Source organism: Schistocerca cancellata, chromosome 5 (genome assembly GCF_023864275.1).
Source record: "Schistocerca cancellata isolate TAMUIC-IGC-003103 chromosome 5, iqSchCanc2.1, whole genome shotgun sequence".
Taxonomy (NCBI): domain Eukaryota; kingdom Metazoa; phylum Arthropoda; class Insecta; order Orthoptera; family Acrididae; genus Schistocerca; species Schistocerca cancellata.
In genome coordinates this window covers 563,911,144-564,156,025 of record NC_064630.1, presented here as the reverse complement: position 1 = coordinate 564,156,025, position 244,882 = coordinate 563,911,144, and the positions used below count along the sequence as shown (strand labels likewise).

The 244,882-nt window shown below is 40.5% G+C and overlaps 2 protein-coding genes across 4 annotated transcripts; one reads left to right on the top strand and one right to left on the bottom strand.

Moving 5' to 3' along the window:
* Positions 1-27,243: 27,243 nt before the first annotated feature.
* On the bottom strand, positions 27,244-200,477 carry LOC126187851 (adhesion G protein-coupled receptor A3). 3 transcript variants are annotated; one of them, XM_049929165.1, is made up of 20 exons: positions 199,838-200,477; positions 185,841-185,912; positions 160,430-160,501; positions 137,396-137,467; positions 137,090-137,161; positions 136,441-136,654; positions 119,669-119,832; positions 115,907-116,043; positions 99,356-99,570; positions 91,629-91,784; positions 91,378-91,527; positions 90,888-91,031; positions 72,919-73,108; positions 62,000-62,240; positions 55,041-55,229; positions 47,632-47,736; positions 42,708-43,122; positions 40,253-40,720; positions 30,312-30,699; positions 27,244-28,907 (listed from the first exon to the last, which is right to left on the bottom strand). In XM_049929165.1, exons 1-20 carry the CDS (start codon positions 200,083-200,085, stop codon positions 28,186-28,188), a joined length of 4,434 nt encoding a protein of 1,477 aa, XP_049785122.1. In that variant the 5' UTR covers positions 200,086-200,477; the 3' UTR covers positions 27,244-28,185. The 3 variants fall into 3 exon arrangements, with proteins under 3 accessions (XP_049785122.1, XP_049785123.1, XP_049785124.1); XM_049929166.1 differs by lacking the exon at positions 137,396-137,467; XM_049929167.1 differs by lacking the exons at positions 137,396-137,467; positions 160,430-160,501; positions 185,841-185,912; positions 199,838-200,477 and adding an exon at positions 137,245-137,385 and having other exon boundaries at positions 27,245-28,907.
* Positions 200,478-200,700: 223 nt separating this feature from the next.
* On the top strand, positions 200,701-217,040 carry LOC126188150 (PRADC1-like protein). The gene is made up of 5 exons (XM_049929653.1): positions 200,701-201,113; positions 201,242-201,372; positions 208,937-209,052; positions 215,386-215,553; positions 216,776-217,040. The coding sequence occupies exons 1-5, from the start codon at positions 201,020-201,022 to the stop codon at positions 216,894-216,896; spliced, it is 630 nt and encodes a 209-aa protein (XP_049785610.1). The 5' UTR covers positions 200,701-201,019; the 3' UTR covers positions 216,897-217,040.
* Positions 217,041-244,882: the final 27,842 nt, after the last annotated feature.

The window sequence follows — 244,882 nt, the reverse complement described above, 5'->3', positions numbered from 1 at the left end:
AGCGTGCACAATGTCGGCACTAGTACAGTGTATATCCACCTTTCGCAGCAATGCAGGCTGCTATTCTCCCATGGAGACGATCGTAGAGATGCTGGATGCAGTCCTGTGGAACGGCTTGCCATGCCATTTCCACCTGGCGCCTCAGTTGGACCAGCTTTCGTGCTGGACGTGCAGACCGCGTGAGACGACGCTTCATCCAGTCCCAAACATGCTCAATGGGGGACAGATCCGGAGATCTTGCTGGCCAGGGTAGTTGACTTACACCTTGTAGAGCACGTTGGGTGGCATGGGATACATGCGGATGTGCATTGTCCTGTTGGAACAGCAAGTTCCCTTGCCGGTCTAGGAATGGTAGAACGATGGGTTCGATGACGGTTTGGATGTACCGTGCACTATTCAGTGTCCCCTGGACGATCACCAGTGGTGTACGGCCAGTGTAGGAGATCGCTCCCCACACCATGATGCCGGGTGTCGGCCCTGTGTGACTCGATCATATGCAGTCCTGATTGTGGCGCTCACCTGCACGGCGCCAAACACGCATACGACCATCATTGGCACCAAGGCAGAAGCGACTCTCATCGCTGAAGACGACACGTCTCCATTCGTCCCTCCATTCACGCCTGTCGCGACACCACTGGAGGCGGGCTGCACGATGTTGGGGCGTGAGCGGAAGACGGCCTAACGGTGTGCGGGACCGTAGCCCAGCTTCATGGAGACGGTTGCGAATGGTCCTCGCCGATACCCCAGGAGCAACAGTGTCCCTAATTTGCTGGGAAGTGGCGGTGCGGTCCCCTATGGCACTGCGTAGGATCCTACGGTCTTGGCGTGCATCTGTGCATCTCTGCGGTCCGGTCCCAGGTCGACGGGCACGTGCACCTTCCGCCGACCACTGGCGACAACATCGATGTACTGTGGAGACCTCACGCCCCACGTGTTGAGCAATTCGGCGGTACGTGCACCCGGCCTCCCGCATGCCCACTATACGCCCTCGCTCAAAGTCCGTCAACTGCACATACGGTTCACGTCCACGCTGTCGCGGCATGCTACCAGTGTTAAAGACTGCGATGGAGCTCTGTATGCCACGGCAAACTGGCTGACACTGACGGCGGCGGTGCACAAATGCTGCGCAGCTAGCGCCATTCGACGGCCAACACCGCGGTTCCTGGTGTGTCCACTGTGCCGTGCGTGTGATCATTGCTTGTACAGCCCTCTCGCAGTGTCCGGAGCAAGTATGGTGGGTGTGACACACCGGTGTCAATGTGTTCTTTTTTCCATTTCCAGGAGTGTATTCGATACCTCATCCAGAAACGCACCCTCTCGAAACCTGGACAGCAAGCTACAACGCGATGCAGAGCGCCTCTCTTGCAGAGTCTGCCACTTGCGTTTGCTAAACATCTCCGTAACACTATCACGCTTACTAAATAACCCTGTGACGTACGCGCCTCTCTTCTTTGGATCTTCTCTATCTCCTCTATCCACCCGACCTGGTATGGATCCCACAACGATGAGCAATACTCAAGTATAGGTCGAACAAGTGTTTTGTAAGCCACCTCCTTTGTGATGGACTACATTTTCTAATTACTCTCCCAGTGAATCTAAACCTGGCACCCACCTTACCAACAATTAGTTTTATATGATCATTCCACTTCAAATCGTTCCTTACGCATACTCCCAGATATTTTACAGAAGTAACTGCTACCAGTGTTTGTTCCGCTATCATATAATCATACAATACAGGATCCTTCTTTCTATGTATTCGCAATACATTACATTTGTCTATGTTAAGGGTCAGTTGCCACTCCCTGCACCAAGTGCCTATCCACTGCAGATCTTCCTGCATTTCGCTGCAATTTTCTAATGCTACAACTTCTCTGTATACTACAGCATCATCCGCGAAGAGCCGCATGGAACTTCCGACACTATCTTCTAGGTCACTTATATATATTGTGAAAAGCAACTCCCCTGTGACACACCAGAGGTTACTTTAACGTCTGTAGACGTCTCTCCATTGAGAACAACATGCTGTGTACTGTTTGCTAAAAATTCTTAAATCCAGCCACACAGCTGGTCTGATATTCTGTAAGCTCTTACTTCGTTTATCAGGCGACAGTGCGGAACTGTATTGAACGCCTTCTGGAAGTCAAGGAAAATGGCATCTACCTGGGAGCCTGTATCTAATATTTTTGGGTCTCATGAACAAATAAAGCGAGTTGGGTCTCACACCATCACTGTTTTCGGAATCCATGTTCATTCCTACAGAGTAGATTCTGGGTTTGCAGAAATGACATGATACGTGAGCAAAAAACATGTTCTAAAATTATACAACAGATAGATGTTAGAGATATAGGTCTACAGTTTTGCACATCTGCTCGACGACCCTTCTTGAAAACTGGGACTACCTGTGCTTTTTTCCCCAAGCCTCAATGTTAGGTCCACTACTATTTCTCATGTTTGTAAATGATCTACCATCTAATGTGCAACAAGAATAATTAGTTCTTTTTTCAGATGACACGAGTATTGTAATCACTCCCAGTACACATACAGAAGTGGAAGAAACGGTGAAAAAAGTTCTCAAAAGTATCATTGACTGGTTTTCTGTGAATGGTCTCACCCAGGATTTCACAAAGACCCATGGAGGTGGAAAGTGATGGAAAGCTTCTGGAAAGTTTCTGGATGTTCTGGTGTACAGAAAGGATGATGGGACACCGGGACACAGTGTTTATGGAAAGCCTACGCACACGGACCGTTACCTGCATGCTTCTAGCTGTCATCCATCGTTCCAGCGTACGAGGGTCCTACGGATGTTGGCGAGAAGAGCTTATGCCATTTCAGATGGAGAAAGCTTGACACAAGAATTGGACCATCTTAAGGTTGTGTTAAAGCAGAATGGCTATACAGATTCGTCATGCTTTTCAGTTTGGACCTTCGCCTGAACCACCAGAAGATACCGGCAAATCAGTGGCTTTTCTGCCTTTTGCTGGGAGTATTTCCTCGAAGATAGGAAGAATTCTGAAAAGATATCATATCAAAAGTATTTTTCATCCGCCAGCCAAGATTAGAGCCCTTCTTGGCTCTGTTAAGGATGACTTGGGTTTGAGGAAGCCCGGTGTGTACAAGATCCCTTGCCACTGTGGGAAGTCTTATATTGGTCAGGCAATCCGGACCATTCAGGACCAATGTGTTGAGCACCAGTGGCACACACGGTTGCTTCAACCTGAGAAATCTGCAGTGGCAGAGCACTGTCTCACCGAGGGACACAGAATGCTATATGACGAGACACAAATGGTTGCCCCTGCATCTTGTTATTGTGACTGTGTTTGAAAAGAATCCATAGAGATTCGTTTATCTTATAATCTTATTAATAGAGACAAGGGTTATCTTTTAAGTAAGACTTGGGCCCCGGTGTTATCCGACATTAAAAAACAATGGTCTGTGTTTCTATCGTCGGAATAAAAATTTTTTTTTTAATTTTTGATAGCGATATCTCGATTTCGCCTGTTTCCACCACTGGCGGCGCGGTATGTTTACTTGCACTAGAGGGCAGTTACGGCACCTTCTCGTGCACGCGTTGTGGGCCTTCTGTGGCCTATATAGGGGCCGCCGCTTGCGCTGGGAAGTCAGTTCCGGCGAGATCGTCCACCAGCACTCTCACTTGAAGATGGCGGCCAGTTGGACCGCGGAAATATTGTGTCATGAAGATGTTATGATCTGGCTGCACACCTGAGAATAATATTATCAATTATTACACCAGGAAAGCCTTTGTAGTCATGTAGACATCTATTTAAGTAGTTGGGCATTCTGACTGCTGCTTCACAGTATATTTATTCCCTCATGAAGTTTGTTGTAAATAATCCACTACAGTTCAGAAGGAACAATGAGGTACATAATTACAATACTAGAAGAAAAATGACATTTATTACTCAACATTAAGGTTGTCTTTAGCACAGAGAGGGGTGCACAATGCTGCAATAAAATTTTTTGACCACTTACCTAGTGATATAAAACGTCTCACAGACAGCAAGGTAAAATTTGAAAATAAATTGAAAAAGTTATTCCATAGAAGAATCCCTATGTTATTAATATTTAAAAGGTGGTGGGTAGGAATATCTTGTTTTCATTTCGAGGAATAATAATAGTAATAATAATAATATGGTGATGTTTAGAATACAAATAGATGTACAAATTAATTTGCAATATGAGTGTAAAATGACTCATTTCACATCATGACGATTTATCGTGAAAAATGAGCCATGGAACATAAAAGTAACTAACTTACTCTTACCTCACTCATACTGGAAATTCGCCCTTCTCTCCTGTTTTTTACTGACGCAAACTTGTCGGTCACCAGTTGATTAAAGTCTAGGATCTCCATCATGAGATCTCTTTCAATGAAAAGCATCGCCAACGCTGGCAATCTTTCGTGTGTCATACCCATTCCATGGTTGAAAATTACCTTTTCTGCTTCGGCCCACATCATGGAAATTTTGAGAATTAGCAGTGTAGACAGTTTAGTGAACGTCTTTCCTAGGTTGCTTGTTGTTATAAACTTCTATTGACTAACACCTACATCTACATATACATAGATACTTCGAAAGCCACCAAACGGTGCGTGACAGAGGATACTCTGTACTACTAATGTTCATTTCCTTTCCTGTTCCACACGCTAATAGGGCGAGGGAAAAATGACTGTCTATTTGCCTCTGTATGGGCCGTAATTTCTCGTCTCTTATCTTTGTGGTCCCTACGTGCAATGTCTGTTGGCGGTAGTTTCAAATGCTGGTTCTCTAAATTTTCTCAATAGCGTTTCTCGAAAAGAACGTCTTTTCCTCCAGGGATTCCCATTTGAGCTCCTGAACCATCTCTGTAACACTTACATGTTGTTCAAACCCACCAGTACCAAATATAGCAGCCTGTCTCTGAATTGCTTCAATGTCTTCCTTCAATCCTACTTGGTACAGATACCAAACACTCGAGTGGTAGTCAAGAATAGGTCGCACCAGCTTAGTATATGTGGTCTCTTCCCCAAAATTCTCCCAACAAATGGAAGTCGACCATTCGCTTTCCCTATCATAGTTCTCACACGCTCATATCATTTCATATTGCATTGCAACGTTATGCACAAATATTTAAACGACTTGACTGTGTTAAGTTAGACACTAGTAAAACTGTATCCGAACATTACTGGTTTGTTCTTCCTACTCATCTTTATTAACTTACATTTTCCACATTTAGAGCTAGCTGCCATTAATCAAACCAACTAGAAATTTTGTCTGTCATCTTGTATCTTCCTAGTCACTAAATTTCGACACATTACCATACACTACAGCGTCTTCAGCAAACAACCACAGATTGTTGCTCACCCTGCCTGCTAAATCATTTGTGTATATAGTCAACAAAAGCGGTCCAATCGTATTTCCCTGAGGCACTCCAGGTGACACCCCTGCCTGAATACTCGCCATCGAGGACAACATGCTGGCTGATATTAATTAAGAAGTTTTCAAGCCATTCACGTATCTGTGACCTTATTCCATACTCTTGTACCCTCATTAACAGCCTCCAGTGGGGCATCATGTCAAATGCTTTCCAGAAATCTAGAAATATGGAATCTGCCTGTTGCCCTTCATCCATAGTTTGCAGTATATCATGTGAGAAAAATATCAGCTGAGTTTTGCAAGAGTGATGCTTTCTAAAACCAAGCTGTTTCATGGACATAAGCTCCTCAGTCGCAAGAAACGTTAATGTATTCAAACTGAGAAAATGTTCAAGGTTTCTGAAGTCTATAATTTTGGGGGTCTGTTCTTTACCCATATTATCTACTGGAGTCACCTGACAATGATGTAAATTCTAGTGCTATGTGGATAGAAGATAATTCATGATGTCATTTAAGCTTATCCAAGAAAATACACAGTACGCATAAAATACTTTCTATTAGATATCATCAGCAAAGTTAGAAAAGCAGAAGGGAAACTTTTGTGGGAGAAACAATAATGAAGCTACAAGATGACCTCAGATATTATCTCACCACACACCTGCTTTTCCTCTTTTTTCCACTTAGTTGTGTCCAACTTCCTTTTCTTCATTGACCAATCCATAGATTCACTACCACAGGTGTTGTCAATATCTCCTCAGATCTTGATCATATTTAATGGCTTCATCAACAGAGCACACATTAGTGTCTCCATGTTGTAGATGACCAAAGAGAACTTAAACTAATGGCATAACTTTACAAAGTATTGCAAACAATAATTAAACCTACAACTGGAAAGAACTTTTTTATGACAAAGTGCCTGGCAAATAGTAGTTTCACTCATTATATAGTTATTTTTCATTACGTGATTCATACATTCAGTATTCTGATGTCTTTCTAGCAGTCATGAACTGTGTTTACAGATCAAGATGAAAATTCCACCTAATAGGACAAGATCGAGACACACACTTTCTCGCCACCTTATCAAGGATTGCATTCTGGTGGGGGCTATTTGAGAAGAATGCACATATTCCCTGTGAACTCGAAAAAAGTATTTTCACATTTCAGTTGATTGATGCCACCGTGCTCATTATAAGATTAGATTGATGGGCATAGCAATGAACATAATCTGCATCAGGACAGAATTTTTCCACAACAGCTTGTACTGGAACACATAAACCAACCATAATTAATTAAATTATAGTCTGTGAAATTAATTTTTGGGGGTCTTATTTACTTTTAGTTTATGGCTGAGTGCAAATAATCATAGATAAACTTTACAATGAGTAGCAAATACAATTTACAACAACTGTCAGTTTACTTCTAAGAGTCACTAAACGATGTTCCCTGTCTAAGTCAGCCCTGGACGATGATCTATAACCAAGTGGGTGACAGCTGCTCCTCTATCTTCGAAGTAGACTTCTGCCCGTTATCGTCCGGTCATTGGCGGGTTGTACTTGGCAGGCAATTGGCCGAGGTGAAGTCGATATCTTTATCCTCAGCGCCGCCTGTGACACTGGTGGAACTCGCTCAAGTAGCGAGTCTATATGGCACTGGAACCAGCTCACATCTTTGCGCCTGTGGGGCTTTTGTCCTGGTTACATCTTGTTTGGATGACACAACAATAAGACTAAAGTCGATTAGCAAAAATAAATATATCAGTTACCTATATTTTATAAGTTTCATTATTTATACCTTACTAATTATTTAATTAAAGCCACATACAAAAAGAGTATTTGAATGTTTATTTCACAACGGATGACACTGTTAAAACTATTATTCATTTAATTCATGTGACATTACCTGGTGTTGTCATTAATAAAATGAACAAAAATATGTTACTTGCTAATACTTTACACTGTATACAAACAAATAATCACTGTTAATGGAAAGGAAATGAACACAAAGTTTTTCTCATTCAAATTTTTAAAATTAATCCTAGAAATGAGTTCAAGTCTTCTCCGTGTTTTGTTGCTAGCTTCCACTCCTTTCACAATATTACTTTGGTTGACAATTACTTCATCAACTGAGGTGGAATAGACAAAATATGTTCCCTTGGGAGTGACCTTCTTCGTCAGAAAATTCAGTGATTTAATCTCCTGTCTTTGGAATTATTTTGGCAATGTAAGATTTATTTCAGTCTCCTTTTTTCTTTTTTAACATGACCAAAACCAAGTTGTCAACGTCATACATACTTTTGTTCTGTGGTTCTTGGTTTCCTTCCACATCACTGGAATCTCTACTTTTGCTTCCAGCATCTGTTGTTTCTGAAGACTCATGATCTTCACCAGGTTTCAGGCAGAGAAGACTATCAATTCTTCCATCTTCTCCTAAACTGAGACACCTTTTCCTGAAAAAACTTTTAACCTTTTTCCTCGTTTTTTGTTTCGCTTGTGGATGTGTTTTTTTGGGTAAGTATTCCTAAGCAGTAAGAGTCTGCAGAGCTGTCCTTTTCCTCAAAATCAGGAATTTTACTTAACATCTTGGCTGGACTGAAGGGAACTAAGCCTATCCACAAAATACAAACTTCATATCTTCTTGGGTTCTGGTACCAACTTCATCGAAGGCCGATTTCAGCATCTGAGGGAACTCAGTCTTTGGCAGTCTCCTTCTGTTCTTCATCTTGTAAGTGTTCAAAACTTACCGCCATGCATCCTCCAAAGGGCGAAATAATGCCACTTCAAGGAGTTAGCAAATGTGTGTTGTGTTTGGCAAAAGTGGCACAAAACTGTGTTGTTTTCTGCACAGGAATGGATTACCTCGGACACATTGCTTGATAAGTTATCTCCAATGATGATCTTATGTCCATCCTTTCTCTCCATCTTGTTGAACCAATCACTGAACATTATCATGTCGAACCAGCCACTTGAATTTCTACTAAATGCTGAACCTTGAATCCCTCCTTCACACCAACTAGAGTATAAGTGTTCAGCTTTATGAGCCATACAAGGAGTGAGAGGAGTTCCGTCAGTAGCTGCAGCCATCATTACACTCTTTCTAATTCTTGAGGTGTCTACGATCCTTTCCAGATGTTTTACACCATGTTTAACCAAGATTTTTGTGGACCCAGGATCACTAGAAAAGTTAGTTTTGTCAACATTTATTGCGTTTTCTGGGTGCACTCCGTCAATAGATTCTTGAAGGTTTTCAAAGTAATTTCTCGTTTCTTTTCTAGTGATAGCGCATCTTGATTACTTCGCATTCTCAAGCAATCTGACCGAAAGCTCCTTGTGATGTTAGAGGAAACTTTACATCCAATCCTTCCAGGTCTATTGTCTTTGAGACGCTTCTCGCGACTGCCTTCACGATTCAGATAGTTCTGAACAATATCCATAACCAGCAATGGCTACTGTGTAACAGCACAAGAGCAAGTGAACGCCCTAACTTTCGACACCTTGCGGATTTATTGCTTATTTTTCTTTGGGTACTGTTAAATGTAACATAGATGCTGCATTCTGAAACATACACCAGTTAAATCTACGACACTACTGCTCCTCTAGACTACGTGAAACTTTGTACCATGATCGTGAGCACACTTTCAGTTGTGCACGTTTTATGGAGCTTCTATGCATGCACATCTCGCGTGATGTAATTGCCTTAAGGGCCATATACGAGTACATACAGATATGATAAACAACATGCACGGTTCACAGGCCCTTTCCACTCATCTAGGTCATGTAAGTGCCACCAGGTACTAGCACAGTGCGGCAGACGTTTATCTCTACTCGCTCGGGATAAATCCTCGTACCGAGCGAGGTGGCGCAGTGGTTATCACACTGGACTCGCATTCGGGAGGACGACGGTTCAATCCCGCGTCCGGCCATCCTGATTTAGGTTTTCCGTGGTTTCCCTAAATCACTCCAGGCAAATGCCGGGATGGTTCCTTTCAAAGGGCACGGCCGACTTCCTTCCCCGCCCTTCCCTAATCCGATGAGACCGATGACCTCACTGTCTGGTCTCCTTCCCCGAAACAACCAACCAACCAAATCCTCGTAGATGATAGCACACTCCTCAGATATGCTAATCACTCACTAATATACCGTAATAAAATTAGATCGGTCGTCAGTAAATGTTGAAGTTGTACTGACATTAAACATATTTTGTGGGTTTCTGAATGAGTTATAGCATATCTAGTTATGAATTTTATTATACAGTAAACCTTTTGAGGTGCTGAGAATCGTTGTTGTTGTTGTTGTGGTCTTCAGTCCAGAGACTGGTTTGATGCAGCTCTCCATGCTACTCTATCCTGTGCAAGCTTCTTCATCTCCCAGTACCGACTGCAACCTACATCCTTTTGAATCTGTTTAGTGTATTCATCTTTTGGTCTCCCTCTACGATTTTTACCCTCCATCCAATACTAAATTGGTGATCCCTTCATGCCTCAGAACATGTCCTACCAACCGAGAATCGTATGGGTCTAAAACACATCACCATCGATTGTAAGACTGTAGTATTTATTCATGCTTCTGAAGTGTGTTGATCTTATTGTGAGTCAGATTTAGCTGTGCTGCAGGCCCACATTGTATATATGAAATTCCACGAAAAGCTATATCACTTGTTTCTGTGATATTCACTTAAATGAGGGATCGACAGCTGTGTACTTTAGGCCCTTATGGACCTCAGTGCCTCCTTGGAATTCTAGTCAAGTGACCATGTTGGTAGACATTACTACTTGAGTGTAACTGTTTCCACATATGGCACTTCATGTTTGGAGTCGGCTGATTACTGAGCGGAAATGTCTTTCGTGTGCAGTGTAAACATGAACTATGTTGAATCTAAAAGAAAAATAAAGCTGCAGGTTCGATTATTGGACAGCTTTTTTCTGTCATGAAGTTTCATATTAGAGCTAAATCGATTGCAGAGTCAAACTCTCATTCTGTGAACAGAAAAGTAGATTACCAGGAAAAGTTAGCTGGAAAGGAACTAGGGTCTCCAAGAGCAGATCCGTTGGTTATGAGAGTGACAAAATCGAATAAGCATGTCTTCAAGCGAACATTTAGTAAGGAAGTGTACAGTTAGCGCCAGTTGTTGTGTGGGAGAGCGTAAGAATAATTGATTTTCAGCCAGGAAGTAAATTCGTGAACTAGTACATCCGTTAGTTATTTTGTACATTTGTCCGAAGAAATGGAAAAGCACGAAAACTCCCACTTATACAAAAATGCGAAATGGAGAATTGCAAAAGCTTACGAATTATTTCGTTATTGCTCTAAACCATACTTAATTATGTACAATACAACAAAATTAAACAAAAAGAATTCTTTTTTGTCAGATAAGTTATGCATCTTATTATTATTATTATTACTGCTGTTGGGCTGTAGATGTATTAACTTGTTCATAAGCATAACTTTCATATACCAGATGTTATTAATTTCTCACTCTCAGATTTATCTGAATCTAAAAATTTGTGAACACACAGAATTTCTGTAACATCTCTAGCGTGTAGTGGAAATCTCAGTACTTCACTAAGCATGATACTTTCTACTAAATTCTTTTCGTCCTCGGCACTAAGTGCAGTTCGGCGGCCACAACTAAGAGGATGCCTGTTGTGGATTCTGTCATTCAGTATTGTGTATGGCACCACATATTCCACTGATGCTCGCCTAATACTCACTCTACCAGCTTGGACAGTCTTGAATGCCAGTAAGAGATACTTGGGAGAATAATTTCTTTTTCCCACTTATCCAGCTTTCTCCTTGTAAATTAGTATCCTTGTAAATTCGATCATGACGTCTAATTTACAAGGATACAGATTTTCTTATTCTAATAAATAACTACCTAAGAGCTATTATTTGAAGAACAACAAATTCAGGCTAGGATCGTAACACAATTTACTTACGTATTCATTCTTCTTTTGCGTCTTGACGAGAACACGACTCGCTGTGCTGTTGTTAGATTCCGTCTGATTGAAAAGAATTGAAAATCACACCTTTAATTCAGATGATCGTTAAGTATAAAATGCATTGTTGCAGCGGAATTTCTCCGTTCATAAAATTGTGTTTACTGTTTTAACTGAGAATCAGTGCTGCCGTCTACGAAAATACTAAAATTTATCAAAGATAATAAACTCAATATAGAGAAAAATCACAAGTGATCGATCTTAACGTCGAAGATCAACTTTACCCTCGACGAAATAAATCTCGGGTGAACAGCCTGGTGTGAGTGTGCATAGGACACAATATTTGGGCAATCGACCACGTTGCTGACGGCACTTTGGGGCACAGTGTGTATAAGAAGAAGACGCACACCGATTTGTACCTACATGCGGGGAGCTGCCACCACCCGGCACGAAAGAATGGCGTGCTCAAAACTCTTGTACACAGAGCTCACACCATCTCCGATAGGGACAGTCTCCAACAAGAACTGGGCCATCTGAAGACCGTGTTTCGGAGGCATGGTTACAAGGAAGGGCAAATTCGGAATGCTCTGCATCCCACACCTGCAACACCGGCGGAAACTGAGGATGAACCTCAGGAGGAGGCGACCTTGGTTATTATTCCGTTTTGCAGGGACTTATCCGAAAAAATTGGACTCATTTTACGCATTTTACGTAAACACCAAGTGAAAACCATCTTCCGTCCTCCAAGTAAAACCAAGAGCCTTCTTGGTATTGTCAAGGACAGCCTTGGTCTACGTAAATCAGGGGTTTATGAGATACCTTGCCAATGCGGTAGTGTATACATAGGGCAGACCATTCGTACCATTGAGGACCGATGCCGAGAACATCAACCGCACACTAGACATCAACAGCCCAGTAAGTCGGCAATCGCTGAGTATTGCCTGTTGGAACTCCATAGCATGGTTTATGACCAAACCAAAGTCCTGACACAGACTTCCAAATATTGGGACTGTGTCGTCAAAGAAGCCATAGAGATCAGAGTAAGGGAGCCACAACTAAATCGTGACAGCGGTTACATCCTTAGCAAGGCGTGGGAACCCACGATCACCCGGATTGAGAAGAAAAAGAATATTTCCCAGAGTATACCGACTTCGGGGGAGGAGGGAAGAATAACGACAGCGGTACCGGCAGATCCTTCTGAACGAGAGGACCTAGGACGCAGCGCCCAGACGGCGGGAGAACGGACGCTGTACCTGGACCGCGCGCGGGGCGCGGACCGCGCCGACTCATAGGAAGCGCCTGTGGAGGAGCGGGAAGGGGATTGTTCTATATATATACATGGCACCGGCCCACCGCCGGTCACTACATCAGCGCATCTGATGATGGAAACGTGGTCGATTGCCGAAATATTGTGTCCTATGCTCACTCAAACCAGGCTGTTCATCCGAGATTTATTTCGTCATAAAATACGCCTGGAGAAATTGAAGAATCACAACTTTACCCTCATTTACGGTAATAACATTTTGCACAATATTTAAAACTTCTAATAATCGTCCTAGTCCCTTTACAGTAAGCGTCTCCTCATTGGAAAGGTGATTAAGGTCTGTACCATGTAAATTATTTACGCTATTAATTGTCACTTGTCCTCAACAATCTGGACACTATGAGACAAGCTGGTTATTACTGTCCAGCCTCCAGAGTGTTTCATATATGGCAACACATAGAAAACTGGTAGAGAACCAAAAGCCTCAATTGCCTTGAAACACCACCAAATGTATGCCCAAGGTTTTTAGAACTAAAATATACATATGCATGATAAACATGAACTTTATGAATGCAGTAACACCAATAATCACATCATTTTCAAATGCCACAATTTTAGCTGAAAATCTAAGCTTTGTTTACGACTAAAAAAATGTAAAAATCGTTATGCTGAAAAGAGAATGTTCGCTCTGCATTTCTACCATCGCAACAAATTTGTGAAGGAATCAAAGGTATTATGATTACTATTGAAATATCAATACTGGTAATATTGTGGGTCATGTACCCTAGCAGCTGGGATAATGAATTAATGTTGCAGGAAGAGAGAAAGCTGGGAGATGTGCCCTCCGTGTCCTCCTAATGGGGCATTTGGAACTGTTTGTAGTCAGAGAGTTTGCGTCCTGACTGCAACACCCTGTGAAGTCACTGGTGAGCATGCTACCTGCTGCTACGAACAGGCCTTAATGTGTCCTTGCTTGAAGTACAATGGACCGTACTGTCCACCAGGGAGATGGCACAGGAGTGAAACCCCTTGAATTTGCTTCAAGCGTAGCATTGTGTTTGGTTCCATTACAAGGCATTACAACAATGAATGACCAAAGGTAGTTGATTGTAAAATATCTCACGCTATATACTGGCTTCTCTACACAAAAAATTATATTAAAAAAGGGCACACATGAAGTGTAAAATTATGGGGAGTTGTACAACACTACAACAACAGCATGCATTGCCACTGGTGGCAACATAATTTACTCATACACTTATTAAAACCACAATTTAAAGCCTTAACCTTCGCTGCAGAATTTATGATTGCTTACAGGTAGAACACAAGAAGAACTATTATTGGAAAGTAATATGTTCATTCTTAAAGGCCGGACCACACGCAGTGATCTATCTGCACAAATATCTGTGGATTGGACATCTGTGGAGACAGTGCATAGCATGTGTGCATGATCACTAACCTAGATGTTGGAGATTTGGCAAAACTGTTCAAATCCGTAGGTTCAAATCTGGCATGCGAAACATATTTGAGTCAGCTGTTCATCTAATTCTTCCTGTAATGCTGCCATATCCCTCCTAAATTGTTTACTTTCTTCCTAGGCTTGTTCCATGGCTTCTTCTTGGTCTACCTCCACTTGTTCTAGCATCTGCTTTACCCACAATGGAATGCACTCATGTTTCCAGAGTTAGAACTGCTCTGTGCTACTGACGATTCTGTTTCGCAAACCTTTCTAGTACTATGACAGTTAGACGGGAGGTCAGAAAACTTGAATTTCACGATCGAGCGGCTTCTCATAAGCCACACATCACGCCGGTAAACGTTAAACGACGCCTCGCTTGATGTAAGGATCGTAAACATTGAACGATTGAACTGTGGAAAAACTTTGTGTGGAGTGACGTATCGCGGTAGACAATGTGGCTATTCGATGGCATTGTGGGTATTGTTCCTGGGTTTCAGGCAATGCATCTGCTGCTGACATCTCTTCTAGAGAAGTTTCAGCATGAGATCCTCTAGGTCTACCGAATACCCTTGCCTAGTAATTTTCCTCGCCTTCTGAGGCTGTGATCGACTAGCCCTGTCCATGTACAAAGGAGTTAAAATTGAAAGCTACCCATAAAATTTAACAACAACAAAGCCTACACACAAGAAGATCGCAGTCATAATATAATATCTTTAATTAGATTATGGGTTTGATCACTCTGGATCATCTTCAGATGCAAGTAGTTGTGTCAGCAACCTGTCGTGTCCGCTCAGAACCACATATCAGAGTACAACACTAAACAGTTGCTGAATCTCTCAAAATGATTATGTCAACTGCAGTGAAGATTGCCGTCTGTTATGAAGACATGTATAGACAGCACACAAGCCTCAATAGCTAACATGTTATAGCTAACCCAAAGGGTGGAGGAGTGGCTACAATGTCAGGATGGCAGGCAGCGGAGGGTTGAGGCGGGGCAGCAGACTAGTGGAGGCCCAGGAAGATGCACCTGTAAAAATTAATATTTTATTTTCTACTTGTATGTCAGTGCTGCATCAGTGCAAGGAGATGACTACATCCCCACTCCACTGTAAGAGGGCCGGGTGGCCTGCGAGATGTCAGCTAGTGCCCAGCCAGCTGGCTGGCTGCAACATGCATGTGTGCAGCTTTGTCAATGCCTGTGCTCAGTGTTTGGAACGCAACCCCACCGTGTAAGTCATGTCATAAACACCAGGCATCTGCAGCACATGAAGACAGACAGGAATCTTGCTGCAGTAACCAACTCTGCGACAATTGTCTGTGTCTCAGGAGCCATTGGCAGGTAGCGCAGAAATAGTGGCAGGAGATGGCTGTTGTGTGGGGGGATGTGATCCACTGCCTCCTGGGCAGGAGTCCGTCTGTTGCCGGAGTGAGCTCGGAAGGCCCATTTTACTGTGGCACTAAGTCTGGAGGGCAGACTTAGCGCTGGAAGTCGGTACTGTAATGGAGACATGAACTCGTGACGGCTGGTGGTAGTTCCATGTCGTTTCCTACCATGTCTTGGTAGAACTGCTGGGCTGCAAATGAAACTGCTACAAAAATTACAGCTGTTTATACAAGATAGCAGTGTACCTGTTACCCCAATGTCACTTCTAATCACATTCTTGGCAACACCATTGAACTCCACTGATGGAGAAATCTTCTTTCCTGTGCTGTGCATTAACACTGCACTAGCATGTTTCACTAAGCAAGCCAGAAACAGCTCGGTTGCTACAATCGAAATACCGTGCACTAAACAAAATAGCAGTGGCGCTACAATAATAAATAATAGTTCAGGTATTTTTCCACAGTACCTATAGTGTGCATGAGTTATGCTCTCACTAAAGAGAGCTAACGGGGATTAGTGACAAGGGATTACAGTGGTCTATTTTTTGTATCACCATTGGCGACACCTTCCATATTTTGTCCTATCCTTGGTGATGGCTCTCAAGTTTCATCTCACCATTGGCGACGGCTACTATGATTTTAAGTATCACCCCATCATAAGTGTTGGCTTCCAATATAGTCCCAGTTCTCGTGACAGCTTCAACATTTTTCACACCATACCAACTGGTGACAGCTCTCATGTTTTTCTCCACCATCGAAGCCCATGTTTTGATCGACCCACTGTTGACAATGGCTTAAACGATTTGAAGTTGCATCTCACTATTGGTGATGGCTTCGTGGACTTCACAGTTTCGTTCATGTCTTGGGCATCTTAGTGACAAAGTTGTCCCCCCCCCCTCCCCACACACATACACACAACTAGGTGTGCTAATCTCCGGTTTTCTTTGCAGTATGTTCACAACTGACTTCGATGTGGCTCCCCAATTCTGTACCTCTTGCACCACTATCTCACTTGCAGGACATGCAGCAGACACAGTGTCGCAAAGAATAAGTATTGTGGTTGGAGATGACATCTGGTATTGCCATAGCTGTAAATGGACCCGACCACCTTCCCCAAAGTGCCTCCACCATCCATGGGCTGCTGATGGCTCTGCTGCAGCCTGACTCAGCACCAGCTAATACCTCTCCACTCCAGGCTTGGACCAGGGATTCAGCAGGCATGGACATTCCAGCAACACCCACCAGCTGGCTATCACCATCAATGCTGTGAGACAAAACATTCCTTGTAAACATTGTTGTGGAACTTCAGCAGTCAAACATTTTCCTTTCTTCATGGGCAATCTCCATGCCTATTGTTCCTGCTCTTTCTCATGCTCAACCACAGCAGTAATCACTACTGACATGCCAGGATTCCTTGCTTGTCCTCCCTTCTTGTCATATTCTCTATCCCAGGTGCTTTTAAACACCTTTGTGCCCTCCGGGTGCTCAAATGCCTGCATAATTCTCAAGTGCTCCTGTACTCACACACACCATCTGGGCACAACGATCCTCCTTTTCAAGTGCTCCTGCACCTACATACACCCTCAGGTCACAATATTCCTATTTCTCAAATGCTCCCACACTCATATACATACTTCAGATGTAACATTTCTACTTTTCAAGTGCTCTCGCACTCACATATGCCCTCTGGGCACAAAATTCCTATTTCTTAAGTGCTCCCGCACTTCTGTGTGTCCTCCAGCCACAACATTCTTACTGCGCCAGTGCTCTTGCTAATATCTGCCTTTTGGATGAAATGCTTTTACTGCATTCTTTCCAGTACACCCTCTACCATCTGGGCATTCTACGCATACTTCCCACATCCTCCCGCAGCACTATTAGCCCTCCAGGTGCAGTGTTTGTATTAATACTTTTGTTATCTTTGCAAATTTGCTCCAGATGTTTCCTCTGCGGCCGCCCCCAGCCGTTATGGATCCACCCGTACCATCCTCAGGATTGGTCCAGAAACCCACTCCATGGACAGAGTCACTGGACAACATCTGTTACACCCTTGGCTGTTTCATCTGGGCAGACATTGTGACAGATCCTTGCCCTCTGTCTCTCTATGGCACTGCCATCATTTTCAGGGAAAGGAAGGAGGTTGGGTCATTTCACTCCACCAAGAAGGCTTCATCATCTCTTCCATGCACCACACAGGGAGGAGGGGGAAGGGGGGGCATGGGTGCTGTGCCTGTAGTTACACACCTACAAGACAACAAACAATTGTGCACCCGTGTCCCGTGTTTGACCAAGTGTCAGGTGTCATCGTCCGCAGCCCGCTTACATGCTGGAAAGCCCATCACTGACCAGTGCTTGCCTTCTGTGTTAGTAAGTATCCTGGTGACCAAGTAAGCTGTTTTGTTGTCCACAGAATCTTTGGCAGCTGCCACAAGAGCACCATGCTTGCTGATAGCAGCACATGCACCCATTACTGCAGCGGTGCTCTCATGTGCACCGTTTCACCTTTGCGTATCGTGTCCACAAATAGGTCACACCGTATCTGTGTGCTGCGACCATATTTATTCCAGTGCACAACTATTGAATGGCAGTTCATATCAAGCTCTCTGCAGACAAGTTCTCTGAGCTTTATGCTGACCACTGTCATGGTCGATATATTAGAGCCTCTCCTGGGACCTCCAGGACTCTGCTCTCCACCACCAGGCACATTTTGGATCTTTGCCTCTGGCACTACATGGAGCTACCAGCCATCTTCATCCTGCTACTCTGAGACTTGGCTCTAGCGCAGCAGACCTCCAGGATTAGGGCATGTCATGCTGCTCTTGTAATCAGCGGCAATTAGTGCACTCTTTGAGACATAAATTGTGACTTAAGTAATTGTCATTCAGTCTTCCATAACTGATAGTCCACCAGACTTACCAGATCTCACCCACTTCAAGACAAAAACTTGATTGAGAACTATTTCTTGTGTTTGTGTAATTAAGCTCCAGACAAGGAGAAGAGGAGCTTCCATGTTTTCACCAATAAACTTGTTACTAACAGCCTACCTGGGCATCAGTTTCCCACATCGGGATTCAACGTTGTGCCATAACAATCACAGTTGAATATTTCACTTGGAATAAACATATCTTTGTAAGTACTGGTTTTGTGACCAGACTTTGGACAACCTCCTGGTTCCTACCCATCACCAAGCCCAGGGTGGAGTCCTGAATGCCACTGTGAGCTAAAGAAGAATCATTCTACCATCCACGATAGAGGTCATTCACCTCTAACCTCTACATTTGGCGATAGAAACACTGACATGTCAGAAGACTTGGCATCGGAAGTGCTGCAGCGTATTACATTAGGCAACAGGCGTGGTGGTATCTGCCGCCTCCACAGCTGCGTCGAGGACATTGTCTTCTGAATGAACACTGTTAGGCGAGTGGTTTTTTTTTTCTTTTTTTTTTTTTGCCCCCTGCAAGTATCATGGCAACTCAGCTGATTTTCTGTCAGATGTTTTCAAATGCAGGCTATGGCAAGTGAACTCAGATTGTGTTTCGAGGATGTGTAACAATGTAAGTTAGTTTGCACCTGGGTAAGACAGACAATTTAGCTGACTGTGAGCAGGGATTTGGCTTTTTGTTTGGAAGTATATAAAGTGTTAGGATGAGTAGCCACACAGGTGAGGAAGTTGAGTTGTGACAAGAAGCTTTATCATAGAGCTAGGTTTAATTGCCCTCCTCACCATCCTATTTTGTTCTCTTGTTGTTTGCTTTTTTGTGTATTGGGTAAAGGTTTCGCAATGTTGGAGTCAAAAACACAGGAGTTACCCTTGACGAAGCATTGCAAGTTTTAGCAGCTAAGTGCATATCATGCATAAGCAGTTGATAGCTGTGTGTGGGGACAAGGGTTCACCTGCTGCTGCAATGGGGTCAACTACCATTGACCCAGTTATTCCTGTTGACAGTTTTACAGAGAGGAGACCAGCTAGACATGCAGAGCAGACTGTTGAGCAATGGGTAAATTACTTCAGGCATAAGATGGATAAATTAAATAAGGATAATACAGGTCTGAAAGCAGATAGGCGAAAGAAGTTAATATTAGGAGTTCAACAGCTGCAAAAGGTAGCAAAGTTGCAGAAGTTAAGGAAACTAAAGTAGGATTAGAACCTCAAATATCTTGTGGGAATTGGGCAACGGCACAAAGTAGGGGACTGCCTATAGGGGCGATGTACAGCGGGGACTTCGTGTGCCCCAGGACCGCTACGGTAGCTGAGAAGGCCCTATGGGAACCCTGAAACGTGACGGCTAACGGGGCTCTGGTGAAGCTGCGATAGGCCTAGCAAGCCAGTAGTGGATAATTCAACTGCTTTTAAAAAGGGAACATGCCTCGGACCACGGAACGGATCTAAAGGAAACCGACCAAGCAATGGAAAAGGATTACGAGATGGTTTACGACTGGGCACCCTAAACGTAAGAACTCCAACTGGGAAGTTAGAAGAAATTGTAGAAATGATGGAAAGCAGGAAATTGGACATCTTGGGACTTGCTGAGACTAGGAGGAGAGGAGTTGGTGAAAAACCACTAAGTAAAGGATGTAAACTGTACTGGATAGGGAATGAGAGGGGAAGAAATGGAGTGGCAATAGTGGTTAGAGAGGGGCTGCAGGAGGAGGTGGAAGGTATCAATGATCGAATGATAAAAGCCAGAGTACGGGTGAAAGGAAAAAGCATTGAAATCATTCAAGCATATGCCCCACAGGTGGGGTGTACAAAAAAGGAGAAGGAGGAATTTGAAGATGACATGCAAAAGCAGTTAAATGGAGGAAATCAGATTATAATAGGGGACCTCAATGCACATGTTGGCACAGACAGGAAAGGATTCGAGGAGATAATGGGACCAGAGGGCTGGGGGAACCGAAATAGAGAAGGAAAATTGTTGCTGGAATTCTGCAAGAGGAATGGGCTGGTGATCGCAAATTCCTGGTACAAGAAGAGAAGTAGTCACAAAATAACTTTGTACAGTGGGGACTGGTCCCAAACTTCAGTAGTAGACTAGATACTAGTGGATAGGCAGATGATGAGCAGCCTCACAGATGTTAAGGTCATTCCATCTGAGGCCTTAGACAGTGACCATCGGCTGTTGGTAGCCACCCTGAGAGAGAAAAAAGATAGGAGGGCAACAGAAATACAGGAGGAAAGGTTGAAGACATGGAAGCTGAAAGAGGATGAACGGAGGACCCAGTACCAGACACTGATCAGGAAGAAGCTGCCAAAGGAAGATCAGAGAACAGTGGAAGAAGAATGGGGAGATTTTAAGAGGGCTCTAGTTGAGGCAGCTGAGAATGTGTGCTGAAGAACTAGCACAATGAGGAGAAGTAGGGAAACCCCATGGTGGAACAACATATGTAAAGAGGCAGTACTTCGAAAGAACAAAGCCTTCAGAGAATGGTTTCAGACCCGAACAGAGGAAGCTAGGGTAAAATATAAGGAAAGCAAGAAAGCGGCACAGACCATAGCAAGGGCGGAGAAGAAGAAGTGGTTGGAAAAATGGACAAGAATGTTAGAAGAGGACAGTGAAAGGAACAAAAAAGTACTTTACACCATGGTAAGAAATAAGAGGAACGACAGAAGCGAGTGCCTGAGGATCATGGATAATAATGGAAGAGTTGTGGAGGAAATGCATGAGCTCAAAAAGATTTGGAAGGAGTACTTTGAAGATCTGTTGAATGCCGCCAAGCGGGTAACTAACAGCGATGGAGAGCCTAAGGCAGCAGACGATTATAATAGTGGAGAAATTAATGATCCAACTTGGAATGAAGTGGAAGAAGCCATAAAGAGGATGAAAGGGAGCAAGGCACCAGGTTGGGACGAAGTAACAGTGGATATGATACGAGCAGCAGGAGAAGTAGGAACCCAGTGGCTATACAGAGTGCTGAGGGTGGTGTGGAAGGAGAACAGAATTCCTGAGGATTGGAAGAAAGGAATTATAGTCCCGATCTTCAAGAAAGGGGATAAAAGGAGATGTGAGAACTACAGAGGAATCACCCTGCTATGCCACTGTGGAAAAACCTATGAAAAGATCCTGGAGAAGAGAATAAGAAGCAGTATTGAAAGTAGACTGCAAGAGGAGCAGTACGGTTTCAGACTGGGAAGATCAACAACGGACCTCATATTTGCGGTAAGGCAACTGCAGGAGAGGCACTATGAGTACGGGAAGGACTTAATCATGGCCTTTTTGGATATTGAGAAGGCGTATGACAGTATCTGTAGGGACAAGCTCTGGGATGTGCTGAACGCAAAAGGGATAGATGAAGAGATAACACGAAAAGTCAGAAAAATGTATGAGGGAAGTGAGAGTTGTGTGAAAGTGGGGAGGGAACGTACTGCATGGTTCAAGCTGGAAAATGGGCTGCGACAGGGAAGTGCACTTTCGCCTTTATTGTTTATTATTGTTATGGATGAAATCCTACAGCAAGTATCAGATGCAATTGGAGATCATAAAATGAAAGCAGAGCTTTTTGCCAATGACCTGATGTTATGGGGAAATTGCGAGGAGGTGCAAGAGCAGTTAGATGCATGGGAGGCAACGGCAGCACAATATGGAATGCATTTCTCTGCAAAGAAAAGTGAAATAATTGTCACAACAAGGAAGAAGAAGAGGCCAAATGTGGATATAACTTGTGGAGGGGAAAAACTACAAATGGTAGAGAACTTCAAGTACCTGGGAAGCGTGACTGAAAGTAAGGGGGGAAACGCAATGGAAATAAATGAAAGGTGCAGAAAAGCAGGGCAGTTCTACAAATGCATTAGGGGGCTTATTTGGAGCAAGGAGGTGCCACAGAAATCCAAGGGAATTATATACCGAACCTACTTTGTCCCCATATTGGCATACGGAAGTGAGATATGGGTAATGCATGAAAGCGACAAAAGTAGAATACAGGCTAGTGAAATGAAGTTCCAGAGGAGCAGGTTGGGTGTAACAAGACGAGACATATTGCGAAATGTGTATGTGAGGGAAAGACTAAAGGAGGAACCAGTACAGGACAGGATAGAAAAATCAAGACTGCAGGGATATGGTCACATGAAGAGAATGGAGGAGGGAAGAATTCCAAAGAGGATGTTTGATCTGCAACTGGAGGGGAAGAGGCCCAGAGGAAGACCAAGGGATAGATGGGTGAAGGGAGTGAAGGAATGTGTGATGAGAAGAGGAGGGAACTGGACGAAGGTGGAAGAGGGGGAATGGTGGAAAGACAGAACACGATGGAGAGGCTTGTGTTCCCGACAGACCCAGCCAGTGGCTGGAAACTGTCCAAGATGATGATGATGAATATCTACCTCAACATATGTGATGGACGCTGTAAGCTGGCAGTGGTGCCAGGATGAGGTGTGGTCCTGGATGAGCATGTATGGAGAAGTGCATGTACCAATGATTTTTGTGTCCTGTAGGGTGTAGCTGCAGGTGGTAGTCACATTTACTTCTAAAGGACGCAGATTTGTTGCCACTGGTGATGATGGCACCACTTTGTGAGGATGCAGGAGTTAAGAGAAGAAAGGAGAAAAGTCCTTTAATACTAGTGATTGGGAGAAACCTTGAAGATAAGGAGATACATAAAATTGATGATATTTGCAATGTAACATTTACTAGGGGGTAAGGGACTGCATAATGCTAAAATTGACCTTCAGCAATGCACATTGGAACTTGAAAATATTGTTTCAGCTGAGAGGGAAGCTGTCGCCAATGAGGTACTGGTGCAAGGTTCATCTGTCTTGAAAGACAAACCAGTTAAACTGAGCACAAAGTAATTAATACTTGATTCCTGCGATGTGGTACAACAATACGCAAGGAAGCAGAACATTGTAGGAAGAATTCAACCTGTAAACAAAATTTAAGTAAGGGAAGTAACTGACCACTGTTAGTATCATACATGGGTTATGTGTCACTATAATTTAATGTTATATTTATCTTGCCGATAGATGTAACAAATTAGTGAGTTAGGAAACAAGAGGAAATGCCAACCATGAGAGATCAAGTGAGTATAACAATTTGCTTTTAAAGATGATCTGTTAAGGGAATTTTGTTTTTTTAATCTTTTTAGAGGGAAGAGTTCTGCAGTATTTCTTTTAGTCTTAAATAATGAAAAACTACACTAGTTACATAATTTTTCACACCTAGCACATGTTTTGAGGCTTTTTTCTTATTTTCAAGTGCATTTGTTTACATAAATAATTTTTGTCATGTTTGCACGTGTAGTTTTACGTCTCAAAAAGGAAACTGCAGGTTGGTGTACAGAAGAGATGTGAGGACCTATTTCAAATGTGTCTGCTGCTCAGAGCCTCCTGTGTGGTGAGTAGCAATTTATACAATTTCATTGTTATTCCATCTTGGATTTTCAATTATTTGAAACTTCCTTTTCAGACATGTAGAAATCTTTATTTTGAAAACTCTTAATAGTTTAGCAAAAGCACTCCAGGCCATTTTATTTTCACTCTTCTGTTTATTTATTTTGCTGACCATCCAGTTGCTGACTTCAGTTGCCCAATTACAAAAACTCATCAACTGGTTCTCTGACTTATTTTCAATTTGTGCTAATTTGCCTTTCATGTAATTAGTATACATTATTTTAGTGTTGTTACTGTTAATGCGACACAGTGTTCAGGGAAGAGCTGATCTGCAGGACCCCAGAGATAACAAATGTACCATTTTGTGATTTTTCAAAAAAAAAATGTCCACTGTGCTGTGCCCTATGGATACTTGTATGAAACACACACATGACAAAGCATTTCGTGGCACAAGAAACTGCATCTTGACATATAGTTTTAAATATTTTTATAAGTAGGATGGTGACATAATAATATAGACACTATGTAAATAATATTCTTGATTAACCATTAGCTTTAGTCACTTTCATCATCATCATATGATTTATATATTCTTATTTGTATATTCTTATCAATATAATCACTGATTGAAAGGAAAGTTCTTTGAACAGGAAGTAAGTTTCCAGTGCATTAAACATGATGTAACTTTCAGCTTGCCAATATTTAGTAAAAAATAGCAGCTGCGTATCAACAAATACAGACAGACATCATCTGTACACCATTTTGGTATCTGAACTGTCCTCCCTTAATTTGTCTGCCATACCCAATATCAGCTCACTTAACTGATGTCTGCAGTAATACAAACGTTTCAATGCTAGATGTGTCAATCCATCTTCAAAGGAATCAAAATGTTGAGCAGTGAAGTCTAAAGAGGAATATGACATCATCTAACAACTCAGACCATTTTACCATCGAAGACCCACAACGTTCAATGTGATAAAAACTTACCTTCTCACCACACAGTTGACATCAAGGAACTTTTTAAGCAATACTTATTTCATAATATGTCAACCAGATGATTGAAACTAGTTGTCAATAATGAATGTTATCTGTCTAGTAGCTTTTTGGCAGTACAGGATGTACCGTATTTACTCGAATCTAAGCCGCATTTTTTTTTCCGGTTTTTGTAATCCAAAAAACCGCCGGCGGCTTAGAATCGAGTGGAAAGCAAGCGGAAGTTCTGAAAAATGTTGATAGGTGCCGCCACAACTAACTTCTGCCGTCGAATATATGTAGGCATCCTTTGTAGGCACAAAGATAAATACTGGTGCCAAAACCTCTGCGTCAGTAAATAAAATTTAAAAAAAAAATTGGAAGACGAGCTTTTTTTCTCCGCCCGAGTTTCGACCACTGCTTTTTCATACATAATCCAACGAAGTAAATACAAATTCCGTATTGTTCATCTTCGAATTTCAATGTACTACGAAAATCCGACTGGTAATACTGGGATTTTTGTCAATATGGCCAACTCTACGTTCTGAATTTTTTCCTACCTGTGAGAAGAGATGGTTGCTAATAGGAACCTGATGAAATGTGAATCACGTGCAGTATTCTCATCACCATAAGAATAATACGAATATAAACATTTTGCCATGTATTCTTTCGTGTTTGCTTCTATCTCATTTATATCCTGTCTGCCAAATAAACTACGAAACTAGAGTGAGACAACAGCAAACGCGGAAGAATATACGTATCGTGTCATGTTTATATTCGTATTACTCTTATGCCTAATAGTGATACAGTCAGAAATGAAGCAGGGCAACTGACTAGATTTTTAAATCTAAGATGACTAATTTCTGTGCAGAATTTGATGTAATAAAGAAGCGGCCGCAAAGATTTTCAAACGGAGAAAAATTTTCGCCTAACTCTCGTTCAGAACATGTTCTATCATACGCAGTCTATTATTTGGTTCTTGTTGATCATTATCAAAGAAAGCAGCAGTCTAAGTAACAACAAATAGCAGTCTCTTGCCATTGTTTCGCTAATGAGACGATTCCTCTCCTTTTTAAATTGCAGGCGGCGGTAGCGTGCACAAAAGCAAGCCATGCCGCGAGCAGCGACAAGCCGTAAACACGCACTATCAGAATGCGACAAACGATGCATGACACAGTATAGTAATGCATTTTCAGCTTCGAGTGACTGACGTAAACACCTATAACATAGAAAACGGCACTTATCAGATCAAAGCAAAATAAGCAATCGATTCAAACCAGACGAAGCACGTGAAAAAGGAAGGGTATCCGTATAAATACGGACGGAGCGCCTGACGCATAGCAATGGCTACCTGGTAAAGCTTAACTGCTAAGCTTTCGACTCGAACCAAACTACTGTAGCTGTATCGTCATTCATTCGACCTAAATTGTCTCTCATATTACAATGGACCAACTTTGTTTTGATTTGGAGGTGCGGCCTAAAACTTTTCTCTCCCCTTGAATTTCGAGTCTCAAATTTCACGTGCGGCTTAGATTTGGGAATTTTTTTTCCTTTATTTCGAGTCTCATTTTTCAGGTGCGGCTTAGATTCGAGTGCGGCTTAGATTCGAGTAAATACGGTAATGCTTTTCGACCATTGGAAAAAATTTTCTATAAAATCAATAATTATTTCTTAGGTTTTTGAGGGCAATGCCTATACTAATTAGTTGGTAGTAAATAATTTTTTAGGCTCATAAGTAAATAATGCAAAAAGCTCAGTAACATGAAATGGCATTTGTCACTAATTTAACTGACCCACAAAAGTTATCCATCTACAACAGTTGAACCACCACACCAAAGACAACCACAGTGCACATAAGCACCAGAAAATTGAGTTAAAAGTGTTCCTTATGTCAAAGTTCTGTGATGTGTCATATCATAGGGTTTTGACAACTGCAAATGGCTAATGGCTTGGCGAATGTCTCCAGCCAAGGAACTTGATTCTTGAGAAATTTTTGGCACATTCAAGATGCCAAACTTCCTCCTCAATAGACAATATTGTCTACCGTACCTACCTCTGAACCATCACAATGTAGAAGAAACTGTTTTCATTATATGATTATTTAAATTGCAAGTGAGAAAAAAGCATGCTACAAAAAATCCTGAGAGTCAGTCATAATTATAAAATGTGAATAAAAATTCCAGGAGTTTTCCTGCATATTTCACATGATTTTCTTATAATATGTATTCTGAGATTTTAGGTTCATGTCTTGTCATGGTTTGTGTGACTGACAGTAGTATCTACACATAAAATAAACCTTTTATGCAGTGTCATGTTTTGTTAAGTACAGTAAGTAATATAGATGTTTGGCAATAGCCTTCAGAACAGCAATTAATTTTTGTTGCAAAAGTGTTCTAGTTCCTTCAGAAACCTCTTAAGAATGTATTGCTACCAGTAGCAAAATATTTGTAAGAGTTGATGAGTGACCAAGGAATCTCAGGAGCATAATGAAAATTAATGGGTTAGGATTTACACCATAAATCATCATTTCCACAAAATTAAAGACATTATGATAACATTTTATGCCACTCATCACAGCTGTTTATCAAAAAATCTCTCTGGCAAAGTAAAAAATTTTACATTACAAACTCATTTCTAATAACAGAATAAATTACAGTATTACACCATAAGTAATATTTTCAGTCAGCAATATTTTGTACATGATTGTGCATAACTTACTCTGTACAATTCAGTTCATACAATGTATTTCATATAAATGACAGCTTCATCATCTATCAAAATTATATAAACATCAGAACAACAAAGGCAAGACATGCCACACTTACTTCAATACAGAAAAAACTGATACACTCACACACACACTTGCAACAGTATCGATACTTGCAGGGCAGGTGACACACAGGCTCTGTATGAGCCTTCAGGTACGTATTTCATTGTGCTGAAATTTTATATGTAAAATGTTAAAAGACTGTTGACATGCTTTCTACATATGTGTGGGCATTTTTGTATGTTAAAAAAACGACACAAATAAATTGTAAATATTTTGTACTATTTCATTTAAATTTTGACTGCAGTTTCAATCTCTTGGCATAATTAATAGACGCACACTTTCATATCAGTGAATGAGTGACTGTCATCTCTATGAGCTAGGAACTAGCCACAAAGCTCTCTGGAACATTTGATAAACTGTGCATTTTTGTCAGATATTAAGAGCCATACTATATCATAAGCAGCTCAAGATTATATATGCATGATGGCACTATTTCTTTAAAATTATTTTAATTTGGAAAACAAATATTTGTCAGAAGACTTCTGTAACTTTGTAAATGACAGTGTGTGTTTACATGCAGGAAGTTTTGTTTGACTGTCTACTATTTTTATTTAAGGACACCTAATTTGCAATGTTTGCCCTACATACCAATGGTACACTAATGTGAAGATATTCAGTTAAGGCCGTCAAGGGTTTCTACAGGTGCTTTCATCCTTACACACTAGTCTCTTTTTTATTTACAAGTTGATCATCAAAATCTGTACTCTCATCACCATTACAACACAAAGTCTCCAGTCCAGCTGCTATTCCCGTTAAAGAGTCTCTGTCTCCATTTGTTACAATAGGTACACTGGCTAATGAATCTCTTACTGTACTGTCATCACTGAAATGCCTACAATGTTGTTCCTTCCCATGAGAAATATAACTGCTGGGCTCAAATTCAGTCTCAGTAGGAACAGAAACAGTCAAACGTAGGATGTCAGAGACAGATGCGGAAACAGACACTGAAACTGAATCCATACTGTCTGTGAGATGTGTGCTACTCTCGGGCACTGTTTCAGAGCCCAGCTCTGATTCTTCTTCCCTCCAACTTGAGCGTTCACCATCAGTCCTGCAATCATCAGTGTCAAATGCTGCACCAAGCGGTCCACTGCCAGTTCCACATATAAGCGATTCACCACCAGACACAGAAGCATTATCCTGAGTACTGCCTGGTGATTTACAATGTCTGTGCATATCATCATCTACTGATTCACTGAGATCAGCAGCTGAAGATGCTGTTGGCTCCTCCACTTCTGGCACTGGACAAATACCTGCTCGAGTTTGGGAGCAGGTAGCTTCACTTGGTCCAGCGTCATCAACTTGTCCTTGCATGGCTGCTTCTTCTGCACCTATCACTAGTCTCTCAAGTGGAGGTCCCAAGCGGTCACCCACACCTATGATAGAAAATGTGTAAGTTTCTTCTAACTTGGAAATTATTTATGCCTGTGACTTAGGGTGTAAATGGAATTTTTTCTTAATCTATTTGTTGTTATATTTTCTGTGTCAGTTTCTCTTGCAGTTGACAGAAGATGTGAAATAACTTATTAATGAACAACTTTAGTTCTTGTATAAACCAGTTTTTGGTCTTCTATTAATCAGTTTTTACTCCTACAACTGCTCTTCAGCATATATTATTTCTTAGTTATAAGCATACTTGTATTTCATGAAGCAGGTTCAAAATATCTCACTATCAAGTGAAACATGTCAACTGATTTACAAAAATAATACTTATTGACAATTTATAGGAGGGACTTGTGTTTAGGTCTACACTGATGTTAGCATAAGCACACTATTAATACAGTGAGAACAACATCATAATGTAGCACTGTCCAAGCAAATGGTGAGCTCTGCAACTTAAAAAGTTGATGGTTAGGACGGTAACAATAGAGCTACTGATAAGGTCTCCACCACTGAAGTAGCTATCCAACAGGAAATTCCTCACCCCCTCCCCCATCCATCATCCTTGAACAACCACTTCGTCCTTTCTTCCCCTGAAGAATGATGCTGTGTTTTTATGTGTTTTATTCACTATTTGAGTCATTGAGTCACTGACAGGCACAATGAAAGAGACTGAAAAAACAGGCTTCTGGGCGAAACAATTCTTCTGAAGTAGAAAACACACACACACACACACACGTTCGCACAGGTATAACTCACACAAACATAACCACCCTCATTAGATGCTATGTCTCAACAGTTGGGCCCCAGCGTGTGTAGAAAGTGGCCATGTGTATGGGGGCTGTGCTATTGTGAATGTATGTGTCTTACGTTGTATTCACTTTCTGTTTAATTTCAAAGAAAATACAAATTTTTCAGCTGACTACCTTCACATGATATCGCTGTTTTCCTTTAGATCTAAGGAATTATCTATGTATTACATTTTGTGAAAGTGTTGGAAACACCCTGGTATGATTACTTAAGATTTCAAGGAAGAATGTATCATGGGGCAGACATGAGTTTAGCAAGATGCTTGTGGTGAGCTCCAGCTGCCGTACTTTGAGAAAAACACATTTTCTTTGAACATTACATTACTTATGCCACAGCATTTTCTGCACTTTCATGGAATGAGATACATAGCTAATTTCTTAGATGTTTTGCTGCCATAACATGCCAGTGCACCTGTTGCCTCCCTTTTGCAGCTGTCAGCCACCATTCCCCATCCATCCCTCCTGCTCTCCACCTCCTCTCCTTCATCTTATTTATGTTGTTAATGATGATCCACTACTTCAACTATCCAGTGCGTTGTTGCCTTTACTCCTTAAATTATTAATATTAAAAGTAAAAAACAAAGAACTAACCATACTCATCACTGCTTGCACTAAGAGCACCATTGGTGGCTGTGGTACGTTGTCGTTTACAATGGGCAGTTGGCCATGAGTAGTCAATGCGTGGCAGACTGGCTGCAACATTGCTACTTGCATTCTCCATGTCAGATGATAGGAAAACAGCACTCTCAGCCCTTGTATCAGTATCACTGGCCACCCCGGCACCTGCAGACCTGCGGGCTGCCAATCCTGCAGCATGGCGACGCTGTTTCCGAAAAAACTTTCTCGCTACAGTGCTCTGACGTGGATTGTAGAACATCTCAGCATTTTCATTAATGCCACCTGGAGGATCACTTGCTGCTCCAGCTGCTATAACATATTGGGCAGGCTGCCTTGGCAATAAGACAACATTGACACTTGCCTGTAATTGAAATGAAAAAGATGCATTAAAAATAGAACAAAGATTTTTTCCCCTCAAAATAAAATGTGAAAGGAGAATGTAAGTTGTGAAAAGGCTTAACTGTTATTTGACAAGGAAGAACAGCACTTGTGATGATGAGTGACATGTTCACAATAGAGGTAACAGTGATCCATATAGTTGAAATTTTAGAATTTGTATCAGTCTATGATAACAAGTGTTTCATTGCTAGTTTTGATTAGTTTATTAACAGAGGCTGATTTGAAGGTGATCATTACTGACTGAAACTAGTGTGTGTGTGTGTGTGTGTGTGTGTGTGTGTGTGTGTGTGTGTGTAGATGATGTGACTTACCAAATGAAAGCGCTGGCATGTTGATAGAAACACAAACATACACACAAAATTCAAGCTTTCGCAACCAACGGTTGCTTCTTCAGGAAAGAGGGAAGGAGAGGGAAAGACGAAAGGATGTGGGTTTTAAGGGAGAGGGTAAGGAGTCATTCCAATCCCAGGAGTGGAAAGACTTTCCTTACGGAGGTGGGGGGGAAGGACAGGTATATATATATATATATATACACACACACACACACACACACACACACACACACACACACACACACATCCATCCGCACATACTCAGACACAAGCAGACATTTGTAAAGGTAAACTGCTTTTACAAATGTCTGCTTGTGTCTGTGTATGTGCTGACGGATATGTGTGTGTGTGCGAGTGTATACCTGTCCTTTTCCCCCCTAAGGTAAGTCTTTCCGCTCCCGGGATTGCAATGACTCCTTACCCTCTCCCTTAAAACCCATATCCTTTCGTCTTTCCCTCTCCTTCCCTCTTTCCTGAAGAAGCAACCGTTGGTTGCGAAAGCTTGAATTTTGTGTGTATGTTTGTGTGTCTATCAACATGCCAGCGCTTTCGTTTAGTAAGTCACATCATCTTTGTTTTTAGATATATTTTTCCCATGTGGAATTTTTCCCCATGTCTACTTGTGTCTGTTATGTGCTAGTATATACCTGCCCCTTTTTCCCCCCAAGGTAAGTCTTTCTGCTCCCGGGATTGGAATGACTCCTTACCCTCTCCCTTAAAACCCACATCCTTTCGTCTTTCCCTCTCCTTCCCTCTCTCCTGATGAAGCAACCGGGGGTTGCAAAAGCTTGAAATTTGTTTATGTGTTTGTGTTTGTTATTGTTTCTATCAACTTACCAACGCTTTCGTTTGGTAAGTTACAGAATCTTTGTTTATATATATCGAATAATGAGGATAATCAGCACGGGGCACTACATTCATAATGTGTGGATAAGTTGAGGATTTGGGTCTGACGGGAGGTGTGCTAGGATAGTCCGAGCAGTTGTGATGACCACTGTGTCCAAATGGCTTAACACTTGGACCATCTACTTAGGGAGCGGGAGACCTGGCTTTAAATACCAGTCCAGTACAAATTTTCAACTTTCCTCGTTGATTTAAATCAACGCCTGCTTGCAGCCAATGTCTGTAATTCCTTTGCGAACATAAAAAAAAAACCTTGCAATCAAAGATGACACAAATTCTACAATAGCAATAATTATTTTCAGACCTTGTAAAATTCTCTGATTGCTAGACTGAACAGCTACACTGAGTGCAAGCATGGCAGAAGGACACAGAATCCTTACTCACATTCAATAGTATTGTGACACTGCATGCAGCTTAAAGAAACATTTTATTTCTTTTGCTATTGACATATGATTTTACGGGGGCCTTCGTTATGAAAAATAATGAATTACACTATTAATGAAATTATTTGTCTCCGTCAGACTTCAGATTGAATATTGGACACAACACAAAAGTTAATACACGCAAGTTTATAAAATAAATTGATTTTTAAGAAACTAAAAATACAATTTTATACTTCAAGAGTCAAAAGGATACAATATGATTAGTCTTAAGAACAGTGAATATAAAAGTCGGAGCAACAACAGATCACTTGACACGTTGGTATTACATGTATGATGAGGCGACTGCTCTGACTTAAACAATGATCAATTTTCCTATGAGATTATTTCATAATCCAATAACAAACAATTTCAAACACACTGTACAGAAGTCAGTAACCATTCATAGGTTTCGTACTCCATGAAACCACTTTGTTAACTATATACTGTCTACACATGATAGAATGACAATAGCAATCCTGTTACATGCTTCTGGGTTTTGTAATGTAGTCATTAATTTTATTCAGACTGAGATTTTCACTCTGCAGTGTGGTGTGCACTCATATGAAACTTCTTCGCAGATTAAAATTGTGTGCCAGACTGAGACTCGAACTCGGGACCTTTGCCTTTCATGGGCAAGTGCTCTATCATCTGAGTTACCCAAGCACGACTCACGACCCACCCTCACAGCTTTACTTCCACCAAAACCTTGTGTCCTACCTTCCAAACTTCACAGAAGCTCTCCTGCTAAACTTGCAGAACAAGCACTCCTGGAAGTAGTTTCATGGGAAAGGTTCTGTGCAGTTTGGAAGGTAGGAGATGAGATACTGGCAGGACTAAAGCTGTGAGGGTGGGTTGTGAGTCGTGCTTTGGTAGCTCAGATTTAGAGCACTTGCCTGAGAAAGGCAAAGGTCCTGAGTTTGAATCTTGGTCTGACACACAATTTTATATGCCAAGAAGTTTCATTAATTTTATTGTTTTTCATTATCTTTAATACCTACTTTCTGTGTTATAAATCCTATTTATCATAGAAATTTGGAAGGATGACTTGAAGCATCAAACTTAAATAGACAAATTAATATGTTACATATGCATGAGATATTATTACCTGATAATGTTGTACATGGTATAATCAGATATTGGAGTAACAAAGAAAAAGGTTTGGCCTATGTTTTGATAGTAAGTATATTTAGTACGATAATACTGTATGTTTGGTAGCTGAAGAACAGCAACGTTGGATACTGGATGCATCGCTTACAAATTCTATACACTATGACCAATTTCATTGCTTTGTGCAGTGAGAAAACCACTTACAACATTGAAATCACTGTTAAATAAAGACAGGCCTTTCATGGTGATGGTGGTGACAATGAAGAAGAAGAAGAAGAAGAAGAAGGAAGAAGGAAGGAGGAAGAAAGAAAGATATGTATTTTATCTTGCATCTGTCACAAAAAACCTTCAATAACATTATTACAATACTACCTACACTATTTTTCTTTTGAAGAAGCCCTAGACCATAATGTTAAGAGTGACTGAACACTGGGTAATGAAATAATAAAAAAATGATTCAAATGGCTCTGAGCACTATGGGACTTAACAGCTATGGTCATCAGTCCCCTAGAACTTAGAACTACATAAACCTAACTAACCTAAGGACAGCACACAACACCCAGTCATCTGGAAATAATATTTGAGAGAGTAAATCTCAATGGTTGCAAGTATTCCTCTTCATAAGTTATTAGGAGAAAGGTCTCCGAAGTCACTAAAGGCTCAAATGTTAGGATTTGCTGATCCTATTCTTCTTTGGTCACATACAGAGTATCTGGTCAAATTGCCAGTACTGCTGTAATACCTGGTCAAGTACAAAAGTATATTAATTGCAGCCTCTCCTAATATTTATATTATGAATAACTGCAGTATGAAAGGAAGAATACTGTTGACGTTTATCAGTAGAAATAATTTTTTCAACATGGACATAGGCTTCTTCCCAAGATTTCCATGCTGATCTTCACTGAGCAATCTGGATCCAGTCCCCCCCCCCCCCCCCCCCCCCCCCCCCCCCCCCTGGATGTTGGCCGCATTTTGCTCGATGCCATCTCTTCATCTTGCCACAGGATGTCTGACACTTCTCTTTGACTCCCTGCAAAGCTACTGCATCATGAGTTTTTTTCCATTTGAAGTTGTTACTGGCCATGCATCTTGCCCAACACCATTTCAGTCTTGCTTCGTTTTCGAACCTGTCTCTCTGATTCACTCCAAGCACTGCTCTCTCTCTCTCTCTCTCTCTCTCTCTCTCTCTCTCTCTCTGTTGCTTTTTAACCAATGCAGACTCAATCTGTGCTGCTTGTGTGTCACTTGTTTCAAGCCCATGTGTCGTTACTAGCAGTGTCATAAACCTTCCTTTTTAAATTTATAGGGATAGTCAGTTTGCAGAGAATGTAACCAAGTCTTCCAAATGCCAATGAGATGAGGATAATTCACCAGGTGATCTCTGTTGCCAAGTTACCTTCTCCAAGTTGGATTTTATGAGCCAGATAAATGTATTCATTTACTACTTCCAGAGCATGTTTTTTGATAGAGACCATTGTACTGACAGGGCTCAAAGCAAAGATGGTCGAGAAGTTTACCACCTTTATGTTCTCATGATACACATGGAACACATCCTCCAGAACCAAGGTGAATAACTTATTTGTGAGGTTCTGTCTCCTTGACTGGCACCTCCTTTCACTGGAACCTTTTCAGTGATCTATTCTTCCATTATTTTCATGTAGAGAGGCATTCTTCTGAATGTAGCAGCTTATGTTGGTATATATGTAGCCAATGCAGGCTCTGTTCATCATTCATTTTGATCATGACGAATGGCTTCTAGTAGTCTATGAAGGCCACATGAAGTGGGATATTATGTTCCATAGATTTTTCTAACAGTTGTGTGCATATCGATTGAACATGATTAGTTGTAGTGTAACCTTTTCTGAATCCCACCTGTTTGACTGGCTGGCAAAAATCAACTTTCTGACTCATGCAGATTGTAATGATTTTCGTTAGCAGTGTGTAAAAGACAGACAAAAGAATAATACGTCTGCAATTCTCGATGTTTAGTGTTGTCACTTTTCTTATAGTGGAGAATGACTTCTTCATTTTTCCACGCCTCTAGAATCTTTCCGTCCATGGCACATTTATTTACCAGGATTTGGAGTGTTTTCTCAAGTGTCTCTCTTCCACTTTCAAGCATCTTCCTCATGATCTGATTTTCTCCTGGCACCTTACAATTCTTCTCAGAGCTGTTGCCATACAATTTTTGTCAATACATTCACGTTCTTCCAATCCCACGTTCACAACAGCTCTTTGTGATTAATCATCAACTTTGGCTTGAGTAGTAGGTGGTTCCCTCTCACGATCCAAGTGGGAGCAAGATCATCTCAGGGAGTGGTGAACCCTGCCCTATGTGAGCACTTTCTCCTTTTCACTTCCCTAACTTTGAGGGGGGGGGGGGGGGGGGACACATTCCCTAAAACCATTATCCATCCAAATATCTACTAATCCTTATACAACCCTTCATACCTTATCAATCCCTGCTGGACTAGCATGAGATATGGTCCAAACCTCCCCTAAATGAAAATGTCAGACTTTAAAACAAGCATACCCCAAGTAAGTAGAGGTGGAATCTTGTACTGAAATGTCAGTATGCCACAGGGATTATGGGAGGGAGAAGGGCAAAAAGTCAACTAATCAAATTAAACAACAAACTAAGCAAAAAGGCAACAGGAACAACTCAAACAAAACTTTCTATGCTGCTGCATATAATATTTGCACCATGACACTTAGAAGAGCATATCGTCCATTCAGCACACAAATTATAGAACATCAGATGAGACATATTTGGAATCAGCAAAACAGGCAAAACAACTACTATCGTCAAGTCCTGACATCTCCTATTTCAGAATAACTCCGACATAAATTTGTATATTGGATATAGCTTTGCTAATTCACAACGGGATGTAACACCTTCTCACCAAGACCATGCCCATTTTAAGCAGACTGAACTATGTGATCCATAAGTTGAATGCCAAGATTAGCGTCCAACTCATTTGTACCTATGCACCTAATTTCACCTCAACCTATGAAGAAATAGAATAGGTTATATGAAGATGTGACAACAGCAAATCAGACAACACATTTTCCTTAATATTTGGCAATTCGAATGTCAAGATAGGACTGAAGTCCCCAGAAGATCCTCCCTTAATTTGAAATTTTGGACTTGGAATCCAAAACCAGAGAGGAATAATGAAGACGAATTTTCTTACCAATGGATGTTTTTACTGCACGAGTACATTTTACAAGAAAAATCCGAAAAGGAAGTGGATTGGATAAGGTCTGTTGGTATGGGTAAGAATGAACTAGATTACATCCTCACATCAAACAAATTAAATGTACTCAGAAGTGTCAATAAAGATAGTGACCACAAACCAGTTAGAGCAAGGATGCAAATAAACACTCAACTTGCGAGAAAACATGTTACAAAAAGCAAGATCCGACTTACAATAAAGGAGCTGAAAGAGAAAAAAAGGCATTAAAACAATGCATAGACAAGAAATGACCAACAGAAAAGTTCAGAGAAATGGAACTGAATGAACTCTCAACAGAAATTAGCAACAGTATTCGTACAACAGTAAAGAAAGTCCACGCATCCCAAAAATGAAGAAATCCAAAATTCAGCATCATAATAGAACAGCTTATAAAATAAAGGAGAAACACTGATAAAGACTCATCGAAATACAGAGATCTCGAGAAAAACATAACAAAGGTTGTCAGAAGAAACTGCAGAACACAAAATGCACAGACTATCAAAAACAATGTGAACTTGAGGTCTTTTGTTTCAGTCAATCAAATGGTAAGCTTATTCAGAATAGCTGGGCAGGCATTGTTACTGGAAGAGACAAAATTATAAGAACTGTTGACGAGTTTTATCAGAAGCTCCACAATTAATCAGATAAGTCTACCTAAGGAGAAATAGATGAGCATCAAACTACTGGAACAAAACTCATTACAGTATTAAAATATTTCAAACATTTAATTTGCAGTTTGAACAAAAATATTTTAGAATGCAATTTTTTTCTAATAGGCAGCTAAATGAAGATGTGTTACACCACATGATCTGTCAATGCAGAATTTTTTTTTCCTTCTCCCCCCCCCCCCCCCACCCACCCACCCACCCACCCACCACCACCACCACCACCACCACCACCACCACCAAGGTTTGTTTGTGAAATTAGATAGCAGTCAGTAAAATTTTACATTAATGGCTTTCTTTTCCACATCTAACTGCATGTGAGCTTTGCTGATGTATGCATGGAAGATAAACTAAATGAATCAATACTTCTGGCTCACAAAATGTACATAAACAGAACATTCACAAGAGTATTATTTTCTGAAAGATAAAATAAAATAACATATGATGAACAACAACAACAACAACAACAACAACAACAACAACAACAAAGAATCTTCAGAGCTACTGGGAGAAATGATCCAGGATATTGTTTTAGACACAAAAATCACTAATTACATAATCGACTGTACAATATGTGACTTTTTCATGGATCTTTCTGAAAACAAATGTTTTAATCCATGTAATCTCAATACCGTATTTACTCGAAACTCAGCCGCACTTTTTTTCCGGTTTTTGTAATCCAAAAAACTGCCTGCGGCTTAGAATCGAGTGGAAAGTAAGCGGAAATTCTGAAAAATGTTGGTAGGTGCCGCCACAACTAACTTCAGCCATCAAATATATGTAGTGCTACACAGGCATTCTTTGCAGGCACAAAGATAATTACAGGCGCCACAACCTCTGCGTCAGTAAATAAAAAAAAAGAAGTGGAAGACGAGCTTTTTTTCCCCGCCGCGAGTTTCAACCACTGCATTTTCATACATTATCCAGCGAAGTAAATACAAATTCCATATTGTTCCTCTTCGAATGTAGCAGCATTTCAATGTACCATGAAAATCCGACTGGCAAGACTGTTTGGGATGTTCGTCAATATGGCCAACTCTACGTTCTGAATTTTTTGCTACCTGTAAGAAGAGATGGTTGCTAATAGTAACTTCTATGAATTGTGAATCACATGCAGTATTCTCTTCACCACAAGAATAATACGAATATAAACATTTTGCCATGTATTCTTTCGTGTTTGCTGCTATCTCATTTAAATCCTGTCAGCCTAATAAACTACGAAACTACTGGAGACAACAGCAAACGCGGAAGAATATACATATCATGTCATGTTTATATTCGTATTATTCTTATGGCTAACAGCGATACAGTCAGAAATGAAGCATGGCAATTGACTAGATTTTTAAATCTAAGATGACACTAATTCTGTGCAGAATGTAATGTACAAAAGAGGTGTCTGCAAAGATTTTCAAACGGAGAAAATTTTTAGCTAAACTCTCATTCAGAACACCTTCTATCATACGCAGTCTATTAATTGGTTCTTGTTGATCATTATCAAAGAAAACAGCAGTGTAAGTAACAACAAATAGTAGTCTTTCACCATTTCGCTAATGAGACAATTCCTCTCTTTTTTTTGTTGTAAGCGGCGGTACCGCGTACAAAAGCAAGCCATGCCGCGAGTGGCTACAGGTCGTAAACATGCATTATCACAAAGCGACAAACAATGCATGACACAGTACAATAATGCATTTTCAGCTTAGAGTGTTGTAAACACCTATAACAAAGAGAACGGCACTTATCAGATCAAAGAAAAATAAGCAATCGATTCAAACCAGACTAAGCATGTGAAAAAGGAAGGGTACCCGTATAAATATGGACGGAGCATCTGACGCATAACAATGGCTACCTGGTAAAGCTTAACTGCTAAGCTTACGACATTGCACCAAACTACTGTAGCTGTATAGTTATTCATTTGACCTAAATTGTGTCTCATATTACAATGGACCAACTTTATTTCGGTTTGTAGGTGCGGCCGAAAACTTTTCTCTCCCCTTGAATTTCGAGTTTCATTTTTCAGGTGTGGCTTAGATTTGAGTAAATACGGTAAACATGTCTTCTATGTCTATGGTTATCATGTTGGAAACTATTAGCATGACATTTTCATACTGTAGGGAAAAAAGTTTTTTTGCATCAGTGAAAGGAGTAATTGAGCCTCAATACTGAATATATAATGAATCTGGAAATTAAACTGAATTTCAGATAGTTGGATTTTATTTAAACAAACCAAAGTAATAGTCTTCTGAAATTTACTTTTATTACAAAAATCAGTAATAAATGATGTGGAAATATGTTTTATGGCAGTCAGATTTTTTACTTAATTTTACTCAATAATGGAAGTATTTATAGTGTTTCTGCATATTTCATCCTGTTACTCATGATGTGTTTATGATGCACACTATGTTTAGAAGGTCTATATGAAAAAGCTTGACAACCCATAAATACAATTTTTTAAACACTGTCATCTTGCTTTCAGCTGTCAGAATTTTGTTTTACAACTTCAATTTTGGTATTAAGACATTTTCAAGCATAAGACTTTGACATATCAGTTTGTTAACCTGTGTGTCAAACTCTTAATGCTGAAACAGCAATTGTAAAATAAAATTCTGGCAGCTGAAAGCAAGATGACATCATTTTAAAAAATATATAGGAGCTGTGGACCCATGTTACAAGAAAATAAATGACAACTTTTTAAAGTTAAAATTGATACAAAATGTATGCCAAAACTGATTAATTTTGCAGTATCTGTGAACATAAAATAAATGTAAGTCTGACGTAGTCCTTCAAACCAGCAGTTAATTTTTTTATATAAATATTCTTATATGAGAAGATATAATGTGCATCCATACTCACCAATCCTCGCTTGTTGTCTGTTCGAGCAAGAGTCTGTGCAGCAACACCATTGGCTTCTATTATTTTTGGAACTGGTGTGGCTGTTGCCACACTGGTGAGTGTTGCTTGCGGGACAGGCACTGGAGCAGTATCAGAAACTGAGCGGGTTCGACAACAGTGAGTGGAAGTATTTCTGCGCCCCACATCTGCCTGTCCCACAACTTCGCCATATCTGAGCTCAGCCCAGCACGTACGTACATCACGACGACCAACACAATAAAATGTGGCAACAAACAATCCAAGAGCAGCAGCTGAAAACCCAAACAGTGTGCCAAACAAGGCTTCTTGTCGCAGAAATCCAGGAATAGGGTGGACAGTTGCAGCAGCAGCAGATCCCCACGCAATTAAAAACAGTACAAGTGTCACTGCATGTGCACGCACTTGGGCTGCAGGAGGACGCTCACCATCTTCTGCCTCGCTTGTATCTTCCTGCAAGCAGAGTGACTATTATTATTTACTGTTTCTTACTTACAATGTCATATGAAATCAAACATAGACTGCTATAATTCTATTTGAAAAAGATGGTGGAATGGGGAATGAAAATTCAAGTACTCATAAATGTACATACTCATTTCTATGAGATATCAAACTTTCAAACATCAACATACAAATAAAAAGGCCAATAGCCATTAAACATTTCTGGTTTTTCATTTTTTATTCTACTTTTTATTTAGAGATAATAAATTGCTGAATTTCAAGATTGGAAGACAAGTTAGTGGACTAGGAAGAGAAGTTAAATAATGTCAAACGGGATACAGCAGCACTGTTAGATGAGCAAGGAAAATAAGGACCAAATAGAAATCGAACAGGACATATGTTTTAGACGTACTAGGTGCTAGTCACTTACGAGGGGTTCTCTCCACTGAATATTACCATTCTCGATGGTGTTACAAAAGTTGAAATAATTTTTAATGGTAAATGGAATAAAAGTGGCACTGAGATCAATTGCAATAAGATTATAATAACACATACTCCACACAATGATATGAATATAATGAATGTTAACAAAGAAGTCACAAACAGTTGATATGTCTTCTTACTTAGGGCAGTTGAAGGGAACAACTGGCTGCACAGCAAAAGAAATGCACAGAAGAACAGAAATGGTAAGGAGCTTTTTTTTAGGCAAATTAAATAGGGTATTAAAAACTAAGCTTCCTTTTTGCCTGAAAAGGAAAATTAACATCCAATGTGTATTACCATTTCTGATTCCTGGTACTGAAACATGGACCTTTAATGTGAAAAGCATTAAAAAACTGAAGACTCTTCATCAAGAAGTGAAGAGAGGTGTGCTGGGAACTGCTAGGAGAGACAGAAAAACATTTAAATTGTTCAGGAAACAACTAGAGTGGAAGAAATAATTTCAGGAATAAAAACAAAATAGAGATGGGCAGATCATCACGCAACCAGCTGAATAAAATAGCAGACAGACCAGAGACATTCTTTGCTGGGTTCCAAGTGATAAAGATAAGAATGAGACAACAATCTAATGACAGATGGCTATATGACAGAAAACTTACAAGGTAAAGCATGGATATGTATCGCTGAAGACTATTATGCAGGGAGAAGTCAAGAGAAAGCCTTTCTCCAGCAGTGGTCATCAAAAGCTGTGAAATTTCCATATACTTTGCGTATTGAATTCTTCAAATTGCATCATATGTTGAGAATGTAATTATATCCATTACTGAAAAATACGCCTTTCCTACAGGGCAGTTTGCATTCTTTTCCATTTTACTTGTCCTGTCGCAGGCAAAATTTATAGCTCGAATGGATAAAGTTGTGTGGGGATGAGACTGCAGAAATCTGAGTCTACATGTGGTGAATACATAGTCAGTATACACATTCTGGAGTTCTCCAGCTGGGTAACACAGGAATGTCCCTTAAGTTAACAGCATATGTCATAAAATCCTCATTTGGTATCTACACTGTGAGCCTAATGTTATACTTTCTCAGTTTCAAGCTTCACTGATTCTTCCTCCATACCTCTTCTACTATTCAAATGTAAGTTGTGTGTACATTTCTAGAATCAGTAATTTAAAATTTGATGATGTAACTGCACCCAACACACACACACACACACACACACACACACACACACACACACACACACACACAACTTGTACAGCTATACTGTGCTGGCTGAAAACCAGTGCTAAATAAATAAAGACTATGAGAGGAGAATGGAGAAGTGAAACCAGATGGAGATGAGAACATGCTCTTCAATACACACTTGGTTCTTATCATACACTTGAATTTGGAGACCGGTAACACAATATGTGTAAATGAGCAAGTTAACTATGTAGACATATAACAAAGACTTTGATATGCTCGTACAGAAATGCATTGACAAAATTATGATATTCAGATGACTGCTCCCACAATTCAAAATATGTGCTACATGGCAGCTTAAGTTGCTTACACTGTGATAACTGTCCCTGTCAGCAGCCGCTGGAGGTGGAGGTGTTAGTGTCTCTAAGTCAAGATTCTCAGTCGCTTGAGTGCCTTCACCAGGATCACTGTCTACTGTGCGAGCAGATGCTGCTCTTGCAGCCAAAGCCAACAAGACAGCCAGCAACAGAACCAAAGCACAGCATGGCACAGCTACTGCCCCTAGGGCTGGTCCACCTGAGAGGAAACAGCGACGCTGTCCAGCGTATTCTCGTAGATTTACGGCACCCGAAATGCCGCACACTATGAGTGCAACACCCCATCCGACCAAGTAAAGGCCCAGCAATGGCTCTGGCACTGGCCCCTCTGACGGCAATCCATCGTCGTCGGCTGCATTAACTGTGTCTGTTGTTTCTGGAGAGCGGGACAGACGCTTGTGGATGTGACTGAAAAATGTAAGTAACTGATGTATGTCTAATTTATGTACATTAACACAGTTAATAAAGAACATCTGTCATGTAATGACACACAAATAATGGCTGCATTTTTGTAGTGTACCATCCACTCACTAAGTCAATAATACCCACAGAATATTATCTACAACCCATATTTACACCTTTGGTTTCTTTTTGATGTTTCAACTGGACTAATATAATTTGATTATTTCCTGCTCAAATTGAGAGAATGTTTTAGGATGTGACTGTTTGTCTCATCTCATTTCCCTCTTCTTTTGAAGTAATAAACAACTTTAGAACAGTCACTGGCTCTTAAACTTCATGATTAGCATTTGTGAGAGGAGTATTGCCTGTCTTCTGGTTGGTCCCATTTTTTTGTCTTCTGGTTGGTCCTATTCTTTTTAACTGATAATTTCAATACAATCTAATATCGAGTTCACAATCACGTCATAAATTGTACAAGTACCATACTCCTGTTAATGTCCGATTCCGACTGGCATAGTATTTAATATTTTTCTTTTTTAAGGGCATTGTCTTTCTTTAATTTATTATCTGTTGAGTTTTTTAATTACTCAAACTTCTTTGGCTTTGTTGGTATATATTTAATTTAATTTATCTTCAATGCTATTTTACTTAATCATGCTTGTGTACTAATGACAACGTTGCCATGTGTCCCAACATGAACAATGCAATGTGATGTTAATTGTGCCTAGTTTAAAAGTCTCTTTCCGTCTGACATATGTACAATGGTTACACGTATTCTTCTAACAGTCACAGCCACTGTGCCCATCTGCATTAGATGTGATTTTATAATTAATTTTGCACTGACTTCTATTGCAGGTTGCAAAAGAAATTCTAATGGTATAGGGGCAGAACAGACAGGCAATTTTCCATGAATGGTTTCCATTGTGTGGAATACTTACATTTGAGTTACACTTTCTGTTTCTTTCTGATAAGTTTGATTTATTGGAGTGATTATCTACGAAATTACTCTAGTATCAATTTGTTAATGTTACAAACCAAATTCTGTTGCTAATTTTCATTTAAAAGTAGTTTCTATGCTCTGGTAATCATAGCCGTGAAAACTGTATGCTTGCTAACTAATGGATGGTATAAGCAGTTGTAGGTGGTAATGGTGGCAGTGATTTTCTCAGAAATGTGACAATAGATAAGAAGCTAGTCATCCTGATTACTTTCAGACCAACCCTTGTACAATATGGCCAAGATTTTCATTCCTCAGTAGCTCACAGCACTGCATTTAACATGTATAAAACTAGTCTACTAACCACTTCAGTATCATCTGATATACAACTAGCAGAGGAACCGATACACTTTTTAAAACTGAAGTGTGCATATCTAGTAAAAACGCTGATGTGATTACAGGCTTTCTTGGCATATTTTAGCTATGAAATCTTCTTAAGTTAGCAGCCGAGAGGTGTTGTAATCTTGTTGCAACGCTTCAATGGATTCTGTATCCATCATCTTCAGGCGAAGTGTCAGGATGCAGTCTGCCACATTCCTTTATATGAGGGTGGTTCGAAAAGTTCTCGGAATCACCATGAGAGGTCAGCACTAGTGCAACAAGTTGTTCACAAGATATTCATTGGACAGTTGCCTGTAAACATGTGCCACGTCAGTGCTCTTGGAAGAGAGCTGTGGCGGTGACGTGGCTCTGTTGTTGTTCCCACATAGTGATTTGTGAAGATGGAAAAACTCGAGATTCAAACAGTGATTAAGTACTTCGTAAAGAAAAGTATGAAAGCAAAGGACATTCATGCTGATTTCCATAATACACTGGAGGACTCTGCTCCTTCATATTCAACTGTTGCCAAGTGGACAAATGAATTTAAATTTGGTCAGGGGAGCTTAGATGATGAACCGCGCAGTGGTCGGCCAAGATGTGTCACTACTCCAGAAATCATTGCAAAATTGCACAAAATGGTCATGGAGGATTGCCGATTGAAAGTGTGTGAAATTGTTCATGCTTGCCAGATGTAATCTGAAAGGGTATATTGCATTTTAACTGAAGAATTAGAAATGAAAAAATTATCTGCAAGATGAGTGCCGCTACTCTTGATGCATGAGAATGGACATATCGGAATAAAGTTTGGCCCGTTTTAGGAGAGAAAAAACAAGATTTTTTGTGGCGGTTTGTGACCACAGATGAAACTTGGGTGCACTACTGTACCGCAGAGACAAAACAACAGTCAAAGTAGTGGAAACATGCTGATTCTTCACCACCAAAGAAAGCAAAGACAATTCCTTCAGCGGGAAAGGTCATGGCATCATTTTTTGGGATGCGAAAGGGATTCTGTTTCTTGATTATCTCCCCAGTGGGCAAACAATTACTGGAGAATATTGTGCTAACCTCCTGGACAAATAATTGGAAAAAAGGGGGGGCAGGTTTAGCAAGGAAGAAAGTCATCTTCCATCAATACAATGCACGCCCGCACACATGTGCCATCGCCACGGAAAAATTACACAAACTAAGTTATGAATTGTTGCCACACCCACATTATTCACCTGATATGGCCCCGTGAAATTTCCACCTCTCCCCAGAATTGAAAATTTTTCTTGGTGGATGAAGATTCACTTCAAACAAAGAACTGATAGCCAGAGTTGACAACTATTTTGCAGTCATGGAGCAAACTCGTTTCTGTGATGGGATCAAGGAACTGGAACCTGCTGGACCAAGTGCATTAATCTACAAGAAGACTACATTGAAAAATAAAAAAGTTTCAGTGATGTAAGTACTTTTTTTTTTCCTATTCCATTCCGAGAACTTTTCAAACCACCCTCGTAGCTCCTGGACCGCTGTCAGATTCTGTCCACCAGCCAATCATGCAGCAATGGAATTGCATGGTGTGTTTGGAGCCACTGGTGATGGGGGGCATACACACTGTGGCTCCAGTGCGGGCATTGAGTCCTGGTGTGCATTCATCAAAGCCCTGGCCACACACCCCTTCAGATCAGAGCACTCCTGCCGAATCTTCCTAATTGCAGGATTCCATGCTGAACTGAGAAGAGAACCACTGTCTCAGATAATTAATTTGTCTTGTAAATGAATGTCTACCACCTCCTTGATCATCAAATCCCAAAATCTGTTAGTGGTACATAACTGTTTCCTTAAATTCGAAGGTGTGTTCTTTGCTGATGCTGTGTTCTGTATGCACCATCAGTGAAAGACACATCATCTAATTTTTGGAAATGATGAAGTTATGTAATTATGACAGATTTTGGGATTTGGTGATCGAGGAGGCAGTAGAGATTTGTCTACACGAAAAATTAATTAATTCAGAGAGTGGTTATCATCTCAGTGCAGCATAGGATCCCACAGCTAGGAAAACTCAGCAGGAGCGCTCCATTGTGAAGGAGACTGTGACTGGGGCTGGAATAAATAGACATCGAGACTCGACGCCTGCACTGGAGCTGCAACATGTGTCCCATCCACCACCAGCAATGCTGAGTGCACCACATGATTCCACTGGTGTGTGATTGACCGGTAGGAGGAATCTGACAGCGGTCCAACGGCTATAAAGGAACACGCTAGACAGGATCTCGACACTATGCCCGAAGACGATGGATACGGAATGCATTGAAACGTTGTGACAGGATGATGACGCCACTCACTTGATAAAAGATTTCAAAGTAAAAATGCTGACACACCACTGCAATGTTTTAATTACTTTCCATGAACAATGTGCAAAAGGCACGGCCTGGAGAAGGAAACCGGATGAAACTGTATCACACAACATGCAGCAATTTCTGCAAAATCTTTTGCCGAACATGCTTCAACATCATTTTCAGTGTATCTCATGGTCTTACCTACTGTTATGACACACAGACATCATCGCCTCCCTCAGTTTGCTCTCTCCAACTCTATGCTCTAATTACAGTCTCTCTTTACCACTAATTTGCCAATCAGTTTATGTAGAAATTATTTTCTTGTATTACCAGTCAGACTTCTGTAATATCCCCATCACTCAAATTTATATTTGGTCTCACCACATTCAAACTGACACTGTAGATTTCTTTCTCAAAAATCATATCTAATAACACTGATGTGCAGGATTGCGTCATCTCTTTCTTTTTCATTTTCACTGCAACCTCTCTCTCTCCCAACACACACACACACACACACACACACACACACACACACACACACACACACACATTCTTCCTTCATTTGCTTTTATGAGGAGTCATATTTGCCCAAATGTATAACTATCATTTATATAAAATTTATTCAGCAACTTTTTAAATCATTGCTTCATTTATTAAATCTAAGATTTTCAAGTCTCTACATCAGTGTTCAAAAATATGCCTTCAACTGTTTCACTTAAGAACAGACATTCTGTGTATAAATACACATCAGCCGACAAAATTTAAAATTTTCTTTGTGTTCGAGTGACGTACATCAGCCTATTTCAACTACTAGCATAGCTGCTATTGAAACATTAGTCTACATAACAACACACTGGAGAAAGACTCGAAACTTACCTTATACTGACAGCCATCCACAGCAATGAGCACAGCGTAAGATAGTGTAGCAACAAGCCTACACTTTGACAGATTTTGATGTCTTCAGTTTGATAGATGCCTATGCTGTAGAGGAAAATAAATTTCATTTAATTCCATAGAATTCAACATTATAGTACTACAATATATTATATTTTTTAGCAACACAATGATAGAAAGTTTGTCCTGCAGAGTGGGATAGTATATACGAAACCAAAACCAAGTATCATTAACAAAAATGAGTGTAACAGCACAAATGAAGCTAGATGATACTTTTAAATAAAGAGTCTGGTCTTATCACTACACTAACAACAATAAGTCAAGAGATGTTAGATCCTTCACTGAATTTGAAAAGTATTTAAAAGAATACTCTATTATACGGTATATGCATAAACCCATGATATGAATTTTGTGATTTAGATTATATTTGGGATTGTCAGTGCTGTCATTATTAGTGCCACAAATTAATTTCCCCAACAAAAATTCTGGCAGGTTTCACAAGGCTCTCTTATCATTCACAGGCATTTAATAGAGGCTATTTACTGATTTGTGAAGTAACATTTCAGGATGAAAAGCAAATGTAAAATGGAAATCTTAATGCTAATAATCTGTATCTAGTATGTGAGGACATTCACCCCCCCCCTTTTCTTTTTGGAATGAAGCTTGCAGAAGGGGCTAAGATACTGATATGTCATCAGGGGCAGTGTGGTTGGGATCCACAAACAAAGATAAGTGAAGGTATAAGACTGACTTTGTTGAATGTTTTATTTTGGACTTTGTCTAATCATAAAAAGGAAACTATGAAAACTTTAGAAACTGTATTTGCATTAACAATGCACACACTCTATGTGATCAAAAGTATTTGGACACCTGGCACTTACAAGTTCGTGGCCACCTCTAACGGTAATGCTAGAATTCAGTATGCTGTTGGCCCACCCTTAGCCCTGATGACAGCTTCCACTCTCACAGGCATATGTTCAATCAATTGGTGGAAGGTTTCTTGGGGAATGGCAGCCCATTTTTGCTGCACTGAGAGGAGGTATCGATGTGGGGTGGTAAGGCCTAGCACGAAGTCGGTGTTCCAAAACATCCCAGAGGTGTTCTATAGGATTCAGGTCTGGACTCTGTGCAGGCCAGTCCGTTACAGAGATGATACTGTCGTGGAACCACTCCGCCACACGCCGTGCATTATGAACAGGTGCTCAATTGTGTTTAAAGATGTAATCGCCATCACCGAATTGCTCTTCAATGGTGGGAAGCAAGAAGGTGCTTAAAACATCAATGTAGGTCTGTGCTGCGATAGTGCCACGCATAACAACAAGGGGTGCAAGCCCCCTCCATGAAAAACATGACTACACCATAACACCACCTCCTCCGAATTTTACTGTTGGCACTACACACACTGGCAGATGATGTTCACTGGGCATCCACCATAACCACACCCTGCCATCGGATTGCCACATTGTGTACTGTGATTCGTCACTCCACACAAAGCTTTTCCAATGTTCAATCATCCAATGTTTAAGCTCCTTACACCAAGCAAAGTGTCATTTGGCATTTACCGGCGTGACATGTGGCTTATGCAATTTGGAATTCCTGTGTGATGGTCTGGATAGATGTCTGCCTATTACACATTACGACCTTCTTCAAATGTTGACGATCTCTGTCAATCAACAGACGAGGTCAGCCTGTACGCTTTTGTGCTGTACGTGTCCCTTCATGTTTCTACTTCACTATTACATAAGAAACAGTGGACCTAGGGATGTTTAGGAGTGTGGAAATCTCGTGTACAGACATATGACACAAGTGACACCCAATCATCTGACCAGGTTCGAAGTCCGTGAGTTCCACAGAGTGCCCCATTCTACTCTCTCATGATGTCTAATGACTACTGAGGTCGCTGATATGGAGTACCTGGGAGTAGGTGGCAGCACAATGCACCTAATATGAAAAACGTATGTTTTGGGGAATGTCTGGATACTCTTGATCACATAGAGTGAGTGAGTGAGAGGTTGTGTGTGTGTGTGTGTGTGTGTGTGTGTGTGTGTGTGTGTGTGGGCGCGCACACGAAATGTATAGAATTATGAAGTGGAATTGCTGGCCAGTACTCCCCTTTAGGAAGTGAAATATCAGTGCTGCAGGTAAACACATATAAAAATCCACAAGACTATCTCAGCTTTTGAAATTAATAGTACTTTCCTCAGGGAGGATAGGGGGATAGTTTGGGGAAAGATAAAAAGGTCGGACAGGTGGGGGATAGTTTGGGTAAAGATAAAAAGGTAGGATAGGTCACTTAGACCCCAGGCTGAGGAGGACTCACCTATTTGAGAATGAGAGGATACAAAGATGAAAGGGGTCTCAATATCAGAGAGAGTAGGAAGAGAAAGTGGTAAACACTGTGGCAGCTTCAATCCAAAGTGCTTGAAAATGGCCTATGGCTGAAACTGGCCAATTGCATGGATAATGAAAAGAATAGTGGTTACTTGGGCCAGATTTTCATTCTCAAAATATGCTGAGGCTGTGACTCCTCAAAAAAGTGAACCAGGAAAAAGTTCTTCAGTCCACAGATGATGACAACAAAGTGATAAGTAAAAATGGATAAAGAGAAAAAGAAATGAATAGTGCATTCAAGAACTACGCACTATTCACATTTCTTCCTCTTAATCTATTTTTACTTTTCATTCCATTATCATCTGTCAAAAGCTGTGCCAGTGCTTACCACTGTACACTAACCTCCCACTCTCTCTGAGCCCCTCCTTTACCTCTCTTTTCCTGTCCTTCTTGTCCTCAAAACAGGTTGGGGCCCTCTCATTCTTAGGTCTAGGTGACATGCCCTTCCTTCTTACCCTTCCCCAAACCATCCCACTCTCCTCTTCGCACAAGGAATTATTACTTCCAAAACCTAGGATAGCACCATGTATTTTTATATGTGCCTGTTGGCAGTACTGATATCTTGCTGCATGAAAGTAAGTAATAGCCAGCAAATCTGTCTTTAAAACTGCTAATTACTCTTTCAAATAACTAGCCCAAGACCTCAACATTTTGTCAGCATACTTTCTAATCTGCCAGTCTTCTATGTCTTATTCCATGCCCAATCCATTTTCTGCGTAGGTGGACCTCTGAGTATCTTTCAAGTTGGTGACATCAAGTCAGGCTGGTTTCATTACAGCTTCAAAAGCAGACAATGTGAGCAGGCAGGTTAGAATTTAATGTCCTGCTGATACCAATAGAGACTGAACACTAACTTTTATAGTAAACGAAATGGATGGAAAATGAATGTGAGGTCACTATATCTACATCTATACTCTGCAAACCACTGTGAGGTGCATGGCAGATGGTACGACCCACTGTAGCAGCTATTAGGGTTTCTTTCTGTTCCATTCACGTATAATACATGGGAAGAATGATTGTTTGAGTGCCTCCGTGTGTGCAGTAATTACTCTAACTTCATCCTCATGATCCCTATGTGAGTGATACATAGAAGATTCCTAGAATCATCGTTGAAAGCCTGTTCCTGAAACTTTGTTAATACACTTTTGCGGGATAGTTTATGTCTCTCCAAAAGTTTTCCAGTTCAGTTCCTTCAGCTGACTCATTGATATTATAGTCGTGGGACACTATGGTTTTTTTTTTTTTTTTTTTTTTTTTTTTTTTTTTTTTTTTTTTTTTTGTGAAGTGCACAATTTTGGGTTTCTGAACATTTATAAGATCCCAATCTTTGTACCACTTTGAAGTCTTATCAAGATCTGATTTAATATTTATGCAGCTTCCTTCAGATAGTACTTCATTATAGATAACTGCATCATCTGCAAAATATTGCCTGTTACCGGAAGAAAAGTGATTGATCTCACTGGAAATGTTTATGGAAACAACAGAAAAGTTAGACTCCAGCCCTTCCAAACTGAAGGTCTAATAGCTCAAAGATTGCAGCACCATGCTACTTAACAACTAAATTGTTTCATTTATAAGTGGTTTACCTTTTTATCCTGAGCTATGACCCCAGGGTCTTCATGGTAAACATGCCACTTACGATGCAAATGGCACTTGGCTACTATATTCCATTTAGAATGGTGGGAGTTATATAGTGTTTGGATACTGGTTGGAGGAACATCATAGTTAATGTGTCTTATTTTTAGCTCAAAAAGTTTTCAATGTTCATTCATTCAGCTTCTGACACAGTACTTCTACAACATGTGTACATTATCTTCCATCCTTTAGAGAAGTGAAACATTTGAAGCATTTTCAACACAGGGGTGAATCAAGGTAACCACTCACCTTACAGTGGTGCTGTTAAACAATAGAAAAACACGTAAGTAGGAACTGGAAGATGGTAGTTCAGTTCATGGACTTTCATTCTTTTTCAGAATACAAAGACACATACACAGTTACATTTTCTCATTGATGTGGACCAAAGTCTATTTGCAACTCAATGCCTCCACTACTTGAGGAGAATCTTCATTAATTCCACTGTTTGAACTCATTTTCAGTATCCATATTCCTTGGTTTTTACGTCAGCAATGCCAATACAATATTTTAAATGTGTTGTTTCAGTATGCTGCTACATTTTTTGCTACAAGACTTTCAATACACTGTTGTGCTACAGTATAATATGCCTTCTTTTCATGCACAAATACAAACAAGGCATTTAATTTCTCTCCCAGTTCTGCCACTTGACCACTCTAGGATTTAATGAACAGCTATTTTGTGCTTTCTTGAGTTTAATGCTCTTCACACAACACTGTTTAAATAGTAGTTCTCAGCATTTCTTCTGTAATTCTTTCTATTATGTTTACATACTAAGTTAGGGGAAAAAACAAATTCTGTAATTATTTGGTTTTCCTCTTCTTCTGTTTTAAAATACAAAGAAAATGAAACATTTAATCTAGTCTTTGTTCATTTTCCCTGGTGCTGTTTTTTGGCCCAACTGCTGAAATCCTTGTGCTCTGATTCCCTTACTGAATTAGCATACTGCAGAAAACAAAGAAATGGAGTAGGTGTTGCTAATTTTGCTAAGAACTATGTCAAGTATGAAGCAACTGATGTACATGATTTTTGTTTAGAGCAACATTTAAAAGCATGTGCCATTGAATTTTCTGTAAGTAATTCTATCCTCTTAATTGCAGCAATTAGGGAATCTTGACCTCTTATTGAAGCAACCCAACTTACTTTTCCTGCACATATTTAACTGCAGAAGAAATAGTGTAGTTCTTGGAGACTTCAGTATCAACTTCCTAACACAGAGTAGTGGGAAGAGACATCTGGAAATATTGATTTACACTTACAATTTTCCAACCAGAGTAACTTCAAATTGAAGCATGCTAATTGACAACATATTTATAGACCAAGGGGAATCATTATTAATAAAATATTAAATGGCCTTTCTGATCATGGTGGTCACAAAACTACAATTAATAATATGAACTTCTGGCAGAATAAAACCGAGCCCCAATGGAAGGTGTTCACACCCATAAATGATGAACTGATTTAGGCCTTTAAATCATGTCTCCAAAATGCAAATTACAGTCACATATACTCTGAAACAGAGGTCATTTCCAAACATAATCTGTTTTACAAAAGCAATTTTTGGAGTGACAAAGTAACTTTTAAGGCGAGTGTCATGGTGGACAGACCTGACTGTGTATACTGGGATTCTATGAATCTTCATGTGCCATTGGAGACAGAATTAAACTTCCTGGTGTGAGTGTTTGGGCAGGGATTTTCAGCAGTGGGTTCACTGGGCATTATCTTTTTTTAACATACTGGCAATTCTGTAAGTTACCACCCTTCACAGAAGTGTTGTTGCAACTGGAAAATTGTCCACCTCTTGAATATATGCAACTGGTTAAGAAAAAGTTGGATGGCAACAAGATGGAGCACACCCATATTATGGAGCTATTGTGAGAGACTTTTTAAATGAAAACTTTGATGAATGGATAGGCAGATCACGTACAACTGAATGGTCTCCACACTCTCCGTGTATCACACCCATGGATTTTTCAATTTGGGGTACACTAAAAAATGGGGTTTGTTCCACCAAGATTCATGATGATGATGAGTATTTGAAGGGACAAATCCAATCAGAATTTGAAAAACTGAAGTCTTGGAAGATCTGTGACAAAATTTGTAAATCAGTGTTTAAAAGATCCAGCGTTTGCTTAGAACAGCACGAAAACCACTCTGAGCATCTTTTGTAGGCTCACTGAACTCTACATGTATTTTTGTGTTGACAAACTTTTATTTTCATTTGCTTAATATTACTGCACAAAACGCCGTTTTTGACAACTGACTTATGGCTCATCCTGCACACAGTTTTTTGTTCTTTATTTCACCAGTATCATTTTATTTACAATCAACTGTTTTCAACGTCACATGATTCTGATGAGTAATTTTTTCTGTGGTAGAAATGAACAGCCTATCTGACTAGTCTCTTCCTGCCTTTGCTGAAGTTCGTCACACGCCACTTACTTCAAACTATGCTCTAAACATGCCAATGTTCAAATTATGAACTCGCACCACAACTGTCTTTTTCTCTTAAATGTAGCTGTGACACTTAGGTGTGAACTATGGTCAAGGCTCTTTTATTGGTGTTTTGATATGGCTTGATAATACCCTCACTCACATACACGATGCCAGGTTTAGTATTTTCACTGATTATTAAGACTACGTAATTTCTCATATCTTCTTTATTTGTATTCGGATGCAGTATGCAATACTTCTTTCAATGACTTGCTTATTCAATACAACTCTTGCCCGTAAGTGGCTTGTATATAATGGCATGTAAAACTTTTACATAGATGCTTTTGTGTAGCATTAGGGCTTTAAAATGTATGACAAGCATTACTTCTTGGATGTGCTATCAGACAATCATAGTTTAAGTTTCACCAACTAATTTTTGTGAAGAGGTCTGCTTTTTCTGACAAGTTAGGATAAATCTATTCACAGAGAATAGTTTGCTATCTTGATTACAGCTCTTCACACTCTTACCTCACTGCACACATATTTGCTGTTTATGCTAGCAGACAGTACATTCCATCTGGACATTCAATTAGCCTCCTGTATCTGACTGATTTACCATGGCAGATTGCATTGTTGTTTGGCAACAACATGAAATATGTACACTAATGTTATTTCTCTCTCAACTCGTGAGGAATTACATTCCCACTTTAAAATAATATACTTTACACTATGTCACACTTACCGACAATCTGCAGAATTATCTGATCATGGTGCGACAAACATTTACCAAGTACAGAGTATCACTTTTCAAGGTGTACTAGTTTAAATCGATGAGTTTTAATACAGTCTTATTAAGTGAAAGTATACAGAACAGCACTGAGAGAAAACATGAGTTTTTTTGATTATTCTAATGAAGGAGTAATTCAGATACGTACCTGAACAGAAAGCATAGAACAGCCATAGCTATCCATGTATTTACAAGGGAATGCTTGGATTTTTTTGACATCTGGATTGACTCATGGCAAACAATATAAGTCACAATTGTTGTCATTAAGCAGATTACATTCACAAAGCTTCCAAAATATATTGTGGGATGTGAATATCGAAATTTGGCTCCTGGAAGTCTGGAAGAAGAGAAAGTTATTACAAAAGTGTACTAAGATAATTCGACTTCGTCCTTATTTCACTTATACACAATCGACAGGAAAAACAATAACCTTTACACTTCCATACATGCAAGTATTTGTCCTTTAATCAGAAAGGAGTTAGCAGCAAGTTCTCCTATTCTCCTCAAAAGAAGATTTACATTATTTTAAAATAAAGCTTCCAGTTTTATTGTAGCATACAACTTCACAAAAAAGGCAGGAGACAAATGTACAGACTGAATGACTATGGTTCACTAAATTATCACTTAAGCATAATCCAGTAGAATAGATGAGGGCATGGATAAATTCTTAGCAACATCTATGAGTACCTGTGCACTACCATAATTATCTGTTCCTAAAATTAGCAGTGGCATGTTCAGTATATATGTGGAACAGCTTAAGTGATTTAGGTGATCCTTGAATTCATGTAAGTTTTAAACAGAGTGTATTCTACTAGACACTAATCAGCATGATCATTTGAAACCAGGGAGCATCTACTCTATACAAGCTTCAATACCATGAGAAGGAAAGTTGCTACTCACCATATAGCGGAGATGCTGAGTCACAGATAGGCACCTTTCACAATTAAAGCTTTCGGCCATTGGCCTTCGTCGACAATAGACACACATATGTGCACGAGCGCGAGCGCATGCACGTGTACGTACACACACACACACACACACACACACACACACACACACAAACGTAACTCACGAACATGCAACTCAGACCAATAAAGCAGTCTGGCAATACAAGTGAACCACATTGAGAGTTAATTGACAAACATTGTAAAAGTCTCAAGAAGATGAAGAGAACCCTTCAACATTAGACATAATAGCAACATTGTGAAAACAATAAATATATGCAATTTTTAATAATTATTTAATTTGTGTTATTGAACAACCAACCTATATTATAGATGCACATGTCAAGGCCCCATGTCACCTCACTGAATGTAGCAGGTTTGAATTTATGGAGGAAAGAACAAATATTCATCTAGATGAAATGGCATGTCCTGTGCAATTATTAAAGCTTTCTTAAAAACAATCTCAAGACCTATTATCTATCTGACTAATCGCAGCATCAGAGACAACATTTGTCCACATATTTTAAAGATGAGTGTTTTGAAACAAGTGCTTAAGAAGAGAAGCACACAAGATGTCTCTAACTACAGGCCAATATCATATATTCCCACCTTTAGTAACAATATTAGGAAAGGGATAGATGACTACTCACCTTAAAGATGACCCACTGAGTTGCAGACAAGTACAACAAAAAGACCATTATAAATTATAGCTTTTTGACAAAGCCTTCTTTAGCAAAGAAAATACACACACATTTGCACAAGGAAGCACACCTCATCCACACATGACCACTGCCACCCGCTGTTCCAAACTTAGGCAAGACATTCAAAAGTATTATCCTGTCCCAGCTTCAGGACTTCTTCACAAAATGCAAAACCAGTGTTTGAAAAGAAAAGTAAGGAAGGTGTCACCAACAATAGACTGATATAATTAATTGCCACGAGTATTGAGATAACCGAAAGTATTATCCAGTCCAAGTTTAGTGCAGTCTTCATGAAATAAAAACTGCTTAGAGATTCTCAGAATGGCTTTAGAAAAGAGCTAAGTAGCACAACTACAGCAATCACACAGTTCTTCCATGACTAGTATTGTCTGTTGGACCAGAGGATGCAGAGTGCAGGTACATTTTTAGGCCTTGCATAAGCTTTCAACTCAGTAAATCATATGAAACTTCTAAAAAAACTGTAGTAATGTTGTATCAAGGATCCATCCAAGCATCTTCTACCCATATATCTGTTGAATCATAAGTAATGCACTGAACTGACATATAAACTAGATGATAAGACTATAAACTTTCAATCCACCAATGATACTGTAATACAAGGTGTACCTTAGGGAACAATCCTTGGTCCCTTTCTCTCTCTCATATACATTAATGACATTGCACAACCCATGAACTACCATATAATAAGCTAAGCTGATGACACTTCAGTCTTCTTCTTTGGAAGAGAGTATAAGGAGCTAGATTCCTTCATTACTAGTGATGTAACAGAATTAACTAAATACATCTATGATCAGAACCTCAAGATGAATATCACCGAACCTCAATTACTGGTATTTAAAATACGCAGTTCTTACCACATCCAGGTAAATAACGAATCTAACTTCTCAGGGACACAACTGGCAATTGTAAATTACTGGGTGTGTACACCATTAAAAATCTGTGTTAATTTTCTATTTTGAAAAGTTAGTAGCGCCTTACATCTTCTTAGCCAATTCATAAAGATAGTTCCTAGCAAAACATTAAAAAAGTGTACTATGGAACGATTTATCCTTTTTTTTCTACGAGATCAAATTAAGTGGCTGTGCAGTTGAGGTTCACCTAAAAAATGTATTGCTGTTACAGAAAAGGGGTATAAGACTTATGCAAGCAATAGGCCTTACAGAATCACGAAGTGAAATGTTTGTACACCAAAAATACTTAACAATATATGTCTTTCCTTCTCCTTCCCTCTTTCCTGACGAGGCAACCGTTGGTTGCGAAAGGTAGAATTTTGTGTGTATGTTTGTGCTTGTTTGTGTGTCTATCGACCTGCCAGCGCTTTTGTTTGGTAAGTCTCATCATCTTTCTTTTTAAATATAACAATATATTATGTACACAAATTTAAATTACTTAAATTTTTATGGATCGACCAAATGACATTATCAAGTGGAATGATGTGCATAATCACAACACAGATTAAATATAAATACTTTAGGCAAAGACAAAAAATAAAAATAACAGATTGTAGCCTATACATCAATGATTCAATTTCATCTAACAAACTATCAAACTCTAAAGGGGAACTATTTTGGTGCAAAATCAGAATCTTTTCTGACAGAAAAATGTTCATATTCATTTAACAAATTTTAAGGCATGCTTGTGATATAACTTGTAGCATATCAGCTGCAAAGTAATAAATGTGTAAAATAGATATAAGATGCAACAATTGTTGTGTGTCACATATTGCGTAAGTGTATGGATCCATGCAAATAAAGATTTAAAAAATAACCTCTCATTGGTGCAGTGGATGACAGGAAACTGGCGTCTACCTTTTCAAACCAGAGAAAATGTATATCATGATGTCTGGATAAGGATTTGTAACGTGTTACACTTGACCGTGATCCAAGTCTATGATGAAAAACATGTTTAATGTAAAAAAATGAGCTTGTTATTTTGAATGTTGTTATTGTTGATAACCTTGTCTTTAATATTCATTCACAATGTGAGCATGCACTTTTGTACATTCATCAAGAAACTTCGTAAAACATTTATCGTTGTTTTTTATCATTATTATTATGTCACATTTGGTTTATAATAAAAAGCACTCTGTAATTTTCTGATAAATACCATGACAGACATCAGCGCTTACCATTTTAAAGAGTAAAATATGTAAAAGACTTTGACTTAAGAAAGTGTTGAACAATTTTTTATTTGTTTCATTGTATCTCACTTTTTGTTATGTAATGGGTATCATGTATAACATGGTGTGTATCTTAAAAAGACTTTTAATAATTTTGCTATGGTAGTTACAGGAGGCTTACTGCATCACTCCTCTTGTCAGCAAACATGTTTCAATTAACTAACTGCTGTTTTATACATTTCTTCATACCTATTGGTGCAGTAGGTGCCGTTTCTTCAGAAGATTCCTGATAATGAGATTTTCACTCTGCATCAGAGTGTTCGCTGATATGAAACTTCCTGCCAGATTAAAACTGTGTGCTGGACCGAGATTCAAACTCGGGACTTTTGCATTTTGTGGGCAAGTGCTCTACCATCTGAGCTACCCCAGCACGACTCACAGCTTCAGAATTTGAGTCTCGGTCTGGCACACAGTTTTAATATGCCAGGAAGTTTCAAGATTCCTGATATTTTTCGTATACTAGGGGGAACGCTATCATATTTCATTATTTTGCCAGGTGCATATTTTTCCAAAGCTGGCTCAATCATTCACTACTAATTGAGGCACAATTTCTCTGTCTGTTCCTTACTTAAATTACATGATTCTAAGTTCTATTCGAGTTCAGGAGAGTTCACCGGATCAAATACTTTCGATTTTGGTTTACCTGTAGCTACAGCAGAGAAATGGACATCAAGGAAAAAAACAGCAGTGGGAATAAAATGCATGTAATCCCTCAGGGAAACACTCAGCTCAAAATCAATATCAGTGAACACTAAAATAAGAATATATAACACAGTGATATGCCCAGCATCATGTATACTTCAGAAACCTTGAGCATGTCTAAATGAGAAAAGGACAAACTGTTAAAATTTTAAAGAACAGTAATGAGGAAGATATGGGAGGAAGAAGAACAAGGAAATCTATGTCCTGATGCAACCAACAACAAGCCTACAGAAGCTGGAAAGGAAAAGAATCCAGTGAGTGGGCCATGTAGCTCATATGCAAGAAGAAAGACAGGTGAAAATGACACCTGAGAGGAAAGCAGATGCTAGATGCCCCATAGGACAACCAATGTAGCTCGGACGACCTGGTGAAGGACTTGGCAGCCCTGTAGATTGATGACACCTGAAGGAGCCGAGCACAAAATAGAAAGGAATGGAGGCAGTTCTGAATATCCATATTGCTGATATACTCTGTCACCTTTTCAGAATCATGCATCAATATTGGCAATCTTCAAATATATGCTTCATGGCTTGCCTACAGGTCCATAATCACAATTGGAGAAGCTATTTTTCTCCTGTCTGTATAAAGACTCAGCACATGTGCCACATATTGTTCGTATTCAGTTTAGGGTAAACTAGGTTTTGCTGGGCTTGTTGAATCTGGGTGGTGAGGCAAGGCATGATATGAAAGGCCTGATTGGTCCACTCCTCTTTCCAGCAATCAACTAGGCTAAATCTGTTTCCATGCAAAATTGTTGCACTCTTAAAGGGTGGATGGTTAGAGCACACCCTGGGTCTCTTACTGTTGGGGCTATCTTGATGGATTTGTAAAAGAGAGTTGTTCTCAACCTTTCTGAGTCCTCTAATAAGTGATTTCTCTTGGTGCAGTTGGGGAGGAGTTATAAAGTTTAGTGGGGTAACCGAAAAGGATGCTGTTTCCTACATTATGCTTGTTACAAGGTGCACAGTTTGATTTAGTTAGATATCAATGAGACTAGTGCGAATATTGTTAAGCCAAACCTGTGCACAATACTCTGCTACCAGATAGACCAGACCTAAAGTGGGGCACCTGAAGATTCCCATCCAGTGCTGGCAAGTTGCTGCAAGATATAGTTCTAAGGTTGGCAGCTGTGTCTGACAAGTGATTCTTGACGCTCAGTGATCTAGTTGTGGTGACACTTGAGTATTATGGATGTCAACTGTAGGTCAGTAGTCTGTTCTCAAAGTAAATACTGAGTTCTTTGTTGACCCATTTGATGTTGAGGTTGAATGTAGAGATTTCTGTCTTCGTGGCAAGAGGTTGAAATCCCCAATAGCGAAAGTTATTCCCAGTAACTTTCAGATCCTTGATCAAGACATCCTCAGTGGCCTCTATATCATTACAGCTTGTTGCCCGGGCCAAAGTGTCAGAATATCCAAACTTCCACGAGTTGGTTTCGGGCGGTATCTGCTATACAACAGCTAACTAAAAGAGGAAACATAACAGATCCCTTTGGAAGGCCATTGTTCAGCTTAATTTCAGTACTCTATCCGTCACCCATGATCACCTGGCAACATCTATTAGAAAGCTTGGCATTGGCGACGATGATGGTAGTTTTGCAGGGCATCACTTTCATGAGTTTTAGTATCATGCCCCGGCTTCAAACTGTCATATGCTGCTATAATGATGACAAAGGCAGCTGAAGTTTTAAATCATTTTTGGTAGCTCACTTCTATGAACTTAGTTAATGAGAGAACTTGAGCCAAGCAGCTCTGATGATAGTGAAATCCTGCCAGTTCAATTAGGATATGTTGAAGAGTCTCAGGTTTGATCCTGTTATATAGTAATCCTTCCAAAAGTTCGTAAATCATGCTGAGCAGAACAATTGGTCTACAGTTTTGTGGGGATTTTTTTTCCCTGGTTTTAAGATGGAGGCCACCTTCGCTCTCTTCAGTTGATGGAAAACATTGTTGTCTGCAAGATATCGGTGAGACACCTGCCAAGTCACTTTCTTGTGTAATTACTGAAATATATGAGGAATTCAGTATGAATGCCACTGAAACCAGGAGCTTTTCCTAACTTCGTTTCCTGATGGGCTTGGCAGCCAGAGACAGTGGACATAAGTATGAGTAGTATCGGTGTGAGTGTGTGTGGGTGTTGTCTGTTTCAGAAGGACTTTTGACCAAAATATTACTTATTTAGCAGTCGTTTTGTCGTGCCTGACTGCAGCTCAATATGTCCACTAAATGGCAAGTAGCAGTCTAACCTTTTCATAATATTTTCATTATTCCATCCTTGATTTTCCATTGTTTGATGCAATCAATGTTAGTTTATTTGTGTATAGTTTTAAAGTCCTGGTTGGAATAAATAATTGAAGTATTAAAGGTAATCACTCACCACAGAGGTAAAGTATTGAGCAGTCAACAGGCACACAAATTAGACTGAAATTTTTACTGGTTTGGGAGAACCTCCAGACAAAGGTGCATGTAGTATCACACACACCATTTAGCATTGATTTCAATCTTGTTTATGTGCCGATTGAGCATTCAATGCCTTGAGAGTAACATACTTATGTTTGTACCTGTCCACGCTATCATATGCATTGTCAGTCTTCTGCAACAGTCCAAAGTACCCGAGACGATCACACTGGAAGACAAGGAGGCCGTGCAGAAGGTGTGATAGCTGGCAGCCTTTTGTAGACCAGCCACCAGCTCCTTCATTCATGTGAGGGTTCCACCATGCTGGCTTGGGAGAATCTCCAGTCAAGGGCGCACGTAGCATTACATAAACAGGTTCCGTTAAATTTGCCACCTCTATTCCCGCTGTGAGAATATAAAAATACATTTGATTAGAATAGCATTTAAAATTATCTATCTGGAGTCTATATTTGTCTACTGCACTTCTCAGCAATACATATTGTCCATCATCACATTTGTTATCCATCTGTGAAGTAGGATCACAAGAACATGAGAAAATATGATTCTGTCGTGGTTTTTATCTGGTTATTTGTGATTTCTATGATTTGATAACTGTTTGTACTTGCTTGATATTTGAACTAGCAGCTGTATTGATGCCCATGTGCATATTTACATTTGAGATTTCTGCCTGAAGATGAAACACTCAAAATTGCAACCATGCAACCACAAAAAACAAAATAATTTTGACAGCAGAAAGCATAAACAGCAACATTTAATAATTTATGTTACAATCTTAAGAACAAGGCTTCAATGGAAATAAGCTTTAGGTCGTGATACAATGAGACTGTTTTGTCAATAACAACATACCAGAAAATGTAAATGAACGTTAAGAGCCTAGTTAAAAATTGCTGCTTATGAACTGAACTTTGTGTATGTGTATGCAAAACTTAGTAAATAAACAATTTTAGATCATTTCAGAATTTCTCATAATCTCTACTACACAGAGTTAACTGCAAAGCAAGACTTTTATTTCATCGGCAATATTTAAAAATCTGGTTCCTTCTTTTTCTGGCATCACAATTAAAATATCTAAGTTTGATGTAATCTTTCTCTCTCTCTCTCTCTCTCTCTCTCTCACACACACACACACACACACACACACACACACACACACACACACACACAATGATTACAAACAATGGAGTGCAGCAACAGTAGAAATTCCTTCTATACTATCAGTGCTTTTTTTGTACTGGGTAGAAGAAATTTTCTTCAAGAGATCTGTCTGTCAATTATCATTAGTTGTCGAACACTAGTCAGCTGGACTCGGGAAGTTTCCTTGCTTCAGAGTCATGTCACAGAGTTACTGTTAAGTCCAACTTTTCTAGTGTGCCACATTGCAGTAGCTACATATAATTTCAACAGCCACTGCCTGGATTCTACAAGATTCCTTTTGTACTAGCAGCGTATGGGAAAATCCTGTGGGTAGAATTGGCTCTGTACTTAACAAACTTTATGGATTTCCCTTTTGTGCAAGCCCTCATTCTCAACAAATGAAATACATTGATCATCCAATGAGTAACTGAAAGGAAAGTAATATCACATGTTTCAAAGTGGCTTTTAATTGATTCAACTTTTTGGACTCTGAGGTAATTCACTTAAAATATCTCTGGTTCACATGAATCAGGTAGTTATAAAAGAAATGCATTATAATGGATGGAAAAGGGGATAGTTGCACATCAAAAGAAGCAGATAGGAATTTATGTTGATGTAAGTTACATAAAACCAACATAATATGTAACAGAAATGAAAGTACTAACAACCACCAATTACAGAAGGAATAAGGCAGAAGAAACCAAGACCCAAAATAGTAGTCGATAAAGGATTTGTCGAACTTCTGAAAACTTACACTTCTGCCTACTTACATTTGGATTGACTACCTTGAAGTGAGTTACATAGCAGATCTGTGAAAGATATGGCAATGGAACACTAATTCCTGCAGTCTCTTCATAACAAATCTCAACGAAACCATATCTCTAGTCAGTCTAAATTATGTTTATTTGAGAATATGTGTAGCAGTTGGAAATATTATATCTTGACATGGCTATCTGTACCCAATGGGTCTCATATTTTCATAATTTCCATTTACTAAATCCAGTTATCCACATCATATACATGTGATGTGTGCCCAAAGCTGTAAACATGTTTTTCAGATCATATCATATGTTGTGCAACCTCATTATTCAGGTGTTAATTCTCAATACGCTGACTATAGTGAAGTATTCAGATTTGCTGAAAACAAAGTTAATGTAAATAACTACAACTGTTGCTACAGCATGTAACAGTAAATTTCAACTCAGCTAGTCCATAGTTTTGAAAATATGTACATACACCATTAGAAAGAAACTCTACTGTAACACGTTTTAATTTTTCAGAAACTAATTAACTAAAAAGGTAATTGGTCCTGAAGTTGTGATATGCCTAAAATTGCTGTTGTTTTTTATGCCATTACACTTATTTAATCCCCAAGTTTGACACTATACTCTTGTTGCCCTAAATTTTCAGTACCAAATGACATCCTTAATTAATTAAGTAAGTCCCTAAATATGGCAATTGTACTCATAAATAGGCAATTCACAGTGTAGGTATACAAAATAGTTCTGTAATTTTTTTACTTGTTAATTAACCATTTACTATAGCTCATCCACTCTAGTAAATCTCAACCTAGAAATTTTATATACAAACATGTACTTTTTAGAATCCTACATCACCGTAATCCTCCCTTCCCAAAAACTTTCAGTCTGACACCAGCAACAAAATGAGTTACCTCAACGCATTGTGTCTGTGTCCAGAGAGCAAATGGGCAACACCTATGTGAAAGTTTACTAACATCTGCATCTAGAAGTCCACAATCATGTAGACAGGTTGCTGCCTAAAACGCACTCAGTTAAAATTGGTTGGTTGTTTTGGGGAAGGAGACCAGACAGCTTGGTCATCGGTCTCATCGGATTAGGGAAGGATGGGGAAGAAAGTCGGCCGTGCCCTTTGAAAGGAACCACCCGGGCATTTGCCTGGAGCGATTTAGGGAAATCACGGAAAACCTAAATCAGGATGGCCGGACGCAGGATTGAACCGTCGTCCTCCCGAATGCGAGTCCAGTGTCTAACCACTGCGCCACTCAGTTAAGAGTTTCTATGTGAATTAATGCTCATTCAGTCTGTATTATGCAATGAAATGTTTAGAAGTCCATCCAACATCACAATTGGAACAGTTAACATTGTCGCAGCATTTCTTCTGTTAATAACATGTATTAGCAGGGTGTATACGTGGACAAGGAAAAAAAATTCCCGGATTTCCTGGTTAAAAATACACTTTCTCCTGGGTGACAGTATATTTTCCCTTATCAATCCTTTCAATGGTTATGATTTTATACACGGGCGTACAATTTCCCGGCACTTTAGAAAACGAAACTCAGGGGAAAAAGACACGTTTTGGAAACATCTTTGATGTGCAGCCGCATGTATGCTACGTATTTCCTTATTACGAAAGTAGACACTGGAATTCCACCAAACACCGCATGTTACGTTCCAAATCATTGAAATCGAGATTTCGATACGCTTTTGTAGGCCGTTCGTAGCTCATGTCACGTGATCTCGCCAGCCGGTGACAGCGGATATTCAGAGCATAGGAGACGTGATGTAGTCAGCCAGCAGCAACATCACTGTTAAGTAGCACAAACATACAAACAGGGAAAGTTAATGCTTTAAATTAATATACATAGTGTTGCTGCAAGAAAAGCAAAGTTTTCACATATAATATTGTTCTCAAGCTGCAAGTGAAGCTATGCTTTCGCATATACTGTTGATATTTTTTGCGCGTGTTACACTTTAAGATATATCACACAAATGTGCTAGTAAAATTTTTAATAATGACATAAATGTCTGATCTTCAGGGTTCGAAATTCTTCTAAATGGCGCGTCATCAAAGAGTTGATTTTTAAATGAGAGTCAAATGCTATGTGATTTAATAAATTCATGGTAAATTCTTGCACATAGTTCAACATACGTAAAAGGATATTTACTTTGAAAGTAACGCTTTTCAAACCACTATTCGCAATATTTTCCCGCGACCTGTTAGAAATAGGTTCGTTTCAGCAGTTTCCAGAAAGCGCAGACAACAGGCGACACCGATCTTGGGTAGCTATCATGACGTAGGAAGCCCACATGTACGTACGTGTAAAACATTGAAAGATCATACATTATGTCATAAAAGAAACAAAACATCAGAGGATACTGCAAGAGCATCGGAATTTCGTGAACAATATTAAAATGTGCACATTTGAAGTGCATACTTAAAGTGCTCATTCGTATGTCCGGATTCCCAATGAAGTAGACCTCGACCTGATATTAAGCTTTTCAGTATGGTTTTCGGGATGTAAATTTTCTTGGAGCACTAGTACTGTATTATATCATGTTTGGTTCTTTATTTTGACATAATGCCATAGGTGCTAGAAAATGAAAACGTGCACTTGAAATGCAGCGAACAGTTGAAACTAGCCAGTACTGTGGAATTAAACATTTTGTTTCAAATACATTGACTGCCTCTGCGGAAAAGGTTAATAAAAGTCAAATTTCTTTAGCAAACAGACAAAAATAACTTCATTGTTCTGCAAGGCGATTAATGCTTGACTGTCAGAAAGGTGGAAATAAAATAAAATCTGAAACTAATGACATATTTTAGCCTTCTGTAATAATGTGAATGTGTTTTAATTCACTTGATAGCTCCCGGCCACAGATATCCGTTTTGTTTTCATTTGACGTGAGAGTAAACGAAGGTGAAACAGCAAAATCACTAAATGTAAACACGGGTATGTGGAGACTACCCACTATAACTCAGACTGCTCTGCGCATCAGCCCCGGATCTACATTTGCGAACAGAGTCAATACCAAAAATATCAAATTTTCAAAATATGTTCATCTTGTAGTGCACATCTTTCTGAAAAGTCTGAAACAAAAAACATATGTATTCAAGGAAATGTAAGACATATTATTTGGTCTTAAGTATGCCAAAGTGCAGTGCCACGCGTCTTCATAAAGCATTTTTCTACTGCACATCCAAACTATATTCAGGCGAGTGGAAATTGAAGTGTCCTGTGGTGCCTCTCTTGCTACCAGTCAGCCGATTTGACAGCCTGCCCCTCTTCAAAAAAATCTCGCAGTTAATAGCGGATGGGATTATTTGTAATTGAGAGAACAAGAACTCTTCAGAAAATCTGAACTCTTTATTGCCAATTAGTTAATAACTTGCTGTTTTGTGTGACATAAAATTAAATATAGGATATATAAAACCAATACTGACAAGAGATAAGCAAGAAATTACACATTTTTTCAAACCTTAGCTCCTAGCATTTTTTTCTCTCTAACCTTGCCACAGATTTACATGGCGTGCTTTCCTTTCTGTGAAAGAATCTATTACCTCATCAAAGTTCGTCAAACGTTTTGCTACATGAAAAATCGGAATGTCGTTATCTAGTACTGAAAATCTGTTAATACAAATAATACCCAAGACTGGTGTGGCTTCTCGATCGGATTACGTCTATTTTGTCACTGTCTGCTAGATAAAACAAAATAGGCCTTTCTAATATTGCAGCAATTTTGTAACACACACCAAATAAACTAGACTGTTTTGGCACAAATGGTCACTTTTATAACACGACAGAATATAATTCACGAAGTACCAATATCAAATGCCTATTAGGCCTGCTACAAGCAAAAAGCTTTATGTTAGGAAATGGTTTCAGCTTTCATTCATATGCACCAGCTTCTCAAGCATGAGATCGAAAAGCAGTATTACGAAATTTTTATATAAATTTGGAATCGTCTTATTCTCCCATTATTAGTGTGATGTCCTCGTTTCTTCTCCTTCCTCGTTCTAACAATCTTGTCATCACCAATTCTGTAGCTATTGCTGCCATTGTCAAAATTTGTTCGCCAATTAACTTCACTAACCCTCTCAGAATCACAGGTTTAGTTATCCCACGATTATTTTCCGGTTAGGCGTTATTACGTGTTCGAACAACAAGTGTTCCGCGTTACTTCCAGAATAGAACTTATGCGTCTGCTAGCCGGGGACTGTACATCCTTACTAGTGTAGCGAGCTGGTCAAAAATTTTCTGTCAAATTTTCATTTTCTTGGATACACCGAGAAGATAATACGTAATCTTTCTCACCTGTTATTCCTGTTAGTCATTTATTTCCATTCTGGTAGTCTGAATCTATGGATTTCGCTAGTAATTATAACAATGCTGAGCATTCGCACACCCAGTCAACCACATAATCAGACAGCGATTGGCATTCATCCGTTCAGCTTTACTCCCTCAGCTCGTATTGCCCCGCCCCCTTTTGTCTGCGGAAAGTTTATTTCTAGATGCGACGAGGATTCTCCTGTGAGAAACATCACATACACTATTCATGCATTCAAAAGTCAACTTCTGATTCATTCAGAAATCAACTTAAAATGTGTTCAAAAATGTTCAAAAACCAACTGGGAAGCGTTTTAAAATCATATGAATAATCGATAGATAAACATGCGATGGATGCTAGGTGCTTTGTGAAACAAGTTTTTTTTCCTCAAGTACATGAATTTGGCGCCCCCTTTTCACCGTAGCATCTAGCTGCTTGCTGCGACTGCTTGCACAACCACATTCCTGTAGCCAGAAGTTGGAGAATCTACAACTCAAATGCGACTCAACTGCGCATGTGCATTGAGCCCGCGCGTAACTGCTAAAACAAATCGAATGTAAACAGTTGTGACTTCATGCTCATCGGAGGCAATTTGTTGTTATGAAGCATTGCATAGTCTTCCTAAAGCCTTGCTGTTGGCAGATGCTTGCGTGAGCACTGTGTGTCGTTGTTGTTTACGGCACATTTCCTTTGCAATTTAAGTTAGTTTCGACTTTTTCTCTTGTTTATGTTTTATTATTGAAGTATTATTCTGCAGTAGCAAGATACAGTAATTCCCTTTGTTATAGTATCGGTTCTTACCAGACAAAATTACAAAAATTTAAATGAAAACTCAAACAATGAAAAATTCCCGGAATTCTAAAAATATCCCGGGTTTTTCCCGGATCTCCCTGTTGTCCCAGGTCATATACACCCTGATTAGTGATATATAATCCTTTCTTGCGTTAGGCCTAGCAAGCCAGTAGGAAAGTCTTCATATATTACTTTCAAAACACAGGCGAGCCTCGAAACGAACCACTCAGGATTTTACCCCACTGCTTCTTCAAGTACTGGTGCAAATGATGGGAGACCTGATGATATTCATCAGTACAAGAAGATGAAACCAACTGGACTAAAAAGTAACCTAAATATTGGCACCCTTAATATATTAACCCTCAATGGAAAAATGGAAGAAATGACAGATGTACTAACAGAGAGAAAGTTAGATATATTGGGATTAAGCGAAACAAAGTGGAAGGGAAAAGGTGAGAAGAATTTGAGAGGAGGAGGAAAACTGCACTGGAGTGGGAATAACAGGTCTGGAATAAATGGTGTGGCAGTGATGGCGAATAAGAATGTACAAAGTTGTACTGAAAATGTGAGATATATATCAGACAGGATCATAATCTTAAACCTGAGATTCCAAAAAGAAACACTAAACGTAATCCAGATTTATGCACCTCAAATGGGATGTAGCGAAGAAGAGAAGATGGACTTTGAAAATGTGTTAGAAAACCATGTAGAGAGTGCTAATATAGTAATGGGAGATTTTAATGCACAGGTAGGCTAGGACAGAAAGGGATTTGAGCAAGTATTGGGATGTTTTGGATATGGAGGCAGAAATGAAGAAGGGGAAAGACTCCTGGATTTGTGCCAGAGGAATGGAATGAAAATAACAAACAGCTGGTTTATGAAGAGAGAAAGTCATGTTATCACCAGATACAGTTGGGATGGAAGAACCAAGAGTGTAATTGATTATATTCTAGTAGATAGGGAATGGGGAGAGAAAGTAACAAATGTGAAGGTAATTCCAAGCGTGAGTGCAGATGGAGACCATAGATTACTGGTGGGACAATGGAAAATGAATCAGTGTGTGAAAAACAGAAAACAGAAGAAAGTGATGAGGATACGGGATTGGAAACTAAAGGAGAGTGAATGTGCTGAGAAGTACAGAGAATTAATCACACAAAAATTTCCAAAAGGAGTTTTCTGCGATGTAGAAAAAGAATGGAGTTTATTCAAAGACACTTCAGTTGAAGCAGCACAAAAAGTATGTGGCAGAACATCTGGAAAGGAAAAAATAAGACAGACAAGTTGGTGGGATGATACCACAATCCAAGCAGTTAGAAGAAAAAATGGAGCATGGAGAAAGTGGTGGAAAACTAAAAATGACAAAGACCATAAAACATATATAGAGGAAAAGAAGAAGTGCAAAGAAATAGTGGAAACAGCAAAGAAAAAGGCATGGGAAGAGTTTACAAAAAAACCTTTAAGAAGATGTGAAGAGCAATAAGAAAATGTTCTATAAAATGATGAAAAATAAAAGGAAGGCTTCTGAAGTACCAGTAAAGATGGAAACAGAGGATGGTACCATTATTGAATATCCAGGGAATATAAAAGATATCTGGAAAGAACATTTTAAGAAGCCGTTAAACGCTGAGGAGTAGGTACAAGAGGAAACAACAAATAATGGAGAAATTGAGAGAAGTTAGGAAGCAGAATTAGGACAAATTACACGGGAAGAAATGGAAAAAGCTGTGAAGAAGATGAATGGAGGGAAGCCCAAGGACCTGATGAAGTATCAGTGGACATGATAAGAGCAGCAGGTCCAGTGGGAATGCAGTGGCTGTATAGAGTACTATCAAGTGTGTGGAGAAATAGTACAATACCTGACGACTGGAGGAGACATTGTTCCCATCTTCAAGAAATGCAATAAAAGATTTTGTAAAAACTACAGAGGAATAACCCTTATGAGTCATACAGCCAAGATTTTTGAAAGAATTTTACTAAATCGAATAAGTGAAAAGATAGAAAAGGAGCTGAGTGAAGAACAGCATGGGTTTAGGAAAGGAAGAAGCAAGATCGACCTGATATTTTCTATCCGTCAACTGATGGAAAAAAAGTTGGGAGTATAACAAAACGGTGATAATGGTTTTTATAGACATAGAAAAAGCATATGACTCAGTTGACAGGGAAAGAATCTGGGAAGAAATGAAGAAGATAGATATAGAAGATGGATACATTAATGTTATAAAGACAATGTACAGAGGACACAATTGTAGAATTAGAACACCATTGGGGAACTCTGAATACTTCGAAATAAGACAAGGACTTAAGCAAGGAAGTATTCTATCTCCTGCACTTTTTAATGTTGTGATGGAGGGAATGAATAGGGCAGTTAAATACATAGTAAAAGAAAAAGACAAAAAGATGATTTTTGCAGATGGTATGGTAATATGGGGTGATAAAGAGGTAGATGTACTGTTACAGCTTCATGCGTGGAAGGAAATAATGAAAAGGTATGGATTAAAAATAAATAAAGATAAGAGTGAATTAATGGTATTTGGAAGAGAGAAAGGGATCAATGGAAATATTACCTTGAATGGAGAACCCCTCAAAGTGGTAGAAAGTTTCACTTATTTAGGGAGTGAAATATCTAGGGATGGAAGAATAACTAACGAAATTAATAGGAGGTTACAGAAGGGAGGCAATTTCTACCAAACAATAAAACACCTGATTTGGAATAATGAAGTTTCAGAAAAGAGCAAAACTCCTTATGTATAATAATTATTACATCCCTATTGACACCTACAGTGGAGAAACATGGACAATGACAGAAAGGGACTGGAGCAGACTGCAAGCAGGGGAAATGAAATTTCTCAGAGCAGTTAAGGGAAAAACAAGAATGGACAGAGTAAGGAATGTAGAGATTAGAAAGGACCTTAAACAAGAAAGTATGAGAGAAGAAATTGAAAGAAAGAGATTAAGATTTTGTAAAAGCTTTTACAAATGTCTGCTTGTGTCTGTGTATGTGCAGTTGGATACGGGTGTGTGTGCGAATGTATACCTGTCCTTTTTTCCCCCTATTCCGCTCCTGGGATTGGAATGACTCCTTACCCTCTCCCTTAAAACCCACATCCTTTCGTCTTTCCCTCTCCTTCACTCTTTCCTGATGAAGCAACCGTTGGTTGTGAAAGCTTGAAATTCTGTGTGTGTGTTTGTGTGTTTTTTTTTATTGTGCCTATCTACCAGCACTTTGCCGTTTGGTAAGTCATGGAATCTTTGTTTTTAATATAGATAGATAGATAGATAGATAGATAGATAGTGATATATCTGTGTGAACTTCTTTGGTTTTTGTGAGTGCAGATTGTGTCACACTAAATGTTTATGGTGAATTTAATAACGAAGTATGTTCAACTGAAAGTATCTCTGTAAACTTTGATTTATGAAAATAGAAGATTCATGATAAGTGTTGCCACTGAAAACTATCATCAATTGGGTGGTCTAGCCTGGTTCTGTAGATATATGAATAAAAGTATTAGTGAACTGGTCATTACCCAACAGGCCGATTTAAAGCCGATAAATGTGTGGCCCACTGTAACTAAGAAATAGTAATGCTGCGTTCATTATTTGTATAATATGGTACACTACCCAAAAAGTTTTCAGTTCTGAGTCAACAAACTTATGTGCTAACTAAAAGACCAAGAATATGCGGTTCAAACCAGGGTAGTATAGTTTCAAGGTCAGTTTTGATTTATAGCCTTTCCATACCTCCTTCATAATGTCTGTGGCACTTCACTGTATTTGGGTACGCTGTTATGTTCTGCTTTCAGGAACACCTGACCATTACAGCCATTCTATAGGATGCTAGGCCCATGTTGTAACTTAAATAGCTACAATATGAAAATGGCAATATAAGCTGAAGCTAATTGCTTGTACATGATACGACAAATTAGAGGTCATCTTACTAGAAGACTGTAAAACATTAATAATATGTCTAATGGCAAATATTGCATTGTTTCACATATTTATTTGTGTTACTGCTAATGGTGGTGTAACTGAATTAAGGACAAAAGAGTTACCTAATTTGGCACCAATGACACATGATGTAATATCTCTTTCTGGGCGAGACGAATTGAACGGTATGCTAGGGAAAAGCCAGTTATTTTCGAAGACGGACACAAGTAGCTGCCTGGATGATGTAACCGAGTGTCCTTGTTTTTCCAGCTGGTAAAAGAGTGTACTGGGAACCTGAACAGAAGCTTCGATCACCTGAAAATCATAAAGAAAAATGTAAATACGTTAATAAATTTTTTATTTATTTTATCCAAGGACACATTTTAGAAGCAACAAGCTAATATTTAACTCTTAAGTTGCAAACAAAGTATGTACCATAAATTAAGGAACACTAACAAACCTTGACTATGGCAGTATTTTGCTGTACACCGCAAATGGAGAAAGAAACAAACAAATGGTTAACAAGTTCTGCAGGTTTGGAACTCTGCTCTATTGAATATGTTATGGTATAAGGTATTTCTTGTAGGTCCTCCATTTTCATACTTCTTAAGCACTTACTTTTACATAAGTTTAGGGTAATATATATCTACGATGTCTAATCAGGCCTGCTTCACAATTATGTTATGCATAAAATATAATAATACTAGTTATTAAAATAAATGATAAATCTTACAATTAGACTTTGTATAACAATAACCATTGAAATCAGACAATGGAAAATCCAGGATGGAATCCAACAGTATTATGAGAAGCAAAGTTGCTACTCACCATAGAGCGCAGATGCTGAGACGCAGATAGGCACAACAAAAAGACTTTCACAATTAAAGCTTTCAGTCATTGACCTTTGTCAACAACACACACACACACACACACACACACACACACACACACACACACACACACACACACACACTTGTGCAAATGCAACTCACACACATAACTGCAGTTATGTAACTCAGCATCTCCGCTATATGGTGAGTAGCAATAACCACTGAAATATTAATAAAAGTATTGTGTTAATAATAATAATAATAATAATAATAATAATAATAATTATTATTATTATTATTATTATTAATTATTACACAGCAGCTCAATGTTAGTCCTCAAGTGCCCTGTACACAGTGGAAAATGTTTTACTTGACAAAAAATTAACGCACAAGACAGCTCAAAGTAACAAACTTCCTGCATCAAACCAACTGTATGCAGGCACTGTGGCTGCAATTGGCTAATTCGTGTACAGCTTTGTGATGTTGACTTGCCCATCATAAACTAATGAAATCTGCACCACGTACCCAGGATAACAGATATATGATTTGTGATTAGTTAGTGTAGAAGTAAATTTGCCACCTGATCTAGGCTTTTGTACCAAATACTCTTAACAGACGACATCCTCTTTTTTCTTTTTAAAAAAGAAGTGCTTCTGGTAAGAAAGATCTCTTGCTAGAACTACATAGCTTTTTATTTCCCACTTTGTGTAGTCAGGGTTACAAAGACATAGCAGAATGCCAGCATATTACAAGATTTGTAAGAGAAGAAAGAAACAAAACAATTCTCATAAACAACAGTACCCATTCACACACAGATTTTCAAATATTCCAATACTTGCAAAAACACAGTCTATCGAGGATCGAATAATTGTTAAGACCCTCAGATCTAAATCAGGCACGAGGTATCCAGCTAACAGCACAGTTCATCTTGAATTATTTATAGTAATTACATTTTTTAACTAATGCATACCTGTGCAGTGACGGTGGACCTGGAGGTTAGTTGACTGAAATACTGCTGAATTTTCACTGCCATTATTTGGCTGGCAAGGGGAGAAGAGGTGACGGTGTAACGTTCCCGATTACCAGTCTTTGCACCAGTGTCCTGGATTACATTCCAAACTTCTCTGCAGTGCTTCATGAAGTGAAGGTGTGTGACCTTGTTGATAGGGATCCATCCACTGGATGGGGATTGGCCCCCTTGGTGGTTTTCGAGAGGAACAGGCCATGTGCCAGCACTGGGTTTCAGTCTCTTCCTTCCCCTTATCCACAAGAACACAAACCCAACACTACACTGTACACACACTCATCAATCACCCACATGAAACAGATACACAATTGACACTTCATAATACGTTGATGGAAGCCAAAGGCAAACCACCTCTACCAGGACCTTGCCAAGTGTGACAATGCAGGATTCCTGCACCTGCTCCCTTGCGCTTATTTCAAAAATGGTTCAAATGGCTCTGAGCACTATGGGACTTAACATCTATGGTCATCAGTTCCCTAGAACTTAGAACTACTTAAACCTAACTAACCTAAGGACATCACACAACACCCAGTCATCACGAGGCAGAGAAAATCCCTGACCCCGGCTTATTTCCAGAGCATGGGGCCATCCTGGCTTGATATTAGTTATCTTGGCTTGAGTAAAACCATTCTTTTCCTCTTTGGAGTTCTGGTTTGTTTTCTTTCAAAATGGTACTTGATTTCAGTGTTTTTATTGACGAGCTGTGAGTCTTACTATTAACCTCATAACATGTAAACCATTGCCCATTTGCTTTAGATCTTTAATTCACAACAAAAACTATTAGTGCAATAGGTTACACTTTTAAAAAGAATATCATCAATAAATCAGTTACATGTGTTGTGGAAGAAACGAAATGTACATATATTCTCACAACTAAATTTTGTAATTTAGTATACAAATTAACCAACAAGCATCCAGAATACCTTACTGATTACTCCTTGCCTGGTTGATCTAAGGTCATCTCACTTTTTTCTGGCATTTCAGTGATGTATCTACATGGTATAGATGCATACACATTTGTTTATAAGCTTGGGGCCAACTGTGAATGTACAATTGCATAAAAATAAATCAAACTATTTTTCAGCAACTTGACTCAATGAAAACAGGTCAGTAGAGTTTCTTCAAGATACATTTTTTTGGTGTAAGAGGTCTTTCAGCAAATAACTGAATTTAATTTTAATTTTACAGATAATTCATCCTCATCCCCTTCAAAGAACTGCCACCTCTTGGCTCATACTTTTTCCCAGTGGTGTTTCTCTTTCATGGAGCAGTCCTGGATAGCTTCATTTGAGATGGCCTTTAAGGTCTGTGATGAATTTGCTTTAAATCCCTGCATATGATGAAAATGGCATCCTTTCAGCACTGACTTTAATTTTGTAAATAAGAGTAAATCATAAGAGCCAGTTAGGAGGCTGTGGTTCAACAGTCATCTGATTTTTGGCACAAAGCTGAATGTGTGGGTGGACTGTTAATAGTGCAAGAACCATGAGCTGATCTCTTTTTGCAAATTTTTTCATGCAACTGTTGCAAAATGCTTTGATGGTACACATGGCTTGCTGTGTCACCTTTTCTGAATGTGTGGATCATCAGTTGAAGTGGAAGACCTTCCAGGTTAAAGATCATCTTCAACTGGCTAACAGCTATTTTTCAAAACACAAAAACCATTTATAACATTATGTAAGACCCGGAGCATCATGTCCTTAAGCTTGTTTCAAAAGCTGAAACATTTCTGTAAAAGTTTTACACATTTCCACACAAAATTTTACATTGCATCATTGATCCGGAAAATCACATATTTTTGCCATTGGCACTTAAACAGAGTATTATATTCAAATAACAAATTCACAAAAACTAAATGAGATATCAACACTCCAAAAACATGTAGTAAGGAGATAATGTGCAAAGCAGAGCTGCCAACTGCAAACCACTAAATATCTCCATTGGTGCGTAATTAAAAATGTTCAGTTATTTTCTGAACTCACATTGTACTTGACTCTTTTGTGACTACTGTATTGCTGGACATTAACAGCAGTGCAACCAAAGAGAAAATCAATTGAGGATGCTACCACTCCATCAACATAATGACCTATATTTGCTGGCCAAGATATGTGTTACATTGCAGAAAAAAATGCGATCAGATGGTATCAGTTTAAAGGTATTCTAATTGGACTACACTTCATATGGGCTTTGGTTGTGGACACACTCCGAAATCTTATAGTGTCTGATGCTGATGACTGTTTGTCAAACCACAGGAGTTTCTTTCAGTGATTTTATTTCAGAGCATTCTTATTAATGGTTTGCACACTCAGCATTTGTATTACTATATTGGAGACAATATGTGTTCAATAAGTAACAAAATCTATCTCTAACAGAAACTTGAAACAAAGTGGTTTTCGTTCTATTATCACTTATGCCAGCCTATAAAAATTACATGGAACAAGTTGAAGACAGTGAATGAGCCACTACTGGCATTACACAGGAATAACAAAGTACAGTACCACAGGCCTCATAGTTAATCAGAAGTATGTGTCATCAAAAACTGAAAGAGTGGAGCTTTATGTATGTTACGAATTCATGGTCCACAAGTAAAATGAATCCTCTTCAGTTGTGAAAGAGTGCAATCATTTCATATACTTTCTTTGAGGAAAATTCTGGCATTCATCCACGGAACTGGGTTTCATACAGCTGTGTTAGCCGATTCTCAAATTTAATATATTTTGTCAAGGAAAAAAGAAGCACATAATTCTGAAAAGACTCATATAATGCAGATGTCCTGGCAGAACTTAACTAACTACATCTTCTTCATATAAACAAAAATATTTATGACAACATTAAACTATTTTTGACTCAACTGGGTAAAAAGAAACTCTCCATTGATTATTTGCAGCACTTTTAAGAAACATACATTGCCTGTCATCCTCTACAAACAACATAACTCTACAGAGGTTACACCTGGTCAGGTTCAACAGGTGTGTTGTGATTGGCTAACCTTACCTAGACCGTATGGATTGAGGTACATTGGCTCCAGACAGCGACGAAGTAGGTACTGATGATCAGTGTGTTTTGCCAATGGCATAGGTGGACAACGGCTTTACAGGTAGATGGTTTCAGGTTCGACAAGTAGAGACATCTACTAACCCAAAGATGTATTTCTGTAAGTGTTTATTAGCACAATCAGACACCATTAAAAGACTCTGGAGCCAACATGTTACTTCATCATACGTGTATAACATATCACAGATCTTGGGTGGAATGTAACAATATATCCCTCAACTCTTATAACCGCAGTGTGGTATCTGTATAAGTGATACATAGTCTTCTGCTCTCTGTATTTTGCCCCTGCTACCTTCAGAATTTAACTCAAAGTTTTCTGGAGGTATAAATAGTTCCCCAATCGGATCTCTTGGGGGGAATTGCATTAAATGCTGCTGAGAGGAGGAACATGAATCTTCAAAACAAAGTAAGGATTGGTACCCGGAACATACAGAGTTTACATCAAGCTGGGAAATTAGCTAACTTAATGCAGGAAATGGGAATATTGAAAATAGATATTCTAGGAATGGCAGAGACATGGTGACCAGATGCTGGAATGTGTGAGGTTCACGGAGGAACTATCTACTATTCAGGGAACCAAGACAACAGACACAGAAAAGGAGTGGGAATAATTGATTCAGAAGAAGTTTCAAAATTTGTAATAAATTTCTTCCCTTATTCAGACCGAATGGCTTTAATTAAACCTAATGTCATTCCAATTAATGTCAACATGATCTAAGTATATGCATCCACATCAGATTCAACTGAAGATGAAATAGAGGTATTCTACGAAGAGTTGAAACAACTTCTTAGGCTGGTAAAAGAACACGAGATAAACTTAATTATGGGTGATTTTAACTCTAAAATAGAAAAAGGAAGATTTGAAGAACTAGTCGCTCCATATGGACTAGGAATACGAAATGATCGAGTGAATGGCTTTGTCAATTTTGTCACGAGGAAAAGAAGGAAGATAACAAACACTTGGTCTGAGCTACCACCTAGATGCTTGTACACATGGAGAGCTCCAGCTGATCACCCTGACAATATAGTACAAAATCAAATAGATTACATTCTGATTAACATGCACTTTGGATCCTCAGTAATGAGGGCCTGCACCTATCTGGGAGCTGACATTCCCTCAGACTATGTCCTGCTAGTAGCAGAAATAAAAATTACAGATGTCAAAGAACATACACAACAGTGGAAAATAGAATACAATCACCTTAAAGATGAAGATATCAAGAACAGGGTAACCACAAAAATCAGGGAAACAATTACAGATACAGTCAAACCACAACTAGAAGAAGGGAGAGATATACACAACATATGGGAGGAATTGCAGAAAATTGTGACATATGTTGTGGAAAACGAAATAGGTTACAAACAGAAAACACGAGAGAAAGACTGGATGACAGACGAAATTTTGGAATTATTTAAAAAAAGAAGAAAATATAAAAATGAAAGAAATCAGGACAAATACAGGGACATGCAGGATGTCATAAGAAAGGAGATAAGATCAGCAAAAAATAACTGGCTGAAACAACAATGTAGAGTTGGAATGACTGCAACAAATACATAACGACTTTAGCTTACATATGAAGATAAAGGAAATGGTTGGTATATATTATAAGACAATTTTATCAAATATAGAAAATGACCAAGGAGAAATAGCAAAGGATGATCAGCAAAAGAAAACTATTTGGGAGGACTATATAAACAATCTTTTTGCAGATGAAAGACCTGAAATAGAAAATAAAAATGGTCCTGCCATCACAAAAGATGAAATCAGAAGAGTGACAGTAACGGATAAAGGTAGAAAAGCAGTTGGTCCAGATCAAATAACAGTTGAAATTCTGAAATTATTAGATGATCACGGATCCCAGTTCTCCAAAAAATATTTAATCACATTTATCATACAGGTAAATTTCCTGACAAATGGCTGACAACACACTTCATCCCTTTGCCCAAGAAGAACAATGCAAGAAAATGCAGAGGCTACAGACTAATTAGCCTGATACGCCATACCCTAAAGATATTTCTCAAGATCATTCAATATAGAACCACAGCCAAGTGTGAAAGGGATATGAGACATTCACAGTTTGGATTTGGATGGGGTCTAGGTATGAGGGAAGCACTGGTTGTGATTCAGGTATTTGTTCAAAAGTGCTAGATCAGACGAAGAATGTGCTTCATGGACTATGAAAAACCATTTGACAGAATGCAAGTCCAAAAGCTTGTACAAATTTTGAGAAGACTGGAGATGATGAAAAGATATTCTTTGTGTAGAAAATCTGTACTGGAATCAAACTGCTGTGGTCAGAACTGTTGGCCAATTGACAGAAGCACAAAAAATCTGTAGAGTTAGACAAGGCTGTGTACTCTCATCACCTTTACTCAGAACTTATATTCCAGGAGGCGCTTGGAGATTCTGAGATAGGTATGAAAGTAAATGGGGTATGGATTAACAACATAAGATACGCAGATGATACAGTCTTAATTGCAGATGACACAGTCTTAATTGCAGATAACATGAATGATCTGCAAGATCTTCTGACTACAGTGGGAGAACACAGCAGGAATATGAGTCTCAATATCAACATCAAAAACCAAATTTATGATAGTCGCTCGCAATACAGATGAGCATCAAAATGCAGAATTAATGCATATTAATCAACCCACAGACAGGGTGAATAGATTTAACTACTTGGGAACATGGTTGAGTGAAAATTGGTCATCGGACATGGAAATCAGATGCAGAATAGAGAAGGCCCGCAGTGCATTCATGAAATTTAACAAAGCGTTCACTAGCACTGACTTTGATCTTAACCTCAGAGTTAGATTTATGAAGAGCTGCGTGTGGTCAATGCATTTGTATGGTGTGGAAAGCTGGACATTGAAAGTGAACACTATGAACAAGTTGGAAGCATTTGAGATGTGGTTATATCAAAGAATACTTAAAATTCCATGGACAGCGAGGAAAACAAATGAAGAGATCTTGAGAATAGTAAAAAGTGACCGTGAACTGTTAACCACAATCAAACGTAAGAAAAAAGCTTACTTAGGCCATTTGATACAAAATTAACACTCCGATGCTGGCACTGGATCGCATAAATCCACTAGGTAGTGTTTCTGTGCCTACGTCTCAACACCTGCAGTGTTATTTACCCCCTCTCATCTATCCCCCTGACTTGGGTATTCACAACAGGCAATAGTGTATTTACTTCAGAAAGAGCAACACCTTAGCTACAGAGGATTGACGGATCGCACAGATACCATGCCAGCATCCCTGTAAGTATTCTTGATTCATTGAATTTTCCTCAATGTAATGTCTCTTTGTGTTTTACATTCAAGCATTCTGTATGTGAATGGAAATTATTATTGTGTACTTATACATTAGAAACTGGTACTGGATCTCTTTGATCCAGCGACGCCAGCATTTACGTTCTAGTCTTCCTGGTTCCTTTACAAAGGTCTCAACTACTCTTTTTATTTTTATTTTGTTTTGAAACTATAGAATGGAGCATTCTGTTCTTTGTCTGGACATGGGCTCAAATGAAATTCAGGATACACACAATACAGAAATTACATGTTTTCAAGAAATTTTGTTTGATGACTGCGATGACGAGGGGGAACATGCTGCACACAGGGCTCCTATTCTCGATCTGGGAGATAAAGAGATCGATACTGATGCCTCAGAAAGCACAGAAGAAAGAGACGACTCAGAGACTGAACAGAGTGACACAGACATAAGTTCAGGTGAGGACGATGGTGATGTGTATCGTTGTTACAGAAAGAGAGGAAAGAAAATAATCGACTCATTTGACTGGAAAAAGACACCATACACAAACTGCAAGAAAACCCAAAAGCACAACATTCTCTCTTCCTGGTGTCACTGGGAAAGCAAGCAATATTGAAGAAATTTCAAAAACATAGGAATGCTTATTTGACCAGGAAATGCTGGAAATGATTGTATAGTACACGAACCAATACAATGAAATTATTCGAAGCAAGTACCAGTGAGGACGATACGCTCACCTAATGGACATAGTCAAGATAAAAGCCTTCATTGGACTTCTATACATAGCTGGAATGCACAAGGCGGGAAGGAAAAGTCTTCAAGACTTGTGGAATTCCAAGGGGTTTGGAATCAAGATATTTTGGTTGACCATGAGTGAGTACAGGTTTTGTTTTCTGTTACAAACTCTGCGATTTGATGTTATACAATCACGTAGTGAACGCAGAGTAGCGGACTGCCTAACATCAATTCCAGATTTATTTCAAAAGTTCATGAAGAACTGCCAAGCTTGTTACGCTGTAGGCTAAAAGTCACCAGTGATGAGAAACTCGAGGCCTTCAGAGGACGTTGCTCTTTTATCCAATATATACCGCCAAAGCCAGCAAAATATAGAATAAAAATATTCGCTACAGTTGATTCCAAACTGTTTTATACCTGCAACATGGAGGTCTATGCTGGCAGACAGCCAGATGGGACATTTCAATTTAATAATAAAAGCAGTGACACGGTAGAACGTTTGGTGGCCCCTTTCACTAATTCAAGATGCAATGTCTGTGCTGTCAACTGGTTCAGCGATGTAAATCTGCTCCGTGATTTCTCAGAGAAGCACCGGCTGTCATACGTTGCAACACTGGGGGGAAAAAAAAGACAGATCTCAAAAGAAATTAAGGACCTGAAAACCAGGGCTACAAATTTTAGCACATTTACTTACAGAAAAGAAAGTACAATTTTCTTACGTCCCACAAATAACAAAAAAATGTTTCATTGATCTCAAGTATGCATTATGATACTGAAACTGACAAAAACAAAGGAGATAAAAGACAACCTATTATGATAACTTATTATAAGACACACAAAATTGGAGTTGATATGGTTGACAAATTGTACTCTGCCTACAACATTCAGAGGGGTGCACGACGATGGTCCACGGTCCACGGTCTTTCAATACTGAATGTTGCTGGTATAAATTCACAGATAATGTATATGGGAAATGGAAACAAAAGTTTCTGTTGACAACTGTTTCTTTGTCAGCTCGGATGGGAGCTCTTGCAAGATCACTGGGTAAAACGAAGCCTGCTTTCCAATCTACCTCGGACCCTTACTACACACATTATTGACATTCTGCTGCAAAATTGCTGACCTTTAGGTCTTGTTGGTGAGAGAGCCGACAGTGCTGACACCAATCAAGGAAGAAGGAAGTGCTGCAAACCCTGCCTCACAACTAGTACAAGATGACTGACGAAATACTCGTGTAAATTGTGCGGACAACATCTGTATCTTCAACACTATGATTTTGTTTGCCATGAAGGATGTGAATTGGTTGTTCCTCCAGAAGAAACATGAAAACGTCTCTTATTTGTTATATTTTTAGTTGTAAGTTATTTTTCTGAACTTTGTGTGTCGTACATACCATGTAAAGCATTTCCTGAACATTATATTTTTCCAAGCGTAGTTGCTTATTTCTGTGTTATATGTTCATGAAATAATTCTCTAATAAAATTATTGAAAATAAATATAGTACCTTACACGATCCTGGAGCTCATCCATACATGATATTTTTGAAGTACTGTTAATTTGAATGAATGGATACCACAGATCCGGTGCCAGCATCCATGTGAGTTTAGGGTCACCAGCATAGGAGTTTAAGGGTATCACCTTCTAAAACTGATAATCAAGGGGGAGATTGAAGGCAAAAGAGAATTGGGAGGAGAAAAATGTCATGGCTCTGCAACGTCAGACAGTGGACAAGAATAAGAAACGCCGGTGACTTGATCAGCGCTGGAAGAGATAGAGAAGACTGGGAAAATGTGATCGCAAACATCTATTAGAAAATATGCAGCAGCAGAAGAAGAAGATTTTGAGAATTTCAAAGAAGGTATTATGGTCAACATTGTCAAAAGCTTTCTCTAAGTCCACAAATGCTGAAAACATAGGTTTGCCTTTCCTTAACTTATGTTATCAGAGAAGTTGGGGGGTTAGTACTATGTTGTGTTCCTACATTTCTCTGAAATCCAAACTAATTTACCCTGAGGTCAGCTTCTACCAGTTTTTCCATTTGTCTGTAAAGAATATGTGTTAATATTTTTCAACCATGACTTATTAAACTGATAGTTCTGTAATACTCACAGCTGTCAGCACGCATTTTCTTTGAATTGGAATTATTACATACTTCTTTAAGTCTGAGGTTATTTCGCCTGTCTCATGCATTTTGCACACTAGATGGAAGAGTTTTATCGTGGTTGGCTCTCCCAAGGCTGTCAACACTTGTGATGAATGTGTTCTACTCCACAGGCTTAGGTCTTTCCATGCTCTACCAAATTCTTATCACAACACCATGGCTCCTGTCTCATCTTCATCTCTGTCCTCTTCCGCTTCTATAATATTGTGTTTGTCTCAAGTGTATAGACCCTTGTACATACTCCTTCTAACTTTTAGCTTCCCCTTCTTTGCTCAGTATGCTTTTCCATCTGAGCTTTTGATATTCATACACCTGCTTCTCTTTTCTCCAAAGGCCTCTTGAATTTTCCTGTATGCAATTTCTATCTTTCCCCTAGTGAAATATGCTTCTCAGTTCTTACATTTGTCCGCTAGGCATTCCTATCAATCTCATTTTTTAGTCTTTTGTGTTCCCTTTCACCTGCTTCATCCACTGCATTTTTATAAGTTCCTCTTTCGTCATTTAAATCCAATATCTATTGTGATATCCAAAGATTTCTACTGGGCCTTGTCTTTTTGCATATTTTATCATCTGCCACCTTCACGATTTCATCTCTCAATGCTACCTATTCATCATCTACTTTATTTCTTTTCCCCGTTCTAGTCACTCGTAACCTAATGCTCTCTTTTAAACTCTCAACAACTTCTGGTTCTTTCCACTTATCTAGGTCCCACCTCCTTATATACAGAAATATTTTGGCTACTTTGTTACACTGCAAATCCAATACAACAGAAGCTGACAAAATCTCACACTTGATGAAAGGAGCCACAAAAGACACGTAAAAAGTTCTTTTGGTAAAGAATTGTCACAACAATTGAGCAATTCATCAAGCAGTGCCAGCATATCAAGGAAACGAAACAGAATAGAATAGGACAAAAGAATGAACAAATGTGATTCCCATGACAGTTGTGGAAGACCACCACAATCTTGCCGCTCTAATACAACAGATAATAAGAAAATACATACAGCAGTTAATAGCAGCCAGAACTGTCAGACCAAGTAAGTAAGAGATAGTAGCCACAAATTTCGAACCCGTATGTCAGGAAGTAATAGAGAATGTTGAAGAAGAGGTGTATCAATCTTTAGTATTAACCTCTGCCACCAGTTGAACATGCCAAGAAGAATGCACTCAAATAACTGGGACTTAGGCCACAGCCATCACATGACAACTCAGCACCCTATCAATTCAGATGCAACCATCTCCTTCACAAAGCATAACACCCTGCAACAGAACAGACATTCGGAGAACAGAGTACAACGCACTGATAGGTTTCCACTGTGGATGCTCTGGACACATTGTACACTACTACAGAGAAAGAAGATGAGTGTTTGATAACTACTACAACACCATACATCAACCACCACAACAGTTCTATTCGTGCCCGTAAACTACAGGCTACTGCAATCGAGGTGACCATCTATGGAGGTGAGGCTACCATAGATGAAAATCCACCAAGGATGACAGTCATGAAGATGTCAGGAAATCTCTGATGCATCATTGATGGCCAACTTGTCTGGGCACTAGTCTACTCAAGGGCTTCCTTTTTTGTAATTGTCACCAGCTAAAGAAGAATTTGTTCCATGACACAAAAGCGATTATGCTGAAAGTCGCAAATGGGATACATGTACTGCTGACAGGAACATGTACTGCAAAAATAGTTATCAAAGATAGAACATAACCCTTCAAATTTGTTGTTTTAACAGAATGCAGACATAATCTTATTCTCAGACGGAAATTCTTGTAGGCATCAAAAGCAGTCATAGACTGTGGAAAATCATAGCTCCATATTGCTGAAGCTGATTTCAACAAGCACACATACCAAAAATTGCTCTGGGTGGTTGTATGCCATTGAAGATGTTGCTAATCTGCCATTACAACTAGGTGAGTTCCAGTCATAAATCTAGATATTCGAGTTGAACCGTTAGCTTTTGCCAGTTGCAAAACACTACTCAGTTTCACTTAAGAAATCTACACACTAGTGATGATTGTAGATCATGAGTATTGCAGCTGGTCAAGGAGAACTTTGGATCACTAACTGTCACAATCAATCACATCTCATCCCTAATGGTATGGACACAGTAACAGCCGAACCAGTCCAGTAAAAAGGCAACTTAATGCCCCTGACGGAAAACCATGCTCAACTACTACAACAGAAAATGACGGGAGGAAGTTACTGACAAACTCCCAATAGGATTTGGCCTGATCGAGGAACAATACTAGACAGTTAACACTAGACAGTTTTAGCTATTCACACCAATTTTTGGATGATTCAATCTGGAGAGGGGACAAGACACACCAAATGTCCCATGGTAAAACACCGTATCAACACTGGGGATCATCCACCAATTAGCCAGCAGTGATATAGACTGTCATCAGCTGAATGACAGAAAAACAGGAAGAAGTGGATAAGACGTTGAGAAATGTCATCACTGAATCTTCAGAGAGTTCTTGGTCTCCTCCCACAGTCCTTGTGTAGAAGAACAATGGCACATTGCGTTTTTGTGTCAATTACTGATAATGGGACAAAATCATGAAAAACACTGTCTACCCACAGCTGCACTACTGATGGCACCCTATTCTGCTTGAAACAAGCAAAGTACTTCCCTACTAAGGCCATGCTGACAGGCTACTGGCAAACTGAGGTCGATGAGGCCGACTGGGAAAAGACTGCCTTCATAGCTCTTGATGCGTCTACGGGGTTCAGAGCAATTTGGAATATGGATCACTCCAACCAACTTCAAACATACACTGGACTACCTGCTTCAATATCTTACATGGATGATGAATCTTTGCTACCTGAATGACACTGTCATTTTATGAACACATCTGATGAATACCTAAGCTGCCTGACAACTTTGTTTAAGTTTGCTCAGATTATAGTGCTCTGCCTGAATCTGAAGAAGTACCTTTTTGTCCCCCACAAAATAAAACTTTTGGGGCACCAAGTTAATGGTAATGGAGTCTGTCCAGATCCAGAAGAACAAGGAGCAGTCACAGATATTCTGATTTCTCATCATGTTCATATTGTGAGAGAATTTCTTGGAATGTACTCATAATAACGGCGATTCAGACCTTCCTGAATCACTTATACAGACCCATCCCTTGTACTAAGATAGGTCCCTTGCATGAACTACTGCAGGAAGACAGCAAATGTTCATGGAAAGGCGTGCAAGATGCAGTCTCAGCATCGTATGATAGGAATGCCGAGACACCCACTGATGCTAGGGGTTATGGGATAGGTGCAGCTCTGGTACAAAATCAGGAAAGTGCTGCAAATAACATAGTTTATGATTCCAGAATAGTCTAGAAGTATGAGATGGACTACTCTACAAATAAAAAAGAGTGCCTTGCAGCTGTTTGGACATAAATAAGTTTCAGCCATATTTATTTAGTGACTCATTTACTGGTGTGATAGACCACCTTCCTTTCCACTGGTCAACTAGCCTGAGGGATTCATTGGGTAGACTGGCAAGATGGACACTGAAGGCCCAGGAGTATGACACCACAATGGTATACAAGCATTGGTGCAAATTTAAGGAAGCAGACTGCCTTTCAAGGAATCCTTTGGTGGAACAAAGCAGCCTGAAGAAATCTCAGTCACTAAAAAACATTGCTGCTGAACAGAGGAAAAGAACCAGAATTGCTCAAAGCCATAGAAGCCTGAAGAGGAAGGAACCAACCAAAGGAGAATTTCAATTAATAAATGGAACAGTGTGTAAGAAGAACTATGGCCCAATGGGATGGAAATGGTTGCTCATCATTCCCGCGCATCTGCAACCACTTTTGCTGAAGTATTTCCATGAAGGTCCAACCTCTGGCCACATGGGATTTGTGAAGACTCTAGTTGCAGGTATCACTGGCCAGAGCTCTACTGGCCCATAAAGCAATATTTGAGCCACTATAGGGAATGACAGCAACGGAAACAAATGCCACAGTTAACTCCAGGACAGCAGCACCATTCCACCTAATTGAAACTGACCTCTTGGCTAGGTTCCTGAAGTTGATAAACACAAATTAATGGATAACAGTGTTACTATGTGAGCCACTGTAACGAATCCCAGAAACAGAAATGCACACTGCAGTTACCTCCAGAGCTTCTGGTACAATATTCTGCCTGCAGCAGCACCATTCCACCAAAGTGAAATTGACATCTTGGTTAGGTTCCCAAATCTGATAAACAAAAATCAATGGATAATAGTCTGCACTGACCTCCTAACCAACTAAGCTGTCACCAAAGTTGTTCTGACTGCCAATGTTCGATAAATTGCAAGGTTTCTTGTAGAAGACAAGATTTTGAAGCATGGAGTATCCCATGTGATGATTTTTAATCATTGAAAAGTTTTCCAGTTGAAACCAGTATCAGAAGTAATTTCACACTGTGATATCACCCACAGGATGATGACAACCTACCACACATAGACGAATGGCCTCACAGAATGCTTTAATAAAATGATGGCAAATAGAGAGACTGGGGTACAATACTGCCCATCATGACATTCGCCTACGGCACAGCAAAGCATGACACTACATGCTTTACACGGTTCTTTCAGCTCTATGGTTGTAATGTCAAATCAACAATGGATACTCTGTTCTCGTTTCAACCACACTATGTTACTCAGGATGACTATGTTCAACACATCATACCAGGATCGAGGAAGCAAGGCAGCTTGCTTGCATATAGATCCTGGCTGCCTAGAAGGACTGAGGGTGTGAGGTGTGTTTACTTGAGCATATGAATGGTGTGTGTTTCTCTGTTACCTTTTAGCTGATGACGGCTGTGGCCAAAACCTTTTAGTAAGGGTCTTTTCATTGTGTTTTGTGTAAGTCTCTTTTCATTGTGTCTGTCTCCCACGTAATGTGTCTTTTTTACGGGAAGTAGCAATCTATCTTTTCCTACACTATTGATATTCCTATGCAGAGTTTCCATTATTTGAAGTGTTGCACTTCTTCACTGGTGACCCTGCTTTCGGTTTTGACCTTGATTGTGGTTACAACATGATAATATCATTGCTTTAATTGACTTAGCATATAGCACCTCTTGATGGATCAGGCAATGAGGCCCTCACAGACTAATTTCTCCCTTATCAAGCTAGTAAGTCCACTTTGCCCTCCCCACATTGACGGTACACCGTTTGTTGTGATGCTGACCAGCTGTTTCCACTCCCTCCCAAAGAAATAAATTACCAGCTTCACAGCATCAAACAGGTCCTTGTCAGCAGTAGTGTCCTTAAGTGAAATTTAACTGAGAATCCTCTCCAGCTCAGCTCTTACTCTGTGCACAAAAATTGCCAACTGTGCTGTTTTTGGAAATTTGTGGTAAGGTCTTATGGGACCAAACTGCTAAGGTCATCGGTCCCTAAGCTTATGCACTACATCATCTAACTTAAACTAACTTACACTAAGGACAAAACACACACACCCATGCCCGAGGGAGGATTCGAATCTCCTATGGGTGGAGCCGTGCGGACTGTGACAAGATGCCTCAGACTGCGCGGCTACCCCGCATGTCAACCGTGCTGTCTCTCACATGTCAGTGGGATTGTCATGTGTGATGGAAAATGTTAAGAATTTGGATGCCCTTTAAGTCAACTGACACTGTACATCTGCGGCCATATCAGCAATACAGCATACCACTGTATAATTCTTCGCACTTCAAAATTTCTCCTGGACGAAAAACCTCTGCTGCATATACTATACATTCTGTAATGTATTCTCTATCCCAAACAGTCTTCCACTCTTTGCAATTCTGAAAGATATTCAGTGGCTCACTTGTAACAATGGCCTCTCAATGTCATCTTCCTCTTGCAGAAACAAACTTTACATTTTTAATCGCTTATACCTGCAAATTGTGCAAAAAGCAGTGATTATCTTCCATTTGTGTTGCTAGTTTTCTTCTGTTACTCCAATTATTTAGTTATGTATTTATAAATTTCTTTCTTAACACCTTCATAAAATGCAATTTATAAGATTTTGTCACTTCTTTACTTATCTTTAACTCTACATCTACATCTACATCTACCTCTACGTGATTACTCTGCTATTCACAATAAAGTGCCTGGCAGAGGGTTCAATGAACCAGTGTTTTCTCTAAGCGCTGCCTTCATTTCATCCACCATTCTCTCTCTTACATCACAAGACAAATGCAACATATTGTCTTTGTGGTTGGTGGTATAATAATGCTCCAACGTGCAATTCTTCCAGCTCATTATAGTGCAATAGCATATTAAGCACTTTGCACAGACTACAAAAAATATGAAAAGTAAAGAAATCCTATTCTCCATTGAATGATATAGTTTCTCTGGGTTTTATTTTTATGGAAAACTGCACAGATACCACAGTATTCCTGGTGCAGAATGTAAATCTAATTTAACACAACTGGTGTTGTTAGCTAACTACTTGGTGTGTGACAAGGTGACTGTCTTGATCTAGTGGCATCTAGCTGCAGGTTTCCTTTTCTTCTTTACCCTTCCGACACAACTGTCACTCACCCTTCTGCCCCACTTGCCAATGTGTTTGAAGTGTTAGACCAGAGAGTTTGCAGAGTGCTGTTTGGCCAGGTCTGATCTAGTCTTGTGTCATTAGATTTTCTCTAATGAGAAACTATGAAAAAGCAACATTATGCAATAGCCAATATTATCACAGATTCGGTGGATAAACATTACTGCTTATAAGTTAGCCAAGTTCTTTTTTTCTCCTGGGTAGGGCAAAAATAAAGCACAGGCATAAACTGTGTACATCAGTGAAGACCAATAGACTTGTAGAGGTCTGAAGTTGTGTCCATTTCAAACAATTACATCACATACAGGTAAAACATATATCGTACATACCTCACATAGTAGTCATCAATCAATTACTGTCCTTCAAAGCATTGGACTTTCTTTGCATTATCAGTGTCAACAACAACAAATTAGAATGTTAACACATTCAACAGATCACCCTAATAAGACATTATTTCCAGACATAAGCTTACCTTGGATTCCAAAAAGCTTGTGCTGTTGCTCGTTGAACAAATAAAAAGTCGATTAGGAACTTTTCCGCTGTGGTCGTACCAACGACAAGTCATACCAGGGAAATCTTCTTTCTTGAAAGGAAACTTTTCTACAGCAAGATTTGACTGCAATGTGAAACCAATGGTATTATCATTATCTTATGTTTTCCTGGAGACCCATATTTGCATCAGGTGTGTAATAACTACTGAAAATGCATTTCTTTTTTTTAAAAAGAAAAGAATGCCATAAAGTGGAAGACATATAAAACCTCCATCATTAATTTGATTTTTAATGTAATTCTCGCTTTGAAAGGAAGAAGTGTTTCAATTTCTTAAAAATTAGTCTATTTTCTCAAGTCTTGTGTAATGTGTAACAGTCCAAAATTAATTAGGATACTGACTGTATTCAGAAGTGCTCATATTCATTTTCCATTTACGGCTATAACAAATAATACTGAACATAAAGTCTTACCTTATGGGAAGGCATTGGAACTGATTCTGCTAGAACCTCTACTGCAGAAACCAAATTTGTGCATGTTCCATTTTCCACCTGAGCTGCTGCCATTAGTGGTTTTGGTAGGTTCATCAAGGAGCTCACTATATCAAGCAACACTGCTCCTAACTGAAAGACAAACACATACGGTAAGGCAAGTGAATGTGTGGTAAAAATATGAGCTAGAAAGACGAGGTTTTACAAAAAGATAAATTAAATATCTTACTTACTTCTTTCTCTTTCGGGACATAGCTAAGATAGTTGTTAATAGTTCTGGAAATGAAGACTATGTCCATTTTATCTTTCAGTTGTCTACCATCCCCTGTAAAATTTCGGAGTCTTCTTGCACTTTCCAGTATACCAGTTTTTGGAAGACTCAGATTTGCCTACAACACAAAAATAAAGTTTAATTGAATGTACCGTACCTTGAAAATCAGCATATATACAGGCACTACTACCTTTTCAAATAAAACAGTCACTGATTCTTAGATCATATTACAAATAAACCAGAACACCATTTCAGTGTGCCACTTAATGTCATCTTGAAGATCCTTCATTTCATTTCCTTGCTTTATTTCTTGCATTCTTCCACATCCTTACACCAATAGTAAAATTTATTTGCAATGTAACCATATGAAAATCAGAAAACTATGTAATAACTATTTATATGATTGTTCTCTATTACTGTTATCATGCTGAAATTCTAATTCTATCTACACGCTGAAACAAACTATTGATATGAATATAAGCATTATCTGGACATTAATTTTTCTGATTGTCTTTCTAAGGTCTATAACTTTTGAATTATCAAAATTGAAAATTTAGTCTCCATACATGAATCTGCTGTTAGTCAAGAAATTATGAACTGTTGTGAACTGTGAAAATGTTCATATTCAGTAATATAGTAATAGTGTTATATCGGTGTTTTTCTACTACATGAATTAATACAAATTTGAGGCACTGCTGGCATATATATTTATTTTTGGTTCACCACTGAAGAGTACTGCTGATTTGTGTTCTCTTTGTGGTGCATATAATGATCGATAAGTTTGGTGCTTTTTTAGGAAGATTAAGTGATCGCTGTACCTTAGGTTAATAGTTTTAAAGTAAACAAATTACAGTAGATCCAAGACATGGCAGAAAATGAGAAATTCCATCTAATAAATTATTTTCTTCACCACTTAAAAAATGTACACCAGTCATAAGGGAACTCTTTACAGACGTGGTAACATATACCACATCATTATGATCTCAGCACCAATCTACTCACTTCACAGGACAGCTGAACAGACTTACAATGGGTACACTGTAAACAGTTCATCTAAATTTCACACAGGCGCATAATGTGCAACAAATTAAAACAAATAAAAATCTGGTTATGACAGAGATGCACATTAATGGTAACATACTAAATGAAATCCACACACTTAATGAAATTCCTTTAGGTTTATGAGGATAACAAACTAAAATGTAGTCAACACAAAGAGCACTTTATGAACAGGGCGTTAGCTCATTTTGTGTACAAGGGATTATCTTCTTGGGTAATTCAGCTAAAGTAAACAAAGTACAAGGTGCGTTCCATACATAATGTGACCAAATTGATAAAAAATCACTTACTGAATATATTCATACAAATGATCAAAAATTTTCAAAATAGCACCCTCTTGCATCGATAAACTTCTGGAGGCGGTGTTTCCATGCCTGGAGGGCAACAAAAAAAAGTCAGCAGGAGCCAAGTCAGGACTGCAGGAAGGCTGGGGGACCAATGGGGTCTTGGTCCTGGCCATGAGGTCGTTGACAATAAAGGCGCTGTGACTCCGTGCATTGTCGTGGTGAACTTTCCATGTGTCCTTGATGTCGCTTTGGCAGCGCGAGACCCTCCTTTTCAGTCTTTTGAGCACTTCCGAGTAGAAAGCTGAGTTCACTGTAGTCCCGGTAGGTACGAATTCGTGGTGGACAATGCCTCTGACATCAAAGAAGACAATGAGCATGGTTTTGATCCTGGACTTGCTCATGCGTGCCTTCTTGGGACAGGGTGATGATGGGGTGTGCCACTCTGAACTCTGCCTTTTTGTCTCTGGGTCATACTCAAAAATCCACGACTCATCACCAGTGATAACTGAGTTTAAAAAATGAGGATCATTTTCACACATTTCCAACATTTCTCAGAACCGAAGAACTCTTATGTGCTTGTGTTCATTGGTCAACACTTTTGGGATGAGTTTGGCACACACCTTTCTCGTCTTCAAATCTTCGGTCAAAATGCAGAAAGCGGTTGTTTTTGACATGTTTAGAATTTGTGCTATCAATTGAAGGCTCAGCCGTCTGTCAGAGTTCAAACAATCACACATATATGTCACATTTTTATCGACTCGTGCAGTTGACGGCCGTCCACAGCGAGGTTTGTCGGTGATCTCCTCTCGGCCCTCCATGAACAACTTGTGCCATCAGAAAACTTGTGATTTGGGCAAGCAATCATTCCCAAAGGCTTGCTGAAGTAATGGAAACGTTTTGGTGGCAGACTTCCCAAGTTTAACGCAAAATCTGATAGCATACCACTGCTCTACAGAATGATCCATTGTGCCGTGTTACATAAACTCAAAACAGGGTTGACAGAAACGCTTGTCCTGACTCTCTGGCAGCTCGCAGCCGAATGAGACAAAGAGTGTTTTGAAGCTAACACCCCCCCCCCCCCTTTCACTTAGCACAGCCAGTTACAACATGCTGTGGTGTACCATTGCGTCAGAAAAAAATTGGTAGCATTACTTATGGAACGCACTCTGTATTTATTCGGCAAATGCAGGTGGTTACAATATTGTAAAGCTATGTTACTCAATATCTCTTCAATAATTTTGAACATTTTATGCCCACTTCCCAGTATATTCAGTTTGTGATGACATCATTAAAAATAGAACTTGAACTGTGATTTACACAGTTCCAAAAACCAGATTGAAAAGTAAGTTCCATACTTTCTTGTTCATCATGCACAGTGCAGTTTTGCATTTCACTACAAAGGTCTTCAAGAAGTTTCCAGCAACAAGATGTGAGAATCCCTAATAATTTACAAAAAGATTTCTGAAATTCAAGAACTGAAGTTCCCCATTAGGTACATCAGTAGCAACAATCCTCACTGTAATACCTCTCTTTCCAGCAGCAGCACACAGACAATTGTTCTATGATAAATACCAACATGGTCATATTGATTTCAGATGTCAATAGGGCATAAATGGTGTTATTTAATACAACAGAGGAAGCAACAGCTTTTTTACCAAATTGACTACTTTCCTATTAATTTTAACTTGATTAAGCATAAACTGTTCAGAGCGTTTATAACATAGTTAACTATTAATGCAGTTTCTAACAGATGTTTCACTTTGTAAACTTGAGCTCCAAGCTGTATCACAACTTTCAAGATTCTCTTTCATGACCTATGGAACACAATGACTGAATGAATTTCACCATGCTAATGTACTGTTATCACATATGATAATGTTTACAAAAACATCCACACAAGACACTAGAAGGAGGGAGAGTAATAAGCTGAGGATAAAATGTTAAGTGGTGCACTAACACTTACTCCATAAAAATAAAAATAATGTTATAGATGTCATGCTTGAAATAAAAAGGCCTCTGTATAATCAAACATGTTTGACAAAATTGCTCTTATTTAGCCACAGATTTGCCAAGCAAGCCCTTACATGTTCAAACTATGTTTTTGTAAGTTTTACCTCACTTTGAAGCAGACGCCATTCGCCTTTGTGTGTATTTTGAAAGTAGTGAGAATGGCAACAATAAATGCAGAAAAAGCAGTCCCAGCATTGACTTTGGCATTGTGTTTAAAGAAAAGGGAGAAAACACGACTCTGGTCCAGGGAATGACTTAAAATGAGAGATTTACGCATGAAAATATTCTAATTACTCTCAGAACCCAATGACTACATCAACTTGTTTCGAATGGACACTGGAACTTTTTAAAACTTACTAAGATCCTTCTAAAACAGCAAACTTGCCTGCCAAGTTCCATCTTATCTAGCCATGGATTTGTCAAACAAACCTGAACACATACTAAGAAAGCATGTCAATTTAACCACATTTTTTAAGCAGCCACTTTTCGTGTATGCTGTATTTTGACACTAGAGGAATTGGCTAAAAATGCGGATCAAACATTTTTAACATTGTCTCTGGTGCTGCGTTTAAGGAAGAAGAAAACAAGACACTGGCTAGGGAATGGTTTAAAATGAGAAACATACAACTAGAAACCTGTTAATGGAAATGTTTCACTCAGAACCTGATGATTACATCAACTTTCTGCAGACGGGCACTGAAATGTTTAATAACCTGTTTTACGTTACTTCACCCTAACATTGAAAAAGACAACACAAGTATGTGTAAATTTATGCTAAACTTGGTCCTCTAATGACAGGTCATTAAAATATCACAAGGTGGGAACGTATAGCCCACATCATCCGTGTAAGAACCAAAAGACTTTGATTTCTTTTATTTCATTTCACTCCACTTGTATGCCATACATACTGATTTTGTTCATAACCTCTTCATGTGTAATATATGACTGGGTAAAATGTGGTACCTCTACCATTTTGGTAATTGTCAGTGCTATTTTGTTTTTATATTTGATTGTAGTTTTTATGGTAGTGGACGGTCACAATACAGTGAGATAAATTGTAATAAAACAATTTTTCACTAAACAAATGCAGTGAAATATCGACACAAACAACGTCCGCCATCTTGTCAAACTTCCTGTCAATCAAAATTTCTCGCAAACATGTCAAATCCGATCTGTGCTTGACAAATGCATCAAACTGCACCACACACAGTCATTTGTTTGGCAAGCATAGTTAAGTGTGACAAAATGTGTGATTGTTTAATGGAGGCTCAACAGAATGAGATAGAAATCCAGCAGGGAGTTGAAGCAATTACTCCGAGAAAGAATGAGAAATGAAATGCATGGAAATATCTTCAGTGGTTTAAAAGAATCAAGGGAGGCATTAAAACTTGGATCATAAATAGTCTATAAACTGATTTTGTATATTATTTACAGTTTCCAGCAGTTTACTCATTTCTCCCTCTTTTGAAATCCTACAAATCTTTAGTGCACAGTTTCTCCATACGCAATAAACTAAACTGATTCACAGAAATGATAAACACAGGGAAAACAACATACAGTAAATATCTGCAATGGTTTTTGAAAGGTAGATACATGCTTCTTACAGAAATTTATAGCACCACAGATGCAAATGTATTTGCTAATCCATACATGTGTTAACTTTTTCATTAAATGCTTCATTTTTCAGGTGACAGTGGTACTTCATAAACTATTCATAGATGCTAGGTTGGGAATAGAAGGTTGGGAATTAAACACGATAATTTTTATTTACAATATAAATACTTTATGAGTAAAGAAGATCAGTTATTGAAAAGTAGAAGAAGAACAAAACTTGCTAGCTTTTGGAATGAATCCTTTCTTGAGCTAGAGTACAAATACATATACATATACAAAACACACACACACACACACACACACACACACACACACACACACCTTTAAAATGTTGGAACATGACCTGTGGGGAACATCCCTTATCAAGAGCACAAGTTTTTGTGCCAAGAATATGATGATTAAGATGAACATGAACCTTGGTCAGGGAGACCCGCAGTTTCAAAAACCAACAAAAATGTTGAAAGTGTGCATGCACCTTTGAAATCAGACTGAGGTTTAACAAAATGGATGATGGGTGACCTGTTCAATATTTTCACCGAATACCAAATTCTGACCTAAGTTTTGCATTAGCAAAAGGTTTGTGTCAAAACAGCGCCAAAAAATCTCAAAACTGAGCAGGAGGACAATCGATGAAACATGTGTACTGATCTTCTTGAGGGGATTGCCAGTCACCACAAATGGTTCATTTGTGTAATCACAGGTAATGATTCCTGGATTTTTTAGTATGATCCTGAGACAAAGTGGCAAAGTGATGAGTGGTAGAATGAGACACTCCTTGACCAAAAAAAGCTCGAATGAGCAAATCAAAGATCAAAACAGTGGTGATTTGCTTTTTTCACGGTAGGGGTATCACGCATAAAAAATTTGTTCCCCCATGACAAACTGTCTACCAAGTGTTTTACAAAGATGTCCTTGAAAGTCTCAAGAAAAGGGTGGACTGTGTGAGAGTGGACATCACAGACAAGTGGATGCTACATCATGACAATGCCCAATGCCACATGGCCACTTCTATCACTGAATTTTTTATCTCAAAAACCATTCCTGTTATTCCACAGCCCCCTATTCACCTGATCTGCTTCCTTGTAACTTTTCTTTTTCCACGTATTATAGGATGTCATCTGGAAAACATTCAAAAGAATGTGACCAGCACATGTTACTGGCCCTGCCAGCTGTTGAAGGGAACTACTTTGGAGAGGACAATATTGTTGTCTGAAATAAATACTTTTCTCACAGACCTCACTTGCAAGCACACACACATGAGCCTCTGCCCCTACATGGTGCCAGCTGGATGCACAGTGCTAGGATTACAATTTGGCACATGGGCTGGGGTGGGGTGGGGGTTGTACAGGGTGTGGTGGGTAGAGGGAGAGAGATGTGAAAGGTGGGAACAATGACTGGGGTTGGGTAACTAGCGGCTCGAAGGGAGGCAATTGGTTTCCTGGTTAGGAATGAGGGAGGGAGGGGTGGTAGATACGTGAGCTAGGCATGTGATGCACACCTATCAGAGCCAGTGGGAAGCAGTGCACTATGAAGGTGAAGTGTAAATATGAAATGGGAGGAGGTGGTAGGAGAATGGAAGAGAAAGTGTTGGGTGGAGGGTGTGGGGACATTGGGTTAATGGAGACTGAGGTCAGGAGCGTTACGGGAGTGATGTATTTGTTACAAAGATAACTTCCATCCGCATAGCTCAGAGAAGCTGGTGATGGAGGGAAGGATACAGACAGCCCAGGTTGTGAAGCAGCCATTGAAATCGAGCATCTTGTTCTCAGCTGCATGTTGTGCCACCGAGCAGTCAACTTTGTTCTTTGTAACAGTTTGGCGGTGGCCATTCATTCTGATGGACAACTGGTTGTCATACTGGCACAAAAAGCTGTGCAGTGATTGCAGTGGCTGCTTTCACATGTGGTCCTGCTTTTGATGAGGTTGGATAAGACTGTGGCAGGCGCAGGATAAGACATGCTAGGAAGTTGGACTGGACAGGTCTTGCAGTGGGGTCTTCCACAGGGATATGGGGCCTGTGGCAAGTAGTTGGGAGTGGGATTGGCATAGGATGGAGTAAGATGTTGTGCAGGTTGAGGGGTGTGGGGTGGGGTTAGTCTCTTGGGTAGGATGTCTATCATTTCAGGCATAAAAATAGGTAATCAAAGCCCTGGTGAAGGATACAGGTCAGCTGTTCCAGTACAGTGTGATTTGGGGGGGGGGGGGGGGCTCTACTTTGTGGCCAATTCTTTTGGGTAGTGGGAGGATTAGGGTTGTATGAGGATGTGGCAGGGGAAATCTGTTTGCAGACCAGATTTGGAGGGTCGTGCATGTCTGTGGAGGCCCTCATAAGACTTCTAGCATAATGGGCAAGGGGGTTCTCATCACTACTGATAAGCCATCCACGGATGGCCATATAGGGGCAAAAATGTTTGTGTGTGTGTGTGTGTGTGTGTGTGTGTGTGTTTATTTTCACTCTAGCTGGAGAAATGATTCATTCTGAAAACTAACAAGTTTTTATTTTTTGTGTGTGCCTGTCGATGAATCGGCACGTCTGCTTTCTTTGGTGAGTGGTCTCTTCAACACCTAAAGTGTTTACAATCTAACAGAACTTTCCTATTATAATTATATGTACAAGAAAGTCATTCAATAACTCTCTGCCAATATTAATTGTAATGTGATGGCAACATCATATATGTTATTGTAACGGATAAAACTATTTACTTCACGTGCAGCCTACCTTTGAAAATTGCTCAAGCACATTAGTGATGTGGCTAGTATATGGACAAGCAGACGTATCGAGGGCATCCCACTGCCCATCAATGGTGCAGTTGTGGTGTGCTTGCTGAGGTCCAGTTCCATGGCCCTTGATCTGCTCACCCTGACAGTCTACTACTACTGTATGACCCACAACAGTTTTGGGCCATATGTACACCCCTTTGTTGTTAGATGTTACTGAGAAAAGAGAAAACATAGTCCACTGACAGACATCAAAAGTAATTCAGAACTTAAACAAAATTTGTTATTCTTTAGCATAAGAATCACTGTGGTAAACATTTGTGACAAACTACAACACATATATGAACCAAGGCTTAAAATCAGATCCATGATCTGTGATGGCCATTACAGTCCATATTCCAACAATCTTATTTGTGACATGATTTTTTTCAGACAAGCGAGCCTCAATTTCACAACTGCTGGAATTTTGCAGTGGTTTAGGAAAGGTATGTCCACAATTTATATTCATTTCGATACTTATAATCTTCCAGCTCAATGGATCCAAGCTGTAAGAAACTAAACCAAATATGTGAATAAGAAAATTAAACACATTAATTTTACAAAATACTTATGGAATAGTTCATAACTTTTCACACAAAAGGTACGCTTGTAGCTAACTCTAAATCAATATGGAAAGAACTAGCAGCTCTAAATGAGATGGCAAAGTAAAAGAGCACAACCATACAAGAACAGAATTGTAATACTGCCAGACTACCTCCAAAAGGACTACATAATTGCTGCAGACTACAGCTGTAAAATGTAATGAAATCTACACTGGAGGCCACTGAGACTGAGTAAAGCTGTGGAAAGGATCAGTGTTCTGACAAGGTAATGGACTTGCTGAAAGGTCATATTTCTTAAAACACGAAGAAAAAAAAAAGACTGGTCTGAAACTCTGAGACAATTGAGCAAATAGTTTTTGTATGAACAGGATAGTTATAATTAAAATTTCAGTACATGAGAGAGTCTGCATGAAAAATGAGTGATTGCAGGGCAGTGAAACTTAGTGGAAACATTTGCAAGAATCCGTGAAAGAAAAATAGCAAACCATTGAAAGAAGCACATTTTAATTTTCATATTAGTGGATAACATTTGTTAATTGCGTAGCATGTTTATGCTCCAGTTATGAGTATTTCTCATTGTGATGTCCACCCACAGCCATGACAACCTAGAAGTGCACTAGAGATATCGTTCCACAATTGTTCGCAGCACTTTTTGAACAGTGGACCATGGAGTGATGAGCTGCTGTGACACAGCATATGCACTGCTTGAAGACTGTACGCTGCATCCAGCACTCTCAGCATGGCAACAGTAACTTCTTCAACAATTTTTGGTGTAATTGGCCGTCGGCCTCTCCCAGGAGCAGTTCTCAAACCACCAATTATTTCAAACTTCTGAATCACATTCTCCAACACCGATGTGGAAAAAGGACTTTTCTGTGTTCCTTTAATGTGTCGATAATACTAGCAAACAGCAGCAGCAGTGTTATTGTTGTTTTGATAAAACAGCTTTACACGCAAATCCTGCAGTGTATGGTCTGAACATCATTCCTATGAAATTGCATATGCACACAGTAAATAGTCTTCCATCTACAATGGCTCAAGTAATGAAAGTTTAATTATAACCCCCTTGTACGTCCTTTTGTCATTCTTCATAACAATATTTTTTTGAACTTTGAGAACAATACTTATTTCTACAATGACTGCATAATGTATCCAACTCTACTGCTAGTCATGATTTTAGTACTCTCACTGCTTATGAACTATTTGTTACCTGAAAGCTCATTACACTAGACAAGAACACAATGCATGTATGGTGCACGTCTGGCGGGTACAAGAGTCAAAATATGACTAAACATGAAAACTTAAAGAGCAGATGTTTTGTCTCTTCAAATTAATTGAGATAAAATTATTATGAAACAGTACTGCTTTGTAACTAGAGGTTTCTGACAATTTCACGGCAACTGTCTGCATTGAAACTGGCCCACTTCTGCAAATGATCAACCTATGAAACAAACACATCCACAAAACAATTGATCCTTTTATTTATTTATTTTTAATATATAGTCAATTTCAGTCCTCTTAAAGAGTAACTTTCTATTACATTCTACACTTCATACATTGGCATTTCTTTATTAATTGCTGTAAGCTGAATGATACAGTAGGGCATCACTTCTCACTTCAGGACATTTTTGTCATCTATGGCCCTTAGAAACCAAGTGTATCGCACAAATGAATTAAACTTTTTAGAAGCCAACATATTTTATTTTGATGGCGACTGTATGCGTGCATGGGGATGGAGGGCAGAGATACCAAGTAATATACTAGCATGGAGAAAAATATACACTAGAAAATGCTTCTATTATTGATAGTAGTACACATATGTGATAGCATCTAGCTTTTTTTCTACTTCTATCTAAACTAACTGGAAAAAGACATTCTCAATTCCCATTTCATAAACAGCTTTTCCTTTTTCTCACATAGTTATGTGGCTGTTATCCACCACTCTGCATATTTATTTGCAAGTGCATTCAAGATTTTATCCCTGCCTAGCAAGGTTTTGAACATTGATATTGCCAACATTTAGTTACCACTGAAGACACCTGCTAGTGTTGGGTAGGAGGGTTCGTGTGCTTCGAGGATGATGAGGGCTACGCTGGTGGTAGCACCAACTTGGACAGGCCTTGGCAGAGGAGCCAGGCAAAGAGTGATCCACTTCAGACGGCAAGGAGGGCTCAAAAGTTGTACGGAAGCCAAGCTTTCTGGGGGAGTAAACCCTAAAAATTTAAAGTTCTTCATCATGGGGCAGGAAGTGGGACCAATAAACCCACACTGGAATGAGTCGTATTACGCACCCACAACCAGAGCCTTCGATAATTGACATACACGATATGGCTTCAGCAAAGGAAAAGGGCAAAATATTTGGCAATAATAACCTGTAATGTACAAACAATGTTGAAAAAAAGAAAAAAAAACAAGGGGAAAAAAAGAAAATGCTGAACAGTTCATGAAATTTACATACATATTGTGACACTATAAGAAGTGTAGATATGTTCCAGTATTTTCTGTTGTATAGTGGAGTGAAAAGAAGAAAAGGTTAATCTGGAGTAGGATTTATAGCAACAAAAGGGGTTACGACAAGCCTTTTGGAATTTGAACTTAGACTTAGGACAAAAGGAAAATTCAGGAATATAATGAGAACACAGCATACGAACCAACACAGGAAGCATTGGAAGGAATAAAAGAATGGTTTTTTGAAGACGTTTAAAGTACATGTAGTGAAGTACGCAACTACAATCTACTGCTAGTTTGATGAGACTTTAAATGCAAAGGTTGGAGCTTTGCAATCTCAGTTTGCTCTTATTAATAATTTACCACACAAGAAAGAGTACCTGTTTTAGACATGGAATAATACATCTTAGAACATGGAGATTAAGTTGAGTAGTTAATCAAACAGACCATGTGTTATAAAAAGCATGATTTACCTTGTCAGCCGTAGATGTACGAGCTGCAGTGATTCAGAGCACTATGTGGTAAAAGTCATAGCAAGAGAAAAATTAGCTAAGTTAGCTGGAATATAGAAAACTGTAATGGAAAAAGCAAACTGGACTATAGAAAAACTGAATATACTGAAACTGTAAAGATGCACTAAACAAAAATTAAAGGTGTTCTGACAGCATGTGAGGAAACACGATCAAAAACAGAGATGAAAGGGGCCGTGAAACAGGCAGCAGAAGAAACAACTGGGACAAGAGGACAGGAAAGAAGTAAATGGTTTGGTGACAATGTAGACTACCAATGGAACATAAAAATGCAGGAAGACTGAGAATGCTACAGAAAGGACCAAGAAGAAATGTGAAGGTGTTAAGGAATTATGGCCTAATGCTCAAAGGAAACATAAGAAAAAGGAATGGCTGAAACAAAAACTTCAAGGCACAGAAGAACGAAAGGAACAGAATGAAACAAGAAAATGTTATCATGCAATAAGAAGGACAAAGAAATTTTTTCAACCAAAACCAAATGCACAAAAAAATAAAATAGCAAGATAATCACACATGAATAAAATATATTGTGAAAACGGGCAGAATATTTTGAAGATATGCTCGATACCATCTCAGACCAGATATCTATATAAACCGAAAAACCGCTGTGCACCTGGTGAAGATGGGATGGTGTCAGTAACATATGGGAAACTGAAAGTGAGACAGAGGATTGGAAAACTGGAATAATATGTCCTGTATATAAGAAAGGAAAAAAATTAGTGCATCAGAATTGTTGTTATTGTTGTTGTGGTCTTCAGTCCTGAGACTGGTTTGACGCAGCTCTCCATGCTACTCTATCCTGTGCAAGCTTCTTCATCTCCCAGTACTTATTGCAACCTACATCCTTCTGAATCTGCTTAATGTATTCATCTCTTGGTCTCCCTCTATGATTTTTACCCTCCACGCTGCCCTCCAATGCTAAATTTGTGATCCCTTGATGCCTCAGAACATGTCCTACCAACCGATCCCTTCTTGAATTATAGAGGCATAATTTCACTTAATACAACCTATAAGATATTTTCAGAGATACTGACTGAAAGGATAAAAAATGTGTGCTGAAAACATTGTCAAAGAATACTAGTCACATAAAGGTACTTTAGACCAGTTGTTTGTTATTAGACAAATAAAGGAAATATTTTATGAATATGACAGAGCTCCACTTCACATTTGTTGATTTTAAAAAAGCTTTTGATAGTGTCAACGGGTCAGAATTGCATAAAGCGTTGTAAGAATTGGACATCTGAGCGTTAACAATGATGGACACAGAGGCAAATGTAAACATGAATAACAAAATAACCAAGAGATTTAACTTTACAGGTAGATTGAAACAGAGTGATGGTTTCTTTTCCATCTTGTTTCACTTGGCACTGCACAGTCTGATACAAAAAGTAGACAAGAGAGGTATAATAATGATGAAATTCAGTCAGATATATGCATATGCACATGATATTGCAATTGTAGTAAGAGATGTAAACACCCTTAAACAAATGTACAAAATAATGGAAGCAGAAGGAGTAAAAACTGGACTTATTGTAAAGCAAGACACAATATGTGATAATCTCCAATTCTAAGGTTAGAAGGATGCCACAGAATCTGAAGACCTCAAATAAATGTTTTAAAGATGTCAGCTGCTTCCATTATCTACATGTCTTTTTGATCAGCGATAGTAATATGAAATCAGAGAAAGCATAAAAGAAGGAAATAGAGCATATTATGCAACCTTACAGGTATCTAAGAGTACTCTACAAGAATAACCAGGTTAGAGAGTTGTAAAAATAGCTGTCACAAATAGGTCAGAAATGTGGACAATGGCAGAAGAGGATATAAAAAACCTAAGGACACTTGGAAGAAAACTCCTGCAAAAAATTTACAGGCCTATGAGAGAGGCAGAGGTTTAGAGAGTAGCGGCAGAGGATTAGAGAGTAAGATACAATCACAAAATATAACAGGTTAATGTGAAAGACAGAAAAATTTACACTCCTGGAAATGGAAAAAAGAACACATTGACACCGGTGTGTCAGACCCACCATACTTGCTCCGGACACTGCGAGAGGGCTGTACAAGCAATGATCACACGCACGGCACAGCGGACACACCAGGAACCGCGGTGTTGGCCGTCGAATGGCGCTAGCTGCGCAGCATTTGTGCACCGCCGCCGTCAGTGTCAGCCAGTTTGCCGTGGCATACGGAGCTCCATCGCAGTCTTTAACACTGGTAGCATGCCGCGACAGCGTGGACGTGAACCGTATGTGCAGTTGACGGACTTTGAGCGAGGGCGTGTACTGGGCATGCGGGAGGCCGGGTGGACATACCGCCGAATTGCTCAACACGTGGGGCGTGAGGTCTCCACAGTACATCGATGTTGTCGCCAGTGGTCGGCGGAAGGTGCACGTGCCCGTCAACCTGGGACCGGACCGCAGCGACGCACGGATGCACGCCAAGACCGTAGGATCCTACGCAGTGCCGTAGGGGACCGCACCGCCACTTCCCAGCAAATTAGGGACACTGTTGCTCCTGGGGTATCGGCGAGGACCATTCGCAACCGTCTCCATGAAGCTGGGCTACGGTCCCGCACACCGTTAGGCCGTCTTCCGCTCACGCCCCAACATCGTGCAGCCCGCCTCCAGTGGTGTCGCGACAGGCGTGAATGGAGGGACGAATGGAGACGTGTCATCTTCAGCGATGAGAGTCGCTTCTGCCTTGGTGCCAACGATGGTCGTATGCGTGTTTGGCGCCGTGCAGGTGAGCGCCACAATCAGGACTGCATACGACCGAGGCACACAGGGCCAACACCCGGCATCATGGTGTGGGGAGCGATCTCCTACACTGGCCGTACACCACTGGTGATCGTCGAGGGGACACTGAATAGTGCATGGTACATCCAAACCGTCATCGAACCCATCGTTCTACCATTCCTAGACCGGCAAGGGAACTTGCTGTTCCAACAGGACAATGCACGTCCGCATGTATCCCGTGCCACCCAACGTGCTCTAGAAGGTGTAAGTCAACTACCCTGGCCAGCAAGATCTCCGGATCTGTCCCCCATTGAGCATGTTTGGGACTGGATGAAGCGTCGTCTCACGCGGTCTGCACGTCCAGCACGAACGCTGGTCCAACTGAGGCGCCAGGTGGAAATGGCATGGCAAGCCGTTCCACAGGACTACATCCAGCATCTCTACGATCGTCTCCATGGGAGAATAGCAGCCTGCATTGCTGCGAAAGGTGGATATACACTGTACTAGTGCCGACATTGTGCATGCTCTGTTGCCTGTGTCTATGTGCCTGTGGTTCTGTCAGTGTGATCATGTGATGTATCTGACCCCAGGAATGTGTCAATAAAGTTTCCCCTTCCTGGGACAATGAATTCACGGTGTTCTTATTTCAATTTCCAGGAGTGTATTTAATCTCAAAGAATACACAGGTTAGAACATATGGAGCGAATGGCGGATCACAGGATGCCCACACAAATAATGAAAGGCAGGTTGTATTCAACCAGAAGGAAAGGTCTACCAAAAATGTCATCAAGGGCTGTAGTGTGAAAGAAGATGCTGATGATTTAGGTTAACACATAATAGGCCAGTACTTTACAGCAGTCATTAAAGTCATTTTATCTGTGCCTGGCAGTGGCCATGCATCAGATTGATGCCTATGGCTGTTTCGTAAATCAATAAATCTAGGAAACCCCTTCCAACCATCCAAACTCTCTCTCTCAGTATTACTTATGTGAGCATTATCCCTCCAACACATTCTTCAGTTCTGTAATTCCCCCTGGCATCAATCTCCACAAGTACCTTCATCTACTACTGCCCCTTTTATCCATTCCTTCCTCTCACCCAGGATTTATTCCTCACCACTTCATAATGAGTTCCTCTGTACAATTTGATTCATTCGTATGCACTTTGCTCACCCTTACCCTCTATTCTATCTCGCATTCTCCCTCCCTCCACCATGAATTCCAGCCTCATATATCACCACATGCAAGAAACTACCCTACCTATACCAAGACAAGCTCTCTCCAGTGACATACTCTTATCCTTGTTTCTTTCTAAACATCATTCACCTAGTGCTTGTCCATCCCTTTCCTTTCTTTTCTTCTGCTTTTCGCTTTCCTTCCTTTCTTCCCTATGCTCCTTACTGATCCACCTGACACAAACCCTCACTCCAGTATGACCACAGCACTGGCACCTATACCAGTGTGTGTCTGCAGGCCCTGAAGACGAAAGAAATTTTGTACCAATCTACTTCTCAAGCTTCCACAGAACACTGTCTGGTTATCACTATGTATGTATTCCACTGTTTGTATTTCAATCAGCATTATACAATCTGCTTGTGAACAGCACTCATGATGGGGTAAGTGGCATTTCCCAAAAGAGCGCTACACCTGCTGTACACACATGCTAAGAAAAGTTTCTTGTCCGTCAGTAGTAGATTTACAAGGATTTTGTTTATGTGCATTTCTTGTGTTGTTATATTAGTTATCAACATCAGTTAATCCTATTTATATACTTAGTGATAGGGTTATGACCCACTAATATCATACCCTGAAATGAGATCCACTATGTCTGACATTTTGCCCATCCCACCTAGACTGACTTTTTAGCTACTTCCACTCCGCCCGCAAAAATCTCTGCAATATCTTGGTCAGACTCTATGCACCTTCTGCACCCATTTCCCTATCCTACAGCTCCTACTAGTGAGACTGTCCCCGCTGTAAGCCTTGCCCTATGCGCCCTCCAAACACCACCTATACCAGCCTCGAACTGGCAAAACATATACTTTCAGAGGGAGAGCCATCTGTGAAATGAAACATGTCGTGTACCAGCTGTTATGTAAACACTATTTGGCCTTCTACATTGGTATGACTACTGCCAAGTTATTAATTATGATGAATGGGCAAAGACAGAGGGTGTATACTGGCAACACACAATATCCTGTTGCCCCATGCTCACAATATCCAATTGTTCCATGCTTTACAACACGACAGTCATGACCTCAGTGCCTATTTCACCACACAGGCGATCTGGATTCTAACCCCTAAAACCAATTTCTCAGAGCTATGCCGGTGGGAACCAGCATTACAACATGCCCTTGGTTCTTACCACCCACCTGGTCTTAATTTACATTACTTTCTTCAGTCTTAACATTTCCTTACAGTAACTATTCATTTTTTCACACCCTTTAATTTTCCAATCTTTCATAAAATAACCTGTCTATTCTCTCCCCTCCCGTCCTCATGGGTCTACCACGTGTAACGCACTTAGGTTTTCACCACGTGTAACGCACTTAGGTTTTCACTCTTATTAACTCTTGCACAATGTTTTGTCAGCAGTTTTTGCCTTGATTATTAATCTATCTTCCACCTTTAAGTTTTCAAACTTGTCCAGTGCAGTCCCCAACAAACGGTCTTTCCAATCTCCTCTGACTCAGGTTCTGGGAGACTTTTGGGTAACTCTCCTCATTTCCTAAACATTGTCTCCTTCCCATTCACTCATTCTGCTGGAAGAAGGAGTTACTGGCTCCAAAAGCTTGCACATTTTCTTAAATTTTGTGTGTTTTCTCCTGCCACCATTTGGTGAGTGGATTTCTTATTTATACAATTTAGTGAGATACTTAAGTTATTTAGAAATGATGCATAGACATACTACATTGCAAGAAATTGCGCACAGTACAAACAGAAGGTATTTGTAGAGTAAAGACCATCTGTTAATCTAAAAGAAGAAGAGAAGGGATTATAGTGTCTGTACTTAACAGATGGCACAAATGGACTGTTAAATAATGTACTGAGCCCCAATCAGGGGGCTGGAATCCATACAAAAATTATCCTTGCCACAACAGTATGCATTGGAAACAAATGTCAAAATAAGCTATAAGGTTAACTGTAATCATCATGGAAGAATGCTAAGAATTTGTGCAGGCAATATGCCATTATAGATAGTTTCAACAAATCTGATCATTTGACAAATGATGGAGGAATTTTATAAGAATCAAGAAATAATTCCAACATTGAACAAATTACATGGTGAGTCAAAAGTCTGGATACACTCCTATAAAACTTCAACAGTGTGAGGAATCATAATGGCATCTGGCATGGGACGTCTGTAGATGGGCGCGCAACGTACAGGAGCGACAGTAAAGCTGGCGGCCATCTTGAAATCTGCCATCTTGCAGTTGGGTTGGGTTGGGTTGGGTTGGGTTGGGTTCGTTGATTTGGGGGAGAGAATCAAACAGTGAGGTCATTGGTTTTGGGTAGGAAGGGGGTCATGAAACATATCATTTTGAACTACCTCTTTCTCAGAAATACATGTGTGAAATCTGTCTTAACGTTATTTGTGTAGGAGTATGGCCTGTTAAAGTTTGAAATTACAAGGAGGTGATCAATTCTGTTAATTATTGCAAGTCATCCACAATGGCACTTAAACAGCAGAAACACATAGAAATTGTGCTGATAAGTGGCGGACGAAGTACCAGAGTTATTGCTCCTGACTTCAATGCCCAGCATCCTAAGAGAAATGGACATTTCATATATGACAGTATTCAAGTTATTGGATAACTTTTGTGCAATGGGTTCTTTGGTGGACAAGCCAAGCAATTGACATCCAAGAACAGCCACCGATGAGGAGACTGCAACAGCAATTGTAGCATCATCTATGAAAAGTCTACATCGCAGCAGATGGTGGTTATGAGCAATATCCAGTGTCAATCAGTGTTTAATCCTGCGTGTGTTGCACACACACAAATGGCACCCATACAATTACAGTTGCAACATAATATCTTGGAGGATGACCCTGATCAGTGGGTGCAATTTACAGAATGGGCTCTGGATCAGTGTAACAGGAATCCAAACTTCATACGGGAGGTGTTATTCTGTGACAAAGCTAATTTTTAAGTGCAAGTAAACAAACAGAATCATCATTACCGGTCAGATGCAAGCCCCTTGTGAATGGATCCCTGTAAGATGCCAGTTACGAAAAAGTGATGGTTTGGTGTGAGACTTGGGACAAAAGAATCGTCCAGTGGGTCCAGTGTTTATTGATGGAACCTTGAATGGGGAGAGGTATCTGCGATTATGTGCTTCCTGAGCTGTTGAATGTGCGGGGTGATTTACCAACCTTCTTCCAACAACACAGTGCACTTCTCCACAATTCTACTGATTTCAGACATTTTCTGGATAAACAGTTTGGAGGTCACTGGATAGGCAGGAGGGGTCCTATCAAACAGCCACCGTGGTTCCCTGATATTACATCTCTTGACTTTTATCTGTGGGGACATTTGAAACCATTTATGCTTAATGCCAACTCTGACAAGTGTCCTAAACTTTAACTCCTACACAAATAAAGATATCTTACAACAGATTTCACATGCGTATTCCTGAGAAAGAGGCAGTACAAAATGATGTGCACATGACAACATTCCCATTTTAAATACATAACCCAAATCCAAGATGGCGGATTTTTTTTAAGATGGCTGCTGCTGTCATCACAGCTCCTATATGTTGCCCGCCCCCTCACAGACACCTCATATGAAATGCCAATATGAGTCCTCACACCATTCAACTTTTATAGGGTTGTATCCAGGCTCTTGCCTCACCCTGTATTGTATTAAAGCTTTTCTGGCTAGGACTGTCATTAAGCAACTGAATAAAGTCATTATTGTTTTGCCTGGTATGTTTTGTCTCAATTTATTAAGCCATCAGCAGTGGCTGTATGTACTGATATTGTTCTACATGTGCTCTTGATGATGCAGTTGTTCTGCCTATAGCACTAAAAACAAGTTTCAGCACAGGACACAAACTGTACGCACACTCTTCCACCATGTCACTGATGCTGTGTGCAACATGACTGATGAGACCTGACATGTGACTTACAGTGAGATACAGGCATCTGTGAGCATATCAATGACTGCTGTATGTTTGACTTAATTTAGCTGAGAAAGATCTGTTCTTGGTCGAATTCATACACTCTGACCAAAGCTCCAAAACACAGTAGTGTCAATTGATGTGAGAAAATGCTAGAAAGTTTGACCCAGGAAATGCAAAATCTATATAAAACAACATAAAAGTAGAAGAAACTTGTAAATATTCATATAAGCTGAAAACTAAGTAGCTGTCAGCTGGTGATTAGTGTTGTACATGAAGCACTTCCAAGAAAATGATTGCTTGTTACTTTGGTTACAATGGACGTGTCATGTACATTGCTTTGGAAAATTAAAGAACAGCTAATGCTGAATGGTATATAACAGTTTGTTTGTTACAACTCATCAATGAAATCAGGAAAAGTAACAAAGAAGATGACTCAGTCTTCATCATGACAATATCAGGTGGCACATCAAATACAGACTACTTCGCAGAGAAAAAAATCTAATTATTGTCAAATTGAAAATATTCACCTGATTTATTCCATAATAAATAATTTTTGTTCCATTTTGTCAAACATAAAATTTGTGGACAGCAATTTTCATCACAATTTTATGAAGCACCAAAAGCAGACACGAAATTGTTTCCATCGTTGGTTTGGACACATGAAAATGTACATTAATTCCGAAGTCAAATATTTTAAGGAAGAATAAAATTATTTGTACAAAAAGATGTTCACTTTCCACTGTTGTTAAGTAAAAACTTAAAATGTTGCCCTCACAGCAAAGATGCAAATGAACAAGCAGTCATCAAGGCCCAGCAGAAATCATTAGATAAAGCACTAACATTAGATTTAATTAAGAAAAAGAGAAAATATAAAACTGCAGTGAATGACACATGCTAAAGTGATCACAGACATCTAAAAACAGGCTGACAGAAGTACAAAATGGGAATGCAGGAACAGCCAGAAGAAAAATGCAAACCTGTAGAAGCATACATCAATAAGGAAACGCTAAATGCCACTTTTTAGGAAAATTAAAGCTATCTTTGGAGAAAAGGGAAGTAACTGTATGCAAATCGATAGTTCAGAATGCACGCTGGTACTAAGCAAGGCACAAAAGCTTGAAACTGGAAGGAACATATAGAATGGTTAAATAAAGGAGCGACAGCTGAAGACAATATTATGTAAAGGAAAATGGATGTGGATGAAGTTGAGATGGGGGGCGGGAGGAGCAATACTGTGAGAAGAAATTCGCAGTGCACTGAAAGATCTAAGTTGAAACAAGACAACTGGAGTAGGTGACATTTCCTCAGAATTAACAAAGGTCCATGGGAGAATCAACCATGAAATTCCATTCGGTACACAGGATATATGACAGACGAAACACCTCAAGGACAATGCAATAATCCCAATACCAAAGAAAGCAGGTGCTGACAGGTGTGAGAATTACTGACTCATCAGTTTAATAAGTTATGGTTGCAAAATAATGACACCAATTATTTACAGAAGAATGGGAAAGCTGAAAGAAACTGATCTGAGGGTGGAACAAGAAGATTGAAGAAAAACAAAGGTATATTTTTGTACTGGTATGAACATAAGATAGTGGGGTGATGTGCAGTGGTAAGGAGCAATGTACCACATGACACTCAGCTAATTCCATCATTCTGCCACTTCCGTCTGTAGTGTGTGATGTAGAACTTTTAGCATTCAATTTCATGTTAGTTTAGGTATGTTGAGGATACTTAGAACTGTAATGTTCATTATGGGTGGTATAATGCATACATGACAAGTGTTAAGAGGAAACAGCAATGGATTTCCAAGCACACAAATGTTTGTAGGGAAAGTCAGAAGTAGAAACAGTGATCCAGAGTGACATTCACCCCTGTCATCGCTCCAATTACGAGAGCAGGCCACAGATGGAACATGCAGGTGTGGAACATGGACAGAGAGCCCTTCTTAGTTGCAGATCACTATAAAATTATTTGCAGAGCTGAACAATGCTTTTTTCTATGTTGACTGAAGAACAAACTTTGAAATTTGAAGTTATCAGGTATCACATACAGGGTGCAAAAGTTAATCTAACACTTATCCAGAAACCTGACAGAAAGAAGAAAGGAAAGTTTCTCAAAATTGCAAGTGAAATGATGTCAATAAACTGCTGCCACAATGTTTCTGTGCATCGTCTTCTGGCCACTTTCAGGCATATACTGGCAAAAGAGCACCGAAATGAGTCGTTTAAAGCCAAGCTGGTGCACAAGACATGTAACCAGTTGTCACTGTGCATGCGTTGCTACAGTGAATGCGCATGTCCTGCAAGTCTGTGTGCAACTGCGAGAGCCCTCTTTGGTGAAAGCTCACCTCATCGCTATAAAACTGATCATCTTTACATGACAAAATTGCAGAATGATGCCATTTATGCACAGCACGGAGTTTTATTTTTATAACAGGATTCCATGCATTATCTAACTCAACAGTCCTGATTGATAATGGCCTCAGACAGTGATATTTCCAATGATTCATTGATAACATAGTTCCAAAACTTTCACAAGAAAGGAATGATTTGAGGTTTGCTGTTGATGTTATGATTCTGACACAGACAGTGAAGTACTCGGGAGGTCAGCTGAATGTCAAGAATATTGTATTTGAAAGAGGTTATAAAGTGAACATCAACAAAAGTAAAACAAATGTTGTCAAATTAAGTCGTGATGTTGACAGAATAAGATTAGGGCAGTGGTTTTCAAATTTTTTGGGTCATGGCTCCCTTGACCTGAACATGAACACCGCAACTCCTTTCACACAAGACATCCAACTGGAAGTGTGAGGTAAATAAATAAAGCTTTAAAAACATTAACACCAGTAGTCATTCCTATATTAACTATTGACATTACACATTTCAACCAACCTTTAATGTTATTACATCTTTTTCTTGCAACAAAAACAATGGGAAGGATGAGCTTGCTGCTTTTTCATCAACATCATCAATTTTTCAAATGTTGCCACAAGATCGGAAACTGTGACTTGCATCTCCTTCTCTACATTAATTCACCATTTATATTTTGTGTTAATGACTGCCAATACTTGAAAACCTATCTCATAAACAGGATGTTGCAAAAGGTATTGAAATTCGTACATCCTTGTTACCTACTTGGGGCCACTCCTGCTTCATCAACCTCCAAAACTCAAGCAATGATGAGGAAATGAAGTTCGATTTCTATGTGTTGCCTGAAGAAATATCAGTAACTTGCTCTTGTCCTTCCACAGTAAGTATTGATAGAAGTTCTGTACTGAAAGAATCTTTGATCCACTGGTCCAGTTGTACTGATTACCGTCTGGAAAGTACTTCAGAAAGGCATCATGAGTTCAGTTAAATGACCGACAAACACATAACTTCAATTCTTCAATCAACTGTCTTCTAGAACAATATGAAGAGCAGGGAAAAACATGATGTACATCTTTATCATTCAACTTTTTCTTCCTCAATACTAGTCTGCCATATACCACACTGCCAAGGTAACAACACTTATTTGCTGGCCCACTACTAGTGCACAGGTTGTTCCTTTTCTCACAAAGCAAATAAACCACCGTGATGCTCCTACTGCAATGCTGTGATGCCTCTCTGAGTAGGGACACACTTTGACAACTCCTGGATTAGGAAATGGGCTACTAAAAGTGGTAGACAAGTTTTACTATTTGAGCAACAAAACTGTCAAAATAGAAGTACAGATAATGAAAATGCAGCTGGCAACTGCAAGAAAAGCTTTTACGTAAAAGAAAAAATTGTTAACAACAAATATAAAGTTATATATTAGAAAGTATTTCTTGAGAATATTTGTCTGGGGTAGCCTTATATGGATGTAAAATGCGAATGAAAAACAGAATAGACCAGAGGAAAATAGAAGCTTTTCATATGTCATGATACAAAAGAATGCTGAACATTAGATGGGTAAATAGGATAACTAATGGAAAGATACTGAACTGAATCAAGGAGAAAGGCAATTTATGGCACAATTTTACTAATATAAAGATCAGGTCGATAGACACTTTTTGAAGCATCAAGGAGTAGTTAATGTGGTAGAGGAAATTGTGAAAAGTAGACGGGGGAGCAAAAATTGTAGAGGAAGACAAGGCTTGATTGCAGTTAGCAAGTTCAAATGGATGCTGTAATTATGCAGATATGAAGAGACTTGCAAACGATAGACCAGTCTGGAAAGCTTCAATAAAACAGTCTACAGATCAAAGTCACTTGATTCAAATATTTCAGTTTTATATTTTTATAATAACACCTCATTTCACTGCTGTCACCACTTTTTCTCCACTTCCACTTACCGTAAGCTCTTTGTTGAAACGAAAGCCTTCCCTTTATCTTCCCCAACTCACATTCCTTTTGATAACTTCTTTCATTTGTACCATCCAATTATTCTACATTTTGTATCATTTTTTTAGTACATACATTTCAAAAATTTCCATAACACTGAGAGACAAAATTCTGGGAGCTTTCATTCAACGCCGGCCATAAAAGTAATGCACATGTGCTATAGACAATACATTTACAATTTCCCTTATCTCTAATGATATTACTGCTGATAATATGTTAAAAAGTCCACTCTCTTACTCCGATTTAGTAAACAACCTGTCAGATCTTTTCTTTTCAACTGAATATCCCATTAACTGCTCTCTATGTACCCCTGACGAGATAGGTACTGAATATCCCATTAACTGCCCTCTATGTACCCCTGACGAGATAGGTACAGGCTATATCACTATGACTTTATTGTTAATTTGATACAATACTTTGAAACTGATCGTTAGCTGCAAGCTGTGTCACTGTAGTTTTATTGTTGTTGATAAAAGGATGATATCCCGACAACATGTGTTTCTTTCTACCACACTCTGGCTACTCCATTCAACATTGTTTATTCAGAACTATTAATTAACAGATACATAAAAAAATTATACAATATACAGCTAAATAATACACTTCAGAATAAGTCTATCTACACTGAATACTTTCCAATTTCACTCAACTCATAAACATTCTGGCATTCAGGGTCACAATTATATATTTGGGATTGCTGTAAGGAATGACAGAGCATTAAAAACGACTGAAAAAGTAAAGTACCTGTCTGGGGGCAGTATTTAGTTTCTTTTGATATTACAATTAAAGTAATTGCTTGTGTCTGATTTCCTTGATCGGACACCAAAATGCAGTTCCATTGTCCACTATGTTCTTGAGACAGGTGCTGAATGTCAAGTGAGCTGAAAGAAAGGGAAAAATTTGAGCCACAATGTATTATAAAATTACAAACTAAGCATAAATCACAATGTAGTACTGTATTGGAGCTGACTACGTCACTTAAAAGAAGTCATAATGCCCGTGAAAAATGACTTTATTACTCAAATTGCTCACTTGATACATTTAAGTTTTTTTTTCCATCATCAGATAGCTAAAAAGTAAGATGAGAACAAATTTGTACATAGAACATGAAAAACTATAACAGGCATTAACAAAGTACAAAATCCAATAAATGAAGTGCACAAAGAGTCACACGATAAAAGCATTATTAGTTGTACACTATGTGATCAAAAGTATCCAGACACCCCCAAAAACATACGTTTTTCATATTAGGTGCATTGTGCTGCCATCTAAAGCCAGGTACTCCTTATCAGCGACCTCAGTAGTCATTAGATATCGTGAGGGAGCAGGATGGGGTGCTCTACGGAATTCACGGGTTTCGAACATGGTCTGGTGATTGGGTGTCACTTGTATAACACGTCTGTACGTGAGATTTCCACACTCCCAAACATCACTAGGTCCACTGTTTCCGATGTGATGGTGTAGTGGAAACGTGAAGGGACACATACAGCACAAAAGCGTACACGCCGACCTCATCTGTTGACTGACAGAGACTGCTGACAGTTGAAGAGGGTCCTAATATGTAATAGGCAGACATCTATCCAGACCATCACACAGGAATTCCAAAATGCATCAGGATCAACTGCAAGTACTACGACAGTTAGGCGTGAGGTGAGAAAACTTGGAGTTTATGGTCGAGTGGCTGCTCATAAGCCACACATCACGCCGGTAAATGCCAAACAACGCCTCCCTTGATACCATCAGGGGCATAAACATTGAAAGACTGAACAGTGGAAAAACATTCTGTGGAGTGACAAATCACAGTACACAATGTGGCGATCCTATGGCAGGGTGTGGGTCTGGCGAATGCCATCTGCCAGCGTATGTATTGCCAACAGTAAAATTCGGTGGCGGTGTTTTTATGGTGTGGTCGTGTTTTTCATAGAGGGGGCTTGCACCCCTTGTTGTTTTGCGTGGCACTATCACAGCACAGGCCTACATTGATGTTATAAGCACCTTCTTGCTTCCCACTGCTGAAGAGCGTTCGGGGATGGTAACTGCATCTTTCAACACGGCCTGTGGTGGAATGCTTACATGACAATAACGTCCCTGTAATGGACTGGCCTGCACAGAGCCCTGACCTGAATCCTAAAGAAAACCTTTGGGATGGTTGGAATGCCGACTTAGTGCCAGGCCTCACCAATTGACATTGATACCTCTCCTCAGTGCAGCACTCCGTGAAGAATGGGTTGCCATTCCCCAAGAAACCTTCCAGCACCTGATTGAATGTATGCCTGCGAGAGTGGAAGCTGTCATCAAGCCTAAGGGTGGGCCAACACCATACTGAATTCCAGCATTACTGATGGAGGGTGCCATGAACTTGTAAGTAATTTTCAGCCAGGTGTCTGGATACTTTTGATCACATAGTGTATATGTAACATAAGCTGACAGACTAGTAGCAATCATAGGAAGATGGAGGGGAAAGGAAGACTATGTTGCCTACCAGAGGGCAGGGATTACACGGTCGTGCCATGGGCGTAATGTCCGATGTTTCGTAAACAAAAATGTCAAACTAGTTTTACAAAAGTTAGAAACTGCATAGCAACAACAAGTACGAAATGTACAAAAATCAGCTGAAAATTTTTTGACTGATAAGGTATACATAACCACACATAAGAATCAGGGACAAATGCTAGGCATTTAGCGAGGATGCAGGCAGTGTACAAATATACACTATGCAACAAACAAGAGGCATCAATTATTAGAAAGATGACTGTGATTCATTACTAACTGACATCTATAATCATTACGAGGTAGCCAGTTCACAAATGTAGGCAAAGACAACTTTATATGCATACATGTGAAAATGTTACACGAACAGGTCACACATTTTTAGTAACAATGATTAAATTATGTTTAGGTGGTCAAAATGGCTGGTGTAGAATGACAAAGCGTAATCCACTGAAATGGACTAGTTTAATTAACCACAATGTAGGAAGATACATTGCTTCTTTTTTATATATTAAGTCTGCAGATAGGGACAATTAAAAGACACTTACATAAAGCTTTTGGCCACAGCCTTCATCAACAAAAGAGAAATACATGCCATTCATACATACATGCAAGCACACCTCACGCGTACGATTGCCAACTCTGGCAGCTTGGGCCAGAATGCAACTATCACGTGGAATGCAAGAAGCAATCTGGAGGACGGGGAAGCGGAAGGGTTACTACTGTAAGGGTGGGCAGAGAGGCAAATGCTGTCTGATGAAGTGTGCAGTGACTAGAATGCCAAGAGGTGCAGCACCATGAAATTGTGCAGCATGAAGATATGGAATAAAGGAGATAGGAGCAGGGAACGATGGAGAGGTATATTGGCAGAGGGCGACAAACAAAGAGGCTGGGAGACAAGAATGGGGAAGAGATGATAGGACAGAGGGGCTGGAAACTGCTGGATAGAGTGTGGGGACAGTATGTTACTATGGGCTGAGACCAGGATAATTGCGGGAGGGGAGAACATTTTATAAGGATAACTCCAATCTGAACAGTTCAGAAAAGCTGATTGTGGAGGGGAGGATCCAGATGAGCTAGGTAAAGAAGCAGCCATTGGAATAAAGCATTTTATGTTCAGCTGAATGTTGTGCCACAGAGTAGTCTACTGTGTTCTTGGTCACAGATTGGTGGTGGCCGTTCATTCTGGTGGACAGTTGGTAAGTAATTATATCAATATAAAAAGCTGTGCAATGATTGCAGCAGAGCTGGTAAATGACACGGCTGCTTTCACAGGGGGGCTTGATCCCTCATGTGGAAGGATAAACCTGTGTTAGGACTGGAATAGGAAGTGCTGAGCAGGATTTGGCAGGTCTTGCACACCATGGTCTTCCATGGGGATATGATCCCTGAGGCAAGGTGTTGGGATTGGGAATGGCATAGGGATGGACTAGGATATTGTGAAGGTTAGGTGGGCAATGGAACACCACTTTAGGAGGGGTGGGAAGGATCTCGGGCAGGATGTCCTCATTTCAGGGACATGACAGTTAATCAAAGCTCTGGCAAAAGATATGGTTCAGTTTTTCCAGTCCGGGCTGGTACTAGGTGACAAAGAGGGCACTCCTTTGTGGCTGGTTCCTGGAGGTGGTGGGAGGATTGGGAGTGTGAGGGGAAATGGCGCAGCAGATCTGTTTGCGAACTAGGTCTTGGGGATAATGCCTGTCTGTGAAGGCCTTGGAGAGATCCTTAGTATATTGAGCAAGGGAGTTTTTATCACTGCAGATATGCCATCCGCGGATGGCCAGGCTGTATGGGAGGGATTTTCTGGTGTGATACGGGTCACTATGCAACATTGCCTAGTGGATGGTAACCTTATTTGTATACATACAGTGCATTTTTTTCTTTTCTTTTTTTTCAGTTAATCCAACCATTTCTGAATCCAAACACACCAAGCCCCCAATTTGTTTGGAATACTGGGTTCTATTGTAAAGCACACATATGAGGAATAAAGGGCCCTAGACAGTATCAGTTACTTACCTTTCAACAAGACCCGAATCCTGCAACATGCTGCTTTCTATAAGAGAGTTTGTATTTGATGTAGTAGTACTTTCCTTGATCCAAGTAATAAAAGTGACACCTCTCTCTTGGGTGATGCTGGGAGCACGACATCGTAGTTGCAAGGAGTCTCCTTCAAATACAACCTGTAGGAGGTAACGCAGTCTTTGAAATTTTTTACACTATCAAACATAAGCAAATGTAATACATCGTGAATAAATAGGCAGAAAGACACATTACTGTATGATTAAACCATTGCAGAACTGTCACTGGAAGCAGTCACAACCATTAAATATCTGGGAGTGTGTGTAGGGGACAGTTTAAAATGGAACAACCGTATTAAAGTAATCGCAGGTAAGGCAGATGTCAGAATGAGATTCACTGGAAGGAATCTCAAGAAGTGTAGTTCAACTGATGAACAAGGTAGCTTACAAAACCCTTATTCGACCAATATTTGAATACTGCTCATCAGTCTTGGATCTGTACCAGATAGGTTTCGCAGAGGAAATAAAGAAGATCCAAAGAAGAGCAGTGTGTTTTAAAATTTTGGAATTTGATGTGATGCTCTATCCATTTAAAAAAAGGAATGTTATATAAGTTGGTTTTATAGCACAATGGTTAAGGTACGATCCTCCAATGCAAAAGGTTGTGGGTTTCTAATCTCATCGGGCACTTTGAAATTTTTTATTTTTTAATCTCTATCAAAATGACTTAGATAAATATTTTTATTCAATTATATCTAAAAACAAAGATGATGTGACATTCAATTATATCTAAAAACAAAGATGATGTGACTTACCGAACGAAAGCACTGGCATGTCAATAGACACACAAACAAACACAAACATACACACAAAATTCTAGCTTTCGCAACCAACGGTTGCTTTGTCAGGAAAGAGGGAAGGAGAGGGAAAGACGAAAGGATGTGGGTTTTAAGGGAGAGGGTAAGGAGTCATTCCAATCCCGGGAGCGGAAAGACTTACCTTAGGGGGGAAAAAGGGCGGGTATACACTCGCACACACACACACACACACACACACACACACACACACACACACACATATCCATCCACTTATATACAGACACAAGCAGACATATTCAAATTTTTAATTGGTTTAAATGTAATTTTTGTATTTGTATTCCTCTGTCACATCATTTTAATCACCACTTCAACTTTTTCACTTGTCCTCATTTCTTCTTCATATCATTCTCTTTCCACTTGGAATCTCTGTTCATGATTTTAATTCTTTTGATGCATTTACTTTGATTTAATTTATTCCATTATATCATCACATATTTTCATCCATGTTATTGCATTCATTATTTCGATTGCTCATTTTGCTTGAATTTTGTTTTACTTATGATCCTTTTTTTTATATAAATCTACATCTGTGCAATTATGTCAATAGTGTAATACAAATTTATATTTTACATATTTGTACGATGATTATCATCCAAAAAATTTACATTTTGCAATGAAACATACATTTTTGACACCACACCACAGACAATATAATTAATTTCATCTTTGGCAATATTATGAAAAGGATAGTTGCTACTCACCATATGGCGGAGATGCTGAGTCACAGACACGTAAAGAAACACACACACACACAAAACCAATGTCTCTGGCTGCCCAGGCCATTCTGACATTGGCAGCCAGAGACTGTGGTTGTGGTTGTGTGTGTGTGTGTGTGTGTGTGTGTGTGTGTGTGTGTGTGTGTTTGCATTTGTGTGTGCACTTGTGTGTGTGAATCTGTGTTTTGTCTAATTCTGTTGAAGGTCTGTTTGGTTAAAAGCTTTGACAAATTTTTTGTTGCACCTACCTGGACTCAGCATTTCCGCTACATGGTAAGGAGCTACTATCCTTTTCATAATGTTGTTCCACTGTTTAATTTCATCTTTTGTTTTTTAACTGATAGATCAGCATTTTCAGATATTTAAATATTATGGTAAATAAATAAAAATAATTAAATTAATATGCATAAAAAATCCTAAGCGCAAAACAGAATGATAGGAAGAAAAAAAATGAGAACAATTGAAAAAGTTAATGTAGTGATTAAAATGATGTGACAAAGAAATAGAAATAACAAAATTACATTTTAATCGATTAACTGAATAAAAATAATGATCAATGTCATTTTAACAAAGATCTAAAAATGAAAATTTTCAAAGCATCTAACGAGGTTCAAATCCACAACCTTTTGCATGTGAGGACTGTGTCTTAACCTTTACGCTACACAAACAATTTGTGTAATGTTCCTTTTTTAAAGATGTAGGGCATCACCTGAAATTCTGAAACTATTTTTTCATCGGTTACTTGCAAACGAGTAAACAGCTACAGGGTGTGATACCTGGGACCTTAATCTACCTAACTGTATAGATGGTTTCAAAAAATCAGTAGCACCTCTGGGGACCACCATGTGAGAAATAAATTACACACAACTCTTCTAAAACATTTTCATAAACGTAACTTAAAAGCTACAAGCAATACAAAAATAAATTTGCACTTCTAGCTTGAAATAGCAGTCAGCCTATCTGGGCTTAAAGTGGATGAAAAGCTAGTGGCAACTTGTACATCACACTTCATTGTATTACAGCTTGGATACTGACTGGTCTGTAGTGACTGTTTTTATTGTCTCATTTACTCTTTTAGAAAGAAATGAGGTAAAACATAAAAGTTTCTTGATTTATTTTTGTATGAACTGTAAGACCTAAAAAACTGACAGGAGGTAGAAAGAGTCAAATTAAGCCATCTTCAAGCTCTTGATGAACAATTCTGCCTGAGATTGATCTTTAACTATTTTCAATGGATCGATTAAAGGAAATTGTCTAAGTAATCTGAATATCTTTATGCTGGTATCTACTTTCTGAAAATTCACGAAGATTAGATTTAGAGTTATTTCGATCAGAGTGTTGTCTGAGAATACCTTTCATTTTTGGACAATTAGTCTTTACTAGAACAATAGTAAGCCAAACTTATTCAGTTTCAGAAAGGTCTGTGTAAGTAGTAAGGAAATGCTTTCTCAGTTATGAGGCTACAAAACTGACATTAATAACCAATGATTCACATACAACAAAAGCTACACATTTAAAGTCCAGGTAGTCCTCCATTGCACTCTAAAATGTGCATTCTTTATGCAAGTGTTCTCCTCACTGACAAATGGTACACCTTCTCACCTGCCATAATGTATGCATGCAGGTCAATTGGTAGTGATTTCCTAGTAGAGGTTCACAAGTCTGTGAACATGTGTGCAGACAATTTCCAAGCTGCAGTCAATTTATTTATTGCAGCTATGGTGATACAGGTGTCTAATCACAGAATGGTGACTTCCTTTCATCAGAAGATTTCTCTTAGGTTTCCAGGTTGAAGTTCCTAATTCACCTATTTTTCACAACGCCAAATGAATCACTTATCTGTGGTTATTCCAGGTACAGCTCAGAATGAAAACAAGATATATACAAAACAAATTTTTTGTAGTTGTTCAAGAAATAATATTCCATGGGATACCTTGAAAGACAGGTACTGAAGACAAATTTAAAATGTCTGATTACAAACTTCATTTACACTGAGAAAATGCGTACTACATGTACATTTGGGTTTTATTTTACCATACAGGCTTCTTAAACTTAGTCTAAAATCAATTTAATGTCACTATGCACAATACTGTGAGAAATTACTATTTTTTTGCACTGAAATTAGTAAAACTGAACTGAACACTTAATATTCAGTACTGATCTACAAAATGTGTGTGTACAAATATGGATCAGATAGAGAGGGAGAGGGGAGGGTTAGGGTGGGGTGGGGGGCAGTGGGAGAGGGAAAGGGAGGGGGGACAGAAGGGGAGGGGAGGGGGAGGAGGAAAGAGAGAGAGAGAGAGAGAGAGAGAGAGAGAGAGAGAGCATGCTGCATGACTGTGAGTGCAAGTATGTGTAACAAGCACATGAGAAATTATCTCCTAGCTGTCACTTCGGACTGCATCATCTGCACGGTAACTAAGTTTTTATATACAGTATGGCATAGCAAAAATGTAAAAAAAAAAAAAAAAAAAATGAAATAAACAGAAAAAAATCAAGGAAACTTAAAAAAGTTTAGTTGATGCTGAAACATGAATTCTACAATTTCATTAGGGATCACTTTTAAAAATTGCATCACCACCCTTTTCACCATACACATTTAGTACTTTAATTGTGAAGAATTTGCACAGCACAGCACAGCACAGCACAATCTATTCTTGGAGATGTTGGCAACTTACATGCAACCTGAGTCTTGAGCTAAGCAAGGTCTGATGGTTTAATCTGGTGTACAACACTCTTCAGATGTCCCCAATAAAAGCACTCACAGACTGAGATGTCTGGACATCAGAGCAGCTAAGCGATGTCAGCATTCCTTGAAATTATGTGATCCCCAGATATTTCACAACAACCAATGTGTGTGGTGACTCCAACTTGTTGGAACCAAGTGTGCTGAATGTCAAGATTCGGAAGAGAAGGGAGCTGTTAAAAATGCCTGTATCATATTGACATAATGCTGGGGTATCACTCTGACAGCGGAGCCTTCATCTTCAAAGAAGTAACAGCCTATCTCTCCACGATATGACACTGCATACCATGCAGAAACTTGTGCAGCTGACAATAGCGAAGCGTGACAGGATTTGTCTGAACCCAGTAATTCATGTTCTGTTTATTCATGTATCCACTTAGGTGAAAAATGGACTTCATCTGACATCCAGAAGTTTTCAATGAAGTTAGCATCTTCACTGATTCTAATTGATAGGTTTTCACAACACTGTATTTGCAACATGGAATCATTAAGTTTTAGTTCTTGAACAATATGAACCTCGTAAGGATGGAATTAAGGCTATGGAGTATTCTTCGCACGCCCCAGCGCACGAGCTCCAATGACTAGGCAATTTTTCGCTCAAAACAACCAGAAATCCTTACCACTGCAGCTTACACAGCATCAATGTTTTCTGGAATATATAAAATGATACACACATATACTAGGCTCTATTTTATTTTCAAAGCCAAATCAATATCTTCAAATTCATAAACTCATGTTTTGATTGTGTGTGAAGAAGGAACGTAATGGCAGTGCGGGATTCCGTAATGGTGCTGAAACACACTTTTGTGCAGCTGTCACACTGTCACCGTGCTGGTAATATGCACTAACAGTGAATGCATGCTCTGCACCACTCCTCCGCAACTATACGTCTGTTAGTACTTGACAATATGGTGTTTTTCCCCAATTATTTCACATCTGCAGGGCTGCTAACATCAACCAGACATTTGTCTGATATGTCTGCTTGTGTCTGAGTATGTGCGGATGGATATGTGTGTGTGTGCTTGTTGGTGGGTTTGATGTGGACGGACATGTGAAGCTGGCCATTGGACAGGTGGAGGTTAACGTCAAGGAAAGTGGCATGGGATTTAGAGTAGGACCAGGTGAATCTGATGGAACCAAAGGAGTTGAGGTTGGAGAGGAAATTCTGGAGTTCTTCTTCACTGTGAGTCCAGATCATGAAAATGTCATCAATAAATATGTACCAAACTTTGGGTTGGCAGGCCTGGGTAACCAAGAAGGCTTCCTCTAGGCGATGGCCAGTTTCACACGTCCGTCCACATCAAACCCACCAACAAGCAACAGTACCTCCATTATGACAGCTGCCACCCATTCCACATCAAACGGTCCCTTCCCTACAGCCTAGGTCTTCGTGGCAAACGAATCTACTCCAGTCCGGAATCCTTGAACCATTACACCAACAACCTGAAAACAGCTTTTGCATCCCGTAACTACCCTCCCGACCTGGTACAGAAGCAAATAACCAGAGCCACTTCCTCATCTCCTCAGACCCGGAACCTTCCACAGAAGAACCACAAAAGTGCCCCACTTGTGACAGGATACTTTCCGGGACTGGATCCGATTCTGAATGTGGCCCTCCAGCAGGGATACGACTTCCTCAAATCCTGCCCTGAAATGAGATCCATCCTTCATGAAATCCTCCCCACTCCACCAAGAGTGTCTTTCCGCCGTCCACCTAACCTTCGTAACCTCTTAGTTCATCCCTATGAAATCCCCAAACCACCTTCCCTACCCTCTGGCTCCTACCCCTGTAACCGCCCCCGGTGTAAAACCTGTCCCATGCACCCTCCCACCACCACCTACTCCAGTCCTGTAACCCGGAAGGTGTACACGATCAAAGGCAGAGCCACGTGTGAAAGCACCCACGTGATTTACCAACTGACCTGCCTACACTGTGAAGCGTTCTATGTGGGAATGACCAGCAACAAACTGTCCATTCGCATGAATGGACACAGGCAGACAGTGTTTGTTGGTAATGAGGATCACCCTGTGGCTAAACATGCCTTGGTGCAAGGCCAGCACATCTTGGCACAGTGTTACACCGTCCGGGTTATCTGGATACTTCCCACTAACACCAACCTGTCAGAACTCCGGAGATGGGAACTTGCCCTCCAGCATATCCTCTCTTCTCGCTTTCCGCCAGGCCTCAATCTCCGCTAATTTCTAATTTCAATTTGCCGCCGCTCATACCTCACCTGTCTTTCAACATCATCTTTGCCTCTGTACTTCCGCCCCGACTGACATCTCTGCCCAAACTCTTTGCCTTTACAAATGTCTGCTTGTGTCTGTGTATATGCGGATAGATATGTGTGTGTGTGCGAGTGTATATGTGTGTGTGTGCGAGTGTATACCTGTCCTTTTTTCCCCCTAAGGTAGTCTTTCCGCTCCCGGGATTGGAATGACTCCTTACCCTCTCCCTTAAAACCCATATCCTTTTGTCTTTCCCTCTCCTTCCCTCTTTCCTGACGAGGCAACCGTTGGTTGCGAAAGCTAGAATTTTGTGTGTGTGTGTGTGTGTGTGTGTGTGTGTGTGTGTGTGTGTGTGTGTGTGTGTGTGTATGTGTGTGTGTGTGTCTATATATATATATATATATATATTTATATATATATATATAACAGAAGGAAACATTCCACGAAGGAAAAATATACCTAAAAACAAAGATGACTGACTTACCAAATGAAAGTGCTGGCAGGTCGACAGACACACAAACTAACACAAACATACACACAAAATTCAAGCTTTCGCAACAAACTGTTGCCTCATCAGGAAAGAGGGAAGGAGAGGGAAAGACGAAAGGATGTGGGTTTTAAGGGAGAGGGTAAGGAGTCATTCCAGTCCCGGGAGCGGAAAGACTTACCTTAGGGGGGAAAAAAGGACGGGTATACACTCGCACACACACACATATCCATCCACACATATACAGACACAAGCAGACATATTTAAAGACAAAGAGTTTGGGCAGAGATGTCAGTCGAGGCAGAAGTGCAGAGGCAAAGATGTTGTTGAATGACAGGTGAGGTATGAGTGGCGGCAACTTGAACTTAGCGGAGATTGAGGCCTGGTGGATAATGGGAAGAGAGGATATATTGAAGAGCAAGTTCCCATCTCCGGAGTTCGGATAGGTTGGTGTTAGTAGGAAGTATCCAGATAACCCGGACGGTGTAACACTGCGCCAAGATGTGCTGGTCGTGCACCAAGGCATGTTTGGCCACAGGGTGATCCTCATTACCAACAAACACTGTCTGCCTGTGTCCATTCATGCGAATGGACAGTTTGTTGCTGGTCATTCCCACATAGAATGCATCACAGTGTAGGCAGGTCAGTTGGTAGATCACGTGGGTGCTTTCACACGTGGCTCTGCCTTTGATTGTGTACACCTTCCGGGTTACAGGACTGGAGTAGGTGGTGGTGGGAGGGTGCATGGGACAGGTTTTACACCGGGGGTGGTTACAAGGGTAGGAGCCAGAGGGTAGGGAAGGTGGTTTGGGGATTTCATAGGGATGAACTAAGAGGTTACGAAGGTTAGGTGGACGGCGGAAAGACACTCTTGGTGGAGTGGGGAGGATTTCATGAAGGATGGATCTCATTTCAGGGCAGGATTTGAGGAAGTCGTATCCCTGCTGGAGAGCCACATTCAGAATCTGATCCAGTCCCGGAAAGTATCCTGTCACAAGTGGGGCACTTTTGTGGTTCTTCTGTGGGAGGTTCTGGGTTTGAGAGGATGAGGAAGTGGCTCTGGTTATTTGCTTCTGTACCAGGTCGGGAGGGTAGTTGCGGGATGCGAAAGCTGTTGTCAGGTTGTTGGTGTAATGCTTCAGGGATTCCGGACTGGAGCAGATTCGTTTGCCACGAAGACCTAGGCTGTAGGGAAGGGACCGTTTGATGTGGAATGGGTGGCAGCTGTCGTAATGGAGGTACTGTTGCTTGTTGGTGGGTTTGATGTGGACGGACGTGTGAAGCTGGCCATTGGACAGGTGAAGGTCAACATCAAGGAAAGTGGCATGGGATTTGGAGTAGGACCAGGTGAATCTGATGGAACCAAAGGAGTTGAGGTCGGAGAGGAAATTCTGGAGTTCTTCTTCACTGTGAGTCCAGATCATGAAGATGTCATCAATAAATCTGTACCAAACTTTGGGTTGGCAGGCCTGGGTGACCAAGAAGGCTTCCTCTAAGCGACCCATGAATAGGTTGGCGTACGAGGGGGCCATCCTGGTACCCATGGCTGTTCCCTTTAATTGTTGGTATGTCTGGCCTTCGAAAGTGAAGAAGTTGTGGGTCAGGATGAAGCTGGCTAAGGTAATGAGGAAAGAGGTTTTAGGTAGGGTGGCAGGTGATCGGCGTGAAAGGAAGTGCTCCATCGCAGCGAGGCCCTGGACGTGCGGGATATTTGTGTATAAGGAAGTGGCATCAATGGTTACAAGGATGGTTTCTGGTGGTAACGGATTGGGTAAGGATTCCAGGCGTTCGAGAAAGTGGTTGGTGTCTTTGATGAAGGATGGGAGACTGCATGTAATGGGTTGAAGGTGTTGTGAGGTGGTGTGAGGGCAATGGATTGTTAAGTTTGGAACCTCACCCACCTAATCCTTCATCTACACATCAACTCAGCCAATGAACACACCCGTCAACTCCTATCCTTAATAAAAGTCCTCAATCTTTCCTCTCCCACATCCACACCGGCCATTCAGAGCATCCTCCTACAGGCCAACCGCCAATTAGAACAGCATGCCACCCTTCACCTCAAAAAACTATCCAATCTCCTGGTTTCCCACCTCCGGAAAGGCAACTCACTCACCCTTCACAACCTTTCCAGCAAACCTCAACCACCTCTCATTCCACACAAACCCAGTCTCTCCCATCTACTCAATCTCCCACTTCCAGCTCCACTCCCTCCAAAACCTCAAAATTCCGATCAACACAATCTGGCACCACAACACCCTAATTCAGTAGTTAACCTTTCCTCCAAACCTCTCTCCCAATCCGAAACCTCTGTCCTATCCAAAGGCCTCACCTTCAGCCCCACTCCCAGATTCAACCAAACAGCCCTCGTCAAAGATTTACTGTCCTACACTCGTACACTCTGCTGGAAGTATCACTTTGCCACGAAGAAAAATGATCCTAATCCTACCCCTAATGATCCAACTCCCCAAGACACTATCCAAATTGAACCCTGCCTGGAACAGTTCCGTCCTCCGTCACAGCGGGACCCACCTCCTCTTCCTCAAAATCACCCTCTCCAAACCTTCCAGGAATTTCTGACTTCCAGCCTTGCCTCTCAATCCTTCTTAAAAAACCTTAATCCTACTCCCAACATCACCACTGCTGAAGCCCAGGCTATCCGTGATCTGAAGGCTGACCGGTCCATCGTCATTCTTCCGGCGGACAAGGGTTCCACGACCGTGGTACTTGATCGTCGGGAGTATGTGGCTGAGGGACTGAGTCAGCTTTCAGACAACACCACATACAAAGTTTGCCAAGGTAATCCCATTCCTGATGTCCAGGCAGAGCTTCAAGGAATCCTCAGAACCTTAGGCCCCCTACAAAACCTTTCACCTGACTCCATCAACCTCCTGACCCCACCGACACCCCGCACCCCTACCTTCTTCCAAAAATCCACAAACCCAATCATCCCGGCCGCCCCATTGTAGCTGGTTATCAAGCCCCCACAGAACGTATCTCTGCCTACGTAGATCAACACCTTCAACCCATTACATGCAGTCTCCCATCCTTCATCAAAGACACCAACCACTTTCTCGAACGCCTGGAATCCTTACCCAATCCGTTACCACCAGAAACCATCCTTGTAACCATTGATGCCATTTCCTTATACACAAATATCCCGCACGTCCAGGGCCTCGCTGCGATGGAGCACTTCCTTTCACGCCGATCACCTGCCACCCTACCTAAAACCTCTTTCCTCATTACCTTAGCCAGCTTCATCCTGACCCACAACTTCTTCACTTTCGAAGGCCAGACATACCAACAATTAAAGGGAACAGCCATGGGTACCAGGATGGCCCCCTCGTACGCCAACCTATTCATGGGTCGCTTAGAGGAAGCCTTCTTGGTCACCCAGGCCTGCCAACCCAAAGTTTGGTACAGATTTATTGATGACATCTTCATGATCTGGACTCACAGTGAAGAAGAACTCCAGAATTTCCTCTCCGACCTCAACTCCTTTGGTTCCATCAGATTCACCTGGTCCTACTCCAAATCCCATGCCACTTTCCTTGATGTTGACCTTCACCTGTCCAATGGCCAGCTTCACACGTCCGTCCACATCAAACCCACCAACAAGCAACAGTACCTCCATTACGACAGCTGCCACCCATTCCACATCAAACGGTCCCTTCCCTACAGCCTAGGTCTTCGTGGCAAACGAATCTGCTCCAGTCCGGAATCCCTGAAGCATTACACCAACAACCTGAAAACAGCTTTCGCATCCCGCAACTACCCTCCCGACCTGGTACAGAAGCAAATAACCAGAGCCACTTCCTCATCCTCTCAAACCCAGAACCTCCCACAGAAGAACCACAAAAGTGCCCCACTTGTGACAGGATACTTTCCGGGACTGGATCAGATTCTGAATGTGGCTCTCCAGCAGGGATACGACTTCCTCAAATCCTGCCCTGAAATGAGATCCATCCTTCATGAAATCCTCCCCACTCCACCAAGAGTGTCTTTCCGCCGTCCACCTAACCTTCGTAACCTCTTAGTTCATCCCTATGAAATCCCCACACCACCTTCCCTACCCTCTGGCTCCTACCCTTGTAACCACCCCCGGTGTAAAACCTGTCCCATGCACCCTCCCACCACCACCTACTCCAGTCCTGTAACCCGGAAGGTGTACACAATCAAAGGCAGAGCCACGTGTGAAAGCACCCACGTGATCTACCAACTGACCTGCCTACACTGTGATGCATTCTATGTGGGAATGACCAGCAACAAACTGTCCATTCGCATGAATGGACACAGGCAGACAGTGTTTGTTGGTAATGAGGATCACCCTGTGGCCAAACACGCCTTGGTGCACGACCAGCACATCTTGGCGCAGTGTTACACCGTCCGGGTTATCTGGATACTTCCTACTAACACCAACCTATCCGAACTCCGGAGATGGGAACTTGCTCTTCAATATATCCTCTCTTCCCGTTATCCACCAGGCCTCAATCTCCGCTAAGTTCAAGTTGCCGCCACTCATACCTCACCTGTCATTCAACAACATCTTTGCCTCTGCACTTCTGCCTCGACTGACATCTCTGCCCAAACTCTTTGTCTTTAAATATGTCTGCTTGTGTCTGTATATGTGTGGATGGATATGTGTGTGTGTGCGAGTGTATACCCGTCCTTTTTTCCCCCTAAGGTAAGTCTTTCCGCTCCCGGGACTGGAATGACTCCTTACCCTCTCCCTTAAAACCCACATCCTTTCGTCTTTCCCTCTCCTTCCCTCTTTCCTGATGAGGCAACAGTTTGTTGCGAAAGCTTGAATTTTGTGTGTATGTTTGTGTTAGTTTGTGTGTCTGTCGACCTGCCAGCACATATATATATATATATGGTTATATATATATATATATATATGGTTATATATATATATATAATAGAAGGAAACATTCCACGAAGGAAAAATATACCTAAAAACAAAGATGATGTGCCTTACCAAATTAAAGTGCTGGCAGGTCGACAGACACACAAACGAACACAAACATACACACAAAATTCAAGCTTTCGCAACAAACTGTTGCCTCATCAGGAAAGAGGGAAGGAGTGGGAAAGACGAAAGGATGTTGGTTTTAAGGGAGAGGGTAAGGAGTCATTCCAGTCCCGGGAGCGGAAAGACTTACCTTAGGGGGAAAAAAGGACGGGTATACACTCACACACACACACATAACCATCCACACATATACAGACACAAGCAGACATATTTAAAGACCAATATGTCTGCTTGTGTCTGTATATGTGTGGATGGTTATGTGTGTGTGTGCGAGTGTATACCCGTCCTTTTTTCCCCCTAAGGTAAGTCTTTCCGCTCCTGGGACTGGAATGACTCCTTACCCTTTCCTTTAAAACCCACATCCTTTCGTCTTTCCCTCTCCTTCCCTCTTTCCTGATGAGGCAACAGTTTGTTGCGAAAGCTTGAATTTTGTGTGTATGTTTGTGTTCGTTTGTGCGTCTGTCGACCTGCCAGCACTTTCATTTGGTAAGTCACATCATCTTTGTTTTTAGGTGTGTGTGTGTGTGTGTGTGTGTGTGTGTATATATATATATATATATATATATATATATATATATATATATATATATATATATAAAATAGAGGGAAACATTCCACGTGGGAAAAATATAATTAAAAAGAAAGATGATGAGACTTACCAAACAAAAGCGCTGGCAGGTCGATAGACACACAAACAAACACAAACATACACACAAAAATCTAGCTTTCGCAACCAACGGTTGCCTCGTCAGGAAAGAGGGAAGGAGAAGGGAAGACAAAAGGATATGGGTTTTAAGGGAGAGGGTAAGGAGTCATTCCAATCCCGGGAGCGGAAAGACTTACCTTAGGGGGAAAAAAGGACAGGTATACACTCGCACACACACACATATCCATCCGCATATACACAGACACAAGCAGACATTTGTAAAGGCAAAGAGTTTGGGCAGAGTATATATATATATGAATAATCCACAAATATTTTTCCAAAATTTAAGGATGAAATACTGGGATGTATGGATTAATTGTAATACGGTTGGTACTATTCCACTTCTAACAATAGATCCTCCTGTAGTGTTGTTGCGGCCTCAGTCTGAGATGTGTCACTAACATATTAAAAGTGAAGTATAAACTGCATGTTAACTTGTTAATTACGGCCACAAGTTCTTGTTATCACTCATATACAGCTAAATAATAATAATAATAATAATAATAATAATAATAATAATAATAACCGTACAGTTAAAAGGAAGTCACGCTTGATCAAGGTCCGCGTCACTTTCCATTTTTTGACCAGACATAACGTCTGAGAAAAGAAAGAATAATAATAATAACTTAAAATTACTGAAGAAGAAGAATAGAACATAAACACTGCAGTGTAACGAAAGCACGATATGTGCGAAGGTTGTACTCACGAATAGTGAAAAAACCAAAGAAATAAACTAATCACCAGGTGTTTCATGGCCAAATAGCAAATCATCCAGACACTGAAAAATGGCTCTGAAATTATGCAGTTAAGAAGCAACAATATGGATGCACAGTGACTAGTGAAATGTGCCACCTTGAAGCACCGGCTTTAGCCAAAGCCTTTAGCCTCACTGGTTTCAAAACTAGCCAGGGCTGGCTATCAAGGTTTTTTCAGTCAAAACATATTAGGGTTAGAGAATATAATTACCATTGCTCACTGGTTTCATCGTGATTACGAGTTTGCACCACTACGTAATAAATTTGCGCCGCAAACATTCCTATATATTATTGCAAATTGGTAACACAGATCAAGCACAAGTCTATTTTGAGATGCCACTCGACAACACCATGAACAGAAAATGGGAATCCAGCGTCATGATATGAACAGGTAACAATGAGAAGCAAATTTGTACAGTGGTGGACAAAAATTAGCCCTTTTTATGGTAGTTTTATGAAAATATCACTAAAGGGCATATTGGTGAGAGTGAATCTGAAAGGATGGGTGACACATGCTTGGCTATGTTGCCCTGGTGCATTAATTTTTTTATTTTTTATTTTTACTTCTACAAATCACAAAGTGGTAACTTGCACCAATCATGGTACATCTTTGCTTCTTATTGCAGCTAGTTCTTATCATTAAACTGGATTCACCTTTCCAGTTCACGGTGTTGTCGAGCAGCATCTCAAAACAGCCTGCCAATTGATCCACCTTACCAATCTGCAATAATGTACAGGAATGTTCGCAGTGCAAATTATCATGTAGTGATGAATATTCACTACTTTATCCTTGCAACATGATGATCCTGGGCAGCTCCTGCAGACATGCAACTAAGGAAGTGTGAGACAAGTTACAAAACAGGAAAATTGGCTTGTTCATTATTCGTGGAGGCCTAACATCTATCCTGCAAACACTCTATCCTAGGCCACTCAAAGCTGCACTTAAACAGTACTAAACACAATGGATGGCTGATGAATACTGCAAGTTCATGTTGAGCGGAAAAATCAAGTGGCTGGATTTGTTACAGATCTGTGAGTGAAATGTTCGTGGGGCTCCATTCCACTACAACTGGTAGAAAAATCCTTTAAAGCTGTTCTATCACACATTCACTGGACAGAACCAAAGACGATGCTCTATGGGAATATGGCAAAGACAACAATGATTCTTCCACTAGTGGTGATGATGAAAGTGATAATGAATAGAATCATTATTTTAGAATCTTTTTTGTAAATAAAACACTAATTAAAGCCAATATTTCCTTTTTCTTCCCCCTAAAACTAGGGTACTTGGATTATTCAATGGTACTGATTATTCACGTATATATGGTATATTCATTCAGTTGCATTTAATAAAATGCAAATCTTCTTTTAACTTCACTATTTATTGATGTTCATTAATTTTAACCATAGAAAAGAAGTCAAATATACACTATTAGTAAATCGCTTTTCATGTGCACTGAAACAATTCCAAGCGTAATGCATCTTAATTATTTCTCACACAGAGCTATCCAAAGGGCCTATTACAGTAGGAAGACTTTTCATTTTTGTTTAGACGTTCTTTAGATACACTCATGTTCGGAAAAAAAACAGAAAACCTTGAACAACTAGAGACAGGATGTTCATACTCACTGGACACAGACATTAATATGTTCAGCAGAATGATTAGCATTTCAGTCACCTTGGTTCAGCACAAGTCCTGTTGCCTAGTAGGCACAGACTCCGCCATTGGCCCTGATAACTTGTTCCATGTGTGATGCCATCGATGTGAATAATGTGTGAACTGGAGTCCTGGGGAAAAGCCACCTATGCTGCATTCACATTGTTCTAAAGTTCATCTGTGGTGGTTGGCTTTGGATCATATTGCTGCACCCATTGTTTCACCATATCCCACACATTTTTGATTGGTGATAAGTCTGGTGGTCCAGGAAAAGGGCTGACACCCTGTGACATCAAGAAGACATGTATTCATGCAGAAACATGTGGTCGTGCATTGTCTTGCTGAAAAATAGCATCTGGGGTTGTGGTGCAGAAAGGGTATAGCTATAGGTCACAGGATGTCATTCACGTAGGTCACCCTGGTCACAGTGCCCTGGATACCAACTGTGATTTGTGGTTGTACCCAATAGCATCCCACACCATGAGGCCTTGAGCAGGTGCTGTATGTCTTGGGTGACTGCAGTCATTGTGATGCCACTCCCCGTCTGCAGCAAACCAAAGTGCGGCTATCATTTTCAAACAAACAGAACCCGGATTCATCCAAAAACACTATCTGGACACCATTCTTGCCACTGTCCCACGATGTTCCATACACCATTGCCATCTAGCATGTTTCCGCACATTCAGCAAAGGTAGGCAGAGAAGTAATGTGCACATAATCCATTCCACAATGAATGGTGACGGACTGTCACCCCTGACACTGTGCGATGTGTTTCACTGTTCCACTGTTGTGGCAGTGCTAAGGAGGACGCATATCTGTCCAGCAATGCCATTCAGATAAGGTGCCTGCTTTCTCCAGGGGTGAACAGGGTGGTGCAACCTGACCCATCTTGTCACATTCTATGGTCTTCTATGAACCATTCTGCATGCATTCATTGCACTGCCAAAACTCTTTGTCCCACATGAGCAGCAATTTCCCGGATGGATGCATCACATTCTTTCATGCAAATAATGCGTCCTCAGTCAAACTCACTGATTTGATGGTATGGTTCGCACAAATATCTGTGAGACATCCTGTACATCTGCTCCAGTCACACTGATCCATTACCTTCGGTTTATAAGGAAAATGACATCTTACCAGTAGGTGGTGTCACGCCACGAAATCAATGCTGACCTTGAACCCGTGGGCCGACATTGTTCATATGCTAATCATTTCTGCAGAACATACTAATGTACATGTCCTGTGAATATGAATGTCCTATCTTCAAGGTGTTCTATTTTTTTCTTAACATGAGTGTTTTTTGTGACCACTATTGTAAACACTAAAAAATAAGCCAACCATGCAACAACAACTTGTATCCAATTTTCAAGGTACAGTGTATATTCCAACATATATATTTCAGGAATACGTGAAATGACAGCTTGTTCACATTAATTTCTCTATGCAACTGCTGACAATACTTCATTGCAAGTAAAACATGTCAGAAATATGAGAGATAATGAAAATTTTGGTTTCTGTTAAAATTACACATAAATATCTTTTACACAAAGAATTTAAATATGACCTGATCATGAGAAGGTTGCAATTCAAGAAGATCCGATGACTGAACATCACAAGGAAAGTCTGTGTCTGGCTGAAGTTTCCGTAGTAGATGGCCTTTTAAAGATCCTGGCGAATCACATTTAGCCATTGGTGAAATCTTCACTGACATATTCTGAGGCCATGTCAAAATCCAGCTCATTTGGCAGTCACAGTGTAATGGATTATCCGAGATGTCCCTGAATCCAATGAAAAAAAATCATACTTTCCTCACATGTATTGAATTTTAACACTAACAACTCTCTTTTAAAATAAGTTCTGACAATAAATATGTACAACTATTTAAAATATATTTTGCAAGTAAATCAGTCAAATCTGTAGAATTTTTTTTTTGGTTTCTAGACTTCACGACAACTCTGAAATATCACTGTGTTCTGTACTATTCCTTACAGTGTATTTGAATAAATGAAGTTGTAATGAGCAAACACTAATTTCTGGGAAAAATTTGAAACTGCAAAATTCAAGTTACAATATTTGAGCCACACTAGTCTTAAATTTTATTAGCAGATAGGCATATAAACTGTTTGTTTACAACAGTCAAGTAAACATTAATAAACTAAAGAAAAAAAGAGCCTGAACCTGCCAAACACATACAAATGGACTTTTTTACTTACAACTGCTTTAAAGCAAATAAGTTATCAAATGTCCCTTCACGTATCCTCATTAAACGGTTCTGATTAAGTTTCCTGAAAAAGAAAGCATCAAGTTAAAGAAAGCAATGCATGATTCTCAAAAAGAATAAAACTTTACACTAGTAAATCAAACTTGCCTAACAACACATGCTGATGTTTTCCATTACTACTTCCTTTTCATGCACTTTCAAAAAAAATCAGTACAGCATGCAAATTTCATAAATCTTTAATGGATACAAAATCAGCCCACACCATTCAAACATACTTAAATTGTTCATATCCACTTACAACTTCTCTAAATTTTCAAGTCCATCAAAAACAGTGTAGTCAATTCTCCCTAGTCTGTTTGCAGACAAATCTCTGAAAAAGAGGAAAACATATTATGGAAAGATATCGAAGTAGTTTACACAAGGAAGCCAGTATTTCTACTTCCCCCAACCCACTTTTTCCAGTTTGCAGGCAGTGATTCACAGTTCTCTAATGACCCAATAATCTCTAAATTACCGACAAATACTATGTCAGTATTCTTCATTTATGATTAGTTTTGATATTAGATGATCATCAGATCAACACAGTATTATATAGTGAACAAGGGCAGTTCACTGACATCAGACATGCAAGCAAGACACTAGAGCCCACTGTATCAGCATCATGGCTACATAAATACTTGAGTTCACTAATATGACATACAAACAAGTCACATGGCTCGCTTGTAAGTCTGATCTCAACAAATGGCTTTCCATGCTGCACTTAAAATACTAACTAACCTGATGATGATCTATAATTGAAACTACTATCACATCTCATCTCAGCTTTCATTTCTGTTGTAAAATACTGGCATTCTGAGCTCAAAGATAATATGGTATATCGAACAGAATGAATTCCTCCATGTCATCTAGCTTTGATCCTAAAAACACTGATTTTATGAAACCCAACTTGCTCTTTTCTCACATGATATACTGAAAGCCATGGGTCATGGCAATTAGGTGGGTGCAATATTTCTTGACTTCCAAAAAGCATTAGATTCAGTACCTCACCAACAACAAAAGTACAATTAACTGGGATATCAAAGAAAATTTGTGAGTTGAGGATTTCTTGGTGGGGAGGATATAAACACACCAAAAAAAGTTTCGCATCACCTTGGTTATGAGAGTTCCGGAACCTGTACAGAAAATTGGAACAGAGATCAATATAAACATCATTTCCGCCCTTTTTATTGCACATGAAAACCACACATTAGATGTTGGACCACCAAACAGTGAGACCTTCAGAGGTTATGGTGCAGATTGCTGTACACACCAGTACTTCTATCATTCAGTAGCACGTCCTCTCGCACTGACGCATGCTTGTATTCATCATGGCATACCATCCACAAGTTCATCAAGGCACTGTTGGTCCAAATTGTCCCACGGTGATTTGGCGTAGAACCCTAAGAGTGGTTGGTGGGTCAAGTTGTTCATAAACAACCCTTTTCAGTCTATCCTAGGCATGTTCGATAGGGTTCATGCTATAAAACATGCTGGCCACTATAGTCAAGCGATGATGTTATCCTGAAGGAAGTCATTTGCAAGATGTGCACAATGGGGTCGCAAATTGTCATGCATGAAGACGAATGCCTCGCCAATATGCTGCTGATATGGTTGCACTATTGGTTGCATGGCATTCATGCATCGTACAGCCATTACGATGCCTTCCATGACCACCAGCGGTGTATGTCGGCCACACATAATGCCACCCCAAAACAGCAGGGAACCTCCACCTTGTAGCACTTGCTGGACAGTGTGTCTAAGCCGTTCAGTGTGACCGGGTTGCCTACAAACAAGTCTCCGATGATTGTCTAGCCAGACAAGGCATATGTGACACTCATCGATGAAGAGAACGTGATGCCAATCCTGAGCGGTCCATTCAGCATATGTTGTTGGGCCCATCTGTACTGCTTTGCATGGTGTCGTGGTTGCAAATATGGACCTCGTCATGGATGTCGGGAGTGAAGTTGCACATCATGCAGCCTATTGCACACAGTTTGAGTCGTAACATGACGTCCTGTGGCTGCACGAAAAGCATTATTCAACATGGTGGTGTTGCTGCCAGGGTTTCTCTGAGTCATAATCCGTAGGTAGCTGTCATCCACTGCAGTAGTAGCCCTTGGGTGGCCTGAGCGAGGCATGTCATCGACAGTTCTTGTCTCCTGTATATCCTCCACGTCCCAACAGCATTGCTTTGGTTCACTCCGAGACACCTAGACACTTACCTTGTTGAGTGCCCTTCCTGGCACAAAGTAACAATGTGGATGTGATAGAACCGTGATACTGACCTTCTAGGCATGGTTGAACTACAGACAACATGAGCCTTGTACCTCCTTTCTAGTGGAGTGACTAGAACTGATCAGCTGTCAGACCCCTTCCGTCTAAGAGGTACTGCTCATGCATGGTTGTTTACATCTTTGGGCAGGTTTAGTGACATCTCTGAACAGTCATAGGGACTGTGTCTGTGATACAATATCTACAGTCAACATCTGTTTTAAGGAATTCTGGGAACTGGGATGATGCAACACTTTTTTTTTAACGTGTGTAGTATGTTTTTTTGGATGGACAGTCTTCAGCAGAAGTACCTTCACAAGTGCCCCTAGGAAGTGTGTGGCGACCCTCGATTTGCATGTTGTATATTAATGACCTTCTGGGCAATATGAACATTAACGTGATACTTTTTGAAGGTGATGCAGTGATCTAAATCAAACGCTGTCCGAAGAATTCTACATCAATATGAAATCAGATCCTTACAACAATTCAAAGTGATGCAAAATCAAACAATGGAAACTCAATGTTGGAATATCAACAATATAAGAAAAATAGATAAACTGCTACTCCCATTAAAGTGACATGTTGAGTTGCAGACAAGTACAATGAAAAGACACTTAAACATTAGCTTTTGGGCAAAGCCTTATTCAGGGAAGGAAATACACACACATTCATGCACACAAGCAAGCACAACTTACACACATGATTGTCATCTCCAGCAGCTTGAACCAGAATGTAACAGCCATGTAGAATGGAAGTAGCAATCTGGAATGGGCAGAGAATGGATAGCAGCGTACGGGTGGGGTGAGAGAAGAGTGCTGTCTGACAGTGTGCAGGGACTAGATTGCCAACACGCACAGTGTCAGAAAGCTGTGGGGCAGGGAGAAGGGGAGGGGGGAGAGGGAAACAGGGAGTGAAAAAGGAGACGAGTGAGGAAGCACATGCAAGTGCACTGGTAGCAGCAAAAAAGGAGAGGAGCGAAGAAGGAAAAAGATGGGTGAGTGCGCTGGTAAAGGACAGCATGCAAAGAGGGTGAGTGGACGAGAATAATTAGGAGGTGATAAGACAGAAAGGTTGGAAGTTGTGGGTATACGAGGTTACCACAGGCTGAGAATGGGATAATTCAAGAACTGAGAATGTGTTGTGAGGCTGTTGAAGAAGGTACAAGCATATGGAATTGATTCAGAGATATGTGAGTGGCTTGTAGACTTCTTAAGTTATTGGTCCCAAATGTTGTCCTTGATGGCAAGTGTTCATCAGAGATGAGGGTATCGTCAGGGGTGCACCAGGGAAGTATGACAGGACCACTAATATTCTCTGTATACATAAATGACTTCGCAGACAGAGTAGGTAACAATCTATGGCTGTTTGCTGATGATGCTGAGGTGTACAGTAAGGTGTCGAAGTTGAGTGACTGTAGGAGGATACAAGGTGACTTAGACAAAATTTCTAGTTGGTGTGATGAATGGCAGCTATCTCTAAGTGTAGAGAAATGTATGTTAATGCAGATGAGTAGGAGAAACAAATTCAGTATGTTCAGATACCATATGAATAGCGTCTTGCTTGAAACCATCACATTGTTTAAATGCCTGCACATAACGTTGCACAGCGATATCAAATGGAACGAGCAAGTGAGGATCATGGTAGGAAAGGCAAATGGTCAACTTTGGTTCATTGGGGGAATTCTGGGAAAGTGTGGTTCATCTTTAAAGAAGACGGCATACAGGACGGTAGTGCAGCCTATTCTTGAGTACTGCCCAAGTGTTTGGGACCCGTACCAGGTTGGATTAAAGGAAGACATTGAAGCAATTCAGAGGCGAGCTGCTAGATTTGTTACTGGTAGCTTCGAACAACATCCAAGTGTTATGGAGATGCTTCGGGAACTCAAATGGGAATCTCTGGAAGAAAGACAACATTCTTTTCAAGGAACACTATTGAGAAAATTTGAAGAACCAGCATTTGAAGCTGACTGCAGAATGATTGTTGCCTCCACCATATACTGCATGTAAGGACAATGAAGATAAGATATGAGAAATTAGGGCTCATATGGAGGCATATAGACAGTCATTTTTCCCCTCATGCCATTTGCAAGTGGAACAGGAATGGAAATCACTAGTAGGGGTACGGCATACCCTCTGCCATGCACCGTTAGGTGGATTTTGGTGTATCAATGTAGATGTAGAAATCGTGCATGAGATCTGTCTGTGGACTAGGTCATCCCTGGGTGGTCAGGCTGCACGAAAGGGATGCTTTAGAGTGGAAGGGATGACAGCTGCCGAAATGCAGGTACGATTGGTGGTTAATGGGTTTAATGTGGACAGAAGTATAGATAGAGCCATCAGGCAGGAGCAGGTAAACATCCAGGAAGGTGGCACACTGGGTTTAGGAGGACCAGGTGAAGTAAATAGGAGAGAAGGTTGTTGGATGTGAGGTCCGCCAGTTATGCAAAACACCATTTTTTCTCAGTACCCAAACATGTTTCGGCACCACTGTGCCATCATCAGTGGGTTTTAATTTTTATTTATTTTGCAATGTGAACATATTTGTTAAATGATCATAAAATTATGTGCATCTTTAGTTCAAACAACAGATCGTTTCTTTTTGCAAATACCTCAACATTTGATGTGCATGTTCACATTGCAAAATAAATAAAAACGAAAACCCACTGATGATGGCAGTGGTGCTGAAACATGTTTGGGTGCTGAGAAAAAATGATGTTTTGCGTAACTGGCGGACCTCGCATCCAACTTAACTGCAAACACAGCCAATACAAGGAGCTGCAAATCAAAATGAGGAGAGAAGGTGTTGAGGTTGTGAAGGAATGAAGACAGGGTGTCTTTGCCCAAGTCCAGATCATTAAGATGTCACCAATGACGCTGAGCCACACTATGGGTTTGGCATTTTGTGAGGCTAGGGGGGATATAGCAGGGTATAGGAAGGAGCAGAGAAGAGCCCTGTCAGACAGAGCATGCAGGGTCTAGATTGCCAACTGGTACAGGATCAGAAGGCTGAAGGCTGTGAGGAAGGGAGGTGGGGAGAGGGGAGGGGACATGGGGAGCGAAAAAGGAGAGGAACGAGGATGGGGAAAGACGGGCAGGTGCATAAGTTGAGGGCGGCACATTGAGAGGATGAAAGGATGAGAATAGGGAGGAGGCGATAGGACATGGTGCAGGGTGTGAGGACAGTAGGTTACTGAAGGTTGAGGTCAGGATAATTTTGGGAGTGGAGAATCTGTTGTAAGGATAACTCCCATCTGCACAATTCAGGAGAGCTGGTGGTGGAGGAAAGGTCCAGATGGCTCAGGTAGCGAAGCAGCCACTGAAATCAAGTATGTTACACTGACCAGTCAGAACATTATACCACCGACCCACTATCGATATAAACATGCCCAGGCAATAGCAGCATCACCTGGTGAGGAATGACTGCTAGTCAGACACGTGTGGTGCATGTACTATCAGTGAGCATGCTGTTTGTGTGTAGAATGAGGAAGGTGTGCAACCTATCAGAGTTTGACTGAAGGCAGATTGTGATGGCCCAGAGGCTCGGCATGAGCATTTCAGAAACTGTACGACTTGTCAGGTGTTCGAGGAGTGCTATGGTGGGTGTTTCCAACACATGGCAAAACGAAGGTGAAACCATATCCAGATATCACGGGGTTTGGTGACTACCCTTCATTACGATGTCAGATGTTGTAGGCTGGGCACTGATTGATATATTAATTGAGAGAGGTTATGGGAACTTAACGATGAGGTTGTCAATCAGATGATTCCAAAGTTACCCATGAAAAAGAGAGGGTCAGCTAAACGTGGATGGATCCTGTCAGAGGAGTCACACTATAAAACGAGGAAGTTGAAACACACATAGCAGAAGGCATAAAAGGGTAGACCAAATCTCAAAACTGGAAACAATCACAGAAAGATTTGCCATAGATCTGCATATCCACAGCTGGAATCATTAAAGAGAATGGGGGTAAGTATCTGTTTCTCTAGCCAAACAGTGAGCCAGTTCATTCCCTGGGATACCCACATGACTTGGGACCCATAGAAAGACAACTGAGCACGCACCATGGCCAAGGGCAGAGAGAAGGTCATGGATAGCAAAGGCCAAAGGGTGACAAGACTAGCATTGGTTGATTGTCTGCAGGCTGTTCACTGAGTTGGTACATATTAAAACACTGTGGAGGGACGCCTGAGTAACAAAATGGAGGGCTCTGTTAATGACTAGCAGCGCACATGATCCCAGCAATAAATGGAGTTCTAAGCCAGTAGGAGACGTGAAAGCCTATCCCCCTTTATCTATTGTCTTAGAACCATCACATGGGGCGCATTCCAGTGGGTGGAGATCTCAACAGAGGGAAGTGAGATGCATTCCAACTGGCCATCCCGCCGCTGGGCCATAAACCTGACTACCATAATCTAGTCTGCACAAGACCACAGCATGGTAAAGATGAAGAAGAGTAGCACAGTCTGCACCCCAAGATGTGTGGGCCAGGAGGCTGAGAACAGTAAGTTTCCACACGCATGTAGTCTTCAGGTGGCGAATACAGGTCAGCCAAGATAGCTTTTTGTCAAAAATAAGGCCCAAGCCATGGGACTGTGCTACAACACTAGGAGCTGGTCACTTAAATAAAGTTCGGGATCAGGATGCACTGCGGGTCGATGACAAAAATGCATAACCTGCATTTTGGAGGGAGAAAACTGGAAACCACGGGAGAGAGCCAACGCAGAGGCCCGTTGGATGGCACCTTGGAGCCAGCACTCAGCAGATGCTACCGAGTGGGAGCTGCACCAGAAGCAAAGATCATCGACATACAATGCCAGGATAACCACCAAAAGCCCAGCAAAGGTTGCACGCCCTTTCATGGCTATGAGGAAGAGTGTGACACTTAACACAGAACCCAGTGGGACATTCCTGAATCCGAGAGGTGCTGAGTAAAGTGCGAACTTGAATCCCAAAGAGGCAGAGGGATTAATAACTCACAGATAAAAATTGAAAGAGGGCCGTGAAAGCCCCTGTCATGGAGGGTAACTAAAATGAGATGGTGCCAAGCTATGTCGTATGCCTTATGTAGATCAAAGAAGCCCACAAGGTGCCGGTGGTTAGTAAAAGCCTGTCAGATTGCAGTTTCCAACCTCAGTAAATGATCAGTTGTAGATGGTCCTTCCCTGAAGCCACATTGATATGAGGACAAAAGGGCCTGAGAATCGAGTACCCAACACAATCAGAAGCTAACCATCCTCTCAAGCAGTTTACGAAATACGTTCGCCAGACTAATCGGGTGGTAGCTGTAAAGAAATGTTAGGTTCTTCCTGTGCTTAAGGATGGGGACAACTGTACTGTCTCAACATTTTGAGGGGAAGGCACCTGTGAGCCAAATGGGATTGAAGACCCTGAGTAGACATTGCACCTGCATAATGTCCAAGTGTTGGATCATCTGGTTGTGGATGGAATCTGGGCCTGGGGCCATGTCAAATGGTTCAAATAGCTCTGAGCACTATGGGACTTAACTTCTGAGGTCATCAGTCCCTTAGAACTTAGAACTACTTAAACCTAACTAACCTAAGGACATCACACACATCCATGCCCGAGGCAGGATTCAAACCTGCAACCGTAGCAGTCGCTTGGTTCCAGACTGTAGCGCCTAGAATCGCCCGGCCATTGCGGCTGGCCAGGCCATATCAGGTAAAGGGGTAAGAGCCTCCATGAAGTCCCATTCAGTGAATTATTAATTATTGGGTTCAGCTTGGTGAGGGTCGAAACAGAGGCAGGTCTGTTCAATTCAGCGTTTCTATTACAGAAAGGTAGCAGGATAGGAAGAGGATGCCAATGCTTTCGCAAAATGTGTCACAAGATGTTCTGCAACGACCAATGGAGCAGAACATAGAGCACCTTGGAGGACAAGGCCCTGGACAGTTGACTGTCGCTTGTACCAAACCTGCGATAAAGAGGCGTGTGTCCCCAGGGAGGAAATACAGCACTCCCAGCATTCCTTTTTACTTTGTTTCATAAGGTAACAAGTCTTTGCATGGAGACGCTTAAAAGCAAGGAGGTTGGTCTGTGAAGGGTGTTGTTTAAACTGCTGCAGCGCCCATCGGCAGTCCCGGACAGCAACTGCCACGTCCTCGGTCCACCATGGCACTGGTCGACAACGAGGGAGGCCTGTGGATAGGGGGACAGCAGTGCCAGCAGCATGAAGAATAGTGGCAGAGATGCCCTGCATGACCTCATCAATGCAATTCGAGAGAGAGGTGTCAAAGTGCACAACAGACGCATATAAAGGCCAATTGGCCCTGCGGAATGCCCAACATGGGGGCCTGGTTCAAATGGCTCTGAGGTCATCAGTCCCCTAGAACTTAGAACAACTTAAACCTAACTAACCTAAGGACATCACACACATCCATGCCCGAGGCAGGATTCAAACCCGCAACCATAGTGGTCGCGCTGTTCCAGACTCTAATGCCTAGAACCACTTGGCCACTCCGGCCGGTGTGGGGGCAGGGGAATGACAGACCAGAAAGTGGTCACTGTCACAAAGATCATCATGGGCTGACCAACGTAGGGAAGCCACAAGAGCAGGGGAGGAGGTCGTGAGTGGCATTGAGAAGACACAAATCAAAGTCTGTAATAAGTTGGTCAATTACAAGAACCATACCTGTCGAAGTGGCACTCCCTCACAAGGGGTGGTGTGCACTGAAATCCCCATGCAGGAGATAAAGAGGCAGGAGTTGCTGTATTAAGGTGGACAATTCAACATAAGGAAGTGGCTCACCTGGAAGAAGGTACACATTGCAAACAGTGACTGCTGGAGTCTTTTGCACTCTAACTACTATTGCTTCCAGGTTGGTATGAATAGGGATCCAGTCACTAATGACATCAGTGTGAACCAAAATGCAGACCCCTCCAGACACTATCCTGGCACCAGCACGGTTCTGACAGAATTCCCAACAACCATGAAACATTGGAGAGTGCATTTCTTGAAGAGCTAGACAGAACACAGAACAGGAGAAAACAAGGCATTGTAGTAGGTGACAATAATACCTGTTGCAATTCCACTGGATTATCATGTGGTGAGGTGCAGGTTAGATGTAAAGAAGCCGAGAGGAGGTCATGCCACTCGGTCAATAATCATCACCGACAAGGATGGGGTGACATCCATAAAAACTGAGTCTGCTTTGGGATGAGGAGGAGGGGGCAAAGCCCCCTGGGAAGTCGGGGAAGCCTTGTCCTTTGACTTGTGCTGCTTCTTCTCTCTTGGAGGGAGGTGGAGGCGCTATCAGTAAGGGAATAGGTGGCAGTGATGTCGGGATCGGACAGAGAACGAGTGGCTTTGGGGCCCTTGGAGTGTGGGTCTTTCGTCTGATCTGACGTTGCAAGCCTCCTATTCTGAGAAGGAGCCAGAGAAGAGGATGTCTTCCTGGCCGAGGAGAAGGAGCAGTCCCTGGAGCGGAAGGGATGGGAGCCACCGAGGGTGAGGAAAGGGAAGGCGGACAGGATGGCTGGCAAAGGAGCAAGAGGAGTGGTCCCTGGAGAGGAAGGGATGGAGGCCACCGAGGATGAAGAAACAGAAGATGGGCATATAAATTGTATTCTGATTGTCCTGCTGGTGATCAAGATAAAAATTTGGCACCTCATATTGCCTGCATAACCTGTACAACAACCTTAATCAAGTGGTTCAAATGAAAACGCCGAGCCATGCCATTCACTGTTCCAATGGTGTGGTATATGAGCCTAAAGACCATTGTTCAGACTGTTACTTGTGTCTTACAAATATTTTGGGACATTCAAGCAAAACTAGGCATAAAATAAAGTGTCCAAATATATCTTCAGTGCATTTGTCTGTGCCCCAAGATGAGGGGTTGCCTGTTCTTGTCTGTAACTGGAAAGCCACAGAACCAGACACCATGTCAAGTGAATCAGAAAGTACTGAACATATAGAAGTGTACTGCCCTCAATATCATGACACTTCGCCTCAGCTCTTTAGCTCTTTAATCAAAAGGAATTGAACAATTTGGTTCGCGATCTAAAATTTTCGAAACAGCAAGCTGAACTCTTAGGGTCGAGACTACAACAACGGAACATTCTAGCTCCAGGAACAAAAATTTCCTGTTTCAGATCAAGAGGTGCTTCGATAGGCAGAATTCAATGTGTGTATGTAGAGATGTCAATGGTCTGATGATGAAGCTAGGTGTACAACATAATCCACAGGAGTGGCAACTATTTATTGACTCCAGTAAAACCAGCTTGAAAGCAGTGCTACTGTATAATGGCAATGCATTTCCAATGGTACTTTTGGCTTACGCAGTTGACATGAAAGACACTTACTGAAACCATGGCTTTGCTGCTAGAGGCAATCAAATATAGGGATCATGAATGGCAGCTCTGCTGTGATTTAAAAGTTGTTGCACTCCTTACAGATTTATATGCTGGATTCACGAAATACTGCTGCTTTTTGTGCTTTTGGGACAGCCGTTGACACCAAGAACCACTATACAGTCAAGGAATGGCCTATAAGGAAGTCATATATTCCTGGAAACGTAAATATGAACAATACCCCATTGGTTGAGCCCAATAAAATCATTTTGCCTCACCTTCACATCAAGTTGGGCCTTGTCAAGAACTTTGTAAAAGCTCTGGATTAAGAGGGTGAGGCCCTCAATCACTTAAAAGAAAAGTTTCCCAAACTAAGCGAGGCAAAGCTGAAAGAGGGCATATTTGCTGGATCACAAATAAGAAAATTGCTGAAAGATCCAACCTTTGATACCAAACTCACAGATATCCAATTAGCTGCTTGGTCTTCTTATAAAGCAATTGTGAAGGGCTTTTTGGATAGCAGAACAGACAAAAACTATGTCACCATTGTGAATGATGGGTTGGACAACTATAAGAATAAGGGGTGTAGAATGTCGCTTAAAATTCACTTTTTAATTTCTCGCCTTGATTTCTTCCCGGAAAATTTGGGAGCCATAAGCGATAAGTGTGGTGAATGCTTTCACCAAGACATTCTTATCATGGAACATCGTTACCAAGGCCATTGGAACCCTTCGATGATGGGTAACTATGGCTGGGGCTGGGGTCTTGTTAGAGAGAGTGATGAAATGGCAAACAAATGAAGAGCTCCGTTGTCACATTTTTCAGATACCAAAGACAATTAAAGGTGAAAACATCTTCTGAACTAATTAGGACCTTTCATTGGCATCATACCCATATATACACACAAAATAGTATTGATTTCACACATTCTGAATGTGTATTTTTGTTTGACTTAATTTCGTCAATTTTTGCTATTGCCATTTTTTATTCTGCTGTATATCTACAAAATGTGATGTCATAGAGGAAAAACTGATTTTACCAGTGTATTCAGCACCCCAAAATTAGGTAAATCCACTCATTTGCAAACCAGATGCAGAAAGAAGTTTAAATTTGTTAACTAGTGTTATTTAGCCCAAGTGACTAGTGAAGCAGTACTTCACAGAACAAGTAGCAATAAATGCACTCATCTCTGATAGAAATTGTAGTGTGTGTAACGAGAGTAGGATCTTGAGAAGAGGTTCTAACTGAATCTAGGGGAAACTATCTGACTTTATAATGTATACCAAGGGCTACTCGGTCAGACACATCACATATCAACATGTTTATGAGAAATGAATCTGTTTAAATTAAATTAATAACCTGCTACCTACCCCATGAACCATGGACCTTGCCGTTGGTGGGGAGGCTTGCGTGCCTCAGCGATACAGATGGCCGTACCGTAGGTGCAACTACAACGGAGGGGTATCTGTTGAGAAGCCAGACAAACGTGTGGTTCCTGAAGAGGGGCAGCAGCCTTTTCAGTAGTTCCAGGGGCAACAGTCTGGATGATTGACTGATCTGGCCTTGCAACACTAACCAAAACGGCCTTGCTGTGCTGGTACTGCGAACGGCTGAAAGCAAGGGGAAACTACAGCCGTAATTTTTCCTGAGGGCATGCAGCTTTACTGTATGGTTAAATGATGATGGCGTCCTCTTGGGTAAAATATTCTGGAGGTAAAATAGTCCCCCATTCGGATCTCCGGGCAGGGACTACTCAAGAGGACGTCGTTATCAGGAGAAAGAAAACTGGCGTTCTACGGATCAGAGCATGGAATGTTAGATCCCTTAATCGGGCAGGTAGGTTAGAAAATTTAAAAAGGGAAATGGATAGATTGAAGTTAGATATAGTGGGAATTAGTGAAGTTCGGTGGGAGGAGGAATAAGACTTTTGGTCAGGTGAATACTGGGTTATAAATACGAAATCAAATAGGGGTAATGCAGGAGTAGGTTTAATAATGAATAAAAAATAGGAGTGAGGGTAAGCTACTACCAACAGCATAGTGAACGCATTATTGTGGCCAAGATAGACATGAAGCCCATGCCTACTATAGTAGTACAAGTTTACATGCCAACTAGCTCTGCAGATGATGAAGAAATTGATGAAATGTATGATGAGATAAAAGAAATTATTCACGTAGTGAAGAGAGGCGAAAATTTAATAGTCATAGGTGACTGGAATTCGAGAGTAGGAAAAGGGAGAGAAGGAAACATAGTGGGTGAATATGAATTGGGGGAGAGAAATGAGAGGAAGCCGTCTGGTAGAATTTTGCACAGAGCATAACTTAATCATAGCTAACACTTGGTTCAAGAATCATAAAAAAAGGTTGTATACATGGAAGAATCCTGGAGATACTAGAAGGTATCCGATAGATTATATAATGGTAAGACAGAGATTTAGGAACCAGGTTTTAAATTGTAAGACATTTCCAGGGGCAGATGTGGACTCTGACCACAATCTATTGGTTATGAACTGTAGATTAAAACTGAAGAAACTGCAAAAAGGTGGGAATTTAAGGAGATGGGACCTGGATAAACTGACTAAACCAGAGGTTGTACCGAGCGAGGTGGCGCAGTGGTTAGCACACTGGACTCGCATTCGGGAGGACGACGGTTCAATCCCGTCTCCGGCCATCCCGATTTAGGTTTTCCGTGATTTCCCTAAATCGCTTCAGGCAAATGCCGGGATGGTTCCTTTGAAAGGGCACGGCCGATTTCCTTCCCCATCCTTCCCTTACCCAAGCTTGCGCTCCGTCTCTAATGACCTCGTTGTCGACGGGACGTTAAACACTAATCTCCTCCTCCTCCAGACGTTGTACAGAGTTTCAGGCAGAGCGTAAGGGAACAATTGACAAGAATGGGGAAAAGAAATACAGTCGAAGAAGAATGGGTAGCTCTGAGGGATGAAGTAGTGAAGGCAGCAGAGGATCAAGTAGGTAAAAAGACAAGGGCTAGTAGAAATCCTTGGGTAACAGAAGAAATATTGAATTTAACTGATGAAAGGAGAAAATATAAAAACACAGTAAATGAAGCAGGCAAAAGGGAATACAAACGTCTCAAAAATGAGATCGACAGGAAGTGCAAAATGGCTTAGCAGGGATGGCTAGAGGACAAATGTAAGGATGTAGAGGCTTATCTCACTAAGGGTAAGATAGATACTGCCTACAGGAAAATTAAAGAGACCTTTGGAGAAAAGAGAGCCACTTGTATGAATATCAAGAGCTCGGATGGAAACCCAGTTCTAAGCAAAGAAGGGAAAGCAGAAAGGTGGAAGGAGTATATAGAGGGTCTATACAAGGGCGATGTACTTGCTGACAATATTACGGAAATGAAAGAGGATGTACATGAAGATACGATACGATGGGGGATACGATACTGCGTGAAGAGTTTGGCAGAGCACTGAAAGACCTGAGTCAAAACAAGGCCCTGGGAGTAGACAACATTCCATTAGAACTACTAACGGCCTTGGGAGAGCCAGTCATGACAAAACTCTACCATCTGATGAGCAAGATGTATGAGACAGGCGAAATACCCTCAGACTTCAAGAAAAATATAGTAATTCCAATCCCAAAGAAAGCAGGTGTTGACAGATGTGAAAATTACCGAACTATCAGTTTAGCAAAATACTAACGCGAATTCTTTACAGACGAATGGAAAAACTGGTGGGTTCCGTAGAAATATTGGAACATGTGAAGCAATACTGACCCTACGACTTATCTTAGAAGCTAGATTAAGGAAAGGCAAACCTACGTTTCTAGCATTTGTAGACTTAGAGAAAGCTTTTGACAATGTTGATTGGAATACTCTCTTTCAAATTCTAAAGGTGGCAGGGGTAAAATACAGGGAGCGAAAGCCTATTTACAATTTGTTCAGAAACCAGATGGCAGTTATAAGAGGCGAGGGGTATGAAAGGGAAGCAGTGGTTGGGAAGGGAGTGAGACAGGGTTGTAGCCTCTCCCCAATGTTATTCAATCTGTATATTGAGCAAGCAGTAAAGGAAACAAAAGAAAAATTCGGCGTAAGTATTAAAGTCCATGGAGAAGAAATAAAAACGTTGAGGTTCGCGAATGACATTGTAATTTTGTCAGAGACAGCAAAGGACTTGGGAGAGCAGTTGAACGGAATGGACAGTGTCTTGAAAGGAGGATATAAGATGAACATCAACAAAAGCAAAATGAAGATCATGGAATGTAGTCGAATTAAGTCGGGTGATGCTGAGGGAATTAGATTAGGAAATGACACACTTAATGTAGTAAAGGAGTTTTGCTATTTGTGGAGCAAAATAACTGATGATGGTCGAAGTAGAGAGGATATAAAATGTAGACTGGCAATGGCAAGGAAAGAGTTTCTGAAGAAGAGAAATTTGTTAACATTGAGTATAAATTTAAGTGTGAGGAAGTCGTTTCTGAAAGTATTTATATGGAGTGTAGCCATGTATGGAAGTGAAACATGGATGATAAATAGTTTGGACAAGAAGAGAATAGAAGCTTTCGAAATGTGGTGCTACAGAAGAATGCTGAATATTAGATGGTTAGATCACATAACTAATGAGGAGGTATTGAATAGAATTGGGGAGAAGAGGAGTTTGTGGTACAACTTGACAAGAAGAAGGGACCGGTTGGTCGGACTTGTTCTGAGGCATCAATGGATCACAGATTTAGCATTGGAGGGCAGCGTGGAGGGTAAAAATCGTAGAGGAAGACCAAGAGATGAATACACTAAACAGATTCAGAAGGATGTAGGTTGCAGTAAGTACTGGGAGATGAAGAAGCTTGCACAGGATAGAGTAGCATGGAGAGCTGCATCAAACCAGTCTCAGGACCGAAGACAACAACAACAACAATAAACCGCTACTTCGGTGCATCATTCCTGCCAAAACCAACTCTTTGCCACTACTTGCCCACACCATTCTAACAAGGGAATCTCCCCATCGCACCCCCCTCAGATTTAGTTATAAGTTGGCACAGGGACAGGCCTTAAAAAAACTGAACACAGATCAATCGAGAAAACAGGAAGAAGTTGTGTGGAACTATGAAAAAAATAAGCAAAATATACAAACTGAGTAGTCCATGCGCAAGGTAAGTAACATCAAGGAAGTGTGAGCTTACGAGCGCCGTGGTCCCGTGGTTAGCGTGAGAAGCTGCGGAATGAGAGGTCCTTGGTCCAAGTCTTCTCTCGAGTGACAAGTTTCATTTTTTATTTTCAGACAATTATCAAAGTTCAGGCACTCACACATAATCAACTTCGCTCTCCAAAAGTCCAGGCCATGTTCAGATTTGCTTGGACATATGCAGGATTTGACGGTCTACACACAGAAACATTTGAAAATGAAAAAAACATATGTTTTGACAGAGCACAGGGAAAACTCTGTGACTGTGAAACTGTTGCATTCATTTGTTGCAGTTTATATGACAAACTCTTATGTTTTCATCACTTTTTTGGGAATGACTATCGCACTCACAAGAAAACCTAAATCGAGCAAGGTAGAAGAATCGTTTTACCCATTCGCCAAGTGTGCAAGTTAGGTGGGTCGACAACATATTCCTGTCATGTGACGCACATGCCGTCACCAGTGTCGTATAGAATACATCAGACACGTTTTCCTGTGAAGGAATCGGTTCCTATTGGAGAGGCACGTCCTTTCGTCTACTAATCGCACGGTTTTGCGGTGCGGTCGCAAAACACAGACACTAAACTTATTACAGTGAACAGAGACGTCAATGAATGAACAGACAGATCGTAACTTTGCGAAAATAAAGAAAGTAAAATTTTCGCTCGAGGGAAGACTCAAACCAAGGACCTCTCGTTCTGCAGCTGCTCACTCTAACCACGTGACCACGGCGATCCTCAGCTCAATTTGTCCTTGATGTTACCTATCTTGCGCATGGACTACTCAGTTTGTATATTTTGCTTATTTTTTCATAGTTCCACACAACTTCCTGTTTTCTCGATTGATCTGTGTTCAGTTTTTCAAGGCCTATCCACTGAGTCAATTTATAACTAAATCTGAGGGGGGTGCGGTGGGGAGGTTCCCTTGTAAGCAGCCAAGGAGTTTCTGCATCTCCACTATAAAGGTTGGTTAGAATAATTAAAACAACATCAAGATTCACACTGTCTTCAATGTTCATATTGCGCAGGCCTTGCCAACTCTGTATTGGTGAACTGGACCTGTGGCAGGATGCAACACAAGCACTGAAGAAAGGATGGTTTCAGAAAGCAGTGAAAATTTACCAGCATCTCAATAAGTGTTGCTGTTAATAGTAACTGCTGAACAGTAATAATAATATGCACTGCCACAGTATGTATTCATGAAAAATCATGTGTTACCAGCATCAACTGGTAATAGCTGCTACTTCCACACAATCTGGCTGGTATTCTTCATATTACAAGCACTAATACTTTAATAAATTTCTGCAGTGGAAGAAAACTGCTTGCGGCACCCTGCACATTGAAATAATCAATAAATAAGTAATTCAAAGGAAGTCCATAACTTTCCATGAAAAAATGTAAACTCCAGCAAAGAGTGACAACACTATGAAAAGGTTTAACTGATACTCATCACAGAGTGGCAGAAAGGCACATTGAAAAAAAGATGGTCAGATATTATTAATCACACTGAAAAAGGATTGTTAGTTATTATTAATATCTAGTAGCCTTTTTTTTCAATGTGGCTGTTTCCCACTCAATGATTCCTCCTTGTGGTGAGTAGCAACCTATCCTTTTTATATTACGGCAGGTTTTCGTGAAATATATTTTAAATTATGACTGTGTTCCTAACTAAAAACCGAAAGAACATGAAACAATGGTACAATTGGGATAAAATGTCGGTCAGTTTTACAATGCCAATAGTAAATTCAGAACCAAAAGTGAACAGTGTACAATCAAGAGAGAATAAATCCTTGTTCACAGAGCAGAATTACAACTGAAAACTCAATTTGTATGCACAAAATAAGCATCCAAATAATTTATTTTATTTATGTAACCTGATGTGATTAGGGCCATCAGATCCTCTCTTCCATCGGACCAGAGTTTCACACATACAGCAAATTTTTTACTTCCTAGTTACTTAAGAAATAACAATTTTAATATTATGAGCATAGTGTCTAAGAGACAATGTGAGTAAATACTACTGACTATGAACTAATGAAGTTAATTCTGGCAGTACTTCTACTACTGCTGCTGCCACTAATAATGATGATGATGATGATGATAGTGATAGATATAAAAAGAACGTATGGGTGTACAAAACCATATTTTTTCAAGAAACAATATTTTAAAAACAAAGTTTACAAAAGAATAAGTACAACAATTGGACAAAACTGTAACTATGACAAGACTTCCTGGAACTGCAATTCAAAGGGGTACATGTTAACAAAGCTGGAGGGAGTGGATCAACTGTTACCTATGTTCAATGTTTACAGAGAGCATCTGCAAGTATTATGCATTGTTAAGACAGGATATATTGAGCGATGTTAAGATGGGTTACATCGAGTAACATGCTGACTGAGTATCAATCAGCTGATAACACTCAGTCAATATTATCATCTGGTTCACAGAGCACAGGCCATCCTGTAATCTCATGGCGCAATATACGATAGTTGGTAAGGTAATTAATGCTTCATTCATCATTGGTAAACTCATACAGAAAACAGCTCTTCGTTCACCATTGTTTCATCCCCCACATCATTGTCCATAACCCCCAGCAAACCAGTTCAAATAAACTGTGTCCATACTGTGACACCAGGCACCAATGATGTCATTGCCCATCCCGATATCATGTTTTACAAGAAACACTTGGTTCTGCAGAGGATACCAGTGTCATTTGCTATGTACTAACAAGTTAAGGCTGAACTACAAAGGCATCACAGTTTATGTCACTTTGCCTGCATCTTCAAAATAATGGGCAGCACCATTGGCAGTCATTAAGCTGCAAATGAAGCAATTACATTATGTGGTGATTTCAAAATTATGGTAAATTCTTAGCCACATGTAGATCTTTATCTGATTCCTAGGTCAGAGGAATTCCTACCCAGTTGGCCGGGGCTCATTTGTTTTCAAAAATAGATCTGGCTGATGCCTGTTCGCAATTGCCTGTCATTGGGATACAAAACAGACGTTGAAACTTCCTGGCAGATTAAAACTGTGTGTCCAACCAAGACTCGAACTCGGGCACACAGTTTTAATCTGCCAGGAAGTTTCATATCAGCGCACACTCGGCTGCAGAGTGAAAATCTCATTCTGAAAACAGATGTTAGTCATTATTATGTCTTTTGGCATGTATAGTTGCAACACATTACTGTTTGGAATCATAAGCACTCCCACAATTTCTTAGAGGTATCTCAACAGTTAATTCAGGGTATCCCACAATGTATAATCTATTTGGATGATATAATTGCAACAGGGGCTATGAGTGACCAGCAGTTACAACTTTTCCAGGATTTATTTGAGCAGCTGCGAGACCATGGACTGCATTGCCATCCTGCCAGTTCTTTTTAAATGAGGGCTAAGTACCTCTGTCATACCTTAGCAAGAAGGGGCTAAGGGGCTTCACGTCATGGCCGTAGACAATCTTCGCATTTTGGGTAACGTGGAAGAGCTGCAGTTAATGCAGTTATTTGAAAATCAGGGAGGTGTGACGGTCAGTTATTTATGGTGTAAAGTAGTTTTACATTTTTCACCTCATCACATAAGCCACTGATATCACTCTTTGGTCCACATTCCAAGCTCCCAGACAGAATGGCACAGCAGCTGCAAAGACGCTCACATACTTTACTCAATCTGCTGCACCTGACCCAGAGGGCTCATGGTCCGTGTACCTGCACCTACTAAAGCACAGGCACTCCTGGTAATAGATTCCTCTTTTGAGCTGAAACCACAGTGGACCAAAGGCATCAACATCAGCAATATTGAGAAACAGATGTTCAAAGTCACAGTCAGCCATAAATAGATTGTTGTCCAGCACTAGTTGGCCGTAAATAGATTTTAGTTCAGCACTGAAACCAGCTTGGTCGTGGCAACCCTTCCTCCCCTGCAGCCATTTGGAGCAAGCGTAAGCAACCACAGCCATAACAAGTCTGCTCCCCTCAGCCTACCTTCTACCAACAGTATGATCTCTGCTCCCACCCCTGCTTACAACAACCTAGGTGGAAGGGGGATGACAACAAACCATTGCCACCTCCTAATCCAGTTCCGGTTCCTTCCACCATCACTTGCCAACCCTTTCTCCTACCCCCCCACCCATGTTCTTGAATAGAGCATAGTAGCAGAGACCAGTCTGCCGAGCAATGAGGTGTCCCTGGAGGTGGAGGCACTTCCAGTCCCCACATTCCCTCTGAAACACACCTGACACACATAGGCCCAAAAAGCACGTCAAGGGCATATGATTAGCAAGTGCATATTTCCTCAGTACATGTCCAAGAGCCAGCCAATATTGGTGTTGAGCTGTCGCAGGGACTTTTCGCAGGAATCCCAGCACCTCTTTTTTCCTTTCCCCAATAAATAAGGCAAAAGCCTGACCACTTATGGCCCTGCATGCTGATTAAGAGGAAGGGGTCTTGTATATGACAGTGTGTTTTTCCAAGCCACGGTATTGATATGGGGTATGAGATACTGCAACTGGCAAGATATATTGTTCCTGTTGGCTTCAAAGACAGCATGAGCTGAGAGTACAAATGATGTACTCTCTGGTGGATTTCTGTGCTTAAATACGTGCGTATGGTCACAGATTGGCACTTGCCTAGTATAACTTGAAGCCAACAGAACACGCCATTTAATATTTTATAGTTTTCTCTCTCTGGTATTAACTTTGGACTGATCTTGTATGCTTATGACGACTTTGTTGTGTTTCGGACTCTGTTTCTATCCAGCCTTTCACTGTGTGAACTTAGTCATTATTGACCACAAAAAACTGGCATTTGTTTCTCCAACCAACATGTCACTGTATGCTCAGTGATACTTAAGTTTTGCTACATAAACCAAGTACAACAATAAAAAGACTTCTCCTAGAAGATGGTTACGGGAAGGCAAATCTATGTTTATAGGACTTATAGACTTACAGAAAACTTTTGACAATGTTGACTGGAATACTCTCTATGAATTTCTGAAGGTAGCAGGGTAAAATACAGGGAGTGAAAGGCTATTTGCAACTTGTACATAAACCTGATGTCAATTACACAAGTCAGGGGACGTCAAACGGAAGCAGTGGTTGAGAAGGGAGTGAGACAGGGTTGTACTCTATAGCTGATGTTATTCAATCTGTGCATTGTGCAAGCAGTAAAGATAATCAAAGAAAAATTTGGAGTATGAGTTAAAGTTCAGGGAGAAGTAGTGAAAACAGTGAGGTTCGCTGCTGAAATTGTAATTCTGTCCGAGACAGCAAAGGACATGGAAGTGCAGCTGAACAGAATGGACAGTGTCTTGAAAGGATGATATAACATGAACACTGACAAAAGCAAAACAAGGATAATGGAATGTAGTCAAACTAAATCAGGTGATACTGAGGGAATTAGATTATCAAATGAGACACTAAAAGTAGTAGACGAGTTTTGCCATTTGGCAGCAAAATAACTGATGATTGCCAAAGTAGAAAGGACATAAAATGTAGACTACCAATGGCAAGAAAATTACTTCTGAAAAAAGAGATATTTGTTAACATTGATTATAGATTTATGTTTCAAGAAGTCTTTTCTGAGGGTGTTTGTCTAGAACATAGCCACATATGGAAGTGAAACATGGATGATAAACAGTTTAGACAAGGAGACAATAGAGGCTTTTGAAATGTGGTGCTACGTCAGAATGCTGAAGATTGGATGGGTATATCACGTAACTAATGAGGCAGTACCGAAAGGAATTGGAGAGACAAATAATTTGTGGCACAACTTGATTACAAGAAGGGATCAGTTGATGACACTTTCTGAGACATCAATTTCATATTGGAGATGGGTAAAACTTGTAGAGGGAGACCAAGAGATGAATACAGTTAGCAGATACATAATAATGTAGGTTGCAGTTGTTATTTGGAGATATAGAGGCTTGCAGGGGATAAAGTAGCTTGTAGAGCTGCACCAAACCAGTCTTTGGGCTGAAAACCACCACCACCACCAACAACAACAACAACAACAACAACAACAACAACAAAATGTTCCCAAAATTTCTCTGTAATTGTTTTCCTGCACCTCATATTAGGCTGCATTAATTAATTACTCTGATTTAACTAATTATTCTTGATTTCTCTGCAATAAATTGTTTAGTGTTTTTTGTTTATTTACAGGTACCAGAGTGTGGTGATCTGGTGGCACGATGTCACAGTTCCAGCAAAGGGTGAACATCAAATTCATTTGCAGATCAGGCAAATTTACCCTTACAAATAGTTTATGGGGAAGCTGCTTTGAAGAAAACAGCCGTTTATGGGAAGCTTTTAAGATTTTGGGATGGGCAGGAATCGCTGGAAGACGAGCATCAAATTGGATGACCATCAACCTCTAGAGGAAGAGATGGTCAAGCAAGTCAAACAGTTAATCAATCAGACTCACAAACGACTATCAATGAATTGGCACAAGAATTTTAGACTTGGATCCATTCATACACCCTGTCAGACAATTTGAAGATGAAACATGTCGGTGCAAAGTTTGTCCCACAGATGCTGACACCGCACCAAATGGAAACTCATTTGTTGACTGTGGCCAAGTTTTTTGATAAAAAGTGTAGAGGACCTGATGTTTCTTGAGACAATCATTACTGATTATGAGACCTGGGAATACATGTATGACCTGGAGCAAAACAGGCAGCATCAGAATGACACACAAAACCCTCTTATTGACCAGAGAAAGCATGTCCCATCAAATCCAAAACAAACGTGATACTTATTGCATTTTTCAACAATGAAGGTGTTGTGCACCATGAATTTGTACCAGCTGGACAAACTGTTAATGGCCCTTCCTATGTACAGGTTTTGAAATGACTGAGAGAGGCAATTTTAAGAAAACATCTCTCAAAATGGCAAGCCAGGTTGACACTGCATCATGACATTGTTCGCTGCCACGTATCACTTGTGGGGACATGGCTTACCAGAAATGAACATTCCACTCTTGTATTGGTCTCCCTACTTGCTGGATTTAGCACCGGCAGATTTCTGGCTCTTCTACAAGCTTAAAAAGGGCCTCAAAGGTAACCATTTTGCCTCCATAGAAGGCATCAAAACCAACGCAACAGCTGAAATTTGAAAGGACCTTTATCATTGTTTTGAGCAATAGCAGAAGCAGTGGAACGTGTGTGTGTGCACTGAAGGAGCCTATTTTGAAGGGTATTAAGTAAAAGTGTATCTATATTGTCATAATAAGTACTTATAACGAAATTCGGGGAACTATTTGACTACCCTTCATATAATAATAGAACAGGCATCAGTAATTAGTCTCTAGAAAGCAACATGACAGTAAATAAACACACAATCATAACATTTAAAAATGTAATAGTAGCTCAGAACACTTCCTGAAATACAGACAAAGAATAAAATAACTGAAATTGCCACTTAATTACAAATAAGACAGAAAACAAGTAACGAAAATGTTCATATTATCTTGCTGCTTTCCTTTGCTAGGAATAAACTGCCAAGATACTCAAGTAGAGCTACATATAAGCTGTGGCACTATCTTAATGCAATATAAAACTATTAAATACTTACAAACGTTTCAAGTTAGTTAAATTCATGAATGCTCCACTTTCCACTTTAAAAATGAAGTTGCGGCTCAGATCCCTGAAACAAAAACAATGCATTAAATATGTATAGCCTATTAAGAAAAAATAAATAAATCTTCTTCTGAAGAAATGCAGCCCTAAAAAAGATATATAAAAATTACAGTGCTGTGTAAAAATGTTAAACTAACTAAAAATGAATGGATTTTTTAATAAATGTTCTATAAAAGCACATTAGACTATCTACATTTATGGTCTCAAATACTAAATACGGTTATGTAAAGTCCTTGGTGGAATAAAAATCTTCTTTTTTGCTAAAAAATAGCAGAAGATCCACAGCAAAGGTGCAGGATTCTGGTGCTTGGAGTTCTTTCCTTGAGTATGAAACACAAAGGAGACAAATGTACATAAGTGAGCTCCTTTTTAACAACAGAAGTAAGAGAGAAAGCCTTCGGAGTTTCTGATCAGGAGTGAGAGGCTAAAAGAGTAGTGGCACAGATTTGCTACCTTTAAAAGCTAGAACAATGTATGGAATAGATGGAAGCCTACAAAACAGGAATGTGATACGGCGAAATGGGGTAAAAAATTTGAAACTGTAGTCTTCAAGGTGCCGACAGCGTGTTCATTCGTCCTTCCGAATTAATTAAATCTGTTCATTTATAAGAATGATGTACTAACAAACACAAAACTTTAAAAAGAGAGAGAGATAAGATTATCAAGAAACACTACAGTCCTCTGAACAAAAAGATGGAAAATAAATGTAACTAAAGTGTACAAACTATAATGTGTTCGTAGTTGCAACCATTTCAAAAAACATTACATTTCACTTCCTAAAAGTTTAAGGATGGAATCGGTGTCCTGATAGAATTTTAGAAGTGTTAAAGCCTAAAATACAGATCATGTTTACAGAAAGAAATTTGGAAAGTAGGAGAGACATAATGGCAAAAGTAAAGCTGTGAAGATGGATTGTGATTCACACCTTGATAGCTCAGTCAGTAAAAGTATTGCCTGCAAGAGGTCATGCTCAAGGCTCAAGTCTCAGACTGGCCAAGAAGTTTCAGAGAGCAAGTTGCCAAAGATGCCAGTAGATAGCTATTGGCTAACATATAAACCACGCCATCAAAATGTAGCTCATTGCTTAAATAGTGCCACAGGCATCACATAGGCCTACTTATAAGTTCTCTCAATGGAGGAGGAAACTGTGGATTAAAAAACCATATTCTATATGAAGTTCAAATTACCTCATTCCATATGAGTGAGTGGATGAAGGTATACTGTGTTTGAAAAGTTATTTCACCAGTTTAGATTTATTTTTTCCTTACTCCCGACCACTCCCTTCCCCATCTTTCCAAGACTACCCTTCTGAAAGATAATATTAATGAATGAAAGAAGAAGCACATTCAGTCATCAAACTTTCCTCATATGCCTAAGTAACTGTTGGATCAGTATATCTAATTGCTATAGATTTTAATGGGTTCCTGAACCCAATAAAAATGTTTTTAAAGGGAGGGAGGGGGGGGGAGATAGATAGATAGAGATGGAGATGGAGATGGAGATGGAGATGGAGAGAGAGAGAGAGAGAGAGAGAGAGAGAGAGAGGTGCTTTCTGACAAGCTCAAGCTTTATCAGATAGATTGAAACACCCAAAAAATGTCAGAGCACATGAGAAACTTCAGCGGGCAATCTCATTTCGTCAATGTAGAACTGAGAAAATATGATATGCATCAGCACATTTTAGTAATTGTGCTATTTAATTAACTACACAGACCACTAAGACTTAAACATGGGTTAGAAGGAGATACTAGGTTGTGAAACACTGCTTGAAACCAGCTTTATGAAACAAGTTTCATAAATGGCTCTTTACACAGTGACACAATGCTTGTCTGCATGAATTCGGTAAAAAAGATGTGTTATGAATAAGGAGAAAATATCAGTTTGGTTAATCAGTCACCTTCTTGAAAGAAACTGTTGTGGAGGGCTTCAGATACTGTATCAGCAACCTAAGAATGCTATCAAAACACTTCAAGGATCTTCATAACAGAGTTCACGATTCATAAAGGAAAGGAAAATGTGAACTATCATCATCAGAACTGAAATTGTACATTATGCTGAATTTTTTGGTGACTGAAGATTCTTATTTGTCTCTACAGCTTCTATATAATGTTCCAAGGCTCACAATTGCCAAATTTGTTCCAGATGTCTCTCATACCCAGACATCCAGACGTTAATTGTGCAAATGGAAACCCCAATCCGCGGTCATGTACATACCAGCTTTCACATGCTATCATGCTAAGAATGTGCTGTTAGCTTCTCACTTTTGGGAAAACTGCAAACAATAATGTCAAATGCTGTAGGTGCCAACATATTGACAGCAGAGGTGGTTTATAACAAGGGATTGACACGACACAGTACAGTGCATCAGTTACCAAGTCGGTGCTAAACAGCAGCAACCAGTGACTAACCATACCATCCAGAGCCACCAGCATGGTTTTGTATTTTTTTTTTCCTTTTTCTTTCACAAAGACACCTAGGGTCATACGCGCCCATGTCAGAATTGTGGAACATGAAGACAAAAAAGGAGTAAAATATGGCTACACATTAGGCCCAATCAACGGAAGGAAATGCAGCTAAAACTGTGGACTTGGAGAAAGGTCAATAAAACACTCCATAGAGACAACAGAGGCTCTGAACTAAAGATGTCCTTTGCCATATTACTATGATGAATAAAAAGTAAAACGCAGCTGACAGCCCAACATGTCGTTCACTAAAATGGCCAATAGCTTAGACATAAATGAGAATGTAAGTGGTTCAAAAATGGGCATTTCATCAGGAATTGGTGAATTGTCAATGGTTGAGGACAATGAGCACAAATTGGTGGGGGATCATCACCTAACAAATGGCGGTGGCTAAAAAGATAGTGTCCAATATGCAAACTAGCCAAAATGATCTCCTCACGGCAAGAGGGTCGAGAGGAGGTTGACCAATATGCTGGGAAAGGTTTGATTACCCAGAGCTTGTTTCCATGAAGGGAAGACCAGGGGTGACGCCAAAGTGACACCACTTGCTGACAGAGGGCAACACAGAGATCATCTGAGGGGATGGAAGAACTAGCGGGCCAAGGCTCAAAGACTGCAGCCTTGGCAGCAGAGTCAGCGGCCTCATTGCCCATCAGACCAGTGTGACCAGGGACCCACATAAACATCACAGTGGCTCCAGCAAGAATGAGCAAGTGAAAGCTTTCCTGGACCCATCTGTAGTATTGTCCTTGGGAAGCGATTGAAGTCCAAGGTGAACAAAGGCTGGCACACGAAACCAAGGTGGTTCACACACATTGGGAAAATGCCAGGTACTGTGAAGTTAAGCTATCGGAGCAACAGCCGAAAGTGAACTCCAGGAAGTAACAGAGAAGGGGGGTCCGCCCCATACGCTCAATCAAAGGAGTCACTGAAGAAGGAGGAATAAGATGGGTGGCCAGGCATGGCAGACAAATGGCATGCGTATCTGCTGCTGAGGAGAAAATCATGGCGATATGACAGCAGTAATTTGGCAGCTTCTGCATACAAACTCTCAACTAGGTTAGTGTAAAAGGCACCTGTGGTCAAACAGATGCCACAGTGGTGGTTATACTGAGGCGGCATACGATGGACGGACATGCAGATATATAAATGAAGTACCCAAAGTCTACTTTCGCACGGACAAGTGACTGGTACAAATGGAGGAGTGTGGTCCGATCCACTCCCCAGGAAGTACCGCTGACGACACATAGGACACTAAGGGATGGGGTACAGTGGGCGGCCAGGTGACACGTGGGAGGAACAAAGAAGTTTCCTATTGAGCATGAGCCTCAGGAATTTCATAGTTTCAATGAACGGTACAGCAATGGGCCCAATACGTAAAGATGGTGGAAGAAACCGATTTGCGCTGCCAGAAATTCATACAAACGATTTTGTCAGTGGAAAAGTGAAAAACAATGTCAATGCTCCACAAGTAAAGACAATCGAGACAATGCTGAAGATGCCGCTCAGTGAGAGAGGTCAGTGGAGAACTGCAATAGACGGCAAAATTGTCAACAAAAAGGGAGCTGAAGATGCCCGATGGGAGACAGGCCATAATAGGGTTAATGGTGATAGCAAAGAGGATGATGGTCAGGACGGAGCCCTGAGGCACACTTCTTTCATTGTTAAAAGTGTCTGGCAAGGCAGAACCCACAAGTACCTAGAAGACTTGGACTTTTAAAAATTCCTAAAGGAAACAGGACAAGTGACCTTGGAAGCCTCATGTATACAGAGTATGGAGGATACCAGTTCTCCAGCAGATGTTGTAGGCTTTCTCCAAATCAAAAAACACGGCCACAGTATGGTATTTCCACAGAAAACCATTCATGACATGTGTTGTTGAGGTGACAAGATGGTCAACTGCAGAAAGATGTGCTAAAAATCCACATGTGCAGTGGTTAGTAAATTGGAAGACTTGAGCCACAATACCAGCCAGGCATGAATCACACATTCCGTCACCTTACACACACAGCTGCTGAGAGAAATGGGACAGTAACTACAAGGAAGATGTTTGCTCTTACCGTTCTTAGGTATGGGTATGACAGTGGCTTCACGCCAGCATCTGGGAAACGTGCCCTCTGCCCAGATGTGATTGTACATATGAAGGAGAAAGTGGTTGTCTGCAAGAGAACGGTTCTGCAATATCTGAATGTGAACACTGTCTGGCCCTGGGGCAGAGGATTGGGATGAAGTGAGGGCATGATCTAGCTCCATCACAGTAAAGGCGACATTGTAGCACTAACGATTTTTAGAAGAGACGGGTAGCACCCGAGCCTCCTCCATTCATTTCCAATGGAGGGAGGCAGGGTGATAGAGCCACCAGCTTGGTGTGTGGTACAAAAGGCATCCCTCCTCACTGTACTCATGGGTCACAGAGATTAGCATGGGCCTAGGAAAAGCACCATTGGATGCTTGAAGTGTAATAAAAAGGGCAGCTACACTGATGAGTCATATATGTGTTGATATGCTGATGGCACTACTGTTCATATATGGGGTCTGATACATTAAGAAACACGTGATGTGAAGCATGTGTTTGCCAGTAGGGCACCATTCAGGCAGTTAATCGCTGTGTTCTCATACTGGTGATTTTTACACTGGATGAAATGAGGCTCTGACACACCTTCCATCATCACTCACTGGCGAACTTTATACGAACATACTATAATATTACGTGCATCTCCTTGTTCTCCTACAGCACTTAACATGTGGCCTGCATCACCACCAAACCACTTCTGAAATGTCCTGGAATGGACCATTTTACAGACATATAGAGTGCTGATCACATGGTTTTAGTCCCTTTGAGCACACCAAGGACATCATCGAATATGATATGCACACAGTGAACTCAGTTCTGATCAATCTAACCAAGCACAGTTAATGAAAGTCGTATATGAGAATAGCTCCCTAATACTCTCGGTGTCATGTGGAGACCAGGCTACAATGTGTAAACAGCAGCATCAATACAAAAGACAATTTGCTCCCTACTAGTTAGGGTATTATAATTCAGTTGCTCTTGAGTATATACTGACTAAGGCGTTGTTTGCAGACAGACACGATGTTGCAAAAATGAAGTTCCAAGTTCATGGTGCCCTCCATCGGTAATGCTGGAATTTAATATGGTGCTAGCCCACCCTTAGGCTTGATGACAGCTTCCACTCTCACAGGCATACGTTCGATCAGGTGCTGGAAGGTTTCTTGGTGAATGGCAGCCCTTTCTTCACGGAGTGCTACACTGAGGAGAGGTATTGATGTTGGTCGGTGAGGCTTAGTATGAAGTCAGTGTTCCAAAATATCCCAAAGCTCTTCTATAGGATTCAGGTCAGGAGTCTCTGCAGGCCAGTCGATTGCTGGGCTGTGTAACCACTCCACCACAGGCCATGCATTATGAACAGGTGCTCGATCATGTTCAAAGATGCAATCGCCATCCCTGAATTGCTCTTCAACAGTGGGAAGCAAGAAGGTGCTTAAAACATCAATGTAGACCTGTGCTGTGATAGTGCTATGCAAAACAACAAGGGGTGCAAGCCCCCTCCATGAAAAACATGACCACACCATAACACCACTGCCTCCGAATTTTACTCTTGGCACTACACATGCTGGCAGATGGTATTCACTGGGCATTCGCAATACCCACACCATGCCATCGGATCGCCACACTGTGCATCATGATTCGTAACTCCATGCAATGATTTTCCACTGTTCAATCATCCAATGTTTATGCTCCTTACACCAAGCAAGGTGTTGTCTGGCATTTACTGGCATGATGTGTGGCTAATGAGCAGCTGCTCAACCATGAATCGAAGTTTTCTCACCTCATGCCTAACTGTCATAGTGCTTGCAGTGGATCCTGATGCAGTTTGGAATTCCTGTGTGATGGTCTGGATAGATCTCTGCCTATTATGCATTACGGCCCTTTTCGACTGTCGGCGGTCTCTAGCAGTCAACAGACGAGGTCGGTCTGTACGCTTTTGTGCTGTATGTGTCCCTTCACATTTCCACTTCACTATCACATTGGAAACAATGGACCTAGGGATGTTTAGGAGTGTCAAAATCTCACGTACAGATGTATGACACAAGTGAACCCAATCACCTGACCACATTCAAAGTCCATGAGTTTCGTGGAGCACCCCATTCTGCATTCTGCTCTCTCACAATGTCTAATGACTACTGAGGTCGCTGATATGGAGTACCTGGCAGTAGCTGATAACACAAGGCACCTAATATGAAAAACATATGTTTTTGGGGATGTCCGGATACTTTTAATCACATCGTGTATGTGTGATTTTTCATTAGGTGGCATTTCAATAAACGCAACATGAAATGAGACACCCGTTTTTTTTTTTTTTTTTCACTGTCACTTTGAATAGGTATTTATAGGACATCACTGATGATAATCATTATAATTTGTGATATAAATATTGAAGGCTTGATGATGCCAGAGGTACTGACTAAAATACATTCTGCAAAGAATATTAAGATACCTAAGATTAATTAAAAACCTGTTCCACATTTGGAAAATGTTGTAAATCCTCTTAGGTGAATATGAAACAATCCTGAAGATACGAGGGCAGTTCAATAAGTAATGCAACACATTTTTTTTCTGAAACAGGTGTTGTTTTATTCAGCATTGAAATACACCAGTTTATTCCCCAATCTTTTAGCTACACAACACTATTTTTCAACGTAATTTCCATTCAATGCTACGGCCTTACGCCACCTTGAAATGAGGGCCTGTATGCCTGCACAGTACCATTCCACTGGTCGATGTCGGAGCCAACGTCGTACTGCATCAATAACTTCTTCATCATCCGCGTCGTACCTCCCACGGATTGCGTCCTTCATTGGGCCAAACATATGGAAATCCGACAGTGCGAGATCGGGGCTGTAGGGTGCATGAGGAAGAACAGTCCACTGAAGTTTTGTGAGCTCCTCTCGGGTGCGAAGACTTGTGTGAGGTCTTGCGTTGTCATGAAGAAGGAGAAGTTCGTTCAGATTTTTGTGAACAATTGTGACAGCACTACCAACAGAGATGTCAAGTTGAGCACTGAGTTGTTTGATGGTGATCCGTCGATCATCTCGAACGAGTGTGTTCGCACGCTCCGCCATTGCAGGAGTCACAGCTGTGCACGGCCGGCCCGCACGCGGGAGATCAGACAGTCTTGCTTGACCTTGCGGCGATGATGACACACGCTTTGCCCAACGACTCACCATGCTTTTGTCCACTGCCAGATCACCGTAGACATTCTGCAAGCGCCTATGAATATCTGAGATGCCCTGGTTTTCCGCCAAAAGAAACTCGATCACTGCCCGTTGTTTGCAACACACATCCGTTACAGACGCCATTTTAACAGCTCCGTACAGCGCTGCCACCTGTCGGAAGTCAACGAAACTATACGAGACGAAGCGGGAATGTTTGAAAATATTCCACAAGAAATTTCCGGTTTTTTCAACCAAAATTGGTCGAGAAAAAAAATGTGTTGCATTACTTATTGAACTGCCCTCGTACTATCAAATTGTTCAGCAACAATACAAGCACAACTACACAAATACAGAAGCTATTCAAGGCCAAAGATGTGGAGCTAATGACAGAAATGCAAAATTTAATATACACAAAGCAAAAATCTTTGCAGAAACTAATACGGTATGTACTGTACACCCTGCACTCTGATTCATGTCAATAGCTAATAAAGGCCTGATGTCATCTCAGTCAAATGGAACATTGAACATTGAATTATTCTACTTACCACAGTGACAAAAGCACTCGCACCTGCACCCTCTCTCTCTCTCTCTCTCTCTCTCTCTCTCTCTCTCTCTCTCTCCAGCTGTTTGCACCAACCCCCCTCCCCCCTTTAAGTTTAATATTTTTGAGATACTAGCACTTCTCTTTATATTTTTTTTTCATTCTTTGTAGTTAATTAGTTTGCTAGTGTAGAATCACACCATCCATAGTAACAAAATTGCATAGACTGACCTCTTGTCATAGCTGTCTACCTGCAGTCACCAGTTAGTATCCCATTGTTTGGATTAGTACATTCTTTTACGTTACTGCATAGTTACGTGTGGTGTGGGATGGATAAGGACTGTGCTGTGCTGTGCTGTGCAAATGCAAAGAGACTTTGCCACTATCTAGAAACTGTTACAAGCTGCATTACCAAGGATCAACAGGCTTTAGACTATTGGCATAGGTTCCAGCGACATTTGAATACCTTTGGCATAGGCTTGGCACCAATTCTGCCTCTGGATCCTATCACAAAGCCTGATGTGCCTCTGGACTCTCTCGTAAAGCCTATGTCACTGGCTATTCCATTGTGTTTCATTTGACATTTGAATAATGGGCAGGTGAGCAATGGACAGCTGTTGGTTGCAAATCTCCATGTTGACAGCTAATGTGGGTAATGGCTCCACAGCTGTCCCTTATACCTTAACTGTTGTGAGACAGTGCCAATTGCTGAGAGTGCATCTGAGCCAAGATGAGATGCCTCATTGTTTTAGGTGTCTTGGACTCATCTTCCTGCAAGTCTATGTAAGCAAAGAGGGTGGGTGTGCTTGTCACTGGGAGCTCCAATATTAAGCAGACAATGGAACCTCTCAAAAAATGTCTGGCAGGTTGTGAAGAATGGCCAGTGTGCACTGGGCATGTTTACCAGATGTTCTCATCTGATGTGTGAAGGAGGTTCTGTCAGTGAGTAATGCACGCACAGTGCAACTAGCTGCCAACTCTAGCCATGTTGGAACAATTGACACCTGTCATCTGTGATCAAAGGCAATTTTCAACTACTTTAGATGGCTGGCTGAACGACTGAAGGCACAGCTCTTGATTTGCACCTCTGTGTCCAGAATTGATTGCAGTCTACTGGTTTGTAGTGAAATGGAGGGGTTAAATCAGAGATTCACATAATTCTGAAAGAATCACCGATGTGGATTACTTGATCTCTGTAACTGGCTAGAGAACTGATACCCCCCCAATCTTGCACTAGGTCCAGCATGCACTGCATACAGTATGCAGCTACTTTGGTAACAGAGTATGTGTGACATGTACATGGGGTTTATTTAAGTTAAAGAAACTCCTGCATAGTTTCAATGATGAACTACACACCTTATTCAGAGAGGAATAGTATCAGTCACATGAAAAATGAGGGGGGGGGGGGGGGGGGGAGGGGGATATTTGTCCTTCCATGGTAGAATCAGAAAATGTTATACAACATTAGTCAACTGGAGTTTGGCTCCCAGATTTAATCTCACTTACATCAGTAATAACAACAATCTTGGACTAAAAACAGAAATCTCACTGAAACCAGTGAAACCAGAACTGACCTGCAGTAAAATCTGTGAGAACTAACACTTCACACTGAAAGCCAATTCAGTGAGCACACTCAAAATACACACAGAGCTGAAATTGCTGTCGAACATTCTACTTATACATAAATAGAATGTTGTAGAAAATTTCAATACTTCATCAATAAGTAATAAAAGCTTCACCTTTAACCCACAACCTAAGTTCAAACATGGTGGACTTGCAAAGGACATACTTTCCTTTACTCATTCTCAGTACTGGAAACATTTCTTCACCACACACCCCACTAACAACAGTCAACCGAAACCCTATATCGAATCTTGTTTAAAACAGTTCCAGCTTCCCTCCAACTTCGATCCTTCTCCCCTTCCACCCAATCAGCCCTTTGTAAGAATTCCTCACCTCTAACCTGGCCTCTCCTTTCCTAAATCCCTCCCTAGGCACCCAACAATGCTACTATGGAACACAATGCTATCCGTAACGTGAGAAACAATCCAGACGTCTCATCCTTCACATTGACAAAGGCTCCACCACCGTGGTCATGAATAGTAGTGACTATGTGGCTGCCAGCTTTCTGGCACCTGTCACCGTGATCCTATTCCAGAAATTCAACATGATCTCAAGCTGCTCATCAAGGCCCCTGGCCCATCCCAAAACCTGACACCTGAATCTATCTCTCTCTTCACATCAGTAACCCCCCCTCCCCATGCCTAGCTTTTTCCCACTTCACGAAATCCAACAACCCCAACCCAACAGGTATCTCCACTGGTTGTCCTACTGTGGTTGGTTACAGTGCTCACACATAATGAACATCTGTGGCCAAGACCTCCAAATTATTGTTCATAACCCCCCCCCCCCCCCCCCCCCACGCTACATCCAAGACACTGCTCACTCCTTCATCACTTTTCCACAGTTCCTGCCCTGCTACCACCAGACTCCTTGTTGGCTACTGTGGATGTGACGTCTTCGTACACCAACATATCTCATGTCCATGGCCTTGCAGCCCTGAAACACTACCTTTCTCAGCATCATCCTGATACCAAACTCATCACTTCTTTCTTAATCCTCCTGGCCACCACATTCTGACCTACAATTATTTCACTGTTGTAGGCCAAACCTATAAACAAATCCATGATAGTGCTATGGGTATTGACATGGCACCATCTTATGCCAACTGATTTATGGGTCATCTGAAGGAATCTTTCTGTCCATCAACACCTAAAATCCCTTGTTTGGTTCAGAATAACTGATGACATTTTCATGATCTGGACTCATGATGAGAACAATCTTTGCTCTTTCTTGCACAATTTCAACACCTAGTTCCAAACCCACTTCACTTGTTCTTTCTGAACATAAGAAACCATCTTCCTAGATGTCAAGCCCCACCTCTCAGATGGCTCCATAAATGCATCTGTTCACATCAAGTGCACTAACCACCAACAGTACCTCCACTCTGACAGCTGTCATCCATTCCCTGTCAAAAGGTATCTTCCATAAAGCCACACAACCCACGGATGTTGCATCTGCAGTGGAAAGCAGGAGTTGTCGAAATATACCAATTACATTACCAGAGCCTTTATTGGCAACAAGTGTCCTATCCAAATCATCCACGAACAGATCAAACATGCCATCTCCTCCTCTGACATCACTAAACCTGCTAACCAGCCACTGACCAGGACTCCTGTGATCATCCAGTATCACCCTGACCATGAAAAGCTCAACCACAAACTTCACTACTCTTTCATCTATCTTTGTCAAGTCCTGACATGAGGGATATCCTACCCACCCTCATCACCCACAGCAGTGGAAACATCCCCCAAGCTGTGGATAAGCCATGTCTCCGCATATCCTTTCTACCAGGAGTGCTAGTTATGCAAGGTCTGTAGGAGAGCTTCTGCAAGGCAGGAGATGAGGTACTGTTGGAATTAAAGCTGTGAGGACAGGGCGTGAGTCGTGCTTGGGTAGCTCAGATGGTACAGCACTAGACCGAGAAAAGCAAAGATCCCGAGTTCGAGTATCGGTCTGGCACACAGTTTTAATCTGACAGGAAGTTCCAAACCAACTGTCAGTTCACATGTACAATCACTGCCAACCTGTGGGCAACCACAAACTTGAACAACCAGTTGCTGAACATGCTGTGCACCACAACACATATGAGTAACAGCTGTTTCACTACACATGACAGTTGCATACTCCCTTCAAGCACAAGTTTCTCTGACCTACAAAGATGGGAATTCTCTCTCCAGGATATCCTGCGTTCTCACAGTGCTCCCCTGCTAATCTTTGTCCCAATGTCTCAAATTATATTTTCCTTTTTTCTTCTCTCTCTCTCTCTCTCTCTCTCTCTCTCTCTCTCTCTCTCTCTCTCTCTCTCTCTCTCTCCCCACACCACTCCTTCCCTGTCCAGATTGTATACTACCTTCTCCTAACACTCTTCACTACCAACCTCCTTCCCCCCACCTCGACTACCCTTGTGGGCACTTTCTTTTTCTTCCTCCCCCTCTTCCCTCCTCCCCCTTTCTGCCCACCTCCCCTCCCTGTTTACCTCTCTGTCTCCACATCCCTCTTTTGGCCCCATTCCTCCACTCTTCCCTCTCTTATATGATCTAGCCATTGACACTCCTTTCATGTTGTGCTATTGCTGAGTCATCTGTCTTTCCCACTTCTGCCATGCACTGAACCCATCAGCTAGGCAACTGCTCTCAATAATTAATAATCAATAATCAGTGTCACTGTGGATGTGGTAGTGTGTGTCTTGATGTCTGTGTGATTGTGTCTGTGAGTGTGTGTAAGTTTTACTAGAAGAAGAACCAGTGCCCAAAAGCTTGTGAACACTATCTTCTGTTACATGTGTTTATGCATCATACATCAGTCCCCTACCGGTGAGTGGTTACCTTTCCCTTTTTTACGTATTGTTCCATCCAAGAACTTTTGTTACTGTTATACAAATTAATCAGTAAGTCACTGAACCATCCAGAAATAATAAATCTTGAATGATAATATAATGGCAGGAAGTGAGAACCAAAATGGTGATCCACCCTTCACCAGAAGTGACTTTAACTGCTACACTGCAGCAAATTAAGCACAGCACGTGGCAATATAAACCCCAAGGATAGAGGAGTTCAATAATGTCTAGTAAGATTATTACAGATTCTGAAAATGAGACTGTCTAGGTGATGGCAGACCTCAAATGTTGACCCAACATAGTAATTAGATGCTTTTAAAGGCCATGTCTCATTCCTCAGGAGCTGTAATGAAAGAAAATGCAACAGAATACTTAATGAATAATAGGTGTAAATTTTATGATCATGTTGAGGATGTTAAGAGAGTTTGTAACTAACCAGTTACAGAACATGACAGTCACATGATTAAAACAGATACCAGGGTCAGGGACACATACTGGACTGTACTAATCATTTTTATGTAAATTACATTCACTGGTTAGTTTTGTATCATGTATGTATGGAGCAGAGTGGAGTGGAGTGGGAGAGGGGGGGGGGGTGTCATCAGTTTTCTGACTGGGTTCATATAACTCGCCGCTGTCTTCCTCTGTTGTGCCAATCTCTTCATCTCAGAACAGCAGCTGCACACAACATCTTTAATTTTTATTGGACCTATTTCAATGTATGTCTTCCCCTATAGTTTTTATCCTGTACAGCTCCCACTAATACACAGAAGTTACTCTCTGATGTCTTAACACATGTCCTGTCACCCTCTCCCTTCTTAATGTCAGTGTTCTCCATTTACTCCTTTCCTCACTGATTCTGCAGAGAACTTCCACACTTATTACCACTCGACATAATTTCCAATATCTTTCTACAGCACCCCATCTACTACACTTCAGTTCCATTCTTTTCTTTTTCCTACTGTCATGATAAATTCCATATGATACTGTACTCCAAACATACATTCTCAAAATTTCTTTCTCAAACTGAGGCCAATTTTCAATACTAGTCAACTTGTTTTGGCTGGGAATGCCCTGTCTGCCTGTACTAGTCCACTTTTTATGTCCTCCTCGCTTCATTCGTCATATGTCATTTTGTTTCGTTAGTTGGTTGGCTGATTGGATTAAAAGAGGGGGGAAGGGACCAAAATACAAGGTCATCAGTCCCTTGTTCCAAATAAAACAATGCCACGAATGTGAGAATAAAACAAATGAGACTGACAACACAAAACAGAATGAAAGGAAAAAATCACAAGAACGATGAAAGGCAACAAATGTGTAAATGGACAAAAGGGGGACAAGAAAATCACAGAAACACAAGAAAAGGGATGAAGAGAGTAAAACATCAAAGCAGATGACATCTACATCTACATGACTACTCTGCAATTCACATTTAAGTGCTTGGCAGAGGGTTCATCGAACCACAATCACACTATCTCTCTACCATTCCACTCCCAAACAGCGCGCGGGAAAAACGAACACCTAAACCTTTCTGTTCGAGCTCTGATTTCTCTTATTTTATTTTGATGATCATTCCTACCTATGTAGATTGGGCTCAACAAAATATTTTTGCATTCAGAAGAGAAAGTTGGTGACTGAAATTTCGTAAATAGATCTCGCCGCAACGAAAAACGTCTTTGCTTTAATGACTCCTATCCCAACTCGCGTATCATATCTGACACACTCTCTCCCCTATTACGTGATAATACAAAACAAGCTGCCCTTTTTTGCACCCTTTTGATGACCTCCGTCAATCCCACCTGGTAAGGATCCCACACCGCGCAGCAATATTCTAACAGAGGACGAACGAGTGTAGTGTAAGCTGTCTCTTTAGTGGACTTGTTGCATCTTCTAAGTGTCCTGCCCATGAAACGCAACCTTTGGCTCGCCTTCCCCACAATATTACCTATGTGGTCTTTCCAACTGAAGTTGTTCGTAATTTTAACACCCAGGTACTTAGTTGAATTGACAGCCTTGAGAATTGTACTATTTATCGAGTAATCAAATTCCAACGGATTTCTTTTGGAACTCATGTGGATCACCTAACACTTTTCGTTATTTAGCATCAACTGCCACCTGCCACACCATACAGCAATATTTTCTAAATCACTTTGCAACTGATACTGGTCTTCGGATGACCTTACTAGACGGTAAATTACAGCATCATCTGTGAACAACCTAAGAGAACTGCTCAGATTGTCACCCAGGTCATTTATATAGATCAGGAACAGCAGAGGTCCCGGGACGCTTCCCTGGGGAACACCTGATATCACTTCAGTTTTACTCGATGATTTGCCGTCTATTACTACGAACTGCGACCTTCCTGACAGGAAATCACGAATCCAGTCACACAACTGAGACGATACCCCATAGGCCCGCAGCTTGATTAGAAGTCGCTTGTGAGGAACGGTGTCAAAAGCTTTCCAGAAATCTAGAAATACGGAATCAACTTGAGATCCCCTGTCGATAGCAGCCATTACTTCATGTGAATAAAGAGCTAGCTGCGTTGCACAAGAACGATGTTTTCTGAAACCATGCTGATTACGTATCAATAGATCGTTCTCTTCAAGGTGATTCATAATGTTTGAATACGGTATATGCTCCAAAACCCTACTGCAAACCGACGTCAATGATATAGGTCTGTAGTTCGATGGATTACTCCTAATACCCTTCTTAAACACTGGTGCGACCTGCGCAATTTTCCAATCTGTAGGTACAGATCTATCGGTGAGCGAGCGGTTGTATATGATTGCTAAGTAGGGAGCTATTGTATCAGAAATCTGAAAGGAACCTAATCGGTATACAATCTGGACCTGAAGACTTGCCCGTATCAAGCGATTTGAGTTGTTTTGCAACCCCTAAGGTATCTACTTCTAAGAAACTCATGCTAGCAGCTGTTTGTGTTTCAAATTCTGGAATATTCCATTCGTCTTCCCTGGTGAAGGAATTTCGGAAAACTGCATTCAATAACTCCGCTTTAGTGGCACAGTCGTCGGTAACAGTACCATCGGCACTGCGCAGCGAAGGTATTGACTGCGTCTTGCTGCTTGTGTACTTTACATACGACCAGAATTTCTTCGGACTTTCTACCAAATTTCGAGACAGTGTTTCGTTGTGGAACCTATTAAAGGCATCTCGCATTGAGGTCCGAGCCAAATTTCGCGCGTCTGTAAATTTTAGCCAATCTTCGGGATTTCGCGTTCTTCTGAACTTCGCATGCTTTTTCCGTTGCCTCTGCAACAGCGTTCGGACCTGTTTTGTGTACCATGGGGGATTAGTTCCATCTCTTACCAATTTATGAGGTATGAATCTTTCAATTGCTGTTGCTACTATATCTTTGAATTTGAGCCACATCTCGTCTACATTTGCATAGTCAGTTCGGAAGGAATGGAGATTGTCTCTTAGGAAGGCTTCTCGTGACACTTTATCCGCTTTTTTAAATAAAATTATTTTGCGTTTGTTTCTGGTGGATTTGGACGAAACAGTATTGAGCCTAGCTACAACGACCTTGTGATCACTAATCCCTGTATCAGTCATGATGCTCTCTATCAGCTCTGGATTGTTTGTGGCTAAGAGGTCAAGTGTGTTTTCGCAACCATTTACAATTTGCGTGGGTTTGTGGACTAACTGCTCGAAATAATTTTCGGAGAAAGCATTTAGGACAATCTCGGAAGATGTTTTCTGCCTACCACCGGCTTTGAACAAGTATTTTTGCCAACATATCGAGGGAAGGTTGAAGTCCCCACCAACTATAACCGTATGAGTGGGGTATTTATTTGTTACGAGACTCAAATTTTCTCTGAACTGTTCAGCAACTATATCATCGGAGTCTGGGGGTCGGTAGAAGGAGCCAATTATTAACTTAGTTCGGCTGTTAAGCATAACCTCCACCCATACCAATTCGCACGGAGTATCTACTTCGACTTCACTACAAGATAAACCACTACTGACAGACACAAACAGTCCACCACCAATTCTGCCTAATCTATCTTTCCTGAACACCGTCTGAGACTTCGTAAAAATTTCTGCAGAACTCGTTTCAGGCTTTAGCCAGCTTTCTGTACCTATAACGATTTCAGCTTCTGTGCTTTCTATTAGCACCTGAAGCTCAGGGATTTTCCCAGCACAACTACAACAATTTACAACTACAATTCCGACTGTTCCTTGATCCAAGCACGTCCTGTATTTGCTATGCACCCTTTGAGATTGTAGCCCACCCCGTACTTTCCCGAGGCCTTCTAACCTAAAAAACCGCCCAGTCCACGCCACACAGCCTCCGCTACCCGTGTAGCCACCAGCTGAGTGTAGTGAACTCCTGACCTATTCAGCGGAACCCGAAACCCCACCACCCTATGGCGCAAGTCAAGGAATCTGCAGCCAACATGGTCGCAAAACCGTCTGAGCCTCTGATTCAGACCCTCCACCCGGCTCTGCACCAAAGGTCCGCAGTCGATTCTGTCAACGATGCTGCAGATGGTGAGCTCTGCCTTCATCTCGTAAGCAAGACCTGCAGCCTTCACCAAATCAGATAGCCGCTGGAATCCAGAGAGAATTTCCTCAGATCCAAAGCGACATACGTCATTAGTGCCGACATGTGCCACCACCTGCAGCTGGCTGCACCCTGTGCTCTTCACGGCATCCGGAAGGACCCTTTCCACATCAGGAATGACTCCACCCGGAATGCACACTGGATTTCTTCCCCTCCTTAGCCGCCATATCCCTAAGGGGCCCCATTACGCACCTAAAATTGGAGCTCCCAACTACCAATAAGCCCACCCTCTGTGATTACCCAGACCTTGAAGGCTGAGAATCATCCTCTGAAACAGGGCAGGCAGCTGCATCTGGCTCTGCCAGAGACAGTGCCTGAAACCTGTTTGTCAGACGCACCGAGGAGGCTTTCTGATCAGCCTCTGGGGACGTCTTTCGCTGCCTGCCATGCCTTGGAACGACCTCCCAATCAACCACAGGTGAGGGCTCAGCCCCACTGCGGGCAGCAACTGGGGCAACCACAGCGGCAGACCGATCTGGGGACAGACGGGACGAGGTTGACATCCCCGTGATACCCAAGTCCGGCTCCCCACAGTGGTGCCAATTGGCACCAGCCTCAAGCTGCGCAACCGAAGTCAGCGCCGCTTGCAGCTGTAAGCGAAGGGATGCCAACTCAGCCCTCATCCGAACACAGCAATCACAGTCCCTGTCCATTCTAATCGATGTTGAACAACAGTTACTGAAACACAAGTCCGTGCCTAGATAACGCAAGGGAAAAACGCAAAGAATGTATTAACTAACCTGTACAAATGCCTAACGACTGCGCAACAATCTGCCTGAATTTACGATTACAGCAACTAAAACTCGAAATTACACCTCCTATACGAAACTCTCACGCAATTTAAGTAAGAATCTACGAAGTAAACACTAAAGCGCGATGCTACAACTCTCAAATACTATAATACGCCCGAAATTTATGAATTAAACAATGCAAGTACCCAAAAACATGCAAAGAAATTAAGAATTAAACTATGTAACAAATAAGTAAGCTAGGGGTATACGACTTGCTGCTGCAGCTGCTTATCCAACGGCGGCAGGGAGCATACGATGGCTGTATGACCATGAGAATAAAAAGGAGATGCTAGCCACTCTGCAACACATTAAAACCTCCACCATAGAAGCACTACGGTGGAGGACACAGGGGAACAAAGGACATGAACTAAAACTTTGATCAAATGATAAAACCCACCCTCACGAATAAAACATAAAACTGAATTAGCCAATGAGGGGTTGTCAGATAAAATTAGTGGCAACGAGTCCGGTAACCCAAGATTCTGTCACTGGGCAGTCAAAGTGGGACAGTGCACCAGAAGATGGGCCACTGTCAGCCAGGCGCCGCACCAACACTGAGGCAGGTCTTCAGGGTGCAGGAGGTAACCGTGGGTTGCGCAAGCATGGCCAATGGGGAGCTGGCAGAGGACAACTGATTCCCTGCGAAAGGCCCATATGGAAGAATTCCACACATTTGTAGTCTCCTTAATGACACGCAGTTTGTTGTGCATACTGTTATGTCATTACATCTCCCAAAGCCAAAAAACCCTGCGGCATAAGTCAGAATGCAGGTCAGGTTCAGAGATGTCCATCTCCAGAAGCGGTTTCCGCGTAGCCTGTTTGGCCAGCCCGTCGGCAAATTCGTTGCCTGGGATTCTGATGTGACCTGGGGCCAGACAAACACCACTGAATGACTGGACCGTTCCAGGGCACAGATGGACTTCTGGATGGTCGCTACCAAAGGATGACACGGGTAGTACTGGTCGATAGCTTGTAGGCTGCTCAAGGAGTCAGTACACAGAACAAACAATTGCCCGGGACATGTACGGATATACTGAAGTGCATGACAGATGGCCACCAGCTCTGCAGTGAATACACTGCAGCCATCGGGCCAAGGAATGCTGTTAAAAATGGCCTCTGGGGACGTAGGCAAAGCCAACATGACCATCAGCCATCGAGCTATTGGTGTAAACTACTTCAGAGCCCCGGAACACGTCAAGAATCGAGAGGAAGTGATAGCGGAGAGTAGCAGGAGTAACTGAGTCCCTAGGGTCATGCAAAGGGTCCAGACGAATCTGTGGCTTATCTTTACACCATGGAGATGTATGCGGACGGACCTGGATGGGAGATGGTAAAGGGAAGGATTCCAGTTCAGACAGAAGGGATTGCACGTGAACCACAATCGTTAGCCCTGACCTTAGCCACCGATGCGGGAGATGAACTGCTATGGGTGGAAAAAGGAGACAGTAATTTGGATGCTCAGGAGAACTACAAATGTGTGCAAGCAGTTGTGCACGTCGGATCTGCAATGGAGTGACTCCAGCCTCCACCAGGGCACTGGTCACCGGACTCATTCTAAAAGCTCCCCTCACTAGGCGAATGCTGCAGTGGTGCACTGGGTCCAGTACACGCAATGCTGAGGGCACTGCCGAACCATAAACCAGACTCCCATAGTCAAGGCGGGATTGAACAAGGGCTTTGTAGAGCTCTCTAGATAATTTTTTAACTGGAATTGATCGTCTGATGATTTTACTAGACGGTAAATTACAGCGTCACCTGCAAACAGTCTAAGGGGGCTGCTCAGATTATCACCTAGATCATTTATGCTCAGATTATCACCTAGATCATTTAGGTAAATCAGGAATAGCACAGGGCCTATGACACTACCTTGCGGAATGCCAGATAACACTTCTGTTCTACTCAATGATTTACCGTCTATCACTACGAACTGTGACCTCTCTGAGAGGAAATCACGAATCCAGTCACATGACTAACATGATAATCCATATGCAGGCAATTTGATTAATAGTCGCTTGTGAGGAAAGGTATCAAAAGCCTTCTAGACATCTAGCAATATGGAATCGATCTGAGATCCTTTGTCGACAGCACTCATTACTTCATGGGAATAAAGAGCTAGCTGTGTTGCACAAGAACTATATTTTCTGAACCTGTGTTGGTTATGTATCAATAAGTCATTTTCTTCAAGATGATTCATAATGTTCGAGTACAGTATATGCTCCAAAATTCCACTGCAAATTGAGGTCAGTGATATGGGTCTGTAATTCAATGGGTTACTCCTGTTTCCTTTCATGAATATTGGCGTGACCTGTGCTACTTTCCAGTCTTTAGGAACAGACCTTTCGTCAAGGGAATGGTTGTATATGATTGCTAAGATTGTGTCTGCATGCTCTGAAAGGTACCTGATTGGTATACCATCTGGATCAGAAGACTTGCCTTTCTTAAGTGATTTGAGTTGTTTCGCAACACCTAAGATATCTACTTTTATGTCACTCGTACCAACAGCTGTTCTGGTTTCAAATCCTGGAATATTTACTTTGTCTTCTTTCATGAAAGAATTACGGAAAACTGTATTTAGTAACTCCGCTTTAGTGGCACCATCATCGATAACATTACCATCGCTATCACGCAGTGACGGTATTGACTGTTTTTTGCCACTGATTTACTTTACATACAACCAGAATCTCTTTGGGTTTTCTACCATATTTTGACACAATGTTTCACTGTGGAAGACACAACTTGGAAATTTTAATATACAAAAATTCTGATATTGGAGAAAGTCTTATCAAAGATTAAATCAACAATTCCGAAATTTGAAAAAGGAATCTACAACGATGGAAGACTGTGTGATCATGGATAGAGTAGAAATCTTTTTGAAGGACCATTCTCATAGGCGGCTTCACTTCGTTCACAGTAAATATCTCCAGGATGCACAGCACCTTCCTTGTATTGTCTGGCACTGAAGCTGGATGAGTACCTCCAAGGCACTTTTGCAGTTGATTTGATCTGTACAGGGAGACAAAGCAACAGTGGCCTTAGCCAGATATTGCCTGTGCTGAAACAGAGTTTATTGCACCATTCCTCTTCCTATCATTTGTGTAAAGCCAGCCAGTACCCTTAAATAGCAGTAGGCAGCTCTTTATTAGTTGTTTACTCGATACAATTTCTTTAGGAATGAAAGACCTGAAAATCTGGTGTCTTTTGGCCTTCACACTTCACACTGGATGATTAAATGTGGTGCAGTTTCACCCCACTTCTCGCATACTCTCTACTTAGGGGCTTCTTTCTCTATATCTATTGTGTGCAAGTGTTTCTAAAAGTTCATATGGCCTGTCATTAGTCCTCACACGAGTTTCATCTGACTCCTGTTCAAGCCTAGGACTGTAGAGCTCCTTTTAAAACATGACTTTAGCACTATTAGGTTACCACGTTTTTGTTTTCGGATTTTACAACAACATTATGTGTGCTGCTTATTGAGACAGTTGATCCAAAAAATGAAGTCATTTTTCCTGTCCCGACCAGCCTATCAGCTCGTTCATTACCACTAATTGCTGGGTGACCAAGGACCCACCGCAGGTTTAACCTGTTGCTTTCCCCTAGCTTCAGAAGGGTTCCATGGAATTCTGGAACGATCTCTGACCTCACTGAGCAAATATTTCTGCCTGGAATTCTGTAGCCACCTCCCTTTTAGAGATTGTTCTCTCTAGTCAAGGCTGTTCCCCCTTATACCCTGGGCCCAGCACCTTCATCTGTTTCCCATCTGTTAGTAAACCATACTAGGTCTCTTAAACAATATCGTGGTTCATTCTTCCACTACTCCCTAGTTCCATTATTACTTTGAAAGGTTTATTGAAGCAAATGGAAGTTATTGTATAATCAGCTGGCACTTCCCTGACCATTCCTATATCTACCATTAGTGTGAGTTTCCAGGACACTTTCGCTCTTACTAAATGAACTTGTGATGAAACACAGTGTCCTCTCTTTTGGATCTTCTCCACTCCCATCTACAACCCTACTTGGTAAGGATCCCAAATTGAGGACCATTACTCAAATATCAGGGTGGACGGATAAGGGTTTTGTAATATATGTCCTTCATGAGTGGACTATACTTCTTAAGGATTCACTGAATCTGTCTGGCACCTGTCTTAACTATATTTAGTTTTACATGCTCATTTCATATCAAATTCCTCCGTATACATACTCCCAGGTATTTAACGGACACGACTGCTTCCAGTCATTGTTCGGCAACTGTTTAATCAAACTTGTGTGCAATATTTTAGATTTGTCTAGGTTGAGGGTCAGCTGCCAATCCCTGTCCCAAATGTTGATGCCCTGTGGGTCTTTTAACATTTTGCTACAGTTTTCTAGTACTGTGAGCTCTCTATATCCAACAGCAGCATCCATGAACAGCCTTGTGGAGCTTCTGACTTTATCCACTAGGTCATTTATATATAGCGTAAACACTAATAGTCAAGTAACACTTCCTGGGGGCATGCCCAAAGACACTTTTATGTCTGACGATTTCTGTTCATTAAGAATGACACGTGGTGTTCTATTTGCAGTAAACAATTCAATCCAGTAACAAAGCTGGTCTGATAGTCCATATGCTAGTATTTATTTCATTATGTAACAGAGTGGAACTGTACCCAATGCGTCCAGGGAGTCAATAAACAAGGCGTCAACCTGAATGCTGGTACCTACTGCCTTATGGGTTTTAGGGACAAAGTCACACAATGGTTGGTTGTGGAATCCACGTTCATTCCTACAGTGGACATTTTTGGTCTGCAGAAAAGTCATAAAGGCCTACATCAAATAGGAAGTAACTTCGGTGAGGACTTGTTGAGGAATTTATATTAGAATAAAAACTTGGGCAAATTTTACTTATACAAGTAACTTGAGCAAATTGATTTCAGGAACTTGCTGCACGTACTTGTAGAAGTGTTTCCACAAGAGTCATGTGATAGGCAAGCAGAAGTTTACAGTATCATACTTCAAAATCAGAGCAGCTGACACTATTTTGCATTATTATTATTATCATCAAAGAAAAATCATGATGAAAAATGACAAGATCAAAAAAGAAATGTTTGGCTGAAGAAATGGCTACAAAGCCACATATGTTTAAGTTTTCAAGGTGCACTATATTAATATCTTTTCCGTAGTGCGTCCACAATTTGTGAATTTCTTCGCGTATTTTGGCACCTGTTGACTGAAAATCTGCTGCAATATTTTCTTACAAGTCCTGCTTTATAACCCTGTTCTTAAAATCCCCATGTTTTGTGTACCACAATGCAGGAACATTTCCACTTTCTGGAACTAACAATTTTGTTCTTTCATTGATCCACATGTATTTCTCACTTTTTGACACTGACATTTTTTTACTGGTCCTGAACGCAACAAACTTCTGCAAGTCTGAGAAACCCAGCAAGAAACAGTCCCTACTAAGTGACCTGCAGCAGTTTACTTGTTACTGGACACATTTCTTAATACACAAGCATAAAACATGTTCCAAAATTATACAAAACACTGACGTCAGCAATATAGGCATCAAGTTGTGTGTGTCTGTTCCATGGCTGTTCTATAAATTGAGAATGATGTGTGTTTTATTATTCCAGCAAACTGTCATACACTGCTGCTAGAAGAAGTGCAACTTCTTCAATATACTCTATTTGAATATTGAAGGATCCCACCACATTCAGCTGACTTTCCTCTGTTCAGTAATTTTAGTTGATTATCTATACCATGGTCACTTATATCGATACTTAACATTTCAGAGGTTATGGGATGATTGAAAGGAGGGATCACAGTACAATTTTCCTCTGCGAAACAATTTCAGAAAATGAACTTTTTGTACTACAGCCTTCTCTCAGGTACCCTCCACTATTGTTACTGAGTGCCTACATAGAGGCTTTGAACCATTTACTGACATAATGTCAGATCAAAACTTCTTATGATTCTCCTTCCAGTCAACAGACAGAATTATACTTAAAATTCATTGAGTTCTTCATGCATTCATTTTGGCCTCATTGAGTTTTGTGCACAAGGCTTAGCTATGTTTAAATCTGTGGTGAATTTCTCTTTTCTTTCAGAGTAGTCCACTAATGTGGCTAATGAACCATGATGGGTCTTGCTCCTCCCCCATAACTTTGCTTGGCACATACCAATTTTGTACAACTCTCTCTGAATTTGTTCATTTATACTTCAACATTTTAAATCTGAAAGAGCACTGCTGCTCAAGTAACCTGAAAATTGTTTCTTATCACACTTATTAAGCAGAAATATTTTCTTACCACCTTTCTTAACATTCTGTTGAGAACTGTAGTCAAAAACAGCCTGATCCTTAATACTTTGTTCGTTGTAAACTGAATTGTACTTGTAAACTTTGAACCTATTTATAAGCAGAAGATCTAAATTTGAACCTATTTATGAACAGAAGACATAATGAGCCACATCACTGACTAACTACTTAAGATAATTTTTGGCTAAGACATTCACAACAATAGCACATGAGACCCTGTTTATACCACGCATCCTAATCACATGACTCTCCAACTCTACAGCAGATAAGCTGAAATGTCCCTGTAATTCCTTACCAGGTAATTTATGTGCAACCGTCTCCAAGCTGTCCCTGAAATGTCCCACCATTGTGATTCCTAAAACAGGCGATCTATAAAAGCACCAAATTACCATGTTTGATCCTCCTTTAACACTTTATCTCCACCAAAATTATTTCATATTTGGAAGCTGTACTAATCTCACTAGATATTGCCATATTATTACGGCTATAAATACACTTATACAACTGGAGACCAGTCTATTTTTACAATGTGCATTCCAGTCAGAATTTAAAATTTCACTGCTATTAACTTCTGCTTTCACTTAGCTTCCTGTTCCTATAAATGTGCATGCCAAAGTACTCTGGTACCCTAGTAGCTGCTTCCTTGGTGCAGTGTAGGTCTGACTTATGACGGAGGGTAGGCATCCAGGGCTCCTACAATTCTGCATCCAATAATAGAAGTCAAAAAATCTGCATAAAAATTATCACAGAATCCTATGATTAACAATTTCTTGCTACACAAACAAACTGAGCTTCCAACTTCAACATACCTATTTGTAAGTAGTTATGTTCTGCCTATTGACATTAAAAGTAATTAATAAGACTATATTTTATGCTTTTTGGGTCACCTCAATGTAAATACAGTCTAACTGATAGAGCAAACCAAGTAATCCCTATTAGATTATAAGAAATTACAATAAATTTTATTTCACTTACAGTTTCTGCAAATTTTGAAGAGTTGAAAAAATTCCAGATGGTATTTCCGTTATATCATTTCCTGAGAGATTCCTGGAACATAGAGATTGGCAGCTAAGATCAACAAAAATTATTTTGTTCCTCACATAATTAAGATACTAATGATGTAAGCAGAAGTTGTTTTTTTTAAAAAAAATACATGTAGATACAAAGACTTTCATGCTATTAAATAATCCAACAGACAATGAAATGTAAAATAATTTTGTTGTATATTAGGGTCAATTCTTTGAAAGTAAACTTGCAAATAATGTCTGTTAACAGATAAGCATGAAATTTACACACACTGGATGAGAGAAAAGGTCTACCTGTAACGACAAGTATAAAAATAAATGTCTGATGAAAAGTAATCAATTCATCAACTCAACTTGTAACAAAATAAGTAGTCTACAGTTAGGTCCTAAATGCAGTTTCTTTTAATTTTGTGGTAAGTTTAGGCTTCGTATGTTATACTGCAAAACAGACAACACACTAGTCAACAGAGAATGATTATTAATTTTGTGACAATATTATTTTTTGAAGATGTCTGAGGAAAAAGAATTCATAATATTACTGCTTTACAAATGGTTCAAATGGCTCTGAGCACTATGGGACTTAACTTCTAAGGTCATCAGTCCCCTAGAACTTAGAACTACTTAAACCTAACTAATCTAAGGACATGACACACATCCATGCCCGAGACAAGATTCAAACCTGCGATCGTAGCGGTCGCGCGGTTCCAGACTGTAGCGCCTAGAACCGCTCGGCCACTCCGGCCAGCTATTACTGCTTTACATCTAGGTCACCTACAAAATACAGTACCAGTCACTGTTTGCCAGAACACCTGGTGTATGATAGGCGAACCAGAAATTTTAGTTCCAAACTTTTATCTCCACATGAGCTCTCTGAATTTAAAAATGAGCTACCATTTTATGAGTAATGCCCCTCTCGTAGATGCTCACACTGACTATTTATGAAACACCTCTGTAATGCTCTCATGCTGACCAAATAAAATAATTACAACCACAATCTGTTTTTGAATTTTTCAATTTTCCAAAACTTTCTACTGTAACAATGACTCCACATACAGGTCTACTCAGCAGTGGGTCACGAGAGTACCATTGTCTCTGCTTAGCAGCTACCTTCTCCATTACAGATTCGCATGACAGTGTGTTACGGCAGCCACAGCATATGCAATGGGGCTATGACAAGCACATATAATCAGAAAAACTATTGGACATCAGCATTTGATAAATCTAATTGCACTACAAGGGCTATCTGAAAAGTTCTCGGCCTCGCCCAGAGAACGCAGCACTACTCACGTGATTCGCCCCCCCCCCCTTATGTTGGTACACATGTTAGTACATGCCACATAAAATTGTAAGTCATTCCAGGCAGCAGATGACTGTAGACAGTTGCAGTGTGCTTAGTGTTGAAAATAGCAAAAATTGAGTACTGTGCAGTGATTAAATTCTTCGTAAAAGAAGGTTTAACACTGACCAAAATTCATTAGCAGCTTGTAAATGTGTGTGGCGGCTCTTCACCTTCAATTTCAACCATGAAGATGGCCAAGTTTAAATGTGGCCATGAAAGCATCCAAGATGACCCATGCGAAGGATGTCCAAAAAGTCAAGCACACCGGATATCACTGACAAACTAGGTGATATGAGTTTGCAAGATCTGCGTATATGGGTGTGTGAAGTTTCTAATGCTCTAGGGGTCTCAAAGAAATGTGTCGGTCACATATTGCAACAAGGACTTAACATGAGAAAACTCTGTGCAGGATGAGACCCCCATTTGTTCTCTGCAGATCACAAATGCATTCACATGAAACTTTCCAAAAAGTGCTTGGCAAGTTTTAAGAAAAACACAAGTAACTGTTCTCCACTTCTAATAAAACTGGACACAAGCATTCATGAAAACAGACCCTGCTTAAAGAAGAAAAAAATTGTCTTCAATCAGGACAATGCACCTGCCCACAATGGTGTCTTGGCCAAGGGGAAATTGAGGAATTTGCAGTATGAAGTGTTGGAACATACACCCTATTCCCCAGATTTGGCTCTCTCGGACTTCCATCTATTCTCAAAACTTAAGAAATTCCTCACTGATCACCACTGTTCATCCAATTAAGAAGCCATCACAGCTATAAATCGCTACTTTGCAGCACTTCTGGAGGAACACTACAGAGAGCTGATAATGGCTCTGGAACACTGCTGGATGAAATGCATTGATATTAGAGGAGATTATGTTCAAAATTAAAACTTCTTTGAAAGCATATATTGTCTGTTTCACTATCAGGCTGAAAACTTTTAAGATCATCTTTGTACTGCAGACAGGCAGTTTCCTGCAGTTTATAAATTCTTCAACCATCAAACAGATACTAATAAATTTTGGTGCTCTTTGAACTTCTATCATTTCTTATTCTCAAGCATACAAATCTGGCTAATTATATGTTATGGTCATCCAATACAACAGACCCAACATACAAGGGATATTTTATAAGTAAGGCACAAGTTGATATTACTGTGGACTGTTTGATGCAACAACAATGAAAATTACATCAGATGTAGTTGGAAACTTGAGGAAGACATACATGTTTTTGTTTTTTCACTGTGCCCTCTAACATAAAATTGGTGAGAGGTAGAAATGGAACCTGCACGGGTCTTGGGTACAATGATGTTGAAGACCACAGATGTCATACATCAAGATCAAAACTGTACATAGCAAAAACCCGACACAAATCCACAGTGCATTAAGTGAAGTTTGTCATGAATTTACAGTGGACCATAGTACAGTTTCAAGTTGGGTTAATGACTTGTGTGGTTGTTGTATGAGCATGGACGATAATCCAAGACCTGGAAGACTGAAAACATGAACAGATGAACAAAGTGTGAAACTTGTGGCAGATGCTGTTGAAGAAGATTGCAGTGTGACTTCTGAGGAACTCTCTGAAGCCACGAGAATTCTTCCAATGTCAGTATTCCATATTCTGATGCATGATTTGTGAAGAGAAAAATTTCTGCAAGATGAGTCCCAGACTGTTTGTCTGCTGAAGAGAAGAACAGAAACTCCTAGATATTGCAACCTAGCTCAAACAATGATTCGACCATGAAGGTAAAGGATTCTTGTGGCAAATTGTCACTATTGATGAAATGTGGGTGACAAACTTTGAATTGGAGTTGGAATCACAGTCCAATGAATGGAGAGCTTCAGATTCTCCATGTCCAAAAAAAATTTGACGTTCTCAATCAAATGAAGATTTTTGCTTATGATCACCAAGGAATCATCATGACAGATAGAGCCAATGTGGAACAAGTGTCACAGCAGTGTTTTATCGTAACTTGATGCAAAATTTGAGCAGAAAAATGCAAAAAACCTGACCTCAGTTGCTTGAGGCTGGACCACTCATTCTCCACAACAATACTCGCCCAAATATCAGCTATTTTGTAGCCCAAAAACTGCATGAATATGGATGGGAAGTGTTGCCCCATCCTCCCTACAGCCCAGACATTAGTCCACCAGAATCTGAACTGTTACCAAAGTTGAAAAAACCTATATCATGGATACTGTTATCTTTCTCTGGAAGAACTTTCTACCATCATTACCCAAGCCATTCGACAGATGAACAGAACTGGTGTTCTGGATGGTATAATAGTGCTTCCAAGGTGTTGGAGTCAGTCATAGAGAAGCAAGGGAGACTATACTGAAGGACTGTAGAGAGAGACTGGGGAAAAAGAATTTAAAAAAAGTGTAAGTAAAAAAAATTAGTGTTCATTATTTATGAGAGGTCCCTCAATATACAGGGAGTTTCAAAACTACATCAACAAACTTTGAGCGGACATAGAAGGTGTCTGAGGAACAAAATGAGGATAGGAACCCATGTCCAGAAACATCATCCAATGGTACTACACTACATCGAAGTTATAGATACTGGCGCATGCTGTTAGGCCTTCCTTTCAGCAGCAGGCATGTCTTTGTACACAAACAGACCACGGGCAGAATGTATCGCAATGTACCTGACAGCTGTCTGGACATTAGATGGTGCTGAATGCAGCCATGCCTGTCACACCATCCTTGTAGAGACCACTAACAGCTGTAGCAGGAGAGGGGAATGACAAATATATGCAGCAGAAACACAGTGCTCAGTCACAGTTAGTTGTGTCCTAGTGTGGCGCACCATGGAGATGTTCACATGGGCTGAGCAACAGGACATGCACTTCATGTATGTTGCAGCAAGAGGTAATGGGTATGCAGTCTTACATGTCCATGGGCAACAAAATCCCAATGGGCATCCATCAACATCTGGGTGAAACAGGTGGTTTCACAGAGCATCCACACAACAAACATTATGTTTGAAGCATATGCACACCACAATTCGTGGAGGATGACTAGAGAGGTTTGACACAGACCCATCCACAAGCATCTGCGCTGTGGCACATGGAATGACGAGCTCCCACTCAGTGGTTTGACAAGTGCAGTATGAGAAGGGAAGGCATTCATTCCATATTTAGAAGATAAAGGTGCTGTTGGTCAATGATTTTTCTCCATGTGTGGAGTTTGGGCAGTGGGCTCCGCAGTCACAAAAACTGACAACAGCCAGGAGAGCAGTGTGCTGACCACATGCCCCCCCCCCTCCCCCCCCCCTTATATCCGCATCCAGTGATGCCAATAGGCTGAGGATGACATGGCGATCGGTCACTACCACTTGGCCTACTGGGGCCTGTTTGGACAGAGTTAAGTTTGGTTTAGTTTATGTGTTATTTACAGATGAGATGTCCTTCACCCGTGAGGCATGTTTAACACCCACAATTGACAATGCCAGGTGGAGGCAAACGATAACAAACAAAGTCATCAGAAAAAAGTTCGCCATCAATGTATGGGCTGTCATGGTCCACAACTACCTGACTGACCCCTACAAACATCCCCCTCAACACACTGGCAACAGCTACACAACATACACTTGGGATGCGCTGCCAGAATTACTGGAGGTGGTGCCACTTGCAGTGCATCAAAGTATACGGCTCCAGCATGATGGGGCACCCACACACTTCAGCTGAGCTGCCAGAACATACGCAGATGTCAGGCCTGCAGCAATGCTGGAGGCAGGCATTTTGAGCACTTACTATAATTTTATTTAATTCAAAAATAAGTGGTGAAAGCACTTTGTGGCGAGTACCAGCGATCCGATAAACTTATTTAAGTGGAAAAAAAAAAAAAGTCTCAGGCAGTTTGTTTCACATGCTGTTTACTTCGTACAATGTATTTAATTTCCTGTACTAATGGAACAAATGGTGATGTATATACTTCGGACCCTGTTGTCTGATGGCTGCCACAGTGCCTACACATATGGTTCTTCTCCATTTCCTGGCATTCATGGTTACTGTCCTTTAAATTTAATAATGGCGCCAACATCTTGGGATATTTGTCGTTATTCATGTAATATGGACGATTATTGCACACTCCAGTGGAGTAGATCGCAATGACTGCTGTGTAGGCTGAGGTTCCCCCCGTAATTTTGATGTTGTTGTTCTATTTCTGTATACTACATCACAAAACACTGGAGATTTTTTATTTATTTATTTATTTATTGTTCTGTGGGACCAAATTAAGGAGAAGTCTCCATGGTCATGGAACGAGTCAATACATGAAATTATAACACGATATTAGAAACAGATAAAATGAAATATAAAAAAAAACATATTCAGGTGACAAGTCGTAAGTTTAAATGAAGACAATCAACAATGTAACTCTGGAATTTGCTTAATTTTTTAGCTCTTTCAGGAGCTCCTCGACAGAATAGACGGAGTGAGCCATGAGGAAACTCTTCAGTTTACACTTAAAAGAGTTTGAGCTACTGCTAAGATTTTTGAGTTCTTGTGGTAGCTTATTGAAAATGGATGCAGCAGAATACTGCACTCCTTTTTGCACAAGAGTCAAGGAAGTGCATTCTACATGCAGATTTGATTTCTGCCTAGTATTAACTGAGTGAAAGCTGCTAACTCTTGGGAATAGGCTAATATTGCTAACAACAAACGACATTAAAGAAAATGTATACTGTGAGGGCAATGTCAGAATTCCCAGATTTTTGAATAGGGGTCGACAAGAGGTTCTCGAACTTACACCACATATAGCTCGAACAGCCCGTTTTTTAGCCAAAAATACCCTTTTTGAATCAGAAGAATTACCCCAAAAAATAATACCATACAACATAAGCGTATGAAAATATGCGAAGTAGACTACTTTTCGTGTTGAAGTGTCACTTATTTCAGATACTGTTCTAATGGTAAATAAAGCAGCATTCAGCTTCTGAACAAGATCCTGGACATGGGCTTTCCACAACAGCTTACTATCTATCCGAACGCCTAGGAATTTGAACTGTTCCGTCTCGCTTATAATATGCCCATTCTGTATGATCAAAATATAGGTTCTTGTTGAATTGTGAGTTATAAACTGTGATTTAGCATCAAATTATTTTCCACAAGCCACGAACTTATTTCATGAACTACATTATTTGTTACTGTTTCAATATTACACACAAGATCCTTCACTATCAAGCTGGTGTCATCAGCAAACAGAAATATTTTTGAATCACCTGTAATACTAGAAGGCATATCATTTATATAAATAAGAAACAGCAGTGGCCCCAGCACTGACCCTTGGGGAACGCCCCACTTAACAGTGCCCCATTGGGACTGAACATCACTACCACTCTCAATATTGCGGAGAATTACCCTCTGCTTTCTGTTCTTAAAGTAAGAGGGGAACCAATTGTAAGCTACTCCCCTTACTCCATAATGGTCCAACTTCTGCAGTAATATTTTGTGGTCAACACAGTCAAAGGCCTTCGTTAAATCAAAGAAAACACCTAGCGTTTGCAACCTTTTATTTAATCCGTCCAAAACCTCACAGAGAAAAGAGAATATAGCATTTTCAGTTGTTAAACCATTTCTAAAACCAAACTGAACATTTGACAGCAAATTATGTGAATTTAAATGCTCCAGTAACCTTGTATATACAACCTTCTCGATAACTTTAGCAAACACCGATGGCATAGAAATAGGTCTAAAATTGTCAACACTATCAATGTCTCCCTTTTTATAAAGTGGCTTCACTACCGAGTACTTTAATCGGTCAGGAAACCTTCCACTCCTAAAGGAAAAGTTACAGATATGGCTGAGAACTGGGCTAACATACATAGAACAATACTTCAGTATTCTGCTGGATACCCCGTCATATCCATGAGAGTTCTTGGTCTTTAGTGATTTAATTATTAACTCAATCTCCCTCTTGTCGGTATCATGGAGGAGCATTTCAGGTAACAGCCTCGGAACACTTTTTTCTAAGAGCGCTATACGATTCCCTGTCGGGACTAGGTTTCTATTTAGTTCACCTGCTATATTCAGAAAGTGATTATTAAATCCTGTACATATATGTGACTTATCAGTAACACGGACATTCCCACTACGCACTGATTCTATATCCTCGACCTGTCTGTGCAGACCAGCAACTTCCTTTACAACTGACCATATGGTTTTAATTTTATCCTGAGACTTAGCTATTCTATCTGCATACCACATACTTTTTGCCTTCCTAATAACATTTTTAAGCACCTTACAATACTGTTTGTAATGGGCTGCTGCATTTAGATGTTGACTGTTTCTAACGTTTTGATATAATTGCCACTTTGTTCTACAAGATATTCCTATCCCTCTAGTCAGCCACCCAGGCTGCCTGTTTGTGCTAGTACCCTGTTTTAAACGTTCTAACGGAAAGCAACTTTCAAAGAGCATGAGAAAAGTCTTGAGAAAAGCATTATATTTATCGTCTACTGTATCAGCGCTATAAACATCTTGCCACTCTTGTTCCTTTATAAGGTTTACAAAGGTCTCTACAGCAACTGGATCAGCTTTCCTGAACAGCTGATGACTATATTTAACACGTGTTGCAGCATAAAAATCGTTTAAAATTAAAATTTGCACATCATTATCTGAAAGGCCATTCACCTTTTTGCTAACAGAATGCCCTTCTAGTAATGAGGAATGAACAAAAATGTTGTCTATGGTTGTTCTACTGTACCCTTGCACTCTCGTTGGAAAGAATACGGTTTGCATAAGATTATATGAATTAAAGAGGTCTACCAGCATCCTCTTCCTTGCACAATCACTTATACAATTAATATTGAAGTCACCATATATAACTAACTTTTTGTATTTCCTATAAAGTGAACCAAGAACCTCCTCTAGCTTTAGCAAAAATGTTGTGAAATCGGAGTCTGGGGATCTATAAATAACAACAGTTACAAGTTTAGCTCCGTTAAATTTAACCACACCTGCACAACATTCAAACACCTTTTTAGTGCAGAACTTTGAAACATCAATTGACTCAAATGCGATGCCGTTTTTCACATACATGGCTACTCCCCCACACCGCAAAGAGCTCCTCGAAAAGCAGCCAGCCAACCTGTATCCTGGTAAAGGAAGCCTCTGAATTATCTCCTTATTTAAGAAGTGTTCAGATACACCAATAATTTCAGAGTCAACATCAAGAAGCAGTTCACTAACTTTATCTCTAATACCTTGTATATTTTGTTGAAATATACTAATTCCCTCATTACTCGGATACCTAAGCTTTGTCAAAAGTGATTCCCTTGTTAGAGAGACTTCCCCTAAGAGGGAATACCTATCAGCTGACTTCAATCTAAAAAAGGTGCAGCTCTAACACCCACTACTGCAGGAATTTTCCCATGAGTGATCCCACCAACCCCACCTATGCTGTCACCTATAAGCTTTGCCAACCTCCCGTTCCCATACCTGTTGAGGTGCAGGCCGTATCTAGTGAAACCCATCCTGCTGATAGACTCCACCGACACCACTGAAATGTGACCCATGCTTTCTGTCATCAGCGCACCCCCAAGTCTCATGTTATTATGCCTGACGGCTGTATTAAGATGAGGCCGATCGTGACGCTGAAACAGTTCCACGAAATGCACATTCATGTTGCCAGTCTGAGTGGCTATCTTTTCCAGGTCACCATCTATGTTATACTCCCCATCCCTATCAATACTATTACCAGCCCCACCCACAATCACTACCTGATCCTCTTTAGTAAAATCCCTACATAACCCCCCTATGTTAACAGTCACCTGAGCCAACCCTGCATTAGGCTTCACAATGCTGGTGACCTGGTACTCACTCCCCAGCACTTCCTGCAACTGCTGGCCTACACCTCTGCCATGAGAACTACCTAACAGCAGAACCTTCTTCTTCCTCTTCGACTTTGCAACTGTTCTAGGCACAGTAACTACTGAGGTCTGCTGCATACTTCCTACATCTACAGCTACTAGAGATTCCTCTCCACTAGACTCTGACAGTTGGTCATATCTATTGTAAACACCAATAGTAAAACTATCTGAAAATCTTCTTCTCCTAGCAGATCTCTTGCCAACAGCCAGCTCCCATTCCCCAACCCCCTTCTCCCTCCTCATCCTATCTAGCTCCTCCTGTGCGTTTTTCAACTGCACCTGAAGGGCACAGATCTTACGCTCCTGCTCCTCTATCAATTTACTCTTGCTACATAACCTACAGTTCCAGGAGAGGATCTCACCAGAATGCCCACTGGCTTCCCCACTGCATTCCCCCCAGTGAAAATACTTCGAACAAGTCTCACACCGCAATCCACTACTCACGAACCTACGGCAAAGCCCACACTTCTCACTCATGGTAAAATTTTACTTTTTCTAAGTTCCGCTACTACAATAAGAAGATGTTAAAAACCTGACTACAATAATCACAAACTTACTCTACAAGGGAAGTAACTACTATTATTAACAGTATTAATAAACAACAAATGTTAATATAACAAAAGACTAATACAGAAAGAGAATCAAATGTCTAATGACACAGTAACGAAGCTGTAAACAGTTCCCAAAAGGTTCTTCTGAAATTATTTCACCAGAAAACGCCAAGAACACCGGTTGAAGACTACTAAAGTTCCTAAATAAACCACTATACACAAACAATTAATAAGTACTTAGCTTTTGATGCGCCGCTACAGCTGCAACTGGTCAGTGCGGAATGTAAACACAGGCAAGAGGTTAAGTTGCTCGATACGAAACACTCACAAATATCAGGTCACAACACAAGAAAGGCAGAGGTGAATGAAGAAACCACTAATACGTCACTTGTATAGTAAATATTATCACAAAAACCGTTAAAATATGTATCTGAAACCTAAAAATATATGAAAACTTAGAGAGCAATCTCACACGCAGTTACTTCTACACCACTCATATTGGCAGCTGTCCTTGATTCGAATTCTGGAATATTTACTTCTTCTTCTTTTGTGCAGTTTTCTGGGAGACAATACACCTCCAGCAAGCACAGAAATAGAGCATCATATTCATAGGAGGGAAGGCCTGTCTATGCAGTAGGAAGCCCCATCTGTTCCACTGATGATCATGGTAATCAGCTGTGATCACTGATTATAAAAAAGAAAACACATGTATTGACCAGCTGCGGTCTATTCACATAAAACATCACGTCTGCTGTCAGAGAGGAGGCCTTGCGGCAGCCACCAGTGCCTATAGCTTTGACACTCTGTAACGTCATTGGATGACACTTCTGGACACAGGTTCCTAAACTTATTTTGTTCCTCAAGAAACATTCTACATCCCCTCAAAGTTTGTTGGTGTAAAATATATTCTTTGTAGCAGCAACAAGACGCACAGCATCAACAGCAGAAAGAATACCAACAACAAACAACAGCAGCAAAAGGAACATACCTCATCAAAAAGTGGTGCAACACAAAGAAGTGGAAAGCTCTGACATATTTAGCAAGTCGTGGAACTTGTATCAGAAAGAAAGATTAGAGGCTATATGAGGGAGATTGTTTAGTGTAGTTGACAAAAATATTGTCTCTATTGAGATCAAAGTTGGTGTGACAGTGAAGTCATCTAGTCACGTATAAACAGGTGTAGGTGAAACTAAGTTAATTGTCGGATGTTTTTACCGGCCACCCGATTCCACTGTGACATTCTTGAGTCATTCAAAGAAAGTCTACAGTCAATAGCACAGAAATACCCAGATCATGCAATACTAGTTGTAGGTGACTTTAACTTGTCAAGTATAGGGAGGGATGTCTATGGATTCATTGGGGGAGGGGCGTACAGACAGACAGTCATGGGAAATACTTTTGAACACATTTTCTGAAAATTCTCTTGAGCAGCTAGCTCAGCAGCCCACACGTAATGGAAATATCTTACCCTTGTAGCTACAAATAGGCTGAACATTATTGACAAGGTCAGTATAGAAACAGGGATTAATGATCATGTCATTACAGCAAATACGATTATGAAAGATGATAAATCAAACAAGAAGGCTAGGAGTGTGTTTGGGCTTGACATTGCAGATATGCAGTTATTAACATCTCACTTAGGCAGTGAATCGGCATCACTTAGTTCCAATAACATGGATGCAGAGGAATTATGGGCAAAGTTTAAGCTAATTGTAAATCTTGGTCTGGAGAGTTACATGCCTAGTAAGTGAATAAAGTATGGAAAAGACCCACCATGGTTTAATAACTAAATTCGGCAGATGCTGAGGAAGCAGAAGCTGTTACACTCTAGGTTCCAAAGGGGACGTACAAATGACAACAAGCAAAGGTTAGTAGAGATTCAAGCATCTGTGAAAAGATCTATGCACGAAGCCTACAATAACTACCACTGTCATACATTTGTAAAAGATCTGGCAGACAACCTGGAAAAATTCTGGTCATACATAAAATCACCACGGGAGGGGGGCGGGGGCTTCCATTCACTCCCTTGTTGACCAGTCTGTTGTGGCAGTAGAAGATAGAAAAATGAAAGCCAAAGTTTTACATTTCACATTCAAGAAATCTTTCACACAAGAGAATGGTACAAAGATACTATCATTTGACCATCAGGCAGACTCCAATATGAACGACACAGAAATAAGTGTAGGCCTACCTTCTGTGGAGAAATAACTGAAAGATTTGAAATGAAATAAATCACCAGGCCCAGATGGAATCCCAGTTAGATTTTAAAAAGAGTGCCTTACGGCATTGGCCCCGTGGCTAGCTTGCATTTACTGTGAATACCTAACGCAGCACAGAGTCCCGAGCAAAAGGAAAAAAGTGCAGGTGAAAGATAAAAGAATTAATCTTCAAAATTACAGACCAATATCCCTAACCTCTGATTGCTGCTGAATCCTTGAACATAATAAATTTTCTTTACACTAAGAAGCTTATGTTCATGAATTAGCATGGTTTTAGAAAGCACTGCTCTTGCAAAACTCAGCTTGCAATTTTCTCATATGATATACTGAGATCTATGGATGAAGGGCAACAGGAAGTCCCATATTTCTAAATTTTTGGAAAGCATCTGACACGGTGCCCCATTGCAGGCTATTAATGAAGGTACGAGCATATGGAATAAGTTCACAGATATATGAGTGGCTCAAGAGCTTTTTAAATAACACAACCCAGTATGTTGTCATCAATGGCAAGTGTTCATCAGAGACAAGAATATCTTCAGGAGTGCAACAGTGTGATAGGATTGCTGTTGTCCTTTATATACTAAATGATTTGGTGGACAGGGTGGGCAGCAATCAGCTGTCATTTGTTGATGCCATAGTGTACGGTAAGGTGTGTAAATTGAGTGACTGTAGGAAGATACAAGGCGACTTAGACAAAATTTCCAGTTGGTGTGATGAATGGCAGCTAGCTCTAAATGTAGGGAAATGTAAGTCAATGCAAGTGGGGGGGGGGGGGGGACACCTGTAATGTTTGGATGTATATTACTACTGTCCTGCTTGACATAGTCAAGTCATTTAAATATCTGGGCGTATTGCTGCAAAGCGATATGAGGTGGAATGAACATGTGAAAATTGGTAGGGAAGGCAAATGGTCAACTTTGGTTTATTGTGAGAATTTTATAAAAGAGAGGTTCACTTGTAAAGGATACCGCAATTAGGACACTGTTGTGACCTATTCTTGAGTACCGCTTGAATGTTTGGGATCCGTACCAGGTCAGATTAAAGGAAGACATCAAAGCAATTCAGAGGTGGGCAGCTAGATCTGTTATTGGTAGGTTCGAACAACATTTAAGTGGTATGGAAATGCTTCAGGAACTCAAATGGGAATCCCTGGAGGGAAGGCCAAGTTCCTTTCGAGAAACACTATTGAGAAAATTTAGAGAACCGGCATCTGAAACTGACTGCCAAACAATTCTACTGCTGCCAACATGCACTGCGCTTAAGGACCACAAAGACAAGATACAAGAAATTAGGGCTCATACAGAGGTGTGTGTATATGTATATATATATAAAGGAAACCACTCAAAACAAGTTCTGTTATGCTCACATATCAAGAAACTTTAATTTAGTATATTGACAAGAGTGAATAGCAATGAACTTATCCTTTTATTATGCTGATTTGACAGTAGTTCACCCTCTGTTTGGGCATACATAGAAGCATTTACTCAAAATAAAAAATTACAAAGCTGTATCAACAAATAATTGCTAAGATACTATGGTAGAGTTTACTGATAGCTGACTCTTGCGCCAATATAAAAACAAGGTAAAGATTAAGCTAACTACATAACTACTATCAGCATCATTTCTTAACTATTTGTGTGTATAATGATAACCTGGGGAAAGACAAAACAATAGTGCTGTTATTGTGGTTTCACCTATCCCAATTTCAATAAGTAAGATAATGGTAGCCTAATTCATGAAACAGACACGAGTAAAAGCGGCCAGAATATCCATCAAGTACAGTTGACGTACTAGCGGACGAGAAAATGATGTAAGTCTAATGGAACAAAAATAACGCTTTCTTTGGATATCGCTGCTATTCTCGCAACTGAATACACAATAGTAACAACACAAATAGTGATGCACCATTTATGTAACTGGTATTGCAATCTTACTTGACATTAAATCATAGGAAACAAATGTTTTACTTACAGTTGAATGATTTTACTAAAGATGTTATCGAACCGAAGCTCTCCCAGGGAAGATATCCTTGTTTCACCGCCACATTTCAGCTTCAGGCCGTCTTCCGTCGTGAATGGAGGTACTTGCACATGGAGTTTCGAACATCGACATAATGTTCCACAAACTGATACGTTCTGGAAACAATTAAATTCTCTTGCTCCAATCAATAAAAGCAGCAAAAGCCACAAACAAAGCCTTTCCTCGATAACGAAAGTCATTTCGTCCTTTGTTTACAATTGACAACAACTTTGTTGATGTACTTTAGAAACGTGACTAACGATTCTTAACAATGAATTCATCATCGTATGGTAATGAGACTTCTTGTAAGAGTCACCGGGCTTGTAAATAATATTTTGTAGCCTGGAGAGTGACATTTTAGCATCTTTTGTAACGACTACATACCGTTCACATTTCAAAACAATGACAGTTCGGGTAACAAAAATTCTGGTTATGTGGGAGTATAATTTAAGTACCTCATCTTTATTGTTCGTTCATTCTGAGTTTGAGCCCATACTTCAAGTGCTTTCCACACTGTAAACATTTTCTCGACACTGCACTTACTTTTTCTCACAAACGCACTGTATGTCAGCAAAACAACTCATGTTGACAGCCGATATGTTACCTAAACTGAAAATATCAAAGATATAAGTATCACACAGCTTGGAACAAAGAGGTTATCTTCTAATTTGAAAGTTGCTTGTGTAGTATAAAGATACGACTTGAATTTTACTTCTCTACACTGAACGACATTCGCTGTGAAATTATTCAACGTCAAATTAATTCAAATTGATTTTTCAATAAGACAATGACCTTCGCAGTTCCTCTCAGTTTCGCAGGTGCGCTCAGTGTGCTATCTTCAGCAAAGAAATTGCGAGGTGAAAGCAATGTGAAGCTTTAAAAACATGAAATGGAAAAATATCAGGGGACATGTGATAAAATGAATTTTCTTTCTTGTCACACAATTTCATAAGTGTCAAGAATTCCACCCCAAAACGAATTTCACACGATTTTTCCTTGCCATTGGCATTATCGATGACGTGTATTTTAACTGTGAGAAAGGGCTAAGGTTAAGGGATGCGTGTCTTAACGCGTAATTAAGTTTGTCAGTGAGTATCATTTGCGGCAGATAAACAGTGAAATAGTGTACCGCGTATGATGCTCCGGAACATTATTTCACAGCATTCTGTGTTGTTTTTTGCGTTAACTGTGCTGTGGCCAGGATGTTTACCAAGTGTTGACTTCTTCGGTGAGCAACAAATTTGAATGTTTACGAATTGGGTTATTCAGACTGCAGTAGGAAATATTTAGTTGTGTTACACCATTATTTGCAAATAGGTGTTCTGGTTGTCTGATGGCATTGGAATTATTTTCCAGTTGAAAGTACGGGTCCTCTCCTCGAAAATCTCGATAATTTTGACTTTGACATTTTCTTTGAAGTTATTGAACCAGAGGAATTGGCTTATACATACAAAATACGTCCAGCGAAAGATTTTGGCATCCCACTGGTAAGCAGTAAATTTTGTCGCCGGCGTATAAGCCAAATATCTTCAGACAGAAGCAAAGTAGAATGAGAATGCACCTTTTCTTTCATGATTTCATTTTGCATATTTACATTTGGTTCCTTTCTGTTATATCTTAGGAAATGTTTTGATAACTTTCTCCAAGGAACACATCAAATATCGGATCATAATCTTTTTTTTATTAAAAAATTGTTATTGTCATTTAATCCATAACCTGCCCTAATCCTATTCGATTATTGACAATCGCGCACTGAAATTAGCATTTTATGTTTAAATTTAGTTGTATTAAATTTTTAAGTTCAAGTCATCAGAACAATCATCTTTAAATGTACCGTATAGAATCTCAACAGCCATTAACATGTGTTAAAACATAAATCATGTGAAACACATGCAGAAACTTACAGAATATCATCTGCCAGCTTGTTAAATTACAGTCAAATTCAAACAGTATAATTCTTTTTGGATATGAATTCAGTGAGTGCTGAAAGAACTTGCATGTAGTTCTCAATGACAAATGGCAATGTTTCTTGGGGACAGGGTGGCAGTGAACTCAACTGCCAAAAAATTGTTTCCCTCAGCTTCATAGTTGCTGTGAACATTTTCCTTATGTTTGTAAACATAACAATTAGAGTATTGTATAATGCCTATTTCTTCAGGAACATTGTGGAAACTCAGCTGCAGGCTTGGCACATATGTCTTTACCTTCATCACTTATGCTCAATTATTGTATTCAAGCCAAGAGTCATGATTTTGATACCATTTGAACTACACAAAGATCAGGTAGAATATTTTAACTGTAGGATAATGTACACAAGTGATTTATAGTACATGTTTAATGACTGTGAGCCATTTATTTTCTAATGATCAATCTTTTGAATACTTTTATCCCATAAATAAAATGTATGTCATTACACCTTTCAAATAGTAATTCATATTAGCAGTACACTTTGCTGCAGAGTGAAAATTTCATTGTGGAGACATCCCTCAGGCTGTGGCTACCTATGTCTCCACAATATCCTTTCTTCCAGGACTGCTGGTCTTGCTAGTTTTGTAGTAGAATTTCTGGGAAGTTTGGAAGGTAGGAGGTGATGTACTAGTGGAAGTAAATCTGTAAGGATGAGTCATGACTCTCACTGGGGTAACTCAGTTGGTAGAGTGCTTGCCTGTGAAAGGCAAAGATCCTGAGTTCAAGTCTCGGCCTGTCACACAGTTTTAATCTGCCAGGAAGTTTCGATACAAGTATGGCTTGAAAGAGGATGTGGGAAATAACTTTTTCTCCTGTGTTTTCAAAAGTGTTCCAAAAAGTTGTTGCTAAACAGGTTGGCGTACAAAATTTCATACAAAAGTTAAATGTAATTGCAAAAAGATCAGTGTGGTTCGCATAAAAACAAAACAACTATGTAAGTGGTTAATGGCTTTGTGGAAAACAATGGCTGCGCTTAAAAAAATTAAAAAAGCGGCAGGAGTTTTCTGTGGACTTATAAAAGGCGTTTGATGGTGTGAACCAGTCTCCACTAGACTGTAAACTAGAAACTATGGAAAGTATTTCAGAGCAGATCAGCTGATGTTTGTCAAACTGAAAGCAATGGATTGATGTAGTCTCAAATAATGGATATCATTTCTCACAAAAGTATTTCATCAGGTGCCCCACAAGGTTCAATTCTGGATCCAGTTGTTTTTCTCTTCTGTGTAAATAACTTGCTTGCAAATTCTCTTGCAACACTATTCATAGATGGTATCATGGTGTTGATCAAAGTAGAACATATGGAGCAATCACCACCAAACTTCATAAATACTTTAAATAATTTAGACATAGTTTCATTTAAATGACTTAGAATTAAACTCTGAAGAAATGCAAATTGTGCTGTTTAGGACTAAATAATCACAAACAAATAAGCTTCAAATTATTCATAAAATCAGGAGCTGCAGGAAACAGATCACAACAAATTCCTTGGATACGTCTGGATAAAAATCTCTCCTGAGGCACTTACAAACTATTTGCCAAATAAACTAAGTAGTTTAGTGTGTACAATCCCTGTGTTGTTTGTATTGAACAAACATGAGAACGAGAAAGATTGTGTACCACTTATGTTTTAAATCAGTTTTAAGATACAGATTTATTTTGGGGGAAAATGCAAGTAACATGTCAAAACTACTGATTATACAGAAAAAACAATTAGAAATATATGGGCTTTAAGATTTTCCAAGCGTAGAAAGATTTAGAATATTTCTCAGCTGTGTGGTATCATCCAGAAGGTGTGATATTTTGACAAGTCAACTTTTGGCATATTCAGTCTTCCCTGGTAACTGAAAGACTTCTGCTGGGTACTACTTTTATATCCGTCATACTGCCTGTGGGCTCTAGCTGGCTGCTGTGGGTGCAGACGTGCTGCAATGCTAGGGAAACACCGCCAAGACTCAATCTGCTGCCCCCATTTCCCGTACCGTTGGATGCAGGTCTCTGCTGGTTTGGCAACAGTACATCCTTGTCTTCTTCAGTTGCCTTGACAGGAGTTGATTTCCACAAAGAGTGCAACTGTGCTTTGACCATGCTCAAGGTTGGGACCCAGGCGATGTTTAATTGAAAACTGCTGTCTTTCTTTATAAGTTCCTCGTGCAGCCAGATCTCTGCAGCCTCTTTCAGAGTGCAGTCCAGATGGTGATAGACTGTTGCAACAACTTGGTGCTGTAGTAATCCTTCCCATGTCCCTGGGTGATGGAGTGCTCTGTTACAGCAGACTTTGTCAACTGTTTGTTGTCTGTGTCACTTTTATACTCTCTGGATCTCCCCTGTGATGTGGCCGAGCGGTTCTAGGCGCTTCAGTCTGGAACCCCGCGACCGCTACGGTTGCAGGTTCGAATCCTGCCTCGGGCATGGATGTGTGTGATGTCCTTAGGTTAGTTAGGTTTAAGTAGTTCTAAGTTCTAGGGGACTGATGACCTCAGAAGTTAAGTCCCATAGTGCTCAGAGCCATTTGAACCATTTGATCTCCCCTGTAATGTCCTGATAGTCTGGCCTACATACACTTTTATACAGTCAAGAAATGCAGTAGAATCCTGGTTTCTGGAGACTTAGGTAATCCTTTACTGATCCCAGGAAGGCTTGCATCTTGGATGCAGGGTGGAATGTGCACTTGACATTATGTTTTTGTAGTATTCTTCGGATTTTTGCTGATTTGTTCCTGACATACGGGATAATCACTATTGCAACAGGTTTCTCATCATCCACAGCAGTCTGTGGCCTTGGCTTCTTGGGTCTTAGGGCATCTTGTACCTGGAAGTTACACCATAAGCATAATGTCAAGTGTGTGTTCTGCTCACCAGCCAATACAAAAGCCTTGTTGGGATCAGTCAAGGATGACCTAGGACCCCGGAGACAGATACTACACCACATTTCTTAAAAATGCAGTAAATGAATGTAGGCCAGACTATCCAAATGGTACACGGGAGATGCACTGCTCATAAATGCCACCCAGACAGTTCACAAAGTCCACTGTGGCAGGGCACTGTATCTCCCAAGGACATGTGATGAATTACTATGGCAGCAAGTTGTTGCAACAGTCTTATCACCTTCTGGGACTGCATTGGTAAAAGAGTCTGCAGAGATTCAGCTACATGAAAAACTTATAAATAAAGACAACCATTTTCTAGGCAAGACAAGACATGTGTCGTAGCCTTAAACATGGTCAAGCACAGCAGGAGCCCACTTGGAAATCCACTCCTGTGATGGCAACTAAAGAATATGAGGATGAGGACATATTGTTGCCACGCCAACAGAAACCTGCATCTGATGGTGGTAGATTTAAAGGTGGCACCCAACAGAAATGAGTCAGCCATCAGGAACCTAGGAACCTCTAAAGATGACAAGATGTCAGCTTTTTGAAATATTGTGCCTTTGAATTTGGCTGACACAGCTCCCTCACCTCACTCCATTTTATTATTTTTGTACAACTGTTTTACCTATCTTCCTCTCCCCCCCCCCCTCCCCCCCCCTCTCTCTCTCTCTCTCATATTTGATGGTATGTAGTGTGTTTCCATAATTAAAAGAATTTCAGTAATCAAGTAATCATTATATAGATGAGGAGTGAAGTTGTTCGTAACTTATAATGCTGATATTTATATTAAGAATATGAATGGTGATTATTTTATGCAGACTGTCTTGTAAACAAATTACACACGTCCACTAACATTTTTAATGGTTTTCAGTAATTGTAGATGCGCTTTGCAACAGTATAAGGTCAGGGATTTTTTCCTTACCCCGTACATGTTCATTTCAGTCTCCAGACAGATTCCCTTGATGCTTCTTCTTGATACATCATTTCAGATGCAAATCTTCGTTCCATCTTGTGCTATTATTAATCTGAGGGGTCGACAGGAGCGTCTGATCCAACGCGTCGGCTTTGACCCGTGACGTATGGGTGTGGTGGTGTGTGACGTCATGACGGCACAGAGTTTGGTTTGTGCGTGTGACGTGTTTCTAGATGTCGTCGTGTTGTGGTTTGTTGTGCCCTCTGGTGGTATGTTCAGGGTTTTCGTTTGTGTGGTGTAATGGGCTCAGTTTGCTCTTGCTCATTATCCAGAATTGTTCTAGTGTCGGCTGTGTTTGTAGTGGAATTCCTCAGTGAGTTAATGATTTAGTGGTTTTGTGTGAAGGTTAATTTAGTGTTGTTCGCTGTACGTCATGTGGTAATTTTAGTAAAATTAATCGGTTGTTGTTTTTGTTCAGTAATGAATATGACAGATAAAATTAACTGTGCATGTCTGAGGGATATGATGGGGAACACTCCTTTGGAACTGATCAAGTTTTTGCATCTTTTCTGTTCAATTGCTGAGATTGTGAAATGCTCTATTTGTGGCGAAGAAATGAAGTTGGCTAAAGTTCCGGTGTATCGGACTAGGGACGGTTATATGTGGCGCTGTCGAAAGACGACATTTGGCGTTCCATACGGCGCAGTTCCTGGTTTGAGAAGTCTAGGTTGGGTATGCACGAGATTGTAATGGTGACTTATCATTTTTGTTATAGATCCCCACACAGTTTTTGCGCGCATGAGACTGGTGTGAGTGAGAGGAGTGTGCTTGATTGGTTTTCTTTTTGCCGTGAAGTGTGTTCTGAGTTCATTAAGTACAGGGATAAGCTGGGGGGGGGGGGGTGTTGTGGAGGTGGATGAGTCGCAGTTTGGGAAAAGGAAGTATGAGAGGGGTAAGTCTGTGGTCTGTGGTTGGTCTCTGGGTGTGGGGGGGGGGGGGCTGTTGTTCCGGGAGGTGGGTGTTCTGAAAGTGTTTTTAGGGTTGTGGGAGGGAGGTCTAAGGCAGAATCAGTGGGGTTAATTGAGGAGTACATAGAACCGGGGTCCACAGTAGTTTCAGATGCATTTTCTTCATATAGGGGGTTGGGTGAGAGGGGATTCCATCATTTAGTCCTTAATCATAGTTTAGAGTTCAAAAATTATGAGACGGGAGCTTGTACAAATACAATAGAGGGGACGTGGAGGGGCTGTTAAATCAGTTATTTTTGGGGGGGGGGGGGAAGAGGCGCCCTTCCACCCTTCATTTAGATGAGTACTGTTGGTGGACGAGTGTCCCTGAGGGCTATTGTGTTTTTCGGGTTTTTTTAAGGGCTGTTAGTAAAATGTATAGGCCGAAAGTGGTTGGTTAGGGTGGTTTGGGTTGGTGGGTGGGTGGCTGTGGCTCAGGGTGGGGTGGGCGGTTTCTTTCATGTTAGAGTGTTTGTGAGGAAGGGGGGAGGGAGTGTGTTGGTTTGTGTTTTAGTTGTGGAGGATCTATTTTGTTGAAGTTTTTGTTGAGTTTTAGTGTATGATTAAGATTTTTTTATGTTGCATTTGGTTTTTGTTTATGTTTTTTTTTTATTTTGGGGTGAGGGGGGGAGGTTGGGTTGGTTGGAGGAGGGGGGGTTGAGGTGTGGGTGGGTCGGGTCTTTCTTTTGGTTGAGTATTTTTTCGGTGGTTTGTGTGTGTGTGTGTGTGTGTGTGTGTGTGTGTGTGTGTGAGAGAGAGAGAGAGAGAGAGAGAGAGAGAGATAGAGAGAGAGAGAGAGAGAGAGAAAGATTGTGGTGGCCAACCTAGTTTGCAGCTCCGGAACTTTTTTGTGCTAAGTTTTTATTTTTTTGTTTTTAGTTTGTGTGTTGGGGTCAAGGGAAGTGTTTTATTGAAATGTGTGGCTGTGAATGTGGGTATTGGTATCGGGAGACGTATTTGAGCTACATAGGTCAAGGGAAGCGTTTGATCCTAATTTATGGGATCGGGAGCTGCTGTTGAGCTATATAGGTCGAGGGAAGTGTCCGGTTCCAGATGATATTGTGTTTAGTGGTATTTGGGGAGTTTTGTGATGTCATTTTTTGTCGTTTTGTGTGGTTTTGTATGGGGGTGCGTGTCTAAATTTGTTTATATTTAGTTTGTCCCCACCCAAAACCCCCCCATTTTCCGCGCTTGTCCCATTAGTGTCATTAGGCTTTTTGTGGAACGTGTGTGTGTGTTTTTCGATGTATTTTCATCTTCGTAATGTGTACATAACGACTTTATATGTGCCATATTGGAATTGTGGTGACATCGTGGGTCGAGCAGATGGGCGGGATCGGACGCTTCTGTATTTCCAATCTGAGAAGTGGAATTACCAGTGCAGTTTAAGAATGAGGTTTGGTACTCAACATTAAGTTTAACTGGCAATGTGATTTTATGTAGGTTCTGTAGTAATGCAAATGTGTTACAGTGGTCAGAGATGGTTTTACAATAAGCTTTGTGCTATGTATAAACTTTTCCTTTTACATTTATCCTTCAACATTTATTTGAATACCAATTAGGGCATTGTTACAAAAAACAGTCTGTGTCATTGTGGTTATATGTGAAAATTGAAAACACAATTGACTAGGCTTGTTTTAACAAATCCCTAAACTCTCATCTTTAAATTTGAAAATCTGTTTCTGAAATACTTGAAATTAATCATCTTTGAGGCAGACCAAATGTGGACTCTTCCACGGTTTGATTTGGTCACTTGTTTTGTGGCCGGCCGCTGTGGCCAAGCGGTTCGAGGTGTTTCAGTCTGGAACTGCACTGCTGCTTCGGTCGCAGGTTCAAATCCTGCCTCAGGCATGGATGTGTGTGATGTCCTTAGGTTAGTTAGGTTTAAGTAGTTCTAAGTCTAGAGGACTGATGCCCTCAGATGTTAAGACCCATAGTGCTTAGGGCCATTTTGAACTTGATTTGCACCTGGAACAATTGAGTAATGTCAGAAACTCTCAGCAAAAATCAAAATGTGTAGAGCATCTGTGCTGTGCCACTATGTAAACATTTTCCCCTCGACTCTGCATTATCTGTTCTTGACATTCCAGCAAGGTAGCTTGAACAATTGCTTGTTTTATGTTTATTTAGACGTTTTTTCTGGTCACTTAATGTTGTTAGTTTAATAATAGTTTATTGCTCATCACATTTCATATCCTTTTTGTTGCTGTCAACATATAGTAAATAGAGTTAACAGTTGTAGTGTATGCTCTTCATGTTGCCATCCCATCTGATTTATATGATTATTGTTTCAGAACCAATCCTTTGCTGGCCAGGGGGTGGACCTGGTTCTTGTTTATCCAGCTACTGGTTGCGGCTGGCCATCAAACGCTGAAGAAATAGAAGGAAATGTGGCTTTGGTGGAAAGAGGGTAGGAAATAAATAGTCAAATGATAATAGAATCTGCATTTTTATAAAATGATTGTGTTTATCCATATTAACAGATTAAAACTTCATCATAAATATATAGTGGTAGATTGTAATGAGTTTTGAAGCCACAGTACTATAAACTAACTAATTCTCCCTGTCCCTCCTGCCCTTAACTTTAGTATTCAGTTTTACGCTTTTTAAAAAGAATAGAAACTTTATTGGCTTTCAGTATACTTCACAGGGAATTGGCTTTGTAGTGCATCCAATACATTAAAAATGCAGGAATGATTGTTTTGCATAAATATGTATGTACAAAACAAGTAGATACATATGAAAGAATATGTACAATAGTGTCATACATAATTGTGCTTTATCTTAAGTATGCATGCACAAAACAATGCAAATAATCTATCTTTGCTGGTGCAGTACTGTCAAACACATACAGACATAGTACTAATGTAGTTATCATCAAAAACAATCAATTATTGACAAAATTATTTAATTGGATAGATAAAAAAGCTACTCACCAAGCAACGGCAGAACATATACACAAAAAACGTTTGTAATTGGGAAGCTTTTGGAGCCAATGGCTACTTCTTCAAGCAGAAGGGTTGAAAAGGAAGAAAGAGGGGTGAAGGAAAAGGACTGGAGAGATCTAGGAAAAGGGGTATATTTCGGTAAAGTCACCCAGAACTGCAGGTCAGGGGAGACTTCTTGTATGGAATGAGAAGGAAAGACTGATTGTAGGGGACTGCGTTGGACAAGATAAGAAAACCTGAGAGCTTAAAGGTGGAAGGCAGGATAATATGCAGACGTCATGCATGAATTAATAAGCTAAGTGTGTTGTGTAATGGGAGGGAGACAGTGAAAAATGGGCGGGAAAGACAATGAAAGATGTAGAAAACTAAACCGGAGTGAAGCAAAGAGTAGTTACAGTGAAGAAATGCTGAGGTGGAAGAAATTAACATAAAGGGAGATGGGTGCAGAAGGAGTGTAGGGTCTGACAAGAATATTGCGGAGACTGGGAGGGCAATGGAAAGCTATTCTAGGTGTGGTGAGAAAAATTTCAGACAGAATGGATCTCATTTCTGGGCATGATTTTAGGAAGTCATGGCCCTGTCGAATTAGTCGATTAACACATTCCAGACCAGGATGATACTGAGTCACCAATGGTGTGGTCCGGAGTGGTTTTTTGAAGGGATCAGCAGTACCAGGATTGGATGTGATGGTCCAGGAAATCTGCTTTTTAATTAGGCTGGTGGTGTAATTATGTGCAGTGAAGGCTGAGATAAGAATGGTGGTGTATTATTGTAAAGAGTCTGCATCCAAGCAAATATGTTTTCCTTGGATGCCAATGCTGTATGGGAGGGAATGTTTGACATGGAAAGGATGTCGACTGTCAAAATGTAAGTGCTGTTGGTAGGTGTAATGTGGACGGAAGTGTGTAGCTGGCCTTTGGTGAGGACGAGATCAACATCAAGGAAAGTGGCATGGGATTTGGAATAGGAGCATGTGGAAATTTAATTGGGAGAAGGTATTCAGAGATTCCAGGAATTTTAGCAGGTCAGCCTCACCATGGGTCCATATGGTAAAGATGTCATCAATGTACCTAAACCAAAGCAGAGGCTGAAGATTTTTCAGATCACAGGAAAGTGCCCTCCAAGTGACCCATGAAGAGGTTGGCATGGGAAGGAGCCATCCTGGTTCTCATGGCCATATCCATGATCTGTTTATATGTCTGCCCTTCAAAGGTAAAGTAGTTGTTGGTAAGTATAAAGTCGATTAAGGTGAGTAGGAATGATGTCAGGTTTGGAATCAGGTGGTTGCTGACTGAGGAAATGTTCAGCAGCAGACAGACCATGTATGTGGGGAATGTTGGTATAGATGGAGGGGGCACTAGTGGTGACAGTCAAAGTGTATGGAGGGTGTGGGACAGGCACAGATTTTAGATGATCTAGGATATGGTTGGTATCTTTGATGTAGGAGGGGAGTCTATGTACTATGGGTTGCAGGTGTTGATCAACTAAGGTAGATATACGTTTGGTGGGTGCTTTGAAGCCAACAACTATAGGATGGCCAGGGTGATAGGGTTTGTGGATCTTTGGAAGAAGGTAAAAGGTGGGGGTGCATGGTTTGAATGGGGTGAGAAGTTCTATGGATTGAAGTGTTAGTCTTTGTAAGTGGTGTGAGGTTTTAATGTCAAACATTCCCTCCCATACAGCCTTGGCATCAGAGGCAAACATATTTGTTCAGATGCAGACTCTTTACGGCAATACGCCACAATTCTCACCTCAACCTTCACTGCACGTAATCACCCCACAAGCAGATTTCCTGAGACATCACATCCAATCCTGGTATTTCTGATCCCTCCAAAAAACAGCTTTGGACCACACCATTGGTGATTCAGTATTATCCCGGTCTGGAATGTGTTAAGCAGCTAATTCGAAAGGGCCATGATTTCCTAAAATCAAGCCCTGAAGTGAGATCCATTCCATATGGAATTTTTCCCACCACATCTAGAATAGCTTTTTGTCGCCCTCCCAATCTCTGCAATATTTTTGTCAGACCCTACACTTCTTCTGCACCCATCTTCCAACCCTATGGCTCCTAACCCTGTGAGTCCCTGCTGCAAGACTTGCCCTATGCACCTTCCTACCACCACCTATAATATTCCTGTAACTGGCAAAACATATTTCTTCCATCTCAGCATGTCTTCACTGTCACTACTTTTTTCTTCACCCCATTTTAGTTTTCTATGTATTTCATTGTCTTTCCTATCAATTTTTCACTGTCTTAACTCATGCATATTGTCCACATATTACACTGTAGTCCACCTTTAAGCTCTCAGGTTTTCAAATCTCGTCCGATGCAGTCCCCAACAATCAGTCTTTCCTTCTCATCCTGTAGGTAAGTCTCCCCTGACCCACAGTTGTGGGTGACTTTCCTGAAATCTATCCCATTTCCTAGATCTCTCAAGTCCTTTTCCTTCACACCTCTTCCTTTCTTTTCAACCCTTCTGCCTGAAGGAAGAGCCACTGGATCCAAAAGCTTGCCAAGTACAACTGTCTTTTATGTGTGTGTTTACTTGGTGAGTAGATTTTTTATGTGTGCAATTAAATAATGTAGTTGTCAGCTACTTATTGTGTATCTCTTGTCTCAATGTTAAAAAAGTCATCAGTTGAGTAGCATGATGTACGTTTGAACCACACTTCTGTGATATGCTTGTTCAAGGATAGATGACTCACTGGTAGTTTATAATAGAATTTCAAGGGCGACCAACATTTAATAAATATTTTAAGGGAAAATACCAATATCTGGTTATGATTTTAAAGGAGGGTTTAGTAGCAGTAAAGTTCAACTGCACAACTATGTCATATTTTCTTGGAACGAGTGACAGTGAAGATATAAATATAAAAAAAGTGGCATATTTTACTTACTTTTTGTCTGTTATGTCATATAGTATCATATTTCAGGGCAACTCCACAAACCGAGAGAAATTATTTAGAATGCAAAAGCATGTAATAAATCTCATTTGTGGCGTAGATTCAAAAATGGGTTATATTATGTTTTCTGGCATGTTCTGCACCTCTGAGTATCTCCCCATTTCAGTGTGTGTGCGTAACTGATAATGAATCTAATGTAATCTAAACAAAACAGTTTGTTTGTTCATTGCATATAATACACAAATATAATCACAATGAAATTTACCAAATTAGCACATATATGTTTGTGTGTCCTACAAGTATTTAGTTACAGAAGCTTCAGAACTCTGCAGTCATTTATCTTCCTGTGCAGATTTAAAATGCACTTTGCGATCATGATCAGAATTGATTTAATTCATAACCTCAGACTTAATTAGTCTGCTGCTGTTTCTCTGAACAATCCACTTATTGTTCATAAGCAAAAGAACCATTTTGAAGTGTTGTGAAATGTTCTTGTGTTGTGCAAGTCAATTGAGAAATAAATAATGTACTTAACATATTTAAACATGAACATCTCTATAAAATTCTTCCATGAGTCTTTGTTCCTTCTGTGCGTTATTTGTATGATAGCTGCTAATCGGTATGAGGCGAGTGCATCCGTGTGTTGCCAGTACTGTCCAAGAAACAAGTAAACATTCTTGCTCCCTCTGCACACAGAGGCTATGTCAATCTTTATCTGCTCCTTGCATTCCCTTTAGCTAAACTGTCTGCTTTCTGTAGAAGCACACACTGAAAAAGACTACTGTATTTACTCGAATCTAAGCCGCACTCGAATCTAAGCCGCACCTGAAAAATGAGACTCAAAACAAAGGAAAAAAGAAATTTCCCGAATCTAAGCCGCACCTGAAATTTGAGACTCGACATTCAAGGGGAGAGAAAAGTTTTAGGCCGCACCTCCAAATCGAGACAATGTTGGTCCATTGTAATATGAGACACAATTTAGGTCGAATGAATGACGACACAGCTACAGTATTTTGGTTCGAGTCGTAAGCTTAGCAGTTAAGCTTTACCACGTAGCCATTGCTATGCGTCAGGCGCTCCGTCCGTATTTATATGGGTACCCTTCCTTTTCACGTGCTTTGTCTGGTTTGAATCGATTGCTTATTTTGCTTTGATCTGATAAGTGCCGTTTTCTTGTTATAGGTGTTTGCGTCACTCTTAAGCTGAAAATGCATTACTGCACTGTGTCATGCATTGTTTGTCACATTCTGATAGTGCGTGTCTACGGCCTGCGCGGCTCGCGGCATGGCTTGCTTTTGTGCGCGCTACCGCCGCGTACAATTAAAAAAAAAAAAGAGAGGAATCGTCTCATTAGCGAAACAGTGGCAAGAGACTGCTATTTGTTGTTACTTACACTGCTGCTTTCTTTGATAATGATCAACAAGAATCAAATAATAGACTGTGTATGATAGAACATGTTCTGAACGAGAGTTAGGCGAAAATTTTCTCCGTTTGAAAATCTTTGCGGCCGCTTCTTTATTACATCAAATTCTGCACTGAAATTAGAGTCATCTTAGATTTAAAAATCTAGTCACTTGCCGTGCTTCATTTCTGACTGTATCACTATTAGGCATAAGAATAATACGAATATAAACATGACACAATATGTATATTCTTCCGCGTTTGCTGTTGTCTCACTCTAGTTTCGTAGTTTATTAGGCAGACAGGATTTAAATGAGATAGCAGCAAACACGAAAGAGTACATGGCAAAATGTTTATATTCGTATTATTCTTATGTTGAACAGAATACTATATGTGATTCAGATTTCATCAGGTTTCTATTAGCAACCATCTCTTCTCACAGATAGGAAAAAATTCAGAACGTAGAGTTGGCCATATTGACAAACATCCCAAACAGTCTTGCCAGTCAGATTTTCGTAGTACACTGAAATTGTGCTACATTCGAAGATGAACAAAACGGAATTTGTATTTACTTTGTTGGATAATGTATGAAAATGCAGTGGTCGCAACTCACGGCGGAGAAGAAAAGCTTGTCTTCCACTTTTTTTTGTTTTTTTTTTTTTTTTAATTTATTTACCGACGCAGAGGTTTTGGCGCCAGTATTTATCTTTGTGCCTACAAAGCATGCCTGCGTAGCGCTACATATATTCGTCGGCAGAAGTTAGTTGTGATGGCACGTACCAACATTTTTCATAACTTCCGCTTGCTTTGCACTCGATTCTAAGCCGCAGGCTGTTTTTTGGATTACGAAAACCGGAAAAAAAGTGCGGCTTAGATTCGAGTAAATACGGTATATGTCGACAATAATATCGACTATTATATATAAAGCTTTTCGAGATTTGTCGGACAGGGAACTTGAACTATTGATAGTACTTTGTGGGATTAATATTTGCAACAGTGACTGTGACAAAATGTATGGGACAAACAGGCAGCCAGTAGGGAGCGGAAAGGATTTAAAAATATTGCCGTAATGAGGAGAACCTGTGAAACACAGAAGAGTTAGCCACATTAAAAAGCTCACCAAAGGCTTTCTCCCAAGCACTAGCAAAATTTTCATTTTCTTTTTGTGTGTGCTTCTCGATGGCTCTACACTTCTACTATTCAGTGAGTGGTCTCCTCTACTCTTAAATTATTTTGATTGTGCCAGAATTGTCTTTACTATCTTTATACTGTGTAAGTTTTTTTATAAACAAGCAATTCCAGTAATTTGACATGTTTATGTGTCTCCAGGTTGAAGTAAATTTCTTCTGTTTTTATTTTATTTGTAGATAAAAGGTCAGCCCTGCACCACTCATTGCTCATTTATTGTACTACTTTTTTGTACTCTTTCATGGGTGTCCAAAGCAAGATTTGAAAGTATCTGAAGATAAAGTTTGTTTTATTTTCTTCAGGGAATGCTCTTTTTTGAGCAAAACTATAAAAGCAGAAGAGGCTGGTGCAACAGCAGTGATTATTGCTGATTATGATGAAGAGAATGATGGTGTTTTTATAGAAATGATTGATGACAAGACACATAGGGAAGCTCATATACCAGCTGCTTTCTTATTAGGAAAAAATGGGTGAGTAAACAAATAAAATTTTACTTAGGTTGTGTAAAAAGTGGAAACACAGGAAGCCTTTAATTTTGTTATTAAGGAGGAATAATGTTTTCTTTAATTTACAAAATGATTTTTCTCAGAATCAATGTGCATGGGTCAAATAATATAAAAGATAGTTTTGTTACATATTTTATGATGTCCAGTACTTTGTGTGTGAAAGAATGTGGGAGGAAATGTAAATTCATTTGCCTTTTCAAAAACTTAGTTTAAAGTTGAGTCATGAGTCGGCCAGGGGAGACTTTTGTTCATGGAGTTCTAACTGTGGGTAATGTGGTTATGTGAATTCGCTCTTTATCACAGTGAGAGAAGCAAAATTAAGGCAGAAGTTAAAATACTGATCTCCATATACCTGCTGACAGAGTTTCTCATCTGTGGATAATAATGGAATTAACAGAATAACACATGTATGATGATATATTCAAGATGTCCTATTACACTTCTGGCACAGAATAGTGGTATCGTTTCTAAAACTAGTCTCAAATATCCAACAGTCATCCTGCCTCAGAATTTTGTTTCTGTGAATTGTCGTGTTTAACTCAAACATGTGGTAAGGAGATGGGGGGGGGGGGGGGGGGGGCAGCATCTGAATATGACTCCAGTGAATATGTATGACCCTGGGTCACCAGTAATAGTGTGTATTTGAAAATCTTAATGAAGAAACCCATAACTTTTGATGAGGAAAACAAAAGATGATTAGGAATATTATCACTTGTCCCTATCATAAGGTTGCACACGAAAGCAAATGTTCTATTTGGGTTACAACAATCTGTTGGAGTGAAAACTGGACGTGTATTTCTAATCAGGTGGCTAATGCTTTCAAACATGGTCCTGAATCATTCCTGGAGAATGATGGAATGGCCCATCAAGCAAAACCATGAGTGATCTCTTTTTTGAATTTGTCAGGATGATGTTCTGTAATGGTTTGTCGAATGAAAGTGCTGTTGAGTAGATCACTAGATACTAAACCAACGGTGCAGTGATATATCTTGGAGCTTTCCAAAGCTATCACTCTTTTGTATTATATCTGTGTGATGATAAACAAAAGATTTGCAACTGTTTATGTGTAATATATTTACAAATATATGCACAATCAAACAGAGTACAATATTTCTGTCTTTATAATTTTATTAAAGTTTTCTGTACGACCATCAAAAATTTACTACTTGTTTGTTTTGTTTTCTAGGCATGTGATACGAAGGACACTTGAACGTCTGAACAGAAATTATGCTGTGATTAATATACCTGTTAATTTAACATTTATTCCGTTACATGAAACAAATCAGCCTCCTTGGATAAGATGGTAGCTAAATAAATACTCAACAGCTGACCGAACTAGTCGTCAAACTTCAGTCGAGTAAAGTCAAGAAGACATTGTTGATATTAACTCCAATAAAATTATTTGTACATTGTTGTCTTTAATAAATATCTGACATTGTTTTCAAACATGATTTCCATTTTAAGACTTACACTTAAGTGGACTTGCTGTCTATGTCTAATGCTCAAACATTTTTTTGGAGAGAAACGTATTAGCTGTAGTGGCAAAACTGTAGTAATTAGAGGTTAATGAAACAGGAGTCTAACATGTAACCCTTTTATTATTGGCAGACAGTAACGTGATACATTTGACAGTGTTCATTAATGTGCAAAGAAGTGCTGATTGTTTTTATATTTTTCAGGCATGTGGCACATAGATTAACAAATTCAGCGAAAAAGTTCTTTATATCTGTCTTGATTAGCTGTGTGTGGTTAGTGGTCCCACTCTTACAAAGAAATAGAATCTTTCAGTTTTTTCTCTAGGTTACTGTCCAAAAACAATAATAGACTCAACAAGATCTACAATGAAACTCATGAATTTGAGGAAAGAAGTAGAAAAATACTCATTATAGGTTAGACTAAATTGTTTGCTGGAATCTGACATATTAAGGAGTGATTAAACTTGGTGGACGAGGTAGCCAGAATGTCACATGAAAATCAGCGAGTGTGAAGTTGTATCAGGATAAAGAAAATGGTTTGTGTAACTGTTTATGAAGTACCATGCTGTCATAACTTGTAAATTGTTCAACTATTTCAGCTGTGTTGATTGCTTTATTTAGAGTAATTAAACCAAGATAATCTTGGATCATTACCATTTTTTTATCTTTTGAAAGGGTCGATGAACTATAAAATAAAATTGGAACAAACCAGAACACACAGTAAAACATCTTCAGTCACAGAATTTTTCTCTGAAGAAATTATTAATTTGGCATTTATTATGCATGTATATTTTACTTTGCTTTAATTCGTATGCTAAAAAGTGAGAGCATTTTGCAGTTAAATTAAACCATTTCAATGAATGCAAATTCTGAGTCATCCAAAAAGTTCACATTTTATGCCACCAACATACCGTATTATGCAATACCTATTGCACATGGTGTCTAGCCATTGTCCTTATGTTCATGGTTTTCCATTGTGTATGCATGACTATATCTGGTACAACAGAAAGAAAGGGGGAAAAAAGGGGGGAGGGAGGAAGAAACTGAAAAGTTTGTTGACATCAAGCAGTAAATTTTGCCACACTGTGACAGTTGAGAGACTGTACTATCAACAGTCATTGAAGCTCTGCCACATTGCATTTTAGGTCACTAGGATGATTCTGATGCAAAGAAATAGCACATCCCCCATGCTTTGTAATAGTACTTAATGTATTCCACAGCGAGATATCAGATTTATGTTTGTTTAGTGCATAATTTGGATGACTGCACACTTTATCAAGTTATTCACTAATATAAAGCAGATTCTCAATAAGTGCTGGTTGTTGTTGATTAGCCACATTTATGGCTTTGGAACGAACATCACTCTGGAAAACAGTTATTCTAAATGAATTTTTAAGATTCTCTGGACTCCTATTTCACCTGCCTTCATTTCATTTCAATAACATCTCACCCAGTAAGAGAGAGATCGGTTTCCTCATGATATCACTGTCTCACTCTTTCCTCACTCTCTGAACTTCAGTCAAGCCACCTCCTTACAAAGGCTTCCTCATGCATGGATGTACACATGAAGTTGTAATCAATCTGCAAATGATTATGCAAATTAGAATGACTCAATTAGTCAGATATTGAAATGATAATAAAAGAGCCACAAAGTTTTAATTAGTGGCTCCTTCTCTCCCCTAACGGTATATCTGTGACTTTTTTCTCACTTTCCATTCATACTGGCAAAAGAATCTATATATATCATTGTGTAATGGTTGGGTTTCAGCACAGATTTATAGCCTCTGCTGTAATTATCCTCACATTTAAGAAATTTCTTTATTGTATTGGTACTGCTTTGTAGTGTTTTCATGTGCTGTGCAATTACAAGCTTCTTAATTATTTGTTTGGTGATCACCCAGCTGTACAGTTTCCTTTCGTAATCTTAATTTTTTTGAGTAACAGCATTTACATTTTACGAGCTTATAAATTTACAACCTGTTTATTGTATTGGCTGTGCAATGTATTTCCTGGCAAAGCATCCTGATTACCTGGCCAGGATGGCAGCATAGTCATGTTTACGTTCTAGAAACAGGGAGAGGAGGCTGTAGCGGTCTGTTGTTACAAGTGGAACACTGGTGCAAGCTGCATGTCTGTACACAATGCCCTGCATAGCCCAGTTTAAACGTTGGCCTGACAATACTCCTCAGACACTACCAGTTTGTGCTAGCATTTATTCACATTGTATGGCTGAAAAGTAATCCCTCCGAATGTTTTACGTAAAAACTATTAAAAGCCTTTTAAATAAAACAAATATTAACAGTCTACATCTTTATTCTTCATGTCTACATTCTCAACAAAATCACCCTGGCAATAAACACATTTCTCCCAGTGAGAGACGAGTTTGTTGATACTGTCACTGTAGAATGCTTGACTTTGTTGATAGAGCCACAACCTCAACTCTGTTTATATTCATCGTCACTATCAAAGTGAAGTCATCTAAGTTATTCTTTAAGTTTTGTTGGAACGGATGAAAATTGGAGGGGACCAAGTTGGGAGTGTATGGAGGACGATTGATGACATTGAACTAAAGGCATTTGATTGTTGCGGATGTTGTAGTGTTCATGTCTGGTCTGGCACTGTTATGCTGAAGGAAAGGGTGCTCCGTGTGTGTGTGTTTTTTCTTCGAATTCGAAGCTCAATTACAGCACACTGTTTCTCATCCACCAACACAAGTTACGTTACATGCCATGTTACACACTACAATTTGGAGCACTCAAGCAGCTGAGGGCTGTCAATATGTAGGCATGAAGAATAAAGATGTAGATTATTAATAATGTTTGTTTTTATTTTACAAGGGTTAGGAGTTTACACAAAAAAATCTAAGTTATTACTTTTCAGAATGCCTTCGTAATTCGTATGATTCCAAGTTTCATCTAATTCTGATGACTCATACTTTTGCAAAAATCTAATGCAGTTTGTATTTTTGGAAACTATGTCATGTCATTCATAATTATAACAACTGATTTATTTTATCACTTTTAAAAACAAATTTCACAGATAGAACAATTTTTCTCACAAGGGGAGACTGGAAGCTGAGGACGAGGATTGTAGAATGGACTGAATAGTGGTGTGGTTTAAGGTAGCAACTATCTCAAACCAAAGCTATTCATACTGGTGCACTTTCAGACATCGAGAGATCATTCTCCAAAATCAAACTAGATCAGTTTTTATGTGAATAATTAAAACGGACATTATGCTAGCAGTGGTGATATAGTTGAGCGGGCAGGGCATCAGACTGACATGCTTGCTGAATACGGTTCGATTCTTCATTGTTACTGGTGAAAAATGTGTTGGTGCGTATGGCCAAAAGTAACATATGAAAAACCAAACAATTGAAAATCTGGAATGAAATGTAACAGTACCAGAGAAGGAAAGTTGCTACTCACCATATAGCAGAGATACTGAGTCACAATAGGCACAACAAAAAGATTCACACAATTATAGCTTTCGGCCATAAAGGCCTGTCAGCAGTAGCAGTAGACACACATACACACATGTGCACGCACACACACACTCGCACAAACACAACTTTGCATTTGTGTGTGTGTGTGTGTGTGTGTGTGTGTGTGTGTGTGTGTGTGTACTGCTGACAGTGCGAAATCTATTATCGTATGAATCTTTTTGTTGTGCCTATCGCGACTCAGCATCTCTGCTATATGGTGAGTAGCAACTTTCCTTCTCTGATATGAAAAACCAATATTAACGAAATTTAATGATTTAAGTTTCCCGCTAAGTTTATTGAAAATGAAATGTTACTGTGGTGACTATCATTCTAAATATTATAAATTGTAACATCTATACACATTATAAATTAAAGTACCCCACTGTTTTTTCTGTCTATATGTGATGGCTAATCTCAGGCACTATTTGAGGGGTTTTGACATGGTTTTCACTAACAGATTGATTGATTTATGAGGAATGTTTGTGTATATCACTACATTTACATACAATTTGTCCAACAATAGATACAGAGTGCTAACTGCATAACATGAAATGGGTCACTAATAATGAACAAGTGATATGTACCTTCTGCATTTAAAACCAGTTTTATTTTATCTCTTTCTCATCTAATTTGTAACCAATGTGATGAAGGTAATTAACAAAAGTGATAACAGAACAAAAATAATTAAAATCACTCCACTCCATGACAACTGCAGTGACACTGGTGCAGCAACAGTATAGATCTTTAGAACAGGAAGAAATGGTATTGATTGCACAAGATAGGTTTATTCTTTGGTCACATGTGATGCATTTTGCCTGTTATTTCCATCATGAGACAGTGTCCTGACTTTGTCTATGGACATACGTCAACTCTGAGTAAACCATTATTGCTATCTGTAGTTGTTGGTGGTAATATTATTTTCCGCAACCTGTTTTAAAGTTATTTGATAATTTGCTGTTGCACATATATTACAATATGTTTGATTACTATCTGACAGTTGTAGAAATTTCTACAACTGTCAGACAATTAAAAACAATATTATGAAAAGGATAGTTGCCACTCATCATCTAGCAGAGATACTGAGTCAAGGATAGGCACTTTCAGAAAGTGAGCTTTCGGCAAACGGGGGCTTCATAGGAGAGAGAGAGAGAGAGAGAGAGAGAAAACACACACACACACACAGACACGGACGCAATTCGCACACGCGTGACTGCAGTCTGTGGCTGCTGAGGCCACACTCAAACACAAACAACACTTGGTGGGTGTTCTACTTTTCACAGAAAATTGCAACTCCAATCATCATCCATCATCGTGAGTGTGGCCTCAGCAGCCAGAGGCTTGGTTTTGTGTGTGTGTGTGTGTGTGTGTGTGTGTGTGTGTGTGTGTGTGTGTGTGTGTGTCTCCAACGAAGGCCTTGTTGGCCGAAAGCTCACTTTCTGATAGACTTTTTATTGTGACTATCTGTGACACAGCATCTGCACTATATGATGAGTAGCAGCTATCCTTTTCATAATATTGTTACATTCCATCCTGGATTTTCCATTGTTAGACAGTAAAAAAAGTATTATAATACACATACAACAGCAAAATATTGAACAGCTTCAAAACATTGCTGAAAACAATAACACAACCAACTACTACCAATAGCATTAATAGGTTACTCAAAGTTGACAGATGTCCATCTACAACATCGAGACATTGTCTGATGATACCTAGAACAGATGAAATGTGTCACATATGAAGATTGAATAAACCTATCTTGTGTAACCAAGACTGTTTCTTCTGTTCTAAGGAACTAAAATAAAGAAAACATTGTAGAAAATCAAAATTCAGTCTTGAATAGGGTCAAACCCATGCCCCTCTGCATGATAGCTTGCTATCTTGCAGGCTGTGGTCATTTTTATGGATGATAACTAAAGGTACCTCATCTGCTTCATGAGGATATCTCTTGAATGAAGGCCCATCAAGGTGAGCAACTTTGGGGTGAGGTACATTATACTTAAATTAAATAACTGTTTTCCAGTCTCTGTCCCTGACCTCATGCCCTTCCCTTAACAGAGTTCCTTTTTGTGGTTTGAAGTTCATTCCTGTGTGACAAAAGCTGTGTGTGAAGTTTTTGCAAAGTTGATATTCATTGTATTGTTTACAATACCACAGGAATTGCTGCCTAACAACTCATTTACCTGTATAATCAGTGGCACATTTATTGAGTGCACTTTGAAGCTTTTTCTATGGAGTAAATACTTTAGTTCCACTCATCTCAGTATTGTGTCTCTTCAACGAAAATTTGTGCACTGGCAACTTGCTGAGATTTAATATTTTGCTTGAATATTGTGTCACCTGTTCCATCTACACTGTCCCTACTATTCCTTGTCTTTGTCAGTAAATTTAATGTTTGGACAGCAATGTAAACTTAAAATGGAGTGTGGGTGCACAGTATTAGGTGACAAAGTTAGTTTCTGCTAAGATTGTATCTGCAGTGTCTCATGCCGAGTAAAACATTATTAAGATGTTTATGAGCTGACTGTAGCATTAGCTTGGAAATAAAGGACAAATTGTGATTATTATGTGGCTTCTTAACTGATGAACCACACTTGAAGCAATTGCACTGCCTGACAAAGAGTGAAGCACATACCACTGGCGGATATGTAAATGTCTGGAGTTGCAATTTTCTGTGATAAGTAGAATGCCCACTAGATAACATAAATGTTGTTTGCATTTAGTGTTGTTACCAGGCATGGTTGGGTATATAAGGGGCATGAATATGTCAGATGTTAAGTGATCACTCTGAAGGACACAGAGAGGACATGTACTCATGTGAGACAGCTTTATCAGTTCCTGACAGAGTTTGGAAGGGGTCTCATTGTGCGTCTCCATTTTACCAGTTGGTGGAATCGTGTATTGAAGAGATTTTTGGGGCATTTGGACGTGACAGTGGCCCAATGTTCGACTGCATGGGAACGTGAAGACAGGCAAACTCATCATCAAGGTTTTGGTTGTCCATGTCCGAGCACCACAAGAGAGGACCACTGAGCTGTGGACCAAGCACATCATAACATCTTTGAACTTGTGCCTGCCATCCAAGAAAAAGTAATGGACTCCTTTTAACTTTCTTTGTATCCGGCACCATTGATCAGAGGCTAGCAGCAGATGGACTAGGGAGTTACTGTCACATGGTGTATGCTGCCATTAACACCACAACACCAGTGACTGCACTTGGAGTGGCGCTCTGACAAGGAAGTATAGACTGCTGATGATGGCTAGTGGTGATTAGTGGAAACCTTTCAGCACAGTGGCACATGATGGACATCCTAAGTCCTCATGTATTGCCTGTCATGTGAAAGTATTGTGGTGTCATTTTTCAACAGGTATGTTTGTCTATGAAATGTGTGCGTGATGCTAAGGTACTCCCATGGCCTGCAATATCCCTAGATCTGTCCCCAATAGAACATAGTTGGGACTGACTTGGATGTTAACTCCATTCCATGGCCTGTATCCAGGATACGAATGACCAGTTACAACACCTGTTAGCCAAATTGCCTCAGGAGAAGATATGGCGACTATAGGATGCCCTTTCCAATCAAACCAGTGCACACATCCATGCCGGAAGGTGGGGGGTTGCATTGATCGTCATATTAATGAGTGTTCTCATTGTGCCAAGTTCTCTGTAAATTTGACTTGATTCTGTAATCACTGATATAATATCACATACCCTGTCAAGTCATAATTTTGTTTTCTCTTCCTTTCCTGAGTGTTTCACATTGTTTGTCAAGCAGTGTATGATCATGAAGATCATGCAAGACTACTGACAGAAAAAAGTTGACTACATTAGGGCACAATGTAATCTTCATTATGCCGATTGCCTTTTTGAAAGAGATTGGACAAGAAGGTATATACTTAGGACATATTTTTTCTCTTTAACTGTTTGTCAAATCTAAGAAACAGAGATGTTGAGTGTCATAGGGATGGAGAAGGCAACAAAAACCACTGCAATAAGGAGACAAAAATGTATCCAAAGGACACACATTGCACAAAAATAATCTGACTGAATACTGGTGCCAGATTTGGAAGAAGCAAAAGAAAGAAACCTCTGTGACTAAATAAGTGGTTCCAGAGTTTCAAATGGAGATTGTTCCAGAGGTTGTCATCAGGTGAAGGTATAAAATCCTAATGTTCTAAGAATTGGCAGGGGGAACGTTGCCAAAGTTTTGCTGTCATGGAGGGGTATCTGCAGAGACAGATCCCCACACATTAGTAATTTGTAAAGCTGTAATATCTCTTAATATTTGTCCTTTGTATGCTTCACTGAATTTTCTGAGTTAACACAAAATAAATAATGTAAGGAGAGAAGGTAAGAGGGGCGCCAAGTTATCGACAGGCATGTAAATAAGACTGAGAATGTTACTAGGTTTCTGATGGATCCTTCTTCAGAGATATAGACACCTGTATGGCTGCATTGCCCTACCTGACTGTGTTCCAACACTGCAAGTCATGTACAGTGGGATTTTATTCAGCAGGAATTAGATTTACATATATGTGTAGCCATCCCAATTTTGGTATTCTGTAGTTCTCTACACCACACACTGTAAATGCCAGAATGGTGGCTGTAACCACTCCACATTTGAAATTGAAGCCGCAACTCTCCTGTTACTGTCATCTTACTTTAGTGAGCCAGGATAATTAAAATGACAATTCTACTATTTATGGTGGTTTTTGCAAAGATATCTTATCTGTACTCCATATGTGAACTACAAAAGAAAGACTGTAACACTCAACCTCTCCTGACTAGAGAGAGAATCATCTACGTATAGGACAGAGGATAAGGCATGCCAGTGAAGAAGCGGACAACAAAAGAAAAATCTTGTTTTTTACTGAAAGTACAGGACATGAAAACTTGTCTCCAAATTCACTAATAAAGAAAGACATTGTTTTACATACAAGTACAGTGCCATAGTAAACTAGCAGTGACTGAAGCTTGAGATGAAAAAAGCTGAGCTATTGTTGTGAAGTTACTTTAAAGAACAGCAAAATGGATGAAAAGTTAAACACAGTTTTGTATCATTGGAGCATATTATTTAATATAGAACTAAAAACTGTTCAAAAAGATTTTGCACCACCCTAATGACTTAAAAATTTCACCCTGAGATTAATACCTCACATTTTTTTCAGCTACTATTTATTCCATATGATGAAAACTGTACACATGAAAGAATGATGTTTTATCTATACACACTATCTTTCCATGTAATCCCCTTCCAGATATACATCCTTTCTCCATAGAGACACAAGGGCGCATATGATTTGTCAGTACCAGTCCTTGTTCTGCATGAAGCTATTTCTTCGCTACATGAATTGCCTCCTCGCCCTCAAAATTTTTTCCACAAACTCTATCTTTTAATGGCCCAAACAAGTGGAACTCTGAAGGAGCTGGGTCAGTGCTGTAGGATGGATGGGTTAACACTGTTCAGTTCTGTTTCATAATGTGTTCAGAAGTCCTCAAACTTATGTGTTGAATCACATAGATATGAAGGTCGATATTTATCATCTGCATTGAATCAAAACATCCCCTTGGTTGTTATGGTGCTGAAGTCCCTGGAAATGCTCATTGAATGTTTGTAGTGTTCACGTATGCCTTTGAATTAAAGCTACTGCTTCTTGGCATCACATAGATGAGAATCAAATCTTCACAGTCCCAAAAGCACAGTCATTGTGACATTACAAGCATAAGCAGCTAATTTGAAATTTTTCTTCTGTGAAGAGAGAGGATGACACCAGTCTGTCAATTGTCTTCTTGTTTTGGGCTCAAAATTGTGAGCCCTAACAAACATTTTTTCTGTGAGCTTTGTGTTCCACCAAAAGAGATCATGGAACCCATCTTTTGAGTATGCAATAGCACTGATAATTGTATGCATACTTTCTTTCATGGTTGACAGTGACAGATCCAAATGCCAAGTTATAATGTATCAATCCTTGCGAGTAAGAACATCAGCTCATTGCAACATGTCGTTGTGATGACCGTGGATGGTCTCCTCGCTCACTGCAAAAAGGAAACTTCACAGAAAGCCCTCAGAAGGACCTCTGCCAAAGAGTGGGACAGACTTGAGCATCACCAACTTGAGCACGAATGGCAAAATGTCATTTTTTTGGATGAATCCAGGTTCTGTTTACAGCATCATGATGGTCGCATCCATGTTTGGCGACATCCGGTGAACGCACAATGGAAGTGTGTATTTGTCATCGCCATACTGGCGTATCACCCGGCGTGATGGTATGGGATTCCATTAGTTACACGTCTCGGTCACCTCTTGTTCGCATTGACAGCACTTTGAACAGTGGACATTACATTTCAGATGTGTTACGACCCGTGGCTCTACTCTTCATTCGATCCCTGCAAAACCCTACATTTCAGCAAGATAACACACAACCGCATTGTTGCAGGTCCTGTACGGGCCTTTCTGGATACAGAAAATGTTTGACTGCTGCCCTGGCCAGCACATTCTCCAGATCTCTCACCAATCGAAAATGTCTGGTCAATGGTGGCCCAGCAACTGGCTCGTCACAATACGCCATTCACTACCCTTGATGAACTGTGGTATCGTGTTGAAGCTGCATGCGCAGCTGTACCTGTACACGCCATCCAAGCTCTGTTTGACTCAATGCCCAGGCGTATCAAGGCCGTTATTACGGCCAGAGGTGGTTGTTCTGGGTGCTGGTTTTTCAGGATCTATGCACCCAAATTGCGTGAAAATGTAATCACATGTCAGTTCTAGTATATTTGTCCAATGAATACCCGTTTACCATCTGCATTTCTTCTTGGTGCAGCAATTTTAATGGCCAGTAGTGTACTTGACCATCAGAGTAAGTTAACAATTTCTTTCATTTCACCGAAGAGTTCAAAGAAAACTTGAGTCTCATTTCAAATAGGTATCCCACTCATACAATTATACCTGAAAGTAACTTCAATTTACCCTTGATATGTTGGCGAAATTACAAGTTTAATGTCAGTTTCAGGCATAATACACTGAAATGGTATGAAATGCTTTCTTCGAAAGTTATTGTGAACAATTATTTCAGGAGCCCACTCAAAGTGTAAATGGTTGTAAAAACTCAATCAGCCTCTTAGTGTCAAATAACCTCAAGGAAATAGGGAGCGTTATGATGGATACAGAGATTAATGACCACAAGGACTGAATATTGTAGCAACCAAATCCACCAATTCTTTCAAAACTAACTATGGAAGTGTAATTCAAAGAACAGTATCGACAGCAATGGAGAGATTTATACCAAATAACCCCCCCCCCCCCCCCCCCCCACGGTACACAGAACAGGTCGAGCACTGCTGCAGGACCAATGAAGAACGCATGCAAAATTTAAAAGCACGGAGAATCTTCAAGATTGGCGAAGTTTCACAGAAGGTCGAAATTTAATGTGAAAATTACCGAAGTATAAGTTTAATAAGTTACAGCTGCAAAATACTAACGTAAATTCTTTACAGACGAATGGAAAAACTGGTAGAAGCCGACCCCGGGGAAGGTCAGTTTGGATTCTGTAGAAATGTTGGAACACGTGAGGCGATACTGACCTTACAACTTACCGTAGAAGAAAGATTAAGGAAAGGCAAACCTACGTTTCTAGCATTTGTAGACTTAGAGAAAGCTTTTGACGCTGTTGACTGTAATACTCTCTTTCAAATTCTAAAGGTGGCATGGGTAAAATACAGGGAGCGAAAGGCTATTTACAATTTGTACAGAAACCAGATGGCAGCTACAAGAGCCGAGGGGCATGAAAGGGAAACAATGATTGGGAAGGGAGTGAGACAGGGTTGTAGCCTCTCCCCGATGTTATTCAGTCTGTATATTGAGCAAGCAGTAAAGCAAACAACAGAAAAATTCGGAGTAGGTATTAAAACCCATGGAGGATAAATAAAAACTTTGAGGTTCGCCGATGACATTGTATTTCTGTCAGAGACAGCAAAGGACTTGAAAGAGCAGTTGAACGGAATGGACAGTGTCTTGAAGGGAGGTTATAAGATGAACATCAACAAAAGCAAAACGAGGATCATGGAATGTAGTCGAATTAAGTCGGGTGATGCTGAGGGAATGAGATTAGGAAATGAGACACTTAAAGTAGTAAAGGAGTTTTGCTATTTGGGGAGCAAAATAACTGATGATGGTCGAAGTAGAGAGTATATAAAATGTGTGGTGTCACCGCCAGACACCATACTTGCTAGGTCGTGCTAGGCCTTTAAATCGGCCGTGGTCCGTTAGTATACGTCGGACCCGCGTGTCGCCACTATCAGTGATTGCAGACCGAGCGCCGCCACACGGCAGGTCTAGAGAGACTTCCTAGCACTCGCCCCAGTTGTACAACCGACTTTGCTAGCGATGGTTCACTGACAAAATACGCTCTCATTTGCCGAGACGATAGTTAGCATAGCCTTCAGCTACGTCATTTGCTACGACCTAGCAAGGCGCCATTTTCAGTTACTATGGATATTGTGAATAATGTACAGTCAAGAGCGACGTTCACCATTTATGGATCAAAGTTAAGTATTCCACCAGCTACGTCCGTTTTTTCTAAAGTCTAATTTCCTTGTCCTGTTCCAGACCTCACGCCAGTCTGCGTGAGCTAAAACGCGTGCCTTTGGGCTTCCTCTAGTAACCCGATGTTGGCTCTCCTGCCAACTCACAACAAAATGTAGACGGGCAATGGCAAGGAAAGCGTTTCTGAAGAAGAGAAATTTGTTAACATCGAGTATAGACTTAAGTGTCAAGAAGTCGTTTCTGAAAGTATTTGTATGGAGTGTGGCCATGTATGGAAGTGAAACATGGACAATAAATAGTTTGGACAAGAAGAGAATAGAAGCTTTCGAAATGTGGTGCTACAGAAGAATGCTGAAGGTTAGATGGGTAGATCACATAACTAATGAGGAGGTATTGAATAGATTTGGGGAGAAGAGGAGCTTGTGGCACAACTTGACAAGAAGAAGGGACCGGTTGGTAGGACATGTTTTGAGGCATCAAGGGATCACTAATTTAGCATTGGAGGGCAGCGTGGAGGGTAAAAATTGTAGAGGGAGACCAAGAGATCAAAACACTAAGCAGATTCAGAAGGATGTAGGTTGCAGTAAGGACTGGGAGATGAAGAAGCTTGCACAGGATAGAGTAGCATGGAGAGCTGCATCAAACCAGTCTCAGGACTGAAGACCACAACAACAACAACAACGAAGCTCTGTCTCTAAATCTCTCAGAAAACCCAAAGAGATTCTGGTCGTATGTGAAATACACCAGCAGCAAGGCCCATCAATAGCTTCACTAGGAGGTAGTGAAGGTAATGTTACCAATGACAGTGTCGCTGAAACGGGGGTACTAAATACAGTTTTCCGAAACGCCTTCACCAAAGAAGAAAAGAGTAAGTAGCTATCCCAAAATTCGAATCCAGAGCTACTGCCAACACGAGCAACTTAGAAGCATATAACCCCAGCGTAGCAAAGTAGTTTAAATCACTTAACACAGCAAGTCCTCTAGTCCAGATACCGTAGATATACTAACTCCGTACTTGACAACGTATACAACCGCTCGCTGGACGGAAGATTCATACCTAAGACTGGAAAGTTGCACAGGTCACACCAGCGGCGACCGTTGATCATGTGCTATATATCACTGTAAATATAGCACTAAAATTATGTCGTTTCTATTCTAATGCAAGGCGGAAATCACACTAAATTACACCAGTTCTCTTCAAATGTGAGCCGGAAATCCCACTAAAATGCCGCCAATAATTGGGTAAGACAATTATTGTCTTTGAATAATTAGTGGTATGCAAAAAGTGGACGAAACAATATTTTGTGCTCTCTCCGCGATAAATAGAAACCGACGTTGCGTGTTGAAACGAAAGTCACCCGTGCTGCAATCAACACAGAGGATGGATGCAGCTGTCTGTTTTTCGACTGCGCATGCGCGAATACCTACCGGTACTGATGGTTCTACGTTGACCACAGCAGCAGGTCAGTAATTTTCTTCGAGCTGCTTGCTGTACTGGGAGATGGCATTCCGGCCGCTGTGAATTACTTATCATCCAATTTTAAGAAAACTATTAGGTAAAAAAAAATGTTTTTGCATATCTTACAGTCTGATATCTTTGCTCGATAAAGAACTGAATTTCTTCTCACTATTTGTCATAGTTATTCCTGCTGATTTCCATAAATGTAATTAATACATCCAATTTAGTTACCATTACTGCCCTTGTAAGTCAAATGGCTATAGGCCACCATATCGTAACATACCGGTATTGGTAAAATTTTGCACGAGCTGCCACTGGGTCACACAAATACCCAGGAACGGAAATAGGAGTAATCCGACGAATTATAGAACCACACCACTGATGTCAATTTGCAATAGGATTTTAGAACATTTACTGTGTATGAATATTACGAATTACCGCGAGGAAAATAATCTGTTGACACACGGTCAACAGGGATTCAGAAAACATCGTTCTTGTGAAACACAATTAGCTCTTTATTCTCACGAAGTACTGAGTGCTATGAAGAGGGGGTTCTCAGACTGATGCCATATCTGTAGATTTTCAGAAGGTTTTTGACACTTTTCCTGACAAGAGACTTATTTAAATTGCTTGCCTGTCGAGTACCGCGTCAGTTTTGCAACTGGATTCTTGATTTCCTGGCAGAAAGATCACAGATTGTAGTAACTGAATGAAAGTCATCAAATAAAACAGAAGTGATATCTGGCATTCCCCGTGGAAGTGTTATAGGGCCTCTTCAGTTTCTAATCTATATACACGATTAAGAAGACAAGCTGAGCAGCCATCTTAGATTGTTGTCATAAGATGCTCTCATTTACCGTCTAGTAATGCCATCAGATGATCAAAACCAATTCCAGAATGTCTTGGACAAGATATATGTATGGTATATGGTACTAAAAGTGGCAATTGACCCCAAATATGAAAAGTGTGTGGTCGTCTACATGAGTACTAAAAGAAATCCATTAAATTTCGGTTAAGTGATAAATCACAGAAATCTATACGCTGTCAATTCAACTAAATACGAACAACTTAAAATGGAACGATCACGCAGATAATGCTATGGGGAAGGCAAAACAGAGACTGCGTATTATTGGCAGAAGAGTTTGAAGGTGCACCAGGTGTGCTAAGGAGGCTGGCTGCACTACGCTGTCCGTCCTCTGCTAGAGTATTGCTGTGCAATATGGGATACTTATCAGGAGCACATCGAAAAAGTTCAGAGAAGGACAGCTCTTTTTGTATTATCGCGAAATTGGGGTGGCAATCGTAAAACAAAAATTTTTTCGTTGCGATATCTTTTCACGAAATTTAAATCTCCAACGTTCTCCTCTGGATGCGAAAATATTTTGTTGAAACCCATATACATAGGGAGAAATGGTTCAAATGGCTCTGAGCACTATGGGACTTAACTGCTGTGGTCATTAGTCCCCTAGAACTTAGAACTACTTAAACCGAACTAACCTAAGGACATCACACACATCCATGCCCGAGGCAGGATTCGAACCTGCGACCGTAGCAGTCGCGCGGTTCCGGACTGAGCGCCTAGAACCGCTAGACCACCGCGGCCGGCATAGGGAGAAATTATCATTGTAATAAAATAAGAGAAATCCGAGCTCGCATCGAAAGATTTAAGCTTTCGTTTTTCCTGCGGGCTCTTAGAGACTCTAATGGCAGAGAAATAGTATGTATATGGTTCGATGAACCCTCTACCAGGCACTGAGAAGTGCAGAGCAGTGATGTAGATGTAGAAATCTTGCGCTTTTGGGCTCTCCTCTTACCTTGGTGCCCCAAGTGGCCGCTAGTAATTAATACAAAAGTATTACAGCTGTGGCGCCCATCTCAGCTTGGTGCCCCAACGTTAATGTACTAAATTACTGAGAACTATATTGTCCATTTTCATGTTATATCTCGAAGAACACACACAGTGCCACAGCTAGCCATTTACTGAGGTACTGGCGAGACTACTTGCACAGGGGTAAGCTTAGGCAACCCGCAGGGGCGGCACGAGTGATCGCCTGCCCATTGTCTAACCTGGCCTTGCTTCGACGCCCTAATTGCTGGTACTCCTAACGCAGCAGCGCCATGGGCAGAATCCGAACCTCTGTCACTGCATCCATGAGCTTGGCCTCCACACAACGGCTACCATGTGGAATACTAATGTGACCCCTGTAGAGTAGGTTCGTGCACAGTTGAACAGCGATGGCTTCACGATTGTTTACGACAGCCACTCTACGAAATGATTTTTTAAGCGTTTATCCCGCATGAAGCGTGTTTTACGCATTGCTGTCTTGACTGATTACTTATGAGTCTACTACAGTGACCCTGGCGTATTATTTCTGTAATGATAATAGCCTATCGCGTATAGTCGTTTTTGTTTTCAAGTCAGCGCCAAAACTGCGTTCGTTGTGAGTGTCGTCTGTTGTGCAGTTTGGTACCTGAACGGTGAAAGTGAGGTTACTCAAATGGTTCAAAAGGCTCTGAGCACTATGGGACTGAGGTCATCAGTCCCCTAGAACTTAGAACTACTTAAACCTAACTAACCTAAGGACATCACACACATCCATGCCCGAGGTCGCGCGGTTCCAGACTGAAGCGCCTAGAACCGCTCGGCCACAGTGCCGGCAGTGAGGTTACTCCCAGTTCCTCTTATGAACAATCGAAATAACAGTAACGGAAACAAAATAGCAATGATAATACAGTTTATTAATAACTAAAGCAAAACTGGGAATGGTCGGATGATAAATACTCTAAATTTCTGAGAAATGAAGAAATAAGAAAAGGGAAGTGCAAACATTTCGCCGGCCGTGTGGCCAAGCGGCTCTAGGCGCTTCAGTCTGGAACCGTTCGACCGCTACGGTCGCAGGTTCGTATCCTGTCTCGGGCATGAATGTGTGTGATGTCCTTAGGTTAGTTAGGTTTAAGTAGTTCTAAGTTCTAGGGGACTGATGACCTCAGATGTTAAGTCCCATAGTGCTCAGAGCCATTTGAACAAACATTTCAAGCCATCAACATTTATTTATGTGAGAAATATATGCATCCAAACACATCAGTACAGACTGCCGTTTTACTTTATCATTCATGTGTTGTTTTCTTTTTAACTACCAAATAACATCGGAAACTATTTTTCTTCTTCATTCAAATGGACTTTTCCAATGCTGCAACAATTTTAATTATAAATGTTCTTCATCTACTTACGTTCATATTTATGCCAAGTGTAGTCTTTTCTTTGCCAGTGTATTGTAAAACCTAAATAACTTTTTGCTTTCAGATAGAACATTCAATACAAAAGCATCATGTCTCATGCATCCTTCATAGTGTCACGAAAAACAAAGCAAGAAGACACAAAAACCTAAAATCCATTACTACATTCTAATGCCAAAATAGGACGCACTACGAAGGAATCATCCAAATGGGAGGGAATTCGGTGGATGTGACATACATGTATAGTTGAGAACGTTTGGAGCATTATGGGCAGAGCCCTCCAACCATCTGGGTATTTTGACGATCTAACGCGCCAGTTGGACAGAATTTACGATAATATCTCTCTGGAGGACATCCAACAGCTCAGTCAGTCAACATCAAGCCGAATAACTGTTTGCATAAGCGCTAAATGTGGACCAATGCGTTGAGTTTCTCAATTTGTGAAGCTCTTTCTCTTGAATAAATCAACCATTTTTTCTGAAATTGTAATTATTTGTTTGTAGATGTACATCATACCGATTTCCTTTCCGTTCCGATAATTCCTTCATGGCGCGTCTTTTTTTTCATTTTTTACTTTTTTCCCTGAGAGTGTATAACATAAGCGAGGGAGAATTGGTCAACTTCCGATGTTGTAGAGGACGATGCCGTTCCCTGGATGTGCGCATCTACGGTCCTCGATATACTCAGGATTGTAGAAATGTGCAGTCTGCAAACTCGCGACGTGGTTGATGGCTAACTTACACATACAAGCAAGTGAAGCGCACCCAAGGCAAGTAGTAGATATTGAACGGAAAATCACTCGCGTAAAACGGGGCTGAGGAGGATTCCGGTATTTCATCATTTATTATACATTACTTATTACAACTGCATACCAGTAGTTTACGTAGCACTCTGGTACAATGGCACAACTTTGAGACCACCCTTGATGCTACTCGAGACTTACATTTCGAGATATAGAAATGTGTTTTAGATCTGAAGGTGGTCTAATTCTGCCGAAAACCGTATATTACAGTTAAACAAGATTCGACATCTAGACTTTTTATTCATAAAATTTCTAATTAAATAGAAAAGATGACTTTTCTATGTTGCCTGTTTAACTGTATCTGACAATCCAGAACAGATTCTCTTCCTTGCACAGGAAACTACTCTACCAATACATTTCACAATGATTGACCCATGACTTTGAACTCATATTTTGGCACGTCGCACGACCAACATCAATGTGCTGTACCTTGCCGGAATCGCGGAAATGTCTACTTTCGTTTGGTATATGAATATTGCATTTTAGTTGAAAGGTAGCGGCATACGCGGTAATATTTAAGAGAAATCGTCCTTTTTCGACCATATTTTGGCGAGTGACAAATTTCAGGACACACTAGTCAGACCGCAATTAGGAGAAAAATTTCCGTTGCACAGTTTAAAGATACAACCATATTCAGCTTCCAGACGAACTGTCGTAGCTTTCCAATTAAAGTGCGCGTCATTTATGTTGGCGGCCGAGTTTAGGTTCGTTCTGCGCATCTGACGTCACAAAACACAGTCAGCCAATGAACAGAGAACGACATTGCCAGATCTCGACTGCAGTGCAGAGCACGGACGAGTGTCTTCAGTTTCCGAAACGTTCAGTCATAAATAAAGTAATAGAACAAAAGCAATGTCTTGATAGCAGACTTTCTTTTATAGAAAGTTTGGAAAAAGCATTCTTTATACCAATTGCTTCATATTCTATTAATTAATTAATCCAAACAAGCAATAAGCCTCCTAATTCAGGCGATAGCAAGGAAAGGTGTTTGTATCAATCTCACGAACCGCTTTTTCGCAATAAAGAACAGCGGTAATTGTTTATTTCCTATTGTACTTCGACGAAGCGTGAGTACTTCATAGTCATACCAACAGTGTTTGTCAGTATTTTGCGTGACGTGTTAGAGTCATTAAGACGTACTGTAGCCAGACGAGCTGTGTTGGCGTAACGGTTAAGGTCTTGGGCTACTATCCGAAAGGTTTTGAGTTCAAACCTTATGCGATGCTTAATTTTTTCGTTATTTAAAAACAATATCGAAGTGCCTTTCTTCGCAAATTATATTCGTTTGAATGCAATTTTTTGAAATTTCTAGTGCTTTGTCTCTTCATTAACCCTTTCGCTGCTGCAGACACGTGCTCCCCGCATTCCGCGCTGTGTGCGATTTTGTCATCACTGCACTGCTCGCATGTGCAGACACATGGTGTTCCCACTGGTTTGACACACTTATCATTCGATTTCACAAAAACTATTTGGCCCGAAAATTTGATTTTTACACGTCTTCTTGGTGGTTCATGGTGTGGGTTCCCGTAGTCATGTCCTAGTTCATGAACCACGGGCAACGTATGAGTGGCCAAGTAAGTGGTGCCGACAGTCGGGATACCAGTTACTTTGGAATAAGGCTGGGCATCTCGGACATATTCTGAGTCGTGATCACCTTTGTGCTCATACGGCAAAGACTACCAAATCCACCGGTTAGTCCCTCAGCCGTTAGGGGTAAAACCCAATGGGACTCGGGGCAAGTAAGGCTAGCAACCTGCTTCCCTGGTACTTTAAATATGATGCTGGCAACAATCAGAGCAAAATGCCTCGGACCTTTGGAGGTGACGGAGTCCCACCTCTAACTGACAAAGCAGGGACTCCTATGATACGACTTGGCAAACAAATGGTAATGAGATGGGGAGCTATTAATATCAATGGGGGCTACTCTGGGAAGAAGGTAGAGCTGGCAGAGGCTCCAAGTAAGATGGGGCTGGACGTTTTAGCTGTTAGTGACATTCGGGTAAGGGGTGAGAAAGAAGAGGAAGTGGGAGAATACAAGGTCCACCTGTCAGGAGTCAAAGCAGGAATAGCACAATGGGGTGTAGGGCTTTACATCAGGAAAGAAATGGAACCCAGCGTAGTTGCAATAAGGTATGTAAACGAACGACTGATGTGGATAGATTTGACAGTGTCTAGCAAGAAGATTAGGATTGTGTCAGTATATTCGCATTGTGAAGGGACAGATCAAGATAAGATGGATAGTTTTTATGAGGCACTCAGTGATGTAGTTGTTAGAGTAAAGGACAAGGACAGTGTTCTGCTCATGGGTGATCTTAACGCCAGGATTGGAAATCGAACAGAAGGGTATGAAAGGGTTATGGGTAAATTTGGAGGGGATATGGAGGCCAACAGGAACGGGAAACAACTCTTGGATTTCTGTGCCAGTATGGGCTTAGTAATCACAAACTCCTTTTTTAAACGTAAGAACATTCACCAGTATACTTGGGAAGGCAGGGGAACCAGATCTGTCATTGACTATATAATAACAGATCAGGAATTCAGTAAGGCTGTGAGGGACACACGTGTATTCAGGGGATTCTTTGATGACACTGATCATTATTTAATCTGCAGCGAAATTGGGATTGTGAGGCCGAAAGTGCAGGAGGTCAGGTCCATATGTAGGAGGATAAGAGTGGAGAAACTTCAGGATAAGGAAATCAGGTACAAGTACATAACAGCGATCTCAGAAAGGTACCAGTTAGTTGAATGTAGTCAATTACAGTCATTGGAAAAGGAATGGACAAGGTACAGGGACACAGTACTAGAAGTGGCTAAAGAATGTCTTGGAACAGTAGTGTGTAAAAGTAGGATGAAGCAAACAGCTTGGTGGAATGATACAGTCAAGGCAGCCTGTAAAAGTAAAAAGAAGGCGTATCAAAAATGGCTACATACCAGAACCCAGGTAGACAGAGAAAGCTATGTTGAAGAAAGAAACAAAGGCAAACAGATAATTGCAGCATCCAAGAAGAAATCGTGGGAAGACTTTGGAAACAGGTTGGAGACTATGGGTCAAGCTGTTGGAAGACCATTCTGGAGTGTAATTAGCATGGTCAATAAATTGCAGTGCAATAAAGCGGCTGGGGTGGATGAAATTAAGTCGGAACTCATCAAATACAGTGGAATGTCAGGTCTTAAATGGCTACACAGGATAATTGAAATGGCCTGGGAGTTGGGACAGGTTCCATCAGACTGGACAAAAGCAGTAATCACACCAATCTTTAAACATGGAAACAGAAAAGATTGTAACAACTACAGAGGTATCTCTTTAATCAGCGTTGTGGGTAAAATCTTCTCAGGTATTGTTGAAAGGAAAGTGCGAGTATTAGTTGAGGACCAATTGGATGAAAATCAGTGTGGGTTTAGGCCTCTTAGAGGTTGTCAGGACCAGATCTTTAGCTTACGGCAAATAATGGAGAAGTGTTATGAGTGGAACAGGGAAATGTATCTATGCTTTATAGATCTAGAAAAGGCATATGACCGGGTTCCTAGGAGGAAGTTATTGTCTGTTCTACAAGATTATGGAATATGAGGCAAACTTTTGCAAGCAATTAAAGGTCTTTACATGGATAGTCAGGCAGCAGTTAGAGTTGACGGTAAATTGAGTTCATGGTTCAGAGTAGTTTCAGGGGTAAGACAAGGCTGCAACCTGTCTCCACTGTTGTTCATGTTATTTATGGATCATATGTTGAAAACAATAGACTGGCTGGGTGAGATTAAGATAAGTGAACACAAAATAAGCAGTCTTGCATATGCGGATGACTTAGTTGTGATGGCAGATTCGATTGAAAGTTTGCAAAGTAATATTTCAGAGCTAGATCAGAAATGTAAGGACTATTGTATGAAGATTAGCATCTCCAAAACGAAAGTAATGTCAGTGGGAAAGAAATATAAACGGATTGAGTGCCAAATAGGAGGAACAAAGTTAGAACAGGTGGACGGTTTCAAGTACTTAGGATGCATATTCTCACAGGATGGCAACATAGTGAAAGAACTGGAAGCGAGGTGTAGCAAAGCTAATGCAGTGAGCGCTCAGCTACGATCTACTCTCTTCTGCAAGAAGGAAGTCAGTACCAAGACTAAGTTATCTGTGCATCGTTCAATCTTTCGACCAACTTTGTTGTATGGAAGCGAAAGCTGGGTGGATTCAGGTTACCTTATCAACAAGGCTGAGGTTACGGATATGAAAGTAGCTAGGATGATTGCAGGTACTAGTAGATGGGAACAATGGCAGGAGGGTGTCCACAATGAGGAAATCAAAGAAAAACTGGGAATGAACTCTATAGATGTAGCAGTCAGGGCGAACAGGCTTAGATGGTGGGGTCATGTTACACGCATGGGAGAAGCAAGGTTACCCAAGAGACTCATGGATTCAGCAGTAGAGGGTAGGAGGAGTCGGGGCAGACCGAGGAGAAGGTACCTGGATTCGGTTAAGAATGATTTTGAAGTAATAGGTTTAACATCAGAAGAGGCACCAATGTTAGCACTGAATAGGGGATCATGGAGGAACTGTATAAGGGGGGCTTTGCTCCAGACTGAACGCTGAAGGCATAATCAGTCTTAAATGATGATGATGATGATGATGACGTCTTCTTGACTGATACCTTCCCCCCATAAATGACTTAATTTTGTTTCGATGTTCAACGCAGTTATTATGCAGCATTAAATGTTGTAAACCATTGCATGAAATTTTGAAGAGCTTGCAGAGATAGAAGTCCATAGCGTATACTTTCCGTATGGTCGATTTTAGTTGCCACAATGTTGAGAATGAAATGTGGACAATATACCTAAATTTCATATAAAATTTACTGTATAACAATATCTCATTTAATTTAAGTACCACATAGGTGTCGTATGTAATATTGAGAAATATTCCGTCTTTCGCGACTGTAATAAAAGTTTTATTTACACCGGACGCGTTTGGCTTTATTTTAAAGCACTTCAATCAATGAAAGTTATGGCACATACACAATGGTACATATGTTCTCTTTCTTGTTTTTGTTCCACAGTCGCAGTTTTACCAATGGTACTGAAATATATTCCTCTTCTGCAACTGAAATAAGCGACTTATTTATAACAGACGCGTTTCTCTCTTTTGAAGCATCTTCAGTGGACAGTATTTTGTCTCCTCCATTGCCAAGTCACCTTTCGTAGTTTTGTGCTGCGGTAACACAATATTCAACGTTTGTGTTGGCTGATCAGTGTTTTAGTAAATAAATGATGTTTGTGTGTGCCACACACAAAAATTATATTTGACATACACTCCTGGAAATTGAAATAAGAACACCGTGAATTCATTGTCCCAGGAAGAGGAAACTTTATTGACACATTCCTGGGGTCAGATACATCACATGATCACACTGACAGAACCACAGGCACATAGACACAGGCAACAGAGCATGCACAATGTCGGCACTAGTACAGTGTATATCCACCTTTCGCAGCAATGCAGGCTGCTATTCTCCCATGGAGACGATCGTAGAGATGCTGGATGTAGTCCTGTGGAACGGCTTGCCATGCCATTTCCACCTGGCGCCTCAGTTGGACCAGCGTTCGTGCTGGACGTGCAGACCGAGTGAGACGACGCTTCATCCAGTCCCAAACATGCTCAATGGGGGACAGATCCGGAGATCTTGCTGGCCAGGGTAGTTGACTTACACCTTCTAGAGCACGTTGGGTGGCACGGGATACATGCGAACGTGCATTGTCCTGTTGGAACAGCAAGTTCCCTTGCCGGTCTAGGAATGGTAGAACGATGGGTTCGATGACGGTTTGGATGTACCGTGCACTATTCAGTGTCCCCTCGACGATCACCAGTGGTGTACGGCCAGTGTAGAAGATCGCTCCCCACACCATGATGCCGGGTGTTGGCCCTGTGTGCCTCGGTCGTATGCAGTCCTGATTGTGGCGCTCACCTGCACGGCGCCAAACATGCATACGACCATCAATGGCACCAAGGCAGAAGCGATTCTCATCGCTGAAGACGACACGTCTCCATTCGTCCCTCCATTCACGCCTGTCGCGACACCACTGGAGGCGGGCTGCACGATGTTGGGGCGTGAGCGGAAGACGGCCTAACGGTGTGCGGGACCGTAGCCCAGCTTCATGGAGACGGTTGCGAATGGTCCTCGCCGATACCCCAGGAGCAACAGTGTCCCTAATTTGCTGGGAATTGGCGGTGCGGTCCCCTACGGCACTGCGTAGGATCCTACGGTCTTGGCGTGCATCCGTGCGTCGCTGCGGTCCGGTCCCAGGTCGACGGGCACGTGCACCTTCCGCCGACCACTGGCGACAACATTGATGTACTGTGGAGACCTCACGCCCCACGTGTTGAGCAATTCGGCGGTACGTCCACCCGGCCTCCCGCATGCCCACTATACGCCCTCGCTCAAAGTCCGTCAACTGCACATACGGTTCACGTCCACGCTGTCGCGGCATGCTACCAGTGTTAAAGACTGCGATGGAGCTTCGTATGCCACGGCAAACTGGCTGACACTGACGGCGGCGGTGCACAAATGCCGCGCAGCTAGCGCCATTCGACGGCCAACACCGCGGTTCCTGGTGTGTCCGCTGTGCCGTGCGTGTAATCATTGCTTGTACAGCCCTCTCGCAGTGTCCGGAGCAAGTATGGTGGGTCTGACACACCGGTGTCAATGTGTTCTTTTTTCCATTTCCAGGAGTGTAGCTCAGAGTACTTCACTGATAGACGGTATATTCAAGTCCTAATGTTTCTGTAAGTCCACAGTTTTGTTTAATGTATTTTGTCTACTTCCTTTTGATTGACTGAAGTGCCTTAAAATAAAGCCAAACGTGCTCAGTGTAAATAAAACTTTTGTTAGTCGCGAAAGACGGAATATTTCTCAATATTACATACCACATCTATGTGGTACTTATATGAGATATTGTTATACAGTAAATTTTATATGAAATTTAGGTATCTTGTCCACATTTCATTCTCAACATTGTGGCAACTAAAATCGACCATATGGAAAGTATACTCTATGGACTTTCACCTCTGCAAACTCTTCAAAATTTCATGCAATGGTTTACAACATTTAATGCTGCATAATAACTGCGTTGAACATCGAAACAAAATTAAGTCATTTATGGGGGGAAGGTATCAGTCAAGAAGATGTGTAAAAATCTAATTTTTGGGCCAAATAGTTTTTGTGGAATCGAATGATAAGAGTGTCAAAGCAGTCGGAACACGATGTGTCTGCACAGGCGATCAGTGCAGTGACAGAATCGCGCACAGCGCGGAATGCAGGGAGCACGTCTTTGTAGCGGCGAAAGGGTTAATGCGGCCGTAGTGGCTTTACTACATGAACTGCGCCCTCCCTTCTGAACGTAAGCTTGCGAACTATGCTATACTATGGCGCTGCTTCTATTGGCGCGTGCGTCGTGTGCAACTGGCAACGCAGCATCTCCCGCGTGTGGGCGGGCATGCGCGAGCCGCCAAGATAAAAGAATTGAACTATAGTCGTTTTGTAATAATAATGGTGGGCGTAGACTGCTGCAATTCGCCTAATGGTGATACATATTAACAAGACGAAAACTGTAAATGCATTCTCTATTGTTGCCTTTCACAGCTGTTATATTTTTCGCACGTAAATCTATAAAAGTGCTAGTATCACATCTTTAATTTATTTGCTTTGGCGTTCCTATACGCCGCGTGCTCTTGTGTGCTATGTTGCCAGACCTTTGAACAGTATTTCCACTTCATTGTTGCAGTGTTTACATTGCGGCTTCCCGTAATATAGGAAACAATCTTGCTCCCATTCGTTGTTATGTATTCGTGTGAGACAGTGCCCGTAAAGTTACATCGTACTTGGGTGAAACCATCCAGTATTTACGGAGTTGTGAAAAGTCTACGGTGATCAGTATGTATGCTTACTTTGAAGCGAAAAAGAACAGGGCGCGAGAAGTTCCGTATCACAGCCAAAAAAAGAACTTCTGAATGTCTCGGTATTAATAAAAGTACAGTGAAGCGAATTTCGAGAGAATATAGAGAAACATCATGTCTTGTATCACCAAAAAACAGTTCTGGCAGGCGTCAGAAGTTTGTGTTGGACGAGATGACAGAGATTCGTAAGAAGAAAAATCCACGACTTCAGTGCGCAAAAGTAGGTTCCAACACTGGTAGCCACATTGGAGAAATTGAAGACTGAAGTGGAAGATTTTCGTGATTCTAAAACTGGGCTAAAAAAAAAAGAGAGAGAGAGAGAGAGAGAGAGAGAGACGTGTTCTTGCGGCAAATAACACACTTGTGCAGCACTGGACGGACTGTTTGTTAGACTGATGAGAGTTGGTGTGATCCAAATGATTACAGAAAGTTTGGGTAACAGGAACAAACAATGCGTTATACATCATAAAATGTATACGATTATTACAGAGAAAGGATTCAGAAGTGCATTGTCTGGAAGGGAGGAATTCAAACACCGCCCAATCCTGGAAAAAGGATTATAATGTGCCACATTGGGAATAAAAATGGTTTCGTGCAAAATGCTGGCTTATATCTTATTGGGCAAAAAGCAGGTACAGATTATCATTCTGAAATGAATGCCAGACACTACGAAAAGTGGTTTAAGGTCGGGACACCCATGTCCGGACCGTGTCCGTGCCGAGACACGTCCGAGTATCGGCCGTCACCCGAACAACGAAATACATCTTTAAAACAAATGTAGCGGGCCCCACTTGGCCGGACCGTGCACGGGGAACGTCAACGGACCGGGGCCGGGCCGAGCGGGATTCGCCGTGTTTAATTTTTCACGTGACGGACACGGCATGACGGTAGAATTGTCTTGTGAGCTGTGCAACTGCGCAAGACTGTTCTGTGTACAAAACATGGATGTGGAACGACTAATAGAAGATCAGGGAAGTGAAAACTACAGGAATGTCGAGTACAAAGACAGAGTTTGGAAAACAATTGCAACAGATCTACAGGCCAAGGATAAGATAAAAACTATACAAGTTTTAATACCCGAAAGATATTTATTTACTTTTTATTTTGCAAACAGATCCAATGCAGTTTGGAAACTGCTATTTTGTCCAAAACGCCTCAGCTATAGCATTCCATTTTTCTTCATTCGGCAAAGGCATCACCTCTTCTAACAATAAATCGATAACTGCACTACAGGTGTCATGGACGATAGCTCCAACTGTGGATTTTCCCAACCCGTAGCTGAAGGAAATAGTTTTGAAGGAATCTCCTGTAGCAAGGAACCTGTACAATCTATAAAATATTTGCAGCATTTTAAACCTTGTAATATAAATAAGCGATTTAAAATATTTTTTCTACAACTGGAATAGAGGAATGCAAAAAAAAGGGCATCTGTTCGTGACCAACTAAGGAAGACCCTGCAGAAAAGGAAAACTGTTTCAGGACAAGCTGCTGTTCATCAACATAAATTTAAGTATGAATATCTCTTAAAGTTCCTGCTACCTTACATGGTAGAACGAGAAACAGTTTCTAATGTTCCTTACACGCAAGACTATAATGAGCATAAACAAGAATCAAATACAGATTCCCAAGAGGAGCAGTCTATTGTTGAAAACGAAAAAGAGTCTACACAAGAAGACATTGCAGATGAAGAATCGGTCATTAAAACCCAGGGTAGTGAAACAGAATTTGATAGAGCGCACTCGGCATTCCCAGACATCAACTCATTCGTCCATCACTTCAAATAAGAACATGTTTATGAAACCACCACTGAAACGAAAATTTCAGCGTGAGGTTAAACCCAAGAATCTGCATCAAGTCAGCTCATGGCTTACATTTTGGCAGAAAAAAGCTGAAAAACAGAGAGAAATACAAAACCCAGTTGATGCTTTTTTGGCTGGTATAGCACCAGCCCTAAAATCGTTGCATCCACTACTTTTTTATCAAGCTAAAAGTAGTATATTTTCAATTGTACAAGACTTTGAACTGAAGCAACTCATGAATGACGTATCAGTCCATCAATTCACTCCATCATCCTCCAATCCCTCAGCAAAATCTGTTTCAACACCATATCCTTCACCTGTGGAAAACGAGTCAACAGAACCTAAACAGCAGCTTTTGGATCTGCAAAGGGATTCCCACAATTCGTATATAAATAACCAAAGCCATCATCCTCTAAGTTCCCCTGCATCCTCATCAGCTTCAGAAACTAATTCACTGAGTAGTCCTCATTTGTTTTTTTTTTAGGGTAGTAGAAATTTAACTGTATTATTTACTAACTTACGTATTTATCTTTCAATTACTAAAGTAATGAAATA

Coding starts and splice junctions, on each gene's coding strand:
- LOC126187851 (XM_049929165.1), bottom strand. CDS start 200,085: ATGACTTTCGTTATCGAGGAAAGGCTTTGTTTGTGGCTTTTGCTGCTT. Junction 40,721..42,707: donor ACAGGGACAGTTATCACAGT/GTAAGCAACTTA, acceptor CTCTGCTTGCAG/GAAGATACAAGCGAGGCAGA. Junction 28,908..30,311: donor TGCAAGCAGTGATGAGTATG/GTTAGTTCTTTG, acceptor TTTCTATCATAG/GTGTGGGTGACCGCTTGGGA.
- LOC126188150 (XM_049929653.1), top strand. CDS start 201,020: ATGATGCTCCGGAACATTATTTCACAGCATTCTGTGTTGTTTTTTGCG. Junction 201,114..201,241: donor ACCAAGTGTTGACTTCTTCG/GTGAGCAACAAA, acceptor ATTATTTTCCAG/TTGAAAGTACGGGTCCTCTC. Junction 201,373..208,936: donor AAGATTTTGGCATCCCACTG/GTAAGCAGTAAA, acceptor TTATTGTTTCAG/AACCAATCCTTTGCTGGCCA.